The 288,358-nt window shown below is 39.4% G+C and overlaps 7 protein-coding genes and 1 long non-coding RNA gene across 13 annotated transcripts; 4 read left to right on the top strand and 4 right to left on the bottom strand.

The window, feature by feature from the left end:
- The first annotated feature begins 10,806 nt into the window (after positions 1-10,806).
- Positions 10,807-23,312, top strand: LOC134424228 (receptor-interacting serine/threonine-protein kinase 2-like). 2 transcript variants are annotated; one of them, XM_063167826.1, is made up of 12 exons: positions 10,807-11,024; positions 13,233-13,394; positions 14,218-14,371; positions 14,574-14,729; positions 14,867-15,015; positions 16,828-16,877; positions 17,960-18,121; positions 18,459-18,544; positions 20,005-20,073; positions 20,361-20,520; positions 21,391-21,543; positions 22,896-23,312. In XM_063167826.1, the coding sequence occupies exons 2-12, from the start codon at positions 13,243-13,245 to the stop codon at positions 23,198-23,200; spliced, it is 1,596 nt and encodes a 531-aa protein (XP_063023896.1). In that variant the 5' UTR covers positions 10,807-11,024; positions 13,233-13,242; the 3' UTR covers positions 23,201-23,312. The 2 variants fall into 2 exon arrangements, with proteins under 2 accessions (XP_063023896.1, XP_063023895.1); XM_063167825.1 differs by having other exon boundaries at positions 10,808-11,024; positions 13,229-13,394.
- An 8,507-nt stretch (positions 23,313-31,819) lies between these two features.
- Positions 31,820-36,762, bottom strand: LOC134424229 (uncharacterized). The gene is made up of 3 exons (XR_010029378.1): positions 36,490-36,762; positions 34,355-34,403; positions 31,820-32,025 (listed from the first exon to the last, which is right to left on the bottom strand). It is a non-coding gene; the product is annotated as an uncharacterized LOC134424229 (long non-coding RNA).
- Positions 36,763-36,880: 118 nt separating this feature from the next.
- On the top strand, positions 36,881-64,260 carry SLC7A6 (solute carrier family 7 member 6). Of its 3 annotated transcripts, none has more exons than XM_063167823.1 (10): positions 36,881-36,964; positions 42,394-42,957; positions 46,796-46,921; positions 48,687-48,831; positions 51,305-51,428; positions 58,175-58,278; positions 58,935-59,031; positions 59,721-59,870; positions 60,570-60,753; positions 61,920-64,260. In XM_063167823.1, exons 2-10 carry the CDS (start codon positions 42,435-42,437, stop codon positions 62,012-62,014), a joined length of 1,548 nt encoding a protein of 515 aa, XP_063023893.1. In that variant the 5' UTR covers positions 36,881-36,964; positions 42,394-42,434; the 3' UTR covers positions 62,015-64,260. The 3 variants fall into 3 exon arrangements, with proteins under 3 accessions (XP_063023893.1, XP_063023894.1, XP_063023892.1); XM_063167824.1 differs by lacking the exon at positions 36,881-36,964 and adding an exon at positions 37,366-37,643; XM_063167822.1 differs by lacking the exon at positions 36,881-36,964 and adding an exon at positions 38,069-40,561.
- Positions 64,261-65,628: 1,368 nt separating this feature from the next.
- On the bottom strand, positions 65,629-69,868 carry SLC7A6OS (solute carrier family 7 member 6 opposite strand). Of its 2 annotated transcripts, none has more exons than XM_063167819.1 (5): positions 69,552-69,868; positions 68,398-68,775; positions 67,837-68,037; positions 66,837-66,960; positions 65,629-66,361 (listed from the first exon to the last, which is right to left on the bottom strand). In XM_063167819.1, the coding sequence occupies exons 1-5, from the start codon at positions 69,843-69,845 to the stop codon at positions 66,240-66,242; spliced, it is 1,119 nt and encodes a 372-aa protein (XP_063023889.1). In that variant the 5' UTR covers positions 69,846-69,868; the 3' UTR covers positions 65,629-66,239. The 2 variants fall into 2 exon arrangements, with proteins under 2 accessions (XP_063023889.1, XP_063023890.1); XM_063167820.1 differs by having other exon boundaries at positions 67,837-68,034.
- Positions 69,785-83,609, top strand: PRMT7 (protein arginine methyltransferase 7). Of its 2 annotated transcripts, none has more exons than XM_063167818.1 (18): positions 69,785-69,874; positions 70,370-70,545; positions 71,301-71,337; positions 72,610-72,759; positions 73,313-73,421; positions 74,113-74,225; positions 75,437-75,678; positions 75,837-76,014; positions 77,095-77,222; positions 78,018-78,177; positions 78,594-78,677; positions 79,681-79,728; positions 79,948-80,037; positions 80,635-80,796; positions 80,914-80,988; positions 81,397-81,557; positions 82,741-82,837; positions 83,391-83,609. In XM_063167818.1, exons 2-18 carry the CDS (start codon positions 70,451-70,453, stop codon positions 83,544-83,546), a joined length of 2,085 nt encoding a protein of 694 aa, XP_063023888.1. In that variant the 5' UTR covers positions 69,785-69,874; positions 70,370-70,450; the 3' UTR covers positions 83,547-83,609. The 2 variants fall into 2 exon arrangements, with proteins under 2 accessions (XP_063023888.1, XP_063023887.1); XM_063167817.1 differs by lacking the exon at positions 69,785-69,874 and adding an exon at positions 70,008-70,127.
- An 11,343-nt stretch (positions 83,610-94,952) lies between these two features.
- SMPD3 (sphingomyelin phosphodiesterase 3) lies at positions 94,953-199,374 on the bottom strand. The gene is made up of 8 exons (XM_063167815.1): positions 199,224-199,374; positions 129,632-131,255; positions 117,797-117,872; positions 111,393-111,548; positions 106,801-106,890; positions 105,779-105,842; positions 100,315-100,477; positions 94,953-99,502 (listed from the first exon to the last, which is right to left on the bottom strand). The coding sequence occupies exons 2-8, from the start codon at positions 130,961-130,963 to the stop codon at positions 99,401-99,403; spliced, it is 1,983 nt and encodes a 660-aa protein (XP_063023885.1). The 5' UTR covers positions 130,964-131,255; positions 199,224-199,374; the 3' UTR covers positions 94,953-99,400.
- Positions 199,375-246,651: 47,277 nt separating this feature from the next.
- PLA2G15 (phospholipase A2 group XV) lies at positions 246,652-264,980 on the bottom strand. Its single transcript, XM_063167814.1, has 6 exons — positions 264,799-264,980; positions 257,239-257,395; positions 255,728-255,846; positions 254,229-254,327; positions 253,608-253,832; positions 246,652-250,868 (listed from the first exon to the last, which is right to left on the bottom strand). Exons 1-6 carry the CDS (start codon positions 264,932-264,934, stop codon positions 250,357-250,359), a joined length of 1,248 nt encoding a protein of 415 aa, XP_063023884.1. The 5' UTR covers positions 264,935-264,980; the 3' UTR covers positions 246,652-250,356.
- A 14,010-nt stretch (positions 264,981-278,990) lies between these two features.
- On the top strand, positions 278,991-280,647 carry LOC134424051 (leukotriene B4 receptor 1-like). Its single transcript, XM_063167554.1, has one exon. The coding sequence runs from the start codon at positions 279,194-279,196 to the stop codon at positions 280,202-280,204; it is 1,011 nt and encodes a 336-aa protein (XP_063023624.1). The 5' UTR covers positions 278,991-279,193; the 3' UTR covers positions 280,205-280,647.
- The last annotated feature ends 7,711 nt before the right edge of the window (positions 280,648-288,358 follow it).

The following is a 288,358-nucleotide window of genomic DNA, read 5'->3' as shown; positions in this document are numbered from 1 at the left end:
GTGCTGGAGCTGTGTATGGACTTCCACCTTGCTGGTGCTCTCTAGACAAACATCACCACCCTGTTTCTGTCTCCCTTCCCTTCATTTCAGTTTTGGAGATACTGACTTTCAGGATAAGTCTGATTGTCCAGGCAAGCTCACATTTTATTTATTTATATTTGCTACATGATGGAGTAGCTTCAGCCCTACATTTAGGACAAATGCCTTTTGCCAGAATGAGCCCAGCAAACAATCTAGTTCTCTTCTGCATTGCTTTTTAATATTTCACCACTTTTTTTTTTTGTATGAGTCACAAAATTTTATCAGCTTTCACATTCACTCTCAGATTAGAGGACAGGGTTATTGAGTCTTCTACAAACCCCTGTGAAGCCCTGCTAGTGACAAATGCAATCAATGGCAGCTCTCCCCAGCACCTGCTTCCTTAGCTTGTCCTGCAAACTCATCCTCCCCTTCATGCCTGCCTAATGTTTGTAAAGGGCCTCTTTACTTTTATAAAACCTTTTATTGGAAATGTCATGGTATAGTGAAACTTTAATAATGTTTATCTGTGCAGCTACTCTGTGAATTTATATTCTGATTGCTTCTCACTGAATCCTTTACTCACTTCCTTGTGATTTTTTTCAAAACTTACATCAACCAAACTCCTTTGTAGTCACATTTTCCCTTTAATCCTGTCAGTCAGGATTCACCTTTTGTAAATCTTGGCACCAACACTTTTGTGGTTTCACAAAATTCTGGAATTTAATGCTTGCAGCATATTTCATAGTTGAGCCAAATAATAATCTGGATTTATATGTTTAGAATGCTTTGTACTTCTGCCATACTGGCACTGTGTTTGTAGTATTCCTTGGGGCTAAGTGTAAAAATAACTCAGAAATCTGGGTTGAATATATTATTTTAAGAATACCAAGCACATACTCTGTACCAGTAAATATATTCACACAGAATTCCTGAGTGCTGTCCTCTAAATGAGTTCCAAATGTGCCTGCTAAGCTTGCTGGATCCATGGTCTCCTCCATGCCTGGTGCCAGCCTGGTGTTCATAGCAGCAATTGTGATACCATCCCTCTTCCAGGAGTAATAGGTAAAATTGGTGGCTTTTCAGCTTATATCTTTCATCTAGGAACTCAGTAAATAGCTGCTTGACTTTTGAAACAACAAAAAAAATATACTAAATTTTTCTTAGACAACAAATGCATTATCACTATACGCTAAGATTTGGCAAAATGAAGTATCTGGAGATTCAAGATCTCTTCAGCAGCTTTGTTGAGAACTTTTGGTTGCAAATGATTCATAGCCAAATGAAAATTTTACTTACAGCTGACATTGTTTATTAGTCTCTATGGTTACTTCAGGATTAATGTGTTTTTTCATCCTCAGATTATACAGGCAACCAGATTCCTGCTTTTACCATCAATACACAATAATTGATTTGTACATAGATTTCTGAATTGATTTGCTTTAGATTTCTGAATTACAAATAAGTTTACCACCACCACCTAAGAATAAGCCACTGCCATGACTAAAATGAGACAGGCCTGCTCTTTTCCTCCCAATATTTTTTTTCTTTTTTGGTTTTACTCTCTGGCTCACACAAAGCAATGCACCATTTCCACCCTCAGTGCCCATCACAGCCAGGGAGGTTGAACTGCCCACCCCAGCAGTTCCATCCAACCTCCAGCACATGGAGAGGGGTTTAGGCAGCCTGAATTAATCCATCCATCCTTTCAGTTCAAGGCACAGCGCATTGCTCGACACAATCAGCACCTCCTGGGGCACAGGGAGATCATTTCCTTCCTTACCCTGGCAATGTGTGTGCCACAGGCAGAGGCTGTGTCTGACAAGGCTGGGGAGAGCCCTGGGAGCTGTTCTAGCACTCAGACAAGGGAGGGACACGTTCTCTTCAGAGTCCTCCATGCCCACACTGATCCTGCAGTTTGCAGTCCCTTGAGGCTCCTGCTGCTGTGCAGCCCTTTGCCCACACCCAGCACCCTCCCTGATGCCTGCTGGAACCCTCTAACCCTTCTGCCTCCTACATAATTTACAAAAATTATCTCTTCTGACCTCAGAAGTGACGAGTTCTGCTCCCTTCCCTACTGACCAACTCTGCTGTGAGCTCCAAATCCAGTCCACATGTGCCTCCCTGCTTAAATATCTCCTTAGATAATGTTAGAAAATACCATATTCTTGTTTAGCATGTCACCCCCAGTCCCCTACAAACCTCACTGTTGTTACCATTACTGGTAGTGCCTTCCACTGGGTGTATCTCTGTCATGTCGTTTTTAACCTGCTTGTTCAGCACTGCCACAGGGACTCTCTGGTCTCTCTCAGAACCTCCCTGTGCCAAGCACTGAAAATGCAGATCAGCCTTGCTTCAGCTACAATGAGGTAAAAACAGGGAAGAGAAAGCAAATTTGAGGAAAGCAAGAGAAATCAGCAGCTACTCAATACAGCCAGAAAGGGAGACACCATTCTAACATGTGAACTGCTCCAGGGCATAAAACAAACCAACAATTCCCCAACCTGTTTTTTTAGACTGCTGTAGTCCTTGTTTTCCTCCTTACATGGGCAAGACTGCTAAGCATCTTGAGATTCAACTGGTAAGTGGAAGTGGTAAAAAGGAAAAGCAGTTATGTTCCCCTGTGCTGAAAGGGAGAGCTTTCCTCTAAAGAGAAACTGAAATTAGCTCCCACATGCTCACAGTGAAAGGGGATGTTTGCCAGTTAGGCTACAAAAATGCACCCAAAAACCTCACTTATGAAATAGCAGAAAGGAAACACAACCACATTTTTTCCAGTACTCAAAGGATGACAGAGAAGTCGTAGTAATGTGGCAGCTGGACAAAACTAAATTATATCAAGTTGCAAGGTGGTAAAATAAATTTCATTCAACACTTTATACTTGTGGAATACAGCATTGTGAATTCAGTGGCTTGAAAAATAAGCAAAGTTTTTAAATTCTCAAACTGACACATGTGACCTCATGAAACTAAAGCACTGTTGTCTTTGACATCCAGCATGCACACTGATTTTTCAAAGTATTTTCTGGAAGACAAAACAGAGCAGCAAATGGATATAATGTGTTTAAACCTCAATAGAGTATAATCACATGACATGGTTAGTTTATTTTTTAGCATCTTTATTCACCTTTAAGTATTTATTTTTATTTCATTATAATAATACAAAGCCTATTAGAAACTACTTAGAGAAACTTGTTTTCTCTGATACTTTCCTCGTGGTTTCCTACCAGCTGATGAAGTTCCTCTAAATAAATCATAAGTGCTTTCTCTAGAAGGAAATTACAGACACAAAACTTCCAATGCCAGTGAAACACTCCCTGTGCTAAAAGAAACAAAGCTTATTCACTAGTGTGTCAAAATATGCATTTTTAGGCTTATCATCAAAAAGAGAAGGGCGAGGCCAGAGCACTAAAATCAGAGACTTTTTCAGAAGAGATAACAGTATTCAATTCTGTAGCTTTGGCCAACATCTAATGAGAACTGCAAGAGAGCAGCATTATGGCTTACAATGCTATTTAAATTATTCTTTTCAAGATTAGTGTTAGACATTCAGAAACAGATCCTACCAAAGCCTACTAAACAATTACAGATTAAAAATTCATTACAGCCTAGAAAATCCACATTGAACCTTCTAATACAAACACAACACTTTCAAAGAGCCTACCTTTAAGGGAAGATATGCTGTGACTGCTGGGATTTATCTTCTGTCAGGGCCTGAGAGCACCAAGAATCCCCCAGTCCTCATCTGGGCTCTGCCCACTGGCTCAGGAACTCTATTTAAACTCAAACCCTCTGCTGCTTTGTTGGAGAGTCAGAACTTAATATTTCTGTCAATTCTTATTGTCACCACTTCTGATAGATTTATTCCTTTTTATTTCACTGCAGAGAGAATCAGCTGATTCTCTTTGAAAGTGTCAGGGACTGAGTTTTTACAGTTACAGTAGCTCAGCAAAGTCACCAGTTCCATTGCTGAGTAAGACCAGGTATAGCACAAGGAATTTTTGACCCTATTAGAGATATAGGACAGGAAAATTAAGCAATTGTTTTCTACAGGCAAGCAAGAAAAAGTAGTCATGAAAGCCATGAGCCTCTGACCCCAATTTCCTCATAATGTCATGGGGGAAGAAAACATATTATTAAAGCTGTTAGATAAGATTTTTTTGGTTATATGATGGAGCCATATGTAAGAATTCAAGACAAATGGGGTTAACAGGCCCAGTGGAGGTTTTTCCTAATTGTGCAATGCTAAAAACAATGTTGGACATTGCACAACAAAGTCTTTGATGTCACACCCTTTCTTAGAGCAACACTTCACAGTTATTTTGCAGAAATTTGGTTTTAAAAAAAACCGAAGGATTCAATCAATCTGTGCTTACAGGACCATGTCCAGCTGAGTTTTAAACACCTCTAAAGACTTCCACCTCTCTGCACAACCTGTTTAACTGTTCAGTCACCTTTATAGTGTTTTCCTATGTTTAAATAGTTTCCTGTACTTCCAATTTCTTCTGGGTTTTGTGCATTCACTGGGCAACATTGAGTCTTGTTCCATCTTTGCTTCCTCCCATCAGGTGTTTACATACATCAGAAAGATCCCTCTGAGCTTTATCATGAAGCTAAGAAATCTTTATTATTTTGCTTTAAGAGGAAAACATGTCCTGGGGATGTGCAAATTCACTTAATGCCAGCTGTTCCTCACAATCAAGCACCGGAGCCTACATTTGTGTAAGCTGGGAAAACCATGGGCTTTTCCCCAGGCTTGCCAGTGTTCGGGGTTATCAGCTTTTGCACAAATTAAAAATGTTTCCTTTTCAATGCCTGCCACGGAGCTGTCTGTTTTGATACCTGCTTTCCTGTGCCACTGAAACTGAGAGGAAATGGGAGTAAATGTCCCTTGAGGGCACGATAAGCCTCGGGGGTTTTTTGGTCTCTGGCAGTACAATCGGGAAATTTGCAACAGGTCATTTCTCTTTGTTGTCACTTCCTGAAAGAGCACAGCAGAACAAAGTCCTCCCAGTAGAGGCTATTCTGACTCATGCCACAGTGCTATTTTCAGCTTTAAAATGCCAAAGTCAAAAAAAGTACCTCCAGCTACATTATTAGAACTGTTTACTCTTCGGTGAAGTTTGTTTGCCTGTATTAAAATTGATTGATCACTGACAAGTTAAAAGAGTCAAAATATCAATCCCAAAAGATAATGCTGCATTACTGCAACATTTTCTTAAACTATGGGACTATTACTATATTTTGTCTCCAGTGTCTTTGCTACAGATGAAATGCTGAATTCCAAAGAAAGCTGGCACACAGGCAGCACGGGGCACACAGCACTGGGACTCTCTAGCATGTTTGGACACTGCCTCTGTGTCTCTCTTGCTGTGTGTGTCCCTGTTCTCTCATCACTTTCACAGGAGAAGTGATAGTGATCTATGAAAAAGATCACTATGAAAATATTTACTGGAAGTGAGTGCCAAGCAGGAGTCAAAGAACTGCAATGTTCACCCTCCTCTGAGGAGCTTGTTTGCAATGTTACAAACATTCAAAAACTCAGCCATTCAAACTAATATGCAGTTGATGAAACTATGTGTAATAAACAATGTCTTGTGTTCTTCTCATTGTCTTCCAAAGTTTTGGGTCTGTAATCAATAAAGTTTCAGATGGTTTTGATTTGGCAACCTCCAAGTGAAAGCTGAATCTTAGCCCCTCGAGTACTGCAAGATCTGTTAAAACTACTTTGTCAATAATTTTTGAACTGTATTGAAGTTCCATAAACAGAAAGGTTTTTTTGCATAAAAATACCGCCTTTCACTTTTTTAGTTGCTGTCTCTTCACATCACTCATGCTGGATTCTAGCCCAGGTAAAATTTTTAAGGTTGAGAAAGGCACTTCTGGTATGCAAAGGGCCATACAATTGGTGGTGGTAGAACTGTTGGGAAATCAAGGTAAATTTTCCACTTTTTGCATCCTGTTTTAGTTGGCTGCTTTCCACAGAAGAGAAGGAAGTTCTCTTCTCTGGTTGGACTTAATTCCAGTTCAATATGCTAATGATCAAATTCAAAGAATTCATCTCACCATGAGCAGAGTGTTTTCCTAGATGACTGAAAGCCCACTGATGTTTACTGCAGCCATTCAGAAATCTTTCTTCCATGGCACTCCATTTGAGTGGCCTCCAAGCAGGCTTGGTTATACCAACACTTACAGGAAATCAGGAGCAATCTGTATGTTTGAGATGCTTTTAATCTACATGTTGTTGCAACTTTTAAAAAAACCCCAACCAAACAAAAAAATCTCCAAGTGAACCCAAATCAGCCCTACAACTGAAAAACAGCATTTGGTCAAGGTCAGACTTTAAAAAAAAATGTTGTTGACAATTTGTGCCCAGATGTATATTTTCACACTCCAGAATTGCCAGGTGGGGAAAAGGCAACACTCAGAATCAAGCCAGTTAAAATGTTGCCCACTTTCTTCTGAAAAAATCCAGGAGATAAGCATGGCATTGGAAAATATATTCCTGTTTTGCTGTCCTAGAGGAAAGACTTCTGGAGATTGCTGAATATGGCTGCAGTATTCCTCACCCTGGGACAGGTATCCTTAGGGGAGCAAGCCTAAGGGAGTGTTCACCAAGTCCTTGCCTAGAAGAGCTTGGGTTTGCTTGGTGTGTGTGAAGGCTTTGAAAGGTGCTTATTAAAGCCTCACCTCTGCCACACATTCACAGCAAGGTCACACATTGCAGGCCTCTGACATTTCATCATTAGCTTACTAGAACTACTTATCTGCAGATAAGGTGCATAATTGACAGACCTGGAGGTTTAGCATTCCTCCACCCTCTCTTAACACTGTTTAGGACACTGTGTTCCAAAACAGATCCCAACTGCTTGGGATGAGGACCAGGGCACCTGTAACAAGTATGGTCCCTAAGCTCTCTGCAGCCTGGGAGCTCTTCATCTTGTTCCAAATTACATGAATTATTGCATCATACCTGCTTAAGATTTCACTGTATAAATAATTGGGTAATGAATCAATAAATGTCTTTGGTAGAAATTAACTAGCAGAGGTGCTTGGCACTACTCACTTTATGGAATTTGCCTAAGGCCAGAAGCTGTGGTAACTTTTGTTCAGTCATCTCATTAATGGCATAATGAATGTTGTGAATATTTTCCAAAATACCATGGTGTGGGCATTTGAAGAAACAATTTTTTTAACAGAAAAAAAACAAAACAAACAAAATAGAAGAGGAAGGCTCAGTTCAACTGCAAACCCATGAAATGGAAAAGGGACACCATAATTTTTTGTATCTTAAAGTATCCTCTTGCAGTGAGTATTGTGCCTGTTTGAAGTTCTGTCTTCCAGAGCAAGATGATTAAATAATTGGCTGCACTCATGCACAACAGCCCAGCTTTTATAAAACTGAACTATATAGCATTTGAATCCTGCAAATCTAAAACCTACTGCATTTTAAAATTATCTTCTTGTAAGTCCTCGTGAAATAGATAAGATGCCAAAGAAAACAGCATCTTAGAACCTATCTCTTTGCCACAGGTTATCCTGCCCAGATGCTCAGCTGGAATAGCCAGATTGACAAATGGTGCTGGGAACTCTTCTGAAATATCCAAGTGTAGTGTTTACTGAATATGCATCAGAGGCTTTGGTATTTGGGTCATCTCAATGCTTCAGTCTTCTGGTCCTGTGTCATTCTTTCACTGTACACACTCACTCTATTTATGCTTTGTCTTATGCCATGGCCCTTTGATGCTGCTGCTTGTAAAACCCTCATTTTGTTCTAAATTTGATTGTAACTGGGTCCACTCTTTGTGTATTTTATGAGGGGAAGACTTATAAATCACTTGTGTCTTAAACTGTTACTCTTTAGGTATATTATTATTCCTGGTTTCAGGATGCTAAGGTGTTAAGAACACATTTATGTTCCTTATGAACTGTCTTAGCTTATGAGTGAGTCACAAAAAAATGTTTGCATTAAAAAAGCAAAAATTCTAGTTCTTCCTGCATTGTTTTGGTTAGGCTTTAAAAGACCTTATTTGGACACTTTGAAAAGTAAATAAATATGATGTTTTTTAACTGCTCATTCTTTGACAATCTGAGGGTCAGTTTTGTTTTTCTTCTGAACAAAATAAAAACTGGTCTCTTGGTTTTTTTAGATCCATGACTCTGCTGAAATACTTGTGCTGTCATTTAGCAGGAATGTACACGCAAGAAGTAACCTAGAATTCCTCCTGCAGTTAGAGTCAGATGCTCTCTGCCAAGCCCTCTGTGATGGCTGGATTCACTCACCAGAAGGAATCCTGCAGGCACTCACACCATGATCATTTCCAGTGCTTCTCCTCTGGTTACCTTTCTGTTCATGGTTGTTTCCCCTTCCCTATGGCTGGAGGTGCACCCAGTGGCATTTCCAGGGGAACTCAGTGTCCCCCTGTCCCTGGGAGCAGCACACAGCCCTGGGCACCCAGGAGTGTCCCCCCTCCCCAGCCTCTGTGTACTGAGCTGCCTCTATGGCAGTGAATGAGTGCTGGGCATGGGGGATGAGGATGATTCAGTGTCTGTCTTACCCATTATCCTCTGCTGCAAGGTCTTATTCCAAGTATTTTACATTATTGCAAGGAGAACCAAAATCCAAACAAAGGCAACAATTTACAGTCAAACTAAACTTTTGTTTTCTTAACTGTTTGATTTCTACACAAGACATTTCTGCCTTGTGGGAGCCTATAGAGGATTTCCTTGCCTATTGTTTACAAGTGTTCATGTTATGTGAAAAGCTTTAAATTTCTCTGGATAAATTATATTTAGGTAAAATACTGATTTTTTTTTAATTAACATGTTCAGTTAATAATGATGTCTAATTAGCTCAAACCTATACTGTAAACTGGCCTGTAAATTTCTTTTTTCTTCACATATGGATTAAAAGTAAGCTTTCTGGTTTTATACTAAGGTTTTTTTAAGCTGAAAACAATAGTCAAAAGGAGTAAACAAATGTAGGATTGTTCCAGTACTCTGTTTCTCCATCACATGATATTCTAAAAATACAGAAGTACCTAAAACTACTTTAGGTGTCAAAGAATTTCTGTAAAATTAAGTCTTTCAAATTTATCTACAATGCTCCTCTGAAGAACTTTTTTAAATTAGCTGCATGGATTTTGAAGAGTTTGTGATTCTCCTGCAGCACAGTGTGAGCCAGATAGGCCAACACCTTATTAAGAGGAAAAGATTTTTAATGTACTTTCTACAGAAGTATTGAATATGGACAAAAATTAATGTGGTGTTGATAAATCAAAGCCAAGGGGAGGAGGATGTGTGGTGCCAGCAACACACCTTGACATGCTTCCATTCTTCTCTAGGATTGTTACAGGTCACTTTTCTCACCTCTGCTGCTTCTGCCCCCTCATGCTACATTTCCCTTCAGGAGGGTGTGCTGGGCAGAGCAAGCTGGAGCTGGGCAGAGTTTCACTGTCAGCAGAAGGACACTCTGAACTTCCCCCTCTTGGTGTGCTTCCTCTCAGCCACACAGCCCTGGCCACATGATTTTATGCCATTAGGGACTTTCCTGTGATCACAGGAGGATGAGCTAACTGCTCCCTGGGAGAGAGGGGAGGTTGGGATTTGATCCAAAACCAACACAAGTCTGTGGACAAAATCTCATTGACTGACACTGGTTTTAAGTCAGACTCTATAAATAGAGAAATTTGCATGAAATGTGACCAGCTGAAACAATTGCTCTCTCTCCAAGTTTCCACCTTGCATGCAGCAGAACCACCAACCTTCAGTGGGAATGTGTGCTCTAGGGGCCTAGCAGGAACACAGTTAGGCCCTCTAAGGTTTTGACAAAATTAAAAGTGCAGAGAGCTTTTGTCATTTTCTAGCCCAGCCTCCTGCTAAAGGCAGGACTGCTGGCAGGGCTGGCTCACCTCAGCCATGGTTTTGGGTCTTGTTTAGCTAAGCCTACAGGACCTTTAAAGGATGAGGGCTCTGAAACCTGAGTGGCCCATAAAGAACTGCATTACTCACCTGGTGATTTTTTTTTCTAGCATCTGGCTTGAACCTCTGAAGTTAAGACACCTGCCTATGCCACTTGTGGTTATCTGCCACTATGGAGAAGAATTTGTCTCTGTCCTCATAAATAGCTGTCTTTCAAATAGCTGTAGGACTCCAACTGATACCTCCTCAGCAAGGCTCTGAGCCTCCGTGGTGAGGAATGTGCCCCAGGGCCCCATCCTGGTGGCTGTGCATTGTGTCCTCCCCAGTTTGTCAACTTTTTCTTTGAACTGAGGGCCCTAAAGCTGATTCCAGTATTTCAGCAGCAGCCTCACCATTTCTGGGCACTGAGACACCATGACTTACCTCACTTTCCTGACTGTATTTCATGCAGCTCAGCATGCAATTTTCTCCTTTTGCAATAAGAGCACACTCCTGGCTCATGACCAGCTTGACTTTCACCCTAACCCCCTACATCCTCTTTGGGAGGGCTGTTTGTCAGCCCATGGAACCTGGCTTCTGTGTAACACAACATCACCCTGTGCCTGCCACCCTCCTACCAGAAACCCAGCATCTGTTTCCTGTTTTAAGAGCAACTTGGCTTAAAAAGTTTACAGGGTTTTTAACTCATGCTGTCAGCTTGACCCACTGCAGAGATCAGTATCAGCTGCACAGTCTGAGCACAGCTCCACATAATTCTGTACCTGGGCTCTATCCAATATGGTATTATTGTTATACCTTCTATACACTGCTATATACCTTTCCCTCTTGGTATTCCTTGATGTGGAAGAAGCCACTGTCCAACCTCTGTTTCTGTAATCGCTCTTATCTGCAGTCACTAAGGAGTTACAGTTTGTGTATCCGACCAGGAAATATTAAGTGTTTGCAGGCAGCCAATAAAGCAGAGATCAACAGCCCAGCTGACTCACCGGCAGGAAATCCCGAGCTGCTTTTGAATGCCGGCTCACACTTGGTGTCACAGCAGTTTCACTCCATCATTCCGTAGTTTTATGTTGGTATTTCCAGAGGTAAGTTGATTTTTATTTCCAGTTTTTTTCCCTGAGACATCTGTATATTAATGTATTTTCTCCATAGTAAGGACATGTCTTTGCTATAAATTAACTTTTAAAAATTACCTTATAATTAGAAACTTGAAATAAATGGCTTCATAGCAGTCTTTTTCATGCCTCTGCCTGCACAGCTGGGGAAGGATGGCAAAGTTATCTGAGGCTTTCAGTGTCTTACTAAAAAATAATGCAAACTGTTTCCTTGCATAGGTGGCCTCTGGAATATTGATTTTGGGGGTTGATAATGAGATTTTTAATAGATATGGGAGAAAAAGCATTCAAAAGAGCAGAATTATTCAAAGAATGTCTTGGTACCTTGCAGTACAAAGATGTAGAAACTCCGACACAGGGAGAATGGTGCTTAGCGTGTCATGACATGGTTTGTAACAATAAAGATTGAAGTGGTTTCTGTTTTGACTTTAAAAAAATCGCCAGTTTTATTAGATTTTGCAAATCCAGAATAGGAGCTGATGATTAGCTTTAATTTTTGTCTAAGTAGCCAGTTAGCAAGAGTTTAAAAAATGCTTATATTGTTACTTGATTCAATTTTAAATAAAAATAAATACTTTCAGGAATAGTTTAGGTGGTAAAACCGTTATTTGTTCTTCCTTGCACTATGGTTGGAGTTGAGTAAATTTTTTTGGCTATTTAAATTATTATTTATTGCTGTATAAAATAAAAATGAAGCATAATTTTGCTTCTGCCAGCATTTTTATAACCTCCTTTACATTCAGAATTGGTAGATTTGTGTGGTCTGTTTGCAACTTTAAGGAATAAATGCCTCATTTAGAAAATTATCTTCCTTCAGAGGAACCTTTTCAAATTTTATGAAATTGTTAACCTGTCAGTCTTATCTCTTAAGGACACTTCAGAGAAGCACCTAAGGCAGTTATTGCTTTCAAACTACAATAATCTCACAAAAAAGCAAAAAGTTCAACTGTGCTTTCCTACCAGAATCAAATATTGTTAAAGCTCAAGTGGTAAACGAGCTGCTGCTTTTTGCATTTTGATTGTGGTTAGAGGCAAAACTGGGCTTATATTGTGAATGTGCCTGCAGGACAAGACTGAGATAAACCAACAATAAAATGCTCTTGAACTAGAAGCAAGATCACAGGCAAATTTATCTTCATTATTTTGTTTCTATTTTACTTGTGGAGAAAGAGTTATCTGGGTTTGAGCGTTCCGCATCCCAGCAGAAAGGCTTCTTTTGTAGAGCACACCTCAAAGGACACAATTCTCATTCAACAATCCTTCACAGTCAATTCAGTTCCCTCCCTGCTCCCTTTTCTAGCCCTGGTCTACTGGACCCCAAAGGGAATATTCCAGCTTGAGGAGTTCTGACTCACTGACCACTGGTCTGCAGTGATCCTTACCAGTGCCAGCTGGTTTGTGCCATCTGTTATCTCAGATTGCCTGGTTTCCTCCTTTACCCCTCACTTTTTGGCTATCTCCAGTCTAATGGAGCTTCACAGATGTAATTAGAAGTGTTACTCATGCAGGAACACAGTGAGGCTTTGCAGAAGGTGTCTCTAATCCAAGTGTGTTGCCATGCCAAGGATCTGAGAAGTGCAGCTGGCCCTGGAGAGGTCCTGCACAGACACTGCACTGCCCAAATTACTGGCAGCTACAAAGACACAACTCCATTTAGCAGAATTCTGACAGCTCACAACAGCAGGAAATGTTCCTTTTTCTTTGCTTTCACATTTACATATGATGTATTAAAGATGAGATGCAAGAATGATACAGAACATGCTGACATCAGTTATTGAATAATTGCCTTTTTTATGAGAAGTGGAGAAATTATTTGCCTGATATGCAACTGTAAGATGCTAGTTTGTTGTCTACATAATTCAGTATCACATTAAAATCACATTTCATATTATAAGTACTGGTCTACTATTTTGAAGGCATCAGATAGAAATAATGATGAGCAAATAATTAGCACCTTGAAGCTTCAGATGGCAAATTATGGTCCAGACACTCCTTTGCAATTAGTGCATTTTTTCCTCTCTTTGTAGGGAAAGTCTGACACAGAGTGGTGAAAGGAAGGCTGTTGGATTTGTTATTTGGGAAGTAAGGGGTGGTGCAACTTCACTGTGCTTTGGTAATTGTGACAAAAAAATCTCTTAAAACTTTTTTCTTTTCTGACACATTTTTCCCCCAAGCCAGCCATCAAGAAATGGCCAATCCATTACCTGTGGTGGCCCAGGAAGATTTGGAAAGCTTTACCTTGACCAGGACAGGCTCAGGCTTTGCACTAAAAGCCTTTCATATTTCCTGGAACACTCCCATCTCTGTGAAGCTGCTGAGCAGCCAGGACACCACAGACAGGTATGGCTCTTATCTGCCCAAGCCACCAGGCAGGTGGGCAGCACACACCTGCAGGGCTGGCACCACAACACATCCTGGCATATCCAGCATCACCTGATCCCTGAGCACATCCCCATCCCTAGAAATCCTCACCAGCCAAGAGGCAATTTCACTGAGAAACAAGCTCTCTGGTTTTTTACAATTTTTAATGAAGTAGAGCTTAATCCTGAAGTCAGTAATTAATCTACTGGAACAAACCTGGATCAGTAATACTGGTATGATAAGGTGCTATTTTTCTAGAGGTCCCTGAGGAGACCTCAGTTGAATTTAATCTAAACCAGCATGCACAGATGAGAGCAGGGGAAATGGGAGGAGGGAAGGATGGCCAGGGTTACACAGCGGTGAGATGTGCATGGAAACACATCATCTCCTTGCAGAAGGGGATGTCACTAATAGCAAAGGATACAAATTATTTGGAACAGTAAAGGTAAATCTTTGTTTTACTCCTAGCATTTCATATACTCCAGCTTTTTCCTCCTTCACACTTCAATCCTGCTTTAAGCTGGCTCTTATGTTCATATTAAAGCATCCAGAGGTCTTTCATTCTGTATTAGAAAAAACACACTACATTATGACTGCTTCACATTCTTACAATTGTTTGGAAGATTATATGATATTGGGTTTATTGGTAAAAGAATACCAATTAAAAAAAAATTAGAAAAAAATATGTTTGAGCTTGTGCTCAACCATAGGGTTCTCTCTCATTTCCACATCCTACACTCTCATCTCCTGCTGAAGTTCCTTTCAGTCTAACCTGCCTCTGACTTGATTTTTTTTTTTACAGGGAGTGGAAGTTGCTACTTCAGGACATAGCAAGTGTCAGACACTATGAGTCTGAACGTCTCCTGCCTTTCCTTGGGGTTTACCAGTGCCGTGGACTTGTGGGGATGGTGACTGAATGGATGAACAATGGATCCCTCCACTCCCTCATCCATGAGGTAGATAAAAGATGTCATCTTAGAGGTGATAAAATTAATTACAAGATCAAAGAACAATCAGCATGTAAATTATGGACAGTAGTCACAATCTGTTCTTCAGTTTCTGCATTGTGTTTCTGTATGGTGGCTCTGTTTGTTGTCAAAAGAAAACGGGAATAGCAACAACTTCACAGTACCAAACCCTGTATTTTGTGTTACTTAGCCTCAGCTGTACCCAGAGGTTCCCTTTCCCTTACTCATAAGGATCCTGTCAGATGTGGCTGAAGGGCTGCAGCATCTTCACAGCCTGGAACCCACCCTCTGCCACTGCAGCCTGAAACCTTCCAACGTGCTTTTGGATGTGCACTACAGAGCCAAGGTAGGAGTTTTACTTTTAGTCCATTACCATAAAATCCAGTGACTGTCCTATTGTTGCATATTGATGTTAATAGTCAACATTTGATATCAAGACTTGTTTTATTGTTACTAAAATTACTTTTGCTCTCATTTCCGTAGATATCAGATTATGGCCTGAGCAACTGGAGGAGACAGCAGCTGAGGTCAGACCTGCAGAACTGCCAGCAGAGAAACTGCCAGGATTTAGTGTATCTTCCTCCTGAAATACTTGAAGGAGGCCCCCCTTCCCAGGAAGGTGACATTTACAGGTGAATGGAGGCTCTAAGGCCACGTCATACCCAGTCCATGCTGCACTCTACAATGCTGCCAAAACTCTTCTCTTCAAAGACATGACAGTAAAAATGCCAGACATACATAATGCAGTAGGATAGTATGGCATGAGGCCAATTACAGCAGTGAATTAGATTTTAAATTCCCATATTTGGGGAAGCAGATATCAAGGTTAACAACTGTTCCCCAAGTCAGTCATATAAATATTTATATAATGGACTAAATGTTTTAAAAGTGCAAAGCTGCCAAAACTTTCACATATATTTGGAAGCCTCATAGCAGCTTCACACAGTTTATAAGTGTGAACTGTTGCTGGCTTTAGTTTCAGAAAGAATTGTTTATGCCTAGATTAGGCCCAGGTAAAGATAAGACCTTTCCCTCAAAAGTGTCCCATTTAAGATCCTGTGGAATCTGCTGGGATAAGTTACTGAGCCACTGAAGCACCTGTACTTTTTAACAAAGTGATTTTTACCAAGGAGAAAGATTACTCACTGTCACTTTTGGGTATGTTACATCCCTTGTGGCTGCCTCAATAAATGAGAGGACCTCAAGGTGCCACTGGATGGACACGTTCATCATGGCCAGCACACAGAGCTGTGGACTAATGTTTTAAATAACTTCTAAGGACATCACTCTTCTGATTTCTGAGTTTTGTGAAACCTATAAATTTAAACTCCTGCTTTACTGTCATAGAGGCAGGCTCTAAGATGAAGTCAAATAATGTATACACTTGAGGAGTCCTATAAATGGTGTGACTGACCTCATGTTCACAAACCCAAGTTTTGCACAGGAAGAGTGGAGGTTTACTTTAAGGTAGCATAATTAATTTTCCAAAATTGCATTCATATAGATAATTTAATGTATACATGTATTATATAACACATTATATAATAATATGCTGAGATGTGACTCAGATGCATGAGATTTGTGTGCATCTAAACAGTGATGCAACAGAGAAAGCAGAAATCTGTCATACATGAAATACAAAGTACATTTAAGTCACATGTATGTCCACATTACATGAATACTTTCCAGATTTTTATGTGAAAGTAAGGCAAAAGAGGAGGCTCTTTTAACAACTGCAATCACTACAGCAAGATATATGAATAAATAGATATGTTTATCCTGGAACTGCCTCTTCCCCTCTTGATTGCTTTGCTTCTGACTTATTTGTAGACTGTTTTTTCTCATCCAGCAGCCTCGTCTTTTCTGCCTCTGATTTTTGATCTTTTTGCTAAACCACTGTATTTTGTAGCATCTGAGTTGTGGGTTGTATGTATAGATCTATGATCCCACTGCAATTACTCCTAGGATGTTGGAAATGGAAAAAGGTGTTAGGAGCCCCATCAAAATTTGTTGAAGAAAATAGAAACATAGTGCATCAGAACCAAGTTTTTGTACATTAACTGATGTGCTTGTTGGTACCTGCTGAAAAGTCCAGTTGATATTGAAATTACCTGAAAGCAAACCAATCATGATAGAGAAGTGCGAACAGAAGCTTCCAAAATTTACAAGGTCAAATGGAAATAAGGCAGTAACCTGAAATGTAATTCTAATTGAACCTATATTTAAGCAATAAAAATCCCTTAACTTGATGATTTTATAAGACCAACTCAATTGAGAACTGAAAAAAGGTCTCATTGAATTAGAAAAGACTTGGATAGACTTTGTCTTGAAAAACTCCTTTCTCTTAAAGCAATAAACTTGCTTTTGAAACTGAGAATGTAGATATAAATTGCAAACTAATGAATGGTCTTTCACTGTTTTGTTGTTTTTTGGGTTTTTTTCAGTTTTGGAATTCTGTGCTGGGAGAGCCTCAGCAGACAGAAACCCTTTGAAGGTATTTATTTTTCATGTCAGACTTTGTGCTGTCCACAAAGTCCCTTATTGTAGTGAAATTTTGATAAAAACACTATCTTTTCAGATGTCCCTTTGCCTTCTCTTACAGTTACAGCACAAAGCTCCACATTAGAGGATGTAAATTTTACAATTCCTCACTAAATCCTGTATGTTTCCAAAGAAGCTGTTCTCTCTGAAGGGAAAAGGCAGAGCTTCTTCCCCCACTAGTATCATCAATCTATGCTTGCTGAAGCGCTGCCACTGAGTTGGGTTTGCCATGGACCATCAGTGAGAAGGAATATCACTTCATACTTGTCAGCTGGAATTTTAAAATCAGTGACAAGCTGCTAATTGAATGAGCATAATACTCATTTTTACAGTTGCTGTGAGTTTCAAATACAAATCCAGAAACGTCAGTTCATGATGAATTATCTCAAGGAAGCAGAGAATCTTACTTTCTTAGATGAAAGTGTGAGCAGTTTTAGAGAAATTAGTTTGCAAAGCATCATATAATAATTGTCACTGTCTAGGATCAATCCCTGTTTCATGGAAGTGGAGATCAGTAAGGGCTTATTTGCTATAGGCTTCATTCTTCATGGCAAATCTGACTGAAGGGCTCCTGCATTTTACTGAGGACCTTCAAAAAATACTGCATGGAATAACATCTAAATACCCATGCAGCTTATGGCTGCCATCTTGAGGCTGCTCAAAGTAGATTTCTTTTTTTAACAGTTATTTTGTTCTATTCTTGTAATGCAAGTGTAAGGCTTTATATAAAACTGTACTTAAAATAATAGCATGTATTCCTGAGGAATCTGTGCATGTAGTTTACAGTACAAGTTTACATAACCATTTGTGACTCAGTATTGGACAGAGTTCTTCATCCTAAAAGATGAAGTCCTGTTGCAATAAGCAGCTACAGCTAATGTTAAAGGCTAGCATATCTACTTCCAAGAGCATTAATATATTTTTCCTTTTAAAAAAGCAGTGTTTGTTTTAAAATACACAATATGACTTACATTGAATGTCATTTTAAGAGGTCTTTATTATTTTTTGGCAGTGATATTTTCTTTTACATTGCAGGTCAAGGAACCCTGCTTGATGTTTTGAGAGGAATCTGCAGCAGTTTGCGGCCAGGCATATCAGAAAAGTTCATACCAAGCAATTTGCCTGAGAGGAACAGACTGCTGCACCTCATTGCTCTGTGCTGGCATCAAGAACCAGATTATAGACCACACACTGCAGGTAACATTCAGGATTTCCTTCTGTACAAGATCTGTAATGGAGACAGTCTTTACAGGAACATTGCTTTAGCACTCCGAACAACTGAAGTGGAAATGGTCTCTAGATCATCTTTGATGTTTCCTCTAACTGAAGCTTCCTACCAGAAATTTACTTTTTGTCTCCAAAATTTTGTTTACTATAAAGTAAAGTATGAGGTGGAAGTTGTATTAAACTAATATCCTCTATCTCATCCATTTTCTCAATATAATAGTAAAGTTAGTTGCAATATGATGATGCCTAAATGTATACATTCTTTCATACACAATGTGGTATTTAAAATGCTTTATTACCCCTGCAGAATGTGTACACCTTCTAAATGGAGTTTTGACTAGTATAAATAAGGAGGCAATTTCTGCAGCAATCTACAATTTGATGGATGCAAAGGTCAGTGCAGAATTTCTTGTTCTTCTACAACATGATTTGATTCATTCAATTGCAATCTTTCTGACCCAAAACCAGTGAAGGTTTTGTCTTGATTGTTTTACTGGTCATGCCAGAGAGCTGGAGAGTGCCCTTTGGCACTTCAGGTTCATTCAGAAATTGTAGAATATATATTGTGAGGTTCTCTAGAATATTAGTCAATTGCTACCTGCTATTTGAAAAATACAATTCTTTCTAGTCACCACCTGGAGTCGGACTGGCAAACCCATGTGAGTGAGAACAAACATCAGCTCAAGTACTGCAGATTAGGACTAGAACCAAGGACAGTTTTTTTCTATTACTGGTTAGAAAGCATTTAGTTCAAAACCTGAACAGCATTGGTACCTGGAGCAATAGCAGTACCAGCACTGCTCTGCACCCTTCACTGCTTCTAAACTGCCAGGCTTTCAGGCCCTGCTCATCCCAGGGTCTCAGGGCTCTCTAATTCCACAGGAGGGGAAGGGGAACAGCCAAGGACTGAGGGATGGAGGTAACTCCACATCTGTTTACACTGCCATGGGAGCTCTGGCACAAATGGGACAGCCACAAGCAGAGCTGCATCCTAGCTGGGTAACATAGGCTCTGGGGGAAAACACTGACGTGTTTTGGCTCTTGGACAAGGACTCTGACTCTAGGTGGACTTACACAACCCATGCTGTGTTGATGGTTTCATTGCTGTGTGTTGTGTATGTTGATGCATGCAGGACTATTTCTATATATTACAATCACGTTCTGGGCTTATAGAGCAGCCTTGATCAATGTTTTAAAGGTGGCATAGTAAGAGTCAAAGTAATTTTTACTACTGTTCAAGTTTATTTAAGATTGTACCACCAAATACTCCACGATTTAATGCTTCAATCTCCCTTGAGCAAGGTTTTATTTTTGTTAGATTGTGAAGATTTATTTTATTAGTGAGCATCATTTATTGTTCAAACAACTGAACTGATAAGTCCAAAATTACTCTGAAAATGATACTGAAGTTTCTGGGAAATTGATTCACAACTGTTGAAGTATAAAATCTAAAAAAATAGTTTAACAGATCTGCTCTGGATGTACAAATTGGAAAAAAAGTTTCAAGTAATGACACATCCTTACTGCAGACAGTTTGGCACACTGAACACAGGATGGCCATGCTGTTTGGCTACTTAAAGACAAACATGTTCTAGCTAGCCCAGTCTGTCTCAATACAAGCTTATGATTCAACACTGGGTTTTAAATAAATGTGAAACACTGGAAAGAGTAAGAGAGTAGAATTCTGTCAGATTCCATGCCCGTTCACTGTGTGCTGTTCACTGAGTGTACCTAGTAGTACAATACACTTTGCCAGTAGAAGTTATGTTGCTGTGAACTGTTGCTCCTGACAGCTGTGAATAGCACAAACCACATCTACACTCACTGCAGTTACTGTGGCTTCCTTCTTCCAGGAGAGAGCGCTGAACGCATGCAAAGGCTCCGAGACCTTCACCCTGCAGAGAGGCACCTGCAATTCACAGGTGAGTTTGGGGCACAGGAGGCTCCAGAGTATTTCATCAGCTGCTCATTCCTCCTGACAGCCCTGACACTGTGCAATGCAAACACTTGGGCAAAATGTTCCTGGCCAGGGTAACTCCACCCAACAAACCCCAGTGCTTTACCTTGTTCCAGTCAGCTCACTCTGACATTGCTCCTGCAGAAACAACCTCCTCCTCTTAGGGTTTGTTTTGAACCTCTTCTGTTTAGAAAAGGTTTTGGAACAAAAGTTGCCAAGAAGATAACTCTTCTCTATTTTGATATCTTTCAGATCATCTGTCCACAAAAAGGCAACCGCTTAATCAGCAAGAAAATTCCTCTTGCAGTGCCAAGCTTATCAACTGTTCTACCTGATAGCAGTGCAAATACAGCAGGAAGAGATAATATTGAGATTGGTGTGTCAAGTACTACCCCTCAGAATGCAACCAAAGGTCACTGTCTTGAATTATATTCAGCTCCAGCTGTTACAAGAAAAAGACAAATATTACTAGTATATAGAAATGTAATTTTTCATATAAAATTGTCACTTCTTAGAGTAAAGCTGTGCTCTCTACTGGTATCATCTGAAGCATGAGTTCACTGCAGGAAACCAGAGACACCACAAAGCTTTCCACTTAGATGTATAGATTAAAAAAAAAATAATAATTTTTTTTTTTACTACTGAGCTGTAAATGAAGAGCTGCCTTTCTCTCACACATCAAATATTGCCTGTTGCTTTTGAGAGAACAAGTCCTTTCTGGGAATCATGCTGCTTTGTGCCACCAGGAATTACATTTTTGTAATCTGCTAAGAAATGGAGATATCTTTAAAATATTTATCTTATCTGAAGATATTTTTTAAAAGGCAATGTTGCCAGGAACATATGAATAATTCCTGATAACCACTGTTCCAATATGGATAACTTTCTTTACCTTTCCAGTGTGGATTTGTCCTGTTTAAATTTGTGTCAAGAATAGACAGCCTGTATTTCTCATGCCCTCAGATACAAAAACTGAGACATCAGAAGTCAATTCACCAGTAGCAACATCTGCATTTCCAAGCACTTCAGTCCTGATCAATAGCCATCAGACTTATGGACAGAATAAAATGTTCCATATCTTCAATAACAAGTTCCCAGACAGAAAAGCCAGATGTGTGTAGTAATAAATGCCAATTTTTTTTTTTTATAATGATGTATTAACAAGAGCCAAAGTAATCTTGAGTCAATCTTCAGTTCCTGTGTCCTGTAGTGGCTGACATATGCATAATTTCTTGTTGTTCAATTCAAAGGTCTAATCATGCTCATCTTCACCTTTTTCTAGATCACCTAGGCTCTGAGAGAAGAAAACCAAGCTCCTTTTGCACAAATCCTTCATCTACTTCAACTGCAGGCAAAGAGAGCAGTCAGCATAACTCCCCAGCAGTGGCTCTTCAGCACAGACCACAACCAATGCACCTGGGACAAGCAGTGACAGGTAAGGCACCACTGCCACTTTGAGCTGGCAGTACTCACCTTGGCCAGATCTCAGTGATTAAATTGTTTAAAACTCGGAGGAAACATTGGAGAAACATTTAGATATTTCTAAATTTTGTGCACATTTTCAGGTATTAAGGGTAATAACTGATTCTAACTTGATACAAATGTCTCTCTATTTGTGTATAGCTGCTCCTCTGTTCTCAGATGTTCAGGCACTGACCACTGAGAACATTGGCTTGTTTTATTTTAGGACCACAGTGAGGCTGAGAACGGTTCTGAAAAGACCATGATAAAAATACAAAAAACACATTAATATGAAATACATTAGTTATTTAGGTCTGGATTATTCTTTTGCAATCATAAGCTGTGTATTGCCTACCTCTGCAAAAGTAGCTATTGACTACAGAAACAGGTGATAGGGGACCTTTCATCCCCTCACATCATCTCAGGTTTTCCTCCAGAACAGAGGCAGAAAGGGTCAGGTTTTGATTTGTGAAGATTCTTTGCCTGTGGGTGAAGCTTTGTGAGGTTTTTATGCTAACTTTTTGCAAACTGGCCTATAACAATTCTCAACCTAGCTGGCTGTCCTTCTCCATGGCAATTTAGTGATTACATAATTTCTGGATTGTTGTGGTGTGCTGAGCCTTTTTCCAATACTGGATAAATCAACAGACTAGATCATGCAGGAAAAGTTTATCACAGAACTCTCCTGCCAACACTCAGAAATCAGAATGACAGAAGCTTGCTCTCCAAAGCAACACAACTTTTGGTTATTAATTTTCTCTTGGTGTATGCTATTTACTGTACACTAAAAACCCTAATTTCAGCACTAGGTATTCTGATCACCCCATGAAAAGAGGCAGGACCCAAAGCTTTCAACCATTTTATCAAGAGTATTGCTTTTGGTATTAGTTTGGCTTTTACCTAGTTTGGCTTTTTCCTAGTTTCACATTATGTGTTTCAAACTCTCCTGCTACCCTGAAGTACCTGTTACCTGTCCTTCCACTTTTATAGGAGAAAGTTTTCTCATTTGTGTCTAGCCAAGGGGCTTTGCATAAAGTTAAATACAGATGAATAGGGCATGACCAGAAAATCTTCTCCCCTCACACAATCTGAGCACCCAGAGGTTTAGAAACACTTATTTGCTGTAATGTGGTCTTTGTGAGTTTCAAACATGAGATGAAAATACTTTTGGAGTAGTTGCAAACATAGACTGCAAACAAACTAACTCCTCCTCCTTCCTTCCTCGGCTGAGTTTGTATTTCTGGTGTCGATGCTATCACTCGCTAACAATTTCTGCATGAAAAAAACCACTTGGTTTATCTCATTTTGTTTTCCTTTTCACTCAAGGTCCTTGCAGCAAAGGCAGCTGCTGTCAAATCCTTGCCTGCCAGAGGCAGAGCATCCTGAGCTGCATGACAGAAGGGCTGCTGAACCGCGCGCTGGACGCGCTGCGCTCGCAGCAGGCCCTGTCCCGCGTGGACTACGAGAGCATCGCTGCGCGCCCCACGGTGACCGCGCGCGCCCGCGCCCTGCTGGACACCTGCCTCTGCCTCGGCGAGAGGGCAGCGCAGGCTGCACTCTCTGCACTGGCAGTGAACAGATCCAGTCCTCTGGGACGAGTCATTCACGCCCAGGCTGTCCTGCCAAGGTAAACAGGCTGTTGTTGTGACTGGTTTGTTCTTCGTGGTCTGCTGTAGGCATCTGAGCTCTAGGGATTTGTGATGGCAAAGATTCACGTTGGTGTCTCACAACCCATGGACCAAAGGCAATTCTTCCTACAGCTCGTTATTTGAGTACTGTAGAGGAAAAAGCTAACTGGATTAAAAGGTCGAGTCAACTGCTGCCAACAGAAATTGCCAAGAGTGGTACAACAAATGCTGATTTGGACCTCAGAGATGGGAAAAGTGCAATATGTGCCAGAGCAAACAGAGTTCAAGTGAGATGGCACCTTATTTCCTTGATTATTTTCTTTAGAAGGGAGGAAAATGAAACATGACTTTTGGAGGTCACAGTATGGAAGAATGATTATTTATAAATAGTTCCAAATAAAGATAATGAATAACAGAATACTGGATGAGGAGAAAAAAATTGACTGCCTTTCACTGCACTCATATCTGAGCCAGCTGTTACAGTGAAAGCCTTCAGAGAATCAAGAAATATTTCTTCAGTAGAGCCTTAAGACTTGGAAGTTTTATATTATGCATATAAATTACTTAATTTTCCTCACAAATGGTCATATGAAAATGTAGCAGTACTTACATATGTACTTCAGAGATGTGAGACTTGGAGTACTCATTAAATGGAGAAATGTTAACACTTTACATCCCTGTATCTCTCTAATCATGTCTGCAGCACAAATGTAAAATTAAACCAGGCAGAAGAGGTGCCTGGTTTAATCAAAAGCTGATCATTTTCGATGGTGGTTCTGCTGAACTGTTGTCATGGTTGTGCTCTAATGGGGACAGGCTGGGAACACTGGGAAGTTTTGTAGCTCTGGCCTGGACTCCCCCACGGTCACAGATACTTTGGAGCCTCCTGCTGCTGCCTGAACTCATCCTCAGGTCATGGACCCTTAGACTTGAGTTCACATGGAGTTCCAGTCTGTCCAGAAACATTGCTGTTATCAGAATGTTCCCAGGCACAGCAGAGGAAGATGATAAGTGGTACAGCAGGCAGTGAAAACAACAGCCCAGCTACTAACAAGCACCAGACTCATGTACAGAAGGCAAACAAGTCCCATGGCAAGCACAGGAGTCCGTCAACAGATCAACAGCAACAGCAGCTACAAGTGTGATCCAGCACATTCCAGTAAAATCTGTTGCTACCTTGAACCCCTCAAGCTCACATTGGATGCTGAAAAGAACATTTGTCCCAGCAGACAACTATGCTCCACAACAGTAAAACATGTTGGTTGAGAGCCAGACAATTTAACAGGTAAAGCAAAAGCTGCACACAAGCAAAGGAAAATGTGGAATTAATTCACCACTTGCCAAGGGCAGGCAGGTGTCCAGCTGTCTCCAGGAAAGCAGGGCTCCATCCCATGTAATGGTTACTTAAGAAGACAAATGCCATCACTCCAAATGTCCTCCCCATCCTCCTTCCCTAGCTGAGCTTGATGCCACAAGGTCTGGAGCATCCCTTTGGCCAGCTGTGGTCAGTTGTCCCAGCTCATCCTCCCCCAGCCTGGTGGGGTGAGGGGCAGAAAGGCCTTGGCTCTGTGTGAGCTCTGCCCAGCAATAACAAAACATCCCTGAATTGTCAACACTGTTTTCAGTACAAATTCAAAATACAGCCCCATACTAGCTCCTATGGAGAAAATTAACTCCATCCCAGCAAAAACCAGCATTTGAAAGAGAAATAATAAGATTACTTTCTTTATAATGAAAATAATGATATATTTTTAAAGGCCCAGTGAGGTCTCTTCAAGCTTCATGGCACCAGATTAACATGAGAGCTTGTTATACCATCTACAGGTACTTAAAATACAAAACCACGTTATTTGTTTCCCTATGTTGCTTTTGTTCTCTCTGCAGTTTCAAATTTCTCATTGAATTCAGTCATTTGGCTGATTGCAAATGCAGTAATGATGTGTGGTCTGGGCACAGTTAAGAAATAAGAAACGTGTTCCATCAAAGTTTCCAGCTATGATGCTGCTGCAACCATAAACTTTTTATTTTTTTACATAACTTCATTGAACTTTGAGACTGCTTTTAATTGTAACAATATTTTAATTCAAGGCAATGTCTATCAGAATATGTTGACAATAGTTTTGCTTATTAAAGGAGCTAAATATCTTTTTCACAGTTGAATTTTTTTCACTTTAAAATCTACACTTTAAATGGGAAATTTCAACAGTCTGCTAAAAAAGGATGTCTTGCTTGTGAGGAAAGGAACTGCTGTCATGGTGTTTTGCCTCTTTAGAAGGCATAAGATGCTCAGTAAAACAGATAAACATTTACCTGCAGGAAATAGTTACAGACCTTTAAAAGAGAAACTAGCAATACTGTTGAAACTTAATAGCAGCTTTCAAAATCATTCCATTTAGTTGTTCTGCTGGACACTTTACACTCCTATGAAAGATATGCTGGCTGGCAGGCTATGCTGAATTTTTGTCACTGTGGTTTGGACACAGAAACGGTTTTGGCTCTTTTCTAGAAGCAGCTGCCTACTTAAGAATAAAATCTGATGCCAAACCTAAGCCCAGTCTTAACTGTTGATAGAAGAACTGGCATCAAAACAGTGGGAGCACAAGCTGTCTGCTTTTCCAGTGTGTTATTTTTCAAGGGATGGTACACATTTGTTGAAATGAAACTGTTGTTGATACAAAAAGTTTTGCTACCAAACTAAAATGCAGTGACCTGAAACTGGCAGCATTTTTTCTCAAAAAAACACACTCTCATAAGGCCTGTAGTGTGAGCTGTTACAAATGTCTCATGTTGATCACTGGTATGAAATATCAAACTGCTGAAAGCTTGTGGTATTTTGCTCCTGCCCAAGCTTGTTCATTGGCTGAGATTTCTGAGTTTTCTGCAGTTACCTTGATACTACAAAACAACGCAGAATAAATGGCACTGAGCAGGAGTAAAGACAGAAGAATCAAACTGTTCTTTAGTATCTATGGGAAGAAACAAGACTTGAATGTGAAGAACAACTGAAGTTCCAAGAAGGAAATCTGAAACCTGGGGATCTCTAGAAAACAGCAAGGAGAATAATAAAACCAAGTCACTTCAGGACTGGTCATATAAACTGATTAGAAAGATTCTGTTGCAGTTACTCAGAAAAGAATTAATAGTCATTAAAAATGACAAGCTGTACAAATTTTATGAAGCTATTTAAATTTATTAAAGGAATGGTGTGTAGAGTAGGCAGATGTTTATTTTTCTGATATATTGAAATGTAATTTTATTCTTGATTGCAACTGCTTGCAATCTTTTGGTAGCTATCTTTTGCTGATTTGCAAAAAGATGAGTGTCCCTTGCCCTTTGTCCTAACTATACCATACTTTTATCTGAGATGAGATAGTTTCTGCAGTGTAAGAATGTCTGCAGTAGAATTTGTTTGAAGTTGATTTGTGGAAAATTAATCAGAGGTGCTGGAATGAAATGTTTAAGAGATTAGTCCTTCCAGTAGAGAGCAAGGCAAACAAAGCTATAAATACTACTCAAATGTTCTTACCAGTGCCTGTTAAAAACAGTTCCAGAGAACATCAGAGGAAGATAACAAGTGCATATTCATAAAATACTAATCTACAAAATTTTAAAAAATGCATTAATGGACTGCTAACATATACAGAAGAATTTTACACCACATAAGTAGTTAAAATGCACAAAACCTAAAGCACTAATGAAAACATGCTAAAGCTCAAGGGTTCTTATTTTATTGTTTCAAGTCTGAGTCCTACATAACCTTGTAAAATTCTCGTGCTTGCCCAGGCTTAGTCACTTGAGCATCACATATGAAGATTTTTAAGGAAGGTTAAGTGCATAAATAAATACTTGTGGGCCTGGTATGTTAGGGAAGGACCCAAAGATCATCAAGACAGGCACAGAAAATTTAGATTTCTTTATTGCTATTTAGTGATTTCAGAGCTATACAGCTATTAACTATGCTCTCCTCCATAATACATATTGTCTCCAGGATTGCTGGGGTCTTTTATGCCTCAGGAAATCTTGCCTTGGACTGTATTCCCTTTCATTCCTTTCCTGCACACAGCCTTGCCTGACCCTCCCCAGCTTTGCAAAATACTTTCCTGGTGCTCTAAAGGCCCTAGCACAGTTTGATTTTGTTCCTTTCCTAGAGAAGCAATTCCTTCATTGCCTGCTTGGAACTACATTCCCTTAACTGAGCACATGGTTGACCTGACAGATGGCATGTCAGCTGAGTTAAACAAAATTCCTGAATTTTGAAGGTAAATCCACCATAAATTAAACTACCTGACAAGGTCTGAAAAGAACATATTTAATGATTTAATTGGGCAACATTAAATTCAGCACAGCTGCAAGAACATATTAATTGCAAGCATCTTGCTTAACCCCAGCAAAAATAGTAGATCAGAAGCTTAGACAGTATTTCCAGCTCTTGTGCTGATACAATTTGTGATCAGTATTTTATTTCCTGCCTTTATTTCTCTTTGCCAAGAATACATGCCAAGTAATGTTATAGAAATCTGTAGCCTCAAACTCATTTTCCCTGGGCTTTAAGAATGACCTTTCTTCTCTCAGAGAAGACATGCATCAGTTAAAGAACTTCTGGACTCCTTCAACCACGATGAATTAGATGGCAGTAATTTAGAATAAGAACTTAGCCCTTAAAATGTGGTAACATGCCAAAGTATCTCAACACCTATTGTTAGGGACAAGCTGATAAAATTGTGTGTGTTTGATCTAGCAAACAGGAGATGAAGGGCACACAAAAGAGTCTGGAGCAGAGGCACTGAATATGCAGTGAGGAAAACCAGGGAATGGTTTGTTCTTGTGGTTTGTCAATCTGGACTGGGTTTCAAGCAGGGGCTTAAAAAGGATTTAAAGGCCTTCATGAAGACAGGCTCCTTCCCCATACCCAGAGAAATTAGCAATATTCATGGAACTTTCTCTTACCTGATCAAGAGTTCTTTAGTTGACAAAATTCATGCAAACAACAGAGATTTACTAAACCTTTCCCCTCAGTCTGTTCAGTTTATTTATGCAAACTATAAACATTTGAAGTGATTTAAGGGAAAAATTAACTTGTTTTTGCTTGGAGGTAAATAACATGGATATTTTTAACTGCCTGTAACTCAATCACTATTCACTCCACTAACACCCACCTGTGAAGGCATGGGTCTGTTATCAGGTCAGCTGTTGGGACAATGGAATAAAGATAACTTGAATTGAAGAGCCCTGGAGATTATTTCCACCCTTTACAGTGTTGTTATGAATTCTTAAAAGAAAAGAAGGCTCTTCTACATTTTTTGCTTTGCAGTAGATCTTGGTTGGTCATCTTCTCCCAAATAAAATGAAAATGTTTCCATTTTTATTAAAATGCAATCTTTATCCACCAAGATTTCTGTCCAGTCCATTAAATGTTTGCTGAGAGAGCTACTTCACATTCATGTATTTTCTTCCCTCTTTTCACAAGAAACCACAGGAACATTAAAAAAGAACCCCTTATAGAAACATTAAAAAAGAACCCCTTATGACACACAATATCAAAATGCAAACAAAGTAACAGAAAAAAAAATAGAAAATAGGTTGTTACTTGTGCTGAACGGGTATGAGCTCATAGAGAAATTCAGTTGTTTTTCTGATAGACTGCATGTCTTGGACAGGTTTTATTAAACACTGTATGAGACTAAAAGATTTACAGCCAAAGAAATATTTCAGCTCAGGGAGGCTTTTTGCAAAACAAGGCATTGCTCTGCTCTCCTCCCTTCTGCTCTGACTCCTGCAGAGCTGGTTCAAATGCAGTCTGGCAGCTCTGGCCAAAACCTTTTCTCTCCACTGCAATCAATCATGCAATGGTATTCAAACCTGCAGATTTATTTGTTTACAGAAAACTCTCCCTTTCATAGAGAATTCATGACATGAACAAGAGAGGAGAGATTTGGATGCTGGTTTATATTATGTCTTTCAAAACTCAAGTTACATTTAATTTTCTGTAGGATATATAATAGCATTTTAACTCCTCAGCAGTTGCATTTTGATGTGTTTAGTAAGAATTTTTTCCTGTATTCCATTTACTAGCACATCAATATAGCAATTTAATTAATTCTTAAAATCAGAGAAGCATTTAGATTGAAAAGACCTTTAAGATCACTGAGTAACACTGCCAAGTCCACTGCATTCTTAGGTGTTCTGAGACTATTTATTTTGGTTTAAATCTTATGGTAACTGTCAGCTTCTTCACCCAAATTAGACCCCATCAGTGAAAGCTGTCATTTCTTGTTCAGTGTTCTTTATGTCCATCTTCAGTAGCAAGAGAAGGAGGACCCAGCCTGTGGCCTGGCCTCTCCTGCTTGTAACAGTGCCAAGAACTGTCCCAGCCACTGTGTGCAGACACAGCTGCAGAGGGAAAGGTGCACCCAGCATTTGAGACTTCAACATATGCTTGGGCATGTAGACAGGATTATTCTTGTTTGTTTTTGCAGCTGGCTATTTAATCACAGGTGTTTTTCTTGGACAAAGGAAGCCTTTTTAAGGAACAAAATAAAAGGCAATTATCAGGATTTCACAGCTGTAATTTTACTGTATGCTATACATTGGATTTAACTCCAACAGCATGCAATGTAGCTGCCTCCCATTTGTTTCAGTACAACCACCTAATCTGAACCTTTGGGTTTTGTTTTAATGACCCAGCCTCCTGGTTATCTACAATGTATGTCATTCTTGCATAGAATAATACAAAATAACAATTTGCCCAACGATACAACACTTCAGCAATAAAATTTGTCCTTTTTAGTAAGGATAAATACAGAGCTGTTTATGGAGTGTGACACTGAGCACCCTACATGGCCAAGTGAGCAATGTGTGGGGTGAGGACACTTGCAGGGCTCCAGCCATAAGGTTTGTCGCAGGAGATGACACTGATGACACAACAAATAACTTGGCAATCTCCTATAGTTTCCACTTAAGCTGAGGTGTTCCACATTTTCCCATAGTAGTGACACTGAGGTAAAAATAACTCCCTGACCTCCAGAGTGTAATGTGACACACGAGGTTTAGTTTCCTTTATCCTCCTGCCTAAGCTCTAACAGTAAAGCCCAAGTGTTTGCTCTCACTTCTCTTGGTCTTCCAGGCTCATGTAAAAGTAAAGACTAAAATTTCACCAATGTCACCAATAAGTGATCATGTGTCATTAGATCAACGTTACTGGTATTCAGAATGTTTATAGCCTGTGGGATTTCAGCTGAGAAAAAAAAGTACTAAAAAATCTAGCAGTAAACTTTAACAAAAGCCCTTTCTTCTGGAACTAAACTATACCTGTAAGTGTCTGAAGCACAGCTTTCAGTGTTTTCAAAAGTTTGATTTATGGCACTTCACAGTATGTGACTGGGAATCTGAAAAGGCTTTTCATAGTTCTGGGGATCTTGCATAACTTGAGAAACTCTTGGTAGCTCTTAATTAGTCCACTATGATTTGCTCTGTGGGACACTGTACACACCAAGTAATCAAGAGCCAAGTGGGGAACAAAGGAGCAAAGTGCAAAACACTCACAAATAGCCTGCTGAGAAATCATTTCTGAAAAGTTAGCAAAGTCAACCATAATTTTAATTTTAGGGCTGGATGCCTTCTAATAATAGCAAAGAATGGATTTGAAATTGGAAAAACTATGCTGGCAGACAAAAGACTAATAAACCCATTAATAGAGCTATCCTATTTACTGCAAAGGCAAATGGACTGGCAATAAATCCCTACTCTTAAAGGTTCTTTTAGCACTAAGATATTATACCTCTCAGTTCTTAAGGTGTACTTTTAAATAGTGAGACATTCTGAAAATCTTGCTCATGGAACATGGAGTTCTTTGGGCAAGAACTTGGGTGAAAACTTCAAAGGTATTCTGATCTTATTTTGTGAAACAACATGGTCTTTCTTTTACAAAGTTGCTAATTAGAACTTATTTGCCACTCTTAGCACATGTACACACTAGACTGTTCCTCTTAGAGGCAAAATGTATGAGATCAACATGCATTGGCATGTTTGGTTAGCACACACTGTGCAGAAGAGAAAAGTCTTTGAGATTATTTTTTGGAAAATTTTACTTTTGGATCAAATACAACTACAGAATCCCCCAGAAGTCTGAAATTTTAGGGAATAAAGGTTGCCCTTACTTCTGTTCGTCCAACAACTGTTCCTACATGGTAAAGTATTGTGTTATTATAAGGTCTCTAAATAAAATAGCAGAGAACTTTTATTAAAGGTCCAAATTTATTTGTATTGTACAAACGTTTCAGGGTAATTCAGTAATTAAGAGAAAAGTAACAGGAGTGCACTACAAGCAAAGGTGGAAGAGTGGGATCAGCACTGATGGGCTTGTACTGTAATATTCTGCATTCAAAATGGCTCTGCTAAGGAACATCTGGTTGTATTTAAATGGCAAAGTTTGGACTCAGCATGATAATACAAACAAAATGATGACATTGGCTTCAGCCTCTAGTAACCAGCTGCTTGCAAGCAGAGTGTCAATGCAACTACTGCTGAGTAGGATCAGAATCTCAGAATACTCCTGCTTTTAATCACAGAGAGAGACAGGTACCACAAGTATATCAACAAAGGACTGACAATAATGCAGGGGAATCTATAACAGAGAGGAACTTTACTGTTTTGAAGAAAGTCTGAGCAGTTGCATTCGAAGGCCAGAGTTACTTAACCCAACCCAACAGATGTCTTTAAACTGTCTCATCCAGAAGAAATTTATTTAAATGCTGTTGAACTCGGTTACAAACATTATAACTAAGGACTTCATATTCTTCAATCATAGTACCCACATGCTAATTTGGGACCTGAAACAAGAAAAAAATACTTATCCTTAAGATGATATTTTTTACAGCTACAAACCCTCATTAGTTTGTTTTTATACATAATTACTTTTAACAGCCTTCAAATTAGACATGGACAAAGAGCATTATCTTAAAAAATCCCTGCAGTGTTATAAGACTTGTGAAACAATGACTCTGACTACCATGTTGTTTTCCAGGAAAACAAAGACTGTGATTCATTCATTCTCATTAATAAATAGCCAGATGCTCATGAAGTAATTCAACATAGATAAGACAATTTGTATAATCAAAGGGTAGGGTCTCAAAGCTGAATGATTTCATTGTCTAAAACATTAAGCACAAACCATCTGTTTTAAAACAAGTATTATGTACAAGGGACTATTTTTTCCAAATAAACTCCCAAAATTGACTGGGAAAAAATTTATGTACTGCTCATTCCCCTTTTAATAGAGAAGATTAAGAGAAATGTAAAAATTAAAATACAATGTTTGTGGCATTAATCAAAATAGTGATAAAAAACTCCCAGGGACTTTTGAAGTTTACCTGAAGATGGACATATCTATGCTGGTGTTTTTTTGCCCTCCTAACAAAGTTAACATTTGAAAACTTGTCCATGTTTTAGAAGACATCTATTACCACTTCTGCATTGCAGCATGGACAGCACTGAACAAAACCAGCTTGCAATAATGTGCAACAAAGATATGTGTAAGCAAATAATAAACTTTGGTGAGAGTAGATAAGGCAGTGAAAAGAAAAAGGCACCTGAAAGGCAACAGAACCAAATAGGACAAATAAAATTAAAAGATGGGATGTCAAAGCTCATTTTACAATCTGTTTTTAAAAACTTTAGTATATAGAAGCTACGTTTTCCATAAAAGAAGGACTAATGTTGATCTTCAGAGTATTAAATGACTGCAGTTGGAAAAGACAGAGACACCCCACAGTTTCTGTTCCTTAAAGGGATATTTTCTACCAACTCCTCCTCTGCTCCTAGCTTATTCCACGTTTGTATTTCTGTGATTTTGATAGTAAAAAACCAACCTTCATAAAGGTATTGTTTTCTGCCAGCTTAGTGAGCAGAACTGCCTTGCAGAGGGGGCTGGGCAAGTGCCAGCACCAGTCAAATGCTGAAGGCTGGAGTGGGAGGAGACATGGAGCTAGGAGCAGGGGAAGGTAAATATAGAAAGCTAAATTTAGACCTTCTCCTTTAATTGCATAGCACTTTGGTGCTTATAGTCACTCTCATCTGTACTGTGTCACACACTTACCCTGCTTAAACCACTTCCTGCAGAAATTTGTATGATAGAAAGATGAAGGTAAAAACAAAGGGCAAAGGATCAGTGAATTTGTTTTTGTAAACAAAGTCACTCAGCTTTAACCAAAGAAAAGAAACAAGTGCACTTACATTTGCTTTTGAACTGATTCTGTTTCCTGAAATACGTGGTTGATACTGTTTGTTGTTCAAAATTATTAAGGTTGAAAAACTAACAAAAAATAATGTTTGCTTTTAAGTGCTTATAAAAATTGTCATTTGCTGGGATCTGGCTAAACTTCCAGATTTACTGTCCTGAATAATTTCATGACCCCTGTGAATAACTCCTGTGTCAACAGAATGTACATTTCCAAACGAACATCAAAGTGGTCCCAGGACTCACTCTGTGTGGTCGAATTTCTAAAGGAACCAGCATAAGCCATCAAACACATGGCTGGAAGCAATATTTCCATCATAAGCTCCAAGCTGCAATGAGCAGTGCTTACATTTACACAGCACCCCTTCAGTGCTGACCCTTAAGGAGCTCAGTGCATGCTCATTCTTCCATTAATTAAGTGCATGAGCAACACATTCTTGGGGGACTTATGCTGTGAGGATATGCTTAAACTCAGCAGAATGACCGTGTGAACAAGCACAAAGCTGATGTATAAGGTTTCAAATTCACTCAGATTTAATAGCAATTTTTACCTTGGTTTTGTTTCATGTTCTAAACCCATTTAATGAATATTGTGTGGATTTGGTTTCCCGTAATCTGATGCTATTTAAATTTGGTTTGTTCAGGGGCATTTAATCAGTTTATTCTTCAAGCTTTTTGAGTTGAATTACATTTTCTAAGATGTATCTAGTGGCAGTATTAGTCAGACACAAAAAAGGAGATGGGGCAAAACTCACAGACTTAACCAAACTCAGTCTGACTTTGTTCTCATTAGCTGCAGGAGATAAGATCTTAAATTGATTAAATAGTATCAGATAAAACCCTAGTGGAAACAAAATCTTTTTTAGCTGTTTTTTGTCAGCTAGCACTTAGAGAATACACACTCCTGTATAAACACAACTTACCAGTGGCCATTTATGGAGCATCAGGGAAGAGCCACACAATTTATGTAATCTGTAACAAGAGAAGAAATAAAAGAGTCCTGACTTACATTTCGCTTCCATAGTAAAATGGAAAAGGTGATTTATAAAATATGAACCTTACCAAAATGAACAAAAATATCTACCTGCATGATTATTCTGAGGTTTGCTTCTGCTCACATGCAAACATTTCAGAAGCATTGTCTGGCCTTATGATGCTGTCCTAACCTGGATCTCTCATACCAACCTCTACAGTGTTTTAAGTTCTCATAATCGGGGTGGCGAACTTCTATTTTGAAACCCCCAAATGGGCACTTTTTCTAATAAATATTTTTCAAAGTTCTAAGGTAAAATGTCATTCTCTATACTTCCAGCATATGCCTAATAATTAATTTCCCTATGCCTTATCAGTTCTCATATATTCCTTGTTTCTAAAGGCAATTTTATAATTAGCTCACAGTTTATGAGTCCATTTTTTTTGAGGAGTCAATGCTGTCTACAGTAGATTCAATCATGGGAGAGGTTAAAATGCAGCCTACAAACAACTGAAATCAGCTGCATCTTTTACATTCACACTCAATCCACCTTTTGATCAACGTGTGAGACTGTTGCAAACACCCATCTGCCTGAAAATCCTGCACCACAGAACACAGGGCACCAGCACATTTGTAAATCACTTAGCATTATTACCATCTAATGTCTGCTTTCTGGTACGTGTTATCTTTGTAACAACAATCAGTTTCATATTGTAAGGATTTGATTATATTCTGGGGATGTCATCTATGTTTTTATCTTCTATCAGTGCTGTATAAGTGGCTTAAAAACAAAGAAGTCGCCTACCAGGCTGTTAAGCTCCCAGAAGGCAGCAGACTGGTTTTGTTTGTTGCTTTGCAACACTGTCAGTAGCTTCAGCAGGTAATAGATTTAGAATAGTTTGTATTTGACAAAAGCCAAACAAAGAGTTGAGACAAACATAATTAAAGAGCTGAGAAGATCAGGCTCCTGCAAATGAGAGTTTGTTTTGCTATGGTGCTTTATAGTTTAGAAATAAAGTCTAATGGTATTATCTTCTTTGTGTGCAATTAAAAAGCCAACTTTTAACAAAAAAAAAAAAACCCAAACCAAACCAAAACCAACTTTCTTAATTCATTTTTATCCAAACACAGTGTAATGAATATCAGATCTAGATGAGTGCAGCAGTTGCTTGGTAGCCTGATTGTCTCTGTGACAACGAAGGAAAACAACTCCTTGATAAAACACACAAACTTTGAGAGAAGCAGAATGGAAATCAGAAACATAAGCCTTGTGGCAATAAAATTGGACTCCACTATTGCATTTACTAGCACATTTATGGGTATGACAGTGAGTGCATTGTTCGCCTTTCCCTTTTCTTTTACAGCCTTTTAATTTTTATTTGCCCCTAAGATTTTTTACCCCCTTGAAAAACTTCTTGCCTTACTTATCTGTGTCAGATGATAGATAATAATTGTGGACTAGGGAAGGGAGGAGTAATTAAATTATTTAGAGTGAGACTACGCTGACTCCTGAACCCTGTTGTCTTTCTAGGCACTGAACCGTCCCTTTGCCTTGCAGGGAGCAGTAAAAAGGAAATAAAAGAACATTAAGAGGGGGCTGCAGTCTGGGGTTCACTGGCTTAGACAGAGTATAACTATTAATCTGCTAGTGGAAGACAAGAAAGCTTTCATTACACCCCAGATAAATCTGCTGAATAGCCAATTCCTTACTATTATAATCAGGGACCACGGGTCACTTTTAATCACGATTCTGGGAAGTCCATTACTATTTTAATAAAGCCAAATTCTGGGTGTAGCAGCTACGCCCGTCTTGGAGGCTGGAGCACACCAATGCTACCGTTCTATTTTCATTTCCATATCCCCTATGACTGGTGCAGGACCTACGGGTAGAAACCCAAAATATCACCAGATTTTAGGGTTTCCACCCTCTCAGCCCCTCAGTTTCAAGCCTGAGGGTCTTTCAGGAGGTGTGACTCATGTGGGTGTAACTTTGTGCGGCGGCCGCCGGGGCTCCACGAGAGCTCCGTGTCCCCGAGGCCCTCAGGGTGTGAGGGCAGGACCCCGGCCCGGCTGGCAGTGCCGTACCGTCAGCGCTAGGGCTCCTCTCCATCCTGCCCCCGCGGCGAAGGGGGAGCCTGGTCCCCCGCTCCGGCTGCGGCGGGGGTGGCGATCGTGGCTCCCCTCATCCACCGGTAGCGGAGGGGCCGACGCGAACTCCGCGGGGCCGGGGGGAGCTCCGGCCCGGCAAACACTTCCCTGCGCACCAGCGGATGCCGCAGGGTCCCGCGTAACCCCCGCGGAGCCGGTGGGCGACTTGCGGCTTCTCCCTCGGGGGGACCATGCGGGAGGTAGCGGATTTCAGCCGGGGAAGGACGAGGAGGAGGTGGAGGCGGCGGCGGAGGCGGTGACGGAGGCGGCGGGGCCGGACCGCCCGGACGCCGTGGCTCTGATGCGTCCGTGGGGGGGCGGGGTGGAGGAGGGGCCGCCATCGCTCGGGTGGCAACGGGCGGGGAGCATCCCAAGGGAGCCTCGCGGGAGCGTTTCCGGCCGGACGGCCCCGGTGAGGTTTTGGCTTCTTTCCCCTTTCCTTCGCCTCTCTTGACCTTGAGGGGAGGCGAGCAGGGAGCAGCCTCAATGCAGGGGCTGCGGCGGCAGCCCCTGCCATGCGGAGCATCTGGGGCGGCGGCTTTGGCGATCCGGGCTGCCGAAATGTGCGGTGGTAGCCATATGAATGCCGTGTGTGTTTCTGTATTGTCTTTAAAGGGCGCCCCGACTCTGACAGCACCCGCCTGAGGCGGGTGCCTGCAGCTACTTCCTTCCCGGGGCTGTGTGAACCTCGCTTATTTCATGAGGAGAAAGAGGCTCACCACGGCTTGTGGGGAGCGGGGCGGCCTCCGAGAGTGGCGATGACACCTCGGGAAGTGCCAGCCCTGCTGCAGGAGCCCTCGGGGCCGCGGCCACAGCCCAGGCGCCACGCTTATGGCGACTCGAGGGTGGCTTTGTCAAGCCACGTGTTCCCTTAGTGCCTTTGGTGGTGGGTGCAGAGAGCTAGCGCACCTTTTCCTGCTGACGTTTAGTAGTAATTTTGGTTGTTTTGTGTGTTTTTAAACGGACGGTGTTAACTACAATCTGATCAGGTGCCACCTAAAGAGTACACATGGGTGTAGCGTGTGCCTTTTGGCGTTATTTTTCCTCCTCTGAAGAGGTTTCCACTTTTCTGCCCCAGCGTGAAACATAAGGTGAATTACTTTAACAAACTCTATGATTGTTCCTTCTGTCTTTATCTGGGGTTTATTGTATAAACTTCACCAGATGTTCTCTCACTGCAGCAGCCTCGTGCACTCCCAGCCTAAATCAAGACTGATCAAAGTCCCTGTTGTGAGCTTACTTCTGTTTTTTTTTCCTTGGAAATATGAAAATAATTAAAAACACGAAAAATATGAAAATATTACTTAACTACCATACTGATACACTATCAAGTGAAAAGACTGTCATAGTAACTTCTCTTTCATACTTTTTTACATGATAAACATACCTTGTCCTTTTTTTTTTTTTTAAGGATGTTACAACCAGTTCTATTTGATCAAAAGTTTATTGGTATGGTTTCTTCTGTATTGTGCTAAAGATGGTGTGTTTGTGTATGCAAGCACAAAATACTTGGTTGAACAAATCTTTACAGAGGGAATTGTTTTTGTTGCACGGGCTTCCTACCTGTTAAGTGTACATATGGTAGGGCAGTGATTCTTCTCTCAGCAGAAAAAGAAAAACATGTCCCAGACAAACTCTAAGCCTTTCCCATGTAAGTGTTCAGACTGTGAGGTGCCTAAATATATACTGTGCAATGAATAAGCGTTTGCTCTGTTGGAGCTTAACTCCCTGAAGACTTTGATGCTGTTTGCCTGTATAGAGCAATCTTGAATATTGCTCATGGGGCCAGTCATTGTGTTCAGAAATAGTCTTTACATCTGGTTCATGTGAACAGCCAATGTAGAGCTGTGTTACAATGGGAGTTGTTTTATGCAATCAAGAGCTGAGGAAGACAGTAGCAAGAGCACCAGAAATCTTTGCTAATGAGCAGGTATTGTATAAAAGCACAGCAAACACAGTAAGCTTTTAGCAGTTTGGTACTTCACCTTGGTCATGAAATCACTTGCAGGTTCATCCCAGGTCAAACAGTCTGCTCAGTGGGAGAAAGGGGATCTTGGCAGATGGTTCCTCTTTCCCTCCCCTTAAAGGAGGGCCACCCTGTAATGCAGTGTTAGTACATTGCTAATTGCAGGTTAACCTTCATCAGCTCCTGTGGTACCTGGCTGCAATGTGATAGGCCTCACCAGAAGATACATTTTTGGTGAAACAGTGAAGCGATGCTAGTTTCAAGTCACCGTGTCCTGGTTTCATACCATAGCTTTCTATACCAACAGCAGAGTCATTTCCGTTTAAAATAAAAAAAAAAATCTACATGTATCAGCAAAATGTTCCTCACAGCTGCAGTGATCAGCAAAAAAAAAAAAGAGTTGAAGACACTGTGTTGCACAAGGGTGAGGGATGAGGAAATCCGTGTTGGTTAGCTTGTGTGGAGGCAAGCTAAGAGCCCTGCATTAGCCATAGCACTCCTGTGGTCAGGCTTTGGCAGCATTAGAGATTGTTCTGAAAGTATTTTTAGCTGCTGTATATTAGGATTGTTGTATGTTAGAAAATGTATACTATTTGTCTCTGGTTCTCCTCCTCTAAGCCTCTTTTCTGTTTCCACTGAAATAATTATCTTGGGACTGAATAATGGATTTTGATATATGTGTTTTTTCTCTGACATAGCTTCAGTTTTCTCTAGTCTCTGCTTTCTCTCTTTCTTGGTAAGTTTTTTCCAAGTGGTCAAAGTTGCAGATTCTAATTCCACTTAAAATTAAGTGAAGCACTTGAGAGAAAAAAATCTGCCAACAGTTTTGATTTTGGCCGAGGTGGTGGAAAAGCATCACATGAGTCAGGCAAATTAGCAATTCTGCTCTGAAGGCTTTAAAAGGCGCCTAAAACAAACAAGACTAGGGAGGAGAATGAAGTATCAAATCTCCATTGAGCTGTTGTACACACCTTCAGGCAAATCCCAGTTATTAGCAGATTCCCGAAATTGGGAATAACAAAAGAGACAAAACTGGGAGAAAAGAGTCTGGGTTGAGGGGTAGTGTGATTGTTCTTTCCTGGGTGGAGATAGTAGGGCAGGAAACAGTCTAGGTCATGGGTAACAAAACTGTATTGAACTGCAGGCACGTGCTGCTGGTTGAGGTGGATGCATTTGAAGGGTGACTGAGTTTCTACTTGCAGGTAATTAAATGCACCTCTGAACTCCAGACCGTGAGGTAAATCAATCATGGTTACTCTTTGTGCAAAACTGGCTCTGAATTAACACACCAGGTTTGATGGGATTTGAGTTATTCAATTGACTTAAATCATCAAAATGCCTGAGTATTCCAAGTAATGTGTATGCTTCTGATGAATTTGTATTTGGAAGGTGTTTAGGAGGAAATGGAAATGATGGTCAGGATATGAGCAAAAAATGAGCTCAGGATATGAGCAAAAAATCCTAAAGCTGTGTAGTTACCACCAAAATGGTGTTTAACATTCATAATCAGTTCTTAACATATTTATCCTTTGGCTGTAAGGGCTGAAAAGAACATGGCATGTTTTAAATGGCAGCTGGATGTCATAATAATAGCTGTAGTATTCTTGTTTCTTCTGCTGACATTTGTTCAGGGTGAATTGCCTTCTAAAAAACATTTGCAACTAGTATCTTGTCCCGAGTTCTTTTCATGGAAATGAAAGACTCAGTTTGGAGTTGAATGATATTTTTATGGGTCACAAGAGTTTTTTTAAATCCACTTCTTGCAGCCAAATTAGTAATGAAAACATCTGCTTTGATTATTTGTTCTGCTGTTTTGCAGAACTTTCTGACGATTGCACCATATCTATGATTGCTTAATGATTATATGCATTTACAGATAATAGCTTCCTCTTGTAAAGCAAACAAATAATCTTGTGAATTTATGGAGCATATATATTTTTGAAAACTTTGCTCTACTACACCACTAACGCAAAGCCAGGCATGAAGTGGTTGCAGATGAATTTGGCACAAGGTGGATGGAAGAATAAATAACAAGAGAAACAGGTAACAACTGCTGAGATCAATTGACTTTGCTTTTCCTTTGCAGTTTTGCTGACACTCATCTGTAGAAACTGTGGGGAAGCCTCTCTTCTAGTTAATTTTGTTGGAGGTGCCTCATTGTAATACTCAAGCTTTTAAGTTCTGAAATGGTAGTGATTAGTTTCTGGAAGCTTGAAAAATTTTTGTTTGATTATAAGTGTGAAATTTGATGTCTTCTGGTGTATCTGTGACATTTGGTGTTGACTCGTGTAAATGATAAAATGTGTATTCAGTAATTAGGCATCTTTAAAGTGTTTATTTGGAGTATTGAGGGGAAAATAAACCAGAAGGCATCCAACTAAACAGATTGAGGGTCTTACTTTGCATTACTTAAAAGAACACAGTCTCTAAAGATTAATGAGTTGGAGATGAATGAAGTAATACTTTTCAATAAAAAATTTGTACTCCATTTCAGTAGACGTTACTTCTGTAATTGATTGAAAAGAATCTTTGTAATTTTCACATCTTCATTCTAGTTCAGGGATGTCTGGTCAGATTCTCTGTGCTTTAGTATACAGATGTTGGTTTTATGATAGAGGAGGAGTATTCTCTCCAAAAAGGTGTGCCTGCAAGAGCTTGTACATTCATGTGTACTAGATGCACATGTGGTTTGGGTGACTGCATGTTGACCTTTCAAAATTCCCACATTCAGGTTTTTTGTTGTCACAGTTGACAAGTTTATTGTTGCAGATAGAAAACCTTTTGTAAAATTAGTGTTACCCCAAAAAAAGCACAAAATCCACTCCACACTAGATTACCTGCTTTATTCTAATTAACCCAGATTTTCTTTTTATTTTTTCTATTCTATAGTAAATAGCTGAAGTATACACTAAAGCTTTAATCAGGGACAGGACAAACGAATAGTTATGAAAATAATTCTGGTAGATATGTAGGGCCTGTATTTTTATGCAACTAATAAGCTTGTGATCTTGTGTAAAATGGGTCTTATTCAGAATTATCAATGTCTTCTTGAGCTGAGTGATTTTATTAGCAGTAACTTGCTTTTGGAAGGCATGGGAGCATTTTCTGGAGACTTCAGAAGAAGGGGGCTCTTTTCTGGTCAGTCAGTTCTGAAGCAGAGGAAAAAAGCTAACTTCTGTGTCCTTAGGTACTGTTAAAAACAACTGCTAATGGAGGAATTTGGATTGAAACCACTGTGGGTTTTTATGTGCAGTCTGTACTTTTAGATAAGTGAGTGATGAGGCAGTGAGATCTGGATAAAGAGTTCTGGGGAGGGAGGGAAGAGCTTGGTGTCAGTCAGAGCTCAAGGCTTGCATCAAGGGCACAGTGGAGTGATCACCTCTGCCTGTGGCCCTCGGCAATTGATAACGTGCTGCTGGATCACTCACAAATTACCTGTGGAAGCACAGTGCTTGGATTGGTAGTTTTAGTATTGCAGTACATCTGTGTTCATGCTTAGAACTTCCATCTTGGTCTTGTGGTGCTTCCTGATCTATAACAACTCACTGTCCTTCTTTCTGGTCTTTCTTCTGGTCTTCACAAGATAGGAGACCTTTAATTCTGTCCTTCCTACAGTTTTGTTTGTTTTTTTTTCCTGATGGTAGCAGTTCCTCTTTCATTCTAAGTTATATAGGAATTTGTCTCTTGGTTTGTCTGGGTTGGTTCTGCTGTTTAACTGTGCATGAATTTGACTTTGTGTAAAAAGAACCAAACATGAAGCAACAAAAGGAAATATTTTAATTTATATTTGTAAATCATAGGGTAAAAAGATGGAAAGAAGATTTTGCAAGGGATAAAAAAAATTAATTATTTCAGCTGTCTATATTTTGTTTTAGATTGTGGTTCGGAGTCGTGGAGAATTCACAGTCTTTCTACAATGGCAGAAAGGACAGATGATACAAAACCACAAATGTCACTGGCTGAATACAGCCCAGTCAAAAAATCAAAAAGGACAGGTCGCAGTCGAAAACAGGATGGAGACCAAGATACATTGCAACTGAAGAAAGAAATATCTTTAATAAATGGGATAAGCCTCATAGTAGGCAACATGATTGGTTCAGGTATCTTTGTCTCGCCCAAAGGAGTTCTCATCTACAGCAAATCTTATGGATTGTCTTTAATAATTTGGGCAGTTGGAGGGATATTTTCAGTCTTTGGAGCTCTCTGCTATGCTGAACTTGGAACCACTATTACTAAGTCAGGAGCCAGCTATGCATATATCTTGGAGTCTTTTGGGAGTTTCATTGCTTTTATTCGTTTGTGGACGTCACTCCTGATTGTTGAACCAACTAGTCAGGCAATCATTGCCATCACCTTTGCTAACTACATAGTCCAGCCTTTCTTCCCTTCTTGTGACCCTCCATATGTGGCTTGTCGTCTCATAGCAGCTGCTTGTGAATGTAAGTATTTATTGAAATTTACTATGGTAAGTTTTTATCCATGTTTTGTTAAAGATGTTTTAATAAAAACATCTTACCCACGCTCCGAGTTGGTGCATAATGGATCTGCAATGGTTTGAGGTACAGTGGGGAAAAGAACAATTCCAGCCTGAGAAACTTGCAGGTGTTCAGTCAGTGAATGACCATTTTCTCATTTGGAAGCAGAACAAGGTGTTGAACTCTTTCAGGCTTACTTACCTGCCAAAAATTGCCAGGTAAGTAAGGGGGTAAAAATTGCTTTCCCTTGAGAGAGGTATCTTAAATCAGACCTTGGGGTACTCTTGGGGTGGTCTTAAGAGCTATTGTAGAATGGCTTTTATGCCAGAAATTCTGATGTATTTTGGTTTGCAATAAGTTCTCAATGGTTATATGGTTCAGTTACTACTCTGCTTTCAAAAAATCATTCATTCAAGATTATTCTTTTTACTTGGGATTAACTGTAAAATCAGTAGAGCAGTGTGTGTGGTAAAGCTGTTTTGAAAAGTGGAAATTTTGTATGTATATAAAATTGAAATATTTGTATTCATATAGCCAGCTCTGTTAGTCAATATAGAGGAGCAGCTGCCCACAGTGTTCTGCTGTATGAAAATAATGAAACTGTATGTTTGAATTGTGTGTCTTATTTAATTTCAGGTGTTTCCTATTAAAAGTGTTTATATACATATTTTACATTTCCAGTAAACAGTGAAAACTGCATTTCAGCCAGTGTGTAGGACAATGCTTTGTGATGTACTGATCCACAGCTGTGTGCTCTGGAGCCTGTCACCTGTATTGACACGATTTTGTATCAAAAAGCTAACACAGAACTTGGACTCTTACTCCCAACAATATGCTTCAAGGATGTGTGCTGCCTGTTTGAGGCTTCTTTTGGAAGAGTTTTAATGTTTCTTATTGTCTGTAAAGGACAAGGAAAGGGAAATCACATGTACTTTGGGTATTTGGCCTCTGTAATTGGTTATGATGATTGCAGCTTCCCCTTCCATTTTTGTTATTTTTTACTGCTGTGGAAGCATTAATTGAGGAGCAAGTAGGGGGGAAAATAATCACCAACTTTGTCCAGGAAATCTGTCTGTTTAATCAGTTCTGTTGCCTCCTTCTTGCAAATGAGTGAAGGGCCTGTAGTGTCATGTTCACATTCCTTAAACAGGTATTGTCCCAAGGTATCTTGGCACAAATTAAGGAGTGTGGGAGAATCTGCTCTTCCATTTAAGGTATCCCCTCACTCTGAGGGCAGATAGCCCTTATAAAAAGGAGTTGGTTAAAAAGCAATAAATTAAGACAAAGTGATTAAATTAAAATTATTATATAGTAGGTATAGACAAACACTGTGATGTCCTCTACATATGCTGCTAATCAAGAGGATTTAACACTTCTTTTTTTAGTGGAGACACATGACAGCAGGATCACTCTCAGGCAGGTGGAACAATTTACTTTAACAGTCTGTTTTATGGTTTAAATGCTTGTTCTGCCCTGCTCTGAGTGTCAGTGCTAAGACTCAGCCCTGCTCTACAGCTTCATTTAGCTGTTAAAGCTTAGGCTTCTCCCTGGCTTGGCACTGCTGAGCTTGTTTGTCACATCCCTAGCTCTGGATATGATTAATCCCTTTGTAATGAAGCTGCTGGGAGTGGAAGTTAGGTTAGGTACAGATTGTATGTGAGACTGGGTGGGTTTGTTGTGGGGTTTGCTTTTAGTTTTGTTTTTTGGTTTTTTTTTTTTAATTTTAGTAATAGCAATACTAGAGCCAGTGTGAGAACAGTCTTTGTGTTATACAGCTTTACTTTGACAATCATTTTGGCAGTGGGGTGTCATCTGGTGCTACAGAACTAAACTTCACAGTTCTCAGAAACTTTAAGTGACTAAACAATAATTAAATTGAAGAAAACAGTATTTTTAGCAAAAGAGAGGTGTTGCTTATTCAGAATATTGATAACCTTTCTTTTTTTTTTTTTTCCCTTATAAGGTATCAGAGTATCATTTCATCTGAAGTAGAGACCAAGCCCTAACTCAATAATTAATCCCAATGAAAGTTGCTTTAAAAAATATGGCAGAAATAAATCCAGCAAGCAAATACTCCAGTCCCTAATACTGAAGAGCAGAGACTGAGCAGAGTTGGTTTTTTTCCTGAAGGCTGTTTGGGAGCTTGCAGCAGTCCTGACTTTTGAAATTTGATACAACTGGGTTTTTTTTCCCCTCTTCTTGCCACACAGCTGAAGCTCATCCAGCTTGTCCAGACTGTGTAACATAGTACTGCTGTACTTGTCTGATCATTACCTTTCTTTTGTTAGCTTCTAAAAGTTACTGTTTGCAATTTGGTAGCTGTGCTAAGGTCATTTTTATCTCAATGGTATCATGGTATTCTTGGATTATGGGAAAGGAAATAATATATCACATCTTTTAATATAATTTTTATTTACTGCTACCTTACTCCTGAAACAATCAAGTTTAGTTTTTATTTATATGCAAATTTAAAATACACAGTACAAGAAGATTCTATGGAGATAAAAAGTACAGTAGTATATAAACATTTTTTCACTAGCTAGAGAGAAAACTGAGATTTGGAAGAAACACTGTTTCCAATACAGAAGTTTCAATTATGTGGTAGTAATTTAGCTAAGAAAAATATGTGCCAAATTAGGATTTTGTTGAATAAAGAATATTGAAGATACTGAATCCTGTTTAGTAGGAGTTCAGACAAAGGTTGCCTGGCTCTCCACTTCAGAGAAAGGTAATGAATGCATAAGCAGAATGTTGAGAGTCAGGAGAACTGTCTTGGGGAAGTTGATCATGTGAGTAAGTTTAGTCAGCAACTAAAAAAATATTTGTGAGATCTGAAAGTCTCATTTCAAGTTTCATTGCAACCTTGTGACATAGGTCTGACTAATTTATTTTGGGATAGAGGACTAAAGGCATTCAGGATACTCGTTACTTGCTACCAGTTTGTAAAAATCCTGACTCCTGTTGCATTAGCTGTAAGGCACACGCCCTTTAGAGCCACAGGATGCTTTAGGTTGGAGGGGACCTTGAAGATCATCTCGTGCCACCTCCCTGCCATGGGCAGGGGCACCTCCCACTCTCACAGGCTGCTCCAAGCCCCATCTAAGCTGGCCTTGAACACTTCCAGGAATGGGGCACCCCCAACCTCTGGACAGGTGCCTGTGCTTCATGACCCTCCCATGGAAGAATTTCCTGATGACACCTAGTCTAATCCAGCCCAATCCAATCTAATCTACCTTCCTTCTGGTTAAGGCCATTACCCCTTGTCCTCTCAGTACATGCCCTTGTAAAATTGCTGTGTTCTCTCTCCATAATGCAGTGCAGTAGAACTGGAAAGGAGTACTGAAACACCTGGAAGCACACTCAGCACTGCAGCTACTCCATGGATGTTGAACTCATCTTCAGCCTAACAATGAAGCATAAAGAAACCTTCTCACTCTTTTAATATGTTTGCCCAAAGGAATTTCTAGATAATCTTTAATTTATTAGAACAATATTGGTACATTGAAATTAATTATTCCATGTAGCAGTTTCTTTAGTTCCAGGGTAGTTGCAGAGTACAGCTGATGAGAGGTAACATTAGGAATATGGGCAGAGAACAGGAAGGTATTTCCTTCCACTGTTGAAACAGTGTTTAAAACATCTGTTTCCTGCTTTGTTCAAACCAGTGTGTTTTCAGTTTAACTTAAGCAATAGTATAACAAGTCAGTGCATATTTAGATGTCAATTAAAAGCTTTGAAAAGTGAGTTAAACTGAGCATTGCTCAAATAGAATTTTAATTTTTGTGTTTTCTTCCTTCCCTAGGCCTTTTAACATTTATAAATTGTGCCTATGTTAAGTGGGGCACACGTGTGCAGGATATATTTACTTATGCTAAAGTCCTTGCTCTTATCGCCATCATCATCGCTGGAATTGTTCAAATCTGCCAGGGTAAGCTTGTAAAATTGTAGCAAAGGTTTGTGTTTATCAATTAAGCTGAGTGACTGGTGTAAGGACAGTGAACTTCCTCTGTATGTTTTATGGAATGCCTCAGTAAAAAAAGTGTAATACAGCCACCTTGAATATACCCTTAATACCAATGTAAGGTATTGTCATGATACTGTATTATGAGATACCCATCTTATCTCAATTGACTTTGAACTTGGTAAAAGAAGGTAATTGACTGCTCAGCAATGTTGTGTTATTTACAGCCTGCAATACAGAATTAAAAAGGAAGTGAAAACAGCAATTCACAGAGACAGCAAAATACAGTGGCAGTGGTGAAAGTTACGAATTTCTCTAAGGAACATCTCTATTGTGAGATCAATTGAATATTTTTTTTACAAAATGAATCTGTGGCCTGAAAGTGTCTGAACTTAAGGCACAAAGGTGCTGAGAAGATGTAGGTAGACTTGTGAAGCTACAGCTCTGTTTTTGCCCAAAGCCTGAGTTCTGTTATACTGTTGAGAATTAGAAAGTCTGTGTGTTGGGCATTGTGCCTCAAGTTAAGATAAATTCTGAACTTAGTTTTGTTCTTAGCCCTTCCTTTGGGAACAGTTTGTTGGTGTGTTAGCTTAAGAAAATTATCCTGCTTTCAAAGCTGCCATAAAGGGTGTCTTTCCCTGGCAATCTGACAATTTATGTCCTTTGCTCTAACAGGTTATTGTTGAAAGTTCATGATCAAGATAATTACTGTGAACCAATCAAGAATATGCATATGTGAGCACCATAATCCTTAGCACATCTGCCCATCCCTTGTTTTGTAGATACCAAGCTTGTTCCCATCTGATTTCCTTGACATTGTCTCCATTTTCTGTTCCTAACTCAGCAGTTACTCCACCTGTGTCTGTGCTGAGGGAGTAGCAATGTCTGATTGGGATAAAAAGTAGAAAAGAGAAATAAGTAAAGATATTTTGGAGGCTTCAAATATTACAGTTTTAATGGAGTCTAAACACTTGAGGATGCATAGTATAGGGCATGTTTTGGAGTTGCACAATAGCTTGCCTTTCTGTTTTTGGTGGTTTTGTGTATGTTTATATATAGAGAGAGTCTTAATATTAAACTATGATTGATGAACTTGTCTTGACTTGCTTACAGTCAAAAGATGGCACAAGTTTTCACAAATACTGGTCCAAAAACCACCAACATACACTTTAGCTTAGGAAAATTTTATCTTAACAGGAAAGCTTTATTCTCTGTTAATTTTTCTCAGTTTTCTCTTATTAGTAGCAAAACCTTAAACATCCCTGTAGGTGTTTGTGTGAGTTTCTCTTTTCATAGTTATCTAAGTCTCTTGTAATCTTTGTTTTCTGCATAGGCTAAATGTTTGAAAATTTAAAAGGATAAAGAAGAATTGAGTGGGTTATTTTTCTAAATATATATATATTATAAACCCCCACACTTAACCTGAGTACTGTCATTGCCATTTGTTTACAGCTTAGTCTGAACTTAATGTTCCTGAACTTCTTGTGCTACTGTGGACAAACCAGGTGTTTAATTGTAGAACAGTATCATACACACAGAATAACTCATAGTAGTTTAAATGCCATGCCAATTCTCATGGCTAAAACTTGGAGTAGAATTGGAAAAACGTTCTTAATGAGCAGATTTGAAGGAATTAGGGTTTCTGAGGTGTTTTTGTAATTGTGTGGCACATGGAAAAATATTACTTACTGTATTTTATCATCCTATCTTTCATTACATCTTTTCCACACAGGGCACACAGGGCACTTCAAGAACTCTTTTGAGGGATCCTCTATTGATATTGGAGAAATCTCCCTTGCATTATATTCTGCCTTGTTTTCTTACTCTGGCTGGGATACACTCAATTATGTAACAGAAGAAATCAAAAACCCAGAAAGGTAAATGATTTGAGCTTTCTAAATGGGGATGGTCCCAGGTTGGGGTCTTGTGGCTGTTACTAATAAATTCTGAGCTTATACAGAAATGAGTGGAACTGCTCTACTGGTGAGGCTGTGGATGGCCAAGGGCAAAGATTTACTAAACTCCATTAAAAGTGAAAAAGAAATTAAAATGCAAGAACAATTAAGTGTAGATGATTGCAGGATGTTGTATTCAGTGCTAGATAAACTTTCAGTTCAAGATGTTGTTACAATTTATTATAATAGGTGTCATTGTTGCAGTGGTACCTAAGTGTTGTCTGTGTTTACCTGTGCAATCATTCTGATTTCATATTTAAGAATATTCATATTTTCCATGAATTCATACTCTAAAAGTGTAATTGGCCAATCTTGCCCAGTTGTGAGTAAGCAGACACCTTTATGTTAGAATAGATTCCCTTTGATGATTTTTGCATCCAGATTGCTATAGCTGAATGGTAAAGAAGAATGAGATTTTTTTTTTTTAGTTCTCCCAACTCATTTTGACTATTGCAGTTTATTCCCTTCTATGTTGGATGTTGAGTTTTATGCTGGGCATTTATCTAACCAGGAAAGCTATCTATTGAAACAGTGGATAAGTACTTTAAAGAAAACCTAGCTATTTTTGGTTAGATTGAATTCCAGATTTACAGTTCGTTTCCCTAAATCCTCTTGCAAAGATTTGATAGAAATATTCAGAAGACACACATTTTGTATTTTAATCAGTCATTTGGTCCTTCCAATAATGGGCTTTTTTCTGCTGAAAAGCTTCTTTTTTGAGTATTGTTGCAATGCCTTTCCTTTTTAAAGTAAGTATAGTGTTCTCTGTTATCAGTTTGATAGCTCGTCTATTAGATGCATTGTTTCGAAAAACAATTTTTCTCACAGTATATTTATATATATATATTTTATATATATATATATATCTGATGAAAATTTCTTCATAATCATTTGCTCTAGATAGGCATCAGTGCCTAATACAAGCTTTATTCTTGGTAGAATGGTAGCTGGTAAAGTGAAGTTCAAATTTCAGCTTTCTGCATTGACAGTTCTTGGGAATAATGAGGTATTCCGGACTTTTACAAAATTACCATAAGAATTACATATTTTTCATGTTCACTTGATTGGTAGTGCCTTCATGCTTATCCACCCAAAAGTTGCAATCCACAAATTTTTTTGACATCGTCCTTTGGCGTTAATCTTGGATGATGCAAAGGCCTTAAAATGCTATTTCAGATTTTTGTTACATTGTGTAATATTTCTGAACTAAATTCACTGCTTCTTTTTCTTCTCTGTGCTGGGATTCATGGGTCTCTTACTATGAGTGTGCAACCTGAAAGAAGAGTCAGAACTCCCAGTTACTAATTTACTGATTTATATAGAGGATTGCGGGCCCTGTTTGTTTTTCTGCTTCTATGGCAGCAGACAGACGCTGGACTTCTGGGCCTCAGGAATTTTTTGAGGAAACTTGCAAAGTTTCAGACTTGCAAAGTATTCAGACTGATAATTTTTATGTTTTGAGGTTTTGTTTTTTGGAGGTTTTTTATTGTTGTTATTACAAACAATGTTTATGGCAAATACACATCAATGTCACCCTGCTGTATTTGATTTCAAGGTGGGCAAATGCGAGAGTAACACTCTCAATTCTGCTTCCCCTTTTGAAACATTTGAATATTCCTGTGAGGTTTGAGGGAAGAATAAGACTGAGAAAAGCCAAAGCCACACATTAAAAATATGTTTCTGTGGAGCTGCACACTCAGGGCTGTGACTTTATCTCACAGTTAACTCTTACCTGCTCACATCTAAAGGTTAGCAGTTTCCTGTTACTCTTGACTTGGTTTTGTGTAGCTTTCTAGACCTGTGTTTGCTAGTAGGATACACCACATCGCTGTTCAGCAGTTTGAGATCTGCATCTCTGTTGTGCAGCCCAGTTAGGTTGTTCTCTGCAGTGATGAGTGCAGATGAGAACAGGGGTTTGGTTTAATAAAGCTCCCTGCATCAGTTCCACCAGGAGGTGCTGAAAGGACAACCCCATTCCCCAGGGAGGAGGAGGGCAGAACCTCAGAGCTTTGCCTCTGGGTTCTAAATGTGGTAATTAACATGGACATTAGGAAATCATTTAAAGCATGTAAGTTTGAAGGCTGTTACTACAGATGTGGAAACCTTGGAGTGTTTGAAGAGCAGTTGCAGAGAATCCCTTTTTACACATAATTTAGGTGGTAAGTTACTATAAAAATCTGATTTTTTTTCCAGTCTTCTTTATTAGAATTTCTAGTTATAAAAGAAACCAAACTCTGATTCCAGAGATACCTTCTTTGAAATCTTTGTGTTGGTTTCATTAATTTTCTCTGTATTGTAAATGATACAAATAAATAACTTTAATCTGTTACTAGTGTAAGTTTTCTTTTTCTGCCGTTGTGGGTTTTGGAGTTTTGGCATTTTTTCTGTCTTGCAGGAACTTGCCCCTGGCTATTGCAGTGTCTATGCCAATTGTGACTATTATCTATATTATGACCAATATAGCTTACTATACAGTGCTGGATTCTCATGCTGTTCTTGCTAGTGATGCTGTGGCAGTGGTAAGTTGACCAAGTGTTACAAGTGAGTGTTTGAGATGCTTAACAAATCATTGTAAGGATATGAGCAAAAACCAGATTCTCTGGGTGGTGGAAGAGATTCTATCCTGTGGAATCTTTAGGAAGACATAGAACATTGTATTCAGTGGATGAATGAAGAAAGGAGGTGAGAATTAAGCTATTCAAAGAAATCTGATGAAATTGAGGCACTTTGATCTGCTCAGATATTCTACATGTGACACAAGCTACAGATTGCTTGTTGCCCTTTATGTAGTTGGTGCAGGTTGGCGTAGGTTGAAAATTACATTGATGAATTTTTAAAGAAACATGGTGGTAATATTGCTTCATTTTCAAGTCTGGTGTAATCAAGCAGCAGTTACATTTCAGCCTCCTTGTTGCTATTTTGGGAAGAAGTGAAGTGGCTTTCTCCTTTTCAGTGAAGAGGTTTTGAGCTGGAAGGGATGGAGTGGAGCCATTTCTGGTTTCTGAATGGACTGAAAGTTCTGAGTAAAAGAAGTATGAAAGGATCTTTCCAGATCACATTCTGTGCTGTTTTTATTGGTGATGGGGCAAAAAAATCATACCAAGGGGTTATATGGGAAAAGAAATAATAAAATGCCCTCCTTTTACAACACAATTGGCTTCATGTGATATAGCCCCAGTGTTGGGGCTAAGAAATGGATTTTTTGAAGTTTTTTTGTTGAAGAAATTTAAGTGATACAGCAACAGCCAGCTTAAAAGTTTTGCAAATGCTCTTCAGTTGGTTGCTGACTGTGTCAAATCACTCACTTTTTCAGTGATTCCTGTCAGAGTCTCACAGCTGACTTCTGTTTTACCTCCTTATGGAAACCATTACAACCTTTGCTATTAACTTTTATGGAGATGAAAATTACTCTGTAGCACAAACACAAATAAAGAAGAGCAGACATTTTACCTCATCTTTCACTATTACTGAACAACCTTTTTGATGTTTTTTGAGACTACTATTGTGTTTTTGTCTGTGAAAAAGGCAGCTGCTCCACAAGCACTTTCTGGGCTGTTTTGTCTCCTGACTGGAAGCATACTGGCTGCCAATGCACAGTTTGATACCTGTGTTTGGTCATGTTTGTGGGCCTTGATTGAGTTCCTACAATAGGTGGTGTTTGGCAACCTACTTCTTTTAGCTCTTCCTTTGGAAGAGCTAAAAGTGGTTGAAGCAAACAGTTGTCCTGCATAGCCAGCTGTCATCTTTCTTGGAGCTGTACAGCTTTGTCAGCAGACTGGGGATAAAGAGGATGACTTCAGTTGCATCTTTGAATATCATCCTGTGAGTGCAGTGTAAATCCATCAGTTCACCCTGGTGCTCTCATATTCTAGAGCAGGCTTGCTTTGCTTTGCCATGCTCCCTCGATGAACTGAAACGTGGGAGGCTGTGTGTTTCAGCTGTTTTATTCTTCTTTGGTGTATTAAATAATTATTGACTGTTCTCAACTAACCACAAAGATATCAGGACCCTGTACCTGATTTTTGGTGCACGAGCCGGAATAGTGGGTACCGCCCTAAGCCTCCTCATCTGAGCACAACTAGGCCAACATGGAGCTCTTCTTTTTTCTAACTGAATTCAGACAGAAATTTTTAAGTTCTTCTTAGACCTTTTGGGTATTACTTCTCTTCCTTCATTGGCTTCACTGGCTTCTTTTCTGAAAAGGAAAATCCACTCGTCCTTAGCCATCAGTGTCATGTTCCTCTTCTTTGCTTGCACAGGCACTTCCCAGTAAGGTTTCTTTGGATGAAGAGCACAGTCCATACCTTCCAACTGAGGGTAGGCAGTTGCTTTTAGAGGGAGAGTTGTTCAGTAAGTTATTTGCCTTCTTTCTTGGAGCCACCTGTAATTCACTGCCAATGCAACACTCCTGATGGCAGCTGCATGGAAGTTCTCTGGCTTTGGAGTCCAAGCTGAAAAGCTGAACTTGAGAATGATATATTACATTTTCAGTATGAGATAGGTAAGAGACTTGGGAAACACTGAACCCTTGTTCTACAGCTAGCTATGAGAGATGATCTAAGATCCTTAGATCCTCTAAGAAGAGGATAAACACCTGAGAAGGTTCAGATCAAATATCTTCAGCACCTCCATGAAAATATAAATGGAACTGTTTTACTGTTGGAGCTGACACTGGAAATTTTAATGTGGGCTGTACAGAAGAGAGAACTTACAGGCATGCAGGAATGCAGTGTATTAATGCAGCAGAGTAGTGCTGGTTCCCTTGCCATAAGATTATATTCAGTGACCCAAAAATGAAGTGGGAATTTTATGCTGGACTTCTTACTGCACTGGTACCTTTTTCTCCCAGTAAAGGTGTTGCCAATAATATGAGAGAATTATGTCTGTTTGAGTAGAATTGATAAACAGCATGGTAATTGAAAGGAGAATTACAGGAGACACATTTAAATTGTTTTCTTTTGCACCTTTACAATTTTCTGGGTTTGGTTGATGGGCACTCTTCCTTTTAATATATGTGACACTAAATCTGATTTGGTCAGTGGGGAGAGATGTCATACAGTATCCTGACAATGTAATCTATGGCAGTGGGAGAAAACTTCTGCTCAGGTGCTTAGTTTTTTTTTTTTTTTTTTTTTTGCATGTGCAGCTTCCTAATTGCCATTAATCAAGAGTTTGTTTTTGTTAGGCAGTAGCATAGCACCTTAGAGTCCTCAGAAGCTCAAAATTAAGAAAACATACTGTAATTCTGAGTGCCAGATCTTCCTGTAATGTGGGAATGTATTTATACTTCACCTCAAGAAAAGTTTCAAAACAGAATTAATTGTGTTTCCAAAATACCAGTCAGATTGCTCATATATATATACACACACACATATATATCCCCTTACTGCTCTGAATGTTAATGGAACTTGGTCTGGAAAAGCTCCTGGGCAATAGGATCTTGAAATGAGTTAATGTGAAGAGGCTCTGTAAATGCCCTTTAAACTTTCCTAACAGAAACACCTGATAATCCTTGGGTATTTTTGGGTATAAGTTTCCTATTCATGTTAGGCTACATTCTCTTTGCATTTGTCCATTTGTCCCTCCAATCAATACTGTGTGCTGCTTTGCCAGCCTCACATGTGCTTGTGGCTCCTTATGCTCTCAGTGTAGTCTGACATTTCTTGTGTGCCTCTAAGTACACTTCTAATGTGCAGCTAAGTGTGATGAAACAGTTCTCATCTTGAGATTTTTAATATGTATGTGGGCCTTGCTACTCATCTGTGTGCCTGAATTACTGAGTGTGAGGCAATATCCTGTGTATTTTGCTGTGGCAGCTCTTTATGCTGGAATTTCTGCTGCTTTTAGCTCAACCTGTTTGTACAGAACTGTTGTTTGGACCTTTAAAAGGACAAAAAAGTGTTCTTGCAAACCATTCAAAACTTACCAGCTGATGATCATGAGATCAAACTAACCCAAGACAAAAATAAAATGTAGTTTATTCAGTCATTCATGCCTTGAAACAAAGCTGTAATTCAGTTTTTGACCATTCTTCTGGGAGTAATGTAACATTTTAGTTATGATTAAATAAGGGCAGTTCAGCTGAGAAGTGCAAGGCTGGAAAGCCTCTTCTTTCATTATTATTCCCTGATGTTTGAAAAAAAAAAATCAAAACTAAAGGGGACAATTCCAGCTGCATGTCCTACAGTGTGCATGTATCCATGTATACCTTACATATTCAATGGATGGGAGGGCATAAAAGAACTGAATCTCTACTTGCAAGGGTTACATCAGCACTTCTCTGAATTCTGTTTCCAAGCTGTTAGAAGCAGTTATAATTCAAGTCTGGACTACAGGATTTGTCAGACTATAGCAGAGATGACAATTTAATCTCTTAATCCTTCTTGCTCTTTAGACTTTCTCAGAAGAATCCTGAGATGATATCCTCATAGTGGTGGTTTTCTCCTGTTATGGTGGACTAAATGTTTCTGCCTATAGCTACCTCCAGGTAGGTGGCTCTGTCATCCTCCACATGCCTTTGTAAATGTTCTATTCTTTCCTCCATTGCCAGCTCATTTGTTTTTATATATGTACTTCACAACTCCCAGAAGTAGTTGTAGTTAAAGTAGAATTGGTGAGGATCTCCGCTCAAAGCCCAGGTCTGGCTCATTTCTGGAGGATCCATGATTGTACAGTTGTGGTTTTAGCAGAAAACAACCACTAACTCTGCTACTTTTCCCTCCCCCTTTCCCTTCTTGGTTCAGTGCACTCAGTGTGCGTGCTTAATAACTTGATTTTGTGTTGTATTTTCCTCTACCCTGCCTTCTTATGCAAAATAATCCTCTGATATGCATGCAGTGAATGTTTCTGTGGCTGCTTTTACTTAGACTTCAGTATCTCTTTTAGCAAGAAATGCTGTGGAGGTCTTTGGGTTTATCTTTGTTCACAAGAGACTATAGCCGAGCTTGGAAAAAGACATTTCTTGGCATCTGTTAAAGGGAGGGTATTGAAGGACTTTAAATTTGTACTCAAGTGTCTGAGTAGTAGTAATGAACTTGGCTGATTTTTGTTATAAATAAAGGTGAAACCCTGTCAGGAAACACCTGTCTAAAGGCAGGTGGGTCTTTATGTTCATGTAAAGCTGGTTAATATCAACAGATAGATTAGGCAAACTTCAGGGACCTTTCAACTTTGTTGTGCTGAAAGATCATTTTGCAGGCAGGTAAATCTACTTGGCAAACCAAGCTGAACTTTTTTTAGATGATTCTCAATTAAAATATTTTGTATTGCCTCACCTCAAGTTTAGCTCTTGAAGTTTCTCTGCCCTTTGCTCTGTGATGAATCCCAACTACAGCATTAGAAAGTAGATTGGAAATGACAGTGTTTGTTAGGGGTTTTCACCACATTACTCTATTTTTTGAAGAGTCTGACTTGTACAGCTCTAGGGAAATCACTTATTTAGGCTTTGAGCTGGATCAACAGTTGATGTAGCACATAGCCTGCATCCAGAATACATTGAATCTGTAGCATTTTGGTCTGTATATAATTTGTGGGTTTTACTGTTCATTTGAATTAAATGTTGCTTTCCAAGATGTGTGCAACAGTATTAGCATCTCCTAAAACAACTGGATACACATTACAGGATGGAAATAGCCTTTGAGTTAGTCCTGTACTTGTCATTCACATTGGACCATTTCCAGATGTTTCAAAAGGAAATAGAAAAGAACATCATTGCAAAGAACATCTTTGGAGGGAAAAAAATTCTCCAAATGTTATATTAGCTAATTTTTTATCCTTCAGCATAAAATTGCATTAATAGTTTTTTTTCTCTCTCTTCTTTAGCTTCAGCTGTTAATATTACTTATCTAAATGCTTATCCTTTAGGCAGTTTTACTAAACATCTTAATTCTCTAACATCTTGTTCTGTAGCTTAACTTCATATATTAAAAAAAAATCCTCCAGGAGTTTTGTGTCTGGTAATTTCACTTATTGTTTGGCTTCAGAAATCAGCAGTTCAGGTTTAAATATTCCTTTAAAATATTACAACAATTGCTTGCTAGAGTTTTCTTCTTGTCCTCATTCTTGTTCTGGAGGAGTTGTCTTAATTCATTGACTGGATCATAACAAATTGCATTCTGCTTCAGGGGACTGCTGCTTGCTAAGATGTAAAATGTTCAAATCTTTGTTTGAATACTTATACATGAGTATGTACCTTTGTGTTTCCCTAAATAGTGACTTCATGCTGTCTAATTTAATCATGATTCTTTTGCTACTATGACTGTTAGTTTGCTTCTGTAAAAGAAATGATGGAAGTGATTTAGTTATGTGTAGGTAGGCTTGGGATGGGTAGGAAGGCTTCCACCCACATCCTCTGAACACAGCTGAGGGCATTTCTGCCTCACTTCATGCTAGTGTCCAGATATGTGCAATGCTCAGACCAGGATGGGAGATGGAATCCCTGTCAGTCTGCATTAATTAAATTTCTTCATGTTTCAAATGTGTGGTCTGATACTTTAAGTCTCTCTGACTTTTTTCTCCATCCAGGAGGTTGAACAGAATAGACCAGGACAGTATATTGCAAATTATTACCCATTTTTGTTTTAGATCCAAGACTGCTGGCAGTCAGTGGCTCTTACCACTTGCTGTTAAACTTTGATGCTCCTGATTTCCTGGTTCCAGAGCTCTACCATGGACAGTCACCACAGTTTCTTGCAGTATTGTCTAGCAACATCAAGTATTGAGCAATTGATAAGATCAATTGCTCTGTTATTTGCCAAGTTGTGAGAGTAGAGTCCAGAGGCCCTGCCAGTGGAGCTAAAGAAAAAGATGCTGCTTAGGAAACTGAAAAAAAAAGGAATTGAAGTAGATTCCTACAACAGAATCTATGAGCAGCAGCTGTGATGTTGGCAGTGGTTATTCACTGCAATATGATATTTCCCTGTTTGGTTAGGTAATATTTTTAGTAATCCAAAGAATGTTCACTTGTGTTCTGTAGGTCAGTTAGATAATAAAATATATTAGGATTGGGAAGAAAATGCTCAAAACATTTTCTTTTCCCTTGTGAGCAGAAAATATGACTTCAGATGCTTGGCTAAAGAAGTTTGTGTGTATTTAGAATCCATAAATAAATAAGAGAGCTGTGTGATTCCTTGTGCTGCATTATGAACTGTCCTTACTGTGTTACTATTTTTCCATATAAGTGTATTACAAAAGCTCTGATATCATATTTTTACATATTCTTTTTTGCAGATATTTTCATGTTTCCTTTTCTTTTCCCTTTCATCAGACATTTGCTGACAGGGTATTTGGTATATTCAGCTGGACGATTCCCATTGCTGTAGCCTTTTCTTGCTTTGGAGGACTTAATGCTTCAATTCTAGCATCATCAAGGTAGTGCATACCTCTTTCAGCTTGAGAAATGTTCGTAATTCCTTTTACATATTACTGTTATGCTGTTATGAGAGAGGCAGAAAATACTTTTAAAACTCAAACTATAATGAATAGCCACAATAAAACCACAGATCTAAATAAACCTTTGTGTGTGTCTGTACATATACCCTTAACACTGCCTTGTTTCTCCAAAGCATTCCTGAGTGTATGCAGAGCAAAATTATAAGATCCAATTAATTTTGTCTGGTGAAAATGAATCAAATGAATTTTGTGTGGTGAGTCCTCAGGCCTTCTGATTGTTTGCATTACCTTCCATTTTAATTGATAGAATAATTCTAGCAAATTTTTGTTTTCAAATGTATTTATCTAAAACTTACTGACCTTGTAATATCAGTATTTTAAAACTTTGTACTTGGAAAAGCCCTAAAAAACTTGCTACTGCTATGAAGCTGCAATCAGAAAGCTTAGGATACTGTCTAGAACCTTTTCTTTGAGCACTGATTGCGGATGTAACTAGCAAAAGTTTTAAATAGATTTATCCAGCATTTTAATATTCTTTCTATCCATTGAATGAATTTGCAATGTCTCTACTGAGAAGAAATATGATCATCTCTCTTGCCTGTGATCTCAACATGTGTTTTACTTCTTTTTTTCAGGCTGTTTTTTGTAGGATCTCGAGAAGGTCACCTTCCTGATCTGTTGTCTATGATCCACATAAAGAGGTTCACACCTGTGCCAGCTCTGCTCTTCAATGCAAGTTATTGCTTTTCTTTTCAACTAATTAGATGAGACACACAGCACAGCTTCCCTCAAAATGGAGCTTCAACACAGGGCTAGAAAAATGTACACAAATATATATGTATAAAAAATAACATGAGAAAAGTATAAAAAGAACTAGTCCATGTATGTATTCAATTTCATGCTGAAATCAGAATATCAGTTTAGCAGAAGGCCATGCCATAAGAAATGTGTTCTGTTTACAATGGATTGCATTTTCAGTTTCTGCATTTGAAACTGCAACTAATAATTGACATATTGTATATAAAAGATTTCTGCTGCTCAAGACTGAATAATTCCTGAATTATTCTGCTCAAGACTGAATAATTCCTAGAGCCCAGTGCTTCTCTCAGATCCTTACTGCATCTAAATGCAGCTGAGAAACCCAGTCCCCTGAATAAGAATGTAATTTATTGTGATCCAGTCAATTAATTAAGGTAACTTTTTCAGAACAAGAATATGATTATTGAAAGGAAAACTTAAAAAAATTCACAAGAGATAAAATATACTATCATCAAGGTGATTGCTGAGAGAGTAATATTTTGAGGCACAAAATTATGCCAGACACTAAGGAGTATAAGGTGTTACTTTAAGGCAAAAACCAGGATAAACAGTAAGTTTCAAACCTTTGTGTTTAGATCCTTAGTCTTGTTCTTTTCTGACAGTGTTTTATGACCCTTATTTACCTGGCTGTGGAAGATGTCTTCAAGCTGATTAATTACTTCAGCTTCAGTTACTGGTTTTTTGTTGGTCTGTCTATTGCTGGGCAGTTATATCTACGTTGGAAAGAACCAGATCGGCCTAGACCTCTTAAGGTAATACTGATTACACAATTGTTAAAAATCCCTGCCTTCCATATAATATAAAAGTACTGTCTAAAATCTGGACCATACGTGTTAAGTGTAAAGGTTACAGATTGATCAGGACATAAAGTGTGGTTTCCCTTTGATATTGTACCATGAAAGTTAGCCTGTCTGCTAGGTAAGAACAAGAGATTGTTGTGTCAGTATACTCTGATATTACATGCTAGTTCAATAAGTGCCCCTTCTGTCTGCTCACGGGAGAATGTCTCAAGAGCCTAACACAGTAGTTAGCCTTTTATCTAGCAGCAGAAATCTCTGATTGGAATTGCTCAAGTTAAGTAACTCTGTGGATCACCTTTAGCTCCGATGGTATATGATCCTGTAACCTCATACTTTGATACTCTACTCAAAAAAGTCAGTAATTCTTGTTTCCCAAGTTTTACTGGTTTTGTCTGAAAACACTTCATGCCACTATGCACTTTCTTTCAGCACACAGAGTTACCATACTTGATTACTTTTGCAATATTTAGCAACAGTTCTGTTAAGAATAATTCTGCAATTTGCTTATTGTCCTAAATAGCCAGATATATGAGAGGAAGAGCAGAGAATTCTACAGAGGGGGTTTCAGAGAGAAAAGTCTGTATCATAATGTTTGTAACTATAGATAGTGAATATTTCATTAACACTGTGTTCTCTTTTTTCTGTCTATAGCTGAGTCTGGCTTTTCCGATAATATTCTGTATATGCACAATATTTCTGGTGGTAGTGCCACTCTATAGTGACTTTATAAATTCAGTGATTGGAATTGGCATTGCTTTATCTGGAATTCCATTCTTTTTCTTGGGAGTCTATTTACCTGCATCAAGGAGACCTCAATTTATTAACAAGTTTATGGGTAAGTTTCTTTGTTTGCTGGAGATGTTGTTAGGAAAGGGAAAAGTAAGTAGGTGACTCTTGATCTGTTCATGGAAAGGGTTGTGGTGGGCTGACCCAGCTGAGTAGCCAGAGCTAGCTCATCAGCACCCCCAGCAGCACGAGGGACAGAACAGGAAGAAAAAAGGTGGGAAGACTTGCTGGTCAAGTCAAAGAAAATTTAGTGAGTGAAGAGGGGAAAAAGCCCTGCTGCTGCAAGAGCAATCAATCACACACCTCACAGGCAGCCCAGTGTGCAGCCAGTCTCCAAGCAACAGCTGTATGAGGAAACACTCCCACAGGCAAACACTTCTTGCTCAACCCTTTTCTATTGCTGGACATGACACCAGAGAGCATGAAATAGCCCTTTGCATAGTTTGGGTGAGCTGTTCTGGACATCCTCCTGCCAGGCTGCCTGCCCTCTCCCATCCTGCCAACTGCAGGAAGAGCTAAGAGGAAAGAAAAGAAGCCTTGATATTGTTCAGCAATAGCCAAAACATCAGGAAAAAGTCTTTAATTTGAACCAAGATTGATGATTGTAAAAAGTGTGAACATTCTTGGTAGCAGAAGCTGTCCAGCTTTACTGAATTGGTTATTTGAAAATAGATAGATTTTATGTCAGTAAAGAATGGAATTTTGCCTTCTGTTGAATTACAGTTTGCCAGCAGTTAAATTACACAAATTTCAACTTTTCTCTATCGGTGCTCTTTGTTATTGTCACTGTGTGAGACAGCCATGATGAGGGATGTGGTAAGGAAGGTTTATAGCATAACCTGACCCTGAAAGCAGGATGTGGTGCTGCAGTAGTAGAATGTATGTAAATACTCAGTAATCTTGTAGCTTTCCCTCTGTGCTATTAGTTTTACTTTCTTTATTCCACAAATTTTACACTCTTAATTATAGGGAAAAAAGATTTTATTCAGTTACTTGGCAGGGTACCTAAGAAGCAGAACACCCTAGGATATCAACAGAACAGTTTAAGATTTGTTAAAAATGAGTGGGACAAAGTTATTGTATTAGCTTTTATTGTTTGTTTCCCTAAAGAGAGGTGAGACAGCATTCCTGACAGCTTTCATTAGTCAGATGTGTTTTGTAATTAGAGTTGAGATAGGTGGCTGTTGTTCTAATCTGTCTCCAATTTCTCTGCAGGAGCAGTAACACGGAACATACAGCTGCTCTGTTACTGTGTTTTAACAGAGATGGACCCAAATGAAGAAAAGAAACCAGAAATCAAATCCAACTAAAGTTTAAAGCCATTGCAAGAAGCAGGAGGGAGGACAAAGCAATTACACAAAAGAAAGGGAAGAGCTGGAACTGGAAGACACAGAAAAACTGGTTTGGGTGGTCTTTCAGAAATGCTGAAAATATTCTTACTTGCAGATGGATTCCAACATGGGTCATGCCCTTGTGTCATCCTCCTAAACTATGGCATGTTTTCAGGGCAGGTTTTCATTGGATAATGATTGCCTACTCATTACCTACTCACACAAGATGTGTGTCAATACTGTTTCTTTTTCGGAATTGTTACCAAAATGGTAAGAGCTAATGGATCAAATTAGATTTCAGCAGAAACAGGTGGTAAAGTAATGCATTATTACATCAGACTAAAACCCACTTTGACTCCAAAGACTAAGTAATTTCCAGCTTAATTCTGATGGATGCTTGCATGAAATGATTTGCTGTACTGTCTCAGTTATTTTCTCAGAAGAAAACTGGTCACAACAAACTACTTCATTTGTCTTTCTGCCCCTAATGATAAATTAAGTTCTGCTCCATTATTTATAGACTGAACCGTGCTACATGGAAATGTATCCGACTGTGGCAAGGATTTAATCAACTAAATCACCTTGCCACTAAAGATCTGATTAATGGTTGATTTTTTTCTTGTTAACTCTGTGGTACTTTGTGTTGTATTGTGTTCTCATACGTTTTAGTTGCATAAAGTTGTACTTTGGTTTATACTAGTTTCCCCCTGTTATAATGGTTCTGCCCCTGCTGCCTCCTCCCTCCTTTTTATGTCAATCTCCCTACCTGTTCCCCAAAAGTGGCTGAATCCTTCCCTTAACCCCTCCCCAGCATCCTGTCCATCACTCTACGGCCCATCCCCTCCCTCTAGAAACTTCTACAAAGGGCGTTGAGTGATAGGTTCAGGCACCGGGACCCCTCCCTCGGCTGGCCCTTATTGGCTCCCCTACCTGCCTGTTTCCCTGGTCCCCACGCCCTCCTGTATCCCCATTGGCAGGTGGGCAAACCCTCCCTGGTCTGCTCCCCCCCTTTATAACACCCTGCACACTCCAAATTGCCATTTTCAGTTGGCTGCTGCTGCTGGATTTGGGCTCTGCTTTGAGCTCTGCAATAAACCTGGGCTTTGGCCCCGATTGGGGTCCCCTCTCCTCCTTCTCCCTAAGTCATGCTGCTGTCTCATCCCAAAGGTGAAAGGCTCAGCTGCTCTCCCAAGCTCCCGAGGAACAGGGGAGTGTCCCCTGCAGCTCGCTGTGCCAGAGCAAGCCAGGGTGGCTCCGAGCACCCACTCGGAGAGGCACTGCTGCAGCTTTGTAAATCTCTTCCAGGTTTTATGAAACCTCCAAAATCAAAATGTTCAGTTCGAAGTCTGTGAACAGTTGTTTGATTGCTTCAGTGAAGACACAGTAGCTGAGTTACCTCAGCAGAGAGAAAATTCCCTTCATAAATTTAAATGCTGTTGACTAAAAAGTGACCACCTAAAACCTCCTAGGAACCGCTTTCTATAGCAGAATTTCGGTGGCCAATACTAGATCTTGACAGCTAAGTAGCAGGGAGAAAAACTAGAAATAAAAACAGAAGTAAAGGGTACTATTGCAGCATAGACATGCTGATTCATAGTCTATGTATAAATTCCAAAGCTGTAAGCCTAGAATCGGGGCTGTGTTGATACTGAATTCTGGTGCCGTAAAAGGCAACAGGAAGCCTGTTTGTCTGGCAAAGTGAGGTATGTATTTCAAAAACATACCTGAGATTTTTACCTTCGTTCAGAATGCCTGTCTCAGTTGACCTGAGTTTGGCCACATGTATGGTTTTGTGCATTTAAGTTGAACTAAATCTTGAAATTACAAGATTATGGCTGAAGTAATACACACCTCAAAGGGTGCCCCACAGTTGCATCAGTGACCTGAATAATAGTGGGAATAATTTGGATTTTTTCTCTGAAGCAAACAAAAATACCTTGTCTCCACTCCTTTTTGTTATTACTAGTCAAGACTGATTGGCCTCAGTACTGCTGCAGCCTCCAGTTCATGAGTGATATTGACCAGCTAAGAGCTAATCTTATCAGCTGTTTTTGACAGACTCAAGTAGAGTGCTGAAATACTTCATGTGTCCAAACAGATACAATGGAATTGTTTAAAGATCTACAAATGCAAATTAAAATGGTGACCTGGGTTCAGCTCTGCCAACTTCTGTGATTTTTAAATGAGTAAAGAAAACTTGGTAAAAAAATAGTTTACAATTTAAATGCACATTGTTCTACTTCAACTGTTAAACTACTGGGGAGAGTAATGGATAGGTCAAGGCATTTCATATGCTCAAACACTTGTCACTTGTGAAAAAAGTCACTTGACATTTAGGAACCAATGAATTAGAAAGCAGTAGGATAGGGTGCCTTCCAGGACTTCCATTTCCCATCAGGCAGACACATCAATCTGCTTGTGAAACCTGACATATTAGTCATGACCGTAAGGGCTGCTGCCAACAGTACCTCCACATCTGTACATTTGCTACAGGTGCAGACTCTTGGGCATGCAGCTTTGGGAAAACAAAAGTAAAGATCCCTGGTGTCTGTGTATCTCTGGGAGCCTTTCAGGAACCCTCAGCCAGCCCCGACAGATTCAGGCAACAAAAACCCTCAAACTCCTCCCACTGATGATTATGTAGTAGGAGATTGCGGCGCGATTTTGTAGGGTGACTTGCCTTGTTGTTTTGTCATCTGCCAGGAGGTCAGAAAGTGCAGCTGATGTAATATTGGCCTGTTTAGCAACCCAACACTCCAGGTGTGACAATGCACCTCGAGCTTTGGCTGCAGACACCCGTGGCAAAAATACGGTGATTGCAACACCTTTTGGTTCAGACCAATGTACGATTTCAGAATCACTATTTGGGTCCAAATTCCTTAAGTTTCTCTTTTTGTGGGCTGAATTGTGGGCACTGGTTTTGGTTCACCAATCCATGATTTGGGCCTTGTTGGGTGTAAACAGGCTCAGCTTTCCAATGGTGCATGGACCTCTGATCAGACAAGAGGGGATGCCCTGCCCACGCTCTGTCACCACAAATAAGGAAAAACTCTTTAGGGAGGGCATGGGGCTTATTATCAGTGGGGACGACATCTCCACATGGGAAAGGCTGGATGGCAGCTGTTATCCTTGTAAGGCGGAGCTTCAGCATCTGTCTAGGCAGAAATTCAAGCTTCACTTACTGACTGTTGTGTAGCTTCCAAGTGAGGAAGAGTGTAGAAAAGTGTAGAGAAGCGAGTGCCGCGCACAGCCTGTGCCGGGGGTCAGTGCGTGCTGTGGGCCGGAGCTGTGCTGCTGCCGTGCCCGCGGCTGTCCCAGCGCGGGAGGAGCCGCCGTGCCCTCGGTGAGCGGCAGCGGACGGCGCTGCCCGGGCCGGGCTACTGTGCAGGGCAGCACAGCCAGAGCGGAGCCCCGAAAGGCCGCGAGGAGCAGCCAGAGAGAGCCGCTGCTTCGCAAACCGCTCCAGGAGCACCGGCTGTGGTTTTTGAGGACTGTATTTGGTCGCGGAAAATAAAATCTTTTGCGTTTTGATAATTTGGCTTTTCGATTGATCATTTATAACACACCTGTTATGAATATGAACAAGGCCAAACTTTCTCTGGAAAAAGAGGTTCTCATTTATTAAAATAGCTACAAGGAATGGAATACCTAGGATAAACCCAAGCACCCACACAGTGAGCCAAAAACGCTACCCACAAATGCACTGGGTTCTCCCCCAAAAGCAACTTTCCAAAAAGAAGAACCCCAACCCAACTAAACTGCCCCCATTTATAGACCCCTTCGAGTCCAGGATTGCTCCATTACGGATATGCATGGTGATTGGTCAATTTCCAGGCTCCTCATTCATCTTTAACGCCGTTCATTCTGGACCAATCATTTCTGCAGGGCTTTGAATGATTGGTCAGATCTTCCATCCAATCCCTCTTTGACCTTGCCTTGCCCTGCCGGACCTCCGTTCCACCAAATCCTGGACCCTTATAGAACATTCTCATAACCCCCCAAACTCTTAACATAATACAATTAATATAACGTAATATATACAATATAATTTAACTCTACCCTAATTTAACATAACTTATCTTTTACCTATAACACACCCATCTGTTTAATGTCCACCAGCTGAAGCTGGCTGCTCAGATAGTACATTCTCCTACAGCAGCAAATGTTCACCCTCAGTGTGCATTTCATCTCCAAAACTAGGCTGTTAGTCAGAACCCAAATCTTCAATCTGATCGTATCCAAATTCCTTCAAAACCTCCTCTCGATACTTGTCCCATGTTCTTCTTCTGTAACATTGGTCCTCATCACTGAAGCTCTCTTCAGAATCTGCAGAGAAAGCATCAACACTTCTAGATTATCCCTTCTTTTTACTTAAAAAATAAGATTAATCAGACTAGTTTAAGCTTCTTGAGAAACTAACGAAGTCTGATTAACTTCTGTATGAGCAGGGGTTTGAACTGTGCTTGAAGGACTCTGGGGTAGAGACTTCAGAAGGCAGAGGCAGTGTTTCACAAGCATGTGGACCCAAGTCACGGATTCCTTCTGTAAGCAAGCAAACCTTTGCAATTCCAGCAGCCTCAATTTGAGGCTCAAAATTTCTCAATTTTGTCTTTTCACAAGCACTAATTTCTCTTCTAGTTCCAAGAAAGATAATCCTTCTCTACAAGCATTTCACCATTTTAAGAGCAGAATCCTACCCCAGCAGTGCTCAGTTAAGTTGCTTTTTTAGGGATAGCATGTAAAAAAGAGGGGATGTATACATGCACAGCAGGAAAGCAAACAGCATTTATGACAGGTGTACCTTTGTCTCCATCTTCCTCAGGCAAGAATTCATCTTCCTCAGGATAATCATTACGCCAGTTATTTTCATCATTTTCATCATCTTCATCATCATACACTTCCTCTGGACCAGGATCATCATTTACCTGCATGGCAACACAAAACACAATGCTGAGTGTCTGTGCTTATAGTGAATGTTAAGTGAATTTTCATCCAGCTGTGCAATACTGTACAGACCAGAAAGAGCCAGGAAATACTTACTGATGGCCAGCAGAAGTAATTCTGCAGTGACACAGGGCACACTGCAGGAGAATTTGGAGTTGTTACTGCATTCACCAGCACACTTCAAATCTGCTTGAGGTGAAAAATCAGTGAAGTCCCACATGTATGTGTTCCACTCCAGCACTTCAATGCTAATGTCTAGCTTAATCCTACTCACTTCAGCAGTAGTATAATAGATCAGGGAAGACAGAAAATAATTTCAGGCTCCCAATATACAAATCTGTTAATCACAGGAACTATACAACACAAGACTAAACCTTAGATTAAACTTCCTAACTCCACAGTCACTGAAGAAGTATTATGAAAAAATCTCTGATATGAAGATTAAAGTCAAGTCCTCAAAGAGTGTAAAAGTTGTGTGTTTCCCCCTTGCTTTTGTTTTCATTCAGTCCTATTTACAATGCCATTTTAATGGCTGCCTCCTAACTGCAAGCAAGACATAAATGATGCAATTCTCCTGTGCCAAAATGGAATTGTCAGTTTGAAACCAGAGAGATTCTTCTCATGACCTGAGCACCATCCCTTCCATTTTGTCATATGATGTCCTGGGATCAGGAGTAACCTGCAGGAACATGGGACTGGCAGTTACAAAAGGCCTCACACAAGAAGTCACTGAGCATACATGTAGTGTCTGCCTGAAAGGACCTTTCTTAGCATGGCAGCTTCCAAGAGCAGAATTTTAAACATCTCTTATTTGATGTCTTTCTAATTGAGAAAGATTGTTTTTTCCACACTCTTACCCATTCATATTCTTCTCTGTAGGGCTGTACAGAAAGGATATTTTCAATCCAGTCAGGGGCTGATGTTTCCTTATAGTAGATGTCATAAACATACTCATCCTCTTTGTGACCGTGTTGTTCTTTACCATCTTCAGAAATGTTTAAACGCTCACGGATCATCTCTACTGCATTGCAGAGAATTGCATCTGGATTGGTCTTCTCCTGAGAAAAAATGAAAAAACGTTTCCACTAAATTCATGCAAAGTCTCATTTACAGCCAACAGTTTTCAGATGAAAAGAGAACTTATCCATCAGACCAGGGCAAAGGAAAATAGGGTGGAACAAGCCCTTCCTTAAGCAGCAGCTCTGCACACTGTCTGCTTGAACATTAGTGCACTCAGGATCCTCATGAAACATTGCAACTTGCTCCTTTAATAGGAGCTTTAACTAGGTGCACTAGTTAAAGCTCCTATTAAATAGTGGAATACTTAGAGTGCAATAAAACTGCCACAGCAGTCTGCCCACATGTGCCACTCAACAGCCATACCAAAGCACTTCAAGTAGCCCAGGTTCATAGCTGACCTGTGGGTTTGCAGTGGTTACACTGGAATCTCCCACTGTCTCCTCTTCTTGTATAATATCAAACAGCTGGAATTTCCCACAGCAGTCTGAACTTTTATCCACAGTGCCGCTCTCCTCTGGTGAAGCATCCTGCAGTGCTTCAGAGTCCAACCTGTCCCCGTGGGGCACAGCCTGTCCGTCTGCGGCAGGTGCAGCTGTGTGGGCACAGTGGGGCCGGTGGCTGGAAATGACCCGGTACCGCTTCTCCTTCCTTTCCGCCTGCCTGGCACAGCGCAGCTCCTGAAGGATTTGCTGGGTGCTTCCCAAAGGGGGCCGCAGGCTCTGAGCTGCCTTGTCCCGTGTGATGGCATCTTTAACGTATTTCTGAACTGGTTCGTTCTGGAGGAAAGGAACAAAGAGGAGGAGGAATGTAATGAAAACATCAATATAGCAAGTCATATGCCTTCCTGGAAGGGATGAAGAACTGCAATACCAGTAATCCTAACGTTCAAGTAACTTCTACTATGACTTTAAGCAACATAATCATAATATTCTCTTGTTATGAGGGGAGAAAAGCCCAATATCTAGAAGTCCTAAGACTATTTCAATTTGATTTTTAAACAACTTTGTGGTACAAAATAGCTCTCCAAAGAAAAACACATGCCTTTGGAAGACTGCAGCAGACCTAAATTTAGGGCACAATATCCTTTACTTAACTTTATCCTAAGAAGACCATTTCCCTATTCTTACTCAATAGAAAAGGCTGGATGGAGGCTGTTATCCCTGTAGGGCGGAGCTTCAGCATCTCTCTAGGCAGAAATTCAAGCTCTACTTATTGACTGTTGTGTAGCTTCCAAGTGAGGAAGAGTGTAGAAAAGTGCAGAGAAGCGAGTGCTGCGCACAGCCTGTGCCGGGGGTCAGTGCGTGCTGTGGGCCGGAGCTGTGCTCCTGCCGCGCCCGCGGCTGTCCCAGCGCGGGAGGAGCCGCCGTGCCCTCGGTGAGCGGCAGCGGACGGCGCTGCCCGGGCCGGGCTACTGTGCAGGGCAGCACAGCCAGAGCGGAGCCCCGAAAGGCCGCGAGGAGCAGCCAGAGAGAGCCGCTGCTTCGCAAACCGCTCCAGGAGCACCGGCCCAATCCGCCCGGCCCATTCCGCCCGGCCCGGCCCGACCCCGTACCTTGGAGGACACGGTCGCCGCGAGCTTGAAGAGGTTGTTCTCCACGGGCTCGGCCCGGCGCCGCTTGCAGGCCAGGAGCAGCGCCTCGGCCGGCTCGGAGCCGCCGCGCTTCCGCCGCACACGCAGCACGGCCGCGCCCGCCATGGTGACTGCGAGAGAGGGCGGAGCGCCCGCACAGCGCCGGCCCCGCGGCCCGGGCTCAGCGGCGGCGGGGAGTGACGGCGAGTGCGGGACAGGGACACGAGCGGCGCTCGGGGCGGATACACGCGGTGTCCGGGCAGGCACACGCGGCATCCGGGGCGGGCACACCCACGGGGTTCAAGGTGGGCACACGCGGCGTGTGGGAGCTGCCGGCCTGGGGCTCTGAGGAGGGACGAGCCCGCGGCTTCTCGGGCCCGCTGCGCTGGTTCCGGGCTGGGGATGGCGGGGAGCGCTCCGGCCGTGCCCTATCGCAGCTCGTTCCTGAGGCGGGGAAGGGCCGGGCCTGTGCCGGTTCCCCCTTGGGGACTCCGGGAAGAGGGGCCGCCGCCGGCCTGATCACTGAAGGGATGTTCTTCCATGAGGATTTACTGCTGTGTTGGTTTCTTTCCTGCATTGTGTTCTCAGGGGTTACACCTGGATGATCTTCAGGGTCCCCTTCCAGTGCAGGGCTAGGTGATATATTTTAGCTTAAAACGTCCTTAGGAAAAAAGCATGAAGCGGTCACCAGTACTTCTGGCTAAAACAGATGTAGTGGGGGAAATGTACAAGAGCTAAAGCGATACTTGTGTTTACTAAAAGTTTTATGCTTTGTTTGTTTTTGTTTTTTTTTTTCACAGCCAGCATTTGGTGTATTCTGTTGAAGTGAAAGCAAAGCTGCACACAATACATAAATAATACAATACGGCTTGAGATTGATCATGAAGACATTCTGTGGAAGAGCCAATCCAACCACTGGCTCGATGGAGTGGCTGGAAGAGGGTGAGGACTATGACTACCACCAGGAGATTGCAAGGTATGCTTGGAAAAGTGGCTTGTTCTATTAAAGGCCGCTGAAAAATGGGCAAATCCAACATTTTTTTACGGGCAGTTTGGGGGTCTGTCTTTGTAGAAGTTCCAAGGGCATGAGGTGAACAGACTGTAGAATAGTCTAAATGTCAGTAACTGTGCCCAGTGGCATACAGAGGAGAACTGTCAGCGTAAAATGTTGTAAACCATTCTCCAAGTAGTTTCCTTCTAACTTTTCAAATATGTTTTCTGTCCAGCTCATCCTGATACTGACAGTGTCTGAGCTGGGACAAAATGCATTTACCAAATTGCTTTTAAATGGCAGTGCAACATGTAACTGCTGGTTGTCTGTTCTTGTTGTAGCTTTTTAAGAGCTTGGTGTAATAGCCAGCGAAAGTGAGAAGATATATTTTGGGGTATTTTTGAGTAGTGGAACTCATGAAGAAATGGGAACCAAAGAGGTTTAAGTCTCAGTGTCTTTCATTGCTGTGTATGACTCTATGTGTGTCTCAGGTGCTACTTCACAGCTGTTTGTCCCTACATCTGTCTGTCCCTTGGGTCCATTGCTGTGGAGAGGATTTGTGCCAGCGATTCATGAGTTGATTTTTATGCTGATGGCCAGATCACAGAAATTACACTATCCCTTAGATTAGAGAAACACTTTAGGTCTTCACAGAGTGTGTCAGTTTGTACATTTGTGGGGCACAGGGACCAGTTGCTTTGCAGAATGGAGTATTTAAACTGGAATATCTTTTATTGCAGGTCACGCTATGCAGATATGCTTCATGATAAGGACAGAGTAAGTACAGAACCAAAACCCTTTTGAATGGAGAGAAAAGAGCCATTGCATTTCTCTTGAATAGCTGTCACTGAAAAATAAAATGATCACATTTTTGTACTCTCTAAGGTACCAGACCTGCTCTTAAATCAACAAATGCCTTCTTACATCTGACTTTACTGTTCTGTTGTTTACTGCAGAACATTTTTATATTCAGTAGCCAGTTTTGCTCTTCTGTGTTTGACATTTTTGACAGAGCGCTCATTAGATGAAATTTCAAAGGTTGTAAAAGTGGAGCTGGGCTTCTAAGTTTTTATAGGAGTATATGTAAGTTTGTTCTTCTGTGGTATTTCTACCATATGTACAGGCATGATGAAGTCTGGAGTGAATAGTTCAAATGTTCATTTTCCTCTAGCCATTAAGTCAGCCTTCCATCAATAACATTTTGAAAGATTTTTTTGGTGCCTCCACAATGAATATTGATTTCATATTGAATTAAAACTTGTCAGTGGGATAAGGCATTTAATAAACTTTGTAGAGGCAGCAGGTTGTGTGTGAGTGATAAAAACAGCTATTGGAATTATATGTATCAAAGTTGTTGACTAGAATTGTTGAGAAGGGGGTCCAGCAGACCTTCCAAATGTATAATGTTCAAAGGTTGTGTATTCCTTGGAAAGGCTTGATAAATCATTTGGAAAGGAATATCTTACAGTAGGTTGTTATAAAGAAGATATAACCATATAAATCTGTATCTTGTGGCTGACAGCATTTATTTTCTTCCTGTTGTTGATGCTTATAGCTCTGTTTAATGGCCTGTAACTAAAACCCAGGATTTACACAGGTTTAATTCTCATGTGTGAACTTTTTTGAGTAAATGAAGAGAGGAATCTAAACAAGATACTTCAGCTCTTGGATTGCCATAGGGAGAATATGACTATTTGAGTGGTTCTGCAGGGGAAAATTAATCAGAAAACCTGTATTATCTCCCATGGATCTGATTATTATTTACTTGGGAAAATATATGACATTTGGAAATCATATATATGTTATGAATAGCTGATTGACCAATAGTAATATGAACATTGTGATAAATATTAATGTACTTTAAATGGGCTGGTTCTGTCAGTTACACTTGTTACTGCTGAAAATGGCTTTGGTGTGACTGCTTGGCATGAGGAGTGTCTGTAGGACTTTTTCTGATTATAAACTCACAGTCAAAGAGTGCAAGATTTCTGCACAAAAATTAAAAACATAAATGGATAAAAGGTTGCTGATTTTTTTTCTTTTCCACAGAATGTGAAATACTACCAAGGTATTCATGCTGCAGTGAGCAGAGTAAAGGAGAGAGGTGAGAAAGCAATTGTGCTGGACATAGGGACTGGCACAGGACTCCTGTCCATGATGGCAGCTTCAGCTGGGGCAGATTTCTGCTATGCCATTGAGGTGAGTGTTTGTTAGGGGTTGCACATATTCAACATGTTCTTTGGGATGCTCTTATTTTCAGGTTGTGTACTATCTCTGTTATTTTTGCTCTGAATGAAACAGAAGTTCTGTTCACAATTACACTGTTAATACAAGCAGGTTTTTGGCATCCTTCAGTGAGTATTTCAGTGCTGGGTGTTTTGGTTTCATTGACATAGTGGCTTGAGCACATGTAAGTCTTTAGGGGCTTCTGTTGATGCATGTATAGGTATCTTTATTTTTACAAAGAAATGAATTTGTTTAATGTAAATGCTACAGTATTAATGTGTATTCTTGTGTTTCAAAAGTTAAATTGGAGTAGCATTTGGAGGCAGCCAATAACTAACAGTGAAGCTCTGAATTTTTCAAGTGAGGCTCATTGCCTTGTTTCATGGTAATGAACTTCAAACATAGGAAAAGATAAGAATATGTTAATTTTTTCAGAATTAAATATATTGCATTTTGTGTAGATGCCCTTCCATTTTTGAAAGCTGACTTGAAGGGAACCATTTTGTTGCACTCTCGCTGTTCACAGGTGTTCAAGCCCATGGCTAATGCTGCTGTGAAGATAGTGGAGAAAAATGGTTTTTCTGACAAGATCAAAGTAATCAACAAGCATTCCACTGAAGTCACAGTTGGCCCAGGTGAGAAAAGTAGGCTAGGCTTAAAAAAATCGGCAAGTACCTGAAAACCATGAAGGAAAAGTTATTATTACTGTTATTTCTTATACCTTTTTTTGATTAAAACAAGTGTATTGAGTGCACTGAGGGAGCTGGGATGCGTTCAACTTGGAGAAGAGGAGGCTTAGGCAAACCCTCATCTCTACAGCTGAAAGGAGTTATTGGGTGAGAAAGGTGAGGGTTGGCCTCTTCTCCCAGGTGACAGGATGACAGGAAATGGCCTCAAGTGGTGCCAGGGAAGGTTTAGATTGGAGATTAGGAAAATTTCACAGGAGGGGTGTTAAAGCATCAAAAAGACTGCCTAGGGAAAAAGGGTAGAGTCAGCATCCCTGGAAGTGCTCAAAAACATGTGGATATGGCACATGGGGACATGGGTTAGTGGTGGACATGGTGATGGTGCTGGGTTAGTGGTTGGACTTTAGATCTTAAAGGTCTTCTCCAACCTTAAGGGTTCAGTGATACTTTACATTCTAGAAAGTAACACTGGAAATCTACTTTGGAAGAAAGTGTTCTGGTAATATTTCAGTAACCATTTGTATTTCAAATGGAAAATCATTTCCAGTCTTCCGCAGACTCTTTAGCAGGAATAAGCTTTTAATTACTTGTGTATTCAGGTAAAAGATTTAACATTTCAATGTTAATTTGTATCTTTCAGATGGAGATATGCAGTGTCGAGCAAACATCCTTGTAACAGAATTATTTGATACAGAGCTGATTGGAGAAGGAGCTTTACCAACCTATGAGCATGCACACAAATATCTTGTACAGGTAAGAAAATATAGGGAGTGTGTCACATCTATCACTAGAGAAATTTTTCTGCCTTTTTTTGAAGTAGGATAGAGATTATACAGAACTTAGGCTTCTGTATCTCTTGGTAAATACACCATCAGCTCTGCTAGTTTCTTATTCAGTCAATAATTTACTAGATTCATTCCTAGAATAAAGCTATTTGAGTTCATATTGTAAATCACAGGCTCTGAAAGTACACCTAGTTGCTTTGTGTTGAAACCAATAACTTACTGGTTAACAAATGTCTTTCAGAAAGGCATCCAGTTCTGATTTGAAGCTCTCCTTAATAATAACTTTGTCCCAAGATATTTTTAAAAATTACGCTAAATTTGATGAGCCTTACTTCCCAGGCATTGATACATTTTTGGTTGGATATTTTTTCTATTGTGATTTTACTACTCCATGTGCATTTTGCATGTGAAAATATTTTAACAGTGTATTTAAATAACATCCCTTTTTTTGGACTTATAATCTATGGGTATAATTTTGGAGCTTTCTCTTTTACATTTTCTAATATTTTCCCTTCATTAAAATGTGGATGGCAGAACTTTGTTTAGGTTTCCAAGTTTCCATTCATGAGTTTAGAAGACACCATATAAAGACAGTAACACTCCATAACTTTGTACTGCTTTCTATATAGAACTCTTAATTGCAATTAGTCTTTTTTCTGTTAATGCATTGTTTTTGAACTTCATGGTTCGCTCTTAGTGCTTAGTGGGATTTTAGGACAACTTGTATGTTTTCCACTCTTTAAACATGGATAAAAGTTGTCCTTGCATAAATATTTAAACCATTATTTTTCTTATTTTCTCATTACAATCAGTAACTCTCTTTTACTGTTGATAGCTTAGTAATTTTCTGTCCTGAGAAGCTCAAGCTAGATCTCTTATTTCAGAACAATAAAGGAAATGCAATTTTAACTGAGGCTAGTCAACTGATAATATTGCATGATTAATGAAGTAATCTGGCCTTGCTGAAGCACACTGAACAGGACAGATATGTGTATTCTGTTTCACAGAGAGCCAAATTGCTCTAATGTTACAAAAGTCTCTAAAATAACTTGTATTTTAGATTTCAAAGCTCCCAGTCCAACTTTTCTTTAAATGGGATTGAATTTCAGTTGATTTATCTCACTTATGTCAATAAGTGAAACTTGTTGAATGTGTTTACCCTTTGTTTTGAATACTCAGGAAGGATGTGAGGCAGTGCCTCACAGGGCAACAGTCTATGTCCAGTTAGTGGAATCCAGAAGAATGTGGTCCTGGAAGAAACTCTTTCCTGTTCATGTTGAAGCAGAGGATGGTGAAAAAATACTTGTTCCACCTTCAGAAATGGAGAACTGTCCAGGTCTTCCTTCTGTTTGTGATATCCAGCTGAACCAGATGCCTTCAGGTGACTTCAGTACCCTTAGTGATGTGGTGAAAATGTTCAGGTAAGGAAGATATTGTTTTGTTCAAAGCAAAGTTATCCTCTTATGCCTTTCATATAAGCTGTGTACTGAGCTTAAGAAACTGATGAGAATTTCTGAAGAATTCATTTTACAATTTCCTTTCTAATATTTCTTTTTACAATTTTCATGCTTCCCTGCAGTGTGGATTTCAGTAAGCCAGTACAGAGTGCTTCTACCTGCTATAGAGTGCAGCTGGAGGCTGTGAAATCTGGCAAGGCACAAATTGTACTTTCCTGGTGGGATATTGACATGGACCCCTCTGGGATGATAAATTGCTCAATGGCTCCCTACTGGGTAAAACCCACTTCTGCTTTGCAGGTAAAATACTGAGCCTTCAGATACCATTGTCAGATGACTGAGCAATCCTTTGGAGTACTGGGGGATTTAAGCAGCTCTGCCTTAAATTGCTTAGGAACTTTGCTAGTATTTAATGTATTGGAAGATGCTAAATAAGCAAATTGTAGAAATTTTAGCTATGGTATATGCACATTTGAGGTTTTCTTTAATGGTAAACATTAAACAGTGATCTTTTTTGTAAAACTTAAAGACTGAAGCTGTTCTTCCAGATATCGTTAATTCTTTTATGTTCAAGAAATAAAAATGTCCATATCTTTTTCCTTAACTAGTCTCTGTCCCTGGTTAAAATGTTAGTCTGTGCTTTGCTTCCTTGCAGTTCTTCTATTAAATTTCCAAGTAAGTTTTATGTTCATGGTAGTATATTTATACTTTCATTAAAACAAAAGAGGCTGATGTAGGAAAGTGCTGGATTGTTATGGATAATTACAGAAATACTATCACTATTAAGTCAGATTGCTGTGTTTTTTGTGAGTGAATTTACCAGTAGGATGAACTTTGTCAAAAGGAAGTTCAAAGGACAAAATTATTGTCTACACTTAGCATGTTTGAGAATAAAATTTGAAATTATCAATTTGGAGGTGTTCAGCTTAGACTGATTGATCAGCATAGGATATTTGCAGTGCAAAAACCAGCTTTTTGAAACACATAGTAGTTGTGCTGTGATCAGAGTGACACTAAGTGACAATTCTGGGTGCATGAGGCTGTCAGCAGTTCAGGTTTCTAACACAAGTTAACCATGGAGGGTAAACAGCATTAATAAATGCAAAGTAATTTTGGGTTGTTTTTCATTTGGTTGCAGTAGAAGCTTGGCCAGTGAGCAAGCCAATGGTCTTGGATTTATTCTGTTGCAAGAAATCAATATTATTCAATGTGTGATATTGGTCTTTATTCAGCCTTGCTAAATTGAACAAGATTCTTTAAATTAATCATGCATTTTCAAAATTGTACCCATTCTTCCTAATTGATTTCCTGCTATTTGTTTACTTTCCATTTGCTATTTATGAGTGAGTTTCTGAGGTTTTGTGTATCAACCCTTTTCAGTGGAGGGATCACTGGATGCAGTGTGTTTATTTTCTTCCACGTGAGGAGCCAGTTCTGCAGGGTGAGAAGCTGCACCTGACTGCCTGTCGTGATGAGTACTCTGTGTGGTACAACCTGCAGAAAGCCAGGTAACAATCTGGGTGTGGAAAAGACTGCTCTCTTACTCAGGCTGCAGTATTTGCTGCACTTAAGAGCATCTCCTTTTGTAGAAATGCAAGATTAGAACCTAAAGAGTAGAAAAATATTAAAGGCTAATATGGGCAATGCACAGGTGGAAAATACACATTATGCCTAAAAACTCAGTTGGACTGCAAGGTCCTGCCTCGTACCTGGTTCCATTCTTTGAAAAGAAGCATAAAGCAATCATGGTTGGTTCCTGGAAATCGTAAAATACAGCCCAGCTGAAGTGGCATACAGGTAAGGAAGTGAAATAATTGCCATTCCATTTCCATTTTCTATTTTCCTAGTCAACACTGTCTTTTTGAGATTACTGCTTTTTGCTCAGATTAAAAAGAGCTTAATCATGTTGGTTGTCATGGCAATTGCAGCAAACATTTTTAAAACCAGTGCTGGCTTTAAAATGTCTGAATCTGATGTGCCTTTTTTACTTTGGAATCCAAAATCCAAACAAGTAACTGTTTGCTGAAAGGGCAAAGCCTAAAGTACCTAACCATCACAGTTAGTGGTGAAGTGGGGGATGGTTCTTGGTTTTGTCTTTTAAAGAAGGAGAAAATTCTTTTTGACCCCTCTTCATTTGGAAATGCAGAGTTACAGAAATGTCTCTGGAGAGCCAGGAGCTTCAAAAAAGTGACAGCAGAGTTTGTATTCATTACTGTGCATATCAGCCAAAATGCATCAATGTGCTGTTTACAAAAATGTCTTACTGATGCTGTGGTTGATACTACACTGAGTTTTTTTTCCAGAGAAGGGGAGAGCAGAGCAGATGAAGAGGAGCAGAAAGCAGATGTCTGTGTGCAGAGTCCTGTCTGTAGGTGTCGTGCCCATCTGCTGTGGAACAGGCCCCGCTTTGGGGAGCTGAACAATCAGAGCCGGACGCGCCAGTACGTCAAGTCCTTGAGGAAAGTGAGTGCTTGCTGCCTGCAGGTTCTGTTGGCTCCTCTGAGGGATGCACACCCTGGTTTGTTTATGTAATTATTTATGGAATTTGTTTGTCCCCTGCGAAGGACTTTGCTCACAAAGTGTATTTTTCTTCCATCAGCAGATGGAAGTTACAGTTTTGTCTTGAAAACTTTAGTATTAAATTTATAAATGGTAAGCAGCCATTTTTGCATGGGATTTGTAGTAGCTCTGTGTGTTTGTTAGACATAGTATTGGCAGTTGAATAAAAACATCCATTACATTTTTGAGCAAACTTTTTCAGACCTAAGCCAAAGGCATTACATGAGAATTTTTTTACAGTTATTTGGTATGAAAGTGTATAAAGTGTGGAAAGTTTTCCCTCTGCAATAAGAATAACAATGACTATTTGTTTTCTGTAGGTTCTGAAAACAGATAGCATTTGCCTTTGTATCAGTGATGGCAGTCTGCTGCCTGTGCTGGCTCATTATCTTGGAGCAAAGCAGGTACAGTACTTTGTCCTGTTTTTCAGATCTTTGCATTTTAGCTTGGTATTTTTCTCTCATGGAGTTCATTTCCAGCTCATTATTTAACTATTTCCAGTGCCTCTTCAGGGACAAGTGAGGAATAGACTCACATTGTGCTGAAGGGGTAGTTAAATTAATCTCTGGTCAAGCTGAAGTCTAGGAAGATGATAATTACCAGATTTGACATTTCCCAATTTGTAGTTTTGAGGGAAAGTGCTGTTCCTTATTCCCCACCGCTTCCTGTTTGCCATCTTGTTTCTCTGAAGAAACTCTGTGGACCTAAATGTCTGGGAGGGTATTCTTCTTTTATGTTTGCAATTCCATAATTACATTTATTACCTAGTCTGGAGTGGAAGATCTGTAAGAGCCAAGTAGGAAGCAGTAAGAATACTGGGTCTGTGTGTAGCTGAGAGCTGTCTCACACACATAAATGCCCTACTTGATGGGGGGCTCTTTAAACTAAAATCTGTTAGAGCTGAATTGAATGTCTGGGAATGTGTAATGTAATATAATCCTGAGGAATGTAGCATATTTCCTAACAATTCATCAATTTTGGATAAAAACTATTTTTTTTTCTTACTGCAAAAGGCTTCTGAGCACTTTCCAGCTGATACAGTCAGGTTATACTAAGCAGTATTTACAATTTGGCACAGTGGTGATATGCCTTCATTTGTTCATGAATAAATATGTGCTTAGGACAAATGTTTATGATGCTGTGTGGAACTTAAAAATGGAAAATAAGTATTGGCATTCTATTGAGGTTTTTTTTCTTGTATAGCCATGAAAACAGAAGTATTTAACCTGTAGTTTTGGAGGGTGTTTTGTTGTTAAAAAAAGTTCATTATAGTGGGCTCTGGAATAGATGCATGGTTCTTATAAACTGTGCTCACTAGGGCATCAAAATGTTGCTTCATTCTTCAGTTATGTATACTTTTAATTAAAAACCATAAAGCTAGTTTGACTAACTGTGTATTTTCATTAGGTGTTTACCTTAGAAAACTCTGGTGTGTCCTGTTCTGTCATAGAAAAAGTGAGTATTCCATTTTCTGCTAAAGCTGGATCTCTCCTTGCAAGGTGCGTGCAGCCTTCAAGAATAGATTTGTTTCATCCTCATGAGTTATGGCAGGCAGTTTTGTTAAAATTTCTTTTGGCTGCTGGGGTTTTTTTCCTTATTTATTTTCAATGAAATTGTTATTTTGGACTCAACTGTGACTTTTGATAAAGACAGTGTGTTACTTTTTGATTTTAGTTTTTTAAAGCAAATAATCTTGAAGATAAAATTAAAATAATAGAAGTGCGACCTGAGCTGCTGAAGCCTTCTCATTTGGAAGATAAAAAGGTATGTTACAGTTGTCCATTATACTGAATTTTAGGGGTTGGTAGGGAGCAGAAGGTAAAAATGAATTGTAACCATAATGAATTCTGTTATATCCCAATTAATCTAAAATTAAAATGGTTCACACCATGTGCCACTAAAATTAGAGACTAAAGAATGTGGGAGGGTTGTTGCTTTGTTTTTGAAGGGTCTGACTTTCCCTGCTGCATAATTGCCTCAGTAGTTAAGGCAGTTTAACTGGTTCTACAAGGCTGTAACTTTCACAGGCCACTCAAGAAGATTGCAATCTATTTGGAAGTAATAACATACTTCAGAACTTCAGAATTCTGTGACTCATTACAAAGCCTTCCAAACTCAAACTCAGTATTTTCTCACAAACTTTGTTGCAGGAAAATTCAATTTAAAATGTGGTAGCTAAACCCACAGAACAATGTCCAGTGTGCTGAATGTGCAGTGTACAACAATTAAATCCCTATGGAGCAATCTAGATGATTTCACTTAATATATTGCACTGGCAACTATTGGAAGATCTAAACAGCCTGTGTTGTGAGTTGTTGTTCTTTATTATAATGCTTTTTATCTCTTCCCTCCTTTGCCAAGATTTCTGTCCTGGTGGGAGAGCCGTTTTTCACTACAAGTTTGTTGCCATGGCATAACCTGTATTTCTGGTATGCCAGGACAGCTGTGAGCTCTCACCTTGCCAGCAATGTCACTGTCCTGCCTCAGTCTGCTTCTTTGCACATGATGATTGTGGAGTTCCAGGTGAGAGAGATACATAGCATGTGGTTTGCTGTTGAATGTCTAAGCTACAGCTAAAATTATTGCAAGACTTCCCATTTCCTTTGATAAAGCCAAACAAAAGGCTGTTGTTTCTTCCAGGATTTGTGGAGAATCCGGAGTCCCTGTGGCATCTGTGAAGGTTTTGATGTCCGGACAATGGATGATATGATTAAAGTAAGAAAATCAGTTTCACCATAAGTCTTGGCAAAACAAAAAATCAGTTTGGCTTAATCAAGCTTTTAGTGACTGTTGAATAACTTGTGTATTAGGCAGAACACCATTGTTTGAGATGCATTTTTATCAGCTTCTAGAGCTTTGTTCTAGATTAATTTGCAGGAGTATAGGCAGTTGTAGAATGGAGTTCATGGTGAGGAAAAAGAACATTTCAGTGCACTGTGTTTGAAAGTGCCCATTTCTGTTTCAGGGCTGAGGGCCCCAGTCACAGCATTTGGTTTCATGCATGTAGGACATTTTCTCCCTTATGACTAAGTGCAGTCCTGCTCTTTCGCAGCTTTATTGCTTGAATACTCTGGGTGTGCATTTCTCCTGTTTTCAGTTAATTTTATTCCTTCCTTTTTTCAGGATTCTCTGAATTTTAGGGAATCCAAGGAAGCAGAACCTCACCCACTGTGGGAATATCCCTGCAAGTCACTCTCAGAGCCCCAGGAAGTTCTGACATTTGACTTCACAAAGACTGTCCCAGACCACTGTCTCAGCACAGAGGGCTCTGTGAAGCTCTTAAGGTCAGTTTTCTCACTGCAATAAATATTTTTGTCATCATCCATTTCTTTACCTCCCAGTAAAGCTCTTTAGAGGAGTTGAGTTTAGAGATCCTTTAAGTGTATTACACTTAACTGGTGCAAATGTACTTGGCAGTTTTAATAATGTGACCTAAGATTGTGGAAGTTGCCCTGACACAAGCTTCCTGTGGATATTCATACTAGGCTATAACAATAATACAATAATGTTTGATATTATTAGATTAGATAATATACCTCTGTTTAAAAAACCAACATTTTAATAGCTCTCACCATGATTTAAATTTTAAATATATTAATTTATAGTTTAGAGAAAATAAAATATTACCTGGATTTTTTTAGTGTTTCTGTTCAGAAAAAGCTTCTACTTAGCTTGTCAAATTATTGTGTTTAATAATTAAACTTATTATGTTTAATAGTTTTAAAATTATATGCTAGTAGCTTATAATTGTTGTGTATATGTTAATAGCTTTTAATGTATATGTTATTCTTTCTTCTAACTATAATCCTGACAGTTTATATTTTGCCACATCTTCTGAGATACTTTCCACTATAACCGTGGATTGTACTTAATTCTGTTCAAACTTGAAATGCTGTAAAGAATTTAAAAATGATAAAGCTTTATTTTTTTAACTATCTAGATCTTACATAGCTCAAACACTGCTGTGTTTCTCATTCAACAAAATGAGAAAATCAAGCTTTCATAGACTGCAGAGCCATCTGTGGGGTCTCTGTGCCTTTGCAGCAGTTGTGTTTTCAGGCAGCACAGTGGCATGGCCTCTGCTTCTTGTGGAGCAGGCACTTGAAGTGGCACCATGTGTGTGGTAAATATTTCCTCTAAATTCAGAGTCAGTGGAAGCTGGGGTCTCTAAAGGAAGTTCCCAGCTTATGCTGTGTAATTCATGCCATGTTACTCAGTGCTGGTTAAGTGGCTGTGCTGCTGAGCAGATGTAGTTATGACATGTTCTCTTCCTTGCCTTTTTTTGGATTTCATATCTGCAAATACTTTAAAGTTTCTGCCCCCAATTACCAACTCAGTCAGCTGTTCAGCTTTCTTTCAAGGAAGGAAGTTGTTCATGCTTTTGCAGCTCTCAGTTAAGCACTAGTGCAGTGTTTAAGCTGCCAGGATTGTGGAAAGTGACAGTTTCTATCCTGCATCTCTCCCCAGGAAAGGCAAGAGCCATGGAGCAGTTCTGTGGATGGAATATCATCTTACTGCTGATATCTCTGTTAGTACAGGACTGATGAAACTGTCCAATGAAAAGGTATATCTTCATTTTAATTCATTATGTCAAAGTCTGTAGGATTGCAGAGGGTCTCTGCTGGCCGTGCTTGGGTTGTGTAGTACCCCTTCTCACACTGTTTGAACATTGCGTCAGCAGAATTACTAAAATTATCTGTTCATGTTTTTATGGGGAGCAGGGGTGTACCTTAAAATGGGAGAGACTGATTTGCATCCAAATGCTCCCTAGTTTGGAATCAAATTCAGAATTTAAATGGGATGCTAGGTCAAAGCAGAGTTTTTTCATACAAATAACCTCAGTTTAACAAAACCAAAAATTTGGAGAGGAAGGAGTAAGCATTTTTAGTATTCTCTCTCAGTATTCTTTGACCAAATCCATTTTTAGGTCAGTGACTTCAGTGTGTGGTGTAGCAGATGGTTTTTCAAGTTATGGGTTCCAAAGTGGAGTGGATGGCAGTGTAAATGATAACTGTTGATCATTTTGTGTTCAGCTGGGAGCAAGAACTCTGACTGCATTGTTACTGTATAATAATATTGAAGATTTTGACTTCTTTCACTTTAACTCTCTCCTTTAGGGAAACTGTGAATGGAATCCCCACTGCAAGCAAGCTGTTTATTTCTTCAGCTCTGTTATTGAATCAGAAATTCTGTCAGACCCTACTGCTGTCGAATACGCTATGAATTTTGACACGAAGACAGGAGAGATTGCCATGGATTTCAAGCTATTATAAAATTCTTTCCTCCTGCTCATATTCCTAAATTATAATAAACATACAGCGTTTCCTTTTTTTGTACAGCAGAAGTTTTCTTTCGTTGTGTTCAGAGAGCAAACTTTTCTTTAACATGCTTCTAACCTTCTTGGGTTTGTTTTCAAAATACAGTTAGTGAGGTAGAGAGGAGCCATTTCTTAGGGGCAGGAATTCTTGTCAGGAATTATATACATATATACACACATGCTTTTCATCATCTCTTCCAGGGTTTTATATAGTGCTAAGAGGTACAGAACAGTTGATTTGACAATAGCAGCTGGTTATTGCATGGCATATCATTGGATGAGACACCAGGCCTTACACTGACATTAGAGAAAAGTGAGTTAAACACTTCTATTTCTAGGCTGTGCTCTGTCACTGTAAAATGGGAAATAATCTCCAGACTGCACTAACAGAAATCCCAAGTCAAGATACATATGTATATTAGTACATGTAATAGGGAGAAGGAAACAGCTTAGCTGCTCTCAGACTCGTCTAAGTTCTGGCTGGTTCTAAGCTGAAATGGCCAGGGGATTAAACTGTGGTGTACTGATGTTCTGCTGCAGCTGATGATCTGAGATGCTGCATTTCTGAAGAGTCCTGTGCCAAAAAGTGACCAGAATCTGGAAAGCTGTGACTGGAAATTAGAAAATATATATTCAGATTATTGGAAGTGACAAACCGATGGTAGTCTGACTAGAAACTGAAGAAAAAGAGTCATGGGCAAAAAGCAAATCTTTATGAGAGATGTAATATTCAGTAGATGATTAAAAATGACTCATTCCATCAGAGGTGTAAATAAAACCTGCCAGTTTGGCTGAGTTGTGAGGTCTCTGCAGTAGCACATGTCCACTGCTGAGGTTTTCTTAGTTTTCTCCAGATCACATTGGCTGCAGTGGCATTGTGTGAAGTGAGTTCTGCTTTAGATGAAGAATCAATTGATAGCTGTTTTGTATGAGTGACCTATTAAAGTTTTGATAGAAAATCAATGTCCTGCCAGTCCATTATGTCAGCCATCCACAGGGATGACAGTTACTAAAGGTCCTATTTCTCTGAGCAGCAGCTTTAGCAAAGTGAAAGGAATATAAAGAAACCATGAGGCAGCAGGAGCCTCCCCTTCTCTGCTCTCCTGGTCACCATGATACATCATTCTTGTGAGTAAAAATTCTTCCTTTTTTTCCCCTGATGCTGTGATCATATTTATAGACCCACGAGCCATCTGCAATATTCCCAAAGTTTTAGATCCATTTTCCTAATGAAGAGAAACCTTGCAGCTCCTGCTGATGTGTGTGAATTCCACTTTTCAAAACTGCACTTTTAAGATGCCCAGGGGTGGGTGCAGTGAAAGGGAAGGGCAGAGGCTGGATGCAGTAGCAGGCACCTGCAGAGCTGTGTTCCCAGGGCTGAGCTGTGTGCTGTGTGCATATAAGGAAGAACATCTTAAATTTCAGTGCACCTGGAGCAGAAGTTGCTTTGCTGATATAAAAAAAAAAACCCAAAAAACCTGGAAGGATGGAATGCTGAGCATATTTTAGCACCTGTGGGTTCCTAAGAAGAGCAAAATCTGAGGGATATGCTCAAGAAACCTTGTGCATGTTCTAATTCAGTGTGAGTGTTACCAGCATCACTAATGCTTGCTGATTTGGCTTGTGCATTTAGATATGCACTGCAAGCGCTTTAAGGATTTAAAATTAAAATTGTTAAATTGCTGGAGGCTATTGAGACAAGCCCTTACCACAAGTGTGTGTAATTAAGACTATTTATTGTATGTAACAGTCTTTCTTGACTTATGTGAGTTCTTTAGGTTGGGCTTAAAAACCTGATGTGATCTGTCAATTGTGTGGAAAACAGCTGCTTACAGAGGGACACCATTTCTTACTTCTGTATGCAAGAACAAAATAAGAGCCTGTTTCTATCTCTGTCCTGTTCCACAGGGCATTTACTGCAGGCACACACTTGGGGGAGGAAAGGCACTCTATCAAACAAACACATTACCCACAGCAGCAGTCAGCCTCCATTTGTTCCCAGACCTGACAGAAGCATTGCAGTGATGTTCTGAGTTGGAAGAGCTGCTGGCTATGGGCATCCTAATAAACAGAGCAAGAATCCTCTTTTCTCTTGGAAGGAACTTATTTGGTGCTGCCAGCACAGGCAATTTTTTTTCTAAATGACAATAGCTTTGATCCTGACTGAGCCTGCAGGCACAGATGCACGTTCTAATAGAAACAGGATCTTCTGCCAGCCCTGAACTAACAGCATTAGAGATCAGATATTGCAGTAGAGCTAGTGTATAGCTGGGCAGCTTTTTTAATGCAAGACACAGGTTTTAGTCAGGTATTAAAAGTCAATAAACTACCAAGTGTTGCCATTCACATTTAACTTCCCAGTTTTGGCTTTACTGCAGAAGTAACTGTTCTGTGGTTCTGAATTGCAGTGAGATTTTACTAAGGTGTGGTGGTTACCACAGCACAGCTCCACGAGAGGGTGCTGAGAACCCACTTCTGAATTTCTAGCACATTATAAATCAGGAAAATGCAGAGGCTTGCAATGCAGCTGTCTGATGCAAATCACACTTGTGTTATGAGATACACTGTACATACATGCATGGAAGTGGAAAACCAGTGCAAAAAGTGGTAACTGCTTGTAAATCTAACCCAGACCTGCACCTACTGTTAAAGCAGGCAGGCAACAAACTCTTACGCTGACTGCAGGGTGAATAGTGCTCCTTGGACAGTGAGGTTGTCATGGCCCTAATGAAGGACAAGTCTTGCATTTTAAAAGGTGTTTTCTAAACCATGGCAGGTGCAATATTTGCTCCTTTATTTGCAGAACTGTTACCTTTTGTGTGAAAGCTGGGCACTTCAAGGACTGAGATCCTGGAGCTTGCTTTTCTCTTTCATTAGTCCCTTTGAAACTGCTCTGTGTGGGCTTCCTGCATTTAACAAGATAGAGGATGCAGTTCAGGACTAATTCATTTAGTCACTCATCTTTTGTATTCTATTTGTAGTTACAGCTGGTTGTTAGGGGGGGAAGAGACTATTAGAGCTTCCTAGAGTTGGATTTTTCCAGTGATGATTGTGAGCTGAATACAACGGGTTCTTGTGTTGTCATTCTACCTTATTGACTCTGATGGCATTGCAAAATGTTAATTTGGCTTGGTACTTAATCATTTTGATACTTCACATTTCTAAGCATTTAATGCAGATTAGTGATTAAGATGCTTCTCAGAGAGGTATGTGTTGTCATCTCTATTTTTTGAATGAGAAAAAAACCAAGTGTGGTTTGTGTGGGTGTGTGAGTGTTTCATCTGCCCCAGGCTCACTATAAGATTAGAGCCTCAGAGCTAAAAATGACTTGCTCAAGGCCATGCAGAATAGACTAATCCCCTGACTCCCTAGCTCTGCTTTAATAATTTGTTTTCTTAGCACAGTGTGATTTCAGATGCAGCCTTATGAGGTTTGACCGAGATGCAGCAGATAAAGACTCAGAGACAGTAAATCCTTGGATAGCTCAGTAATTAAAGCCACCTGGGTTTTAATGCACAAGTAAAATATATTTATATTATATAGAAGTTACATATTTTATATATATATATATATATATATATATATATATATATATATATATATATATATATATATGTATATTTACAAAGCTACAGAGCATTGGTTTTGCTTTCAAAAGCTGTCATGAAGATGACCCACTTTTTCTTCCCCCCAGCAGGATTCTGTCTGGGATCTGAGAGCCCTGAAGATGCCTCTTTTGTGGACAAGGGCACTAATGAATGAATGAATGAATGAGAGCTGATGATCCTCCTGTGTGCCAGGGGAAGGCTCTGCAGCTGCAGGTCTGGCTGCTCTTCACAGAGGTGTGGGCACAGTCCCAGGGTGTCCTGGCCTTAAGTTACACAAGATTGGCTGTGTACCCTCTGGTTCTTCCTCAGGGTTTTGCTGAAGTGCAGCTGCATGACGAGCTGCAGCAGCCCCTTTGCTGTGGATGTGCCTCCCACTACTGTCTTTTTCCATTTCCTCTGCTCCCTCTTGCCTTGCACAGCACTCCCTTGGGGAAGTGATGTGCTTTGGGAGCAGGAGTGGGTGCTGCAGGTTGCTGAGTGTGCTGCTGCTTCTGCAGGGTGGTGGATCCTGCTGGATCTGTGCTCACTTAAGGTGCCTTCTGGCTTCTTGTCAGGGTATCTAAGAAACCAATTACTCACACTCCTGACAATCAGCAAATAAATCAAGCTGTGGAGATGAATGAGGTAGGAGGGAGAGACAAGCAGCCTTCAGTGCAGCACTCCAAATGCCCTGTCCCTGCTGCTGGGTGTTTCTAGGAATGCTGGAGGGACTGTACATGTCCTGCATGTCTCATCTCGTGCCTGCCTGACACAGTCACTTGTGCCCAGGGGCTGCTGACAGAGGCTGAGGCTCCCTCACAGGGGTGGAGAGGCTGGGAGTGCATCCAAACTGGGAATGAAGTGGCTGCTCTGCAGGAGTGGCACCCGGGGGACACTGGGCCAGGGATGTCCCCAAGCTGCCATTGTGCCCCTTCCTGCTGGGCCCCTGAGGGGCTGAGCTGCAGGAAGGGATGGACACACTCTCCTTACCCCTCCCTGTGCATCCCAGTGCCCCGGGCTGTGTCCTGCCCAAAATAAGATGTGTCAGCTCCTGCTGCCAGCCCACAGGGACAGAGCAGCTGGCCAGGAGGTTTGCTGTGTTCTGTGAGCAGCTGTGGGACTTGAGAAACCAAAGTTAATGTGTTGAGTTTGTGTCTGTGTGACTGCCAGCCTGAGGGAACCAAGAACACACAGGGGTAATGAACTGGGGTGAAGAGAATATTCAGACCATATAATTTTGCTGGCTGTTCTGCCATGTGTGTGTCCTGGCATGCTGGGACAGGGTACTGAGGGCCAAGGCAGTGCCTTTAATATTGGCTGTTCAGGTTCCTGCTGTTTTAAATCAGCTCTGATGTTTGTGTCTCTGACCTCCTGAGTTGATGCTGTTTAAGGGTTTTCCATAGTGCTTCTCATTGCTTGGTTCTATTGAGTAGCAATCATCTTTGGACTCCAGCTCAAGTAGTTTCATTCTGTCAGTGGAGTTGAGGTGATGGGCCCTTAAGTGACCCTGTTGGCATTGCTTCTTCTGGAGCCTTGGCCTTGCTTGAAATCAGTGCCCACCTCCCTTCCTGCAGCTCCTGTGTCCCTGTTGGCCAGGCTGGTCCTGAGAGCAGAGCAGAGCTCAGAGGCCAATGGAGAACATGACAGGAACTCTCCCAGGATGAGGGACTTGAACCTCTCTTGAGCAAAAGCTCTTTCTGCCTAGAAGTACATTTCATCCAAAGTTTATACTTCTGGAAATGATGGAGAAACTCAAAGTTTTATCTGAATGCCCTGAGGAGGCCTTAGCTGTGGGAAGGTGTGATACAGCAGTTCTCTCATGTGTCACTGGATGCACTGAGTGGCCAGGACTGCATGCCACAGGTGGGAGGGTTTGGGTTAATACCTGATGGCCCTGTGCTGAAAACTCTGCTGCTATATTGCATTATCATGGCTTAGTATGTGTTTCTGTTTTGTATGAAACTCTTAGGGAAGCTGCATGTCTTCTCCTTCATGCATCAAATAAATTTCTTTATAGATTTCAGAGGCTTAGATTCCTGCCTTGCCATGGCTCTTCATTTTTTGCTAATACTGACTGGTGCTCAACAAAAACTAGCAGTTCCATCTGTGTTGCACAGCAGAATAAATTAACTATGAAGTCAACTTCTGTGTTAAATGTTAGGTTTTTATCTTTTCTTGCATTATCTTGACACATACCCTGCAATACACATGAAAATAAGTCTTCAAAAATGGAAGAAGGAAGACAAATATCTAGGATGAGCTATGTCTTCATATTTCAATACAAAACAGTCTTCATGTCTGTTGTAGCAGGGTGCTCTGCTCCACAGGTTTAATGGGTCTGTGCTGTCCAAACATTTAATTTTTGTGTTTTCTTTTGTGCTTGTCACAGACACGAGGCACTTCAAGGCCAGTCTCATCCCTGTGCGGTGCTGCCAGGCTGAGGGGTTGTTTCATGCTCACAGCTGACATGAATGTAGCAGCAGGGCAGAGGCATAAGCAGCATTTCCTTCCCAAGAGGGGCACCAGCACCTCAGACCACCTGAGCAGGTTGGTGCCCAGGCTGGGCTCCTGGTGCCCCACTGTGGGTGTGCTCATGCACAGACATGGCTGGCAGTGCGTTCCTTGTTCCAGAGTGGCAGTGGGAGGTTTTGGTGAGGATGTGCTGTTCCCCTTTCAGGTGCTGTTTATCCCACTCTCTTGGAGGGCACCCTCGGTGGCAGATGTGTCCCCATTTAGATTGGTGCCATTTCTGTTGTGTCCCTGTGCCAGCCAGGCAGGCCCTGAATGAATACTGGGATTTTCTCACAGGAGATCATCTGTTCAGATTGATGCAGTGCCTTACATCCAGTGCCAGCTTCCTGCTGCTTTCTTGGATGCTGCTGCCCATATCCTTTTGCTTGCAGGGAGAATATTCCACTTGTGTCCCTGCCTCTGGCTGGGAATGAGATACACTGCTCCATTGTTTACCTCCCTAGAAGCTGAGAGCTGTGGCTCTCTTTATGAGACAGTCTGTATTTGCATTCCCTGGGTTGGCTGGGCAACAGCTAATCAAATAATTACATTTAAAATAAGATTTAACAAAAAAAAAAAGGCATGCCTAAAAATAAAGGCAAGGTGTAGTCATGCTTGTCACCAGCAGAACTAGTCAGCAGTGTGTGTTCTGGGGAATGTTTCCTGAGCAATTAAGGGCCATTTAATCTTCCTTAATGTACTTAATCTTTCTTAATGTACTTAACTTTATTTGTTGCATTTTAAAAATATTTTTAGATGTTCTCCTATCCTTGCAGTATGTCTGCAGATCCAGTATGACCTCCCATTCCTTCTCCTTCCATTCCTTCTGTCCCCTTTGCTTTCAGCCTTCTCACACAGAGCCTTGACAGGCACCTATTCATACTTCAAGAGTTTCTGCTTGTAAGCTCCAGTTCTGTCCACGTTTAAAACATGAGTAAAAATAGCACTGTTGAGGTTTTTTAAATAATAAACTGACAGTCTCAAACAGATAATTTTGCTTCCCTTATAAATAAGCATAACCCAGAAGCAGAAGAAATTCTGTATTTTCCCCCTGTCCTCAAACCAAAGCCAGGACTGAGTGGGGCCTTTGGGTTGTTCTGTATCATCCTTTCCTGCAGCTTGGCTCAAGCACAGACTCTCTGTAAATATACATTCAGCTCTGTTTTAAAAGCATTGGGGTTTCAGAGAGGAATTTTTTTTTTGTTTATTTTGCATTCCATTGTGGTCATTTGGAAGCTAGTTTTGAACTTTCCTGGTCTTGTGGTGAGAAACTTTCTAATTGTCAGCCCAGGCATCCAGGCCTGGACAAGGACCTGTTATACTGGGTGTGGAGCCACTGCCCAGCCCTTGACCAGACCCTGTGTTTCTTTCTGCCAGTGTATAATAAATGCTGCATTTACAGCTTCTAATTTGCTCTGGCTGTGGAACAGAGCTGCAGCATGGTGAGGTTTCTGCAGTGAGGTGAGAGGACACCCAAGGTCAGCTGTGGGCAAAAGGATCTCACCAGGTAAGCACTGTGGGTTCAAAAGTGGCACAGAGTTTCAGGAACACTTGTAATGAAGAGGCTGCAGCATGAAGACCTTCTTATGTGCTTATTGTGGACACGAGACAAGTTTGGTTAAAAGTCTGAGTTTGCTGTGGCTATAAAAAACTTCGTTGGCAAATGTGGAGGAGAGGAATTAAATGTAACCAAGGAAAAACAGAAAATAGAGTTTTAAATACCTGTGTCATAACACTCTGATTTTGGGGCTGAGATAATGGACCAGGTTGCATGCTGAGAATTAGTTTGTCTTGTGTGATACACCTTTCATTAGCAATATATTTAGCATAGTGCTTAGCAACATGCTAGGCCCAGGATTTTTGTTTGGTTGGTGTCCTGCAGACCTTGCAGCTGCCTTTTGTTCCTTGATACCCTGATGTCCTTACTAAGCAATATAAAACATTCTGTGTTGGCTTTGCTGGAGCTGGTGGAATTGTGGCAATTGACCTCAGAAGTGATTTAAATATAAAGATCCAGCTGGATTTTGCTGGGTATTCAAAACTATGGATTGGCATTTAGAAGGTATTTAAGAGCCTGTTACAAAGAAGGTAACAATTATACCTAGGTGGCTCTGAAAAGGTAGTGAGGGCATTACCCAAAGTGTAGCAGGGCTGGGTGTTCAAACTCAGAATCCTCTGCTCAGTTAGGAGTTCACAAACCTCTTTAATGAGAAGAAAGATTCCTAATTACTTTTGATGTGGAAAGATGTCATCTTCCCCTCATCATGCTCATCTCTTTCTGTTCACTGTGGTGGGATCAGATACACTGGGGAATTTCAGGTTCTGAACTCCCACATCACATTACCAAGGTGTTCAGAGGCTTCTGAGCAGACACTGCACCATGTGATGCTGTGGCAGCACTGGAAAATCCTTCAGTTGTTTGAATCCACAGAATCCCAGAAATGGAATTTGGTTGGAATGTGAGAGACCATTAAGTTCCAGCCCCTCTGTCATGGGCAGGCTGTCATTCCCTGGATCAGGATGCTCAGGGTCTCATCCAACATAGCCTGGAACACTTCCAGGGATGGGACATCCCTGAATCCAAAATCTTAAAATTGCAGTGGTATTGTTGTGGAATGAAGCAGTTCCTAGCACAGCTGCATCCTGAGCTCTGTGTGAATCTCCCTGCTCAGCATCTGTGGGTCCCAGGTCACATCTGTGGGTCTGTCCCCCCTGTCCTGCAGCCCCTGTGGTCTGCAGGCAGCTCTGGCTCCCTGGGCTGACACTGCAGTGTCTTGGCCACCCTCCTCTGTTTGGTCTCACTGAGGCAGAAGGATTTATCAGTTGGTAGCTGATAGAGTTCAATGTGTGTGTCTGGGAGGCAAATTCCATTTCAGCTGGGTGGGGAGCAGTCAGGGACATCAATATTCTGTGTCCTAATGGCAGCCCTGTGTTCAGGATCACACTGAGGTCCCTGTTGAGCTCTGCACACTGACACATCTTATTGCTGGGATTTGGAAGGCTGAAATCATTTGCAAATAGGAATGGGACTTCTAAGGCTTTTGGTTGCTTTGGACAGAAACTGCTGTGGCTTGAGGAGCTTCAGCAGAGCCTGGCACAAGCCCTGGTGATCAGCTGTAGTGTAACAGTGAAAGCTGTATGGAGCTCTAGGCTTTTGTTGCAGTGTTTACAGAGGATATTCTGACACACCTGCCTACCAAATACAGGGCACTTGAAGCACTTTGAAGTTATTCTGCTTGGTTTGGCTTCAGAGACATCAAAGGTTTACTTACAAAAGGGGAAAAGAGGGTTTGGCAGTGGTGGGCATTCTGTGGGTTGATGAGATGCTCCTGTGGGAGCAGCAGAAGGTGAAGCATCAGCTTACAGACACTTCCAGAAGGGCAGAGCAAGCAGGTGCTGTTTTCTAGGAATTCCATTTGCAGACAGGGGAGCCAGCTGAAAACTGCTGTGTTAATAGGAGCATGTGGAAAATGCCCCTTTATTTTGTGGTTATATTCAATTATCTCATCCTTTAAAGCCCACAGGAAAGCTGTAGCATTTTTCTGCTATAGTTAAAGTCCTTTTCTGATCAATTGTCTATTCAGATGTGATTCTTGGTACCACAGGGGAGGTACCAGTGGCTGAGCACAACTTCAGGAACTCATGTGATCTGCAATAGTATGAAATGTGTATCAGACTCAGGAAGGAGTTTTGAGGGTGTTTGGGAAGAAGGAATTTGCATCCTGAGTTCAATGTAGATGGAGATTCCATCCTTTTGTGTAACTATGCTCAGAAATTTTTTTTCCTCCCCCCATTTTCTTCTAATCTTTCCTCCAATTAGTGCATATTTCTTCCTGTCCACATTTAATGGTTGTAAGAAGCAGTGGTTAAATCTACCATTGTGTAAAATATGAGAACTGTTGTTCTCCTGCCAGTCTTCCTAGCAGGCCCACACACTGATTTCACAAGGGGCTTCTGGAGGCTTCCCTGAATGTCAGGGAAAGTCTGGAAGAAAATGGACATACAGGTTCAGGAGTGGTAGATGGGAAATCTGGAATAATCTTCTGAAAGGTCACGAAAATGTAGATGAGCCTCTTCAATTTGCTGCAGCAAGGAGAATTGCTACACCAAAGTATTAAATAGTCAAAGAAAAGGGTGACAAGAACGATGATTTTACCAGCATCCTGAGCAGGAATTTCAGTGGGATAGGGAGGTTTGTGTTTCAATAATTGTGCTTGGCCAAGAGAGTCTGTAAAATAGCCAAGGGGGCAGATGGCAATGCTGTTCCAGTGCTGACCCACAGGCAGCTGTTCATCACTGCAGCTCCTGGCACAGGCAGCAGGAAGGAGCTGCAGTTTTCTGTACTTGTTCTTGTAACTGTCTGCAATATGCAAATATCCAAGAAATTACTGTGCTTTTAACTTGCAGTTCCTTAGCACTTCATAGAAGGGAACCCACTCATGAGCTGCTCACATAATAACCAACTGCAGCAATGGGAAAATAGGTCAGGCATTGCAAGAGAGGCAGTCTAGGAATCTACCACTGGAAAATCAAGTCTGTCAAAGTACAATGCAGTGGTAGCATCAGAATGCAGACAAAAATCACCTTGCAGCAATGGAGAAAGCTGCAGAAAACCATCTCCAATGTCCTGTCTGGCAGGATGGGGTGGTGCCTTCCTGAGGCAATGACAAGAGACTTGTGCACTGTCCTTTTTCTTACTCATTTGCATGAAATCCACTGATTTCATCCTTTTTGCCTGTGGAAAAAATAAATTCTTCAATGAGGGCCTCCCTACTGGCTTTTATGGGACCGTTTGGGAAGACTAAACCAGTTTAGTCTGGATTCTTTTCTCTTGACATTGTTCTGTTAAATCAGCAGTAGTACAGGGGGTGTGATGTGTGGTTTTTCTCTTCTGGAGATGAAAAGCTGCTCTCCCTGAGCTCAGGGGCCTGTTATGGTGCCCAGCTGTGCTCCTGCCCCCTGCATGGTCTGCCAGGCTCCAGGGCAGGGCTTGTCCCTAGAGCAGGGACATGGTGTGAGATGCACAGGGAATGCTCTGCAGGAAGGCTGCACCCCTGCAAAACTGCTCAGGGGCTCTTGGGGCAGTGGGGGGAGTTAAAAGGACTCATTTTTTCACCCTGTGTTTTCTGCAAGTTCACCTCCAACAGGTGTGGCACAGTGAGCTGCACTTGACCCACCCACCAGACTGTGATCTGGAGTCAGATCTGTGTTGGTGACATCAGACTCCACATCACAAAACCAGAGAAAGTGACAGCACAGAATCATTTGAGCCTTGAAATTTTATTATCTTGTTTGCATCAACCAGTTTTTCCTTTCAGCACCAATAAAAGACAAAAACCCCTCCATATTGTTTAAAATACCTTGTTTTTATCAGGTCTGTGATTGTGGTTTTCTTGCAGGTAAAGAAACCAATGAAAATATTTAAATTTTTCCTTTTTTTTTAAATACATTTATAACAAAATGTCAGAAGGTGTGTGCTTACCATATAAAAACATTAGGTTCCAGAAGGATACAATACCGAAAAATCATTGAAATAAAAAAAGGTTATTCTTATTACAGGACTTCTAAACCTCAGCAATAATACAAGTCTTTAAAAGCATCAAGATTATATTAAAAAAAAAAATGCCATGGAAAAGTGAGACCTTCAGTAACAATTTGACCCTCATAATGGATAAAATTGGGAGGTTTTCAAAGTGCTTGAATTGTATTTCTGTCCTCATCCTGTAGTGCCAGGAGGAGGCAAAACTGTTTCATTTCTGAGCTGATGATATGTGGTGACACTGCTGTGCTGCCGTGTGAGCCAGGGTAGCTCACACACCAAACTGGGGACAGTCACAATGGCTTCACCTGACCACCAAACAAAGGCCATTAAAAAAAAAATCCTCATTGGAATTGTATGTTCCTTAAATCTTACTGTCTCACCCAACAAGTAGGCCTGAGGGTCTGGCCAGACTAATTGAGGGTGTTTTTGGGATAAAACTGTCATGATACTGGCACAAGGCAGGTGAGCTCCCTCTGCAGCCAGCAGGACACACCTTTGGGGCTCAGGCTTCTCCTGGAGCCAGGCTCTGGTGGTTTCTGTTTGGGGGCTCTAGGCAGCTTCTCCAAGTGTCCATGGGATGGAGTAAAACTGGGCCCGACTGGGATGAGTCAAATGCCTTTCCCCAGCATGAGGCTGGGGGTGCCTCCCTGGGCTCAGTGCCTCCATCTCTAGGGTGCATTTTTGAAGTGATCTGAAGTTGCCAACTTTGTCAGGACCTGACACCTTCAAAACTCCTGGAAATGCTTGGTTTTCTACTGTCCTCCTTGGGCCTTTTGTTCACTTGTTCTAGAAGTGCTGTTGTAAAATGCAAACTGAACATGAGAAACAAAAAATGTTATCTATCTTTTATAAAAAGATTTCATCTGCAGTATCCCTGGTGAGGGGCAGGTATTAACCAAGCATAGTCTTATCAGTCACTTCTTGAAGATGCCTGAAATCCCAGTACAAAGTGGGATAACCACAGTAGAGTAAGCTTAACTTGATTTCTTATAATAGTCTACTTATAAATTGGATCATGCTACCCATAAGCAAAGTAGGATTGACATCTGAAAAAGCTTTCCAGGGTTTGTTCTCCTGGGTGTGGTCTTTTTACCCCCAGCCCTGTCCCCAAAAAATTTTTTAAAATGCAAATATTTTATTCTATAGTGTCTGCCTAAGGCCTGTGATGGTTGCTATTGTGCCAGTACAGGCATTGTCTGGGTGGATTCTCTGTGGGCTGTTGGATGGAGCTGTGGTGGCTGGAGTGGTGTAGGCAAAACTCATTTTTCTCCTGGAGGTCACTGTCGTGGAAGGGGAAGCCTGCTCATTCCAGCTCACTGCTACAGACACTCTCTGACCCCTGCAAGCACTGCCAAGGCAGCAGAAGGCACAGGATCCATGCAAAAACCAAGGAGCATCTGCACAGTGGTGCCACAATGCTGGACCCCCCAGCATCCCTCCCTTGCAAAGCCACATCCCCAAGACAGCAAATCAGAGCTACTCACACTGGTTAAATGTGTGTGTATTGTGTAAGAGAGCATCTTACCAACTAGCCAGTTCTTAAGCACTGAGGAACTAGGAACATCAAAATCTAAAACAGTTTGCTTCAAATTTGAAAAAAACCCCATTTCTCAGCATGTCTCAAAAAGTTGATGAAAGTGGCTGATTTTTAGTCAGCACAAAGCCACAGAACACATTTTAAAGTAATTTAGACCATGATAGTTTTACTGTAAATAATGTAACATTGTTTGGCAGTAGTTTTATGTTTGTATCCCACACAGTGTCAAATTCAGCTCCTGCAACTGATACTTGGTGAAATTGATATCAAATTTTAATTTACATTGTTAGGAAAACTATTAAAAACACTGTACCTTGTAGTTAGTCTTACTACTGAGAAATATCTGCTGGACAGCACACAAATTGCTACTGGTACTGTTTGGGTTTTTTAAAAAAGATTAATAAAATACAAGCAAGGTAGAAAACAGGATTAAAAAGCATTGGTTTGGGTACAAGTTTTTCTGAATTGGCTGGAGCAATAAGAAACCCGAAAAACACATTGCACATATGTGCACCCTCTGTATAAAGACAGACATACAAAGTGGGAAACTGGTGGTGCACTGGGGTAGTACACTAAAGTCTCTGATTCTGTAAACTTGAATTCCTAATTTTATAAAAAGGGGAGCTGAGTCTGGTTCCATTTTTGGGTCCCCATGGGTTACACTTCAGACTACCCCATGGTTTGGCACAGTACACTTTTAAGAGGCAGTCTCTGCTGAAGGAACCCCAGGACTGGAAAACGAGGCATAAAATGAGTCAAGACCGGGTGCAGAGGGAGAGTGTGAGCAGTGGCCTTGCTGCCTCCTTGGAATGAGCCAATACTCTTAGTCCTGTACTCTCACGACTACTACGAGTTTCTCTATTTGCAAAATCAGATCTAAGTACGAGTTCTGTTGGTTACTGTAGCTAACTAAGCAAGTACCAGAAGCTGTGCAGACTGAGATTTCTAATTTAGATCTATTCTGATTTAGCTCAAGCTGATTCACAGCAAGTGTAAACTAAACCAAAACAAGAGCGTCCTCAGGAGTTTGTGGGCAGCATAACTAAAACAGGTTACTTAATGGAGTACATCTAATATCGGGTTAACTCTTCTTAACACAGGGGATTTGTAATGCAAGAGGAAATAAAACTAAACTAGAACAGGAAATAGGCAGAACAAACTAAGTGAGGGTTAAAAGAGAAGGGGTTTCATTGTTCTCCCAACAACACAAACCCTCTGAAATTAAATCCCTAAAAAATGCCAAGTCTCATTATGGACCTGATTCTCAGGTTTTCATTATTTTTAAGGTTGCAGAGGCTGGGTGGTCAGGTCATGGGGACAAGATGGCAGAGGGGAGCCCCACATTTAAAGAGCTTTAATGGAAAGAACTATGATTCAGGTGGCAAGACCCCCATTTAAGTCTGTGGGTACCTAACAAATGGAGAATCGTGTCTCACAGACATCAAAACAGCCTCTGTTCCTGGGAAGCAGTTACCTAAGGCCAAGAGTCACAGTTCTATTCTCTACTCTCCTTCTGGCCACGTTCCACTTCCCCTTTAAGTGTACTGATTCCTTTAGAAAATGGTCAGGTTATTCTGCCTTAACAATCATACACTGTTCTACACCTTTTCTCTCCCCAAATGTCACTTATGTTTATTTTTACTCTATATCTAGCATGCATTTTACAATTCATTTCCCACTTACCCTTTCTAGCTAAGGCAGAATGTTGGCTCTGGTGTTACCAATGGTACTACAGGAATCTATTCACTCTACTGTAACATACATATCCCATACCATAATTCAGAACTGTCCCACACATGGGAAAGAAAGACATTACAGGGAAACTATTTCTTCTTAAGGGAATAGGTTGCATTTAGAAAGCTGAAGGCCTGATTCTGGAGTCATTATTCAGACAAAAGAGTTCATAATTTCAGTGGGAACACAGCTGGAATAAGGGTGGGACTGTGTTCTTGAAGTCTCGATTCCAAATCTTTTAATTATCCTTCAATCAGACAGGGAGACACCGGTCTGCAAATTGAAGAGAGTTGTTTGGTTTAAGGTCTACCTGTACTGACAGAAGGGTTTCCAGTCCCAGGAGGCTCTGGCTGGGCCTGCTTTGTGCCCTCCCTTGCCTGCTGCCAGGTTCCTCTGCCCGGTTCCTCCCGTGCATGCAGTGCGGGCGCATGCGGCTGCTGCGAGCACGAACTACGACTGTCACAGGCTAAAGAAAGAGAAAAAGCTGCAGCTTCGTAGTTAGACAAAGAAATGATGCAAAAAACCATTGAGCAGCACTAACTCACAGACTAAGTACAAACTAAATTGTGCTATATATTAGTATAAAAACATGTTTTAGTAAGAATGGCACTGGTTCAGAAGGAATTAGGACTTCCATCTCGGTTCCGTTCGGTCCACAGTGAAAGCTTTGTAGTACAGGCCTGCCCTGTTGCCTGAGCCACCTGTGACAGTGGCTTTTGGCCACAGCCCCTTCCATTTCTTCCCTTTTTAGATCCACATTGTTGGTACTTTCTGGGAGTTGCCCAGGTCAGGTCTGGTCATCTTTCCTAACGTGGCACCAGAATAGTTCATTCTTATCCTCTGATATTTTTGAAATATCATTCATATTTCCCTCTTTAATCTCTCTGAGCTGGTTGGTTTTAGGGGTCATCCTCTCCTGTAGACACCATGAGACGCATTGCTACTGGAAGGTGGTCAGTCAGGCCTGCCAGCTGGGTGATAAAGCTGAACTCTTCCACTTCCTGCAGAAGGAGAACAAAAGATTAGGAGCTGAAAAATCAGTCTGTCATTCCACACATCAGAGCTCAGCCTCTTTGAACTACCTTGGTGTATTATAGAGGTGTGGGAGCAGCCTGGTTTGGCTGGGTTTGTGGGGAGCTGCCTCTCAGGGCACGGCAGTGCTGCAGAGGGTGAGGGAACCGCTCATGCAGCTGAGCTGCTCTGGATGAAATCTGCTGGGCCTTTTCTTTCCATTTACAGTAACATCTCTGTTGTTCCAGACTTCTCTGCAGTGCTGCCGTAGGATATCCATGTACAGGGTATGGTAAATATAGATGTGCATGAGCCCCTTGTTTTCATCATGGAACTCTGTACAAGGCAAGGCCCCACACTAGGAAGCAGACTGCATCCTGCAAGTTCTCCCTCTGGGTACTCCCTCATGTTAGCTTCTCCCTACATACTGCAGAGTTGTAACTTAGGCAGGTTTACATAGGCATAAAAGAACATCCAAACACTTGAAAACATTAAAAAATGTTCAGATTGCAGGCACAGGAAAAGCATCAGGCATTAGGCAAAAGCTTAAAAGGAGTGGAAATCAAGGTTGGTTGGCTGTTTTAGAAGAGCAGTACATCTACCAGTGCTGCTGCTGGAATCCTCAAACTCAACTTTGTTATAGTAGCTTTACAAAAACGGTACCTACATGCAGAAGTGGAAAATAGCAAAGCAGCAGGTCCTCCCAGGAGTATGGGTGTTAATCCAAGCAGAACAGGCTGCAGTGCCATTCAGAGAAGTGTCTTGTGCAAGTTACAGCCTTTTTGGCAACTCTGAAACTCACCACTTTCCACTCCAGGTAGAGACCTTCCTCTGTGTAGAGCATATAGTCAATCCTCCTCCCATTCCCCTTCAGTGATGCCTTCCTCCCCTTCTGACTGGAACCATGGTTCTTGCTGGTGGGATAGACTAAGTATCCTTTCCTTCCTTCTTCACTTTCCAGCACCCTGTTTCATTAAGAAAACAAACAAAGCAAGTTTTAATGTTTAAATGTTTGCTCATCCTGGCCATTACGCCTTACCCAGGGCTCTCTCCAAATCCCTGGTAAGGATAATCCGAGTCCCAAAGGACTGTTAAAGCTGTAAAGCACATCTTTTTCCAAATATGATTTCCAGTGTGAGGCTGCTCTAACTGCTGACAGTGCTCATGGCAGGCTTGGTATCACTGGTGCTGCCCTAGAGCTCCCTTGAAGCCAGGAGAGCAAACACTGGGAGAGGAGCCTGCTATCAGTGCTATAAAGCTGCTCAGAGCCCCTCTGTTGATTTCCAGTGTTGCTGACACTGCCAGAGGAGGAAGTTGTTTCCTGGATTGTTTTAGTACAAACCTGAGCACTTTGATACGAACCTCTCCATTCTGATCAGACCAACTCCTGAAATTACAGCATCCAGCCTTACAGACAGGGGATGGGTGAGGACTGGTTTGCAGGAACCCCCATCAGGGCACATGGTGGGTGATTTTGAGCAGGTTTCAGCATCAGATTGCAGTGTCTGGAACCCCAAGCCCTTCCTTCACTAGAAATAACAGCCTAATTTGCTTGATTCCTGTCTGTGACACTGCAGACTCCTCCCCATGGAGGAGTTACTCAGCAGGTGTGCTAGCACTGCCCTCCCACCTTGCAAGGAGATTTCCCAGCCCAAGGCCACATACAGAAGCACTCAAAACTGAGAATTGGTTTTCGAGGTACGAGTCTTGTGTTCCAGGAAATAAGATGCTGCTGTCCCATTAAAATACTTATTTTGGGTGTTTAAACATTACCTGTAGGCTTTAAACAGAAGACTATCAAGGCCCTGAGCAACTCAATCTAACTTTGAACTGAGCCCAGCTTCCAACATGACCTTGGACCACGTACCCCAGAAAGGTTCCTGGCACTCTGTTCTTACAGTAATCCTGTGCTGTTCTGGGCTGTTTTGCTGTTGTGTTGGACTTTGAGGGAAACTTGTTTCACCCTCCTGTGTTCTATTTCAGAGCTCTGCCAAAGGAGCACTGAGAGGAACAGCCCCAGCCATGTGAGCCAAGCTGGAATGAGACCCACCAATGCTGGGGATTGTGCCCAGGTGACATCAAGTGTGACATCAAGTCCAGCACAGGTGAGTGCACAGCCCACACAGACAGGGCTGCTCTGGTTTTGCTGTATCTGCCTTAAAACATAAACTTTCAAAAGCACCTCCTCAAAAATCTCCTTCTTTACTCACCTGCCCAGACCTGAGCTCAGAGCTCTGTGCTTTCCCTTGCAAGGGTTGATTTGGCCATTAAACAGCATCATCACCTGCTGCAGGAGAAACACTGAGCCATGAGCTTGGCTCCTTGCAGGCACAAAGCCTCTAATTTCACCTTGGAGAAAAATAAGATCTTTTTGATCACCCAGTTCTTAAGACTTGATTTGGATGTGTTCTGTGGGGCTGCGTTCAGGAATTTTTCTAATGCAGACACATGGGAGTACAGAATGGAGGAAAAACAAGGGACAAGCACTTGTGGTATGTTTTAATGTGTGAGATTCAGATGGTTGGTTTGTCAGATTTTGGGATATTGGAAGGACCTGAATGGCGGCAGAGGGGACCCAGCACTGGCTACAGCTGATCAGGTCTCAGTAGTGTTATAATCTCTAAGTCTGGGTGAATTGGTACATTTAAAGGTGCATTTTTTTGTGCTGCAGCAGATAACAATGACAAAACTGATCATATAGTAATCTGCTCAGAACTTTTCTTAACTCCTCTTTGGACTTAGGGAGGCATTGAAGGTTCTTAGAGCCTACTGTAATCAGTTTATGAAAGTAAACTTTCTTTTGTGTGTTGCTTTGTTTTAATAATAACTCACATTAAATTAGCTTATTGTCTGCACCCCATTTTGATTCTCCAAAGAGCTCTTGCAAATGATTCACTTCCTTAGATTGTTTTTCTAGGTTCAAGGAAGCAAGTTCTTTGATGGTACTGACCTGTTTCAAAAATTGTATTTATATTTGGCAAAGCTAATTAAGTAACAAACTAGAAGAAACTGCTGATTAGCTCTGCAGCACTACTGCAAAAAAAATCTTATTTGCATTAGTTTAAGACATGAATTTGAAAAGTCTCTGAGTGCTGGGTATTCACTTAACTGCACATGTGCTGGTTGAAGGGAAATATTAATTTCAAATACACGAGGGAGGCAAATTGTGACTGTGCATGCATGTGCTGCTGCTGAGAACTTGCTCCTCTCTGTGCACAGGGGTTTGCTGTTTGTCTCTCTAGGACAGCTGGCTCAGCCATGCTGGCACTTAAACCCTGACAATCTGAGGGAACATTTCTAATCATGACTGAGCACACCTAAACCTCAATTTTACCAGAATAACTGTCTTGATTCATAGGATACAAAGCAAGGCAGAATGAAATAATTGTAACTTTGTTTTCCCCTGGCAGGGTTTCAGTCCCAGGTACCCCAGAGCTGGAGAGAGAAAGCCCCATCCCTCTGTTGGTTCCTTGTGTGGTGCTGGTCCAGCTGCAGCCAAGGAGCACCAGGAGCAGCGACTGCAAGGGAGCCACAAAGCAAAACTCCCCATCCCAGACCTCGAGGGACCAGCTCCCATTCTGGCCAGAGGCACCCGAGCTAAGGAAGAATTTTCTCACTGGTATTGAAGCCTTTAGCCCAGAACTGGGAGCCCCTGACCAGCAGAGGAGACTGGGAAAAATTGCATTTAAATTTTTCCTCAGCTGTGCTGGAGTGTGTTCTCTTAGATCTGCCTCTGGTCAGGATTCAGAGATAAAACTGGCTTTATTCCAGGACTTAAAGATGACAATCATCTCTGTGAGATGGGATTATTTGTGTGCATTTCTTGAAGCCTTTCTGAGAAGAAGCTTGTGTGGCATCCAGGACTGTGGCAGGGCCCCGTTATTATTATATCTAACTAATTAATAGTTTGATAATTATAAATTACTTGCTTATTACTTGTACCAAGTCTTTTGTTCTAGTTTGATGTTTTACATACACTGTGCTTAACTCAAAAGACATAGTTAAGAATGAGTTCTGCTGCTTTTATGGCCTATTTATTTTAGTAATGTGAAATAGCTAATTTTATTTATAAACCAGAGAAGAGTGCTGATGAAGAAATAATTCTCTGGGTAGCTGACATTGCCAATTTAAATGTCTGTAAAGCTTTATCAAGGTTTATTAAGGAAAAATTTGAGAATGGATCAATTCTAGGCAGTACCCTGCTTTGCTGTGTATATGAACAATATTTGTTAGCTAGATAGTGCCCCCCAGCCACTGTGCTATTTAACATTTAAATGTCTTTAAAGCCCAGATTCCATTAATTGCTTTACATTTCCTGGAATTTCCTTGCAAATTCCCTGCTTGCCAATCCATTGCAGAGGCAGCAGGACAGGCTCCCTCAGCCTCTCATGGAAACCATGGCTCTGCAGTAGATGAACCCTCCACAGAATGCACCCATGCAGAGCCCTGTGTCCCTGCAGAGCTGCAGAAAGAGCCAGGGGGATTTACAGTCTCACAGAGGTTATTCCATCAGTGCAAGAGAACCATAACACATTGCAGGAAATTGAAAGCCAACTTAGCAGGCAGGAAGCCTTATGTGTATTCTGCTCCCAGCACTCAAGGCTATTTTTCAGTTGTCACAGCCAGAGGTGCTGTGCATGCCCAGAGGCAGCAGAAGTAATATTCTTAATTTGTTATTGGTTATTTGATGGCTCCCTGTTTAATCAGTCATGTATTTGTCAGTGGAACAGAACTGCTGAACACCAGAACTCTTCAGGGAATAAAACATAATAACCCAAAAGGAGTTTTGTGACACATTGTCTGAAAAGGCCACTTTGAAACCCAGGGTTTTTTTGGGCTTTGGTTTGGTTTGGTTTTCTTAGGAGATGAAGTGGGTTAGGTTTTGTTTTGGTGTTTTGGTGTTTTTAAATGCTCCAAACCTGCTCTTGGAGGCATAAGATATAATATTATATCCATATATATTTACATTAGCAAACTTGATTGTAGAGCCAAATTACCTTATTTTTGCTTTCCAGAAATCTCTTTCACATGTACTAAAGTTATGTTTTTAATGTGTGAATAGAAATTTCTGGAAAATTTGTAATGTCTCAAATGTGCAAAGCAGGATTCACTGTACAAAAAATTTATTTTGGATGTAAACTAAAGCCAAACTTGATGCCTAGAATTCAATTTCTTTGTTCAAAACTGAAAGAAAACTTCAGGGTGTGGCCTCACTTAATGCATGCAATGAAGTGTCCATCTATGCCCTGAAGTGTACTGTGCTTGGTGAGTAATTACATCAACCTCCTATAATCTATCTTTTCCATTATATGTGTCAACAGAAACATCTGGACTGACTTATTAATTTAAATAACTTTACCTCTGTAGCATATTTTGGTAATGCATAGTTAGAACATCTTTTATAGTTAGTCGTGATGCTGAGGTATTTATTTAGCACAGTAAATTTGCCTTCATGGTAGAGGTGACAAAAGGATTGCCACATTAATTAAGTGCTGCTCTAAAATGTACAAAGCTTATTAATTTCTCTCCACTGGCATATTATTTAACAAACAAGTATTCAAGATTTTTATTTTAAGACTTCTGTTAATTAATATTTTTTTGTATTTCTCATAACTCCCCAAGCTCAAACTACAGACACCTGTTTCTCAATATCAAACATTCCTTAGAGGTGATGCTGCACTAGGATCACTGGAAGATCCTGAGCCACATTTGTAGCTCTGTCTGCTGTGCAGTTTGATTCCTGTCTGTACTTGTGAGCTGGTGTTTCAGGTGTATTGAACTCTGCAGTGAATGGGAACTCAGTAGTTGTTGAACTGGGGGTGGTGTTTTAAACTTTGTGGGGTTTTTATTTGAGGAAAACCACATTTCCTTTTTGCTGCCCTTTGCAGTGCTGTGACCCCAGAACTGGCTGCCTGCAGATACTTTCAGACAAGCTGTTCATGCTCTCTTTTTGGGAGTGCTTGGAGTTCCTTGTGCCATGGGCCTGCCCAGGTAGGACCAGCTCTGGAGACAGACAGACACTGCCTGCAGCTCTCTCATCTTTCCACCCACTGAAGCCAAGCCCATTTGAGTTAGAGCATCAGCCCCTTTCCCTGCCCCATTTATCCTCTTCCCCAAACACCCCTGGGTAAAAATTGGATTATTTGTTTTGTTTTCAGTCCATAAAATACCTCTCAGTCTGAACATCTGAAATGTTAAACAGCAAGCAATGAACTTGCTTTTTTCAGCACTGTCTAAAACATGTGGAAAGGTTAGGAATTGCATACTTCTGTAGGTTATCTGGGGTGCACACTTCTTCATCATATAATCCTTCAGGATCCAGCAGGGTACCTGTGAACAGAAAGGGATTTGTGAGTGTCCCAGCACAGCTCCTGGATGTGCCTCTTGGGCAGCTTGCAGAGGCACAGGTGTGTGGGACAGAGGGGACTGCTCTGAGAGCAGTGTGTTCACTTCTCCCTCCAGACCTCCCTACTGCCTGACACCTTGATGATGTCTCCACACTTCCACTTTCTCAGCCCCCATGACTCTAATTTGTTTTTCTCCTACCACAGAGTAAAACCCCATTATTAAAAAGTTCTACTTAACTTTAGTACCTTCACAGTTATTAAAGCTCCTCTGGGGAAAGTAATAATTCCTGCTCTAAAACTTCAGTGAGTTCAACTGAGTCTCACCAGGTATTAATATCTCAGAGTTCCAGGAAATCTTTTGTAATGCAAACCTTACAAATTCATGGAGTTGGTTTGCTTTGTTACATCCTCACTATTTATTGAGCACCAAATGGAACACTCTGAGCAGAAGCTGCAGGCTTTCACTGCATGCACAAAGTACAGAAACAATAAATTGGCTACCTTCCCCTCCAAGTAATCTAGAGAATATTTTAAAGGTAGAATATTTGGGGAAGGCATTCAGCTAGCTTGATGCATTCAGTGGCTTGATGCACTTGTAGAATGTGGAATGCAGTTCCAGACCTCTGTTTGGTGCTTAATTATCATTCCACGAGATATTGTTAAAGTCTGTAAAATTTATGGTGTAGAAATACCATAATAAATATAAATATTATAAATAGATATTTTATTATTATATATCTTATGTATTATATTATATTATATTGTATTATATATTATATTGTATATCATATCATATCATATCATATTATATTGTTATAAGTATTTGTCCTCCACCAAACCCTTGCTGCTGGTCAGCTGAAGCAGCAGCAGCTGCTCGGGGCAGGCTGTGGGTGGCAGAAGGGAGGCATTCATTCCCACACTGAGAGCTGGAGAACTCTTACCGATTGCCCAAGGCTTGTCCTCCCCAGGACCAACTCGACACGGGTCTTTGTAGTGTGTAAACAGAGAGTGCTGTTGCTCCAGCTTGTCCTCTGCAGGGAAAGAACAAGCCCAGGAAAAGGCTCATCAGCTCCTGGTTGTGAACCTGTGCACAGCTCTGTGTTCTGACACAAGAGCAGCACCAAGCCCTCGTTTTTCCTCAGTAGGAGAATCCTAAATACAAAGGTTTGATTTGAGTCACTTCAGCCACAGCTTTGCTGCACAGCAGGGTCTTGCCTCTGTCAGAAATTCCAGCAAATGCTTGCCATTAACAGTGCTTTCCTGTGCTTTCTTACAAAGTCTTTTCAGTGGAAGGTATTTTTGGAGTTTTCAGCTCTAAGCTGAAGTGAGAGTTTTTCAGTGATTCTCCCCCCTGTGCCACTGCCATTGTTTGCTTACACAGTACAAAACTCTTGTTGAGATGGAACACCCAGAGGAGAGCTGGGCTGGCTTCCCAATGGCAAAGGAAATGCCTGTTTGGGGGCATATTCACACATCTCAGAACGTTTGAAGATAAAACCTTATTTTTCCTTTGCTCCAGAAGAATTCACTGACTGAATGTTTTCCAAACTGTAGCAGATCAGAGAAAGGACAGGCAATTGATAATTTGCTTGGGATGTTATCTGCAGCATTAAAGCCATTCTAAACATAATCAGCATGACTATCAAACTTTAAATTAAATTCTTCCTAGCTGCAACTGAGCTCCTTTGAAAGCATTGAAAGCACATCAAGCTCCTGGGATCACTTGGTAAGAAATCCCACAAAAAGCATTTCAGAGCCAGAGCAAACCAGCACGTTCCAGTTCTGTGAGTGCTGCTTATCAACACAATCACCACATCTGGGCAAGAAACTGGAACCTGAAAGTGACAATGGCTACAATCCCACTCTTAAATGGCAAAGAAACTGCAACCAGCTCCGGAAAACTTCTCACAGCACTTACAGCTTTTACAAGGCTGAAACATCTTAGCAACACTTGAAGGCTCTCTCTTGGGAGAATATTCACCTGAATTTGGAGCTGCTGCTGCTGCTGTTGTGAAAATGGGAAATAAAGTCCAAAACAAAACTCTGAATGTGAGCTGTGTCTCTTAGACAGAGCCCAGCTAAAACACCAAGGATCACATGAAATCTCCTCGTGTAAAATGGTGCTCTTGCCAAGGAAGGAGCTGCTGATCTCTTGCTGAACAAAAAGCTGGAGTGAAGCAGTGCTGTGCTCACAGCTGTTGGCTCGTTTGCCATTTTGTTATTCAGTCCTTAGTTCAGCTGACTGACAGTTCATCTGGCTCGTTACATCTTCCCAGCCAGCTCTCAGTCTTGACAACACCCTCACAACTGCAAGGAGATGAAAAACTAATTTTTCAGTGAATCCTGGATTTGTAGCAGATGATTGGAAGATTGACCTTCCCTAAGTTCTGCCGCGTGGGCAACACAGAGAATTGTTCTTTCTGTCTGAGCAGCCAATTGGTTTGTTTAATGTTTATGAAAAAGTAGAAGATGAAGCCTTTGCCAATTTTAATTTCTCCAGGTTTTCCTTTGTTGTATCATATGTCTACAGAATCTTCCTCAAAACCAAGATAGATTAGAAAATAATAATTTACAACTGTGGGACTGACCATGGCAAGTCACAGCTGGTGACACAAAACTTTGCCCATCTGATTGGAAGGCTTTTTTTCTTATTCTAAAAGGTTTAAAAACATCATAGACCTTTACACAAGTCAGTTGAAAGCAACTTAAGGAACTTTCTGATAACAGTAAGGAACTTTCTGATAACATTCCCACTAAGTGTGAATTCCCTGTACAAATGTTGCCGTAATGTTCTGTAAAACTGAGTTGCAGAAAATTTGTCATAAGCATAAGGTCACTCATGGACCTAAAGATCTTTGAAAATTGTACTGTCAATATAACTAAGAATAGAAGCTTGGTATTCACTGAAACATTAATTAGCTGTTGTATCAGTCTGTGGATTGGGGAAAGATGCAGAAAATCACAAAGAGAATTACAGGAAGCTAATTATTGCTTTAAAAAAACTTAAGATACTCAATTAGCCTATAATGCTAGCAAATGTCCCTAAAACAATGAGTAATGTAAAAAGGGAGGAGAGGACTTTAAAACATTGCATTAATCTTGCTTAGTACATATGACAAGAAAGCAATCTGAAAATAAAAAAAATGAACAGCCAGCTTAATTCCAGTTTCCAGGCTGGGTGCATTTTAATGGGGAGGGTGATGTAAATCAGCATCAGAGATAGCAAAGATAAAATTAATTTTTATAACCCATTTTTCAATCCTCTGTAGCAGGAGTTGCAATGTTTACAGCTATTATTTGCAAAAGCAAATTGTTATTTTTGCTTTGTCAGTAAAAAGACAGCTCAGAATTGCATTAATTATGCTCTGTGCATCTTGTGAAAGATCTTGGGTAGAGTGCCAACACTTCTCAGGTGGAGAGTCCTGACCATATGTTCTACCTCACAGCTCACTCCAATCTCTCCCTCCTCGTGCTGCAGAGCCCATTCACTCTCCATTTGTGATGGGACTGGGCTGGCTCCCATTTGGTTTGCAGCAGCTTGTTCATTTCCTTGATGGACACCTTTGCCTCCAGGCCACTCCATGCAGACAACAGTGAAAATGAACTGAAATGTTCAGACCACAGCAGATCTGTCTGTCTGTCTGTCTGTCTGTGTCCCAGCCCCTGCCTGCCCTGCCCAGCCCTGCTGCAGCTCCTCAGCCTTGGGCACGTGGAGAGCTGCTATTGACCATTTCCTTCCTGGATTCCCCCAAAACCTCACCACCTCTGCTGCATTGTTCTTCCCCCTACGATGTGTTTGTCTGGCTGCAGCCTTGTGCAGCCACTGCCACCCGCTGCTCCCCTCAGCAGTGACCATTCTGAGTTCACTTTGGAGCCAAAGTTGTGCATTCCCTGTTTGTACATATGTGTAGAAACGAGTGAGAGGAGGTTTGGGCTGGTGGTCTTTTCTACCAAACTTTGCTAAAATCCTCCATTTCACATGTCTGATACAAGTAATGAGATTAGAGACTACACTCTGGGGGTTTTTAGCTCAGACAATGCTTTTTGTTAAAATTGCTTCTGGTATAGGTGTTGCTCTCTATCTCAGTTACATGTTACTTATAAAAACCACAGAATCCACTGGGTGCTGTTGGCCTGTTCATCCTGTTCATCCACAAACCCTGCTCCGAGCTGCTGAATCCCTGTGGGTGCTGCAGTCTGATGTGCCTGGGCAGTGCCCTGTGCTGATCCTGTCCCAGTGCTGATCCTGTCCCAGTGCTGATCCTGTCCCTGTGCTGATCCTGTCCCTTTGCTGATCCTGTCCCTGTGCTGAGCCTGTCCCTGTGCTGAGCCTGTCCCAGTGCTGAGCCTGTCCCTGTGCTGATCCCGTCCCTTTGCTGATCCTGTCCCTGTGCTGAGCCTGTCCCAGTGCTGAGCCTGTCCCTTTGCTGATCCTGTCCCAGTGCTGATCCTGTCCCTGTGCTGAGCCTGTCCCAGTGCTGAGCCTGTCCCAGTGCTGATCCTGTCCCAGTGCTGATCCCGTCCCTGTGCTGATCCTGTCCCAGTGCTGATCCTCTCCCTGTGCTGAGCCTGTCCCTGTGCTGAGCCTGTCCCAGTGCTGATCCTCTCCCTGTGCTGAGCCTGTCCCTGTGCTGATCCCGTCCCTGTGCTGATCCCGTCCCTGTGCTGATCCTGTCCCTGTGCTGAGCCTGTCCCTGTGCTGATCCTGTCCCTGTGCTGAGCCTGTCCCCGTGCTGAGCCTGTCCCTGTGCAGCATTTCAGCCCCAGCCTCTGATCCATGGGCCAGCTCCAGCCCAGCAGGGAGCTCTGCTGGATCCCTGAGCTGGACAGAGCAGGGAGGCACAGAGGATGCAGACCCAACACTCTGCACTCCACATTGGTTACACAGTATAATATTCATGTTTGGAAAAAGCTTCCATCTCTGTGAGCTCACCACCCATTAATTATGGTTTTGTGGATTTCTTTTTCTAGTACCCTCAGTATCCAATTAAAAGAAAAAAATAAATTTCTTAAAAAAAAACCCTCAAAAGTACATAGCATCAGTTAGTTTTTTTCCAAGACATATTCAGCAAAGTTGAATTCTCTCTGCAGCATTAGTCTCCTATGTCTGTATATATGTACTACCAAATTATTTTTAACTGCATGAATTTACTACTTTTTCTCCACAAAAATCCCATACATGTCTCTCCCAGTAACTAAAACTGTTGAACAGTAAATGTCTACCTAATTCAAATAAAGCTAAACCACTGGATCTGTCCTCATTATTGCTACCACAAGTCACAAATTATTGCTTTGTGCCTTAAAACCCATCATGGTTAATAATTCCACAGACCTCATGGCACGAGCTAAGGGAGTAGCTCACACTCAAAGCTCATACCTATTTTAGAAGTGTCTGCAGCAATTAAGTTTCTCCTAGCAAAAGGCAGTCATAATGCAGTATATAGTCATATACTGTGTAACCCACAGGGATCAAGAACATTCCTATTCCTTTTCAGGACTGGCAGACACCAGGAAAAGGCAAACCTTGTCTTACCAGAGGAGCAGTTATCAAAGTTGAGATCTCCACAGAGTACATCAAACGCCACCAGCTCCTCTGGATTGGCTGTACTGGAGGAGGAGGTAGATTTTCTGAATTCAGACAGCCAATCTTGAAGCATATCCAGTTGCTCACATCGAACAGTTGTGTCTCCTGTAGCAAACAAACAACAAATCAAGGAGTAAGACCTCCTGTTAGAATGTTACTCAGCCAGATATGAATTGCTGAGCTGTTGGAGACATCCTGAGATAAAGGCTGCAAGATAAGAAATGGTGTGGCCAGAAGGGCACTCACAGTGCTGAGCCTGTTGGGAGCTCCATCAGGACTCACTTTTTGGTGATTTGAAGTGTCTCCTTCTGGAGGCAGGCACAGCTGAAGAAATGAGAGGATGAGTTCCCTGTGCTGCAGACAACTCCCAAAACAATGATGTTTCTTGTCATAGGAGAATCTGATGCACCATGTTTATAATCAGGAATTCAGAGTTAAAATCCTACTTCAGACAGAACTAGACAGTATGCTCTGGGGCAAATCACTTATCTTGCTTTGCTTTCTAATTTTTAAAAAGGAAAAGTTTAGCTTTCAAGTGTAAATTGTAAATATACATCAGTGGTACATTCAGCTTATACTGTAGTAGTCCATCTGAGGAAGGATTCTCTTTATGGTCAAGAAGAGGATGCCTAAACTGGAAGTGTTTTTTCATATTTTCAAAGGTACATTTTGGAAACAGGTTTAGGTAGGCAGAAATCCAAAAACAGAGAACAGGATTCTTTTTCACCAGTTCTGGGGTGCACACCAGGGTGTGCCCTGCTCTGCATGGAAGGGTTGAGATTGATTGGTTGCCAATGGAACCGTCTGACACACAAACCAGCTCTTTAATTACAGCAACTAACCACACTCAACTTCAAGCACATCAGGTGACATGAAGTCTAACAAAAAATTATTCCTGTCTCTCTCTTACAATGATACAGCAAATCATTTTGATGTGGTCAAAGGAGCAGAAAGATGCATTCTAGAAACAATTATTTACCATATTGTCTTTCCTTTTATTTTGTTCTCAGTCCCCAGAGTTAACAGCTATAATTTTGCTTGTTTCAGACTTTTATAGATATTTGAAGTCAGGACAACATTTCTTTTCTTCAAAATAAAAAATTTGTTTTCAAATGCCAGAATCAGAAGGAAAATCAGCAAGCCCAAAATTATTTAGTCTGAGTAGAATTTTACTTTGACATAATCTACTACTTTGTAAAACCTACTTAGTTATGTATGTCCAGAGCTTCTTTCAGAGGCCACTGTGGAGATGGTGAATGTTTAATTCTGCATCCTTACAGTCTATTAATCACTCATCTCAACTGCAGCTGTCACCAGCACTCTTTAGAGACTCTTAAAAAGTGAGCTCTCCAACATTAGCACTGTCACTGCATTAGCACACACAGGCTCCAGCCACTAGGGCTTCACCCTCCTACCACTGCTGCCCTGTGAGAGGTTGGAATTTCAACATCATCTCGGGGCAGGGGTGAGCAGGAAGGTGTTAAATCAACAGTTAAATACAAACAGAATCAGAAATGTTCAACCAAGGATTATTTGATACGGTGCTAAATAATTAAAAGATATATTGAAAAAACCATGACTAGGGAAAGAGGGTTTAAAGTAGGTTCTGACACTGACTCATCTCTTCAGGCTGGTAATTCCAACAGCAAAAAACCTGATTTTTTCTTCTGCTTGTGTTACTCCTAACAAACCTTTACCAGCTGGGCTGTAATATAAAAGCAGATCTGTTTCCCAGATCTATTCCCTAACCTACAGTTTCTTGTCCCACAGGTTCCCATTGTACCCCGCTCACACAGCTTGGGAAAGCCCCTGTAATGACAGCACAAGGAAGCCCCACAGTGAAGATGGAGCCAAACAAAAGCACAGGAAATAGGTCAGATGGAACAAATGGAGCCTGGAGCAGGTGACACTCACTACAAAAGGTGTGCGTGACTAACAGATCCTTCCTGCTGAGCTAAAGATAGGGCAGAAATCACAGATCCATGGAATGTGTGAGCTGGGAATGTGAAAGGGACCTCTGCAGATCATCCAGCCCAACCCTTCTGCCCAAGCAGGGATCGCCTACGGCAGGTTGGTCAGGGCCATGTCCAGTCAGGTCTTGAAAATCTCTGTAGCTGGAGACTCCATAACCTCTGGGTAGCCTGTTCTGGGACTTTGTCCTCCTTGCAATAAAACCCATTTTCCTGTGTGTAAATGGTGTTTCAGTTTGTGCCCAGTGCCTCTTGTCCCATTACTGGACCCCAGTGAGGAGAGGCTGCCTCCACCTTCCCTGCACCCTCCCATCAGATATTCACACTTGGCCAAGAGCTTTCTCCTCCTGCAGCTGTCTCAGCTTTCTCTTTCCTGGTGAAGCTCATTCAAATTCATGGACTGTCCTCCTTTTGCAGCATCTGAATCTTCCTCTCCTGTCTCCTCTCCTTAGGCTGTACTTTTTCTGACCTGCCATTGTTTCCTCATAAGGAACTTTTAGGCATGGTGCTTGTTGACAAGAAAGCAGTAAAATCTCATTCCCCACAAAGTCCCAATTTCATAAATTGCTTCATTTTCTAAGAAGTGCTTTTCCATTCCTGAATGGCCAAGGATGTTTCACTCATTTTCTGTGAATTATCCATCTGGCATGGCTTCACCAAATGAGAAATAAAATAACAGGCCCATTACCACATGGGCATAAAACTCAGGCAGCAACCTGTCCCACATCAGCACGAAAAATACAGCAGACCCACTTAACTGAAGCACAAAAAGGTAAAATTCTCCAACAGAAAAATCTTGAGAATAACGAGAGACACAGAGGAAAAATGCTGTTGGTCTGATAAGATGCATTGCTGTTACTGGGAAAGCATTAACTGCATTGTGACATCCACCTCTCTCTGAGGATGCTGAGCCTTGGTAACAGCCCTGCACAGCTTTTAACCTCAGGGCTTGACAGGTAAACCTTGGAGCTCTGGGAACACGACTTCCATCTGTCTTTAGCCAATGTGCACTTGTGACAGCCCAGCAGCCCTGGCTGTCCCCACTAGAGGTCACAGCAGTAATTGCTCTTCAGGGCACTGCTGGGAGCAGGGGCACACAGGCAGCTCCATTTCCAGCACACAAGATGGGATCTCTCTAATGAATCCCTCTAATGAATGACTTGAATGTAATTGTTTTCTAAGATTAATATTATCCAGCTCACTGCAGCTCTCAGCAGGTACTGCACATATCCACATACAAGAGTTACAACCCAGACCCCAGTCTCAGCAGCTCCCAGTGATCAATAACTTTGGAGATGAAGATAAGAGAACTCATCAGACACCCAAGTAGAAGTGAGGCCAAAGTTGCATCCAGCCCACTCAGGGAAACAGTTCAGTAAATACTGACAGAAGAGAACTGGGTAGTAACTCCCAGCAAAGGCTCAACTTCTTAAACATTCAGATAGAATCAGTGATCTGACTGCCACCAGGGATTAGCCAAAGAATACAGATTTGTGCTAATTGCTCTGCACTCTTTTCTTCAGTAACCGGCCTGGAAAAATGCACATAATTGTGTCCTGACGGATTCCTGCAGTCAGCATTTCTGAATTCTGTGAAAGTTCCTTTCAGCTTCAAATTCTGTAGAAGGATGAAAGGGTAATATGGGAAACTTCAGCCAGCATAAATAAATACTTCACCTCTGTTCATTGTGGAGTAATCATACTTGCCCTTTCCATTCACTTTGAAAACGCTTGAGTGAAACCCTGGCTTCAGTCAGAACTCAGGCAAGAATTATGCTGGAAGGAGCACTGTGGTTGTAGGACAAAGCACAGACAGGCCTAGTCACAGGAAATTTAAAAATCTACTGGAGGCAGTGCAGTATGGGATGTATTGGCAGGGAACCTGGGGAAGAAGAGCAAAAAAACCTTGCAGAGTGTAGGATGTGAAGCCTAATCACAAGGAAAAATTCCTTCCAAGTCACAAACCAAAGGTTCAGCTGTGAGACAGGCTGCACTTGTAACACTTAATCCAGGGTAGACTGAGGAAATAAAATAAACCAAAGTAAGAACAAACCACCTAAACCCCAAAGGAGCAGAGTCCCCTTTTACTCTGCTGGGCTCCTGCTCAGCTGGGTCAGGTCCCCAGCCAGGTGCAGCACAGCTGGGGTGGCACAGCAGAGAGGAGGGCAAGGACAGACTGCCCTGCTGGACACACAGCTCTGCTCCTTCAGAGCACCTGTGCAATCACTGCTCAGCACTGGAGCTGCTTCTGACTGCACCACCACAGCTTCCAACACTGAGAGAGCTTTCTCAGCTCTGCTCCAGCTCTGTGCAGGCTTGGGAGCTAAAACTGGGGCTGGAGAAGGGTGGGTTCCATCAGCTGGGCTGCCAATGGCTGCATTCACACTAAATGCAGAACAGGGATGTGAGCAGGTGAGGAGAGCATCCAGCAGGCCACATCCCTTCAGCTGGGGCTGCAGTAGCTTGAGGTTAACTCTGGACTGATGCCTTGGAGGGGTGTCTGAGCCGTGACTCAACAGCACTTGGGATGGGGGTGGATTCAAGGCAGCAAAACCTGGCCAGAGCATTAATCACTGACTAATCAACAGACATAAAAGAACTGTGTAAAATTAACAGCCCTGCAAAATAATTACATCAAATCTCATTAAAGGATCCCTTCATTTGTCACTGAAATGCAGCTATTTCCACAATGGAAATAAAGAGCTTCTTCAGAGCAGCAACCAGTACCAGGCAGAGACCTGAGAGGAAAAGCTACATCTAAGTCTAATGTTTCTTGAAAAAGTTGAGGGTCAGGTCTGAACAAATGCTAATTGCTCAGAACATAGCTGAGCCAGCACATACCTTGAGAAAAGGATTAGCAGCTGGTCCCTGATCATGACCAGTTGGATCATTTCACTTTATACTTGTGTAAGTATCAGAATTGTCAAGTGTAAGTTTACATGTCCTAGAAGGGAAACCCAGTTGCACTCAGCCATGTGTGACAAGATGATATAAATGGCTGACCTTTTAAACACTGCTTATTTTTATAGATAAACATCTTTATATCATTAAACTGGGGTTTTGGATAATTTGTTTAATGCATGAATGTTATGAATCAAATGATGCAAATCAGAAAATACAGCTCTGCCGAACTTACGAACTTTAGTTTTCCATTTCATTCCATAAACAAATACATCTAGGGACAGACTCTTAAATCATTGTCTGCTCTAGCTGAATGTAGTTTGAACCAGATAAGTCTAAAAATACAAAGCAGGAAAATAAAAGGTTGTGTTTTACCCTTGAACAAACTTTAGGTTGACTTTGAAAATAGAACATTACTGCCTCTTTCTTCTTCCCTCCCCTCTCTTCCTCTTTAATATCTTAGGAATTTCACAATGTGGTTATTAAGGATTAACTGAGAATACAGGACTAGGTAGTAAAAAGGAACAGGACTGAAAACTAGAAACAAAACCCAAAAAAACTAAACCAAACTGGAACAGCAATAAATCTCAGCAATCTCACAGTACATTACCCTAAGTTAAAAATAGAAAAGCAGAGAAGGATGTTACATTGTTAAAAAGGAGCTGAAAAATTCATTAATCTTTTTTAGAGCCACGCAGTGTCTCTAATGGACTTGAGGGACTGCTGGTTTTGCTGGCAGGTCCGTGTGTGGCTGAGGCAGGAGGGAGCAGCAGAGCAGCCCCAGATGCTCGCATGCGGGTTGGCAGCTCTGGCCCACCCAGGTCCCAGCACATGGGCTGGCAGCAGCCACCCTGCCAGGGCTGTCCTGCTCCCAGCAGCACCAGGTTAATGAGGGAAGGGTGTCCAGCCCTCTGGCTAAACAAAATGCTGATCATACTCCAAGTAAAGATCTGTAGATTTGGTTTTTATAACTACATCTACTCTGAACAGAACTGCTTTAAAACATACGACCGAGAGAATTTTGCAGTGAGTATATTAACTTGCTGGTCATTTATGGATGAAATTTGCATGTCAAAAGCCAGAAAATTGTGGCTTTTCCCACCAGAAATCAGCAGCTATAATTACCCTATATATATATATAATGTCCCAACATGTAACTTCTGATTAACCCCAGTTATGTACAAATAAATTTTTGTTTATATGCTGATTCTCACAGTATGGGTTGTTAAATGCTGTTGAGTAACAGTGATAGTAATGTATTTCTAAAATACCAGTATTTGCTTAAGAGGGAGCAAAGAGAAGTTACTAAGGGATAGTTTTTGTTTTGCCCCATAATAATTACTCTGAGACTGAAGATGTGAAGTGTTAGGGATACCTGTCTACCCTTCTGTCTACCCTTCTTTGCACTATTGCTCTTGTGCACAAAATTACCACCCCAGGCCTGGAATAGTGACAAACAAAGATTTGAATCTTAGGACAGTACCTGCAATAGCTTGCAAGTGAGTGCAGGAAATGTATCCCACAATTCTTTGGTCCTGAGGTGTACTTCCCACTTGCACCTGGAAGGGAAGAAATAAAAAGGTGATTAATGGAAGAGCTCATACAACTCTACCTCCAAGCTCATCTGTGCAGCCTTTTTTACCATTCTTTCCAGTCAACTCCATTTTGAAACCAGAAAAGGCTGCCAGAGACACACACTGAGGCTTCCTGATCTTACTGGGGCTTGTGGCCAGCACATTGACCCTTTGCTCATCACCATGTTCAGGATTTTGATTTTGATCTGCGCACATTAAAAAATGTTCCTTTCTCCTGTTTTTGCAGTCCCACAGGCTCCCTGGCCCTGCTCTCATTCTCATGTACAATTCAGGCCCACCACTCAAGAGCCTCATAAACCATTATTACCAGCATTACCATGGTTCTTGCTGCCTGTGTATGACTAGAATGAAAAAGGAAAAATGCCAGGAAAAAGGATGAAATATTAAATAGATATTGGGTTTGATCATGTTTTCTCTATTCCACAGTAAGTTTTGGATTTTGATGGATTTTTTACATTCTTCTGCAAAGGTGTTGGGGGCCTTGGTGTGCCTCAGCAGTGTTTGCATCCTTCAGCTCACAGCAGCAGCCCCCATGCCTGTCAAGCAGAAAAAAAAACATTTTCTGGAATCCTGTTCTTACACACAGAAGAGGAAGGGCTTCCAAGGAAGCTGGAATGTAATTCCTCATCTATATCTTAAGTTACAATCCTTTAAAAATGTACTTGCAAATAGACACACAAGCAAATTAAAATAAATTTCTGGTTTAGAATAAATTTCTGATTTTTTTTTAAATCAAGTTCTGGTCTAGGTTTTGAGCTCTATTGGTAATTTTGGCAGTTCAGGATTTGGCTGCAATTCAAAATTCCAAATGTAAAATGGATAAGTTTTGTATTGTGGCAAGAAACTAGTTTGAGTCTATGGTTTTCTTGTTGACAGTTTATGTGGCAACGCTGCATGAATTAAAGAAAATGCCCACAGAGGAAAGTTGTACCCAGGGCTCAGAAAACACCAGCACAGATGACTCTACTTCACAAGGCTGGGCTCAAATTTTATCTGACACCTCTAAATAACAAGCCGAGCTCCATTTCATATGGCCACAATTTTGTCAGCTTGGTTGGTTTTCTTGTTTTCCAGCTATTCAAGAACCAGCTGATATATTTTATAACTGAAAAGGCAGCTTTGCAGTAAGTGAATTTAGAAGTCATTTGTACTTAACAATGCCTTGTTAACTTTGAGGGTTTGTGCCAGCCAGGGGAGTAGGTAATAAACAACTGGCATTATTCTGTCCTCAGCCTGTTCAGTCCTTTTCCAGACAGTTTTACAAATGGATATTGATGGTGTTCTGAGTGCTATTCCCTCTCAGCTCACCTGCTCCAGGGAGGCAGAAGGAGCCAAGGCAAGCTCAGGCAATCACTGGAGCTTCCACCCCTAAAGCTGGGGATTCTCCTGAGCTCCCAGGGCTGCAGCAGCCTCAGAGGGTGGAAAATGCTCACACCTCTCCCTCCTGCCTGGACACCTCAGCAGAGGCACTGCTCAACCATTAGGAGCTTCCTCTCCAACTTTTTAATGCAGCATAAGCCATTCCAAAAGTGGAAAACAGTTTATTTCCTCTGCTGTCTAGGACAGGCATGTGAATGAACCATCTCTTCCAAACTTAGCGATTCAAAATCAGGGTTTCTCTTCAATGCTATCAAAAAACCCCCTAAATTATAAACTGCCCTTGTTTGCAAATGTGCTGTGTTTCCTGCAGCAGAGGTGTGGGTGTCACACACCTTCCAATGTCCCCACTCTGGAAGGAGAACACTGCACATAAAGTGTTCTGCCTTAGAGCAGGAATGTGCTCCCTGTAATCCCCTTATTGACCAAAGCAGATGGAATCATCCCAGTGTTTCTATTCAAAAAGCAGAAAAGATTTAATTGTAAAAGCTGAACATCCAGACATAAATTATAGCCCGATTGAGAAAAAGAGTCAGCTCAAACTGGCTTTAGAATTTCCTGTGCAGCCTTAATGGGGTGCCTGACAAGGCCCTGTACTCCTCACCCAGCTTGTGCACAGGATCATTCTGACTTCCATTAATCAGGAATAAATGTGTGTTGTTCAGTGAGCCTGTGTGCTCATCTGTGCTGAGATGGACTCGGGACCTTTTGCTCTCAAAGGATTATAAGAAATAGTCCAGGATGAAGCCTGGCTGTGCTCTGTGGAGGGGCTGAGCACAGCAAATGCCCATGGGGAAGGTGCCCCAGGGCTCTGCTGGAACACACAGTCCCATGGGGAGAGGAGAGGGGCTTTCATAAACACTCTCTGATTAAAAAATAAAGCTCAAAAGCAAGAGCTGAAGACATTAGCATAATTAGAATTTCCTTGGAAAATGCCAGCGTGGAAGTGAATCCAAAGCAGCTTGTCTCCCAGATTTCATATTTCCTCCAGCTTTTTTGACTTTTAGGGGCTTGTAGTTTCTTTTGAGAGGCAGTGCTGATGGCAACCACTAAACTGAGTATATTTGGTGTGTAATCCTAATGGAGGCAAATATTTGTGACAGCTACTAGGAGAGTAAATAAATACCTTTGCATCCTCCTAGTCAGTTCCCAGCTACAGTAGAGGCATTACTGTATTAAATACAATCTGAAGTAAAATAGCAAGAAAACTCTGTTTATTCAGTCTAATTTGGTATTTCACAGATGGACAAGGACTGTGGGTTGTGCAGACAGGAAACCTACTTGACCTCTGAAATACTACAAGCCCTGTAATTCTACATGAAAGCATTCTTTTGTGTGGCCAAGGAGCAATTTCAGATGTTGCATTTTCCAGGCTGTGCTGGATGCTGCTGACGTGGCAGGAGGACCAGGCTGAGGCTCCAACGTGGACCTTGGCAGGAGGTTCTGCTTCCACCACACCAAGTCAGCACTTCACAAATACAATTTTAGCTGCTTAACACAGAAGAAACATCTACAGCCACATTTACAAAGGAAATAGATGTAAACAAATAAGCCAGAGTGGCTCTGTCACCATAAGCCTGACTTAAGCTCACCTCAGCTGCTCTGCATTGGTAGCTGTGTGTCAATAACACATTTACTGAACCATCCTTCTTCAGGCACTGCTTTCTAAAAATCCCCATACAGTCTTGATTGTGCCATGAACCATTCCTCTTTGTGTATGGAAATGTACAGGAAGAAAATATCTCAATATAAGGCCCCAATGTTTTAAAATATTTATTTTTAAATGATCACAGGAGGAAAAAAATATGTGATAACCTGTTAAACTCTAGAGGTAAAATTAAAACTGACTGAACCTATTTGTGGTTTAATAAAGTATCCAGTTATATAATTTTCACATTAAAAATTAGCCTTTTCAACAATTATGCTGAAATATATAAAATTTATTCATTCCAATTCTCACTAGATTTGCAATAATCAAATTAGTCAAACATTGAGAAGCTAAGAGTGGATTCAGATCCCTGTTACACCTCTTACCATTACATTTTGTTTGCTCTTGGGAGGGGGCTATAAAAATCTCATTACTAGTGGGAAAGAGACTTTTTCCCGTAAGGGGGAAATCCTGCTAAGGGTGTGTTTGGATTCCAAAATGCCATTTTCTGCTGCTGCATATTTACATTTGTCTCCTACCTGCAAACAAAATAAGAAAGTGCAAAACTGACCTCTCTGAATTTTTGTTTTCCACGTACTGGCTGTGTCAAGCACACCAAAGTACTTGACATCAAGTAGATTTTATTAAAAGATTTCATCTCAATGCAACAGCACATTAGTTCAATCTGTTGGAGACACCACGCTGGGACTGTGCTGTGCTGTGCAAGGCTGGGAATATTCCTAGAATTGTTTTGCAAAAGCTTGTCCTACATGGCTGAGGAGTGCTCTGTCCTCCACTGAGACTGGGATCAGGTAATAAATGGCTCGTGGAAGAAATCAAGGCAGCAAGGTTATGGCAGAAAGATTCTTGTTCACAGGAATAAAACCTAATGAGTAGCAAGAACTGAAATTTTAGAGCTACAGCAAGGGAAAATAACTTGAAATTTAATCACACTGCTTGCCATCATGGGAATTTCCTAGGCTAACTGGAAAATCTTGCACATCTCGTGTTTTCCATATGCTGGCACAGTAAGTATACAAAGCTGCAAACTTGACAAATACCTTGTCTCTTAAGAGTTTATATTTACACACATCAGTTCCAGCAGTGCAAAACAATTCTATCACATCTGGATGATAGATGTCAAGAAAAGCATCAACAGCCTCTTGAACAAAACCCATGAGAATGCTACTTCAGTACTGGGGCATTTCTCTACCACCTTGGAAAACAGCTTTAGACAGGACATGGCTGTGTCAGCAAATCATCAGGTGCTCTGAAGGAAATGCTCTTTAATGATTAAAAATTTGAACTGTGCATGAGAAATCTCACTTGATTAAAGAACCAATCTAGAGTCCCAAATATTGACCAAGAATATATACAAAACCCAAAACATTTGTTATGAGGAGAACTTAATCTTTAGTGACATTTTCTAGAAGCTTCACATTGCCAGGAGGGAGCCATTCAAAAAATATCCAAAATAAAATAGTTTCTTAAACGTTTACCCTCCAAAACAAAGGAGTTATTAACATAAAAGTCCAAGCAGATGTGATTGCCTCTCCCTTCAGGGGAAGCAAATCCTGGTATGCAAACCAGATGAGAGCTAAAATTTTGGCATACTCATGGCAAAAGTTCTTCACAAAGTCTGTTACCCCAGAATCTCCATGTGGCAAATAAAGCCAGAGCTGGGAAAGGTAAATAACCTGTTTGTAGCACTGAGACTCCTTCAGGTGAATTTGGATCTGCACAGCTCAGCTCCAGCCTCAACCAGTGTAGTTTAATCTCATGTAGGGCTGTAAATGAGCAAAACCTTCCATTTCATCCACTCAGGTGACCATGGAGGTGTCAATTTTGCCAATGAAATAAATGTAACCAGAGTGCTGCTCCCTGCATTGCTCTTCTGAGGAGGATAAGTCACCAAAGCACAGAACTCTCCAGGAAAGGAATTCACAGTCATGGCAGGAGCCACACTAATGATGGTCATGCCATGGAGAAAAACTAACCAGGCTGAAAGAAACTCTGCATGCTCTGGGGAGGGAAAACAAAACCATCTCTCCCTAAAAACAGAAGTATGAACGTGGCATTTGTAAAGAACATCATCTGAACAGGGGTCTTGAGTAACTCTTTGTGTTGGAAATAAAACACCTCAGAGAGAGAGTAAGTGCAGGGCACAGAAACAGAATTTACAGTCGATGTGACAGTGACTGACTCCCACAGAAATATTTATCCTACCATATGTGGCCAATATTGTTTAAGTTCAAGGGAAGCTCCCTTAAAAAGAGGCTGAGATTCAGAGAATTGCTGTGGATAAAGCAGGTGCAGTGCACAAGGAGAGGCATTTCCACACCCACTGGGGGCTGATGCCCTGTGCTCTGTGCCTCCTCTTCCCCTGCACTGGGGATGCCATTATGTAACCCAGTGCAATTATAATGAGTTAGCAGTGGGCAAGGGAAAAGAAAGAAATGGAAAACACAATTTGTTTTCTTTCCAGTACAACATTTCTGTAATCTTCCAAATTGTATCAACCTCTCCTGGACTTTTTTCCCATTTCAGCAGATTTCCAAAACAAGCAGGAGAGGCAGCATTAAGAGCCTAACTGGGACAGCCAAACTGTCCCAGTCCTCATTCCTGTTTCTGTTAAGAGAAGATGCCAAAGAAAACTTGCAGCTACTCCCATTCCCACTTCAAACATTCCTGTCCCACAGAGATGACTTAGATTAGTCATAACTCCCAAGAAAGGTGTATTTTTGGTTAGCTGAGACATGGTGCAAAAACATCTATCTTATTTTCTGTCCTTTAGCAGCTCTGCCTTTTGCCTTCAGAAATATGTAGCAGCTTCTAAAGAAGACACATTAGTTAAATCCCTAATTATTATATTAAACATTTTTAAAGTATATTAAAGAAGTTTAAAATGTTATAGGAGTCAACTCAAAATTGTTTAGTGCTCTGCAATTCTTTCTAGCTACATTTTCACTTGATTATTTCCTATTCTTTCCCACCTGCCATGTGCAACAATTACTGTTCCATGAACTCAGAGAATTTATTTGGCAAAGCTTCATTAAACATATATATGAGGGAAAGTGGCTGTAAATTGGTGCCACTAATGAAGGGCTCGTCCTCTTCTGAAGAGGAGAAAGCCCACGACTCACATTTTCTCAAATCTGTATTTCATTCTGCATAACAGTTTTTATTTATCCCCATTAATGAAGGGGGAAAGGACCATGATTAATAACATTAATTACATCAAAGTGAAGGAACATGGTACAGTGCCATGGTAGAATCTTTTTTTTGTTCTTTTTTTAAGTCTCAGTTTATTGGACTCCATCCAATTCCTGCATTGACATTTTACAGCAGAAACTCAGCATGTGGAAAATGTTTAGGTTACCCTCCTGCCTTAAATGGCACAGCTTTAGAGTCATCTAAACAAATTCATGAGCAGCACTAGACATTTCTTTTATACATCTTGGGATAACTGTAGGTGCTGGCCAACTGATCAAGGACAAGGAAATCTAACAACTGGAAGCTCTGGGGGCAGAAAGGAGCCATTCCCCTTTCCTGGGGAATCCTGAGGTCCAGAATCTTCCCCTCAACCCAATGTGGAACTGCAGCAGCTGCCCCTACACTCCAGGCACAGCTCACATGCAAAGGCAGCTTAAATCACCCAGGTGAAATGCATCTGCATCAGAAATATCAAAAAGGAGAATCACAGAGGTGAATTCAGGGAACCCTCATTTTCTCACACAAATCAGGCTCCTTGAGAGGAGAAAACAGTAAAAATTGTGCTTCAAAACAGTTTTGCAATCAGAGCTGCTGCTCCTTCTACCATCTGTTACCACCATATCAGCTCTTTGGAAAACAAGTTGAGCTTTGCACACAGAGCAAAGGTTGCTAGGTTTCCTTTAAGCAATGAATAATGACACGTTCTCTGCACAATTACCGTACTCCCTGAGAACAGCCTTCATTTTCAGAGAATTTGAAAAGTAAATCTGTTAATAACCTTAGGAATTAATATGAATTAAGCACAACTTCTTCCAGAAATCTAGCAAAATCCACAAGACATTCTTTTTCCTTTTGATTTTGAAGAATACTATTAACTGTTCTAACTTCCCACATCAGAAAGGAGTCTTTACATTATGCTCACATACTCTGTTTTAACTTAGAATTCTTATTTTTGCTAAAATTGACTCTTTTGGCAGATGCCAAACCCCAGAATAGTTTCCTGCTAGGAACAGTAGGAAGCACAGCCTTCTACACACCATCTGTATCCCCCAGTCCCATTGGGAGCAAGAAGGCTCCAAAACCTCTCTCTCAGTCAACAGCCATTTTGAGAATGCTGCCTCTTTCACTGAGGCTGTGCATCTACATCTCTTGGTTAGCTTAGATTTACATTATTGTTACAAATATTACAATTTAAGGATAAGAGAGGTGAAATTTGCCCCCAAAAGTGAGTTTTTATTAGATTGCTACACTGGAAAAATGTGGACAAGCTCACCAGGTCAAGTTAAGGATGCTTTCCAGTTTTGTTGCACTACTGTCCAAAACTCACACAGCATCCCTGGCACAGGGTAACCAAGGCTCCACACTAAATCCTCTGTCTAAAGAGGGATGTTGACATTTTGAAACCATCTAGTAAATTGCAGACAGGTGAGGCGTTACACAATTTCTGCTCAGCACTCATTGACACCTTTTAAACTTGATTTGACGATGCTGATTTGTAAAATCAACATCCAGTTTCTGAAAATTATGTATATTTTATAACTGCCTTTTAAATCCATCAAAACTACAGTGCATTACCATCATGTGTGAGCCAAAGCTGCAGCTGCAGAGGAGCTGAGGCTGCTGAAATGTGCACCATGCTCCAGACAGACCTGTCCAAGCCAGCTTTTCAGTGCCAGCCACCAGCACAGGGGCTGTGCCAGGCCCCCTTCCCACCTCTGTCTGCAGCTGAGCAGCAGCAGAGACAATGGAAGTTATAAAACTACAAAGTGACTGCAGGGCTCTTCTCTTCAGCATTTTAAATGAATGTGAAATGCCAGGCTGGAACAGAGAGTCTCAGCAGAGTCTCCCAAGGGTCCAGGCTGTCAAAGTATGAAAATGGATTGGCTGATTTATGTATTTGCTAACTTCTCCTCTGAGTCTTTATGGCAACTAGGAACAATGGTTTAACACTTCAGACATGAAACTGTCATTTGGCTGTGACATTTCCCCCCTTCATATATGCTATTTTTTTGTGTTTTTCTTACATGCCAATGAGACCCTCAGATTGGAGCACAAAAGCACTGGTAGAGTTTGAAGAGCTCCAAGTGCCAAATGCAAATCAGTCCTCTTTGCAGAAAATGGACTTCACGCAATGGCTCCTCACAACCACATCATCCTCGTGTCTTCATCCTGCCCTGGAAAGCCTCTACAGATGGAAAAACCAGTCTGGTCTCTGTCGGGAAAATGCCAGCAGCAGCACCTTTTGTGGCAGACTCCTTAGGAGGAGAGCAGAGGCAGACTTCCTTCGCACTGGTCTCCAGGCAGCTGTTGGGTAGCATGAAACTGCGCTAAAAGCCTCTGTAATTTACTTCCAACTTGGCTCCTTGGTTGTGCTACCCTGGGTGTTAAGCCACAGTCAAATCACTTTACCTTCCTGTACTTTAGTTTCTCCTTCTGTTAAGCAGATATTGACCTTTCTTCATTGTGCACCCTGAGACATAGGAATGAAAAGCAGTGGGTAAGAGCTGATTGTTATTACAGCTACTAATAATAATCCTTGAGCTCTGTAAGTCTCTCAGGTAAAATAATTTCGTATGACTAAGCAAATCTCTCAAATCCTTCCAAATCTCCACCTGAACTTTACAATCTAGATAGTGAAGACAGGGCAGGAAAGACAAGGGCAATGGAAAATAATTTCTTATTCATGGGAAACAGAACCCATTCTAAAATGAAAAAATGTGCAAAACACTTGAACCAGGGCAGTAGGGATCTGTTTTGTGTCAGAGTCCCTCAAAGCAGTTTTGTCATTTTCAAATTATTTCAACTTTCTTTAAATATTTAGTTCTGAGACCTTTAATTTATCTCTCTAACAGTTCTATTTGTAATAAGGAGACAATCATACTAAAAACCAATCAGATTCTTTCTCTGAACATTCTTCTGAATTAAGATATTGGGTGTTTCTTAAGGTTCCAAAAAATTGGAATGAAGGCTTCATCCTCCCCATGAATGGAAATATTAACTGGTTTTATCCATATTTTCAAACATATGAGCCTTCTCCCTTCAATTGCTTTGCACAACTTTTGGCTTCTGATCAACACAGAGAGCAACTGCTCCCTTACTCAGAGATGGAAGCTGTGCAAGGGGAACAGTCTTCACAAATATCTTTCCAAACAAAACTCAATTGATGCCTTTTCTACATCAGAAATGGGGACACTGCATTCCACAGGAGTCAGGAATTTAAAAAGCAGGGTTTGCGCAGGACAGAGGCTCAGCTCCATGCCCCTGTGGAGGGGGAAGCAGTTGGGACACCCCTGTTCTGCAAGGCTCTCTTTCTTTCTTTAAAACCAGAGAAACTCTGTGTAGGACTGGCTGGTATTATGGACATTCAGAAATCTGTAAGGGCCAGTAAAAGTCCCACCTGTAATCAGGGAGATGAGCTGTCCCTGGGGATGGCAGAGTGCTGGCCACAACAGCGCCTGCACCCAGAGCTCTGGTACCCTCTGCCAGCTTCTACTGCCCAGCAGAACAGCCCCAGGCTTCTGAACTCACTGCCCTGATTCCTGCTGACTTCAAAAACAAACCAGGCTTTCACTTCCTGCATGTAGATTTTGTCTCTGGAGTCTGCACCCACCCAGCTGCTGACTAAGCACCACATCAAGAAAGACAGCCTCTAAACCTACTTTATTTCAAAGACAAAATTAAACAATTATTCCTACTCTATGTCGTTGCTGTCATCAAAGAAATGAAATATGTACAACTGGTCATTTAATGTACAATTAAGAGAGAAAGTAAATTCATGTTAAAATAGACTTAGAATGAAAAATATTTCAGGTATGAAAAAAGTACATCAGAATGACATAGACGGGGGAAAAACAGTCTTATGGCTGGGCAGAACTCTGTTATGTTCAAAAGAATGGAGTCATCTTTGGAACTTTATAATAATTGGCTCTATTCCCTGCTCAACTGTAACATTATTTAACAACTTGGTTCCATAATTAAGTTCATCTTCCCAGTGGAATCTTGAAAAGAGGCTTAATTTTCTGCAAGAGAAATGGAGACATTGCAGCCTGCCTAGCAGGGTGGCAAATCAATGACTCAGCAATGGGCAGTTACAAACAGATTGGTTTTAATCTCTTAATCCCCAATATATGCATATGCTCAAGGGTAGTCTTTGTGACCCCAGAAATATTTATACTGCCCAAGATCCATGTTTATTTTTTTCTTGCAGCAATTTGTGATGAAAAAATAAATTGTTGCTGTTTATAAACACATAAGAGTGCAACATAGAGAGCTTAGACCCAGTTTTTGGAAACCTGTATTCAAATAGGGATTGGCTTTTGTTTGTGTCAATGTACATGAAATACTGAACTATTATCAGAACCAAAATTCTAATATTTGGGGGTTTTCTTACACAAGCCATGGTACCAAAAGTTTTTGATTTGGTTAAAAACCACAAATGGAGTACAAAGCCTCTCACTGATCCTTATTGACAATCCATATTCTTAATGGCTATTAATGTCTTTTGTTGAAGACTTGTGACTAGAAAGTACATATAATTTGAGCATCTGATGTACTTTGTCAATGTTAGAAAAGAAGTTCAGGATTTAGTTGGTGAAACTCATTCCAAACTGTGACTAAATCACAAAATCTGAAATTCAGTATTTTGGACATTTTCAGATCTTTCCAGGTTTGGGTCTACAGACTTGGATCTCTGGCAGAAATTTTTGGTTCTTGATAATTCACAAATTAGAAAATCCCACTTTCCAGTTTAGAAAGAGCACAGCCAGATACTCCCAAGAGTTAAGCATGAACAGCCACTAGGTCTTGGAAAAGCAAATGCAGACTTTCTGCTTTTCATGATTTATAGACATACAACCCCAGGCTTCCTGTTCTCTCTACCATCAGTTAATTTATGTAAACTGTGTTAATAACGCAAAAAAGCTTTGCGCTCCCCAGTGTCCCAGGCATGTTTGTCTTGTTTATTCCTCTTCATATCTCTCCTTACTAATTCTTTTGCAAGCAAGAGAGCAGAGTAGCCATACCTTTCACTGCAATTCTTTCAGTTTTATTATACTGGCATTTAGACATTTGGTTGTCTTTTGATTGCCAGACAAACACACAACGAGCACAAGCTGGTTTCCAACAGTGATGCTCACTGTACTGTACTCCTGTTATGAGGCATAGAATTTATGCAGACATCTTACAGAGATTTCCGTGAAGAAAGAAACTAAAATATCATGAAAATCGCTTCAAATTTTGAGTCTTGAAATTATACTTGAGTTCTACCTCCAAAAGTCCCTCATTGTTTCAGACACATCCATCAATTTAACACAATATTCAGGCTACAAATCCTATAAAGATTACATCTATAGCCCATTAGGTTATATCAGGAAAGCTAAATCTGAATATTGCCTTTGTTGCTGTCTAAAGAAATACTAAAATAATGTAATTTTATAACTTGCCACTTACACAGACTCAATACTTACAACTTCAAAAAGGCTCTTACCTTGAGAAACAAGGCTCCCTTGGAAGCCAAGGAGTCCATTCCTCTTCCATTGGGGTAACAGTGATAGGCAGCATCCATAACAGGATAGCGGCTGGCAAAAAGTAGACCACTGTTCACAAACTTAAAGCTACAGCAGCTGTGGCAGCTGTAGACCCCAACATCATAGACGATGTATTCAAAATAGTGATGGAGCTGCTCTTTCAATTTCTCCGCAGCTCTTTTGTCAAACACTTCCTGCAAGCACAGAAAGTCCAGGTTGGCAGGGAAGAAAGCAGAGATCTCATGATCAAAGGTCTCATCTGTGTGTTTCTTTTTCCGCACTGAAGTCTTCTTCATGATTGAAGCTTTGTAGAGGAGCTTGTTGTTGACAGTGCTTTGGTCCACTGTGCCATCTCCAACACGGACTTTGACTAGGGACTCTCGTGAGGCAGAGCAGCTGTCTAGACTCCCAGAATCTCCTTCCTTCTGTTTGTGGTTTGGTGTTTTTGACACCTCTGCATCACCTTCCAGTGAGGGCTCAGCTGGGCCACTGGCGTGAGCCTGGCCGTTGACGGTGTCTGCTTCTGTGTCTGACATGTGGCCGTTCTCCTCTCCGTTGATACGGACAATGCAAGTGTTTTCTTCTCCCTCGTGTGGCTCTCCGCTCCCACCTTTATCTTCTCTGTTCTCCTCGCCGTTGTTTGAGCCACAGTTGTCTCCTTTGTACTCCATTGATGTTGTCCTTTTGATGCCAGCATTCACAGTGCGGTTATCTCCAGCCTGGGGGGAGACCAGGCTGCTGAAACTCGCTGCACTGATGGATGTGTTGGTAGGAGAATCTATGTATATTTTAATCTGTGGCCTGCTCGCCCCATTTCGGATCCTTCGGCCGATCTCCTTAGCCCTGGCCTGTGTATTGAAAACGTTATTAAATCTTGCCAGAGAATCGGGCAGCAGGCAAACGTTGGCGCTGCCAAAGCAGAAGCTTTTCCCACTCCCTGCTGCCTTCCATTCAGTGAGCAGTGTGGCTCCATTGGCGTGGTTCTTGTCTTTCAGCCTGGAGTAGATGTAGGGCCTTCTGGCTGACTGCAGAGGGGACCAGAGCAAGAAGCCAATCAGAGCAAAAGGAAGAGAGGCCACCAGGAGTGCCAGGTAGATGGGAGTGGTGATAATGATGCAGAGTGCGTGGAAATAGCATGGGTCATCTGCTCTTTGACGTTTTTCATAGGTGGTTGGAACAAAAGAGCCCACGAGCCTGTCTGCTAGCCAGTAACATGGGAAAATCAGGCCCCAGGAAAAAGAATGCAGAACTGACAGAAAGCTGTTGGGAAATGGAGAAGTGTATAAAACCATTGCAACTCAGTTATGACAACACTTCAGGGCCTACTACATGATGTCACTGTGTCAAGCATCCATAAAAACACTGGGAGAGGGATGGGGAAAAAAGGTCTGGTCAGGAGATTGTTGGGTTTCTTTCCAGTGAGAGTCAATAACAAAACTTTAAGAGCACCATTTCACTGTGTTGGGGTAAAAATGAAACAAGGCCACTGTTTTTGTCTGGCTTTTTGGCATCTGTATTTGTCGAAGGATGTCATTGTTCACTGAGGGCTGCCATAATGAAACTCTCCAGAGGCAAAACAGAAACCTGCAGAAACAAAAGACAAAACATATTGGAAGTTTAGGTAACACTTACTAGAAGTTTAAAGCAGATTGAGTTTTTCTCACAACAATTAAAGACTTATTATATTTATTGTATTTAGATGGAAATTGGAAAGGTTGGATCAAGGGAGGATTTGGGAGTTTTTTGTTTTGTTTCAATTATTAGCTCAGCATAACTTCACCAATCTTATGCAACATGTTTGAGTTCAAAGAAATAAGGGACAAGTCAAGTGCCAAATAACAAATGCTTGGCATTTACACAGTGCCAAAGGCATTTTGGGATGTTGATAATAGGGGGCAGCCTGGCAGATTTGTTTTTCTGGATGATTTTTAGGATCCTTGAGTAAAAATTCTCAAAAGCGACTCTGGCATCCACGCATCAGATAGGAAAAAATTAACCTAAAACCTATCCAATTATGTAATTACCGTTAGAAAAGAAAAATCTCTAAAGAAGTTATTCTGTTCTACTGGGTGCTTAAAATGCTTTATAAAAGCCCTATTTACATAATCACTCAGCAGACCAGAAAGATGCCTGTTTACAGCAGTGCCAAGGATAAACAGAACGTTGTGTTTGGGATCTGTGAAGTGAGGACAGACTGCAAGCCCTATATTCCAACTTTCAGGCTGACAGCCTTCCTGGTGAAAGGTGTAGCAGTGCTGCAAATATAGGTCAATTTGACTTTTACTATGTTAAAATAACAGACCAGAAGAAAGTGCAAAAGCTCAACGGATCCATAAAAAGATTGCCTAATTAGGTCTCCAATAGGTGTTTCCTTGAGCATATGATGACAGGATGTTACAACTCCCTGGGGAACATGAAACCAAGGGACAGTTTTGTAGATAGAGCAGTCAATGCCTGCTTGGGGATGTGCTGAAGTGGAAAAAAAAAAAAAAAGAATCAATTCAATACAACTCTTGCCAGTTCTATTACGGACTGCAGTATCGATAATCTACAAGATAAATCTACAAGATAAAGCTGTCCAGCAAACCATGAAACACCCAACTAAACAGCTTTACAAAAGCCATTATCCAGATTGTGGAGACACACTGTGTAAAAGGAATTCATGCTTGCTGCAGAACCAACATACTATTGTGTATTTGTAAAAATGGAAGAAAAATAATTGCAATCACAAATCCTTCCATGGGATAAGATTGCACAGCCCAAGTCATGAAGCAGATTGGTTTGGACTGAGGTTCGTTTTAACAACTTCTAGCAAGAACGTGATTCTCTGTAAACACTAAAGGCTGTATGATGGTTCAAGGCCACATTTATGACTCCTACACTTCCTCTGCCTTAAAAAGGGAGAGTATCTTCCAAAATCAGGAGGGTTTTTGACCAGGTGCCAGCTGCATTTCCCACTAGCAGCGTGCTGAAGTGAGGCAATAGGGGTTTGAGTACACACTTGTATTCCATGCATTTTATTCCATGCATTCTAATAGAATTCCCACAACTCACGACACAGAAGCACAAAAACCCTGGTACCACAGCAAGCTTTAAAATATAATAGCTGGGGAAAAGGGAAGAGGGTATAAAGGATGGAATAGCTGGATGTCCTTTAAATTTTTGCATATTGCAGACAGAAGACATAGACATGTCAAGGTCCTAATTAAAAACCCTCTTCTAGCAAGGAAATTATTATCCTGACTTACTAAACTTCCAGATGAAAGCAATCACAAAACTTGCCAAAGCTCTGTCACAGACTCACTGGCACACACACAAACAGGAACTAAGTTTCCTACTCCTTGCTAGAAAATCCTGTGCGCTCTAGTGCCTCAAAGCCACCCCAAAAAAGAGAATTAAGAGGGTCATGGAAGACAGATTTTATCTCAACAAGATCTTAAGGGGTGAGGGAAGGCACCATGTGAGTCAACAGGAACTTGGGAAACATGACGTCAGTCACATCTCTCCTAATGCAGCGCTTTAGATGGAGCCTAAAGCTAAAGTGCCTAATTCCTTGTGATGAAGGGTATTACTTGGTAATCCAATGCTTTATTCATAGGGGTTTGGGAGATTAAGGGAGAATTTAAGATATTGCAATGAAACAGATATTTTTGTATGCTACAAAGACGTAAACGGCAGCCTTGTTTGGTGGTTTTTATTACTCTGTGAGTGTTTGAAGGCTAAAAATAGACTTTATTTAATTTTTTTTATGGTGGCAGTATGGAACATCTCAACTTTAGTGATAACAAGACATCAGGCAGGAAGGTTTCAAAGATTTTTATGATCATAATTATGCCCAGAAGTATGATGGAGGCATCATAGATCAAAAGAGATGTTTCTAGCTCCAGCATCGCTTGCAAACTAAATAAAGGACAATACAAGTCAACAAGTGATAGGAGAAACAGAAGAAAAACAACAAATCTTACAATAATCATGTTATGAGAACAGTCTAGAAATGGTCAGAAAAGTTTTAACTTCCTTTTGCTTAGAAACTAAAATACACTTTCAAATCCAGACAACTAAACTTTCTTCAAAAGTGATAGTAATATCACCTATATACAGTAAAAATACAGTAAACTGTATTTTTAAAACTATAAGTAAATCACTGGCACAATAGTTATTTATTTAAAAACAGAATAAAACTACTGAAGTGGCTAACTGATTTGGAAAATTACCCTATGGGTAATTTCACATCATAATTTACATATGTTCATTAAAACTAGTGTTTCTTGAATCCTGACAGTTGGTTTCCAGGGAAGATTGTAGCAATATATATCTAAAAATTAATTCTAGAAAAGCAGTTTATTTAGGCTGTGGTTTTACCTTGATTTACTTATTGTCATTGTAATTTCAATCAAAGAAAACAGTTTTACAAAATTGATCCCACTACACCATGTGAAACCACAAAAATTAGTGTTTGTAACTTAGCACAGGTGAAATGAAGATCTGAGGTAACTGAGGGAACTCTCACTCAGGCTCTCACGTCATTCAGGCTTATTAGACAAACCACAACTTAATTTTTGCTTTCCTCATTGTTCTCATCTGGTTTTCCTCCCAGACACAATTCATAAAATCTTCCTTCCTTTATTCAGTGTTGTTCCCCTGATTATTCTTATACATGCTTTTAATTAGAGTCTAGTTCAACAGCTAACTAACCTTCTGGAAAAGAAACCCACTCCAAAAGGCCAAAACCACGTGAACTGCTTTGCATGCTTGATTACGTGGCTGTAATTACAGAGATGCAGCCATCTTGAGGGGTCAGTGGCTCTAATGAAGATGTTTCCTTGTTCCCCTGTGATCACTTCACAGCCTGATGTTCTAACTGAAATCCTTTCATCCTGGCTGGGACTCATTCCATGAAGGAGTTCACCATGCCGGCTAAGGGAATTTAAGTAGAACTTACTGGCTCACCTTAACTTCCACTTAAATCAGTAACAATTTACAGCTTAGGAAAATCTTCGTAAAAACTTAGGGAAAACATGGATCCTCTCTGGTATGAGAAGCTGAATTTGGTGAATCACTGCTACTGATGAATAAAGCAGAACCCATTTAAACTAAGGATTTGGCAGGAGGAGGAGGGAAGGAGGACAATGTTTTTGCATACTTGCCATTGCAACATTCATTTACCAGTTTCTGCCTAAACTCTCTCCCTCCTTTCTAGAAAAGGTCCTCAAACACTGCCAGGCTGCTCTGCTGTCTCTTTTTCCATAGGCAGCCAACAGGCAAGAATCAGCATAAACAAGATGTCTAACTCAATTGAGCTAACCTGTAAAAAATAAAATACTAAGAAGTGTGAATTTACAAGTCTCCCTGAATAGAAAAGATGTCAGCAGTTAAGCACATGTCTAAAAACCCCAAAGCACCCCCATAAATCCAGGGAGCTGCTCAAGCCTCAGGGAGTAGATTTGTGGTGATGCAAGCTGTATTTGAAGCAAGGAGGTGCTAAATTTTCCTAAGGAGTCCTTGGACTCTCAGTGATGCCTCTGAATGTCTCCAAAGCTGTACTCTGAAGGAGATTTGGTGCTGTTATTAACCACAGGTGAAGGGAGCTGGACCAGGGCACTCAGTGCTGGAGCTGGATCAGCAGTGCCCAAGGTACCTGCGGGCACCAGTGTGAGTGGGAGTCATCCCCTTCATCTGACAAAAGATTGGCTGCAGCTGCAGAGAAACGGGGCTGGCCTGGTGCCCTGTGTACCTCCTCACCCCAAATGGGAGCTTTTCCCTCAAAGTGCTGGAAAGTTGTTTGTGATCACACTGTAAAACTTGCTCTGGGCTTTACAGTTACGTGGGCCATGGCAGCAGATTCTCATTTCTGAAAGCAAATCATCTGAGTTTGGTAGTCCCAGATCATATTCCTAGGCCAAAACCCATACCCACACACCTTCTGCTGCCTAAATAAATTGGGTTTAATCTTAATTTAAAAAATATAAATTCAATTATGTTAACGTATGGAAACACAGGTTAAAAAAAGATCTTTACAATTATAACCCATTGAAAAGCATTAAAAAAATGTCAGTTTGGTCCCTTTTTTCTTTCAAAATGGATGAAAAATTGAAGCTGAATGCATTATTGCAGAAAACAATCATCTTTCATATTCCGGCAAGCAACGCTGAGTCTACCCTGACACAAGAGATTATACTTGCTCAAACCCTACATGCAGAGTTATAAATGCAGAAGGGACACATCACATCTCTCAAGCCTAGGACAGGTTTATTCTTTACTCCACACATACAAACTGCACTCCAACAATGAATGCTGTGTTTACACACCAGCTTCACTAATTGCTCCCTGGAGACCTGACCCAAACCCAGAAAACTTCACCAGTGCAGCTCCAAATTCTGAAATACACCTCCAAAGCCTTGTGCACTCTGTGAGTGCACCAGTACCAGCCTGTGAACATCAGATAAATAATCAAATACAAGCCATGTGGGAACTTTTTACAAGGGCATTTAGTTCTACTTCACTGGAGGGCATGAAGACTCATCTGAAAATCTGGACTCTACAAACTTTCTTCAATTATTTTTATTTCAGTGGAAATAGAAGCAGACTGACAGTTTCTGTTGTATTTTAGAGGGGCCAATGCCATGAATGCCTCTAAAAATATCATGGTTATGCAAACTAAGTAACAGCAACCAATGTCAGTTCTGATCTGCAAGGACATTACTTTAAAACACAAATTTGACTGCATTGTTAAAGTAGCTACTTCAGAATTAATACCAAAAAAATCCTAATCAGCAGAACTGTCTCTTCTGGTACAGGGGACAATTACATATTTCCAAATTATCAATTCCTATTTATGGCCTTGGGAACTGGTAAGAAGTAGGATCAATAACAGATTGATAGATGAAAATATCTGCAAATACAGAGAGCTCTGGGTTTTCAGAAAAGCTTTGCTATCAGGCAAGATTTAGACAAAAAAAAGTTAATCTGACCACTTGGTGATCTCACTCAGCACCTGGAAAGCTAAACACTCTCTGTTTTGAGACCTTATTTGGTGAACTTCAGTAGTGAGACAACTGCAGCCCACAAAAGTATGAATCTGTGACACTAAGCTCTGTTTATAAAATAGAAACAGAATGGGCTTTATTTACAAAATCACCTTTTAGTGTGCTTGAGCCTCGTATTTTACAGGAGCTGGAGTAATTCAATAATGGCTAAATAAATCTGATCCTTGTAGATGGTTTGTTTAACAAAACCCAGTGAGATGGAACAATATTGGCTTTAGGTGCACAAGACAGAAGTGGAGATAAAATTTTCCCTACTCATCTTTCACCATCTAAATCCTACAGAGGTCTGACTACAGCCATGCCTTGCCCATAAATTAGCAGGGGCACAGGCTCCCTGTAAAATGAAAAGCTGTTCTTTCTCAAGCAGCACTTTGAGCCTCCAGGCTTCTGGTTACTCCATGACAGCTCAATAGAAGTATAAAGTAATCATTTTTCCCCAGAGTGGATATTTTTATACTGTTGAAATTGTTCTTAAAGGTGCCAAAGAAAAGTTACCTTAACCTACAGTAAATCCAAGACAAATTCCTGCCAATAAATATCTGTTCCTCTATAAAAAAAATGCTTACCTACAATTCTTAAAATACTTTATAAAGGAAATTAAAATACAATGTGACTGAATTAAAACACAGCTACCCTTATAAAGAAAATTAAAGTACATTTATTCATTTTCTACTTATAGAAAATTGGAAAACAGAGCCTTTTTAACTTGGACAAGTTTTCATGCAAACCCCAAAACTAGACTCCTTAACTCCCAGTTTCTAGCTCTGCTGACAAAGGCATATTTCCCCAGGACCCTGAGATCTAATTGTATGGTGGTAATCATAAAAAACCCAGCATTGCTCAAAACTCAACACATAAATACCAAGTCCTTCCCCCAAAACTTGCTTCCATGTCAAGCCACTGTGACAAAAATGCAAGAATTCAAGCTCAAGCTTTTTACAAATTGCTCCAAGATAGGCTGAGTACTTTTGTTGCATATTTTCAAACACCCAAACAGACATCTATTAAAACTCTCATTACAAAAAAAAAAAACCAAAAAAAGACCCACCAGCATAAAAACCAACCCAGAGCACTTGACACTTTCAGCTTTTCAAAAGTTATAGGAAATTCAAGCAAAAATATTACATTTACTTATTTGTAAATTCATGTCACTGCAATACATTGGTAGACTAAAGTGTGCCAATCCTCTCATATTTTCTTCTTACAGAGTAACACATAAAAGAAGACAGAAAACAACATGTGATTTTTTAAGTTATCCCATCCAATCACTTAACACTCTAAAAGAACACTTGTTGCCATCTTCACATAAAGCATAGCTAAATTTAGCTCAGATATTACAAAGCTACTAATCTCTCGAATACTCAAGAATGAATTATTTAAAACCACAAGATCCGTGTGGTGACTTGTCTTAAAACCACCCCTAAGAAAGCAGAGAGAATTTGCTGTGCAGGTTTATTCCAGGGAGCCTCATGGCTTGTTCTTCACTGGCTCCTCCACAGTAACACCCTCATCCTTGCTAGGCTGGGCAGCTCTGGGGAACAGGGATATCTAAAATGACCCATGTAAGGAATCTTGTGGCTCACTTCACACTCTGCTGCTGCACATCTGTACAGACACCCCTGCAGAGGGCTGGGGACAAGGGGCTGAGTGCGGGTCTCAAACACCGACGGCCACGGAGCCAACAAGGATCATTGGCAAGGACATGCTGGGAGAAACAGTGGGATGGGGCTGGAGAAGGGGCCACAGGGAAGCTAGGGCAGGACTTTTCTGGGACAAATGTCCTTGTTCTGGGTCCTGGGAATAAGCACAGCATAACACAGCCATGGGGTTGAGGTCAGGAAGCAGACACGGACCGAAGGCCAGCTCAGCAGGGGGAAAACAAGACCAGCTCTGACCCCCAAAGGGCTCTGACTCTTTCCCAGACATGCCAAGAAGAATGAACTGCACGCTGTAACAGCTTGCACAGAAAGAGAGAAAGTTACCTTGAGAGTAGGGAAAACTCATCCATAAAAACCTACCTCCACAAAGCCCCGGTGTGCACATCCCAGGCTGCTGGATCAGTGCTGGAGCCAGCACTGCTGATCTTTCTGTCTCTCCCTCTCTCTTTCACTCTACCCTTTATTCAAAATCCACCCCTGTGTTTACATGGGAAGATAAGGGACTAACATACCAATTTCCATGCCAAGTGTATAATTTACCAATAAAACTGCCTTTTTAAAAGCCTCTGACATTTGCGGTTCCTTCTCAACCACGGGCACATACAAATCTGGGGTGCTTCCCTTCCCTTCCACAACCCTGCAATGTCTTTTGGAAATATGTTTGCCACCAAAATGGCATTCTTGAAAAAAAATCTTCTTGACTCTCGCAAGAATGCAAAACAGAAGGACTGCAATATGTTTCCCACTTGTCCTAAAACTCCCTTCACTTTTTATTAACCATTGCATTACACAGAAAATGCTGATCCTTCCTCTTCGCCTTCTAAGACATCTGACAAACTGAGAACATGCTCAGTCTGTTCTGGATGCCTCACTGTTACAGCACAGGAAGCAATGTTCAGCCACAAAGCAACCTTTGAAGTCTTGTGACATTGCCTGATAAGAACCAGGTTTCTGGCATTGTACATTAAATTGCCCAAGAGTCTCCCATATTTTCTGCTGGCAGAACAGATCCTGGCTCATGCCTCAACACTTTCAGCATTTCAGGTTCCAGGTTTCAGAGATTGCTACTCCTCAGACATCGCTGCTTTTTTGCATGAGTTGGGAAAGGACTTGGTAGAGAAAAGTGAACACAAAATTTGAGGTGGGATAGGGAGAGGAAGATCCTATTTTTGAGCCAGAAGCTTTTGCATCTCTATGGAAAAACAAGAATAAAGGCTATCCATAACACACCTGAAATATCAAAATTGTACTGCTGTTAATCAAAGCGGTCCATATTTAGAAAAGAAACAGAAGAAGCTATGCTAAATACCCAACATTCTACCACTTCTAAACCAAGAGAATAGCATAACCCAGTAACAGATCTGGCAAAAATCTAAAAGAACAAAAACGAGGAATGAGTGCAAATGAGCAGCTACTTTAGAGGGGTATGCATATATGGATACAAAGTTCACCTCACTATTCTGTGGACTTTTATTTCCTTAAAAATACAGCAAATGTTTGTAGTTTTTTCTGCTATTAAATGCATTTTTGAAGATCATGGCAATATACAGATATTTAATTTTGCACCCCATTTTTTATTTACTCTTGGAACTAGAATGAAATCAGAAAGTTTCCTATATCCAGAACAAGCAAGAGGGACACAGTGTTTGCTTCCATCTAAAAATACCTTCTGCAGTGTTCTTACATGGTCACCAACAAATGAAGTAACTAGAGGCTTCTCTTAGCCATCAGCAGAAAAAAAATTGTTTAAATATTTAATATGCTTTTAAAAATGTCAGTACTGAGTCAAACTATTACTAGTTTTTTATTGTGACCAAAAGTAAAATGTTTAATTGAAGCAGCTGCTCCTTAATAAATAACCAGAAGCTGAGAGCACGAACGTGTGGTATTTGCAGATTAGATTTTCATGCATGGCATTCCAGGCATGATCTTTTCATACACTTGAATATATGACAAGTTAAATAAGATCTCAGTCCAAGTAACAAAACTGTAGAGAATCAAAAGTGATGATTCCAAAATAGATCTGGGCCTACCTCCAGTATAAACAGCTTGATCTCAGTATTAGTTTTAGGATGCAAAGCAAACATCCTGGATCTTACTGCGGCTTTTACTCACTCAGGTAAGCTTTACTGTCACAATTGTTCAGCAAAAATATACTGGGGATATATACAGCTATTCCAGGGGGTAAAAAATGAAGTACATTAAAATTTGGTCCAAATATGGTCAGAAAAAAATTTAAATTGCCTTTTTTTTAAACCATACCTCTGATGCATATTCACAGTACAAAAAATCTATTTTTAAAAGGTTAGTTTTAGTAAACTCTGCACAAGTAATTACAGTGAGTTAAATAGGGATTTGGTTCTACAAGACCTGCATTGATGTATTTGTGAAGTTTGTTTCATTCTTTGGACTTACTGTGCAGTCCATTATTTACAAAGAGCATCCTCAGGCATGTTAAATACCTGTGTAAAGTATTAGGTTCATGCAACTGCTAAACAATACAGCATCCACACAGAACTGTCAATAGCAATGCCTAAACTGTAGAGACTTTTGCTAGATTTTCCAAACCAGCATAGTCTTGTCCTGCTATTAAATAAACTCATTTTGCCCTATGATTCACTTCAGAATTCAATTTTTAAGAGTCATTTTGCAGAGCAGAAATACATTTCTAAAAATTCAATTGTCTTTAATATAAAAGCAGGCTTTCATATATTGAATGCTGTGTTCTTGGAAGTGAAGCTCTTCAGGACTGAAATGAAAATCATATTTCAGTCTAAGTTTGCATTATCTCCTGCATGTCACAGAACAGTTGTCAAAGAAATGCCAAGGAAAAAGGTGCAAATTGTGTAAAGCAACATTTCTGATAGTGGTAATCTCTGTGGCTTTGGGTTAAATGATCCCCACTACTCAGCTGAAGTTGTCACATACCCAGAGCCAAGAGTCCATGTCTTGAATGGTTCTGATAAAAAACAAATGTTTGGGGATTTGGGTTTTTGTAATTATCTTTAATAGCTATAAGTTGCATTTCTATTTCTGCTGGCTGCTCCTCGCCTGTGCTACACTTTTCAGGACATACATTTACTTGAGTATTGCAGAGAGAGATACCCTTTGTTTATTAGCCATGGCTTTTACTCCTATATTGTCTTTAGTAGGACTGCTCCCAGAGATAAATTTGCATTTTTGCAATTTCCAATGAATATTGGGAAAGTTTCAGAGAACTGTTAGACAGAATAATACTATTGGTATAACTCTGATTATTATGCACCCCAAATTTTGTAAGATTTGAAGTGATGTAGAAGGAACATACTGTTAATATCTTACATAATTCATCCTGATCACTTAAATAGATTCTTAAAACAGCATCCCCTGGATGCCAGCTTTTGAAGTGTTTAACAAGGTATACATAAAGAGGGTAATAATTATAATGGGGGTGTAATGAGCTTCACTATCAATGGGAGTCAAAGTACAGTAGATTTTTATCTCAGATAATTATTGTTATGTGCAGTAAATGCACCAGCAAAACTGAAGAAATAAAGCCTTTGGATTACCTCTAGTGAAGAGAATTCACAAAAGAGAACATTGATTTTTATTCTGACTTTGTTCTATGAATCTGACAGGTGTTAAGCTTCTAAATCAGGGGACTTGAGACCTTGTGTAAGTGACATAAAATTATATCGTACAGCAAACACAGCAGAACTTCCAATTCCACTGTGTCTTGGCTACAGGTGACAAGAAATCACTTACGTCCGTGCAATTAAACAGCAAACCTTTCACACCAAAGGACAATAAGCTGCAATGTGATCAGCAGCCAGAAGTGCCTTGGCTGTGAGAAGGGGATTGTGCTGTCCCAGAGACTCCTGGGGAGCAGCACAATCCACCCTGACATGAATCTCCTTCTCCTAGGGAACAAGGGGCTTTCATTTACTAACCACACTCATTCACCCTCGGGCCCTACAGCAAAACCACCACAAAGTCCCTAAATATTGCTGCTGCTTTTGTAGGAAGGGTTATCAGGCTGGTCAGGGCTGAGCTCATTGAGCTGGCACAGAACACTGAGCACAGGTACCACCAGCTGGTTACTCTGCTCACTCTGCTTCAAAGGATTATTGATCTGCTGGGATGGACTGGACTGCTGGCCAAAAGCTGTAAGGCCATTACATGCAAGGTCTAGTGATTTCAGTCTTCCAAAGATAAAAAGCTCTTCTACTAAATTTTAAAAAGTTTGTGTTCCGTTTTCTTTTTTTTCCTATATATGAATAATTTTTCCTTTGTATCTCCAACTCTCTTAAGCATTTACACAAGTAATTTTGTTGCTGAGATCAAAATTGTTCTCTGAATTTATTATCCTTAAACTAATTGAATATTATGGCTGGCTCACTAAGGCAAAGAAGCCCAACTGGTAAGCACAGAAGATGGTAACACTTTGCTGCTCACTCAGCTGATAACAACTTGATTTTCAGCTTTATGAGAGACCGAGCAAACAACTCACATCAGGCAGCTGCAGAGCTCCAGCCTAATCTTGTAAAACAGTGTTGGTAAACCACAAACCTGTCAAGGTGCCTTCATGTGCTGCTTGGCATATTAATTATGCCATTAGCATACCATGTTTTTATGTGCACCACAGGTAGATACATCAATGAAATTATAAGCAACTAACAGAAGAAAGGAAGGCATGAATAGAAATAAATTCAAAACAAATTCAGTTCCAAACCTACTCCTCCAGAATCAGAGGTGTTCTTTGAAGTCAACTGTAACTTAAATGCAGGTTTAAATGATTTTCCATTTTCTACATAAAATAAAATCTTAAATGATTTTCCATTTTCTACAACCCAGTATTTTCCGTGCTGCAGCATTATCTGAAAACAAAGCAGAGCAACAACAAATAAAAGCACTAATTCTATGTTTGTGAATATTTCCTGGAAACCAAATAGCTGCCTTGTTTTATCACATTCATCCCTCTTTTCAATTGCAAGAACTCTGGCAAACAAGTTTTGAGGAACCAACTGCTTTTGTAATTTACACTGCTCTCTCCAGGCAGGCTGGGGGCTGCTGCCTGTCCTGCTCCATTGCAGCTGCTTGCTGTGGTTATGTAACACATATTTATGCATGACTTTTTATGTAAAATACTTCACAGTTCCTAGTGTATTTAAGTTAGGAGCCTATTTTGAAAGTTCTTCACCAAGTCCACCTACAATGGCTCATACCCACAAATCCACACAACAGATTTGCCGCAAGCAATTCAGCCAGGCCTAACCCTTCCTCAGATTGTAGCTGGGGCTTTTCAAGAATGCCAAAATCAGCTACAATCAGTGTCAGTCTTTGAAGAAACACAAACTATCTATTTGTGGCAACAGCCATGTGAAAGAAGTACTTCAAAGGAAAACGTGACTTGGTATAGGAAAAAAGATCAGGAACCTCAAACTCCAAAATACTCCAGGCAGCACAGACAGTGATTATTTTATAGGACAGAGCTCAGCCCAAACCTTTTCTCTACTATGTTGTAATAAGTATAATATTTGAAAAGTTGAAATAACTAAAGGTTTATTGGCATTCTGAGGGGAAGTTTCTAAATGTAATTTTAAGTTTTTCTAAATTTTTTTCTACCCATGCATGGACCTTCTGAGCAACCTCCACACTGGGGCTCAGAGAAATCTTCTTTTGTAACCTTGGGATATGTTTTGAAACATGTTTGAAAAAGCAGATTAACACTCATCAGTAGCAGTGCTGTATTTTAAGATAAATCACAGAGTAAAGGAGTAAAGTAATACTGAATGAGGAACAGTTGAGGATTATTTGATACTGTGCCTTATACAAGGGGGATGGAAGCTGATGAGGGTTAACTTCTGACATTTCAGTTTCATGGTGAGGCTAGGACAGACTTTACACTGTAATTCAATGGGAAAAAAAAATCTTATTTATAAATAGATAATCTAGGAAACTTTCCCATCAAATACCAAAAGTAATCATGACACAAGTTGTGTGGCTCTACTGTTTTGCTTTATGATGCAAACCTATTGGTCCTAGTTTTTAGTGATTTACTAGATATTAAACATATTTGCCCCCATTTTTTTTTTCCCTATGGGCTGTGACCACATCTTTTCTTCATTATAAAAATTCTTTGAATTATTTATATTTCTTCATATCTGGGGAATATAAGTGAATCATTATTATTACTATTACTATAGGGAAATTCCCCCAACAGGAACAGGTTAGGCATAACTACACAAGGAAAAACTAATCACCAACAAATACTTTGCCATTCATGCAGAAGAAAGCCCAAATCTTACAACATGCCTTTCTTTTTAATTCTACCTAACATTTTCTGTTTCATGGTTTTCTTTTAATGGACATAAACGTGAGTACTGCTAATACACCTTGTTTCTACTTATTTGTCTTTATACTGCATATGTCTGCTTTCAACATAGCACTTCTACCTGCTTTTAGGCTTCAAACTACCTTCAAAATATGCTAAATTAAAGAGGAATATTACAGGAAGGAACCAGAGATGTGTCTCATCACTAGCTTTGATCTCTCAGAGACAGTTAATTCCATGATTGCAATTAATTGGACTGCCAGGCCAGAACAAAGGGTGACCTCTCCACAGTAACCACACACTGTAACTTTACATAATTTGTATTATTTTCTTCTATTGTATCAGGAGGATAAACGTCATGACCAGAGTAATGACCAGGTTATGGCAGCCAGCACAGGACAAAGCACTGATTCAGGGACCTTGAGATGTGCTTCACCATTTGTGACATGTGTGGCACCCACGGTCCCAGCTGTGACCCTGCCTTTGCCCCCTTGCCCACTGCACACCACAAGCACACACAGTGATCCAGAAACTTCCCAGCCAGCAGTAGGAGCTGGGGAAAGGCTCAGAGCAGAGGGAATTTCTGCTCCTGCATCTGCCACCTGCCCCTAGAGGAGCTTTGAGCCTCTGTGTGCCCCTGCACGGTCACCGTCCCCTCTGCCAGTCCTGCTGTGGCAGATCTCAGATTCCTCAGGTTTAGGCACACTTTGCTGGGGAGGCACTTCCCTGGTCAGGACCCCTTGAGCTGTGAACCCCAGCTAGTCAGCATATCAGAAGAGAAGCTGTCCTCTGAAAATTGGCAATTTTATTTTCTGAGGCAACAATCAGCTGTGCAGTGCTACTCAAGCCACTCTCCCCACTGAGATCAGTCGGTTTCTTGCCCTGTGTCTCACCCCTTCACTGTAACCTTTGATGAGTGCAGTAACTGTCTATTTTGGTGCCTTTGATGAAAAAATTATTATTCATTGTATAAGATTTCCCATTATATATATAAAATCATATATTTCATACTTATCATAATAAAAATGGATGCATTTTCATCAACATAATTAATGTTTGTTGTATTATCACTAAAATAATTGCATACAGTTGTAGCTGGAGAACACCACAGCTCTGAAATAGCACTCTTCATCTGAAGATCAATGCAAATGCAGCTGGTAATTCAGCTTTTGTGAACAGGTCATCAGCATGACTAGCATATTAACATCTCAGCCAAGGAGCAACACTTAGAGGCATTCTTTTAGAGGTTAATGAAAGGGCTTAATATGTACTTCAGCAGTGATTATTTCCAAGAAATTCGTTAAAGGCAAATGGCTATCACTTGAATTTTAATTCAAATTCTAATTTTAATCTGAGCAGTTATTGTAGGTGTTGCCTGACTGTTAAGAATATATTCCTGCTCCTGATCCCATTGTACCCTGCTGAGATTTGGCCAAATTAATTGTGTATGGTGTTACTGATTAAATTCCCTGGGAAAAAAACACAGTGCTCATATATAATGACTAATTCTCTCAGCTTATTGATCCTAAGTTCAGAATCATTATGTCAGTGCATATGCAGAATGCAGGGAAGACAGATGCTTTGCTTGGATCATAGAGAAGGCTCAGACCAAGAGCAGCAGCTCACAGCAGCCATAACTGTTTCACATTAAAGACATACACTGTTATCTACTTTATTTTGCATTCATTTCAGCTTCCCACTCCCAAGCCCCAAAATAAATTCTGACAAAGCAAATAAATACACATACCCCAAAGAACCACTTGGAAGCGTTCAGCATATTCATATTTTTCACTGCAAAGACCCACACAGGAATCCTCCAGTGAATTGTCATTAGAAACAGATTGAAGAGCTTCACTTGCCATGACCTAAGGGCTGAGGGAAAGAAAGATTCATGCAGCACTACCTGCTGCTGTGTAAGGGCTACAATTATTTCTCATATTCCTTCAGCTAGGCTTTGTCTCTTGTAGGGCAATCTTCACCTTTCTGCCTGAAAATTTTGAGGCCTTCTTAGAAATGCATTCCCAGAAAGATCAGAGCCTTGAGGCAGAACTGCATCATCCCTTGATTGATAATGGCCCTGGAAACTGAAGCCTCATTCACCAGCAAAGGCAGCCAGCTGACAGCTCAGCTACCAAAAGAGCACAGACCATTGTGCAAAAGCAGAGATCCAGAGTGACTCTTCCAAAATTAATTCTATCTAATTGCATGTGGGAATATAGTAAATAGAAGAAGGAATTAAAAGAAATTAATTCTTCCAAATTCTTTCTCTATCTTACTGAGGGAAAACATAAATAAATGTTAGAGTCAACTCATCCCAGCCTTGTTATCTGCTAGGCAGAGGGCTCTGTCTGCTCAAAGGTGCTTCTCAGTCCCTTCTGGGGTTTTCATTTTTAACCAGAGAAGGTTTGTTCAGTCTGAGTGTGCTGAAACTCTTCAGCTCATATTTAGTATCACACCCTGAGACACTGAAGATAAAATTTAAAGCACCATTAGCACTCTACAATCTACTAAATGATGTCAAAGAGATTCTTGAAAGCTGCTCCTTGTCTCCTGCAGACAGAAGAGGGGAACTTAGCAAGAGATAACCCTTTGCATGCAAATAGCAAAGCAACATGAAACAATGATAAACAAGTAAAAAAAAACCCCAAGCAATATTATACTCATACAAATAATGCAAGAAGCTCCCCACAAAGCAGTAATGCTGCTTATTTAACCAGCAGGATATTGCTGCCTTTCACAGGAACAATGCTGTTACAATATCACTCAGAAATTCTGTGTTAAATTCTTTTCAGCATTTTTTAAATGTTCAGTAGTGTGCATTGTTTGTCAGATTTTTTGTTTTATGTGTTTGCACTGGAAATGCTAACGAGAACTTTTTCTCCAACAGGACAGTTTTTAAACCAGATATTGATAGTAACAGGCAAAAACCCCCTACCAGTATTGAAGTTACACAGTGCACGAGAGATGAAACAGAATCTGAATCTATTTCTTCACATGCTTTTAGAAAGAACCTGCTTTGACAGAAACCTTTTGTATTACTAAGAAAAAAATCAGAGCTGCACAAACACTGGAGAAATACACAGGGATTTTTTTTTAAATTTTTTGTTTTGGCATTTTTGTTATTTATTCTGCTTTATTTTTTAATTTCTACCTCTTAGCATTCTGGAATGTATTATTTAGTGTTCTGTACTTCCCATATTGTGCACTTGCTTTATGGAAACATGAAGTAACCCTAATTATTTTAATTAAAATTTCTGTTTCCATCTACAAATTTATTTAATAATTTTCCTTCCTACTGCTCTAATTCCATATTAGTATGTTCAAAAAGGCATTTTTAAGGTCTTTAGGTAATTTGTTAATATTGTACATTGAATAAGTATTGGTACTATATAAATTAAACACGACATATAGAAACAAATCTTTCAATCTCTGCCAGGCAAAATTTCTAATCAAATCAGTAAAGTTTTACCTAAACTAGATCTAAATAAGAGCTAGAGGAGTTGGTCACAGGCAGGAGCTGGGACACCTGTCAAAAACCAATCAGGAACACTGGAAAATTGATCCTCAAGTGGGAAATTACTCTGTACCATGCTGAGCACACTCCTGACTTTACTCACCCAAGACTTCTTCTCTAAGAACTGATGAGCATGTAGGTCTGCAGCAACGCTCCTGGATGTATTTGCATATATTAATATCAATAAGCAGAGCTGTTAAGCTATTTTATAATCACTCCTTTTTAAAGCTGTAGGAAAGAACTGGTGGAATCACTGTGGTATATGTTCAACACTGCCAGTTCATGCTTCTTCACAGTATTAAATTATTGTTATTTTATGGTACAAAACCTTCCTAAAAGCAACAAAAAAAGAATTTAAAGTAATCACAGATAATATGCAAAGCATAAAAAATACTTAATCAATCCTCAGTAGGAATATCTCTCTCTTCTTCGTACAGAGAAGGAGAAAGGGCAAGGGAAGAGGAATTTCCCTTGTGTAATTCTCTTCTGGAGATTAATTCAATATAGTACATGCCCCTGTGGATTAAGAAACTCCAGATACATTAAGTATACATACACCTGTTCACTGTCTCACAGAAATGGAAAAAAGGATATTTCTTCCAAGAGACACTAAGAGAGAAAAAAAAATTGCCCACAAGAGGAACTAAACAACTGCCTGTCCCCCTCACAGCAGGAAAACCTCCTCCTATTAAAATAAATGCTCCTGTAATGGCAGCTGATCTGCATAATGTTATGGTAACATGCAGTTCCTTTCTCTGAACAAAAGATGCTGTTTTTCAAAATTAACTTCAAATCAACCCACTAAAAATTGCTTACAATGAATAGCTGCATTACTAGACTATCTATTCATAATTGTTAGTTTATATTTCTCTCAAAGATAAAGATAATTTATACAATAAAATGAAATGTTCCTTGCATCTCAGACTCATAGTTCTTTGTGCTTTGGACAAACATTCTTCAATAGCTTTGGTGTTCCTTCCAAATTGGTAAGAGGTTTATACACAACCTGTGTGCCAAGCAGGGCTCATTTTTGCTTTTAGAAATGCACTTGGCAACAAGTAAACTGGAAAAATTTGCAACTCTTCTGAATCTTGTTCTCAGTTAATTGTAAGTGCTCTTTCTTTTCTCCCAACCTGTATGCAATTCATTACTCTTCAGCTTTTCTTCTTGGCCTTGATGAAACCTGACACAGTAGTTTTCTTTCTCCTTAATTAAAAATATTTTTTACTTTGTTGTAAGGTTTTGGGGATTACTTTATTGTATTTGGCAAGGGAGGATACTTGAAAGAAAACTACTCTGTGGGCCTTTCTGCACCAGGTCTGTTTCTCTCTGCCTGAAATTGTGAGGCTCTGTATTTGATAACCCAGATGGTCCCTTCTAGTCTTGCATTCCTTAAAAAGGACACTGAGTTCTGTAAACTGATGCCACATGGCACACAAAAATCACAAAATTCTTTAAAATATCATGCAGCTACCAAGCAAGTTTTAGCCCCATTAATGCCATTTCACTAAAGGAAAATTACCATTTTCAAATGCAGTTTGTGTTAACAAGCTCTGAAATCAGAAGATTAAGCTACTTTTACCATTAAACAAAGGTATAAATGCAGCATCTCTCCCCTAGATCTGCAGCAGCAGAAGTATGATTATTGAAAATAAATGAAATACAGAAAAACCTGGCATTTTATTGGACATGATGATCCTAAAAATAGTCACCAAGATGTAATTTTTTGTGGACATAGGTATTTGACAAGAACATGAAGAGCAGTTCCCATCACTGTTGTTATGATCTATGTCTTGTCTTCAAAGGCTTTACAGCTTTTTTTGCAGAAACTCTTTTACTGCCCCACCAGGGTGGCAGCCAGGGACTGGCCTCACAGGGACCCCCTCATGGATCCACAGCTGATTTTGTACTAGGAAACCCAGTTTGTAGCCCAGGAGCAGCATTTGTTCCTGTGCATATTCCATGGAATAACCTTCATGGAAGTTTTGTGGTGATGTGCAACCCAAGACTGACAAGACCTTTCAACCTGACAGACAACTTTGACTACACCAAACCACGCTAAGATGTGATGCCAAGGAAATAAATGACTTCAGCAAGGATCCAAGGCAGCATGGTTTAGAAGCCAGGAATAAGCTTGGAAGGAAACACAAAGGAAAGCACCACCAGCAAATCCAGTTTGGAATAAATACGGAGATGCAGTCTGGAACATTTAATACACATTTGTGTGACAGTCAAGAAGGATCTGAAGCACTGATCTGTGCCAGGCACCTCTTTCAGGGTCCACTGCTCACAACTCATCCTTTTCAGGGATCCACATTAGGTATCCAAACATCCACTATGGCCTTCTCTTTGCTAAAAATGCATTTGAGAAAGCAGGATTGAGTTTGTAAGCAGGTTCCTATTAAGAATTAATTAAGATTGCTTGTTCTGAACTTGTGAAACCAGTATGAGGTGTTATCAAAGGTTTTCCAAATGATAAGCCTTTCTAAATTACCCTTGCTTTCACACAAGGGATTTTTCAAAGGCACAAAGAACAGTTTGGTGCTCAAATGCCTTTAAAAATGTCTTTGATAGAAAGCCACCAGGGAAGTGAGTTAGTGTTACAGCTCTGGCTTTTCCAACACCACAAGTCAGCCCTTTGTTTCTCCTCTACAGAAAGAGCAACAAGTTTCTTGTAATTAAGAATTCCCCCCACACAAAGCATTGAAGGTGGGATTTTCTCATCTTCTTAGAAGTCAGTAGTTTAAATAAATCTCCATCTTTGCTTTGCAGGGTTCACAGTGCTTCCATAATTGTCTTTTCAAACAATCTCTTCTAAGCATCTCTTATTTAAATCCTCTTGTATCAGCCCACAACAGTAATTTATTTAATGATTTGTTTGCTTTCCCTACTTCCCCCACTGATCTATCAACATGGTCTGCTTACTTTTTGTCCTTTAGAGGATCAAGGAAATTTTAACCCAAAAACCTCTCCAGCATACAGGACTGCCCAGAGAATATTAGTCTAAACAATTCCAAAATGCAGCAGAAGACAGTAAAAACACTCAGAGAAATAGGTAAGGAGGAAGCAAAATCCCCCATTTTGGATAGGGGAGTTTCCTAAAACAGTGGCACTGAGAGAGATGGGAGGTCCCTGCTTCCTATCCCCAAAGTATAGAAAACTGAACAAAGGTGGAACAACAGGGTTCTCCAAAATACACGTCACAGCTTTTCTCTAATTTTTTTCTTTGTTCATATCTGGGCTGATTCTTATTTAAGGCTGCTAGCAGGATTTTGCTGTCATTTACCCAACTACTCTTACCCTATTAGGCTGAGATAGGATAAAGATCAGAGAACCAGCAAGCTCACAGTTCTCCTTAAAAGGATTGCAAAGTAATGACTCCAACTGCAGAGGGTCTTTGTTAATGCATTTATAAACTAAATAACACTGGAATTGTCAGGGGGTGTGTTGCTGAAGTCCAGGCTTTGCTCTGTCAGACACACAGATAAGCACCAGCTGCAAGGTTTGGAACTGTCACATTGCAACTCTAGATTTGAACTAGGAACTCACACCATGTACTAATAGCCTTTCACATTTTGGAAATTTCAAAAATTCACTGTCTTTTCCTATCATATTTTCAATATTTTATATTATGGTAATGCTATAAGTAGAATTAGGCACATGGTTATATATGAAAAAATGTGCTATTACAAACGGATTTAAAATACACACTGTTAAAATACAAAGAAATAAACAACCTGTGACTCACATACTACAAGCCTTCTATCCATACAAGTTTAAAAATTGAGTAAGTGCAGGGCATGCAGTACAGGAAGTTCTTCAGAAAGTAAAAAAATATAGTTTTAGTTACTGACTGTGAGGAAAGCTCCCAGTGTCCTATTGAGATCCTTGTATTATTAATCTAATTTTACAAAAAAATACTGCAGAAAGAGGAAATTTCTCTTACATATGTATTCCTGATTCTCTAGTTCAATGAACATCATTAAAAATTTATTGATTCATTCACCTCTACTTACAGACAGAATCAAACTGCTGAAAATTTCACCTGATGATAGCTAAGTATGAAAGACTTTGGGAAAAAGCTCAGCACTTTCCAAGATCAATTGATCAAGTGCTTTTAGAATCCAGCAGCAAAAACCAGAAATCTTGACAAGAGCACTGCAATCAGAGTGCTAATGGAATACAAGCTGCTATCACAGTACAAACAAAAGAGGTCAAATGCTATTATTATTTGTTATTACTGAACCCTGCATGCCTCCTGCCCATCTGTGCCTGCAAACACTTGCACAGCACAAGCTTCAAGGAAAAGAAAACAAGAATATAAGAAAAAAACTGCAACATAAAGGAGAAAAACCCCTCAGCAGAAGCTCTCGTTGGTAGTTCACACCATAACAGACACTGACAAAAACCTTCTGAGAATTTCCAGATTAAATGCTGTTGCTCTTTTTTTTTTTTTTTTTTTTTTTTTGCAAAGGTCACTTCCACTTTCTGTGCATTCATGCCAAAGTGTTTTAGAAAATCCCTAAAAAAAGCAGAGAATGTCTGAAAACACTTATTTGTCATTCTTTTTATGGCAGAGACACTGTATGTGATTGCACTTGAACTGCTCCTCTCCTTACCTTGATCACTTTGTGTTGTGCATCCTCTTAACTAATCAGCTCTCCCATCCAAACATTGCTTTAACATTGCTTTTCCTGTCACTATTTTTCATTATTTATTTTCTTCTCTCTTTCTCCACTTCAATAATTAATATTTAATTTAGCTATCAATGTCTATTTTGATAGGTTGCTATATAAAGCTCCAGTTTAATAAATTTATGTTATAAACAATTTTATCACTATCAAGCACGCTGAAATATTTGTGTGTTGGGAACCAGCCTACTCAGTGTGTCAATGTAAAAGAGAGTCTTTTGAGACTATTGTATATCACTTTTTACAGGATGAGCTGCATTACTATGATTTTAATTTTTTAATGCAGTTGCTACACCCTTCACAGTTAAACACATTCAACAGCATTACAGAGTGACAATTATATAAAATTTCCAAATACTCTGACAACCAACATTAACAAAGTGAAATCTTAAGCACTGGCATTAAGACAATGCTTCTCAAAAGGAAACAATAAATAATTAAAGATTTTGGTGCCTCATTAAGTACAGCTACCTCCTTACCAGTACCAACACCAACATAAGGTATTCAGTTTGGGGATTTTTAATTTTTGTCAAGATCTGCTAGAAGGGATGACCCAAACAGCTTTCCTAAAAGCAAAAGCAAGGAAGGAAGCAGCACTGAGCCCTGGCAGGCAGCATCAGAGCAAAACTCAGAATCACTTTCCCATGATATCAGAATTGCAAGCATATTATAGAGGTCTTAATTAGTATTTTTTCCTCAGCTGTACAGTTCAACTCTAGCTTTTTTTGCTTGGGCAGTAATTAAGCAAGGCCAATTTTATTCTCAGATTTTAGAATTGCATGGGGATAATCAACAGACTTCAATATCATCCTGGGAAGTCCTAATCACACAACTCTGCTGCACTGACTAAATACTCAGAGAGATTCCTGGGAGAGACCCTCGCTGCCAGTGCCATACAACTGGTAATAGTTTTACTATAATCCCTGCTGCCAGCCCTGGATTAGGATCAACTGTGCCCAGCTCCTTTTTAGCCCAATCTTTGACTGTGATTTTCCCTTTCACACTGCAAATCAGGGCTCATTTGGGAATGTACAGGCTCCATTTGAAGTGCACCTTTCAGGACTGAAGCTGCAGATGAAGAGCAGCACAGGAGCACAGCCTCCACCAAGCTGCAAACCCCAGGCTTCTGCTCTTTGTTTGACAAACTAATCCACCACAGGAGAAGTCAAGTGCCAATCTTGTGAAAACGTTCCTGAAAAACAGGGAGTGAATAAGGGGCAACACAAGCTAAAGAGAAGGCATCTGTTTATTAACCAGATGTTGTAATCTGCTCTGTGTTTTCCCAATGCAGTGAGTTAATATTCATGAGGCATACTTTCAGTCAGGTGGGGAACTTCCTCATTCAGACAGGCTGATGGGGTTAATGCAGAGGCATGGCCTCACTTATGCATCAGCAAACCAAACTCATTTCCTGTGCAGTGCAAGGTAGGGAGATGCCATACTTAGAGTCACCACTGAAATCATGCTCCGAGGTGCTATGCCTGACAATGCATGATTAAAGTATCCTCTGTGAGCTGATTTTCTGTGATTTACAATCAAAACCCTTTGCTTTAACCACTAGTTAGGGCTAAAAATTTCAGTTTAATTTCAGGATTCATGTAGCTGCCATGCCTCATTGTTTCCTGGCTCTTCCCATTAGCATAGCTGCAAAAGTGGCATTACTCTCTACAGAAAGTTAATTTATACATATTGTTTTACGAGTGTGTTACATTTGAGGCCTACTTCGTTCATTTGCTAATATGAGCAAGTGAATGTTTTTCTGAAAAAACAGTTTTCCTCCAGCTGGATCACAAATATAACAGAGTTCTTTTTAATATGGTATCAGCAGGCATTCAAGAATAGTGTCAAGTGGTCATTCTGTGTGGCAACAGGAGTCTCACTCCAGTTCCAACTGGAGAATTTGGCATTATGCAATTCAGTTGCTAAAAGACCAACAGAAATCCAAAACTGAGGATGTAAGACTAGAGATAAAGGCTTTTTTGCTTACAAGAAAAATTCTGCTAAGTTGGTACATGATTATAGATATTTTCAAGGGAAAAGTTCATCACTTTTATACATTGATTAATAATCAACCCTTACAGGCTACAACCTGAAAAATACAATCTGTTCAAGAGAATTTTTTAAAAGCATGAAAAAGAGTAAGTTTTAGTAACTTATAATTCCAGACCCTTCTCCTCAGCTTAATTAACTCATAAGGTTTTACAGGAAAGGATTGATGCTATGAAAATCTTTGTTAAGTCAGAATTACAGTTCCCATGGCTTTCACAGTCAGATTTTATAGACAAATAAGGAGCTAGCCTCAACTGCTCAAGGAATTCCTTCTTCATAGTAGCAGGGAAGCAGTTTACTGTGCAAATGAGGCAGTCCAAGACAGACTGTATCAGACATATATCCAAGCCAGGCTATTATGTGCATCACACACAAAATATGCATTTATCATAAAAAACTAGTGCCCCTCATCTGCGTATTTTTCCTGTATCTGTGCTATGTTTTGATGTAACAGCTGTTATGCAGCAGCTCCTAATTACATTTTCTGCTCTCATCCACCTTTCTACACTTTAGCCTCATTAACGTGATGCTTGCAGATGTCAAGAACAGCTTCATTGAGCCTGGTTCAATAGAAAGGTTTCAGTATGTGGTAAATGGCTTTAGCTGCCACCTCAAAAAAACCCTCCCAGAAGAAACCACTGCTTGACAAGATTCAGATGCATTAGTATCTCAGTTACTTTCAAATTTTAATTTCTAAGTCCCCAGTATACATAGCTGCACCCAGAAGATCTAAACCACAAACCACATATTTTGGTTTGCTAAGTTTCTATCCAGTAGCAGACCAGCTTTTAAAATGTCACTGCAACATATATTAATTCCTTTTATACTTCCACATAACTAACAGCAATAGATTTAGTTACCTTTCTGGCTGAGTTCTTGTTTTAGCTGCTTTTTGAATGTTAATTATTAACACTGACAAAGTGCACTTGCAGCTGTGCTGAACATTTCTGGTGTAGCTGTGGCCTGGAATGAAGGAAACCTCATTGGGAAATTATATAAGTGCAGTTACCATGAATATAATTTTGCTGCTTTGTGACCTCAGCAAAAATCAGTATGCAAAAACATTGCAATTTAAATATTTTTAATTAGCTTCTATTGAGTTAAAGACTGTTATCTTTAATATGACCCACAAAAAAATCTAAACAGATTTTAAATTTAGGAGCTGATGAGATTTCTGCTGCTCTCAGTCCCAGTCTTCAAGACTGGCATTTCTAGTGCACAAACTAACCTCTCAGAGACTTGAAAAAGTGTCAGTAAAATATCCCACAGAATTTCTACTTACATAACCAATCCACAGTCTTCAAAAAAAGTTTAAGTAAACCAACCTGGCAAGCTCACCATGTTATAAACAGCTCTGCCTCTGCTTTGCATGTGTTTGTGATTGGAGGATGGAGAAACAAATAAAGCAGCAGGAAAAAAAAGAAAACAAATGGAGGTGTTTAACTCAGAAAGGTTTTGCTTCAGGAAGTAAGTGTGTGAAGATATTTAAAAAGACCTTTTCAAAGCAGTCACTAGATCAAAACATTCAAATGGGACAATATTGTAGAATTGTAACATACAATTCTAATTAAAGTCCTATTGATTTATAACCATCTTAAGTATTGACTAAGAATTATATTCCCTAATCCCTTGTCATTCCATCAACCTACGAAGCACAGAGTGGGAGAGAATATGGAACAGAGCCCTCTTCTTGAGTCTAAGCAAGGAGTACTTATGCAGCGAGGAACAAGCTGTAACTTCCTAGAATCGTGCAGCCTTAAGTAAACACATCAAGTGCATTAAGAAAAAGGAGGTTTGTCTTCGATATTTAACAAATACCTAAAGATCAGCTGTAAGCAAACATGGAAAAATCACATATAAGCAGAGCAATGCAAAGTAAATTTTGTCCCGCAACAGTCTCATGTGTGAGTTTTGTTAGTGGTTCTCTTGTGAAACATTTTACTTATCCCCATATTGCCCCCTCAAACAGACTGTGCACCTGTGAGGTGAGAGTAGAGTAGCACTCCAACTGCTTTACAGAGACAATTAAATCCTAGATAGAATTCAAGCCAGAAGCCATTCTTTCTTCATCAAATCTTACCCATTTTTTATTCATTTTTCATGAAACTTACTATTTACACTGTATGTTTTGAAACACCAAATTCTCTCATTCCACAAAAATAGCAAACTGCAATGTGCACACAGAGAGTGAAGGGAACAACATAAAGACCAGATTAATACATAAAATTAAAAACACAAATGATAAAATAAAATGTACATGCAAGCTCCAAGTACAGCACAGTCACATGCGCAGGTACCTCCTACCTATCACACAGATCCTAATTTCACAGCATCCATCTCTCTGTTGCTGCACCCCAGGGAACAGTGTTGGCATGGTAACTGCAGGCTCTAAGTCTTTCTTTTTTTTCCTATTAGCAGTCATATGAGTTTTTTGTTAGCTTCAGGATCAGGTAAATTTAGACTGATAGCACTAGTGATTTGGGGGAAAAAAAAGAGGAGGGAGTTTGTCTGAAAATACAACCAATCCTACATGGGGAAAGAGCAGAAGCACAACTTAGATTGAAAAAACAAACAAACAACAACAAAACCCAACAAAAACAACGACAGCAAAAACCAAACAAACAAACAAAAAAGAAACCCAAAAGCCTCATAAAGAAAAGTTATACATGTCCATACTCCTCAAAACAGTGTCACGAAAAAATATACATCAACAACTTTTTCAATCGGACTAGAGTCATGTTAAGGACAGAACAGGCTAAATTTAATTTTCACTCTGATATCTTCATTATAATTTCCTGTGGAAAAGCAGAAGAATGGTCAGAACTGGAAAAAGCCTTTAAATAAGTCATCATAATAACAGTAATTATCTTAGTAGAGCCAATTTTATATACAGGAAAAATGGCAGTTTAAATTTTAAAACAAAGAAAAGAGCACCTCATACTTCCATTACTTTTATCTCAGCAGAATAACTTGCAGAGCAACAAAACACTAGATATTAGAAGACTATCAGGAAAAAAGTCAAAATCCCAATGCATGCAGATTAACCTTGTCTCTAAGTGTCCCCAGGATTGCCTCAATGACCAAGTGAATGATATCCTATTAGTGCAGACCTTTTCTATATTCCTTTTCTATATTCCATTGCACAACACAGACTGACATGATCCAGTCAAAGGCACGTGGTAGATAACAAATAAATTATGAATTTATTAGACACTGCTTGTAGTGGACATGCTAAGGGACTGTGATATATCCCATGACAAATCCTGAGTGAATTAATCTAAGGTTAATCTAAAGGTTTATGCAACTTTCTCTTATATATGCAGGAGTTTACTCAGTGCTTAGGAAATGTTTATTTTTGACCAGAACAACACTCCAAGCACTGCAGGCACCTATAGTACACGATGCCTCTCTACACATGTAGGAGTAGTGTGATCTCTTCTTGCAGAAACCAACAGAGAATGTGATTCTGATGTCTTCTGGAAGTTTCTGTGATTGTGAATTAGTTGTGCTGTCACAGTGGCATCTCAGCTATGTTTTGTTCTTTCAAAGTGTATCTCATTTGCCAGACAATGATGTAAGAAATAGAGCAATAACAGATTATCTTTCTTTTTTAAAAGTCAAATCTATTTCAAAAGCACTCCATCCATTTCTTTTAAACTGCAGTCTAGGCAACCATTAATCAAATCTCAGCTTCATTCTTTTCCAGTTCCTTAGAGCTTTTAGAAGAAAAAAAATTAAAAAGCAATATAATTAACAGAAGTGTCTTGGCTGCTTGTTAGATCCCTCCCACGTCTCAGTTCTTCCACTTCACCTCCCCTAACATTAGATCTCTAAAACCACTGCCCTTTCTTGTTTCCCACCAACAAAGCTGACCTTTCACAAAAGCATTCAAAATGCTTTGGCCATCATCAGTGGGACTACAGGATGTGGAATCCTTCTGTGTTCATGTTCACATAACCTAACAATTGCTACCTGACAAAAGGAGCCACAAAGCCCTGTCACTCACAGAGCTGTGCCTGATGCTTGCAGAAATGGCATTTCTAATGGCTGCAGGTGTCAGAAGGGGGGATCTGGGCCTTTCATGTCATGCTGTTACTTTACCATTCCATTTTGTAGAATCCAATGTGCAACCCACTGCAAGTGAATTCTACAGCTGAGCATTACAGATCCTGTCTATTAGAAAGGTAAATATTTACATCAGGCAACTCTTTCTCTTTCAAAGAAAATCCCTTTATTAAAAAAAGCTAGAAGAGAGAGGAATTATGTATGTTCCAAAGAAATGTTTACAAGGTGAAGAACTGATGCAGTTTGGTGCATTTACAATTTCACTATTGGTGGAAAAAATGCAAACCTGGTCTGATTAGTACCCACAATCCCTACTTTTCTGGAGAGTCCAGTTTTCACTAGTAAAGGTTATTGGCAACAAAAAATTTAAGCAGGTATGGCCAAAACCCAATCAGGAATTGAAATAAGTATTTAAGAGCTTTTGCTCTTGATTGAGCATCTCACCTCCACTTGAGCTCAGTTCAGCTCCATAAGCCTCACTCTGCAGGGCTCTGCTGCTTCTTGTAGTGTGAGAATCCAGGCTGGGCAGCATGGGCTAAACAGCATTTCTGGCTGACTGACAAAGTTCTGTACACCAGCTTTGGAATGAACTTGCCATCTAAACATAATATTTCTTATACGGACAGTGAAAATTTAAAAAATTAGAATTTTTTTCCCATAAAGCTTAATTGTTACCACTCATTTCCATATTGTTCCCCTTGGTCAGAAACACCTTTGAATTTTATTTTATTAAATTTTATTTAAAATAAGTTCATAGGAGCACCTCTTTCCTTTTGTAACTCAGCATTTTTAAGGATTCTCACACCCCTCTGTGTGTGAGAGAGAGAAGACACCTTTAGTGCCCAAAATAGAAGTGCAAGATTAGTTTCAAAACACCTAATAGTGAAAGAGCTGCTCATTTGCAACAATAACAACTTTACCCCATTTTTAAGACAAAACAACTATGAACAATTTTAAAACTGAATGCTAAGAGAGCTAATATATAAACAGCACCAAATTACAGAAAACCAGATATATAGATTATACTGAATAGAAGACCCAGTTATGTCTGGAAGTTCTTATCCAAATTACTGTTGGACCAGATTGTCACCCTGAGATGTAACTGCAAATGAGTGCACATAATTATGTAATGCTACAGGCTATTTGTTCTGGGTCTTATATGTAAAGATTTCTTTTCAAATACATTCCAGTCATCGCTGTTCATATTATTATGACCAAAGTCATTCAATAGAACCCTTTACAGCATGTTATTTCATAGCATGGCCTAATCATATGCTATATCAAAATAAGATTTGGTAAAGGCAGTACAGGAAATAAAGGAAATAAGATTACACTAATTCAGACACCAAATAAAGAATGGAATGACTGTCTTAATTCAGGCAATTTGAATTATTAATGAACTGTTTGCATCTGTAAAGATTCTGTAGAGACTTATTCTATTTCCTCAACCATCTGGATCAGGAAATTGGAATCTCAGCTTCTGAAAGGTCAGGTGCAAGATGCTGCAAAGGGCTGCTCTTTTCCAGAATTTACTTCACTGACTGAAATAGAATTCCCAGGAAGTCCATCCCTGAAAATGGACAACAAAGTGCCACAATAAATACAGTGGGATCCTGAGATAGCAAGGTAAACACATGGTTCCAAAATTATTCTCAAACACTTTTCAGAAAGTGTTTCCACCATCGAAATACCACAGCAGGAGAACAACAGGGGCAATGGCAGTTCTGTATCTGAGTTTCTGAGTCTGTCATCATTCATTACTTAATGGTCACAGCAAGAAGAGAAGCCCTATTTTCTCCTGCTCCTGGTGTCTTCCCCTTTCTGCTCCAAGAAGAATATTTGTTGTGAGAGCAGATAGGCCATGCCAGTTTAATCAGCCCCTTAGCCACCTGGAGAACAGAGAGTGATTTTCACTTAGGAACAAGTGCTGACTTTATTTGTTCATTCTTCACACTGGAGAATTCTAACACTTCACAGAACCTTAGATGTGAAATCACTCAGAATATGTATAGTGATTTACATATTAGTAAACCTCTAAGCTTACAGAAATAATCTAATTTTTTCTCTGTACGCAGCAAATTCTGCCTAAAGAACAGCAGCATTAGTCAATGTGTAAAACTGACCAAAACTTCCCATGAGAAATTTGTTATTACTGCCAACATGACTGAAAGAAATCACTAGTCCTTTGCATTAGATATTTTATTGCTTTAATGTTGCTTAATTACATCCTTTATTAAGTCTGTCATTTATTATTTTTGACCTCTCTACATGCCATTCTTTTGGAAATTCAACAGTCTTTTTACAAACAGTTATTTAGACTTGAAAAATTCCCTCCTCCCTTCTATTATTGCCCTTCCCTTTTAGACTGAAACCAATATCCAAACCTTAATATATTTAGGAATTGCAATGAGAGAATTTCCTCCTAGGAAACCAACAAAAATTACATAGGTTAAAGAAAAGAATAAGAGGTGACCTTTTAGGAGTGGCTGATAATATTTGGGCTCCTGAGCAGCAGTATCTTCACAACAGTGTATCAGATGCTATTAGGAAAAATGCAGGTAACTGCCACACACACAATAGAGTGTGCTGTAAATAAGAACAAGCAACAATGTTTGAAAAAATCTTGTACCAAGCCTCAGAATTTTCCATACAAAAGTTAATAAATATCCTCTGCATATATGTCTCACCAGTTGGTCAAACATCAAATGCTTTGTAATTGTACAATCTTCAGAAGGGATGCATATAAACAGAAATTCTGTCATTGATTTAAGCATACCAGTTGGTAAATATATATCAAATGTTCCACAAGATAGTTCTACTACTATCTGCACTAAAAAAATATAATAATCACTTTTTATCATGCTTTACAGTCAGGTGACAAATGGTACATGAATAATTTCCCCACCCATATTGTAAAACACTGTTAGAGCTACAAGATCCTGCACATTGAAGCACAAAAACTGCACAAACAGAAATCTTGCAAACAAGAAAATCAGAAGACAAAGGAGCAGATGGTATTAGCAGCCTAGCATCACTGGGGTTTACAGTAACCACTTCCTTAATGGAGATCCCTCACATCTCATCCAAGCTCACTGCATCTTTTAAGCATCTATTAAATGACAAAGCAATTTTCATTATGCTCTTGGCAAATCTTGCCCAACAAATCAGGTACAGTATTCCCTGTAGTAATCAAAAGTTATGTTTCCAAGCCTGGATTCACCAGCACATTTGTCACACATAATAGACACCTCAGATTTTCCTGAGAAGTGCAAGTCACCAAAGACAAATAAATTGCATTGCATTTGTTTTGTACTTCCAACTGCATCACTCAGCCCTGCCACTAATTTCTGCCACAACTGAGACGTTCCACACTTCAGCATTTTCCAGTTACAATAGACTTAAAACTAGCAGACAAAATAACAAAAATAAAAAATCTCATCCAAAAAATACATTTTTACCACCGGTATGCTTGCCTTGCTATCATTCCCATGAGGCATATTTATTATTCTCTCATAAATTTTAGCAATGCCTGTTGCAGAGAAAACTTCAAAGAATACACGGCAAATTTCTCTTGAAAAAATATTGTGCAACAATGGCATTTTCAGAGTTGTATATATTTACCTCTGCTAAGCAAATCATGAGAAAGGTATGTGCCAAAACATGGCCATTAGAGCTGGTTTTGGTAATCAGGTAATGAAAGGTTTTACTTTATATCAGTGCCTCATTCCTGACATTTTAGCTCTATGGTTTTGTTCTACCATCAGGTTCCACAAAACCCATTTGGAATTACTGAGCAACTCATGCACTGCCTGCAGTAATCAAGGCTTTACAATCAACATTTCTGAAGCAAAACATGCTCCAATCACTTTGGAAATTTCTTGCAAAGTGGCAAAAGCAACATGAAATGCACAACCAAGTTCTGAGTTGAACAGTTACTACAAACACCTGTCAGAAACCCTTTACACAGTTCAGACAATCCTGGAGAGAAGATGGAGAGTCTTATACAGTCACCATTTCAGCTAAGCAAAGGAACATATGGCACAAAAGAGATAAGACAAAACAGTGACTGCTTTTCATTGTGCTTCTGAACTACTTCATTCTGAATCAGCCAGAAAGAAAGACATATTCTCCATATCAGTTTTCAGAGGCATTGACTGATTCAACATTTTGTACAACACAGAGAAAAGTTAATGGCAGGCATGCAGGTGTGTTTTAAATCCACAGGTATCTGAACACATTGACTTTCCAAAGGCTTAAAATCTTTATTTTTTACAATATTTGTATCTCACCAATAAACAAAGGCTATTCAATATGTATATTCCTAAACAATTTTAATGTCAGAACTTTCGGGACTCTTTTTTTTTATATAAAAAACCCCACCCATTTCTCTTTCCCCCATTCAGCAGCCAACTATGGATATTTCCAGCACTGTGCTCAGCACCCTCCTCTCTCAGCAGCAAACTTCAGCACATCCCCTCATCCAGTGACAGATAATTACTGCAGCTTTGCAGAGACCCTGACTGCAGCCCCATCCTGCTGTGCTCATGGAGAGAGCCCCTGTGGCTCCACCAGGGCTGGCCACATCAGAGGACAGCACCTTCCTAGACCTGCAGTCAGGAACACACATTCCTCACCTCCCTGGACTGAAGATCTGGGTCCTACAAAAGTTTGCTCTGTTATTCGGTTAACATCAACAGGAATCATAGAGGTGAATATTCACAGCAGGTCCTAGCACACAGGTTTCTGATTTTAGCACACCAGAGGTGAGAATAGCTCTATACTCAGCTATTAATGGAAGAAAGATTAAATAGAAATTATTATGAACACATAATAGTAATGTGACTATATAAGACTTTAAGGAAGGAAAAGCTTCTGCAATGCTACTAACACACATTTTGTCCTATAAATAACCATCTCTGCTTCCACAAGTCAATTTTTATGCACCAATCTTCCAATCTTTCTAGACTCAAGAGCTATAAACAGCTTTCTTGAAAAGAAAAAACATCCTCCCAGCAAAATACTTCTATCAAGATTACACAGCTACTTGGTGTAAACATTCCAGAATGCATTCCATTACTAAATTCTTGAGAAGATTTGTAAAATAAAACAAAACTAAGTGACTTTCCCACCCCCAACAGTTTAGTGTTTCCTCACAAAACCATGAGTAAGCTAATGGTCCCTGAACATAATTTCTGCCTGAAGACTACTACAGCATGACAAACTAATGCTCCACAAAATATTTTTAATGCAAACCTTTCAAATATTCAACAAGAAGAACTTTGTATAATTTCCCAATAAAAATATTGCTTTCTAATTTTAAAGACCTATTAGGAAATCGTTATGCAGCAACCTTTTCTCCTCAGTGGGATTCAGCAACAGATTAGCAGCAGTTAAAACCTGAGATTTGTACCCTGTGGTTAGGCAAAGGAAAAAACCATGCTGGTTGCTAACATTTTGGTCAAATCTGACTTTAAAGAGAGTAGGAAGCTTGGGACTACCAGCTGTGATTTAAAGACTTTTCTACATGGGACAAGTTCAGCCTTTGCAATAACAGGACCAACTTTTGATGACAGGTTCTAGAACCATTCTAAGACTTTCTGCAGGGGAGCACTTGGACATAGAGGAGTCCTGCTGCTCATCACTGCAGTCAGCTGAGAACTTGGTATATGTGCAAGTGAATTCCATTTCCTGCTGACTTCCCTAGTAATTACATTTGGCTTTATGCAAGCAACACCTGCAAATGCAATTTTAACATTTTACTGTGAGTATGGCTGAGCTGATTACTGATAACCCAGGCCCACAATGTCTGTGAGCTTTTGAGAGATTAAAAGATCCCCTATACACAAACATTATGGTTTCCAAATACTTTAAAATTGGGAGCCTATTGTAAAGAACTTTGGAAAATTTTAACAGCAAAATTATGAGCAAAACAAACAGGAAGAAAACTAATTAGGCCAAAATACAACAACAACAATAACAAAAAACCCAAAACAAACAAGTACTCAATACATAATGAAGAAAGCTGTAGGAGAAATTAAATGCAAAGAAGTGATTAAAAATTTGTAAAAAGACAGCATTTCCCAAAGAAAACAAACACACATATCCTTCCCCCCCAAAAATCCCACCCCACTGTAGATTTCAAAAGATCTCATGATCTCACCTTTGTCATGTCTACACAGTCATCTGAAAATTCTTTTGGGTCTAGGTTTTAAAAGAAGTCCAAAATATGCAAGTGTCTATTCTGTGAGCTCCTGGGAAAATCTCTCTATGGAATTGTTTTCTCAGGACAGCCAAAGGTCTAAAATACTGAAATATTTCCTCAGAAGTAGAAAATTTTCGACTCTGTGTCCCTTCTGTCCTAATTTGATTTCAAAGTCAGTAATTTTGAATAATTGTGTTTTGATTTTAGAACTTTTCTTCAGAAAAGAACTGAAAAAAAGGAATTTTTAATGAAAGCTCTAAATATTTAATTTTGAAAATAAAAAAGTATAATGATTCAATAATTTTGGTTCAAAATTGGTTTTTCTTAAGGCAGGAGATAAACAGAAAAAAATCCTATTCAACAAATTATTTTGCTTTCAGTTAGTCCATATTTTCTACATAACCCATGTAAGTAAAAAATCATGAAGGTCTATTTCCTTTTCTACATCTTCAGCAGGAACTGGACTAGGTGGGAAATGGAAACTGCTGCTTTTCTCAGCTGTGCAGAGGCTGGGAAGATTTGCCTATAAAGCACCTGCTCACCATCAGCTGTGAACAATCAAACACTTGGAACAGTAGACTTTGTTTTAATTTATACTTCCCATGTCCAGTCAGGCACACAATTCCATTCTTCTAGTACATGGAATTAGTGACATTTATACATGTAATCATACAGTTTGTTTTACTGCATATGAGTTCCCTCATATCATCCCTTAAATTTACTAAGCAGTGACAAACTTCTGGTCCCCAACTAGAACACGTGGATAGAACTTGGGTGTTTGCAACTCTTCCTTTAACTATCAGCTAGGGCTGATGTGCTAATCCATTTTTACAGTTTCCTCAGGAAAACATATCCAGTTAACTCAGCCTATTTCTTGGGCCTGGTTCTTCATGCATTGTTACACAAGACCTTGAAAAGGAGTGAAAAAACCCTTGACTAAACAAGATGTAAGGTTGGTGCTGTCTTTCACTTTTCTCTTGTTTCTGCATAAGACTACTGTTTCTTAACCAGAAATTAGATTTATATAAGTCAAAGTTACTGAGGCATGACTCAACATCACTTTGATCAAGTAGAAATTATTACAAGAATTACAACAATCCAGTACTTCCAACATTTTTAGAATAGTCTGTGTGTAAAATATTTAAGTATATAACTTTTTTCTCCCCACAAGCCAAAAGAAATTAGATTTCTTAATATCTCATTTCAGAAGTAAAATTCTGATGTGTAGAGTAACAAATAACAATTATGTTGATAATCAGTAGCACATACAAGATTTTGCTGGTAGAGAAAAAATTCAAAGGCTAAAGTTGCAGCAGAGGCAGAGTGAAGACGTCTTCAAGTTTCTTTCTGCATTTCTAAAGATCAAAATTTAAACAATCCAGAGTGAAAATGAGCAAACTTTTTATTCACATATTCCTGGCTGTTCAAATTTAGTCTCCTATTAAAGCTCTATTAAGGACCTTTCAGAAGCAAACAATGGACTTTTCAAAAATGAGACAGCAAATCTTTAATAAAAAGAACCACCTCTGAGTCAAACAAATGAAGATTATTAAACTTTTTTTTTAATAAATGAAAGCTGGAAAGAAATTTTTTCCCCTTAAAAATGTAAGTATTCACACATAGCTATCAGTCAATAAATATCAACAGATTTAATGAAAAGTACTTATTAGTTTTCTATTTTAAATTGGTTCACATGTGTCTGAAATAATCCAATTGTGTACTTCATAGTTTAAATTAAAAAATGCCTTTGTATATTATTTTTTAAGGTGACTGCCAATTTTGAGAAATGATTACATTTCACATAGATAGAAGACTTATTTTATAAGTTACATAATGAAACAGCTTCTCTATATAGAGAAGGTCCTTCCTGCTGGTATTAAGTCTGAACAAAGCTTCCAGAAAAATAAGAGAATACACCAAGCCTGGGCTCAGAAACTACAGCTAAGGAGCTGCTCCAGTGCAGCTACAACTTCATCCTGCTGGCTGGAAAACTACCAAGCTTCTGAGCTTCCCTGCAGCACTTTAAAGGCAGGGGCAGAAGAGGGAAGAAACAGCAAAGATTTAGAGCATCAGCTGCCTAACAGGGACTTCAATTTTGGATTAATTTTTAGATGAAATATCTCTACACATGCTGTCACTACAGCTCAAAAGTTGTTACCAGAGTGTATCAGTTGATCTGTTTTAGATTGAAGGGAGCAGTGAACACCTTCCAGCAGTGTTGAGGGCCACAAGGACAGCGGCTGCTGCTGCTGCTGTATCTCAGCTCTCAGACTGCTCCTCAGAAGGAACCTTCAGAAGAAAATGATGCAGGTCCTGCTCAGATTTAGTACCACACTGGCTTCTAACCAATTACCAGCCAGACAAACACAAGTTAGATATCTGGGGCCTATGAACAGTTTTCTGTGGTTGTGACCCATTTTCCCCATGTAGCCAGCTGCAGTTTAAGGGAATAGAATGTCACCCATTAAAGGGTCACATAAGTTGATTAAAAAAATCAGCACTTGGTCTGCAACACATTTATAAACATGGGAAAATGATAGGGAGGAATGAAGATGGAACAAATATCCAAGTATTAGTCCTATTTTTTGTAAGGAAAAGCCTTTGTGATTAGATTGCACAACAGCAATACTTTCAATACAGTAACACAACTCACAACTATTTATTTACTTTTCTGTGGCCAATATGATCACTTTATATCAAGAAGGTGGAGATTCTGCAATAAAATATTGTCAGCAAGTATATGGCATACACAGACATGCTATATGATCTTACAAACTAAGCAAGAAACTAAAAAAATTTCAGTCTGAGTAACCAAACTTCTGACACTTCCCAGGTCCCTCAGCAGGATGTGTGCCAGACAATAATATTAAGCTTTGTATATTCTAGGAGAAATTGTTCCACCCCAACAGAGATCTTCAAGTAAAACAGTATATTATACACATGAAGCTAAGTAGTGGAAGATGTGCTATATTTTCCATGAACAAAATCTTAAATATCCTTACTTGCAACTTCAAACGTAGTCTTCTATATGCAATTAATTTAGCTGTAGATATTTTTTCCTACTCATAGAAATATTAATACTAAAATCACTTTCTTTAGCATAGAAAAATGTCCTCAATTCCCCACTCAGTTTCTTTGAATTATAATATATATTTTAAAAAATGAAAAAAAACCCCATGTCTAGAATGCAAATTTTGAAATAAAGTAATTTTGGACAAAACCTGTATTTAACTGTAGTCTCCTAGTTCTAAGTGTATCAGGTGAAATTGGCCTGTAACTAGAAATGGAGAGTGAAAACAGTCTGGAACTGCAGACCCCATCCTCTCCCAGCAGCATTTTCAGGGGCAGCTCACAGAAGGGTTGAGGTCATGTTGCAGGCACAGGGCAGAAGAAGAAGCACAACCTTTGTAATGGAGGCATTCCTGTCCCTGGGGCTCCATTTTGTCACTGTAATTTTGTGGATCCTTTATGAGGCCATGCCCCTCCCACAGTCAGGCAATGGAAGTGTATTAATTGAAGTATCAACTGAATATGCAATTAAAAGTCACAGGAAAATGGCTCCTCTATATCCTCAGGTTAATTCCCTTTAGTTCAGCACCAAGTTCTGCAAAAGCTTGCATATGATTATTATTATTACTTTTTATGTATTAGTACATCAAATCACATATGCACACAACATCCATTGTTCAGACTCCAATTATTCAGACCCTGTACAGAAATCAAGTCTACCACAGGCATTGCTATTGTGCTATGACTAAAAGATTTCAAGTGCTGTAAGTTCATATAAAATGGTCAAAGCCACTCATCCCACAAACAAAAAGAAGCACAGATTTTCTGGAAGGTGGCAGCAATCACACAGAATGTTTGCATTTCACTTTTAGAAATGGGAAGTAAAGAAGGAGCTCTCTCAGGAATCAGCATCACAGATCCTTTGGATGCAATTAGTTGCAGAATTTGCTCCATTCAAAACAAGCTTGTAAAGTCTTAAAAACTAATGCAAAATCTGCTCAAGCCACAAAAAGCCTTTAAAGTTTTAAAACCTAACACAAATTTTTGTATTCTGTATTTTATCCTACTGAAAACGCTACATTAACACAAACTGGGACTGGAGTCTCAATTAAAAGGCACAATAAACATTAAAAGACACCTGCCTCTGCAATAGAAGAGGTATATTTTTGCTAAGTAACTCACTGAACTATAGTAAAATAAAAAGATTTACAGCACTGGGAAGAGGACTTTTGAATTCACAATACACTTTGGAAGAGAAGAGGTTGGTTTCTGCTAAATAGACTATTAATGCTGATGAAAGCCTACAATACAAAACCTTTTCAAGGTCATGCATTTCAAACCCATGAAAACTGGTTAAACTCAAATTATCTGTTTACTACCAGCTTAATTCCAAATAACTCAAATTTTATATCTGAAAGCTCAAACTTAGGCTTCAAAAATATTTAAAGGAAAATAAATGTACCTCCAACTACTAAGTGAACTGCTAATGCTGAGAGTCTGATTTTCTTAAAATCAACTCCAGATTTGATTATCCATACACTAGTAGTTGAACTACAGTAGCAGAAAGAAAAACAGACACTACCAAATCCACAAAAAATGTAGACTAGATTTCAATAAAATCAAAAATACCATAAAATCACACTGAAGGTTCTAGAAATCTCAGGTACCATGGGTCAATAACAGGAGTTAAGTGGTGTTACAGCCTTTTAAACGAGATAGAATACAAAAAGCCTTCTCTGGTTGTCTGCAAGCTTGGTTGTCTGCAAAAAGCACTCAGCATTTCAGCCAAAGAAAATATTCTTGAAAACACAGCCAGTCGTACAACGATAGAAAATCAATGTAAAACAAAGAACTAGGGAGCTACTGTAGTAAAGTACTTTTTTCTTGACACAGACTCATGCTGGAGATCAGAGGGGCTACAGAGGTGAGTGGCTGAGCTGCAGGAGGGCTCCTACACTCATCCAAATTCTTGCATTGCTGTAAAACCTGCAGGGCAGTTCTTGATGTGCTATTCCAGAAGGTTCTTTGTGCAGCACCCTAGTTAACATTGCTCCCTATCAAGTGTCCTCATGGTACCTCAAAGACAAAAAAACCCCAGAAACACTCCGGCCATTGTGAGCAATTGTCTTATTAGCTGACATGGCTCAAACTCCAAAGAGCCTGTAGATAACTTAGAAAAAATTAATTAATGACCTAAAGTCTTTTTAATGGAAAGTACAACCAGGGAGAAAGCATCACCAGGAGCAAAAATACAGGAGATGTCTGCATGTGTCCAGCAGTGCCTGTAAAAAAATATTCTATTAAAGAAAATGTCTTTTCCATTGTGCTGTCTGGCATCTTGCCTAATTACTGTGGTAAAAAAGAAAAATGGATGAAAAATGATCCTGCACAGCTTGGAACTCTCTATAAGCTCTTTCTAACTTGAAAATTTTATTTGCTCTAAACAAATGTTAATTTCACTGCTTAAAAATGTCCGGGATTGCTGAGAGGTTAACAAGATATACTTTAAGCAATATTTTAATATGTTTTATTATAGCAAAACAGTAATTACATTATTAAAAAAACAGTAAATCTAAAGTTTTTATGGACTTATTCCCCTATAGATCCACAGTAATTTTGTAATAATTATCTCAAACTCTTTGCCCAAATAAAATTCCAAGTGTAAATTGCTTCAGATCTCCCACAGTGCTTGATTCTGGTGCCAAAAAAACTGATTTAGAGGTAAGGCACTAACTAATGTGAGCTGATTTAATTTTCCACTCTCCCTATTATGGTTTTTGGGAGGGTTTTTTTTAAATAAAAGACTCTCAAAAGCTTCTAACTCTCTACTGCACTTCTTCCTTCTTGGTCTGAACATGCTGCTATATCATTCAAAACATTATCTGCTGATTTGAGCATCCAGTCAGTTCCAAAATTTAATATTAGATCTATCTAACAGATGGTTCAAACTAGGGTTTTAAATGTTTTAACCATCATAGAGCAAAGCAGCGAGCAGAAGAAAAATGAGGATATAACCCTGCAAGCACCTCCACAGAATTTAACAGCCCTTTAAAGTTCCCAGTTACGTTTAACAGCAGGCAGGCAACCAAGTATGCAAGTCCCTGAGGTGGAACAGGTAATTCTGACATCAATCTAACAACTCTGCCATCAGACTCTTTTTCCTTTCCTTCTCCTTAAAGTGAGAGAAAAGATAACAGAAGCTACATATATTTCCATTAGAACTTCTGATGTAAACTCGAGATGTAATGATGAAATTGACAGCTTTACTTAAAGGAATTCACCTCAAGAGCTCTTGCAGGATATCAAGTTGAACTTGTCTCTTCCATTGCTGGGGAGGAATAATGCATAACAGCAGATCTGAAATTGCACTTGCTCTGTATCCTGTCTGCTTCCATTTTATTAATTCTGTCAATGAGAAACAGATGCTATGTTTGATTTTCTCCTGACAGCAGATCAGTGGGGGAAAGCAACAAGCTTGAAGACAGCTCAAGAATGTTCTACAAAATGGGACACTAAAGGACTCAACATGAGAGCACAGTTGCAGATAAACAAAATATCCATCAATTTCAATAAGTTTGGGGCTGTTCCCTGTATCACATTCCTGTTACACTGCACAGTGACAACAGAGTGACACACAACAGATATGAGAAGCATTACTGCCACTGTGGCCAGCTCCCAGATGTCAGCTGTAAAATCAGCAAGGTACCTGCTGAGTTACCCAGCGACTGTGACGTGCTGGCACTGGCAAGTACCATGCATAGCTGATCAAACTCGAGGTGGATTTCTCCTTGCTCCCAGGTTTCAGGAGCATGCCTTCCCCCCCATTTTTAGTTGCTGTCTATAATGGGTTTATACAGATTAGCTGCATTAGTGTTGTGTCCCTGCTAAGCTGTGATGCTGGCTGGATAATCATCTTCTCTCTCCTTTCCATGACCCTTCTTCACTATGAGTTGTTCCTGGGTTTGTCTGGTTTTTTTACACTGCCCCACTCCCTGACCCTTTACAGGCATATTGATCTCTTCACATTTCAGGAGACAGCTGTAGAATGTGTAGCAGGCTGTTAGTTGTCTTGTTGCATCTTGAGAAATTGATGAGTCTATTACCGACTAAATTGAGGCTAATCAGGTATAAAATTCTCATCTTGTAGCTTTCAGTGACCATTACCAGATTTCAAAGGCTACACAGCAGTAGTTCTGTGTGTCATATCCAGAACTGGTGTTGAATTAGAAGAAAACAACAAAATAGAATGACCCTGGTCACTGTGGGTAGATTTCCTTACCTTGCTCTTTCCCCATATTCAAGTCAAAGCTGGTTTTACGACTCCGTACAAGTCCATTTGAGAGAATGAACAGATGACATCAAAAACTTTCCCAGCATTCATAACTGTAAATTACTAAGGAAAACAGTATTGACTTGTGGAGTAATTACCTTCTATACAAGATCATGCTTGTGAATTTTAGAAAGCCCAACAGCAGGACAGAAAGCAGAATCAAGCAGACATAGTGCTGTTCTTCCTATCTTATCAGTAATTTCTAAGGTGAAGAACACAAAGAACCAACTATTGAAAGGAGCTACCTCACTACTTCAAACCATAGTGAAAGAACCATAGTGTGAACTACAGAGATTTCACTGCAGAGATAAAATTATTCTGTATGGCTGTTGGGAGGGCTCAGTGTCATCTAGGAGATATGAGCACTCTCTGTTCTTGCTGAATATCATTTTGTACAAAATAGCAATGGAAAGGATTTTCCTCAGTAACGAGCCATGATGGGGGGAAGAATGAAACTTAAGCCAGCTAATTTTTCCTGGATCATAATGTTCTTCATTTTTAGGCCATTTGAGTTCCATATTAATTCTAGAAAGATGGAGACTTTGCAATCCCCCTGCTCCCTCTCTCATTACATATGTACTTGTAAAAGCTACCCTGCAGTAATAAAACATTCATCTCTGTACTTCTCATTATGGGATCACATACTCATAGTGATGGATGACCATGTGTCAGAGCCCATTTCCACAGTACAAAATATCACTGAGTCATCATTTGGAATATGAAAGCACAAGTCCAAACCCTTAGCTAGACTACACATTTTTGTTTGTTTTTAACCTACACTGAAGTCGCTTCTGAGCCATATCATTGACAGAAATAGCTGATACTTTGTTTAGGCTTAGTCATACCTAATTGAGTAATTCTGCATAGATACAGCTACTGTCTTCTGAAATGTGCCTTCCTAACAATGCTAAAGGCAAAATTTATTATATCCAGGAACAGTAGTACAAGACATGGGAATAAATACTATGCAGATTTAAACAAAAAAGACTGGAGAGATACTACTTCATTGCAGTTGATATGACAGTATCTGCTTTCTATTGCAGTAATAACAGAAATTAGTAAACTACTCTGAAAATTTTTAAATGCATTTCATTTCAGCTGCAGGCCTGCTGAAAAAAAATTGACACCTATGTTCAGATGGTGTTAAAATACAAATTTCTAATGTGGATTTTTACTTCTTTTTCATGTTTTGTTGCACTGGATAGCACAGTCTACCAACACATCTGGAAGATACATTTACCTATTGACAAGAGCTACTTACAACTGGTTTTAGATTAAAACAGAAAAATTAAAATAAAAACCCAAACAAACAAACAAAAAATCTAAAATCTATGTTATGTACTTAATTACATATGCCCAATCCATCTAACTCTACATAAATCAGTCTTTCACACACACTGTGACAGAATGTGCAAATCTCTCACAACTCTGAAAAGAGAAAACAAATTGTGAAATCACAGCATCTTATTGATTCTTATAAAAAGGAAGGTTTACAAAGGGAAATCCCCAGCTTTACATCAAAATAGTCACATCAACACCACATTAGTATCAATGGGATGGTGCTGCTTTGCCAGTCTATGTAATTAGATTATACCCTAACGAATACCCTTTACAGTTTATTTTCTCTTCATCCTATCCAATGTGAAATGTTGAGTTTCACTTACCCTTCAGTGTGTCTTCCATTATAGAGCAACAGTAATATTAGTTAAATTTTTTTTAAGTATTGGAATGTCTAAGTATGTAACATTTTCAGTGCTTATCCAGACTGGTTATATATGAAGTTGGTTTCCTTTCTCTTGGATTAAGGCTAAAGGAAGACATGGTAAGACATTTACCATAGACTAATGAGCAGGACACAGGAATGGCAAACTAATTATTCCTTACCATAATTCCACAAAAGCTTGGTATTCATAATTCTAATGGTCTTTAAGGATTGAACAAACACTGATTTCTATAATATTTCACACCTTCTATTACAGTTCACCTAAGCAAACAAGGCAGAAGGCAGGAGGAACCTTTTGTAAACTGCAACTTTTATTTTTATCAGACGTGCTCTTAGTTTTTAAGTAACACTACAATGCTCTCTTTCCCTAGATATGTTTCTTCCTATTTTGAGTTGTGATTATTTAAATTAATTGTTGCCTTTAGCACAAGCATCAGAGGTAACAACACATCAACATCCACCTGACATCAAGAAGGAGTAAATGTAGACAGCAAATATAGACTGCTCCACTTTTCAAAAGAAAGTAATATAAATGCATGTGATAAATTCAGCATGTCTTTCTGGTGCCACAAGTCCCTGTGAGGAGCTGGCTGTCATTTAGCTGTGCTGTGAATTAGCAACTGCATCTCTTATAAGCAATTAGGTGTGGACAAAACCTATTCCAAACAAAACTGTTCCACATTTTATCATACTACATTTAAACATTATCTGAAGTGATAAAAGACACAGCCAAAGTGTTGTGCTCTTCTTTGCTTTCAAATATATCCAAGAAATGTTCTGGGCATAGCAGGGCAGACTGCTCTGACCTCCATAAAGCAACTATTTTTACTCATACTTACAAAGTTGAAATGCACTTCTCACAGAAGTGCTCATGTCTTTCCACTGAAAATGGAAAAAAAAAAAAAACCACCCGAAAAGGGCAGAGGATTAGCTGAGATGCTGTGCACACAACACTTATGCTGTAGTTGCACAAAGCTGCTACACAAGCTGATTACTCCTCACAGAAGTGTAACCTCAGTGTTTCCCTTGGCCTTTGAAACTACTTTGAATTATTCTATTTTGAACTTTCTGCCAGAACACCTGTTTCTTCGTCCTTGTTCCCTTGAAGATATCAGCAGAAAAGGTCACTTGCACTGATAAATCCATGCCACCTTAAAAATTCAGCTCTAATTAAACTGTAGAAAAACACAATCAAAAACAAAAAAACACCTGGGTAGCTATCTAAAGAATATGTTTATATTTTCATAAAGTACTGGCAGTTAAGAATATTCAAAGACAACAGTTTTCCTGTAGGGGGACAGCACAAGGCCTCACAGAACTCAAACGCCTAAACCCAAAGCTAAACATTGTGTGCACTGTCTATCATCTATAAATAAGCACATTTTTCAGGCATAATTTGTAAGCATTTCTAAAGGCAGAAGGAAGCAAGATTTCAACTTGACACACAGAGAAAACATGAAGGAACATCAGGGAAAGAAGCCAGATCTCCCAGTCCCTAAATCTTACAATCAGTACATTAAACCACTTCAGGGCTTTTGAAGAACCACAGTTTAACATAAAAGCAGTCTAAATTAAATACATTTCACTCCGGTAAAACTTAATTAAAATCAAATTTCACCATTTTTATAAGAAGGAGTAATAGTATGAATGGAGTTCCCTGCACAAAAAGAAAAATAAATAATAATTTTGCCTTTGTCTAAAAAACAACAGGTTTTTTCAGAAGTCAGATTTACAGCAAAGGAAAATGAAGAATTGTGAAGTGAACAATGGAGCGGAATAATTTCTGAAACCAGCCAAATCTTTTAAACAGGATTTACTAAGGAAAAGAAAGCATGCTACACAGAATGCTATCTCAAATAGGGATTAGAAATAGGAAACTCATGTAAATTCTACTTCTCTGTAGAGATTGAATAGTAACTATAAATCTGTCAGTTCTATGAGATGTCTCTATTAAAGTGAGAAAATGTATAACATGTTAAGGAAAAACGTTTCTCTGGTGATGTGACACATGAAAACCCTTGCATTTCTGCCTCTAAAACAAAACACTGAAGATATTAGAATCAATAAGGACTGTTGTAATGTTGTCTATATTTTTTCAGTGTCCAGCAGTAAAGAATGAAGAATAAATTGGTGACTTTTAATAGGCAAAAATTTAGGAATGTGAAATATTGGTAGATTTTGATACAATTACAAGTGGTTTTCTAATACTCAGGAATAAAAAAATCTCAACTACAAACTGAACATGTCTTATTTTCCCATGTATGCTCTTCCCCCTCTCTAGGGTGTTTGCTGTTCTCTTACAATATTTCTAAAAGAAAAACATAAAATATTTGTCCTACAAAGAGCAGTTCCACAGATATACCAAAGAACACTAAAATCTTTAGAGTCCACATATACAGTCTAGCAACAAACACTTGTGTAAGTATTTGCAACCTTTAACTTTTTGGAAATTCCTTTGGTTCTGAAAGTTGGAGTGCAATACCAGCTTATCCGCAGGTTTTTACTGGCTAACTATTTGACTTCAAAAGCAAAAGGCAGATTTAGGTCAGACATTAATTTATTGTTTCCTTTATTTAAAACTTTTTATTAAAAAATCATCAAAATAGTCTAAGACAGAAAAACCTAGTTAAAAGAAACTATTTTGGAATTCAGATCTGTAATAAACAAGTTGCATAAGGCAAAGCAAATAATGCCTTCACACTCAAGTAGCTCAGAACCAGCTGCTCATGTTATCCACCAGGTGCACTTCCTCCAGTTTCAGACATGCATTAAACCTTGAAATCAGAGTCTTCTTAGTTCTAATCAGTACTATCATCCCAAAGGATTCCAAACTATTTTTGTAGCCAGTAACCAAATACTGTTGACTGCCAAAACAAGCAAAATAAGCACTGATCAGCACAAACCACATCATAATTGGCTCTGTCTTCAGGCAAAAATATTTGCAGTCCCCACTGGAGCCCAGCTATGTCAGGAAAAGAGAATCACTGCATACAAGTCTTAAAAATATGCAGCCATCACTACACTACTTCCTAATGGCAAAGAAAAAATAACACTGCAAGCAATTAGTGCTTATCATTTAAGTTTCAAAGTTGCAAGAAGTTCCAGGGATTCCTGAATGACTTAAATTTACAACTTTATTTCCAGTGAAAAAATGTAACTGGTGAAAATACCTATTATGCCCAATGCAACCAGGTCACAGTTACACCCAAGAAGAAAGGAAACTACTTCTTGTCAATATTTTCCAGAACCACAGAATTAACATTATGTCCGCTTATTAGGACTCAAATCCTCTTTATTTTATCATCACTCACTCAGGCAACACCACTGGCACACAATGACAAGACAATGGGATGAAGTCTTTATTTGCTAAACAGGCTGGATTGCTGCTTCTACCAAAGTCTTAATGGAACATAGATTTTTCCAGTCAGATCATTCTGTAATAGTCATTCCCTGGAGATGTGCTTTGCAAGGAGGAGGAACAACAACAAACAAGAACACCCATGTGCAGCCAACCAGTTATTCCTGCTTTACTAAAAAGAAGTGTTAAGAATAGCATTTTGCAACAGCTGAATTGGGAAAAACTTGTACAAACAGAAAATATTTTCTTGGTCCAAAAAAAATCTATGCAGAATTCAGCTTGTATATGTGCTTGTGAAATTTCCAAGAACTGTCAAAATTTGTTTCAATCACATGTGGCAGTGGAATCTCAGCACAGTTGCATTTTCCTGATGACACATTCTGTGGGCAGAGTTTGGGATGGATGTGGCATGAAGATGGACAATTAAAACAGTGATCAATTTCCCCATGCAATACAGAAAAAAAGTTCTAACATTCTTTTTAATTTAGTGATGATCTAATTTTCTTTTGATTTACAACTCCTAACATAGTTGGAGTTTTTTTTTTTTTCCTTGTAAGGTTCCAGTAAATTACAGGGATCTTAATTCTCTTAAAATAAAATATAGTGAGGGAGTTTACTCCCCATGGCTGAAGAGATGAGCTGGAAAGCTGTGCTGTGTAGGCCCTTAAAAATCACAGATGATACAAAGAGAAAACTAAGAAAAATGTTCAAAATCCAAGTGATTTATTTGGGGCTTTAAAGTATAACTTTTTCTTAAAAAATTCATTAGGTCAACAATGCTGGAGAAATATATTTCCCTACAAATTTTAATCTACTTACCTGTAGTACTCCTGTCTAGGAGATCAGTAGGAATTGCTCTCTGCTAATCACAGTTTATCCAAGTCACCCATTACCAACTTGAGCTTTTGAAGTTATGAATAATATTTTTGTACAATCTCAAAGAGTTAGTAGTAATTTTGGCCAAAGGAGTATTTAATATTTTATAGGGAACATAACACAAAAATAAATAGCACCTTTCATGTCTTGAATTGCTAAAAACTACAAGGATTCACATGGTATTTTTCAAAGTAATAGAGCAAAAGACTGATGTTCATAGCTCCATTAGAAACATTTATATGCAAAACACTGCTTTTTCCCATCATGAATTTCTTTTAAGATTCATTATTGCCCTGTAGCACATTTGTCTGAAAAGAGACTCTAGGGAGGTGACACTTTCTTTGGTTAGCATTGTTGTAGCTGACAGAATGCATAAAAGGCAAAATGCTTTTTCTCCAGCTTTCAGCCTGAGCCCATCAAGTGCAGAAATTCTCAGCCTTTTCTCATCTTGAATTCTGGATTTTGAAGTTTACAGAATAATTGTAGGTTTCCAGCAGAATACTTTTGGCACATAGACCATTCGAGCTCACAGAAATGCTACTGGTGCCTTAAATACCATTGATAAAAAAATCTTGATCTTCATTGTAGATACGTCAGCCTGATTAGAAATCATTGCATATTCTTAGAATTAATGCATATTTCCTTATGAAGGAATGATTCCTGAAGGCACCCCACACTTACCTTCCTATGGAAAAAAATTTATACCTAGAAACATTTTTTTCCTTCTCTCTTGAGGTGGTATTATAGGCCATTGCCTGGATTTCTAGGCCCTGCTGTGTTAAACACTTGTACAAATAGCCAGTCTCTGTTCTGAAGAGCTTACAGAATATTTCATTTTATTTTTAGACAACTGAACAGAGGCACTGGAAAATACAAGTGAACATCACGATAAGCACTGTTTACCCACTGTAAAGTCTTTCCAGGTATCACAGCAAATAAGAGTTTCAAAGGACTTCAAAGGAAGAAAGGTGACCCCAAGAAATATTTAGAAGCAGCTTCTTCTAAACACAAGGAAAGGTCAAACAAAAGAGGCTTGTTAGAAAGCTGGATAAGTAAACCACCAAAACTCTTTGATGACCTGTACTTCAGAATAAAAACTAAAAGCAAGTGACACAATAGATAAGCCAGAGCAGAGCAGAGTTAATCAGCTGGCGAGGTCCCCTCACTCGTGTGCTGGAGAGACAAGCAGGAGAAGCACACAGCGTGGCTGGCTCCAGAGCCAAGCCAGTGAGCTCAGCAGCACAGCTCTGCACTGATGGCAACTGCACAAAATGGGATTCAAGGTTCACAGAGGAGGAGGCTCTTCTCAGAGTGTGGGAGAAGTCTGGAATTTGGAAAGATATTTTGGTGCTACTGTTCTTGGTTTTGCTCCAGTTAAATGCAAGATGATAAGTTTTTTAAGGCAACAGCATTTAACATTACCCAAAAGCTCAATATTTTTAAAAACCCAAGAATTTATTTAATTAACAGAGGCACTTCATGCTACACCTATACTGTCTCTTCACCCCTGGGTCATCAGGTCTTATAAAGGCCCCATAAGTTGTGAAGTCACCTAGAAAATAAAGGTCTATAAAGGTCAGGACAACATAAGTACCAGAAATACACTTCATCTCCTGGGACAGAAACCTGCAGTGTTAACTGGCCCAGAGCTGCAAATGAGATGCACCTGAGCTGGCCTGAATGGAAGCCAGTGCAGCCATGTGGTGTGGCTGTGCTGGTGGGGACACCATGGGGCACAGTGTGACTGCAGCACCAGGGAAAAGCTCCCAGGCCCTGCAGGCTCTCCCACCTTGCTGCCAGTGTGAGTCACCAGCCACAGCCAGCTCAGCAATTCTGCACTGCACTCCCCTGCTCACTTATGCACCAGCAGCCAGCCACACTCACCAGTAACTGCAGCCATCTGCTTCCCTGCTCCAGGCCCCCACTGAAAACATTTCTGACATCAGCACTGTCTCCATAGCACCTAGAAAACTTCAGTGATTTTTTCCAGAAAGCAAACCAGAGCAGAAAGCTGGACAAATTTAAATGCAAGATGACATTTCATAATTTAATAATATTCTAAATGGCAAGAAATAACTAAACTATGTGCAAGACCATTTTTCATATGTTCACAGAACTTTTGACTTGGCCACTGTGAACCTTTACCAGAAAGGATTGGTTTGCACTTTTTTCCTGTCTGCTGTATGTATTTTTATGGTATTTTGTGCACTTGTCACTGGCACCTCATGCAGCCCTGCAGTTAACTAAACCAAGGCATTGATGCAGCTAAAAACTGTGTAGCAGCACTGATTTTCATCATCATGAGCTGGGTCTGCAATCCCAAAGTACTACAGAGCATCACAGCACACCACACTGCAGCTGACTACTTTGGTATCTTTATATGATTACTTGTAGATAAATTGGTAAAAGGGAAAAAAGAGAATCTAAATCACTATTCCTTGCTGCTCTGCCAGTTGACAGCTTTACTATTTATATTTCACTTGATCATTTCCTGTCAGGAGACCTCAACTTTCAGATATATCCTGTGAAAAGAATGCGCAGCTTTTGCCTCTGCTTTTATCAGTTGTCTTAGATTTCACTTTTTGCTGTACTAGAAGCTGTTTCCCTGATGCTCAGGTTTATTCCATTTTCTCTGGCCACAAGTCCTCTGAGGGTCTGTTCTTCCTTGAGAATGAAAATACACAGCCCTGTGAAGCAGCATTAAACCATTCAATACAATGTAACTTACATGGACTCTGCCTGCTATTGACATTCACTATCCTGCTGCTTCCTCTCAAGCCTTCAGTTCACTGCAGCGTATTCAGAGCACTCTCAATAAAGCCATCCTACAGCAGGTGCAGTTTCTCTAAAAATGTATCCTGTAGGATCTCATAACAGTTACTGTCACAAAATTCTACTCACACAAGAGAAAGGACATTTTGGAAAGGCAGACAAAGTTGGTTTTTAATATCTTAAATGACAGAATACAATAAATTGATTAAATTACAATGATACTAAATATCTGTGTTTTCTAGAGTACACTTGACACTAACTATTTTTTTCAAAACTGAAAGAACACTAAGCTCTAAAGCAGAAGTCCATATTGGATTATTTTAAACTGTAGCTTAGACATTGCTCTCACAAGTTAAATAAATATAAATATACCAAACTGCTTGACCTTGTTTCTCTACAAGTAGCAATAACTTTATGCAGCACATAAAACTATAGAAATTGTAGATATCTGCACCCCAGACACATCCCAGCAACAGCACAGCAATGCTCAGCACAAGCCCTTCTTGGGTCTCCTTCAAAGCAGTCACTTATGACAAACAGCCTTTTGGCAGGTATCTGTGTAGCAGATTTTTTTTCCCTTTTGCCTCATGCAAAATTCTCACTACACCATCCTGGGTGTGTACCCTTCATTACTAGGTCACTTCTCACCTTCATGCCTGTAATTGGAGAGTAATGATGCCATAATGGGCTCACAAAGTCAGTGAGGAGCAAGCTGAATCAAATTCAGTGTACTAACCTCCCCAAATGAAATTTTCATTTGCAGAAGATCATTCAAAGGATACAGATGTAAAACAGACCTAAGTTACCCACCCACTCCAAAAAGTGTGACAAAAGGATCCTCAGTCTTATCTAATAGTCTTTGTCCAAAATGAGGCTTGTGACTGTTGTTTGACTTCTTTAGCCTTGAGATTTTTTCAACACAGACTAACCACACTAAATAATTAATGAAAAAAAAATTAAAACATACCCTTTCCCAAGCTGTTTATTTACCACTGTGACATGCCATAAAGGACCAAGAGAAAGCACAGTGACCAAGTTGTGCCTGGGAAAATAGCTTTGGGAACTGCAGAGTAGGACAGGCTCTGCTTTGCCATTTCAGTGTACAAGTTCTACTTCTAAAAAATAAACCAACCACGAGATGAAATATTAGCAACTGCTATGTGGAATTGAAATCAGTAAATATAGAATCTGTATGGCACACTGACTTCAGAGGACCCATTACATGTGTTTATTAGTGTGTACATATGCAACAGTACAAGGACAGCAAAATCCAGAACTTTGTGGCCATGGCTAACAAGGAACACAAGAACACTTCCCAAAGCCAAAAGTCAAAACCTTTAACAAAAAACTTACTTGTAATTGACACCAACAGAGCAGAAAAATGGCACAACAGGACAGTTAAGTAAAAAGTAAAATACAACCTCCATCAACCACCCAGACAAAATGGAAGAAAAATGGGACTGTACCTGGAACTCGCAGAGCAGTGATGTTTATGGGCAGCTCCTTCATGCAAGTTTTTTCCATCTCTATAATCACCATCTTATTTTAATTTATGAATGTTTTTAAAGCCTAGAATTCACTCCAGCTAGCACTGGCAAGCTAGAAATAGCATGATGCCTTAATCTCCAGTTTTACGAAAGGTCTGGAAAGCAGCTATCTCAAGAATAGCTCATCTCTTTTCCCTTATCACCTCTGTGTGAATGAATCTTACTGCTCTAAGAGGTATCAACATAAATGTAGTAATTTCCAATTTATTTTCATTTGTTTATCAGAGGTTCACTCAGCTGTTCTATAAATGCAACCCTAGCATGTAGACATGTATCCCATACTTCCTACATGGAAATTACAGTATTATTGTTTGCTTATCCTGGATTATTGAAGATCCTTATTTCAACCATGCAAGCACAGTAGGAAAGTAGTACAATGTGTGCAAAAATAAAGCTCTGGTTTGGTTTGGTTTGTCTTTCCCCTCAAAAGGCCACAGAAAATTATTGGTTTGTTTCTTCAGCTGCAACAATTAATAATTCATTCTTCAGACAGTGATTAAGAGACAAAAACAAGGCCAAAACATTGTAGAAATGGACACTAAATTAATTTCAAATAAAAGGAATTATTTGAAAACAGAAATAGAAATCTTCTGCAGTAATCTGCAACAGTAAGTGACATAACTATCCAGAAAGACCACATAAATCAATATTATCACCCTGTTACAGCTCTGCCAGTAAAAAAGATGGCCCATGGCTGATTTAATTTTTTTTTCTCCAACACAAAACATTCATTTTGTTCATACTGCTACTATTTTAACATAGGACTCAACACTGCTAAATCAAATTCGGTAGGATTCATACCGTTGATTACAGTAATGGACAACCAAAATATTCATCCCAGGCCCCAGGTCAGAAGGCAGCACAACTCTAGAAGCAGTGCTGTTATCTCAGAACTCACAAAATTATTAACAACAGCTACAGTTCATTTTAATTAAAGCATTTTCCTCTTGTGGCTTCCCAAGCACATTTTTGCCCTCTTATAACCAGCATTTATAGCTTCCTTTCACAGCAGCTTTTACTTTAAATAAACACATCCAGAACAGAAGTAGCAAAACCATACTTGTACACTGTGAAATCCTAGAAAACTGTTTGGCAACACATACCAGCTTACAACCCTGCCTTACTCATACTCTGAGTTCTGGGTGGCAGTTTTGGGGTACTGAACTGAGGGGGGGGTGCTGTACAGCTTTTTTTTTTCTCATTGGAAGTGTTATTACTGCCCTGACAGCACTCTAAGAATGTCACGCTTTGCTACAGAGACCAGATTTTCAACAAATCAGTTCAGTTAGGCACAAAATCAAAATGGACAAATCTTCACAAGAGCTCAGAACAGTCAGTGCTAACCTCTTTAGAAAATCTGCCCCAATTATAGATGCCAAGTACTTGAAAACCTGGCTCCAAGCTCTTAAAAATCAATTTTCATATGTTCCAAACCAACACTGCAGTCACTAAAGGGAGTCCTGACAATGTTTTTCTGTCAGGGGAGGAACAAAGTAAGAGGCAACCTAGGACATACAGAGTAAATCTACTGAATAAGTCTATTTGTAATCACAAAGCTTACTACTACATTTACTGGCACCATCCACTTTTGGGTTTAGCTTTGTTTTTATTTCTATATTAGTCTTTCTGTGCCAGCACTGAGCACATCTTCCTTTTGCCAATTCCTCACTGATATCAGCCTGAGGTGTTGCTACAGAGTAAAAAAGAGCCAGAACAATGAGCTGGCCTGAAGGAAAATATAGCAATCCCCCACACCTTACCTTTCCTGCAACCAAATCAGGTTCAATGTCTGTAAATTATCCCAGTTTACACACCATGGGAAAAAAAAGACAGAACCAGAATATTCATCCAACTGTAAATTTATACAGGTGTGAAGGAGAATGTAACCATTTGCTATTTACGTGGGCTAGAATGGTATCACTTAGCTTTAACACATACCCCAGAATTCACTTCCTAAAGTGTTGTGCAAAATGAGATTGAATTACATATTTTAAAGCTTTCACAGCTTTGAACTTTAATATAAAATGTGAAATACCAAGGCCAAAATTCTGCCTTCAGCACAATGCTTTGTCCCAAAGACACAATAAAAGTTGTTCTGCTACTGGAGTTTATTTGAGGATATCAGAATTTAGCAGTATAGTAGTTGTTTGTGTTTCTGTGTTCAGATTTAAAACTGAAATGACAGTTTTGTCCACTTCATATAGTTGTTTCTCTAGAAAGTCGCTTTCCATTAGTTCTCTGAACTGCCACATAGAAAAAGAACCATCATTTTTCTGCTGTGATCAGAGCTATAAGGAGAAGCCTCCATGCATCTGTTAAGGAACTCTTGCCTTTAAAACATATGCATGAAGTGCTTGCTTTTTACTTCTGCCATCTGCCCTGATAATTTAAACATCTTATTTTCTAACCAAAACTATTTTTACTGTGGTCACAAATACAGACTTCTCAAAGAGGCAATGTTAATTCTAGCTTATCTAAACGTAGATGATTCTTAAGAGAAAACAAAAACATATGGGATTAAATATAAAACCCTTCTAATACCCTGGGGTATAATTACATTATTCATTAGCAAGTAACCTCAGGTGGGCATAATTTAATGCTTCCTTCCTGTCCCTTGAGCAAACACAACACAGAATAGCTAATCAATTTGATCCCAAGATCCTAAAGCCTCAATAAAAGCTGATGGAGGCTTACAGAAGAGCCACCCCAGGCTACCCTCGAGGATTAAGAGTGCTTACCCAATTTACAGGTTCACCCACTTAAGAGGGAGAGGATGGCAGATTCATGTGCTTCCTGTGCCTCCATCATTTCTCAGTAATTACAGAGCCTGCAACACTTATTTATCATTTGGTGCTGGTTTTGGCTAACTCCCCATTTTGAGGGCTGGGCTGGTCCCTCATGAGATGCCCTGAAAATGGGCACATCTGCCCTGAGCCTCACCTCCTTCAAGAGAAACTGCAACCAGGCTTTGATTTCAGCTCGGTACAGCCTGGGGAAGGATCTGCACACTGACAGGAAAAAAATTATCTATTAAAACAATGCTTAATAATCTATTCTATAACAATGCTTCATATCTATTAATAACAAATTACTTACTAAAACATTTAATTACTTAACAAAAGTACTGCCATCAAAACACCTTTTTGCTTCATATTGCCTAGCAGGGTTTATTTCCACAACACTAAGAAGAAAGCCAACCAAGAGCTTTCTCTTTCACTGAAGAAGTGAACCAAGAGCTTTACAAGCAGAAGTCCCACTCCGAGGAGATGACCCCCGACATCTGAACAGGGCAGCCACGCCTCTCGCTAACCAGCCTCTCTCAGCTGCTGCTGTTCCTGCGCTCCTCCAGGCTTTTCCCTCATTCCCCCTCCTTCTGCAAGGCTACTTGACATGCCCGAGCGGAGCAGCGGCCGCCACGGGCTCCTGAGGGGCCTCGCCCACGCTGAGGGAGCCGCCGGCAGCGCACTCGTCCTCCCACCCGCACGTGCTGCCATGCGGATCCCGCTTTCCCGCCGCGTGCGCTCTCATTGGCTGCCCAACAGTGGGGGCGGAGATGAGGGCACTCTGATTGGCTGCTCGCGGCAGGGGTGGGGCCTCATGGTGTGAGGGCGGGGCCTCATGGTGAGGGCGGGGCCACAGTATGAAGGCGGGGGCTGCGGTGTGAGGGCGGGGCCTCACGGTAAGGGTGGGGAGCATGGTGTGAGGGCGGGGCCTCATGGTAAGGGCGGGGAGCATGGTGTGAGGGCGGGGCCTCATGGTAAGGGTGGGGAGCATGGTGTGAGGGCGGGGCCTCACGGTGAGGGTGGGGAGCATGGTGTGAGGGCGGGGCCTCAGGGTGAGGGCGGGATGCAGGATGTGAGGGAGGGGATTCATGGTAAGGGTGGGGCCAGGGCGTGAGGGTGGGGCCTCGCGGTGTGAGGGGGGGGAGCGCATTGTGAGGGTGAGGGACGCGGTGTGAGGGCGGGGGCCATAGTGTGAAGGCGGGGCCTCATGGTGAGGGCACGGGCCACAGTGTGAAGGTGGGGCCTCATGGTGAGGGCACGGGCCACAGTGTGAAGGTGGGGCCTCACACTGAAGGCAGGGGCCATAGTGTGAAGGTGGGGCCTCACACTGAAGGCACAGGCCACAGTGTGAAGGCGGGGCCTCACGGTGAAGGCAGGAGCCACAGTGTGAAGGTGGGGTTGCTCAGGGCCCTGAGGCAGCGGTGGTTCAGGGGGTTTGGTCAGAGATTCTGCTGTTCCCGGGAGCCAGGTGCTCTGGTGAAGGGTGAAATGTGAAATGTTTGCCGGTGTTCTCCTCTAGATGAAGTGGGATCTGTATGGTATTCATCTCAATGTTGTATTTGTTCGAAGATAATGTTGGCCTCAGAATACAGTGTCAGTGCCCTCTTGAGGAATAGCCTCGCTTTGCCTTACCTGTATCTTGCTAATGCTATGCAACAAACTTTCAACAACACCGTTCTTAAACCAGGGAAAGATGCCTTTACTGATAATAATGAATAAGCCCTACTACCTTTATTGATGGCTGACTTGAGTTCTTCATAATTATACTGGCTTTCTGCATTAATGTGTGATCTATAATGTTTTGGAGCCGTCCCATACTGTTTATTTAATTAGTTTGCCTGGCCTCTGTATTAAAATCTTTCTGCATCTTGAAAAGTAATCCAATTTCCCAAATACCAGAAAGATAATCATATTCTGGATGAATTTTGGAATGATTTTTAATATTCTACTTGTCCATGCTATAGTCATTTTTCTACTACACTAATGGTAATAAATTCATCAGTGCTTAAAGAATTTTGGGAGATCTGTCCTCAGCAATGAGCTGTTTTTCTTGAACTGTACAGCTTAAACACTGACTATACAGTGCACAATTAATGAAAACAATGTGTACTTCAGTGCATGTCTGTGTGGTAATGCTAAATACAGAAACACCATCACAGAACTCAAAAGAAGGATGCACTTCTCCTCTTGTTTTCAATGACTGGCAGGAGTAATGGGCAGGAAAAGTAATAAGGAAAAATAATAGGAAAGGGCAACTTGGTAACTGGAAGCTAATGCAGAAACTTTTTAAAATAAGGTGCTCATTTGGGGTCCTATTCTAAACCTCCTTTTTTGTAAGAACTATCTCTCCTCGTGTTGGTATCAAAATTCAAGACCAGTTTTCATGAGATCTCACAACACCTCCTTGTGCATGCAAAGCTGTTCAGTTCTCTGACTTGTTCTTCCTGCAACCCCTAAACCCTGTGCCTCGAATTCACTCAATTTTCAACAATATGTTATGGCCAGATTGTTCAAGGGTTCTTTTGTCAGTGTAAAGAGAAGTGGATTGTACTAAAAAATATTTGAAATTATGTGGAGACCTGACTGCAAATATTTAGTGGGTTTAAAGATGCAGGTGTTGAAGTTGACTGTTATGAATGTCTGGAATGTTACTGATAGTAAATCTGTAGCTGTGAGAAATGCAAGCTTTTTGGAAACTATTTTATTCCTAGTAGACAGATTTAAACTGGGGAGGAAGGGTGAGGTGATGTCATAAACCTTTGCTTCTGACACTGTTTTTCATGTTGAATACAAGAGGTAGTCTTTGCAAATGAATGCTAGGTGATATGCTTATCTTTTAAGTGCTTATGCCTATTGAGCATTTCCTCACTTGTAAAATCTCCTTTAACTCACTTGTGTAGTTTCACATCTCAGCTATTTGCTGCTGGTTTTTCAGGTAATGACCTTTTAATTCTTCCTTTGTCTATTTGCTTCTGTGCTGATGCAGAACTGTCAGCTTGGGGCCCTATCCACTGCCTGCAGTTCAGCACATCATGGACATTTTTATAGAAATTGTGAGATTCTGCTCACTTCACTTACGTGCTTGGCAGCAGTCCCTTCATGGGTAGAGCTGTTGTTTTTCCTCCCTACTGAATGTTCCAGCTCTTGCAATGTCAGTTCCTTCACCAGCCATCTGTCTTGCTGGCTCACTCACTATCTTAACAGCTCTCTTTCTCAGACTAGATGTAAGTCCTAGTGAGTATGCCATCAGCTGTTAATTTTTTATTCAGAAGCTTTTAAAACAATTGTTGCTGCACATGAATATCCTACATTTCAATCCTCTCGTTCCCATCCTTGGCTCTTAATTGTTGCTTTCTTCTGCATCCTCCTTTTTACAGGTTCCTTTGCAAGTTGTTTGTCTATCACTTCACTCTTTTTTCCTGAAAATTTTAGAGTAATTTTGTTCAATTTGACAGCTTGTCCCTGAATTCTGTCTGGGGGATTGCATGTCTGAGTGCAAGGAAGGCCTAATCCAGTTCTGTTTGTTGTGGCACAGTAACTCCACCATCACTGCAAGAAGCATCTAAGCAGTTTCAGATATGAGTCAGGTAACAGCTCTTGAGAAGTGTAAGATTGTTACCTTTTGTCAATAAGTTAGATAATAACTTCTCTGTGCTGGTATCAATGTTACAGATAGGATAGATTGTCTTGTAGCTCAGGGGCTGGTATATTGCTAAACAATCTAGCAATCTTTTTGATGAAAAGTTCTATTTGCTTGTAAGCCAGTCAGGTCTGGATGCAAAATTACTTCATGAAGCCCTGAGAGTACAGTATTCCTTATTATAGTAGCAGTTTGCTTTATTTTTGTACACTGTACTTGCTTTATAATCTTCCAATAGCTAAGATTCAGTTAGATAGTGTTGAGAGCTTTATAAACAACTGCTTGGGTTTAGTGCAATTTTCAGTTGTAGAAATGAACCACACAGATAATAATTTCAATAGAGACACAGCAGCTTTTCTTCGTTTTAATGTATATTGGTAATCCTTTCTCAGACCTTCTGCTCCTTTCCTGGACAAACTCAAATATTGTTTATTGCTAGTGCCAATTAGTCAGCCAAGCATCTGCAGCTGGCAGCTGTCCACAGTGAGGAAGCCCCAGAAGATTAAAACTCCCAGCTGATTTGCATGTTAGATGTCATTGTTTGTAATCTTCTGGAGTTCTTCCACACTTAATGTTTCTTAATGATAAAGAAATCTGAGTGTGCTTACAGTAATAACTAACAATTAGTGAGATGGATTTTATTTCCCCACTGTACTTATGACCTCCAGGATAAATTTAGACCTGTCATTTAATGCCTCTTATGAGGGGCTGTCCATCTGAGAAAGGTTTGCTTCCAAACTAAACATTGCCACTGAAACAGGTCTTCTCATGCTGGTAGAAGTGTGTTCATAACACATTCATCCCTTCTGGGCTAGAAAGTTAAATCTGTATTATTATATTGGTAACAGAATTTATGCCAGTGTAATGAGTAATTCCAGTGGTACAGAAAAGTTTTACTAAGATACACAGTGTTTTTCTGCCATTGCTCAGGCCTTTTTTTCCTTTGTGCACAGAAAGTGAAAACATTCAAGACAGCAGTAGACAACAGTGACAGTAAATTAATTTCTTTTCTGGCATTGTCCCAGGTAAATCAACTCCCTAACTCCAGAGTGTGACTTCCAGAAGGAAGGTGACAGCAGAGATTGTCTCCAAAACTCTATTAAGTGAGGTACTCAGGTGTGATCATGGCAAGTCATATGATTAAATATAATCAGCAGAAGCAAAGAAATTTGCAACTGTCCAGAAATCTTCAACACTGAACTGGTTACTAATATATTTTTCTCTCATTAGGTGAAGCTACAGATGTCTTATGCTAAGAAGAGCAAGCATCCAAACCCAAGGAAGCTGCAGAGGAAACTGGTGAGCTACAACTTATCTTCCCTTCTTGTTAGCAGGATATGCTCTATGGTCTGGGCTCAAGCCCAGCATTACCCCATGAACATTAAGGAATGTCATTGTTGTTAGGTGAACACACTGCCTGTGATAATTTACTCTGCTTGAAATAACTTGTAAACTGGTTTCAGAAGAATAAAACTATTCACCAGAATGTGATTGGAAGGGTATTTTAAGAGCAAACAAAATCTACTTACATGCTAGGCTAGAAGGAGCTAGCTACTACTTAGCATGCTATTAACTAAAAGGAATCTCAATTAATTCCCTCTTAAAAAAAAAAAAAAAAAAAAGTTAGGCCTCACAAGACTTCAGGATTTCATGCTTTAAATAATCTCAGTTACCAAAGAGAATTCCTAACACACCAGCTGGAATTCCCTCCAATATAGTTAAGGAAGTGTGAAGTGAATAAAAACCTCAATTTTTATATTAGACTAATAAAAATCTTTCCATCGTGGCTTTAGTTTCATCATAGTTTTTACATTGTATTATAGTTAAATAGATTTACATTTTATCAAAACTATGTGAGCAAGCCACACCCAGCTGGCCAGAAATGCTCATTGTAACATCCTAAAGTAATAGGAGCATCACTGTGTAGAGTTTACTATTCTTTTTCATACTTTTTAAAACAGGGCATGGCATGCTGTTCCATTCACCTATAATGTGTTCAGTAAGAAGTTAAATTAAGTGACTTTACATATTCTGTAAAAGCAGCTGTGGCACAGATCTGAAGGCTCTAGAGGTAAGTTCTGAATGGAGAAATCTGGAGCTGGGCCTTGCAGTGTTGTCAGAAGCTCTTCAGAGGCAGATTATGAAATTAGAGCTGTAATCTCTGCCTGACATAGAGTTAATATGAAGCCATTCCAGGACTGAAGCTGTTTACTGGTTCTTCCATCTGTCAGGATTTTCCTACCTTCTATGGGAAGGAAATACATTCATGTGGAACTGAGATTGCATGGAGGAAAACTTTCTTTGTGGTGTGTTAGGGAGCCCTTTTGAGGAATTGTAGGGAGCTGCTGGCACACCACCAGGGGAAGGAGTGAATGAGCATAATGGATGTATTTATTTACAGTAACTAAACAAAACACAATTTCCTTTTCCTCCTCTTGGGTGTGACATTTGAAACTTGCTTGTGCAAGAAAAAGCCGTGTGAGAAGTAATAGTCAAAAGCATTAAGTCATGAGGAGAATGAGACACTGACATTGGGGAATTTTTTTGTTTTGTTCTTTCCTTTAGGACTGGGCTTAACTGACTGAAGTTTAATGTGTAAAATCTGCAAGGTTAATGTATAAGCTACACTTGAAGGACCTTGCCATTGGGAAATAATGAAAGCAAGCATTGTATCAGCTGGCTGAGATGAACATCACATATTTGCTGTAAATTACTTGTGAAGGCTGTCTTGGAAAGTCTAAAGAGCCAAATTTAGAAACACTTACTCTGTGCTGACCTAGTGGTCTGGTAGGGTAGGGTTCTGTATCTATGCATTGATTCTTCTGTGTTCCATAGCCTTTTCTTGCAGGACTATTGCAATTAGCTATGTGCAGCAGCAGTGTTTGTGCTATGCATCAGAGAAACTTTCAACAAATGTGTCTATGTTCAATAAAGATTTAGCTGTGCCTGTACTTTTTCACCTTATGTCCACAGGCTACATTATGTTTGGCTTTGGAAGACGTAAAGAAGAGGATATTGGGCTACAGCTGAGGTTCTAAGAAATTATCAGGAAACTGTTTTTTAAAAAGTTGCAAATACCTTCTTCTGTCACTCATGTTATCTGAAAGCTAATAGTTTAATATGAAAGGTGAAATGGCAAATTCACAGTGAATAAAAATCCTTTTATAGCCAAGATATTCCCATTTGTTTACAGCAACATACACTGGAATTAAGTTTGCCAGACTGTGGTAGCCAACTTCCTGTGCTTCATTTCCATTGTACATTGTCCTTTCCAAGGAATGTTTATGATATAGCTGATACCCTGGCAGTAAACAGAGTAATTTACATAATTGCACCTTATCAGGACTAGATTCTTTCAGTAATTTTTCCAGCTCTGCTGAGGGAGTAAGGAAAGTTTCCCCAGGACTAGAATCAATGAAGGGCTGGTTTTCTACTATAGAGTCAATTTTACTTGCTCTGTCTTGCTATGCTTGCAGAGTAACAACAGCTTAAAGGTCTATCATGAAAAAGGGGTGGTATGTGCATCCCCTGGGACTAGCAGGGATCCCCATCTCCAGCCTGTGCCAGCAGTGTCTGTGTCCACCTGCACAGGATTTCATATTGTCAGGGTCTCTTCTTCCCTCTCTTCCTCTCTCAAAGAGGCACTAAGGAATTCCAAGAGGTTTTATCCTTTTCCCTCACTCATGGCAACAAGAGAACACCAACAGCTCTCCATCCTCTGACTAGATCTACTAACACATACTAATTCACAGAGAAATAATAAACTTAACAAGATTCTTAATCTTTCTTCATTTTTCACTGCCAGTTCCTTAGCTTGGATAAGAGACTCCTGTCCATGCAGGGTTTTCTACTCTCCCTGTCTTTTCTTTCTGCAGGTAGGGTCATGCATGGAGTTCAGCTTAGAGCTCAGTGAAGGACTCCTAGAGGAAAAGCTATAAATTTCTGATCTCTCATCTGTATGGCAGTGCTGATTCCACAGAATTAACTGTGATGAAGGAGTCAGGAACTGAGTATTTTTTCTTCTAGTCTGTGATATTTGAAGTGTTTCAGGGCACACTTATAATTCTGATGTATTTTCACTTGTCATTTCTCACTGAGACACAATTTCTCATTGTTTTCAATGACAGGCAGTTCTGCTTAGCCATATGGGAAGGATGGAGTAGCCTGTACAGAAAACTATAGCCCCTCAACAGATAGCTGCTTACATTCCTTAGATATTATCTCCTCTCAGGAAGGGTTAAACTCTACTTTTTCTACAGACAGTAATTTCTTGGTAAAGTAGGAAAACAAAGTTTCACAGCTTGCTGATCATGAATTTTCCTGATAGCCTCTTTGCAATGCAGTTACCCAAAAGAAATCGATGGAATTTTACCCTTTTTTCCAACATGGCTGTATCAATGTTTGGAGTAAGTGAAAGGAATAAAATGACCACTTAACTCTTCTTTTGGCAGAGAAAAGATTGAAGCAAGACATCCTGCTTAAAAGTGAAAAGCTTCCACTGTGCTTGAAGCACAGTATAGGTGGGAAAGAGCTAAAAAAATCACCAAAACCCTGTTCTTAAAGCAAAACTGTTAATCAATGTTAACTCATTTAGAAATAGTCAAGAGGGACAGATGGAATCCAGTTATTATCTCTCTTTTACTTGAGTCAGTTTTAAAATATATTGAAGCTTGTGTACTTTTGAGTGGCAGATATGGCTTGTCACTTTAAAGGGTATTTTTGCTATTGTTAATACTGAAATAGATTGAGGAACAGCAGTTAACAGAAGTCTTAAGTACCTCAGAGAAAATACTTGTCTTGCATTTATTATCTCAGCTTTCAGATTTAAGCAGCTATATGTGGTTAAACTTTGCAATTATGTAACAGTAATAGAATGCTGTTCAAGTTGATGCCTTTTAGAAGACAAGGGAGTGGGGGTGGGGATGTGATTGTACAGTAAACCCACGTTAAACGTTTTTCCCTAACTGTGCTCCTTGAGACAGCAATCAGCTACCCAGAACAGAGCCCAGAACGTGCTCTCTGCAGTTTGCTCTGAACTCAGAGTACATCTTGTGGGTTTTTTCCCCATAAGACAGTGATATATGTCTAAGCATGGATGTAATTCATTTTTTAAATCAGAATTTCTCAGCCTATGTTGTTTAATTGTTACCTGTTCCCTGGTAACATATTTCTAGAGTAAACAGCCTCTTATTATTTGAAGAATATGCATTTTTAATTATCTCAAAACTGAACTGAATTGTTAAATCTTGTTTTTATTCTGTAGTTGAGCTGTGTCATAGGTCACACACAACTTTCCAAAGTGCAAGTTTCAACAGATGCTGTGTGAATCATGTTAACAAAGGGCAGCTTTAAAATTAATTTCCCATACTTTTAGGACACCAGTTTTTCTGCTTTTTGTTAGTGATGCTGAAGTTTTAATGCACTTCCAAAGCAAAAATAGCTAACAATGTCACCAGAGCAACTCTCTACTTCAAATGTAGCAAGAATAATCCTTTTATGCTGGCACAAAGATAAGTGGACAGGCAGAGGTTAAACTTCTTGTGAGTGGAATATTGGTTGTATATAGATTATTCTTTTATAATTTCTGAGACATCTTGGTTCCAAATTTAAAGAAGACTGTATAACCATCTTAAATGGAAACTAATGGAAATTCTGTTTATTTCAGAAATTTTCAATAATTTGGTCCTGTGTGCCTCATGTGGAATACCTCAAATGTCTGTATTTGCAAATTTTGTCAAGTCGTATTTTTGAGAACAAGCAGAAAGAGATCTAAAAAAACCCAAGTGTAATTTTTTGATAGCAGACACAGCCTCAGACACATCTCAAAAAAAAGCAAAACAAGAAATCTGAAAAATAACAGAACAAATTGTTTTGTGCACTTCTTGCAAACAGGTGCTAGTCCAGGCCAATCACCTCTGCTCTGTAAAATAGCAGGTGAGTGAAGAATGCAAACGATCAAGTATTAGGCCAGAGAGAATAATCATCCCTGACAGAGAAGCAGGCATTCTGCCCAGGCACTTACTCCCACTGAGGAGACTGGGGTCAGCTCACACTGAGCTGGTCTTTAAATATGCTTGTTAAACCTCAAACTTGCAGCACAAGATTCAAGACTGAGACATTTCTCAGTCTCCCTCACATTCAGTCACATTTTCTATAATCATGAAATTGCTTGCTCCTGCTTTAACTCAAGAGGGTGTTTGCTGGTCACCTCTTTAAGGTGTGACAGTGTTCTGTCTCCTTTAGAGTAAAAGCTGAGTGCTGACAGCAGAGCCCTCAAAGGGCAGTATGTGCATGACCAAGTCAGGAATCACCAAAATCTGGTGACTTCCCAGTGGATAAGTACAAGTGTATGTGCAGGGCTTGCCCTCTGTCCCATAGTTTTCCTCTTCCTGCCCCCATCCCAAGCACTAAAACCAAAGCTGAGTAGAACTTACAGAAGGAGGAAAATCTTGTATTCACTGTGATCTACATAAATACTGTCTCCAAACTGCCCATTTCTCAGAAACTACTTGTTCAAGACAAAATAAAATGGAAGTGGATATTTCTGCAAATCTTGTCAGCATTATGCTGTCACCTCAAATTATGGATTGTCCCTTTTACAACAATGTCACAATTCAATCATAGTCTAGCATTTTCCCAGATTTTAGAGTGGCTTTGACCTATGAGACATGAAAGTACATGATTATAGCAATATGCCTAGAGTGCAGCTACAATTTTCTTCTGTTAGGGAGTGCTGTGGAGAACTTAAAACAAATGCTTAAACATTGCAGTCAAATACTTAGAAGCTATACCTTCAAAAGTCATTGAAAACATTACTTAATACTTGAAGCAAGTCACTGGGATTGTTCCTTTTTAGTTAGCAGGCCCTTTCCTCTAAAATGAAGCAGTACATTATTGCTTATTGCAGTGTGCATTTAAATGCCTTTTTTAAAGAGTAGACTTGGGAGTATCATATAACAATTTACAGGCATTTATGGGGATAAGTAAAATCTAGTTATGTTTAATGCCAAGAATTGCTAGAATTCAAGTAGAAAATTGGCACTACACAATACATGAAATTATTTTTTCTGTTTTTAGAATTGTAGAAAATACATAAGCCATCTCAGCCATACCTAGGGGACAATATTAAAAAGATGGTTTGGTAATACAGAGTACTTTAATTCCCCATACCATATGAAGGTGTGTGTCCTGTCATTCTTCCTCATACAGACAGCAGTTAAAAAGTCTCTGCTTTTCTAGAGCACATGTTGATTATTAACTATAGCATTTTTGTACAGATTGTCCTTATAAAAATTTTTTAATCCTTAAAAAGCCCCTACCCTTAATGTGTTGCTGTATAGTGTGATCACAACAATGGCTCTGACATTAAAATATATCCAGGTCAGGTTTCTGGGCAAGTCTTTTTGAAAAATAGACTTTTACTGAACTGTAATGGAAACATTTCCATGACTTCAGCAGTCTCCTTTGGAAGTTAAAATAAACATTTCCACAAAGAAATTGCAACTTGAGATTTAATTTACTGTGCTGAAGGCATGATAACTGGACACAGAAAGTTGCAATGAATGCTACATCAGTAAAATATTGATTGTTCATTGCTCAAGCTGACATACAAGTAATTAGCAGAAATATTCTATTTGCAATAGCCTTTAGCATAAACAATGTTGGGAAACACAAGAGTCCTTTTTAATATATTTTGGGAAGCCCAGGTTGTTGGCTCTATTGAAAGCATGCTGCAGTGGCTTCATTAGGACAAAGCAGCTTTGTCTTTGTCCTAACTGACCAGGTAGAAATAAGAATGTGGCAGCAAGCACAGAGTCTGGGTTTATGAATTATGGCATTGTAGGGGTGTGGTCAGAGCATGCTGCTTAGCTTTTCTCATGTTTTAGTAGCTTCTTGAGGGCTCTTGCAGGCAGCAGCAACTGCAAACATAGAGCTGAAACATCTACAACAACCTTCTGTTATAAAGCCTCCTAATCCTACCCAAAAATGAGAACCTATGTTAAGGTTTAACAGTGTCCTTTTAAATGACAAGCAAACTGCTACAGTGAGACATTCAGCCTGGGTTAGGCAGAGTATGCTGTGGTTACCATCACTAAACAGAGCTGGATCTGTTAAGATCAAAATGGTTGACTTGTCACTCCATAGTAATTGTTCCCTGTGGAAAAAATTCAATAGCATCGCTTAAATCACACATAGTGGTCACGTGCTCCGAGGCTTCGATGGTTCTTAGACTGAAAGGCAGAGGTGGGGAGGAGCTGTGTCAGGAAATCTAATTCTGCTGCTGTGAGGGGAAGCTTGCCTTGCACACAGTCATGTGCACAAATTGATTTTTAATTTTACAGTAAAGCGCTATTTTAATTATTAACTCAATTGATCCCTAAAAGGCTACTGTTAAAAGCCAGATGTTATGCCCCTGCATTTCCAAGGTGCATATTGGAAGGAGAGCTTTTGGATGTGAGATGACTGTCAGACTGCATTCAATCTATTCAACTTCTTTTTATTACAGTAAAGAAGAAAATCTGTTAATCTGCAGCTTCTGTAAAACAAACTGAATGCACACTATCTTAAAAATTAATTACATACCTGAACCATAATAATTAGTACAAAAAAAAAAAAAAAAAAAGAAAGAAAGCCAAGCCAAGTCAATGAAAATAATGAAAATGAGAAGGACTATGTTTCTGTCCAGACTGGAGAATCTTTAATATTATAGGAATTTATGTGAGTCTCACGATTTTGCCTTTTAACACTTACCTTTCTGCTGCCTGCAATTTTTTTTCTGGCTCTTTTCTTCTGACAATGATACAGTAACATAGGGAGAGGAGATAATTCACAAAGAAATTCTAGATACAGGGCAGAAGTAAGCTAAGACAAAATGCTAAGAGTATCCCAATTAGATTGCATTTGATTTTCTAAAGGAAGCAATTTTTTAATCTTAGTTTGGTTCTTCAGTGTCTTTTGAAAATCAGCACAGAAACTGTACAAGTTCCTGCTCTGACTCCATGCAGTCTCCTGGGTTAAACTTTTCTCACCATGTACACCTGAGAAAAGTGCTGAGTTTCTGTTTTGCCAGGCTTCCCCTTCCCCTGCCACTCTCAGAAGGGTAAGTTAACCTGTCTTACCCACAACACAAAAAGGGTGCAGCTGCATCCTACTCAATTTAGGGTGAAACAGTCTTTTGATAGCTCAGGAATACTCACTGATCCTGTGACAGAAGGTGCTACACATACAAGCACTGAAGAACACTTGCTGCTTGATTATGCATGGTTAATACGCTTGCTCAATTCCCTATTCATCAGCCAGCACTAAGAGGAAGCCTGAAGCATCAGGCATAACAGCACAATGCTTGGCTCTAAATGACTTCATGTAGGATGCAACTTGCCATTTGGCCTTAAATACAGTGGATTTTTTTCCTCTCTTCTTCTGACACCTTGTCACAGAAACACAGTGGCTGCCACTCTGACCTTCTGCTGCTTGTCCTAGCTCTTCAGTGGGGCTGGTAATCCACACGAAAAGAAGTAAGAAATCATTGCAGTGCAAAATCTATACAAGCATTACAGTTAAGGAGGGTACTCAAGGAAACCATTTTGCAGGCTTGACTATAGCACTATCTTACCTGTATGACAAACACATCTTTTCCCCTGCAGAAGCATGAGAATAGCAATGTGATTCCATGATTCCATTAATATACGTAGGGGTATTTTCCCCCTACATCTAAGTATAGATATTTGCAGTTAACCAGCCATCCCGCTCTTCCTTCCCCACTCCCCGGAAACTAAAATAGCCAAACTACTCAAAAGGCATCTGGACCGCCCCGCTTTGTTCCCCGCGGTCCGCCTCGCGGAGCTCGCTCCCTGCACACAACTCGCGCCTCCGGCAGCCTCCGGCTCTCGGCTCGGCAAGAGCCCCCCGAGCCGGCAGCTCCGAGCGGAGGGCGGGCGGAGATGCAATGCGGATGGGCGGGGAGGGAAATCTTTACCTGCCGCCTTCCCCCGCGGAGCCAGGGGCGCCTGGAGCTGCTGCATCCACGCCGGGGCGCGGCGGGCGGGCGGGCGCTCAGAACGCCTGGCGGAGGCGGCTGAGCGCCGGGGCCATGGCCGCGCTGGGGAGCGGTGAGAAGGGAGCGCCGCCGGAGCCTCCGTAAGCCGCGGGGAGACTCAGCACCTGGGCGCTGAACAGCTCCACGGAGCGCCACGGGCGGGGCCGGCGCCGCGCTCCCGCCCCTGGGCGCGGGGGGGCCGCGCTCCGCCCGCCGCCCGCCGCGCTGCGGCCGCCCCGCCCCGCCCCGCTGCGCTCCGCGGGGCCCCGGCCCGGGCGGCGCCCGAGCGGAACGGGCGGCGGTGACCGCGCTTCCCAGCCGCCCCGCGGAGAGGAGGCGGCTTCGCTCCGGGGACAGCCGGGAGGTGTAGTCCTGGCTTGCGGAGCGCCGAGAGCGCCGGCTCGCTCGGGCGGTGCCGGGGGCCGCAGCGCCGCTGCCCGGGCGGGAGCCCCCCCGGGAGAACGCCTGGGGCCACCGCCCCCCGAGCGGCGAGCTCCGCCCGCCCGGAGCCCGCGACTGCCCCGCGCCGGGGTGTTGGCACTGCGGCGCTGCGCTTTGTATGGAGACTTTCCAAAATGTTTGATTCTGCCCTTTATTGGTGGGGCAGAAAAAACTTCTTTTTAGTACAGGAAAGCACAAAATCTGCTATCTGCAGCCTATATGAGACAAATTGAATGTATGCTATCTTAAAAATAAATTACGTATCTGAACCTGAAGCAGAAGTTAAAAAAAATAATAATAAAAGCCAAGTTGCTGAATATAAGAAGTACAATCTTTCTGTTCGGAGTGGAGAAGCTCTAATAACATCAGAATTGCTGCAAGTCGCATTAACTTGATTTTAAACTTGCTTTACTGCTCCCAGCTATTGCCTTTCTGGCTCCTCTTCTGGTTTAATATGGGGAGCATTTCCATAATGTCCATTTTTGTCCGTTTTTTGGGGGGAGAAAAAGAAGTGATAGTGTAGTTCTTATGGTCTTTGAGAGAGTCCTGAAAGCTGTACTGCCTCCCTTCCTCCCACCAAGATTCAGAAGATAGAAGATACATATTGTGTGTTGTATGATACATGTGTAGCTGTTCAGAGCAGCTAAACAGTGCCTGTGTCATCAAAAGCAAAACACTGCAGAAAATGTAGCAAAAAAGCCTGTAATCCAATTGCAGATTGTTTTTAGAAAGCTATCTCTGATATCTTTGTTTATATAGGGCTTTTCATGTAGTTATGAAGAATTTTCTGAAGCAGGATGTTTTATTAGTTAACTACAAATGAAATGGTACAGTACTTCCAAGCATTTTCTATTTACTTGGACATCAAAAGAAAAATCATTATTTAGTGTAGTTTTTAATTAGAAGTTCATTTATTCCTTTGCTAATGACTACAATAGAAGAATCTTTCAAGTATTATTTTAAAAAATTAGTTAACAAGTAAATTTAGATGTTTGGGCTCCCACCTCACCCTGAATAATGTGGTGCTGAAAGATGCTGAAGGCTTGTGTGGAGGATCCAGTATGTTTGAGCTGCATGAAGGTGCCTGCTTTTGATGCTGTGAAATCCTGTTTTCCAAGCATTGCCCTCATCTAGGAGAAGGTTTTAGCTACTGTACTGCCAACTTGCAAGAAATATGACAGAAATCTGGGGCAGCCAAATAAACTGAGAAATATGTTTTATTTACACTGTGTTAGCAAAACCTCCCTTTGGGTTGTCTTCATTCCTATGTGGTTTTTTTCTAAATCAGTGATGTAGGAGTTCGGTTTACAGCTTCTTTTTATTCAATGGGTAGATATTATAATGATTTCTTGCCCACTTTTGGATGCTTTTTTGGGCAGTTCTTAAATGTAGTAGGTTAGTAGGTTTCCCAGACAGCAACTGGACCACACAGTCACACCCTACTGAGCAAGGTCTCTTGCGCAGCCATCCTGAAAGGGTGAGAAGTTGACACTGATGTTACATTGTGCACAGTGGTTCATGGATTTAAAGTACTGCCAGATTTGTTGTAATGGATGCCTGATATGATACAACATTCTATGCCACCAGCATGCTAACTTGATCACAGCATAAGTCTTTGGAATATATACAGCTGTTTGATAATTATTCTCATCTTTGCTACATGCTGACTGCTAAATTGCTTCCTGAAGTACCTTCCCCAGTGTTTCCACAAGACTCACTCAGCTCAGAATTACATATGCTGTTCCCTACCTTGCTGAACTTTTCAGCATTAGAAAGTGTAGGGGGATAGAATATAAGAAAATAGTGCAGAAAGTAATCTCACCCCTAAGGAGTTACAGCTGGGCCAGCTATCAAAGATTAGGAGCAGGCCTGACTTTAACAGGCCCCAGCTGTATCCAATGAGAAGAAGAGTGCTATAAAAGAGTGGGGTGGCTGGGTGAGAAGGGAACTGGAGTCAGTGGCTGCTTTGTGAAGAGGAAAGAGTCAGTGCTTGGAGGAGGTGCCCACAAGAAATACCAAGAAGGTATGAAACTTTTGTGGTAAGGAGGTAACAGCATGGAACCCCTGCAATAAGATGACAACAAGGAAGTTGCAGCAAGCATGGAACCCCTGCAATAAGATGACAACAAGGAAGTTGCAGCAAAGTATAGTAGATAAGTTTAAAACAGCATTTACTTTATTACAACTTTTGTTTGACTGAAACGCATTTGTAGATGTGGAAAGCACTTATGAAAATATTATGGCAAGTGCTCTTGAGATTATTCAAGATGTGGGTTTGATATAGTAAAGAACAAATTACAGAAAGCAATTTCTTCCATTTGGCATCTCCTTCTCATTTACATAACAATTGAGTATCCTTCCTCCAGGCCAGGCTTTAGTGTGCAATTGGGGCTCCCTTTCCAGAAGGCTGCCTGAGATGGAGGCAGTGGAAACCTGCCCTGCCAAAGAGCTTGGCTGAGGCCAACATGAGGCCTGCAGAAAACCTTCAAGAGTGTAGGCAGCTATAGGGCACTCCCAGTTTACAAGGCCACGAGTAAGCAAACCTTTAGTGTTAATGTGGAGGACAGCTACCACTACTCCTGTTCATTGCTCTTTGTTTTCAAGCCCCATTCATCTTAATGAAGCCAAGTTTGTTCTTGTTCCAAGTTTGTTAGCTGAAAGTGTCCTGCTAAACTGCTAACCATGTTCTGCTTTGGAGAGAAGAAAAATAGAAATATATACACATTAAAAATACTTTTGAAATAGTTGTGAATAATCAAAATATATTAGTTCAAACTGTAACACAGTTCAAATTATTTTTAATTAAAGGATTTAGTGCCTGAAAGAATTTAAAGCAAGTAACTTTAATGCATTGTAACTTAGTTAATCAAAAGCTCACATCAATCCTACTCTCTTCTTTCATACCCCCTGTTCTGAACTGTAACTTTCTGAGCACCAAAATAGAAGAACAAACATTGCTATGCTTCCAAACTCTCATAGAAATTCCTGAGAACCACCTTCAAATCTGGAATTAGGTCTGGCAACTTAAGGTTTTTACAGTTACACTTGATTCCAGATGGAAGTAAAATTGGGATATGTTTATCAAATCAAATATGAAAAGTTCTTTGAGATCTTACACAAGGAGCCATCAGCCATTCAAGTACAGCTGAATCACTGGATTCATGGATTCTGGTTTCTGCTAACAGCAGCTGTAGTGTGCTGTTGTCAGCAGCAACCAATCTGCTTACCCTGGAGACAGTGACTCCCATTTTCCTGCACACATAAGATAGATTCAGGGAAACCCAGATAGAAGATTAAATTTCTTCCCAATTTCAATGAAATCCCTGCATTTATCTCAGTAGGTCATCCATCTTATGAAGGAAAGCAAGAAAAAAATTACTGTTATTTTCAACAGATAGCACAATGTGTTTCTTCTTTTTTGGTTTTGTGCATCCAAATTCTTATTGATGGGCTTAGTAAACATTTAATTAGACATACTGAAGGATCACTGATCATTCTGTCTAAGGACTGCCCAATTATGCTTTCGAAGGTTTGTTCTTATTAAATGAAAGAACAGCAGATGTGATGATTCACCCTCACTACCTCCATTTTCTCATCCTCAGTAAATTATAACCATACAGGGCCAACATTTTCTTTGCCTTGCAGAGAAATAAACTGACAGAATAAAGTAGGAATATTTATCTTAAGTTGTTAACAGAATAGAAAAGCTGAGGTTGTGCCAAATGGTATAGCTAAAATAAATGGCACAGCCATATACAGTTAGAGTCTCATAAAGTTGAAAGGATATATAAAAGAAGAAATTCAAGGTATTTGCTAAAAAATACAACTATTTTTAAAAATTCATAAATACAGCCTTGATCAGGCCTTAAATAGTCACTACCTAAATAGGGCTTTGAAATTATTTTTAGACCTTCCAATTCATGTAGAGAGTACTGGTTTGATGTGTCTGGCATAAGTCTTTCATGATTCTGCCACTGGAGGTTCAATATTTTATCAGTAAGAGATACCAAGGCACAGGATTCTATGTATGGAGTTGTAATGGTTTGTTTATCACTGATTGAGCATAGATGTCAAATGCACAGACAGAATAGACTGAACTGGGAAAACAGTTCATTTTAGAGCATCAGTTAACAAACCAGGAGGGAAAAAAAGTGTGAAATAGTTGGAAATGTGCAAGACTTCAAAATTATGACAGGGAACTGTCAGACAATAATGCTAAAAGGCTTTAATTAGACAGTCCAATCTTTTACTGTAGTTCTCTGAGATTTGGAGAATCCAAGAAGGTGATCAAGTGGGCTTCACAGAAGGTGACAACAGTTGTCATGTTTGCAGAAATGAAATGGAGCACAATGCAGTTTCTCTAATTGAGCTGTGTTGTTGGAAAACAAGTCAGGTAAAGGAATAAAAGTAGAGAATGAAAAAAGCAGAAAAAGCAAGGTATAGTGCACAGTGAGGCATTGGTGTAGGTATTGGAATTGTTGCCAGCAAATTTTGTTCTGTTCTATGAAGAGACATTTTTTAGATTTATGGTTTATATGCATACTTCCATTTATTAGTATTCACAGTGGGAAATTAATTTTTCCAGTCTGATTTTATGCTATGGCTTCTGACACCCTCACTGTGAAGCCTACATGCGCAGAAAGAAACTTGAAGCAGGAATGTTTTTTCTCTGAGGAACAAAATCTATGTCTTGTTCATCGTAAGGCACCTGTGCTTTGTGTAAAGATTTTGTTTTATGTTGACTGTCCTGCTGTCACCAAGGAAGGATAAGGGGTCTCTGAACGGTATCTGAAGGTAGTAAAAGATAAAACTTGATCCAGAGAGTAGAGTTAAGTAGGTTTTTCATTAATGAAAAATATTTTACTGACATCATCCCCCAAAAGCAAGTGTACTTTATCTCTTGCTGCACTTTTAGTTTAACTTCCCTAGAGCAGCATTTCAAGTGCCAGTTTCCAAAAGTCAGGCAGACATTTCATGTCCCTACAACTGAGTTTAGTAAAACAAGTGTGCTAATTAAACACTGAATCCTTAAAAATAAAATTATTTCATTAATCTTCCTAAATACCATGAGAATAATGCCCATAAACCCTGGCTTTCAAAATTACTTGGATTTGCTTGACAAGAGAGTAGCAATTACTTCTAAATTCAGCTTACCATCAAGAGCTGAAGGCCTGCAGTCTATAAAACCACTATTGCAGCCTTACAAAATGTATTTTAAATCACCTGTTGGACCACACAACCAGAAGGCAAGTTACCATAGATTAAGACATGAAGACATCTGGTAGTTGACAGAAAGTATTCTCTTTTGGTATTTATGGTACTATAGCTTGAGGCTGCCTATAATTTATGGATAGAAGTTTTATGTGGATGGGTGAGAATTATCTCCCTCTAACAGGGAAAAAAAATGCAATATGTTTGATCTGAGATAATTTTAAACCATGACAGGTTATTTCTGTGTAGGGGGAGAAAAAAAGCACCACAACCCCTCTCAGTTAGCAGGTACAACCCAGAAAAGCTTTCTTCCACCACCAAAACCTTAATTTTAATCAGTGTTGTGCTCATACCTACACGCTTTTTATTGCAAAGCATTGTGCTGTTGAAATGTTTCATTAATATAAATTGTAGTCAAATCAACTGCATAGAGCAGATTGCATTTAGAAAATGTTGAGAGTTAAAAATAGCATAATTAAAGCAACTTCTTGTACTTTTTTCACTTAATATTTCTTTCAACTCTCAGAGTTTAAGTTCAAGACAGCAGTATTACACTTAGCTTAGTTAGCTATCATCAGATATCTGGTGCCAAAAAAACATACTGAGTTCAAAATTGTAAGAGGTTTTGTTACCTCTTATAAGGTAATGAGAGTGAATTATTTATCCAGTATCTGGATATCTTCAGGGAACAAAATGTTCTGAAGTTTGTAGGAAAATTGTTTTTTACCTCATCAGGATTGGAAAGCAGTCTGAATTTTTTTCTTTTTTTTCTCTCTCTTGACCTGTATTTCTCTTACTTTTACATTAGAAGTCTAAGAAATCTCATCTTAAAGCCCATCTGACAGATATCTTGAGATCTAGAAAGATTCTAGTGGAAGAAAATGTAAAAGTGATTTTAGACAGCCACTCAGAAAAACATGTAGGCTTAAGGTGAAGGCACACAATCCATTCCTATGTTCCTAGGTGGAATGTACAAAAGACAGCAAAGCTGGAGCCAAATATTTATTTCCAGCTTCAGATCTTTCTGTTGCTCAGCAAATTGAATAATTAGGGTTGGATCTGCAATTTAAGCAGTGTAATTACCCAGACTAGTAGAATATGCTTCAGATTTCTGGGAGAATGGGTATCCTTTTTCAAGTCCTACTGGCCAGGATAATTGTAGCTTCCAAGTGAGCAATAGAGGATGATGATTGCTTTTAGTCTTGTCCTAATAACCAGAAACATCAGGGCATCTCAAGCTCTTGTCCTGTGAGCAGTTTTAATGACATGAAATAGCCAGTACAGACCTGGTTTCTCTGGGCAAATAAAAATGTCTCTGTTTTTTGATCATTCTGTTTGGAGCTGTACACTCATCTGTATTCCTTCTTGTTCACTGCCCATCCTTGGGAATGCAGACCCATTCTTCATTACTGGAGTTATATAACATATAAAGGTTCCCCAGTAAAGAGGACCCTTGATTTAAAAAACAGAAGCAAACCAGAATCAGTGCAGTGCACAAAATACTCTACCATCTCAGTTACTACATTTAAGGATTTTTCTGATTAGTCCTTTGTATTTTGAGTGATTACTAGTTTATGTTGATTTTTTTTTTTTAATGCTTGTCCTTTCCTGATTTTTGGGCTTGCCACTTAATCAGAATTGAAAGTAATACTAAGTGGTATGTGCAATCTCCTAACTTGATTTTTGGCAGTTCTCTCCCCTTGCATAGCATTACCAAGTTTTGAGGATTACAGACATTTCAAAATAACAGACTACCTCCTCCCTACAACTCACATTGTATTGATTATTTCCCTTCAGTTCTTGGTGTCTGAATTTCCCTTATGGAGACAAGGGGTTAGCAGAACTTTTGTTCAAAGCTTGAAAAAATAACATTAAAGCAATAATTTTTCAGTGAATCTAAGAATTTGTTCTTACATTTGACTTGAAAGATCTCCAAATCATGCTTAATGCTTATTTTTCTGGATGGCCCAGTGGTGGGAAAACTTAAACGTGCCTACAGATCTATCACTCAACACTTGGGATAAATATTTTAATAACCTAGACCTTTAAATGACTCTAGAGGAAGAGGATAATTCTTTTGAATACTTTGGAATGCTTCATTCCTTAGGAGTGCTTGGTACAGCTATTTAATGGTGGACCATTCTAATCATTCTCTGAAAATGTTATTTTAATGAGTCAGGCTGGATCACTTCTAGAGGCATAACTCTCCAGGCTTGACCTCAAGAACACAAACTGGAAAATACTGCTGGACACTACAGTTAAATTCACAGGTTCAGTTCAGTTGCTTTGCATAACTGGATTTTTTCATGTTGGTCTGAAATGGATTCTCTCCCCCAGTATGCAAGAGGCCAATCCACACAGAGCATTGGGGTATTTGATGTTGTCAGAGAGCAGCATTAGTTAAAATGTGCAACATCTGGTACATTTGAGTCTACTTTGTTCTGCTTCTTGCTGTCCCCAGGAAGAATGTGTGTGCCTTTCTTCAAGATGTGATCCTTTATTGGAATTCCACTCTAATGCAACCAGGTAATTTCTTCCCCCACAAAGTGACTCAGCCTTCTTCAGGGCCCAAGGCATTTTTAATAGCAGTAAAGACTGACCAGCTGAATTTGCCCTCTGTGTTGCAACCAACATTTCACAGAAATCATGAACTACAAAATGTTTTATTGCTTTTTCTCCAAATTCAAGTTGTGTTAATAAGGTCCAGCCAGTCAGACAAAGCTTTGGAAGATTTGAGCATCATCTTTTGCAAAGAAAAGTCAGTAAGCAAAATGAGAAATGCTGGGCAATGTTTGAGTTGCTTTCTCCTTAAAACAACAGCAACAAAACTGAAATGAATTTAATTTCTGGCTGAATACTTTTGGCAATGTCTCCTGTATCTCACACTGAGCTTCTAAGAGGATTATTGATTGTGTATGGTAGCAGCTTCCAGTTTCCACATTAGCCTTAGGAGGAAATTAGATGATCTATAAGTAAATACTGTAAGCGTAAAAACTGTGCTGAAGCCTTTCATTATTCATTTGAATTGGATGTTTTGGTTTTTAGAAGACAACTCCATTGATGTTATGGATGGTTTTACTGTTTTGTTTAATGTTTTATTTATGTTGGAGTAGAAAGCCACTTATTATGGTATTTTTTAGTATAAAAACATTAAAATATCATTATTCATTTTGCAAGCTATTTGTGAATTGAAAAGCAAGTATTTGCCCCTTTCACAATCCTTCAAAAATACTAAGTTTGGGCTAGATTTAATTAGTTAAGCCTTATTAGAGAAAAAAATTGCTTAGCATGTTTGAAAAGCCAGACCATTAATTTAGATTCCTAAGCATAGATCAAGCTGCCTACATTTGGACATCCAAGTTGGGAAATTTCAGAATGCTTTGCAATTCAAGTTAGTTTAATATTGAATAATTGCCATAAACAGTTTGCCTTATTAGGTTCTAGTAAAAAAATTGACTTTGATTCTCAGATTAACATTGAATAACAGATTATTTCAAGAATATTTGATCTGAATATAGATCATTAAGTAGTACAGGGAGGAGGGAAAGAATTAAGCTAATTGAAACAAGATTCATTAAGTATTAGTCCATACTGAAGGCATACATTGCCTATCTGGTGAAAAAATTACTGTAATAAATAGTTAGGAAAAAGTTCCATGGGCATTGTAGAACAAACTCAATGTCTGCTAAAATAGAAATCTCTGAGCAAAAAATATTTGAGAGATGAGACAAAATGAACACATTGTGTAATAAAAACAAATCAAAAAGATCAGACCAAAGTCTGGAATTGAACAGCTTTTCTATTTCTTTCTAATTTTATTGGTGGAAAACAAAATCCAAACAAACAGAAAACCAAACTAAAAAATCCACATGCAAGCATTTGTGGCTACTTGGGTTGATCTTTCTAGTTGGCTTTATTGTGTGATTCTTTCTGGATTTGAAAGATTGATTTTAATGTTTAGAGCTATGTGCTCTACAATTTTTTGATTAAAGATATTCCCACTAGGTAGTCAGTTTTAAAAACTTACTGATTATTTAAATCCTTAATTCCTCTAAGGACTAGGCAACAAGTGAATCAGGAGGGAGGGGGAACCTGAACATGTGAATTTGGTAGAAATCTCAGTGACTTGCTGACTCAGAATTTGTGAGATGTTAACACTTTTTTTCTGATATAGCATAATATTCTCCTCCGGTGAAACATTTTTGGTTTCTACTATCAAAGCAATTTGTTTTTCAACTGATAGACTGCCAAGCTCCTTGCTCTTATCTCCTGCAGGCACTTGAGTGCATTTTTTGAAAGTGTTCACTGTGGTAGGTGCAGAAGTACCTCAAACTGTACAGTAGGTCCAAGATCATCTCACCCTCAGAACACTGCCCAGGTTGGATGCTAACTGAAGGCTTCACACTGGATTTCCATGCTAAATACTTTCCTACTCCAGTGCTAACTAAAAGAATAAGAAAATGACACTTAACACCCTAAATTATTTCTCAGAGTTCTTTTTCTGCAGGGCTTCATCCTTGAATTTCCAGTTTTAGCATTTTAGCAGTTTCACACCCTGTGATATAAAAAATGGATTATGCCAACAAACAATGTAATTGGTTTCTTATGACTTTATGATATTTTCCAAAATATCTTCAGTTAACCAAAAAATAAAATGGATTTAAACAGCAGGCAAATTGTTATTAAAAGGATTATGAACTTTTATTTATGCTGAGCATTTGCCACAAGCCATTTAGATGTGAAATTGAGAATGAACAGAAATGTGATTTTGTTTAAAGCATTTAAATAACTTTGTTTCTTCTTCTCAATGATTTTTCCATTTTAAAAATTGTATCTTCACTGAAATTGGAATCAAGAATTGAATTGAGGGGCTAAGGGGGTTGAGGGGAAAGGGGAATGAGGCACAATTTCCTCCAAGGAAAATTTTGCCCCATTCTTCATTAATGGTTTCCATAAAGGCATGAGCTTTGGAAAAGTAGCAAGTTAACAGTTCAAGGCACATGATGGCAGAAGTTCCAGAAATTTTAAGCTGTTTAATCCCCATTTCTATTGGAATATTTCCTGCTAAAAGTAAGTTTTCCAATAGTCAAGTTGTATACTTAAAATGTAGACATTTTATTATGCAATACTTCAATTTTAGAAAAAGTGTTTGCTCATAGAATAGTTTGGGTTCAAAGGGATATTTAAAGGCCATCTAGTCCAATCCCCTGCCATGGGCAGTGACATCCAAAGTGTTGAATTTCCTCTTGTTGATGAGGTGCTTAGACCCTCTTCTGTTAATTACTGTGTACCATTTGGGGCTGAGCAGTTTTGTCAAAGCAATTTGTCAATTTATTGCAACAGGCCTGGTTAATTTATGTTGTGCATCCCCCTAGATCATTGGTGTCAAAGGTTCTGTCACCTATTTTGGCAGATGAGTGAAATATCTTTCATTTTCAAATGCTTAAGAGTGCCCAAGTAAGCAAGGGAATTCTGCAACTTATGCAGAAATAAATAATATATACCCTTCTGATCATGCTTGTGAATATTTGTTGAATGCAGTATGAAGATAATTTCTCCTGGGAGAGGGAATGAGAACTGAAAAAAGCATTAGCTCATATAACAGGGCTTAAAACTTTTAGTGTAGAGTTTACTTTAAAAGTTTGTTCTTAATAAGAGCAGGCTCAATATTAGCCAAAAGAGGTGGACCGACTGTTGGGATATTCATTGCTTATTCTTGTACATTGTGTCCTGAAGATTTTTGTTAAGATATGTAGGATTTCTTCATTAAGCTTATTTACCACCTGGCAGTTCTGCTTTTGTTAATGCTATGTGCTTTGCATCTTTAAAACCTTATTTGCCACATCTTGCAAGTTCATTCTTTGCAGGTCGCTTCCTCAAGGGCTGAACAAAGCAGAAGTTCAGAGCCAAGACAGGCAGCAGGAAACCTTTCTATTCTACAGGCAGAGCTTTTCACAAAGCCCAGCCACACCCATAGGCTTTGCTCTAGACCAAAACTTCACATTTGTGCTCAGCACTCACTCACCCAGCAGAGCAGTCTGGGCCCTCAAGAGCTCATCTACATGAAAGGTTACACTGGGGTAAAGGCTCCAGCTGGCTTAAGTCATATCAGCTCTTACTGGAACAATTCAGTCTCTTCTACATCCCAGCAAAGCTCAGCAAAGAGAAGACATAACATTATCTTCTGGTTTAGGAGCTCACAAGTGGGTTCTGGAGAAGAAGATTCTCATCTGTTTGCTGTGAAGCTCCTGTGAGCAGGTGCTTTGCAGTGTCATGGCAGAGCAGGGGAAATGCCATTTCTAATTATGAGAATCATAACTTTGAATTATCTGACTCTCGTTTCAAACTTAATATCAATTCTCCTTTCCACATTTATTTCCTCATAAAAAATCCACAAACATTTCTTTGTACTTGATCCTCTCTTCCTTCTGATATGATCTGTGCTCTTCTGAGGTAAGCAACCATCCAAGTAGTGGTGCTTGCAAGTCAAGAACAAGTGGTCCTTGTAAGTCAGCTGAGGCACTGAATACAACCTTAAATGTTTCTCTATTTTCTGAATCTGGTAAAATGGACTTTTAAATTATTTTTTTTTTACTGTTCATTATAATAATCACCATTACCAAAAGCTGTATGCTGTGGCAATGGAACACTATTTGCTTAGTAGGTTAACATTTTTTGGATTTATTTGTGCCAGTGTCACTTGATATGAAAACTTGCCAAGAAATATATTTACTTACAATTTAATCTAATGGTAATATAGAAGAGGTGCTGAACCATCATAGGTCGTAAAATAAGGTAGCTGTTCCTTTTGTTGCTATTAGAACACCAGAATGTTGTCATTAGGCAACATCTGTTAAGACTGATACCAGAGGACAAAGAGAAATTGAATTTTCAGTCAGGAGACTAAAATAAAATGTTGAAATACACTTGGAGTCCTCTGGAAACACTTCTTAGTCGCAGGTAGTGACTAAGCATTAAAGCATTGAAGTTTGGTGGCATTTTTCTTTTTTTCTTTCTCTCTCTTTTAAAATAATTGGGTGTGGAATGTATTTAAGAATGAACTAGCAGCATGAGGATTTGATATTTGGTACATTTTTTCAGACAGAAAATTTTAAAATCATGTGTGTTTTCATATGCTCTCCACATATGTAAATGAGCCCTGCACAGTTGTCAAGTCCTTTTGTTTGTGTTTATTAACAAAGAGAATATGAAGGAGACATATAGCTTGTCCTGCACATTGGAGGACAAATATCTTCCTGCCAAATATCCTTCTTTTCATTCCTTCTTGCTGTGTGAATCTTGACAACAGTGTATTTTCACAGCTTCTGTGTGCAGGAGCTGTGCTGGAACACAACAAATTCTCATTATTTCTTGAAAATTACTACCTGTGAGCCAAAAATTAATAACAGCCATTGTCAACAGCACATTGAGAAATATAATCTCTTTCCTGAACTTGCTGGTTTGCATTTGAGCTCTCATCTCTAAATGGTTTGATTTCAGAGTGCAGTTCTTAGTATTTGTTTCTTTGTTATTCTGTTCAGGTATGAAATCCCATCAACAAGGCAGTGCTGAGGCAAACCTGCTGCATGGAAGGATGGGCAGCAACTTGGATGTTAGCAGCAGGTTTGAATTAACTAAGCAAAGGATTTGGATCTGAATTTAACAGTGAATGCCTGAGACAAGAGTTCCCTCTTATACTTCCATGAACACATATAAAGCCTTGATTTCATTGTGATCTGCAATGGATTTGTTTTTCATGTCAGAGCACTGATGAATAGGAAAAACAATACTGATGAATAGGAAAAACAATACTCTGCCATCTTCACTTTTGATAGTAACTCCTCTTTTTACCCTAATACAGAGTGTTCCTGCTGTCAATAGGTCTTTATGGGATTGGTTTAGAATTATGTATATGCTTTGTTAAATAAGAGTTACTTTGGTATTTGGAGTATGCTGGTTGTCTTGCTCACTTCAGAAATTCTGGCTTGCAGGTTAAACTTCTATTAAAAGGCATAGCATTGAAACTAATCTTCCAGTAAATTAATTATATGGTTTAATGCCATGAGCAGTGCTGAAGTTTTAATCAAATAAAAATGCAATCTCTGTGCAAAATGTTCCCATCTTTCACTGGGACAAGCTATGCCTGGTTTTGTTTACTCTTCTTGTACTGTCATGCATGACCTGCAGCAGGGATCTTACCAGCTGCTACAAGAATTCACAAGAAACACCTAATTTCAAATACATAAGTGGTTATATTATTTGTAGAACCAGAAACCTTCACAAATTATTAAGATGTTCACCTTGATATGTTTTTCTTTACCCTCCCTTTGCTCATATGCACTCTGAATTTACTTGGTATAACAAACTAATACATTTCTCCAGTTCTGGGTCTTCTGTTTTTTATCAAGCTGGAAGACTGAGTTATAGAGCATGGTAAATAGATCCAAATGCAGTTCATACAATGTAATGGGAAATCTAGCCCAGCTCTTACTGTGAGTGAAAGTAGAAAACTGAAATAATTTGAGTTTCTCTGGTGTCTTAAAATGAGGTCTTGGGTTTGGGAAATCCTTATGTAGGAACTGGGAATAATCTACAAGCTTCATAGAAAAAAAGGTCTGAGGTCTAAAGTCTTCACAGAAATTAGCACTTAGAGCAATTCTTTTAAAAAGTTCATTATTGAAGTGTTGCCTTCACCCAGACAATAATGTAGATATCTTTCACACAAGATGGATCTGAGAACTGGGTGCTGTTGAATCACCATGGTTATAGCCTAAGGAGGATCAAAATCATGCCCAGAACCTCAGACTGTGTTTTACATCCTCCCTTTCCAGTTTAGAAAGGACTGTCTTTTCTCTGTACTTCCTATGAACACTTCTCTGACACCTTCCTTGGTTATTTTGCAGCTGTGACCTTTCTGTGTTCATTTAGACTGGATTCTGCAGGGCCTGTTAAACCTGCCATGGAGATTTCTACTGCCACAAATCTAATAGGGCATTTTACCTCCTCCCTTCAGTAGGGTCCTAGGCCATCCTGTGATCTGTAAAATATTGCTCCCAACATCTAGAAGCAGAATTGCTAAATAATTGAGAAATGGACTTTAGAAGTCTCTGGAAGAGAGTGATTTCTAAGCTGACATAGAAAGAGTGGGTTTTAAGTTTTTCTAGTTTAAACTACAGAACAGAATTTTGCCTTCTTGTACACTTTAGTATGATTTTTATTGCATTAATGTTGTAGGGTTTTAAGAATTATTAGAAAGCTTTCACCTCTACAGCAAGTCCAGAGCCTAACAAAATAACTCCCTGGTTTGCCTACAAAGTGGATACCAAATTGTTATACTTTTGCAATCAGTGTCTGATATTGGCCAGCACTGGAGACAAGACTGAGCTAATCATAGGCATAATCAAGCTAATATAACAATTTGTGTAGTTCCAGCTTCTTGCTCAGTAGAGTAAAAATATCATCAGAAAGCACTAATTTTGAAGTCTTTGCTCAAGTAGATAACTTAATCCTCTGTGTATAAAATATCAGTTAAACAGTATTTAAGTACTAAAAAATGTAAAATAGGTGTCTGCAACATCAGACACCCTCCATAGATAAAGCTAACATAAGGAAAGAGAAAAGTCCAGTAGAAAGCCATTAAGCATCATCTCATTTCTTTTTTCAGTTCTGAACTCTGTAAATAAATGTATTAGACATGATTGGAATGATTTGGATGAGATTAAAATCACTTTATTTAAATCGTTTGGACTAATTCTTATCTCTGCTATTATATTATAGGAATTAGAAAAAAATACAGAAGATAAAAATAATATTTTAATTTCATTTGTTTTACCAATTATAACTCACAACCTTCCACATGTGAGAATGAAAAACCATTGCAATTTTTTAGTTTGATTAATTTATAGGTGGAAGACATATGTGTATTCCATATAGTATCTGACATGAGGATTACATATGGTAGCAAAGGAGGAAATCTTCCTTGACAAACAGATGAAAGATTTGTTTAACAAGAGGCTGAAAATAAGGCATAAATAAAATTCTTGCTTTCATCATTCACATGAAATGTTTTAATCTTGATGTGCTGCCTCTTTCTGAGAGGACACTAAACAATACAGAATTGAGTTTTGGCTTTTGTTTGACTTTGTCAGTCAGAGTAATTTCCAGAAGTTTTGTAATGGCTCAGTAGTAAGTGATTTCTTGGCATGTAAGTATGTGTAGACAAGAACCTGTGCTAGCAAGAATTCTGATTAAATGAACTGCAGTAACAGTTTTCTTGAGGCTGATGGTAAAGGATTTCTGTAGGCTGTTCCAAAGTATTCAGTAGCCAAAGAAAGCTCAGTTATATTTCATAGTAGCACTTTGCCTAATCTGTCCACTTAGGAAATCTGTAGCATGTAATTTCAAATGTAGTAAACATGACCTTTTAAAAGATTTCTCTTTATTCCCCTCTGGCAGGATCACTGATCTCCTACTAGAGAATCTCTGGAATACACTAATACATTTTAAAACCATGGAGAGCATTACATAGAAATGGGTTTTAGTTTTACTGACGTACAAGTGGACTATAAAATACACAAACCAGTAAGAACTTAGGCTATAGTTCCTAGGAGACTGAAGCCAAGCCCAGCCATCTGTGATCAGAAATTTGCAACCTGCTGCTGGTCTGACACTGGTGCATATGTGGTGCTGTGATTGTGCTTTTCAGAAAATCAGTCTTTGGTGAAAATGTAGTTTTCCACTCCCAGATCTGTTGACTGTAAATGTCTGTGCTGGTGAAAGGGAAGGGGGCTGAATATAAATAAATATCCCTTACAAAAGTGAGAGAGCAAGAGTACAGCAGTCCATGGGTAAGTCACTTTGAGGATGCATTTCCATGTCAGTTCAGTGATTGTGTATTTGTGTTCTGTTCAACTTGACATGAAAAGGGGCTTTCCTTGGGTCCTGGTGGTAGCTCTGCTTGACTGGCTGGATACTGACAGCTGTTGAGATGCATTACCATGGAATTCTCCTTCAGAATCCCTAAAACATTTCTAGCTTGAAATAACTGGGATAGATGAGATGTTCTAGGATTATACTGCTTTGGTTTATGCAGATATAATTTAAATCCTAGGGGATGTCGGAAATCAATCAAGTGTCATGGATAACCTTGCTAGGGAGACACTTCCTTGATGAGCTGATCTGTTCAGATGGAATAGATTTTTATATATATTTTTGATAATGCCAAGTATTTCAGCAAGAAGTTTATGTTCTTGTCTGCTGTGGCAGCGTCACAGGGCTGGCTGCTACAGTTTGCCAACCTTGCTCATTCCAGGATTTTTCTTGTTCTCATAGCACCTGTGATACACCAACATCTTTCTTCTTGTGATATGTGGTCCATTATTGATTAAAGTACAAGGGCCAAAGTTCTGCTTTGGTTATGACATTGAATAATTCCTGCTTGTAAAATCACTTTAACAATGATGTTGGATAGAGTTTGAGCAGCAATTGCAGTGGCTGAGTTGCACCTAAATTTTGGCTTGAAACAAACTGAGCTGTGGCTAACTAGTGCTGAGGAAGACATTTCTACATTAGAATTTTATTGCAGTATGCAAAAGTAGCTTTACTGCCTTACTTTTCCTATTCTTATGATAATTTTTGTCATCTTTGCAGTTATGTTGAGTTTTGTCATGAAAAAACAAGTATAAAAGTTTTCCCAAACCATGGAAATGGAAGTCTAAGGACCATAAAGTGGGCAGCCACTAGTTTAAGCCAGTTGGGGTTTTTTGTTTGTGGTGTTTGTGCAGCCAGCAGCTACCTAGACGGTGTTTTAAATCTTTCATTTCTTGCTGTTGCTTAAGATTTATTTTTCTATTTCTAAATGTACTGCCTGTCTGTATACTAATAATTAGATCTTCTCATAGTAAAACACTAGTTCCCCTGTGATTTTTTTAAAGCAAAAATGCTTACTTTTGCTTTAACAAATTGCAGGAGTAATTTCAGAGATGAATGTGGTCCAAATCATCTTTACTAACCACTGTATTTTGATCTTCTAAAATAAGGAATAAAGAGTGGAACTGAGACCACAGACGAGTCTACCATTAGTTGAAGGGGAAGCAAGCCTTGCAATTCAAGCCTTCTGCTATGGATAGACCCATCATTCAGATCAATTATGAGATCTTTAATTTGGACTCTGTAGTGACTTTTACATAATAATGTTGTCTTCGAGCTGCATTGATGTGGGTCACTAGCAGGCATTAAAACAAAACTGAAATCTGAGATGCTGTAGTCAGAAAGCAAATGCTGAGAGCTGTGGTCATGACAGTGTAATTTCTGTCTCTTGATCTCCTGGGATATCATAACAAATGAACAGAGAGCTTTCAGCTTCTCAAGCAAGGGAAAAGAGGAGTCATCCTTCAGAGAGTGGTGAGATATAAGGCAACTACACTTGGTTTTGCAACATTAAACTCTCAGTTGATACTTGGTCAACTTGTAAGTTTATGTGGTTTAGAAACACTTGCAGCAGGACTTTCAATAGTGAGACAAGCAGAGGAAAGGCTACATTTATGACTCTTGTTACAATGATGCAAAACCATCATATTTAGGTTTATGTGCCCTGTGTTCTGGCTTTCCAGCAGTATTCATTTATTGACGAGCTTCCAATTGGTTTATTTCTTAGAAGCCTCAAGAAGATGCTTATTTATTGACAGTCATTCCAGTTATCTTTCCAGAAAACAAAACAGGTTAATGTACTGTTAATTCTCAGATCTGTTTCTTTTATGTGATAATTTTAGATTTGGTCCTAGGTTATTATTATTTCAGTTTTATTTGTTTGTTTGTTTATTTCCCTTTTAGTTGAAGGTGTTAGAAAGTCTTGTGAAGACACTGTTTTGTTGTAGGTCCTGTGGTTTGCCTTTGTAATAACCAGAAGAGATGTTATCAAAGCTCAGGTCTCCCTCTGCAGAGGCTGCTGCACTTGTAGAAAATAATGAAGGTGGTGTTAGCAGAAGAGTTGCAAGTGTGCAACTCTTTATTTACTTAAGATACTTCTAGAACATCAAAATGTCTGCCTTCTGTCTCTCTTCCAGAGGCACTACAGAGAGCTTGGCTGGAGTGTGATATGTAACATTCCCTGGAAGGGCACCTTTAGTTTTCTGTGATCAGTGTCTGTGTTTGTGTCAGTAACTGGAAGTTTGGGAAGCAGTCCTAGAAGTTTCTTTTTCTTACATTGAAGGATATATCTCATCTAGTATTGAGTATTTGCATGTTTTGTCTGTCTGGATGATACACAGTTAAGTGTCCTATGGTTTTTCTTGTCTCTGTGGCACACCTTGGCCATCAGCAGGGCATGTTCTTTGTGCAGGTACAGAAAAAGGAGCAAATTAAGGAGTTCAGTAATTTGCTGACATACAGTCTAAAATATCTTTTAGCATTTAAACAATCTCTAACTGAGAAAATATCTGAGAGCAAAAGATTGTGCATGTTTTCTTCTTAGAGTAAACAATAGAAGAAATATAGATAATTTTCCCACTGCCACAAGTTAACAAAATTCACTCAGTGCAGAAAAGACTGGAGTAAAGGCTGCCAATTCTACAGCACCGCACACAGTTTTACAAAGGTCTTTGTTTTACTGCTGTAAAGCAAATGAGGATTAGTCCAGTAATTTGGTAATTGGTGAGGAGATAAACTGTTTGAGATGCAGCAATTACTATGCAGTGAGAAGTGCCTTAATTGATCAGAATGTTAGGTTCTAGGGATTACACAGGTTACAGTTTAAATTAGTGATGGGTTTCTTGGTAAAAAAATAATTCCTTTTTTCCTCCTCAGAAAAGTTTCTCAGAATTCCAGGTGTTAAATTGCTAAAACTTTTTGAGGGATGTTAAAGGTTTAGACATTTGCCTTGAAACACAGGAGATTAATGGAGACATTTTCTAGCTAATTCCAGTCACAATAAAGATATTTTTTCCACAGAGATTTTGTCCTTTATCAGCTCTCTAATTGGTCTAGAATTTCTGCTCTTTTTTAAAATGGCTTTTAAATTTCACTGGGCTCTGGAAGACTGGTCAAGTACCCAAAGGAATGGAATGAGTAACATATGTTATATTCATGGGCTTAAGGACACTTTTTCTTTGAGACAGATGTGTGCAGTAATGGAACAAAATTACAAAAATATGTTTTCAGGCACTTCAGAGACTTAAATTGAAGCAAGTTGTAAATTCTGATTAGCTAAGGTAGAATGATCTTAGAGCTACATTTGGCTCACCCATAACAGCCCAATTGTAACCCAGGATGTCATTTTTGCATCTTCCTCTTACATTCTCTTTATGTGGTTCTCATTTTCTGTGACTGGGTACTTGAACCTGTACAAGATACCATTGTGGGTACAATTTTTGCTGGCTCCTTCCCTGTCACCTCAAGGTGGTGCAGGCCCCAAGTTTTATGGTATATCTTAAACAGCCCTTTAGCTACTTTCTTTTCATTATAATTTTTTTTAAGTTGTTGAGATGATAAATTCAGTCTGAGAAGCATAGTTAATGTGGACTCATCTTTAAAATTCATTGTTGAGTGCTTTATGAACTTTGTGCAAAGATTTCACATGATGTAATACAACAGAGGACTGGGGGGCAGGGTGATATGATGGATTTGCTAACATTTCTCCAGTAGTAAATCATATTTAGTTAGAATTCTGAGGCATGCACGTCAATGTGCCTTCCAGTGTATCCATCACTTGGATTTGGAACATTGAGAACATAAGGTTATTAAAATTTTCTACATCAGTAACTGATTTCTATTGTACAATAATGGATCTCCTGTGTAGGAAAAAAATCATTTAGTGCCTTAATTTTATTTTATTTTTTAATCTTTCTGCATCCTACCAAAAAGAGTACGCTGTGAAGAGCTGTGAATTTAGTTTCAGTACTTAACTGATTGATTCTGGCTGAAAAGTGAGCTGGATGCTCAGAATTAATTTATGCTGGAATCTCACTTCTTCCCAAGTACAATTATTCAGAAGTGGAGATTTCATTACTTTGCTGTTTTCTTCACAGACTGCTGCTGATTAACCAGAACATTAAGATTTTCTTTCAGTGTCTGATGAAGCTATTTTTGCTTCTTCAAAGTAAAACCTGCTGAGATGAAGTGGCAAAGGCATTGATGATATAAATGGCACACTGTGTCAACTCTTACCTCAATCAGCTTTAAATAAACATTTGTTTCAAACGGTGAAACAATTAGTGTAAACACAAAGTACCAAATTCAGCTCTGGAATGAGCCAGTGCCCATCTAGTGACTCCTGCAGGTTTGCACCAGTGTCCAATCTGAGCACAATGTCTCTCATAACTGGTGAGGCTTTCAAATGACCCTCCCTTCAGATTGGTAGAAGATAATCTTCCAATAGGAGGAGAAATAAAACAACAGAAGTTGGAAAATTGATCATTAGATTAGAACTGGGCAGGGACTATTGGAAACAGAAGTAATTTTAGTGTGCTGACACCTGATTTTAGAAAGAGGAGAATTCTGTGAGCAGGCTGCTTTAGCTAATATGAAGTCTTCTATGAGGACATTTTGAGAGAGGAATTTTGCAAAGGCAGCTCAATATCAGAGGTGAAGGATTATGCTCTCAATTCTATGTACGGCAATGTATTGAAATTTCCACAAGTTTAAAGGTTTTTTAAAAATAGAATGTATAACACTTGATGAAATATAGGCTAGTCTGACCCTCTGCAATCAAACAGGCTACTGTGCTCTTCTTGACTCCTTAGACCTTCAAAATTTGGTTATCTTTCATCTGCAGAGACAATTATTTAAAGGCTGCCTTCAGTTTCCTTTTTGAGCTGTGAACAATTTCAAAATTTCAAAGAGGGACAAAGAAGTATCCAGAAATAGAACTATGAGTTCAAAATGTTTAAACACTGTGCAATAATAGATGCTTCAGTGTAATTTAATGATTCTTGCTTCACAAAAATTAACATTACATTTTAATATGGAGTTTCAACCCAAAGAATCCTTTTTCATTAGGAGAAAGATGTTGAACTCCAATGTTTTTTCCTTCTATGCAATAGGTAAAACTGGAGTTCTGCATTATTTTTGGAGCAGAGCCCTTAAACTCAGTCTCTGCTAAGTGGCAGTGTTTATTCTGTGAAAAGTCTAGCCAGAGCTGTGTCCACTAAGAACTTTTCCAGTCTCTCAGTTGATTAGTGTTTCAGATGTCTGCCATGCCATTTTGGGAAAAGAAAATCTCTGGGAAAAAGAAAATACCCACCAAACAAGAAAAAAACAAACCAGACCAAATCACACACAAAATTATACTATTTTGGGGGGGAAAAAATAAAATAATTTTTTTTAAATGCAGGACTTTTGCCCCCTCACTGGCTGTCTAGTTAGGTACCCTGATATTCCTCCTGTGTTCAAAGTGAAGGTGTTAGTCCCTTTTTCCTGTTATAAATGACTGATTTATGTAACTAGGGTAGAAAAATGTGCACAAAGGATACGGACTTGATTGTTTTTCTTTTTCTTTGCCCTTGGGTTTTAATATATGTCATTAAGATGTACCAAAAAGGGATTTAAGTTGATAAATGAAAGGAAGCTTCCAGATGAACTCAGTAAATTTGGATTCTGGAATAGTCAAAGAAGCATTTTCACAGGAAAGCCTTGCTACTTCCATTGAAGGTAACATAAATGTTATGAGCCTCTCTTTGGAACACCTTCATTTTCCCCAGTCCATCCTATATGCACTCCACTCCAGAAAGAAAAAATGTCTATATGAATCTTGCAATGAATTGGATAAATTTGGGGTAATATTTTAAAACATGGTATTTAATGTCTTTTCTCTCTGTCTACTGCTTAACTTTCAGTGGGTAGCCAAACAATTTCCACAATTTCCAGTAGTCCTTCCCAGCAGCCATTTCACTGCTCACTGCAGCTGTAAAATTTATTTCACTTAACTCTTGGCATTTGGGTGGGCAACTGCACAGAGAGGATTGACTGGTTTGCCTGATTTGTACTTCTGTATTAAAGGCAGATGTATTTTTAGAAAATATAAATGTTATCCTTAACAAAAGAAGATATCCTGAAACCTCAGTGGAAATCCAACCTATTTATAATTTTAACAGGAAAACTCCAACTTGTTGACAGTACCAGTTCAGTGAAACTCTAGTTGAAAGATCAGCTTGTCATACTATTTATAATACTAAGTTGTATTTGGAATCCTTCATCACAATGGGACTGTTTTGCTTTGCAAGACTAGCCAAAGGAGCTGAAGTTTTGTGCATTAAGTACAAATATCACTGAGCTTTAGAATTTTTTAAATGGAAAATAGCTATATTTTCTCTATGTCCTAAGACATGACTATGTAAATGGATGTTGCAGGGCTTGAATCTCATTTTGTATAGAGAATATTTTAAAATAAGACCCTTTAAATTCAAGAATGGTTCAGTCATGGAATTGGAGTAAGAATATATTTATAAATTATTAATATTATAGACATCAGAAATACTATCTTCATTGTTCTGCCTCAAATGATGAACATATACATTAACTTTTTCTATACTGTATTATCTACAGTACATCATATACCTTCATTGCCACACTTCTTTTTTATTCAGTGACAATTTTCCTATTTTCATTCCATTTTATCTCTAGGCATAAAAAGTAATCTATATTTAATATGGCTGTATCTAGCCAGGGGATTAAAAATCTAAAAATATTTTTACTCCAGCATGTGCCTACAGGCTTTTATTTCATGGCATTATGTGTCAGAACAGAGAAGGATGTGGTCAGGAGGAAATTGGTTACTCTTCTGATCAGGAAGAATATTACCTGAATCATTTTAAGAGCTGATGGGGAAAGGTTTCTTTCCAGACCAAATTTGCTTTGCTGAACAGGGCAGTCTACATTAAAATGTTGTTAATAAGTAATTTCCTGTCTCAATCCCCTCTCTAATAGCTGTAAAGGAGTGTGGCCTGGAAGTATTCCATACTAGTGTCTGAAAAGTTCTATTAAGTGAACTGTGAGCTCTAGATTTTGGTACATGTGAGGATGGTTCTGTTTGTTGTGGTGTTGCCCACCATGCCAAGTATAAGGAAATGCAATGAAAGCACAAAAGCTATCAAGAACATTAACAGCTGCATACAAAAGACACCTGTAAGAAAACAGATTTTATTCTGTGTGCAAAATCTGTCAGGATTTCAAAGACCTGGATCACAGACACAGATTCCCTCCCCAGCTTTCCCTGAAGAAGAGATGCAATCTCATCGAAGTAGCTCACAAATGAGCTGTAGATGTATTTTGCAGTGAACTTTTTCCAGCTGTTTTGTCTTTGAGTTCATTCAGCCTTGTATGACTGCGTTGTTCATCATAAAAGATGCTGCACTTGCATAGGAGATTTGTCTTGAAATGTGGCAGGTTTTTACATGCTTCAGTTTTACTTACAAGGTACTGATCTCATTACCTGATACTTGGAATAGGAAAAGAATGCCTCTTTTACTGCACTACTGCTCTCCAAATTTTAATTATACTGCTGCTCTTCATACCACATTATGTAATTTGTTCTTAGTTAATTTTCATTGTTCTTTTTGCCACACAGTGCATTCTGGCTCAGTTCAGGTTAGAAAACAGTATATTGTGATACACTGCAGTATCATTAATGAAGGTCAAGTATGTAATATTGTCTGTATTAAAGTATTATGGGAGTCAAGTTGGCTACTGAAATATGCCTAATTACCCTCTTCCTATTATGAGCTATTATAGTATGAGCTATACTTGCTCAAAGCAAATACTTGTTTAAAAAAAAGTCAACACGACTTCACTGGTCACACTTTGTTTCTGTTCCAAGTCCCAGCTCTGTGCCTGTCCTGAGCAAATGAGCCAGGCTGTGGGCAAATGTGCCAAGGCCTGAAGGGCAGGAATCATGGTCACAGCCGTTTCCAGCTTTCTGCAGCAACCCACATTAGCAGAGAGCACTGTTGGTTTTCTTTCCTCTGGGCTCTTGTCAAAGGGGGGAGAATTAGAACCTTGTTTCTTCTCTCACATAGTTTTATATATGCTTGCTAGGAAGTGAGATATTACCAAATATGGATTATAGGGCTCCAGCAGAATCTTTTCAGCCTGGCTGTCTGCCAAAAAAGTAAAATCTTCAGAAAACACAAGGCTATCATATTTGCCTGACATTTGTGGGAAAACTGTATGTGTATGTGCACTATGGAGCACTCATGCAGTACCCCTGCTGTTTCTCCAAAAGGCTGAGTTTGCTGTGTAACCAATATATTGCCAAATTTCTAATTGTGGTTAACATTTTTCTGAACCAGTGTATATGCTCACTGTAGTAAATTGATATGCTCATGTAGTAAACGGAATGTATTTCAGAATGCACATACATAACAAATATATGTGGAATTTTTGGACATATGGTGACCTGTTTGGTGCTGCTGTGTGAGCATAGCTGATGTGACCTAAATACAAAATAAGTAGGGTATGTATGTACATATGTATGAATAACAGAGAGATGATTCCCAGGGGAACTGGGGAAAACCTCAGGGGTCAGAGACATGCAGGGATACACTGCATAAAATCTCATGAGTAAGAATCTGTATGTTACAGTTCTTAGGATCTGAGGAGAAATTATTCATAAAAAATCCTTACAGAAGTTGTATGCCTTGGTGGTTTCATGTGTCCAGCAACAGCTAATGTCATTATAGGTATTCACAAATTATACCACCATCCACATTTTGTCTGTTTTAATTTTCTGTGTTCACAGGTGGGACCTCTAAACAGACATTTCCAAGTATAATTCCAGTTATAATTCAGTTTTCGTAGTACTTTCCATAAATGTCTATTTTTGATTATACACTGCTCTAATTCATTACAGCATTTTTGTCAGTTTTAGACTGGGAAAATTGACAAGAAAAGCCAATTGCTTTTCACATAGTATTGGTTTCTGAAAGAGTTTCAGAACCAAATTGCACAGACATGTGTCAGAGGGAAATACGATCCTGTGCACAATTTGTGTATTTGACGGTGTTGAGTGAGGAAGGCTAAGTGCAGAAAACAGTGTTTTATAGGTAACCTATAACCCGATTGATTTGAAGCATGTCAATTTTATGTAAAGCCTCCATATGCTTGACTAATCTATATTAATACTTAATAATAATCTATATTAAGTATTGCAGTTATCCTTATAAGAATAAGCTCATTAATATTTAAACTACACATTAGCTGCATCTCCTATAAGGAGATAATTCCCCACAACTTCCATTAATTATCACCAAATTAACATGAACTGAGAATAATTGATTGGGAGTAAATCTTTCATGTTTTAAGCCAAACCTGAGCAAAAGTGATAACAATAGTTTTAGTAACCCATTATCTGCTCATTTTAGAGTCCATCTGTTTTAAAACTGATACAACTGAGTTCTGGATTGAAACTGGGCAATGCTGGAATTTGGACAGTTGTTCTCTTATCCCATATTGCTCTCACTTTGCCTTACTTTTCACTTGTGTGTTCTAAATGAGCCTAAATTTGAGCACCTGTGGAATAGCTGTGAACTCCCAGAACTGCAGTATTTACATTTATTTAGTACCCACTGATCTGTTTATAATCTCTAGGTGAAAACACGCAGTTGCACGGAGATGTGTGTTGTAAGCTTGTGGTATCTGGCTGTACCAGTGAAAGCTTGCTGTATAGATAGGATGTAAATGGAACCTTTTCTCAATGCAATGCAAATTTTATAAGCTCAGAAAACAGTTTTTGTGCAATGACGTGAGAGGACAATCTGAAGAAGCACTCTGTGCTGTGTCATATTTATTTGGTTTTCATTTGAGAACATAATTCCTGCAGGGAATTCTGTTTCAGCCACAGACAGAGGCCTGTGAACAGCTCTTCATTCTGCCTGAATGTTCCCCTATGAATTGCTGATGGTTAGGAAAGCTCACAGTGACAGAACAGGAGACAGCAGCTTTGTGCTTAGATGACAATAGTCTGTGTCTGTGCTAACAGCAACTGGCACCATTAACTACCTATCCATAGACTGAAAGCAGAACAATTATCACTGCATGCATTAGAATGACGAAATCCACTCTGTTTCTATAGTAACAGGAGTGACAATTTATATTATGACCTTAAGAAAGTACAATGTGACCATTTCTTTTTTCTATATTTTTGCAGTTTTATGAGGAGCAGCAATTCTCAGAGAAAATGTTTAAGATCATGCACATAATTGGCAAAGATAAAGGTAAGATGTACTTTTCCAGTAACAAAGAGGTGCACAACATACATTCAAGCTGGAGTGTTGATTTTGACTTTTGTTATGTAGAGATATACTCAATTTAGTGCTGTTTGAAGGGGATTCTTCTGTTTATTACAAATAATTTTAAGTGGAAGCTTTAGAAAAAATAAAGAGTGAGAGAAAATACAATGAGGATCTTAGCAAGTTGAAATTTTGCAATTGGCCACATGGTCTGACATAAAGTACCATATGAAAACCAGATGTATATTCTGAGCTTTCTTCCTCAGAAGCACATCAAAGCATCAACACTCTAAGTGATTAGTTCATGGATATGTTTATTGTACTGCAGCATTTTTAAGCCTATCCAAGCTAGCATTTATTTAATTAGCTTGTTTGTTAGTAGCAGAATGCTGTGGCTAAATGTCTCACTAGGTTTTGAAAAAGCTATCTTTATAGATATTTTATGAATATTATGATATAAACCTGTCAAAAGAGAACAGTTCTTGAGTTCTTTAAACTGATTTCAGCATTCTGTTTAGTATTGCTTTGTTTCATAATCACCTCCCTTTGCAAGTGATATAGCACGTGTAACTGTGCAGTCATTTAGGAACAGCCGTAATTCTTGAAACATTTAATAATTTACAACCTTCCCTCTCCCTACACACTTGTCTTGCCCAAAGCCTCTCTCCTCATTATGTGCTAAAGTTATAGATGTTCCTATGAGCCCCTCTGGGGCTCTGCTAGGAGTGAAGGATTATGGAATATCTGTTACCTACAGCTTCAGGAGTGTGACACTAATCCCTGCCTGGTGGTATTTCCTTGGGTGTTACAGAGACAACCAGATAAAAAAAGGAGAACTTAATTGTAACTCTGTGCTAAAACATCCTGTTCAGTCACTTGGTGCTCTTTCTTTCCATGGAGTAATTAATTGCAATATTGAATTTATAAGATTTGTTTAAACTAAGATAAATTACTAGCCTTTATCATAATTCCAGGAGTGTCTATGGCCATGTGTTTTAGAAAAGTTTTTAACCTTCAGCACATTTATAAATTTCATTTCTCTGTAGTAGAGCATAAAATACAGCATATTGTATCCTAATGCCCATTTCTAAGCCCTGTCATAGATTGCTGATTTAAACTGCATTTTTGTAATGCATATGGATGTTTTAAGTTCTTTTATTGTGCATCCCAGTGTTAGAAACAGGTTCTCTATACATGGGCAATTATAGTGATAAACACTGATGTTTTTCTTTAAAAATACAAATAATTTAATTTTAGATGATAGGCAAGCATTCTGTTCAAAGTCTGAAATATTCAACTATTATTCAAATATTATCTCCATTTCTAAGTGGATTCAACTGAGCAAATAAGAAAAGTTAAGTAAGAGTTAAGATGCTGAATATTTCTAGTCTAGATTTGCACATTATACATGTCATCAGTTATATGAAAATAAATCTTGCTACTCATTAGGCAGATTTTACATCATGTGTGAATTAGCAGATTATGTGACTGTCATCTGAGCAGGCAAGGAAACTACTTAAATAGAGCAGGAAGAATGAAGAGGATTGCTTTTGTTCATGTGAAAAAAGCAATACTCAAATCCACCACACACAGTTCCTCTTCTGGAGCACAAATGGAATAAAAAACTCTGTTTAGGCACAAAATGACACTTTATTTTCTGACTTCATGGGATCAAGTGTGGTCTCAAAAACAGAGAAGTCTGGTTACTCACTCTGGCTGTTCCTTCTTCATTTTGATTTTGATGATTCTTCTATATGTATGTATGAATGTTCTCTATTCCTCTGACAGTTCATCTCTGGGTGGAAGGAAGATTATTAAGAGAATTTGTGTGGAATGGAGAAAAAAGGAATGTAGGTTACTTATGCTGTTCTTAGAATTCCAGTAGTAGGATTATTTTTTCATAGTTACACAGTTATTTCACTTTTCTTAGCTTGCTTGTTCATAGAAAATATGTAGAACTGTTCATTTGTACTTCCTTGGGCTCTTTTATAGTTACAAAAGCTACTCAAACCATGTAGAATTCCCCGATTATTTTTATGTTAAACATCTGAGATGACCACCTTAAAAAAGCCATGTGGCAACAAAAGGAGAATTTTGTCAATGAAGAGTTAATGCTACAATTGATGTGCAAGTACTATATAAATCTTTTAAATTTCAATTCAATTTAGAGTTAACAAATCAAACTCCAGCTAATAGTAAGATCCTCAGAAGAATTAAGGAGATTAAATAGTTAGGCTGCAAACACTTGTGACTACACATTCCTTGTTAAGCCATAAAAAGCTGAAGAATCATAGCAATGGTTAACAGTAAATTCTGCTCCACACACAGACATGCATCAATAAAATATTACTGTAATAATGCTAATATTACATTAACAAACAGTGCTTTGTAATTGGAAGCAAACTGAAAAAGCGCTGTGACAAGGATAGATAATCACTGTGTTTTATAAGGCAAAATTAACAGCCAAATATGTCTGATTTTAGTTAGCATGTACCAGATTGACTTTATATTTTAATGACAATTTTCTACTTGCTGAGCTTCTGTTTGTTCATGCAGTTTTTAGACTATAAAATCACTATTTCCTAATCCCTACATCAGCATAGCTACATTGTCATTAAGAAATATTCCAGTTTTTCCCCCCACATTGATATATGTGCAAATATATGTTGTTTTTCACTCACTGATCCTTCAAAACTGAACACAAGTGAAAAAATTGAACTACACTTCTCTTCATGAAAACACATCAAGCAACATTTCTAGTTTTGACAAATCATAGAGAAGATCAGGGAACAGGATTCTTTTCCAACTAGCTGCTCATTTGGAAATGAAAATGAAAAAAAAAAAATAAGTGGATGAATGACAGCTCATTTTATTCTGCTGCAAAAGTTCATCTAGGACTAATGTACACAGTTTTTGCAGCTTGTTCTTGTTTGCCTTCTTGTTTGCTTAAAGAATTCTGCTCAAGATCCTGAATGTTAATACATGCCTTGAATTCCTATTAGTATCCCTATTTTACCTCTGCTGCTACAAAGGTTCATAAATAGTTCTGCTTTTTGGCCTGGAACTCGGCAGAGAGTCTGTAATGACAGACTTCAGGGATGACCAAGTACAGAGAAAGTTCAGTAAATAAAGAGCAAGGCTGTGGTTCAGTTTCCAAAAGGGAAAGGCTATATGCAGAACATGGCTTTCAACATAACTGGAAGTTTCCATTCTGTGGTTTTAAACATATGAATTTCAAATTAAGCCTAGGGTGGCTTTGATCGGGTAAGATTTTATTAAATGGAATCTATTTCTAATTTTCCTTTATATCTTGGCTTCTATTCTTTAAAGAATTACTCTTAAATTTTACAGACCAATATGAAAGTATTTTTAACGTTAAATAATGAGAATTCCAAAGGCTAATCTCCCTATATAATCTGATTTTTACCTTTGTTCCACCATTCCTGTAATATCCTTTAAAATATTAATTTGATAGAGAAGCAAAATGTCACATAATTTGTATATGGATATGAGTGTAAGTCATGTCTCCATGGCATATGGTATTCAGCTAAGCCTGGTACAGTTGACATATGTTTAAGTACAGTCTCTTTCTGATATTAGGTATTTCAATTTCTTCCTTTGCATTTGCTGTAGATAAGATGACACAGGGCATTTATAACAGTCATAGATATATCATTTTTCTTGAACAAATTGTTCCTGTTTACTTAAACCTTTCCAGAGAGTTACTGGAAAAAATTGCTATGCAGAGTGAAAACACCAGATCTCTACTGCTGGTAATAAATTCAATTTTCAATAAACTGCAGTCCAACCTGACTTACTCTGTTGTCCATAAATTTGTGACATCTCAAGGACTGGAAGACTTTACTCTTCTGCTGTCATTGCTTGCTGTCCTACACTGGGGGAATTTACTGACTTTTATGGATAAAGTATTGGTAGTCTGGTCCTTGTGGTCTTTACCTTTGATTTCCAGGTTTTTGCTAGGCCACTGTTAAATCTGTGGCCAGCTGCAGTGTCCAGCAGAGGGTCCTGCTTAGTTCTTTTAATCATCATGTGGTAAGAAACACTGGATCCCAGAGGGGAACCACTGGCTTGTCATACTGCAAGAAATCTGGATAGAAAATCTTTCCAAAAATTGGATTCACTCCTCTTACGTTGCCATAGCAATATCAACTGCATTTTCTGAAGTGAAAGTTTTTAATTTAATGTGAATAGCTGAATTAGGGAAGGAGCACTTAAAAGCTTTAGATATGTTCTACTTTCCTAGACATGCATAATAATAATGTACCTTAACTTGAATTTATTTTAGGAAAAGGAATGAGAACAAAGAATTCTTTAGTGGCAGAGTATGATGTCTTTTAATTATGTAGTTTACAATGAGTGCAAAAATGGAGGACACCATTTGTAAAGTTAAATTGAAATACTAAAAGAAAGTACTCAGTAATTTTGTAGCTTCATGAGCTATACCTCATGAACTACTATCCTGAGTGATAGTAGTCTTCTGCTCTTAGATTTATTTCTTATAAGTTCAGATACAGTGGAGGAGATGTGTACAAATTATCTACCACTGCAAACATTCCTGATCCAAGCATGTACACTGTCTTCTTTTATTTCCTCCTTAATCAGCTTTGTACTGTGATCAACTTTCCAATTTTTACTTTCTGCTGATATATGGACTTGTAATGTTAAAAAATTATATACCCTTTACAAAGAAATAAAGAAATCAGAAATGTCAGGATAAATTTACCAGATATTTAACTACCTAGTGTTTATTAAGGATGCAGATCTAAGGAGTGCACCCAGCTGGGATGCCACAAAACTCTGCTTTTATGATGGCAGATCTGTAGGGCTTTAGTTGCTGCAAATAAGGTGGTGCTGCAGTACAGTCTGAAACACTGTGGCTGCACTAAGAGACTGGATTACAATTTGGTTGGGGTGGTTCTGGTTTTGAAAACTATGTTTTAAAGGAAAATGTTTTTGAAATACCTCTTCTCCACACTGCATCAAAGATCCAGTTTAACAAGACTCGATTGATATTTAGACCTCAATATTCAATAGTGACAAGTTAAAAATACATGAACTGATGGGAACTTGCTGGTTGATCAGGAGTTTAGGAGACTTAGTTCTTTCATTTCTATCCTAAATGGAAACTGCTGACTTTTTAAAAGAATCTCTCACTTTAATTGTAGACTTTGATTGCTAACACCAGGCTACAAGTCTGGGCTTGAAATGGTAAAGTACAAAGCACAGAGTTCCAGTGATTTTTGAAAGAGTAGCCTTTTAATCTGGTTATTTGGTTTCATGTTCTTTGCTATTTAAAGTTTGTACATATGGTTGTGCTCCAGCATGATCCTACAGTGGCTTAAGAACTGGTAGTGGTTGTAGTCCTTGAAGCCTGAACTTCTCTCCTTAGAGTACAGTAGCATGGCATTAGTTCAGGGCTGTGTTATTATCTCAAAATCTTTCTGCGTCCTTGGATTTTTAGCTTCTAATTATAACACTATCACTAACTAAAATAGCACAAATAAAATGAAGTCTTCCCAAACCCACTGATAATTGTCAGTTTATGCAGCCCTATGTGCCTGGATGCTGGCTGAGATTAGATACAGATCTTCCCAATGTTTGTTCATATTTAATTTGTGCATCCTAGGATGGAATGGTACATAATGCTTCAATTAAAACATGATTTCTATATAAAATATGTTAAAAGCACCCTCACTCTGTAATGACATAACTGCAAACAGAATTCTTTCATTAATACTTTGTTAGCATTGGTTGCTCATGAAGAAGCAGACCAGTGTTTCAGCTTCCATATTACCCCTTAAGGTACAGGGGAAAACATGGCATACTCCAAAGTGTCTGAATTAGAGTGTCATTCTGTTGGAAACAGAGCCTCATTGATGGGTAGTACAAGCCAGGATCTTCAAAAATAATGGAATTCAAGGGATTATGGTTTAGCCACAGCATTATGACAGGAGAGAGCTTGTCTTTGGATTACATTTTCCCAGCTACTATTTTGTTATTTCAAAGTCCAAACTCATTTTATTAAAGGATTGCTTTATTTTGAAGACAGAGGAAACTTCCTTCTACCCAATGGACAGCATGTGGGTATTGGGAAGGGGGAAAAAAAAACCTGTATTTTTGGTTTGCCACAAAGTTGTTTGCAATGGAAAACTGCCTGTAATTTCAACATACAAATACAAGCCTGATTACTGCATTTGAGGGAAAGCTATTTTTGACAATTTAACCTCTTTGAGTGATGCAGTTGTGACCACATTATCATAGTGGAACCCACTTTGTAAGGTGCTGCTGCTACCAAAATAGCTGTGGTTGCTGTGCTGGTTGCCTGGCTGTACTTAGAGCACCATGGGCTCTTTTTCCCTATGCAAGTGAAGCAAATCCTGTTATACAGCTAGAGAATCTTATTCTAGGCTGGGTATCTAAGCAGAGACAAGAAAAATCATGCTGAGAAAGGAAAAAAAGCTGTAACTATTTATCTATTTATCTTTACATACCAGAGGAGCTAGATATTGAAGTATCCTTTTCCAGTCTTGTTTCTAACATGTAAAATGTTGAACTGAAAGGTTGGACTGGGACATACTATCCCAAAGCTGTCTGGCCTTACCAGTTAAAGATACAAGCTGTGGCATAGACTTCTTAAGAAAAATGGCTGATGTGCAGTAAAATACAGAAATTCAGAGTTAGTTCAGAGTTAGGATTAAAAATAAAGACAGGAAAGCATATCAAGGCATTTGGAGGCAACCATGGCAACCATTTAATTTCTTTTTCTTTCAATTACATTGTCATTTAAAACATTCTAGGCTTTTGACTCAGTTTATATGAAGTAGAGTTCTAAAAATTACTTTTCTTTTCCAGAAAAATTACATTTTGTTCTATGTTCTCACTTCCTTGCCTTCATATGAAGGCAAATATAAGCACTGTTTTCCACTGACTGAATTATTTCCCTATGAGATCTTCCTTTATTTCTATCTTGAAAAGAGAAGCTCTCTTTTTTTTGTTCATGGAGCTTAAAAGAAATGCATGCCAATTCGTACTCAGAGATTATTTTGCATTTTGTTCCAGGATTCATGCATCAAACATCAGTGCAGCTTAAGAATACTCTGACTGCTAGATTCCTGCTTAAATGTTTCCAAGCTGTTACAAGGCATGTGAAATACAGATCTAATTTAAAGGGTTTTGTGCAACCATGCATCACAAATATAATACCTAGGTGAATCATAGATATTTATTTACAGGCCTAAAAAGGCACTTTAGTTTATTCATAAGGCAAAAATATAGTGGTTGCCTGGAAAGCTCCAGACCTTGAGCTGTACAGCTTTGACCTTACGATCCATTCTGATTTGTGATACAACCTCACTTTATGAAAGAATGAGGTTTGGAGGACTAGAGATAAACTTTATAGTCTTAGTAATTTCTAATATGCAAAAAATCTCTGAGTTCTGAGAACTGCTATCAGTTCTGAATTTCAGGTTTGGCAGTTCCACTCAAAGCTATGTGAGTTAAAATCATGGTTTGGACATAACACAGTAATGCACCACAAATTAAACTAAACCATGCTGGTATTATTTTGCAAATAGTTTTAAAAGAAAAGGATAACTTAATACCTATGATTCTCATGTGGATATTAAATTGTATTTTAGCATCAGCCTCTTAAGATCAATTTAGTAGTGAATTAAATATCTACCTATGAATTCTGTATGACATTTATTCTTCAAGGACTTTTTTCAGAAGCAGACCTCGAGTCTGATAGAGAAGTGTTACTGTATTGATTTAAGGAGCTTTTTAAATGAGTAATGTGCTCTAATGCCAGCAGCATTTCTTACACCTCATTACACATTTCATGGTGTGATGTGCCATCTAGTGTCACACTCCCCAAAAGGAGGAAAACACTGCAAAATCCTTCAACAGTACCCTTGGAGAGTTAGGGAATTCTCTGAAATGTTGGGTGTTCAGGAATGAACTGAGCATAAACAGTAAAGAACTAATGTTTACATCTGTTTTTTCTGACTATTTAATATTTGCCATGTAGTGCTCTGTCAATAACCCCTGTTGTCTGTGGATAAAAATCTATTTAAAAACTCTTTTCCCAGCTACAGCCATGCATTTTAGTGTTTATGCCTAAGGAAATGTTGATACCTGTAGCATCCTGTATGAGAGTGCTCACTTCATGCTATACTTACAAAGAATTTAAATTATAAAGAGAAAAAAATTTCTAAGGACTTCTAAATGCATATAAATGGGCAGGGAAAGTTGTCAATATCCCCAGAGAGTTTGTAAGGATTACTCACACTATATGTTTTGTAATGCAATTAATAAGCTTAATTGGTCAATATTGACTTACTCTGCTTCCATCCTACAAACAGATGGAATTTCATGCAGTCAGTAGTTACATTATGTATGCCTAAAGACCTTTTACAAAGCTATTATTACCTGGGGTTTTTTTCCCACCTCACACAATAACTCACATAATGATATGTCATTCTTTTTCATCTAAACAAGAGGGAGAAATGGAGAAACTCACCATATTCAAACTCTTTGTGTTTCTGATATTTATTTCCTGCATTGTGTTGGTTTTCTAAATTAGCCTCATTTTTAACAGTTTCAGGCACAGCAGTGTAGCAGCAGCTTGTTTTGTGGTCTGGTAGCCATCTCATCTGAAATAGGAGCTATTTAAAGTACTTGCCAGACAAATACAACTTTATCTGCATTGTAGTTAAAGAAGGGCTTAAAGTGACTAATTTTACTATGGTGGTGAACTTCAGAATCACTGAATTTCTGAGTTAGCAGATGAAGTAGTAGACTACAAATGGAAAAGATTAAATGGTGCATCTTAAAAAATGCAACATACTTTTATTTGAAAATTAATGCTAGTTAAAATACAGTAGAAAACTGCAGATCTTGGTGGTTATAATGAATTTAATACATAAAGTGTAAAGAGGGTAACTGTGAAATCTCTTCTGGTTTTGTATGTATAAACTAATTATATCACTACTCTTGTTGCATGTTAAGTTTTGTAAAAGCTTATGTTGAGTCTTCTGTTTCTGTAAAAGAAAGAAGAAAAACAAAAGTGATTCATGCAATTCCCACAGTTCACTATCACTCAAGGAAATTGGTGCTATACATCTTTCAGTGCATGTTCATATAGACATGCCACTCATACTCACAACAGATTTTAAAACTTTATTAAGTATGCACATGAATTTAGGGTTATGTGACTAACATTTTGATTGACTGGGATATAAAAATGTTACCTCATAAAATTAGCTTTTATGGGAATCATAATTAGAATCATAGTAAGAGTGCGAAAGAGCAAATTGTTCTGTTCATTAGAAAGTCTGCCTGCAGAATTCTAATTTCACAATATTTATTGGCAGTGGTGGTGTAAGTATTGTGTGTAGCAGAAGGAGCTCAGCTTGACTGTTCAAATCCCAGATGGAACTTGGGCTGCTGGTGGTTGAAAAATTCTATATTTGAATTACAAATTCCTGTAAATGTTGATGCAGAAGAATAATCATGGAACAGGAAGAAATCAGAAAGCTGAAAAAGTAGAACTGATCTGAATATATTACCTTCCACTTGGGATGACGTTTTCCTGACACTGCTGGTGTCTGACTAACAGCTCAAAATGTCACATGAAGCACAATATGTCTCCTATACCCCAGGACAGGATGCTTGTCAGGCAAGTTATTGGTCTGGAGTGTTCTTCGATGCATATTAAGCCAAATTAAGACATGAAATACTATTTTTTTATGTCAAGACCTACAAAAATCTTTAATAACATTTTCATGAGCATTTAAAAAGAAGGAATTGATGCAACAGATTTCTGGAATACTGCTACACTTGCATGGGTTTTAGCTGTTCTTCAGCTGGCTGCCTGTGTTACCTTTCATTTTTAAAGCTTTGGGGATGTAAGCTTTTGAAAGTCTCTACTAGGATGTAAAGGTTATATCATCAGTTTACAGAAAACATCATACCTGCTACTCTGCACAGTAGGAAATAAACTCTGAAAAATGGATTTATTGAGAGAGTTTGAAATAACAAATTCAAGTTTGTAATTTTGCCATAGTTCTTTTAATGCATAAAACAAAAAGCAGAACTGACTCTTCCTCTTATCTTTTGAGGAGGTGGAAGAAAGGAACACATATTTCCATTTTGACTAATGAAAAAATGCCTCTAAGTATTGTTACAGTGGCTCTGGGTGGCTGCTGCCCTTTGTGTCAGAGCAAGTGCTGAATGTTTTGTCTGGTGTTAACACTGTGAGTTAAGGGAGAAGGGAGACTGCAAAATACACAAAAAAGGGTTCAAAATCCTGAGAAAAATGTACACAGAGAGAAAGAGTGAGAAAAGAAAGAAAGAGGTATATAATGGGCAGGAAAAATTAATAACTGAGCATTATGAATATAATTAGGGAAAAACAAAATAAAAGGGGAGGACCTGATAGGAAGGTAAAAAATTACAAATTAAAGTATATAAAGATGAGGGAAAAGAATTCCTATGCACCTGGAAACAAGTAATGCTTTGTGGAATCTTTAAAAAAAATATAATGCAAAATGATCAATGGAATCTCATTGTAGATCAGGGCATATAAGACTTCAAGTTAGCCTTTACTTTGATATGCTTGCTATCCACCCTGCCATAATACATACAAAAAACATCCCAAAATGTGTTGCCTGTCATGTGTGATCTGCTTTTTTGAAAACCTGTTCCCATAGCAACATTGCTATTGCATGGTAGCCTGGGTAAGTATAGCAAATCAAACTCAAAATTTTATGGGTACACATGGTTTTTCCTGCCTGAATGAATGCACACACACATTGTGGGGGTACTCAGAGGGCACACTGCATGTTTGGGAGCCCAGGACACTTGGTTGGGATCTTTTGTCACCCAGATACAAATGTATAGTAGAACTTAATGATTTCAATTATTCCTCAGACCCTGAGGTTAGAAAACCTGAAACTATAGATGAAGTTCATAGTTATCTCTATATTTTTAAAGGCCTCAAAACATATTTTTGAAAAGAATAAATATTCTATGGAAGTAGATTATTAACTGCAAACCTGAATGTCTGTCTATTCAAAAGATTAACATTTAAATTGTGTATTTATGTTATGTTTTGAATTAGGAATGTTATTATAACCCACTTGGAGCTTGATTGATTAAAAATGTACCAAGGCTCTAAACCACAGCATACTGGAGTGAAAACCAGGCCTAGAAATCTGTGTGGTGAATTCCCAGAGCCAGATGAAATGTGCAATTTTGGCTGAGAAATTTTATTATTGCTTTTTTTCTTAGAATCAGGCAATGTTGAAAATATAAATGGTAGCATAGGTAATAATGATAAATGCAGTAACAACTCATCCAGAGCTGCAAAACAGTGTTTCCCATGCCAGCTTTATATGTGAACTTGCACAAATCAGTTTTCTCTGCACCCCTACCTTGCTTAATCCTGCTGTGCATGATGACAATGGCACTTGAGTATCTTATGACTGACTGTAGGGAAAAAATGAACAAACATTTTTCTACAAGGAATAAAAGGGGAAGGACTCTGCTGACTCCAAAGGGAAAAGGATGATATCCGGTTTGTGCACTATTATTTAAATGTTAAATAGAGGGAAAGCTTAATGAGGAGCAGTTGAGGGCACTTGGCTTGTTCCGCCTGGAGAAGAGACTGAGGGCAGAGCTCACGGTGGGCTGCAGCTTCCTCTGGAGGGACAGTGCAGGGGCAGCACCGATCTCTTCTTGCTGTGACAGAGCCCGAGGGAACGGCTGCAGTTGTGCCCCGGGGGAATTAGGTTGGATATTAGGAAAAGGTTCTTCACCCAGAGCGTGCTTGAGCTCTCGAACAGGTTCCCCAGGGCAGTGATCACAGCTCCAAACCTGGCAGAACTCGAGGAGCATCTGGATGATGCTCTCAGGCACAGGGTGGGATTTTTGGGGTGTCCTGTGCAGGGCCAGGAGTTGAACTCAATGATCCTTGTGGGTCCCTTCCAACTCAGCATAATGTATTTTCATTTGCAATTTCCTGCATGAAAACCTGCCATCTGAATAATCTACTTCTGTTTCTTGCTGTTTTAAGCCTTTCAAAACTCTGGTTTATTAGAAAGCAAGTCACACAGATCAGAGGGGTTGAGATGTTTATCTTGTATTGTATAACAATGTTACATTTCTAAAAGTAAAAAGGAATCCTAGTGAATTCCAGAGTTGCACATCTAAGGGTTAGCAGATTTCTGCACAGAGGCTCCTGCATCAATTCAGCCCTGATCTGACAAGCATGTGTTGCTATGGCAATGGAGATTATTGAGTGTGAACATGCTGCTGCAGCTGGGTGACAAAGATGAAGCCTAATTTTTAAATTAATTTTTATTTTAAAATTAAGGGGGAAATTTTATCAGTCAGTCTTAGGAACCCTGTGTAAAATTCTAGAGTAAATTAGAGTAGTACTAACAACTTTCTAACTTTGCTTTCTGTTCTGCAGCTGATGTGCTTGAAGAGCATGTTCATTCCAACAGAGAAAATGGAACACACAGCTTTCCTGGTTTAGTTTCCTGCTGCAGAAGACAAAAGTAGCAGTTAAGTATAGAAAATAATTTTTAAAGCAAGCATCAGTTTGTGTAAATATATTATTGCCTGCATATTCTAGCCATCTTCATCAATGCATTAGCTCTGCCAGATCATCCTCTGGCAGTTATGTAAGGAAAATTAATCAGTTTGAAAAGGAATACCTTAGTTTCCATGGAGCTCCTCCAGTTTTCATGGATATGTTTGTAGGTTAGAACTTTACTGTGGGTAGAAAAAGCACTGAAATAAATGGAGCACAGAAAGACAATGTAAAAAGATATTGAAGAAGAAAGAAATTACAAAGTAAAGAATAATTAATATTAAGCACTACATAGGTAAGTACTTCTACAACATATCAGATCACCCTGATAGGAACATAAATACTTTTCTCTTCTTAAAGAGTCAAAGACATTGCTTGTTATTAGCAACATAGAAATTAAACACTGGGAATTGCTGTAATGTCTGGTTTGCAGATTTGTGGTTAGTTGGTGCTGTGCCCCATTATTTCTGGGCTGGCTGTCAGGTGTAAGTTAAGAAAGTTTCCATAAGATCCTGGACTTGTACATCTTGTTCTAACAATTCTGACTTAAGGGAGTAAATAAAATTAATCTTAAAATCTGATTTAAACCTACTCTCTTTCAGTCAGAAACCATTTCACCTTGTCCTTGGGCTAAGGATCTCAGTGAATGAGACAGCACTTTCCCCCTGCCCCCACCAAACCCCAAATATCCACAAATACTGAGAGCTCAGGACCACAACTGAGAGTCAGCTTGATCAAAAAAAAAAAAAAAAAAAAAAAAGGTAAAAAATCTTTCCTCTAGCAGAGAATCACCATTTTTATAGTGGAATATGCAAAGCAGCAGTATTTTCATTAGCTTTGCAGATTGCAAGGTCCCAGTGCTCAGTGCTCTTTGTCAAAAGGCAATTGTGTCTGACTGGACTTTGCAGTGGATTGACTGTCTCAGCCAGCATCATGCACCCAGCTGTGTTTGAGCTGATTGAGTGTCCTCTGTAAATCTAATTATAAATATAAACAATATCTTCAAGGGCTCATTAGGAGGGTAATTACTAGTTTTGGAAACATCTCTAATGAAACCCTGCCAGTCTAGAACTGGATTTAAAAGTCACAAGCTGATTTTAAAGCATGATATAATAAGTCTCTGGACTAAATGTAGTTTTTTCAGGCAGAAGCTTTGCAAATTACCAGAAATAGAGAATTCAGTCACAAATTAGAAGATGTGCTTTCTTCCACAGTTGACTTTCCAGTGCAAATCTAACTTAGAGATCAATGGTAAAGCTGAGGAGAATTTTAAATGCAATAAACACAGGTTTGAATTCTCTGTGAATAGAGAAATTAATAAACACGCAAATTTAGAATCAGTTGTGACCATTTAAAACTGCAGTCTTTGATCAAAGGTATAACTATTGTCTGTCCAAGCAGCTGGCCCTGATGATTTTGCTGCTCTAGAATCATGCAGACACCCACCTATTGTCCCTTTTCTGGCCATGCAGTGTTAGAATTCAAACACTGCTATTTTACTAGGAGAGCTTCTTAATCAATGAACATTCTGTTTGCCAGTTCTGGGACAGTTCTAACACCTGGATGAACCAAAAAGAAAAGTTGCATTTCTTGATGCATCCAATGAAATTTTGTATTACAATATGTGCCATGTATCTCTCCTGTTTTATGTAAACAGTAACACAGTTACTACAAAACTGTAAAACAGTAACAGGACTTGTTTGTCTGTTACTGTTTTACAAAATATAAATGTCTTTAAATTCAAGTGTAGCAGAATCATGGTAACATCTTTGGGAGTCCTGGATAATAACTGACAACTGCAAGCTAGGTTTGGAACTTGCACTGGGAGTTGGTTTATCATGTTTCAGTAAAATTTTGCATCTCAAATTTAAAGAGAAGAGGAAGTGGGAGTAAAGACAGGTTTGCATCAAGAATGTAGCGCTTCTATTCAGCCTTGAAATAACCATGTAAAATAAGAGTGCTTAGGAGGTAAAAACCGGGACGAGTAATTGAATACATAAATAAAGAGTAAGGAGAAATTTTCAAGTGACACTACCTTCTTCTGTTCTGAAGTTTGCCCACCCACTCCTACATGCCACCTCCTGTGGTGCAGGACGTTTTACTGTAATGTGGGAGTTTAGCATACAAATTCCTACTGACTGCATTTGTGCATAGCTTCCCACACACCTTTTGAAATAGGCTGCCTTATTTAGAAAAGTAAATGAGTCTTATAGCTATGTCCCAAACTACTAGTGCAGTGGGTTGAAAATTACCCATTACATCCATTTTGAATTAATAGGCATTTCATAATTTTTTACTTTGCTGCTGAGACAAGTCAGTGCCCCAGCTCTGGGCAGTTGGTAATGCAGATAACAGTGGTCCTGCGCTGAGGACTGGAAAGCTGCAGATGCAGCACCTTGAAACAAGGACCTTACAAAGGGTTAAACCACAAAACCACAGAAATCAAATTTGCTCTGATGTTGACTCACTGCTTGCCTTGATGACACACACACAGAGCTTGGGAGAAAATTAGTTCTTTCCCTGCAACCAATTCATAACTGAATTGTAGTAAGGACGACATGACAACAGGAAAGAAATAATTAACAGCTTATCAGTGAAAGTTTGTGACAAGTCTCAGGAGCCTTCAAGACGTGCTCTGGGCTGCTTCAGTCAGTTTTGTGTCTCATAGAAAGCACCAGAACCTGCTCCTATATGCTGAAGACAGACAGAGATTCCCAGTCTGTTTTAGTGTTGGTTGCAGCTGGAACTCAGAGCTGTTGCGGTAAAACAGATGGAATGTAAGGTCAGCTCTAAACCCTACTGCTCCTATTATTTATCACAACTTGATTCATTTCAGCAGAGAAAAATAAGGCATTTCCTGTTTTCAACATGCCTCTTTATAAATGAAAGCATTTTTATGGATAATGTGTTTGTACATTTCTGAAAACTCAGTCTGAACCTGACCTTTCTATTTGCTTTCTATTCATTAGTGAAACCAGACAAATCAGTTTAATTTCTCAATTCACTAATTGGAGTACAGGAACAAACAACAAACAATAACAAATTAAATTGTTTACTCCATTGACCTGAAACATTCAGGAAAAAACACTGACTGAGCATACACTTAGCATTTACAAAAGTCTTTCTGAAAGGAGTAAATGCACAGTATCTTACTCTATTCCATTAATATGTATTACTTCTTAAGAGCTTGATGCTAAATATTTATTCCCAAAAACAGCCTTACATTAAGTATAAGATGACTCTTTCATGTAAATTTGATCCCAAATCCTGGCTGCTTTGTTGTACAGAAATAGGTGATGTTCAGCCTTTAGTATTACAGAAAATGTATTCAGCTGAAAAACTAAATAAAACTTTGAAAATGTAAATATTTAACAGAGGCTACAAGCAGAGAATCATAGCAGCAGTATTTCTTCTTCTTCTTGCACCTCACTGTTTAATGCTTCTGAAAAAACCATTTGCTAGTAGTTGGTCACACTTGGGCATACATCCAACAGGTCATTATTACATTAACAAAATGGATTTAATTTATGGATTAACAAAATCTGGCAATTTTTAAAAATAAATTTGGTAAAGCTCTCTCTAACTTTTGCTATGGACCAAACTAATTCCTTACCTAAATCCTATGAGATATTATCATCACAAAAGGTATAAATTTTACTTTACAAATGGAACCCTTCTAGACTGATCATAAACAAATGAATTAGGTAATAAAACTTGTCTTGTTCTACTGTTAAGCTCCAACAGAAACAGATTCTTGTGTAAATTAGGTGATACTCCTGTTTTAGAGATGTATAGTACTGTCTTGTGTGTTTATGTCCTTGTCTCAGTGGTAGTAAATAAGTGATCCTCCTCAGAAAGTTAATAACAAAAACAGCTGGAAAAGCAATAACATGATGACCTTGAATTTATAGCACAGGCTGGTCTGAACAGGGAGATTAAGTAAACTATGGTCTGTATTCTTAAAATGGAAGACATGGAAAATGGCAAAATACAGTGAAACTTGTGGGCCTTAGGTGAGTCTCAACTCCTTAGCTGGGAACTGAGACATCTTCAGATGAAGCCTAGAGACCAGAGCTGGGCACCTCACTCCCCATGAATAGCAGAGGTCTCTGAGACCTGCAGTGCTGACTGAGTTCTAGCTAAGTGGAGTTAGAGAAAAGGAGACAAAGTTTTCTATCTTCATGTAAATCCAGATCCTTTGCTGCTTCTCACAGGAAGCATTCTCCTAAGACAAATGATCTATACATACATAGGTCCCGTGCAAATATTTGATAACTTCAGGATTCCCACAGCTGCAGTCTGTAGCAAACCAACATCACCCTCTTCTGGCCAGGGAGCCTCAAGTTAGCTCTTGGTAAGTAGACTTTGATGGAGGATGCCAGTAACTGCAGACCTGCTAGCTCCATGTTTTTTCCTTCTCTCTCATGGAGTCAGAATTTTCCTTTTGCTTTGAAGAAGTAGATTTTAAAAACAAACACAAATACATCATAGCCCCACAGACACCATTCTACCAGCCCAGCCTCTCACTTGTTCATGCTGCCGGACATTTCAGTTCTCTTTTCTGATTTCCTGACACCCTTAAGCTCTGAGCTAAATGCTATCTTTGTATAGGCATGCCTGCTAAGAAAACTGGGGTTTCTTTAATTTGCCATTATTGAAGCATTTGGTCTCTCTCCAAAAAGAGACTCTACATAAGACTTGATTGTCAACAATTTACTTCTGTCTGTGTGGAAGATTTTCATGCTGTGTTTGGCTTTGGAAGGTTTATTTTTGCATGAGGTGCTGAGATTTAAGCATCATTTAAACAAGGAAAAAACCTTGGGCTTAATGACAAAAGCCTGGTTGGAAAGGTTTGAATTGAAAGCAAGGAGGAAAGGGCTTATGTCACTGGATTAGGAGCCAAAACTAGACTGAGGAACTTTTAAATTGAATATTTGGTAGATTTTTTTTAATCTTTCATGTTCATAGAAGGGTTTGGGTTCAAAGGAGTCTTAAAGATCATGGGCAAAGTCTCCTACAATGAGCAGAGACTTTACACTAAACCAGGCTGCTCAAAGCCCCATCCTACCTGGTCTTGAACTCCTCCAGGGATGGGGTATCCACAGCTTCCCTGGAAACCTGGGCCAGTGCCTCACCACTCTCTCAGGAAAGAATTTCTTCCTAATATTCAACATAAACCTACTGCCACTTTGAAGGCATTCCCCCCTTTCATGTCCTATTTTAGCTCTGTTTTTCTTCATCACATCATGGCCTGGCATAAAAGTACTAATGGACATAATAGAAACATGGAAAGTGTGAAGCAACATACACTCACCAGCAGTTGAAAAAAAAAGGATGCACCTTCCTAGGGGATAAATGGCTTTGGAACCCTGAGTTAGTTCAGCAAGATGAAATTACTAACAAGGAATGTGTATACAGACAATGCATTTATTCACTCATTACATTTTCCTCAAGTATTCTTTCCTCCATCCAAGAGGGGTATGGCTGCTTTGCCCTTTCTCACTTGCAAATGATCTGCAGACTGAAGATGGTTTAATGACAAGAGAACTTTGGAGTTTAGGGTACATTATTAGATTCCACCTAAAAGAATTCAAACAAGTTACCTATGTCTGAGTCAAACAGGGACAATAGCACTTCCTGCATCTAGAAAAACCACAAGAGCTCAAGGCTGAAGCAGTTACAAGCAGAGTGAGGATTTCACACATATCAGAGATTATACCATTCTTTGCTGTATGATTTTTCTCCTACTGAAACCTCTTTAAGAATTCACTACACAATTTCTCCTTCCAAAGTCCTTCCAGACCTGAGCTGTGTCCCTTGCAAGTGTTGTCTCCCAGATTTCTTTATGGATCCCACTGTCATCTTTCATCTGCACTGGTCACAAGGGCGTTTAGTGAGATTTCCTATTGTAATCTTGCCTTTTGTTTTCAATACAGGTACAAAGGCTCTGCTAGCACAGCTATGATAACAGCAGTGGTCCTGGCTATTCTTAACCTTGCTTAGACCTGGACTAGAATCCTTCTTTGACTACCTCAGACATAACATAATCTCAAAAATACTAATAGTGATGAAAACACTTGATCTGTAGGCACAGTATTTTCATGCAGTCAAATTTACCATCTGTCTTGATGATTTTACTCACATAAGGTGACATTTTTAGTTATACATGGAATTGTAGCTTGGTCAATAAATCTGCCTTCCCAAAAAGGTTACTAGGTGTGAGTCAGTGGTTACAAGCAAAGTGAAAACTTTGAGGTACAAGATTTATCCATTATTCAGCAGCGCAATAAGAAAACAGAGCTGACAGCATTTGCAGCACTTTTTTAAAAATACATGATTTCTTTTGTACATCATAGTACTATACACCAATCCACTGCATGTAGTTGTAGTGTCCAATTTGTGCTTTAATCTGAGCATGAAAATAGGGACAAATATCTAATTTACACTTAGATAATTCTATTAGACTTTGAATCAAGCTGAAGTTTCTTGCTGTTTACATCAGATAGGAAAAAGGTTCCTGCATATGTACAATTGGTTCAGGGCAGGAAACATTTTGTGGATATCAAACTTAGGTCTTCATTTCCCTGCAATGCTGTATCTCTCAGGTGAAATTAACACAAATGCCATTCAACATTACCTAAAAACCCTCTGTAACCTATATACTGCTGCCCTCTACTGCACATATGTATATATACAAACCATTGAAACAAACTTAACATCACTATTTTTAGTAAAATGTTGCATATGAATTTCTTGCATTTCCTGGGCTCATACTACTTTCTGTTTTTGCCTAAAGGATGCTGATTTGAAGCTAAATATTTCACTTACCTTATCTGTGGATCTGAATGAGCACAAAGGACATCAGTCTTAAACCAAAACAAACTATTAACTTAGACCTTTAGAGGAAAGCCACAACTCAAGCAAGAGAAAGTCAAAATCATTTCTCAGAGCTGCAATCCTATAATTAATGAAATCATTTAAGCCGGCACAGCAAAATAGCGTCAGACAATCTGCAGCTGTAACTTTGTTATTTGGAGGTTGCACAAGCCCTGCTAACTCCAGTGTTACATCTTTAATCCAGCATTAGATCCTACACATCTCTCGTGGCTTTGCATCACTCTACCAGGCCTGTTATCACCCTGTCTCCTCCTCTTCCTCCCCAGCTTCTTGCAAGAGCTGGCACATGGCTTCAGTGCAGGACCCTCCCCATATTAACAGGGAGCTGGAAGAAGGCCACATTCCTCTTTTTCCTACAATCATATGGGGTCAAACCTTGAGGCAGGCATCAATGAGATCTGTTCTGGGACAAGATGTCCCAATAGTGCCTCTAGGGCGCAGAGAGGAGAAGCAGTCACTAAAACTCTACTGGTGTTACAGTCATTATCACCTTAGAAAAACCCCAGATGCTCACAGAACCACTGCCTAGCATTACAGTTTCTTAAGAGCCACAATGCACTATTTCTAATTGGAAAAAGATTGTTTCATACAACTATAAAACTGTATGGTCATCATCCATGGGTTTGTGGTCAGTTTGGAAACCAACACCATAAAGGAGCTGCAGACATTTAAAACACTTCATGACTGAGGAACTAATCTCAAAATAATTACCTGAGCAGAGCTAAGGCAACCTGAGAACGTTTTTTTAACACAAGACAAGCAAGATGCAAGCAAAAAGAAATTGAGTAGACTCAATCCCACACCTCCATAAATTCAAGAACAATTAACAGTGAACTCCAAATGTACCACAGGACAGTAGGTGCATTTGGGAGATTAAGAAAGAATTACTGTGAGAGCCACCAATCATCTCTAGAGAAGAAAAACAGCACCAAGTTTTCATTTCCTCTGAGAACTGAGACAGCACATTATTCACAACAGGAGACAATCAGTATTAGATCAACTTTATTATATTATCAAATTTGACAATAAAATATTCAAAATCTATTGAACACATTCATACACAAGAACATATAAAATGCCAGGCCTCAGAATATGTTCTGTACAAAATACTGGTTAGTGTAGAGCAGCAAAGTCACTGCCAAACATTCCCTGAATTTAAGAGGGCCTTGAACACACTGTGCTCCAAGAATTACCTTAATACCAAACATTCCTTCCTTTGGTCTGCAAGTCCTTTGCAATTATTGCTAGTTAGCGAAGCTTTCTGCTTTTGTACAAATCACATAGTGACTCTGAACCTTTTCAGAAGTACTACAATGACAGCTGAAAGCTTCTTCAGCATTGTCTATACAAGTTGCCAAAAATAAGAAACACATTTGGTCCTCAAGACTAGTTTTGGTTTCTGAAAATATCCTGGAAGAATAAAACTAAGTAAAAATTATGGAAAGAGACACATAATTAATGCTTTAGGTATAACAAAGGTACATTAGTGAATTCAGACACTTCAGCTGTGCAGTGTGGCAAAGCACCTGAGTTAATCCTCTTATCAAAGTGCCACATTCTCACAAAATATATTTTTCAGACCTCCCTCCCCACAGGAATGGAGACAGCTCAGAGCCCGTGGCTGCAGCAGGTCTGACAGCAGTGCTCAGTGCTGCCCCTGCAGAGGATCTGCTCAGAGAGCAGCCACTCCTCACACAGTGCAGGGCTTCCACTTCAGCAACTGGAATAATGCATTCACTTCTCAGTGAGAACTGCATCCTAACATACAAGAAACTGCAAATGAAAGGGCTGATGATCATTTGGAAGGGGGAAAAACGACCCCACACTTTCTGGACATAAAACTCCATCCTGCAGATGCACCACAAGCAATCAAAGAACACCAGAGGTGCTGTGCTTGCTCTTACACAGTACTTAGGATTCAGGTACACACATTTCTTTACAACAGTACAACAAGGCTTTATAGTGACAAACAGCAGAACAAACAAATAAAAGCCTCGAAAAACCTTCAGCTTCATTTTACCACATTAACTACCACAAGGCTTTTCTAGTAACAGAAAACTGGTATAGAAATCTTCAGTTTAAAAGATACAGCCAACTAATCTCAGAAACTGTACTAGGTTGCCAAAATTAGAAAATAATAAAAAAGTTGTGCTTTTTTCTTCTTTTGGGTCACAAAAAGTGTATTTTAAAAGTACTAAAGAAAAGAGCCCAAGCATTTTTTGAATAATGTATTTTGGAACTTCAAATCACAAAAAACCCTGCAGCTAAATTCTTGCTAGGAGACTGAAAATGCTATTGATTAATGGGTAAGGATCCAAATGAATCTTACAAACATTCTCCAGATCAGGTTAAGAATTGTTTACCTACATTGTTTTCTCATTTTTCAGCCCTTGATGTCTATGTTGGTATCCTGCAATAGAGCCTCCAGCTCCACTCAATCCAGTGCTTATTAACAGGCATTCTCCTTCAGCAAGAAACACAGATTGTGATTATATGTTTTCTGTAATTTATTCAGATAGCCATTTATTCAAAAATTGAGTCAGACCAAGGAAGAGCTTTATCATCTTCGAGCAGTCTTGGAACATAAGCCTGAAGCTTATCCAGCTGACAAGCCCTGCATAAAATAGATCACTTGGCTAAAGGGCAATTTCTGTGGGGATTTTTTGAAGGAGGGGTCGAGTTGGCTTTTTTCTCCCTCCTTGCTGTTGTAGGACTTCTTCTTTTGTGGGGATTGATTGTTTAAGTTGACTGGTTGTGGGGTTTTTTGTTGGGTTTTTTTTTTCCAATCGCAGCAGTTACACATTGCAAAGGCTGTGGACAAGTCAGTACTTACTCTGGAAAAGTCTAGGCAATATTGCTGCTGGACTATAGGGTCCTGGACAAGTGAGGACAAGATTGATGATCTATTTTAAAAATCAGGAAAACGTCTACACTCCCTCAACATAAGCACTAGGAAAAAATGCAGAGGGGGAAACAAAGCTACATAAGGAAGTTAAAACCTAGTAAGATAATCAGCTTGGTGATGACTCTAGTTCTAATTTTTTTGAATAAACAAAAGATTTCTGAATTAAAACTAAAGTCTTAAAACTACCTCCTGATTCCATTCTACAATAGCAGGAGTTCAAGCTCGTCAGTTCAACAGATCTTATTGATATGTCCAGTGGCAGAAAACATTTTAGGCATGCTACCAAAAGAGTTAAAACTTTAGCCTTTAGACAAATTCAGTTTCTTAAGTAACAAATCCTTAATAGTTTGATGAGTTTCTGCAACTCTTAAAATATTTTTCTTGGAGAACCTAGCATTTTGAAAGCATTCCAAGCTGTGTTTTTAGAAAACTAAGTGCGGTCTAACTGGGTGATTTGTTTTAAAGCAAGCAAGAGAAAATTTTTGAGTATAACTATTTCTCCAACAGGACATCTGTAATCAGGGTGGTAGATATGATGGCCTTTAGACCTGAACTTCTGTGGAGTTCAGAGTTGAAATAACTATTTTAACATTGAGTAGAACAACACTGTAGGAAATTACAGAACTGCGTGTTCAGCAGTTTATAGAAACACTTAAGGAACCACATGTCCCAGCTTCTTCAAACAGCAAAAATGAAACTTGTAATCTATGGGAAATTACTTTTAGTCCTAAAGCAAAAAATTTCTTTTCAGTGGAATGCAATGTTGATCCAGTCACTGCTTAGTCAGATAACTGGATCAGAGCCAGAGTATTTGACTGAGAACAAGGTTTATATTCTATACTGGTTTTCATTCCCCACTCTATTTCAGAAGTTCACTTTTCTTTAAATACTGCCTACCATCCATTATCATTTCCACCACAGGAGGTTGTTTTCCACCCAGAAATGCAATTCTATACCTTAGAGATTGCCAGTATTCAATTAGCTTTGATTGGTGTGCTACTCCACACTGCTCCAAGTTATTACAAGCACCAACCACAGTTTAGCTTCATTCCCTCACTGAGAAATAAAGCACAGGCTAAGAACTCCTCAGACTCCAGACTGTATGTGATCAGGGATTCTAGAAGTTGATGAGCAAACCATTTCCTCTTTCTAAAATAACCCAGTAGGGCACCTAATAAAGAAGCTTCAAGTAATTCACACATCTGTCTTTCCCCCCCACAGGCTGTAATAAATAAAAGTCTGGATTACAATGGTAGCACAGTTCCAGGCAGACCTCTTCCCTATTTTCCCTAGTAGATATGCACATTTACAAACTAATCCACTGGGAACTGTGGATCAGAATATGCAAGACCTTTTAAAATGCTTACTGTGTTTGCCAAATTGTTAATATCATTCCCTTGGGCATCCAAAATTGCCATCCTTCCTAGCCTTCCACTCCAAAACTGCAAAGACCACACAAAGGAACTCTGGGATCTATAACTCCATGTGGCACGTGCAAGGGGCTGCACAGTCTCCAAATGAAAGTCTGTATGACCATTGGACACAACACCAGAGGCACCAAAATGCATATTTGACAAAATTTTCAGAATGTGAAAATATTATGAAACATCATGAACACAAATCAGAGACAAACAATCATTTAGAATACCAAGCAAATTGAAAACAACCTTTTAAAAAAGCAAAATAAATAATTCAAATATCTAAGTATCAAGGGATTAAAAGGCATTTCCCCATATTTAAGGGAAGGCATCACAGGTGAGGAAAATAACTATCAACACAAGGTTATCACAACTCAAAGAGCAGCTTTTTCACATAGGAGATCGTGGTTTCATTGGACAGCATTTGAATGTGCTCATTTCCTGCAAGCTCAAGCATCACCACTTCCTGTTCTTGCCTGTGCACCCACTTTCTACACTGCAAGGCACTCTGTAAGTTCACTGTACCATCCCCATCGCTGTAGAAGATCTTGGGCTCCCTGTCAGGGAAGCTCTCGTAGTGGAAGGAGTCGGGGGTTTCCACGCCCGTGCCGTAGAGGCAGTGGATGCGCACGCCGGGCGGGGTCATGGCGTACACCAGGGGCTCCGTGTCCTGCCTCATCAGCCAGCCATCCTCGAAGTTAATGTCCCTGTAGAACTTCCAGTAATCCCTCAGTGTGTAGTTGGCTGTGGGGGTGCTCACAAACACCTTGTCTGGAGGCCACGTGTAGTTGTAGGGCAGCATCCAACTCGTGGAAACTGCTGATCTCTGCTGGTCTCTGATCTTGAGGGAACTGATAACAGGGATTCTGTTGTTGTCACCTTAGGGAAAAAAAGCAGAATTTCATTATCCAGAAAGCAAGACATCAATCTTAATCAGTAACAATTACTAGCACTCATGGTGATAACATGAACAAGTTTGTTCCCCTGGCTTACAGTGACAATTTGAAAAGTTTTTCCTCATTTATGATTGTCCCGTAAATTAACTTCTGCAAACTGACTTTTAATAACTTCTAAGATTTAAATATGAGTTGATGAATGACTGAAACAAATGGCTTAAACTAACACATTATTAAAGGATAATTTATATGCACCTTTCTGCATATTTTAACAATTGTTCTTCCATCTTCACAAAATCAAAAGCTGCTTACTAATTACAGTGATTACTTAAAAAAAAAAAAACTGAGACAAACACAAATTTATATTCCTTTTTTTTTTCATTATCACAGTGGCTGTCACATCTCAATTCTTTTGTCAGCTGAACTTTGAATTTTATTTTCCATTATTAGATCCAGGTGGTTACAGCATGTAGTGGTCCAGGTCAACCATGCCATAAAAATTGGAATGCTGCAACTGAAACCACTCTTCAAAGAAAAATATACTTGGGTGGTATTTCAATTCCATGGGGTGGCACTATTGCTTCAGCAAGGAGAAACAAAGCACAGTAATGCCATCTTTAGGAGGACTATATGGAGACATAGCTAGTCTGAAAGAGATAAAGGAAATTCAAATGCACAGCAAGAATCACAAAGGTCCTGAAAAATGGGTCTCATGATACTGTGTGGTGTAACAACTTCACTGTGCACTCTCACTGCTAAGTTACTGAACACTGCTTGGCAGCTTTCAGCAAAGAAAGCCCAAGTTCTGAACTGAACAATGAAAAGAATGTGTACAAGATTTATTTCCAGCAGAATAATCAAACACAGAACCTGACTATCCCAGCCTTCTCTTACAGAACTCTCACAAAGTGCTTCTCAAATCCTTTACTTTTCTCGTAAGTGAAGAAGTACACGATGGCCAACATCACATTTAAGTCAGCAGACACATCAAAACCTTAGATGTAAGGAAGACACTGCTAATATTTCAACTTTTCAACACATTAAAAATAGAAACAAACCACTGTGAGCTTTGTGTCTTTGCCCACTATAGTGGGATACAGCAAAGCTCATGTACAAGTAGCTGAAAGTATCACAGAAATTTCCAGAAAACAATTCCACCTGTGTACTGTTTACCACTTTGATAACACAGCTGGATTTGACATGAAGTTCCTGGCATCACATATTATAAACAGGAATGGGAGCAGAAAGAATGCATTCATAGAGTGCCTTGTCTTTCCTGCTGAAATGCAGTATTTTCCTTTAAAGCTACAATTCTTCAGCATACTAACCCTAATAATTTTAGAAACTCTTAAATGGACTAATGCAGTCCAAGGGCTGATGGTGGTGCTTTACTACAGATATTTGAGACAGAAACAGCTTAACCTGTACATTCTGATATTATGTTTGCCCATGTAATTTTCCCACATGGTTCTCAAATTTCTGCTCCAAAACATAGAAGTTTAGTACAACAGATACACAGATTAAAAGATGACTGACTATATTTTAGTATAAATTCAGTTATTCATTATGCATTAGTAGAATTAGCCACTTTGCTTGAGATGCATTATAAAGTGTAGACAAGGTATGAAGCAGAAAAGTTTAATCCAACAGAGATAAGGGACTATGAAATATAATAGTGTAATTTTATGAGGGTGATAACATTCTTCACTTCTTGCCATTTCTGTATCAAGCATGTCAGACAAAGTCTGTGGGAAAAGGGAATTAAATTTTTACAGTGACATTTCAACAGCTTTAACAATGTGTAAATTGGATGTTTGTATTGAGTCAAGTTTTCTAATTAGTAATGGAGTAGTGCACTACTGTTCAGAATCAAATGCCTTTGCTAAGCAAAGTATTCTTTGCTCTGTCCATGCATGGCTGACTCTTGCTGTGTGTTTTGCATTTTGATGAAGTCCAATTTTTGATGTCAGCTTTGATTAGGAAGAAGACAGTGGATATCCAAAGCTAACAAGTCAGAAACAAGCTACAAAACCAAGCCAGAAACATTGAGAACTAAATATCAAAGCACATGATGCAATTATGGTATCACATGATGGGTAAGTGAACATTTTCCATCAGTCATTTTCAGTTACTTAGTGAAATACATTATGCTGCTTTTTTCAATTTTTTTGGTTTTAGTCTCTGGCATATCCAGTGTGGTAAACCCAAGACCTCAAAGATTCACTTTCCTAATCTGCAGAGTTACAATTTTCACCTGACATTAACACTGAACACAAGTTCCCCACCATCTCTACAAATTTCCTTTAACATTAACCTCAAGCAGCTGCGTGATCTTTAATCAAAGGAAACTGCTGAATGTTCTGAAGTCCTTGGTAGCTTTGCAGTACTGAACAGAGATCAATCTGGCTGGTGGCAGAAGAGACAGAAAGGGAAGGCATCGGGCCAAACAGCAGACAACACAACAATCTGCTGAAAAAGGTCAGGAGAGGTCAAGAAGGGAGAAAGCTCCTGGTTACAGGATGTGGGAAATCTCAGTCCACCCCCACAAGCATGAAAGATAACAGTTGGGTTGCAGGGCTTGAAACACCTAGTTGTTATTGCTTACAAAAAAGTATTTTTCCCTTCATGGTACCTTAAACTCTTATCCTGCAGTCCCACAGTCCACAGCCTCGTTAGCACTGTGCACTACACACAGCACAGGGCAAAGCCTCAAATTACCCACCTGAGGCCAGCACACGCAGAGTTTTGGCCACTCCCCCCCACGGAGCACCTAATGACACATAATCCTTGATGTACTTGTCCTTCCAATCCTGGGGCTGGCGGTTCAGGAAGTAGAGGGTGTACATGTTCCCCATGCTGTGGGCAATCAGCACAACAGGGCTCCCATACTGCTCGTACAGCAACTCGATCATCTTGCGAAGCGCCACAAAATAGTCTTCATTCTCATCTAAAATACACACATTACACAGTGAGAGTTCTTAATTGGGAATGCTGAGCTTTAAAAACAAGCTTTTAAATAATGGTGTTGAACTGTCTGCAGAATTAATAATGCAGACTTAGAAATTTCAATATTGAATGGGAGGGTTGGGGGTTTTTCATACTTTGCTGAAATGGGTTTTTTCTGTTGTTTTTTTCTGGTTTTAAGCAAATTTTAAGTAGCAAGTTGTTTAAAGAAAAAAAAAAACGAAACCACAACACTGAGCTTGAATTTGTATCCAGGAGTACCCTGGTCCTGAGAACTAAACAAAACTAAGTTTTTAGATTGTGAAGGATGAGAGAAGTGATTCAATTTTTGCTGGCTAGGAGAGTCAACATTTCATTAAAGTAACAGTATATTATTTACTTGGTGCCTTTCTCCAGTCATAAGGTGCTCCTCTTACGTCTTCATCACGTTTGTAGCCCCAATCTACTAAACTCTGCACCAACATATAAAAGTAACTTCCTGTAAATATCAGATAAGAGAAACAGAAGAGTAACAAGGTTAGTGTGAGAAGCAGCTGTCAGCCACTACTGCAAAACATGTTCCAGAGGCAGTATCTGTGACACCATATGTACACACTAAATCTGCAGTTTGCCTTTAACAATCTAGAAAGCTGCATACATATTAAACAAAATGAGTTATGCTCACTATCCCCCAAAATCGAGAGAATATCACCACTAAACCTTACTAGATGGCTGACCTCTCAAACCTTTTGGCAGCCAAATGTAGCATACACAAAGTGGATAAATTTTACTCAGCAGAGGAAAGTTTACCCTTGAACTGCAAGATAATAATTTCTGAGGGGTTTTCAGAGTCATAGCTTTTGTTGATTACAAATTGACAACAGGTAGGGAGTAACAGTTGGCCTGGACTTCAACATTTATTCTTGGAAACAAATGCTTATTATATACCCTAGGGCAGAACTCCAGAAACTACCCCAAAACTTTTTTTATCTCTGGGGTAGTGGACTAAGACTTAAGTAATTGAAGATAAAGCTGTAATAGCAGAAAGGGAAATAGCTGCAGACTGAATATTGAAAGATGTTACTTAATACAAGGTTTGACATGTGGGATTTAAGTATTACCACGACTAAACGCATCAGAACAGTCTACTGAACATGAGAGCCATGTTTAAATTTTGAGCAGAACCTCATTTGTTAGTCTTGAATGTTTATCATACTGTCCCCTCAAGTGGAGAATTGAATCATGGTGTAAGAGTGACCTAGTGCAGATCATTAAGCACATCACTGCCCTCAAAGAACAGATCCATGCAATGCAGCTGGTGAAGCTCAGTCCATTACTGACTATTCAACTCCTCCAGTCTTCAGCCACAGTGAACAATTCACAGAAGCTTATCAAACTCAGAGTTTTCTGAAACATGACTTCTACAAAAGCATCAAACAAAAAACCTGCCAACACATGAATGCAGAAATCTTTTGCAGCACAAATGCAATTATACAATTATTCTGACACCAGCAAAATACAAGGAGCTACACATTGTGGTACCATATCTCCCAAACCAATTAACCCAAAGAACAGCTTACTCAGAACTCATGCTTTTATTTCAGTTTTGCTTGTCAAGCTTCTGTCACAGAATTTTCTACTCAACCCATCTCATTTTCAGAAAGCATCTGTCCTCAATATGCCTACTCAGATTTCATCCACCAAACTTAGATTTGACTAAATACCATGGAATCTTCTTGTCTCAATCTGTCAGGCCACGCAACAAATGAAACAATACAATGCAATGAAAACTCTTAAAAGCCAAGTGATTTGAAATCACATTTCAGGAGCTTGTTGCATAAAGACAAACGAGAAAAACCCTGCAAGTGACAAAGCACGCCAGACACAGCTTGTACATACCAACACTCCTTTTACTTGGGTCAAGAAATTCCAAGGAAAACGTCTGCCCAAAGCCTGGCACTCTGATATCCACCCCATCTGGTGGTTTTGTGATCTTACTTGTTCGATTATACACCAGCCTGGGGAGGAGGGGAAGGAAAACAATGAAAAAAGCCATGAACCATGTTTTATTGCCACATGACAACCCTCAATTACACTGGGTCTTACATTCTGAGTGCAGTACAAGAACTTTAAGTGCTGTTACTCAGAAGGAGGAAAAAACCCAACCCAAGCAGACATGATCAGAGTACTCTCATGGCTAAGAGATCATACAGTGCAAACAATTACTTTAATTACTTCAATGCTTCATGGTGCAGAACCTAAAACTTTTTGTCTCTGTAAAACTGAGCATATGAAAGTGCAACTGAACTTCATCTTTAAAATATCAGCTTCTTTATATAGTTCTACACCATTTGACTTTGCATTGAGCCACAAAATGGAAAAACTTATGAAGAGCATAGGAATGTGGCACTAGGACAGAAAATACCTATTAAATCAGACATCAAAAATATTAACCTACCTAAAAATAATGAATTTCTATTTAACTAGAAACACCCATACCAGCATAAGGGAATACTTTATTTCCTGACTAATGACAACTAGCACCTCAGTAAACACATTGAGGTATTGAATGTTGTGTAAATACTTTTCAAATCAACTTAGGATGTGAGGAATCTGGAGCATTGAGTCAGGAGTTTGTTTCTTTAATCATCCCTGTTATTACAGTTGGGGGTTGGTTTGTTTTTAGTACCATATCAATACAATTGCCATTTCTGAATGCAAGTTCTTGCTCCTAGATGGAGTCTAAGAATCTAAACTGATGCACAAATCTCTTAACAAAAATCTCTAATCCATAAGGCACAGGACAAGACAAAGCAGATTACTTGGCAACAGCTCAGTACATTCATAAAAGAGCAAAATGCCAACACAATAGTTTTTAATTGCACCAGCTAATTATATCTTGTTTTCATACATATATTTATATTAATTTACAGGAACACTAATAAAAACAGATTGGAAATAACATGAAAGCTTTAAATTAGGCAATTCTTAAAACCAAAATATTTCAGCTGGAACTTCCTGTGCATCAGTTTCTGCCCATTTCCTCTTGTCCTATTGCTTGGCAAAAAAAAAAAAAAAAAAAAAAAAAAAAAAAAAAAAAAAAGAGAAGAAAACCACCTCCTTGAGATAAGGGCCATAGAGGAGTCTAACAAGTGCTCAAACCTACACTGAGTCACTGGTAGAAGAGAAAGGGGAAGAAATTAAGAGAGCCTCTGCTCCTCATCAGCAATTACAGCCACTTGAGATGAAACAGAGCTGCATCCTCAGACCCATCCTGTTAGCTTACCCAGCAGAACTCCAAGTCATTCCTTTCACTGCTCTTGAATCAGAAAAGTAATTTAAAGGCAGCCATTCTGCATGTCAACCTATGGAAAGGATGGAACTGCAAAGAGCAACATTTCTGCTCTTACCTGATATTATCAATCCAGCAGTCAATGATGACAGGCAGAAGCAATTCCAGATTCAGCCAGAGTGTAAAATAACTGTCTGTCTTCTTAGAGCAGAGATAGTGCACCACTGATGGCTTATCTAACTTTGCTTCCAACTGATTACCTAAGTCCCCTGGAACTGAAAAATATAAAGAGAGAGAGATGTAAAAAGGAGACAGTTAATTAAAGCATATAACATTTTCTATTGCAGTATACACAGCTAAATACTGTAGCCCTTATGTGCATCATCACTGCACCCAGAGACACCATCAGGTTTTGTAATTGGAGAACAAATACTACATAAGAAGGTACTACATATACATTTTCCACTGAAAATATTTATATACTTTCAAAGCTCATTACCTGAGAAACCAACATGTAGAATGATTCTGGATGAACAGCTCCTAACTTCAAAGAGCAGACTATAAAGGAGCATGTAAGGCCATAGGCATGAAAAAAAAAAGATTGTGTAGGACATCATCAAACTGATCTGGGTTTCCAAGTACAGACTGAATCTTTCTGCAAGAACTTTTTTTCCAGAGCACCACAACTACACCATTTTCTTCTCTTTAAATGGCTGCCTGCAAACTATCAATTTGACATTAGAAATGTAAAAAGTAAAAGATTGATTTATATTACTTATCTTCCCTTCTTCACATAAGACCAGACTTTTACAACACAAGACATGGTTGGCTAACAATGTAAAAATGCAGTTTTATCTCTTTTACATTCAGGTTTTGGCAACAACAGTTACCTTTTTTCCTTTGGATACCTTACCTGAGTAAGACTTGGTGGAAAGGGTCTTGGCTATTTGCACCTTCTTAAGGCATATACTAAATGTCAGTATTCCTTTGACTAAGGTTTATTCTTCATTATTTTTTAAACCCTAGATGGAAACATGAACGCTTTCCCAAATTAGAATTAGTCTTAACCAAACATTAACAATTTTCAGCACAAAGTTTTCAGAGAAACTTCTTAAATTGTTATGCTTAGCATTTTTTCCTCAAGAACCAGAAAGAGAAAAGCATTTCAGTAACTGAAAAGTTTCTCTGTAATAGAAAAAATTAGAAGTTAGGCACTTCTTAAAGGTTCCCTCCACTCCTTTCAGGTCCACAAAGCCCCCTTTTTAGGGTGTGCATATCAATGTTTAGTTTTGAAGTTTTTAATGCAGGTCTACCCACACATTTGTTCCCCCTATCCTCCAGTAAACTGTGCAATCAAATCAGTTTGAGTTCTATAATACACTGGTACTTAGCAATGGTTTAAGGAAAGAGAGAATACCATTTAGCAGAATGCCTAATTTAACCAGAAAACCAGATGTGCTTTTAGAAAAAAAGTTATTGCAGAACTGAAAAAGGCCAAAACTTCAGATAACCACATTCTTACAACCTCCAACCACAGCAGGTTTTGCTCCACCATGAGATGTACCTCAGGATTTCTTTATTAACTACCTCTACTTTCTCATTAGGTTTTTAGGAGCTTTATTTTTGTCACCTTAAGTGAAACGTTAAAAGGCCCAGTAGCTGACCACAGTTTATTTTAGGTCATATTTCAAGGACTCTGATATACTGGAAAGCATAGTAAGGGAGATTTCAGCATTGCATCACACCTTAGAAAGAGTTTACTGAAGTTCAGTCTTGTAACCTCACAGAATCCTACTGAGGAATTGCTTAGAAAACTACTGCAACAACTTGTTCCAGTCTCGTGCCTCTGCCCTGTCAGTGCTTTTAATTGGAAAGGGACCAGAATGTAATTCTATTTATATCAATCTGTCATGACTGGCCAGTTTCTGCAGCAGACCTGCCAAGGACAGAACAGGTTGATTTTGTCTTCAGTTTCAACGCGAAACAAAGAAGGGTGACATTTTGTTCTAGCCTAAAATCTCACTTCCTTGGGTAAAAATAAAGTTCTTCCAGCAAAGACACCCTTCAAAGACTTAGACAAACACCTGGGGTATTAGAGTTTGAAGAACTTGCTGAGGTTTCCAAACTGCACTCAATCAATCACAAGCACTCCTGCTCAGAGCAGGGAAAACTCACAGCTGAAGAAGTTTCAGATTATAATCAAGATACATCTATCAACAAAGCACTGAAAGCAGGAAACTGTACAAAATCTCACTCGGACTTAATGGAATGATCTCAGATTAACTGCAACTTTCATTTAGTTAAGAAATTTTATCTTCAAGCTTCTGGATGATAGAGGCTCTGCTCCTGTGTCCAATTCAGGACACAAGATGAAAAACATGACATACTGATGTTACTCAAGGGATGATAAGAAACAAGATGAAAAACGGCAATTTTTTCAATTCTAAACAGAAGATAAAGGACAAGTTCTACCTGTGCAAAGACAAATACTGTAGCTAAAAATAAATTCTGATGTACAGGTATGATGCCTGTTTGTTTGTAAAGCAGGGACTAACAAAAATGTTTTTGTCATGTTTACATTTCCATATTAACAGTGAAGTTACTAATCACTATCACTCACACCTTAGGGCTCTTTTATTTTCTAAAGTCTACTTTGCAAACTGAAGATGCTTTGTGATGAACCTATAGGAAACAATACAAAATTTTGATTTTGAGATTATGGAAAAAAACATGCAAGCTCTTCAGCCTTCAACCCAACCAGTTTAACAGTGTTAATGATTTACGTTTTGGCTGGAGAACTACTTAGTGGTTTTTTATAAGTAACAGGTTAAAAAATATCACACTGAAGATTAATTCTGTAGGTTAAGGACATAGCTTTCTAAATTTTCTATGGTGGAATTTGAAAGCAGTAGAAAAACATGTTTCCTTTCCTTTCAGGCCATACAGAGGATGGACCTGCAGGCAGAGTAATCTGTATGCAATTTTTCTACTCCTCTCATCTACCAATATCTGCAGTTCCTAAACCTTTTTGCTGGAAATATTAAAGAGAGTTCTTTAAAGTTCTAAAAGTTCTTTTTAAAGTCTGCAAACTGATCCCAAAATAACTTGTTTGTGAAGTTCTGCAAAACACATCAGCACTAGTTAAAACCGGATGTCCAAGACAAGATCTTCAGCAGTGCCTTGCTTCCCTAATTTGCAGCTGTGTAATTCCTCCGTTGATTTCAGAACTGCAACATTTGGAAAAATTAGATTTCTTATTCAGCAGAAAAATGTGTTTCCATAAGATTTTGAGTTTTATCAGTTCTAGAACATCCTCCTTTTTCAAAAACATGCTAATCCCAACAAAACTCACTCTAATCATCAGTAAGCCAAATTTACTTCCAATATTCATAGTATCCTTGGCTAATTTTTTGGTCTCATATGGCCTGACAAAACCAGTAGATCTCCCTCTGGGATGTGCTTTTATATGATTAAACTGTAAAGAAAAGCACATTTAGAAATATCATTAGAGTTTAAGAGAGGTAATAGACTGTGAATTGCAGTAATTAGCTTTAGGACACATTCCTATCACTATCCTTAAGTCTTAATGACAGATTCACAGTTCCCACCAAGAGACAAGAAGCAAATTGCACCCTAAAAGTGACTTGCCTTAAGACTGCTCAGATAACAAAGAAAAAAGATCATCCAACAAATGTCCAAATATGAGGATCCTTAGGAAAAAAAAAAAAAAGGCATCTATTTAATAACAGGGTGGGGAGCCAGGATATTTTTTCATGCAGGGGAAAAAGAAAAAAAGAGGGCCAGCAGTTGGTACTTTTTTATTGCTTTTATCTGAAATGCAAATGCCTTTGGGTATTTATCAACTATTGTAACTTTTTAACCAGTATTATTTCCTCAAATAACTGTTGCCTCTTTGGTTCTATAAATTAGTCTTCCTGCAAAATGAAGCAACTTCCCAGGAAAATTAATTTTAAACTCTGACTACAGGTCTCTGAGAATGTCTTGAAGCAGCTCTAGACTCCATAGACTGCCACAGAAAAGGCCTTGTTTAAAATTAGGAACAAGAAAGCAAACAACGTCTCACATGATACTTCCAGATACCTTGGATCACATGAGGCATAAACATTTAAATCACTCCTGACATCTAGCCAGCTGACCATACAAACATACACAGCTCAATTAGCAGTCAGCAGGAATTCACAGGCACGGCTCCTTTGCATGTAAATCAATTATTAACAAACTTCATTTAGGTGTCTTTCTAGAAAACTTTAGCCAAGTACCTAACAAATTGTTTGCAGAAGGTATCAGAACATTGATATAGTTATAGTGTTGAGTCAGCTGTAAAAGGTAAAGAGTTCAGTGCATCTGACACTGATCTTATAAGGATGGGTTACCAGCTCCAAAAATGTCCAAGACACGAGATAGTATGCAGTGATTATTGATGGACTGTATCAGAGAATGAAGAACAGCCACAAAAACTGCTTGAAACTAGCATTAAAGACAAGCCTGTTGAACATCACCAAACTGATAAGAGAAGGGTAAAAAATTACAGTTCATCTAAATAAAAGCAGATATGCAGAAGTGATTGCACAGAATATATGTAATATACATTTTTAGTAGAACAGAAGCATTCAGTGAGTTATTTTGGTTCTTAAAGAAGATTTTTCTGTATGATTACATCATTCTGGCTAAATAGAAAACACTTTAAAAAAGGCATAAAAGCATGTCAGTACCATAATTAGTCCCCTTTTCCCCAAAAACACTTGGGAAAGGAATCTGAGACAATCACCTTAGGTTTTAATGAGAACTGGGCCTTATATATCAGGTCTTCAAGCAGGCTCTGTAATAAGGTTTTGACTTTCACCTACTTCTTCTTCTCTAATGTCACTATTGTGTAAATATACTTCAATACTTTTTTATTTACCTCTCAGAGAAAACCAAGCAATTGCATTGCAGTATTTTGCTGTCAGTTACTACCTGTGGCACTTGGTCCCTGGTGTTGCTCCTTTGGTATGAATGAACACCAGCTCCAGGCAGAGCAGCTCCTGCTCCTAAGGAACCTCGACTATGCACAGACCAGCTTAAAAGCAACCTAACCCAAGCCATGTGGTGCCACTCTCCACATTCCTTGTGCCAGCTCCTCCATTAAAGTAATTCAACTACAAAATTAATCACTTCTTCCTCATCAGGTTATTTCCTCATGCTTTAGCAAGACAAAGGACTGCACAAAGTGGCCAGCAAACAGGTACAAGGAAAGCTGGGTGAGCACTAATGAGCTGTTAGACTGGCACAGCTGTTCCACAGAGCCACCTTGCACCTGAGCCAGCGGGGGCTCCCCAAATCTGAGCTGCTGCCATCACAGCTGTGGCCAAGAGTTACAAGGCTGTCTTCGTGCAGCTCAGCTGTTTTCAGGTGTGAGACTCCTCAAAGCAGCAGTTTGTCAGTACCTGGGCAGCAGAACAGAAGTTACCCACACATGAGCAACACTCCATATTTTGCAAGATTTTGCTCTAGTTCCCCTCTGTTACTTGGGTAAGAGTAGATTGCAACTGCAAAGTGGGGTCATTACACAAAAGGTTTGAGAGCAAGCTACACTGTGTCTTGTGACCACCTCGGTCCAAAACATTTCTGAAGTGATCACTATGTTGACAATATTCCTTTTAACAGCATTTCTTCTCTCTTTATTCCTTAAGATCAGGTGGCCAACTTGTCACATACAGAGTGTGACCAAACTTAATTCCCCTTTCTACTGAGGCATGTTAACCTCCAAACAGATCAAGAGGGAGTGCTTTGATCATGAGAACTGATCAAAGTTAGATAAAAATTTATTTTAAAAATGAACTTACATGAGAAGTTAGGAGTCCGGATGCCAGTCTGATAAATCAGGAGGATCAACTCTGGATTCCTACCTCGTATGGGCTCCATATTCATCTCCTATACAAGCTTGTATAGGCTTCTATAATGCAGACTTATAGCTCTATATCTTTTTCATTTGTATATCCAGGTGATGTGGGTTTTTCTCCCTTCCCCCAAACACCTGTGTTAAGCCAGCACTTCGAATGCTTCCCTAAATGATTCTCATAAGCCCTTCCATCATCCTCATCAAAGCAATTCCTAAAAAGCTTATTTTAACATGCCACAAGTGCAAGAAGGAGGAGAACTGGGCAACAAAAAAATCCAGGGAATTTTAAAATGCAGAGACTGACTAGAAAAGAGAGATACAAGTTCTGCAGCATTTGATGAAAATTCACTGTAACAGCAAGAGAGTCTGTTGTAAAGCACTGCGGATGAACATGTGCTCAGCCACACAGTGTTTACCAGAATGTCTTTTCAGGAAATGTAGGTCAGCCACAGTTCTTAAAACCATCCTGAGGGAACATATATACTTACAGAAGATCCATCAGTAGTAAATCCACACTTCTACAGTCGGTAACCCTTTCTGCCAGTTGCTTTTAAATCTTTGATTCCTTTCCAGATAAAGTTCAATAAAATCAGCAACTAAAACATCTCTGTCATCAGGAAGCTTGCACTGGAGCAAGTGCCAAGGCCTATTGCTACATCCAGCACCACAGAGTGGAAAGATGGCATAAAAGATTGTTTCTAGCCTCCTCAGACAGAATTCAAAGAATTCTTGCTGCTTCAACTCCTGCCTCTTAGGACGCCCTTCTGTAGTTTCTACTTCCAAACCACAGCCTGTCAGGCAGTACAGAGACCTTCTAAGAACTGTGGATTTGTACACACTGTGCCCTGAGATAACAAGAACATTTTTTAATATGCTCTGGTAGAGTTTGCCCTTATAAGTCAGAAGTTTGTAACAGTAGTAACAAAGTCACCATCAGAGCCTAAATAACTATCAAGAAATGGAAACTGAACAACATGCCACTTTTCCCATCTTCTTAGTTTTTCTTCCCCTGTGACCATCAAGATAAGAACATGCAACATGCTGAATATATTCACAGGACTGGCTACTGACATTACTGTCACTAAATGCACTTGCTTCTTGGAATGCTTAAGAACTACAGTTTCAGTAGACAAGTTATCGAAACATTTAAAATTTATTTACATCTTATTACCAATGGATACAAAAAGAAACTAACAAGTATTACTTATTAACTTGCATACGAATATTATCTGCATATTCACTACAAATTATTTTGTGTTATCAGGTGAAACGACAGGCCAGTAACAAATACTCGTTTTTCATGTCATATGATGAAACGCCTATTTTTTTTTTTTTTTATTTTGTAATTCAACTGCTGAAACACCCAATCACTCCTCCATCCACATTCTTCGCGAAAGGTTCCTAGAGAGGAAAGACTTAAGCAGGGATGCTCTGGTGTTACTTAATGATCTCGATGCGTGTTAAAATGAGCCTTGTCTGTCCCCCTCCGGCTGCCAGGCCAAGGCAGCCCCAGCCCGGAGCTCCGTCCGCCTGGCCGGGCCGGGCCGAGCTGCCAGCGCCGGAGCAGCGTCGGAGCCGCCGCTCGGTGCGGGCTCTGCACCCGCGGCGCCCACGGAGCCGGGGCAGTGCCAGCGGCGGGCGGGGCGCGCTCCCCGCAGCCGTGCCGAGCCCGCAGCGCCCCGGGCCCCCCCGCCGGGGGTGGGTAACGGGGCCGGCGGGCTCAGCTCAGCTCAGCCCGGCCCCGCAGTGCCCGCCCCGCCGCCCCCCGGCTCTTACCCAGCACCACGGGCGGCCCCGCGGGCCGGCGGCGCGGCGCGCTCCCGCCACCGGGACACAGCAGCAGCAGCAGGAAGAGGCTGAGGAAGGAGCTCCGTCCGGAGCGCGGGAGCCTGGCGCCAGCCGGCAGGAACATCGCCCCTGCGCATAACCCCGGGGCCGGGAGCCGCCACCGCTGCGCCGGGGCTGCTGCGGCCCGGCCGGAGTGCGGCCCCGCCGCCCGGCACGGCCAGAAAAGGGCCCGCCCGCCCCGCCGGGCCCGCCCCCGCTCGCGTCCGCCCCCGCTCGCGTCACCGCCGAGCGCGGAGGGCCCGGGCGGCCGCCGCTCGGCCCCGGCTGTGGGAGCTCGGTCCTCCTGCGGAAAGCCCTGTCAGTGTGGCGGCCCGGCTGTAGGAGCTCGTTCCCTGCCAGAGTGGTGGCCCCGGCTGTGGGAGCTCCATCCCCCCGGGAAAGCCCTGTCAGTGAGGCGGCCCCCGCTGTGGGAGCTCCATTCCCCCTCAGAAAGCCCTGTCAGTGAGGCGGCCCCCGCTGTGGGAGCTCCATTCCCCCTCAGAAAGCCGTGTCAGTGTGGCGGCCCGGGCTGTGGCAGTTCGTTCCCTGTCAGTGTGGCGGCCCCGGCTGTGGGAGCTCCATTCCCTCTCAGAAAGCCGTGTCAGTGTGGCGGCCCCGGCCGCAGGCACAGACTGCTGCTCCGGACAGGTAGGGACAGCTGCCCCCCGTTCTGTTGGGGCCGGCAGAACACTCTAAGGAGGGAGATGTGCTAAGGGAGCAGAGATGTCTCTCATTATTACATCTACAGTTCTTTGGTCGTGAAAATCTAACAGCTAAGTTAATGGGCGTTTGCTGCAAAACATGTCTAAAAATAAGTAGCGCAAAAGGGGCGTGGTCAGAATGGTTGAAAGCCGAAGTGCTTGGAAGAGCTGGGAATTAGTGTCACACGGTCAAAGGACTGGGCATCTGATAGAGGAGCTCACGGGCATGTCTGCACTTCAGGCAACACCCAACTCACCCGGGAGCTAATTGGTACAGAGGATCCCTGGGATCAGGCGTTTGGCAATACTGAGAGGAAAAAAAATCATTAGACCTTTATACATGTAACAAGAACAGGCTGTCCTGTAATTACAGTAATTTGGAACCAGAAGTGTTATAAGCCTTAGTGCTTCAGCAATACCAGTTAGTAGGGGCTACGTGCTCTGTTTGGTGTGCAGGTCGTTTGATGGGTGTCTGCCTGTGGAGAGGAACAAGGAAGGGTATCCATAGAAGCAGAAATTAAATAGAGAAAAAAATGGAACCAGTGCAATCACAGCTCATGGTCAGTAATGATTGTGCTGATGGGCTGGACAAGATTTTCTTGATTCAGTCATATATCTGCTCCTGCTGTGGAAATACACTTTCTAAGCCAGATGTTAGCAATTCATGCTCAGGATAAAGCTATTTCTGACAAGCAATTCATGCTCAGGATAGAGCTATTTCTGACAAGGTTATTTTGCAACAGGAGCACTGCACTGTCTACTTCACAGCTTCCTACATCCGCCAGTGGGTCTAATACTTTTCAGAAATATTCCTACCTTGAATGATTAATACATGAGCATGAACAATATCACAAGTGAAGGTGTAAGGGAAAGACAAGTAGAAGTAGAATTTCTGGCCTCACTAAATTCAGTATTCAGCAACTTCTGTAATTCCTGGAGAGAGACATGTCAGATATTTGTATGTGAAGGCAGAATCTGGTAAATCAGATACACAGCCTACTGAGAGGAGTTTTAAAACACTGCATTGTCTTGGCATTAACATGGAAGCAGAAGGATACATCTTCCTCCTTAAATAAGAAAATTAAAAAACAAATATTCAAGGAAGGTAAGGCTAAATATAAATCTAGACTTGCCTTTTTCTAGGCAGGAGCCACACCTTGTGTGTTTACATCCAACAAACCCAAAGACAGGTGCTTAGTCACCATGCAAGGGTTGACATGAAATTACCTCCTACTGAGGCAAACTGCAGGGTGTGCAAGTGTGACTGACTAAAAGTGATTGCAACAGGGAACCTCGTGTACGAATTAAAAGTTACAAAATACGGCAAAACACCTTATGGGAGGCTAAAACACTATTTAAAAGAATGACTGTGTCTGAATTCAGTTTTCTCTCATACTCAAAAGGCCCAAAAGGCACATGTCCCAATAGCCTGGCTGGGATCACTTGTGTTATGACACAAGGTTCAAGGAATGGCACCTGTCAAGCCCTCCACATCTTGTGGGTTCCCTTGGGTGGCCTCAGAGCATCATCTTGGGGCAGATTTTCTGTGCCTGGCTGTGGGCCTCTAAGGGCACAGACCTTTTGGGCTCCAGGTACATTTTGCATTTGTCAGCATTTACAAGTGCTCCTAGTGATTATCACATATGTATCACTTCTCTAACCATTTCTTCATTGATTCTACTCAGGATGTCTTCAAACTAGTCTTAATATTTCCTTTACAAATCCCTGTGCTCTTTTGACAGCTGGGAACCTCCTCACATTTCACTGAAATACTCTCCATCTAATTCTATCCCAGGAAAAGGCTTCTAAAACCATAGTAACTATTCCTGCAAGCCCAGGCTCTTTAAATAGCAGTCTTTCAGCTGATAAATCAAGTAGCATTTGTTAGTTATTTCTTTTATTGTCTCCTTTTGTGAGATCAGAGCATTTGCATTTAAACACAAAGTGCATTAAGCTCTTTGCTTTTGTAAGGTTTAAATATGCACAGCAAATTTCTGTTTTCACACTGAGTGCCTGGTCCTATTGTCACTCACACCAACAAACCCAGGAACCTGGACACACAGCATTGCTTTCCAGCTGATGATACCCTGCTATTAATTGAGTCAGTGTAACTATTTCCAAGGGCTGCTTTGTTAGAAGAGCAATCCAGCTCTTTCTCCACAGAGAATGACTTAGCAACAGGGATTTGTAGATTAACAGCAGTTTGGGAACATGAGCGTGTGTAGCCACACAGAAATCTACCAGTCATCATCCAAGGCAGATTCAAAAAATAACAGAACCAACTCTACATCTGAACTGCCAGTAAAATGCCAGCCAACTCATTATTTTATAAAATACATTTTATATACTGCTTCCTTCACATGTTTGATATCCAAAGTTGGCTAGAAATGGAAAATGAAATTGTTACAGTTAAACTACTGATAAAAGGAGGACTACATCCTTTTCATTTATGTATGAAGTGAAAAAAATCATTATTCATACTTCAGAAGCCAGTTTGCTATCACTGTAGAATTTTTTTCATGTGCATAATCCATCTTCTAAGAAAATATTCTTTACTTCTTCCAAAAAACCCACATCATAGAAATAAACCATATTAAATGCCAGAAACTACAGTGTCAGTAGCATTATCTTTGTTTAAGACATTTTGAGGGCTTGCACTCTTGACAGAGACCATGAATTGAATTTGAGTTTGCACACTGGTTGTTTAAGAGAAACAATCCTTTTCAGAAATCTACTGTTTGCTTAAATGTCTTTTATTTGATTGAACAGAATTCTCTGTTTGCCTGTGATCCTTGCCATTGAAGTGGTGTTTGCATTGGCTCAAATACCCTCAAACACAATTGTGCTGACTTACACACACAAGTAGAAGACAGCTACTTTCAAAGAGAGATGTGAAGACAACCAAAAGTGTTGTGACAAATTTCCTCTGTCCTTGCAGCCCAGTGCAGTAGCACAGTCCCAGGACACAACTTGACTTGCATTTGAACCAGGGCTGCAAAGACAATTCTTCCTTTCACTTCTCCTCAGTGCTTCACATCCACTTCCATATTGTTCCCCATGCTGCTGCTCAGTAGCATTAGGACAGTAAACAAAACCTGTGTTCCTCATTGTCTTTCAGGCTAAATTTGGTCACAGTGTCAAACAGAGACTGGAAAAAAAGGGAAGAGAGCACTTGAATAGTGGGAGTACTGAAAATGCAGGCTTACATAACCATCAACCCACAAACTCAGAGCCAACGTGGGGTAACCACAATTAACAGAGTAACAGTCACTGTCATATCTCCTATCTTCAAACCTTTAATCCATACAATAGAGATCATGTTACTCCTTTGGCTCATGTTTAGCTAAAGCAAATCAATTTGTCCTTGTAAACCATTGATGTAATAAAGCTTCATAGTAAATCGTGAGGATTTAATTACTAATACTTGGAATTTCAGAATTCCTGCTCAGAGAGAATTTTGTTAGAATCTGGGAGTGAGAAATTTTGAGCAAGAATGCTCAAACTTAACTAGTGGGACTTTTACTCAAGATTTACTCAGAGATGGGTTCTGGGTTGGACCACTGAAGAATTTTGAAACTGGAGTTAAGCAATATATGGAAGTGAAAAAATAATTTAAAAATAAGAGGCGGCATGGGAAGATGAAATGGGGAGATACAATTTTGTGTAGGATGAATATATGGGGAAAAGTGTTGAAAATATAATTCATGTTGTGATGAAAACTGAATAGGTTGAACCCTCAGGCACAGTTTGTGTCTTGCACAAGTTCCCACAAAGTACAACAACTTCCCAGCACATTGCGGGAGTGGTAGAACCTGACACCTTTTGCTCTGCAGAGAAACTTGGGCCCTCTGAGATAGAAAGCTGACAAAGTGGTTTAATCTGCAGACAAGGTACTTTTTTCTGTGAAGAAGAAATTTGGAAGAAAAGCAGAATTTGGTGTGCTGTTACTGGAAGGCTTAACAAGTCTTTCAAGACTGAGTGTGGTTAGAGAGGGCACAGTGACACAAGTCAAGCGGCAGCATTTCAGGATTCTAGTCCACATGTACTGAAAAGGCAAGAGGCCACTGCTTAATAAGCATTTCAGTGTTTCATCCAGTGTCACACCTGTTTGGTATCCCAAACAGCTGGACACAGTGTCAGGGGAGTCACAGGGAAATGCAGGCCTGAGGAAATCTGCTAGCTCAGAGTACTTCTGAAGAGACACAACACTCCTGCTACTGAATCCAACAGATTAGTGACAAAAGTGAATCCATCTCTGGAAACACAAGTGTGTCCAGAAGAACTGAAACTGCTGTCAGTAATTTAGTGTTGTATCAAAGGGGATGTTGGTCTTTGTCTAGTCTTCACAAGGTTTCACTCACTCATTTTCAGGGCTGAATTTTCCCAACACTGAGGGATGGAAAACCATCTGACCCTGATCACATATGTTGAGAGACTTCCCTTCAGCCTGTAAGAAACAAATCTGAGAGTTCCTCTTTCACTGGTGCATTAAAAATGAGAGTTCACCTGAGTTTAAAGGATATGTAAAGATTTTTTCTTCAGTTATGTCTCTGGCTCTGAAATGCTTATACAATCTCACTAACTGATGCATCTGTGAAGCAAATGTCATCTTAGATATGAAGATGTAATGTCTCTGTAGACAAAATGTTTATTTTCTATCCTTTAAATCCAGAGTACCCCATTAAAAACTAGATATGAACAGGAAAACTGACTACACTTAACTGAATAGGACAGACCCACATTTTACCAAAGTTTCTTGATTAACATTTAAAACAAACAAAATTAACAAAACTAGTTGTTGAGATCTGAGTTTTAACTGCCACTGACTGCAAAAAGAAATGCCTGATCTGCTGTTTGGCTGGTACCATGTTCTAAAGTAAGGCATAGATAGGCTACGAATGCACAGGCACTTTCTGTCCCATCCTTTGGACAGATTAAGCTGAAAAGTGTTGCTTGATGATTCCTGTAAGGACAGAGTTCCCTTCTGGACTGAGGGACACAGGCAGCTGGGAACAGTTAATCATGGGGAAATGCCTGAATCAGCAGCATCATGAGAAGCATCGTGTGAGGCTCTGTCAAACATGTCAGTGCAACAATACAGTTACAGGGAAATTAAGGTTGGAAGGGACTAGTGAAGGTCATTATTTTAATCCTCATGTTCAAATCATATCTATGATCAAATTTGGATCAGGACAATTATTTTGATCATTCTGTTGGGCAGATAAGTGAATATAAAGTGAAAATTCTAATAAAATTCCACAATTTCCTTTAACATATTCCTGGTAACAGCACTGAATAAAGTACATTTTAAACAGGTAGCAGTGAACTGACCTGTCATGTTTTAACCTGCATAATGACAATTTAGAGACACTTGTGGACATATTAGAAAGAGGAAGCTTGCCAAAGGCTATCTGGATCTGGGCATTGTAGTTTGAGAAGATGGATTTATTGGAAAATTATTTTTTTTTAATTAGTATGCTAAAGACAGCTTGAGATGTTGTAAATATTGTTGCCATGCTACACTGACAATAGACTAACACTCATAAAAGTTTCTTCATGGTATGGTGAAATTAATTTGGCTATCAGTGCTTGGCAGCTGGATGTGAAGCTGCTCAGATTACAAGCCAAAGAAGCAGTAAAAAATGAGTACTGCTATCATGTGACATGAAAACAAATTTTCTGCTGAAACAAGAAATACATGAGTGTTCCTGTAAAATGTTATACCATTATGAGGCAATTTCAGCTCTTCTACTTGGACCTCATTCTGACATGTGAAAACAGTTCTGCTGTGTTTGTGTGCTGCAAAGATGCATTGATTAGCTGCAGAGAGCAGTTCTCTCACAGCTGCTCTCTTACTCTGTTTTATTGGATATTTCCTCATTTTGGGAATCTGCTAGACAGTACTGATGTTTTTCTCTAGTGTTTACACAAGATGCTTGTTCTCAGATAACACAGAAAGACTAATAATGTTTAAAATATGAGTTCTTTATAAATGTGTGGGTAACATCTGCTTTTATATCCATTACAGTTGTCTTCTTGATATCTGTATAAACTTCTATAGAAGTTAGTATTACATGATGACAACAACCTAGCAAATCTCTTATAAAATAAGAGATGTATAATCTATAAATTGTAATTGGAACCTGACAGTGTTCAAAACCTCAATCAGAGGACTAGAACATGGATAAAGTTCGTGACTGGGTCTGTGTTTTCATCAGCAGTGTCTACCAAGAGCCTTAGCCATATTTTCTGTATTATGTTGTCTGTTTTTCACTCACTAACAGATCCCAGTCACAAACTCAAAAGACAGGAAAACCACAATCATGAGAGAAAGAGAAGTCACACTTTTGCTGTGTCAGAAAAGAGGAGGTGTTAAAGAGATACCATTCAATATCACAGAGGATTAAATGCTTCCCACACAGCCAGACATAACAAGACACAAAGCTACCTAGGAAAAGGTAACAGGTGCAATTAAAGCTGCCTTTCATACAGCACCAAATAATGGCAATTTTAGATTATACTTGACTTCTAGTGGTTTAAACACAGAATAGGACACACAGCAGAGCTACAAAACTCTACCAGTCAGGGGATAACCTGTGGTTTAAGGATTACAAGGTCATTGTATCACATGAGGATTTCTATGATTGTGAAGCATCTGGAGTAAATGAAGGAAGAATGACACAGTGACCTTTGGAACAAAGTCTTCTAAATCTTAGAGCACAGACTGGCATTGAGAAAGACAAAAGCTAATTATTATTTTTATGCTTTGAATGTAAACTAAACTAATCCCCAATTAGACAAAAAAAAAAAAAAAAAAAAGGACATGTTTGGGTGCAGTATGGCCAGCCCTGTTACACTGCAGCAGGGTGAGACAAACAGACTGGAGATGAGGGAACTTTGACCTCTGAATGTCTTGATTTCTTTCATTTTCCCTCATCAGCACACTGTGGTTTAATTGAACTATTGAATTTCAGAGCTAGTCTGTTCCTCTGTCTGAACAAAACATAAAAGACCTGAATGAAGAGACAGTGAGAAGAATGAAGAGATGATAAAAAGCATGGGAGAAATTCTTTACTGGGTATAAGAAGGTCTGTAGGTATATTCATGTATGTAAGAATTCTTCAGTCTGCAGCCAAGCACTGACTGACAGATGCAGGCTTGAATCAAGGCAGGACTGTGGAAAGCATGAACACAGGTGTGCTGTTCACTGCTTTTCCAACAGATGAACTGTGGGGAGCCAGCTGGAGCCAACAGAAGAGCAGCAAAGAAACAAAAGGAGATGGCTCTTCACACAGCATGGATCAAAGCTGCAGTGCTACAAGTTCACTGGAGTTCAAGGATAGGAAGCCTACAGAATAAATGTCCACAAAGCTTTATTAAACACACAGAAATCATCTCTGATCCAAGAAACTCCTCAGCTGTGGTTGATTGAATGCCAGAGGATGTGTAGGACAAGTACAGACACACATGGCTTGTTCTTACATTCTTCTCTAAACACCTGCTTGTGGCTGCTACCAGAGACAAGATACCAGGCTAAAAGTACTTTTTGATCTGACTCAACACAGGAACAGAGAAAATAAGTCTGCCTAAAACCAGGTCATATTATTAGGCTCGAGAGTCAAATATAGGAAAAGTAAGACATCAGATTATTTTAGAGGCTATTAGCTGTACATTCTATTACATTTCATAAATAGATATACGTTTTAACTAAGAAAATGGTGCTGCCACTTTCTGCCAGTGAAAACACTTCATTTATTGGAGAAGTTATCATTACTCACAGTCATTTCTAATATTGTAGAGAAATTCTACAGAAACAACAGCTCAGAATGATAAAACATTATCTGTGCCTGAAGCTTGCATATCTTGCACTTTTTCCATACAGTATATTATGTGTGTGTTTACTAAATAGTTGTTAGTGTGGCTCTGTGTAGCATCTCAGAATGAATCCTGACTACTTTTTGTTTCAGATCAAGAATGCTTGGACAAGACCATTTTGAAGCGCAGCTTGGCACAGGGTGCTGGTTTCTCTGCTATGCAGAACAGAATGTCAGGTATGCTAATTACTGAGTGACTGAGCACACAGGCATTCCTTACACACACGTGGTGGCTGCTACAGAGCAGAAGAAAAAGCTTTGTATTCCCCATAAAATCAGTGCAGTCTGCTAATTGCAACACAATTAACCAGCCTCCTGACACAAGGCCACAAAATCAAAACTTCATGTCACACTGGGAGCAAGATTAAGTCATGTGTAATAAAGGAATTAAATAAGTCTTTAAAGGTGCTCAAATCTGCTGGACAGGGTTGTTTCACAACCCAAGAGATGACAATTTGACTTGCTTTTCAAAGAGAACACACAAATGGAAGCTACACTGAAGGAGCAAATGTTAATATAATTACCAAACTTTCCAAACTTTGTTCCTTCAGAGACATAGAAAATAAAATTTATTTATTAAAATAATGTTTTTTCTTGTCGCAAAGGGAGTTGTCCTTACTAGATCAGTTAAAACAGAAATGGACATGTATCAAAACAGAACTGAGAGAGCTAGAAAGATGAATATTTAGAAAATAATGTGATGTACAAGACAAAAAAAAGACAATGTGATGTTCCCCCGTGAGTTTATTGACGTTTTAGTTACAAAAGAATCAGTGTGGTGGAGAGCCGTGGCCTTGAACGCCGAGCACGCAGTGCAGAGAGAGGCAGCACCTGCGGGCCTGCAGGCCCGGCCAAACACCGAGGGACGGCTCCCCAGTGCCGCCCTGTGTTGCAAAGGCAGAAGTGCACGGACAGCCCGTGCGTGCGGGCAGAACGGCCGGTGCTGCTGCTCAGGCACTGCAGGGTTTATAATCACAGGTCCTTCACTAACACATGCTCTGCTGAATACTTTCTTTTATCACTGCTGAATAACAAAAAGAGACATCGATCATATAGCAAAATAATATTTACATGCAATCCCAGTAAACAAGTCGGAAATGCCAATAGGTTTGGCTAAACAATTAAAAAAAAATTCAAATCCTGTTTGGCAGCAAATCATCCAAGCAGTATTTGCCATCTGTAAGTTATTTCTCAAAAGGAAGAGCATATAAACTGCATTTGATTTTCTCAGTAGCAACCACGGTGCCAGATATGCTTATACCCCTAAGGATTTTGGATAGCAACAGTTTGTGTACAAGTAGCTACTTAGTAGTAGCTGATTCAGAATGGGCCAGCCTTGCCTTTAATTGTAACAAATTTATACATTTACTGTTCAAAAGCTTGTACTGTAAGAGGGCACTAAAACTGTATACATTCATAATGTCAAGAAAAGGTGTCTATAAGTTTTTCCATAATCTCTGCTTAATTGTTATTCATATTCCTGCCTGTAGTCAGAAGTATGAATACAGTTCTCCACTATCTTAATTAACACCTCTAATCTAATGCACCTGGTATGTCTGTACAAGGAAAATATTTCTCTGTGGTTTTCACCATGGAAACATGTTCTGATTGTCAGTGATCAGTCTGTTAGGGCAAGAGAGGTGCCAATATGTAAGCATGTCTGGTGCACACACAACAGGTGCCTTGGAAGCTCTTCCCTGTCACAAATCCTAAAGCAGTTTTCCGTGAACATAACAAGCAGGAAATCTTTTCTCTAGCCAGCCATATCTCTAGCCAGCCAAAAAACTGAACAGAACAAACAGGAAACCTTTTCTCATACAAATTTTTAATAATGTTAGGATACTGATTAACAACAATACACACAGCACAGAATATTTCAAACTTTATAGGGCAAAGTACACACCTTTTATTACATTCTGGAACGGATCCCAAGTTCTTCCTTAAGTTATTTACTCTCTGATGAAGCAGCCCTGGGAGTGTTCTTATTTGTACTTGCTGCCCCATGGGCTGCTGCCACAAACACTGCAAGACCATAGAAATATCTGCTTTTTATCTTTTCCTACACTGCACTTCCCTTTGCAGTAATTGCAGAGCAGAGCACATTCCCCTGAAATCCCTCTTACATAGGAGCCCCTCCTGTAATCAAGAAAACAATAATTAGATCAGCTGTGAAGTAGCCCATAGTTCTCTGATCAAGGTGGCACTTTCACACTGCCCTCAGTAGCACATGGACTTGAGTTTGTTACAAAACATTTGTACAAATCCTGCAAATACCTTGATGCAGTGGCTGAAGAACTGAGAGGTTCAGGCTAATTACTTCTTTTTCACATTAAAAATAAATGAGGTTATAACATCAATTTGCAGCATCTCAGTAGATCCATGATACTTGAAAATCATTATTCTGCAATCACTTACTAGACAAACATCCAGGGGATCCTTCTGATTTTCAAAATCTTCTTGGTAGAGTTCTGAATACAAGTTCCACATTGTGGATTTGCTATTTGCCATGTATTGGCTACTCTGTAAGTCCTTACAGGGGAGTCTCTTACGGCATGGAAGGATGATGCTCATGCTTTGAGCAGAGACTTTTAGCCCAAAGTCTCTCAGCATTTTGAAGAGAAACTCTGTTTCTCAGAATAAATTTGCAAGAGGCAGAAATATCAATTACAATTTACATGCAGGGATGCAAACATGGCTGTTTGAAAATGCTCAGTGGTAGTGTAAATTACAGAACATCCACCAGAGGGAAGCTCATGCATTCATTCAGAGTGAAATAAATAATTTGAAGGATGAGAGAAACACACACCTGATATTTAAGGCAAAGCAAATTCTATTTTAATTGTTTCATAGCAGTAGCATGGACTTTTTGAGCTTGGAAAGGTTTCAGAAGTTATTTGCCCATCTACAGAGAGTTTCCTGGATTGATGACTGACTTATTGCACTACTTATAATATGCATGTACACAAAAAACTTAAACTGTGTTTTTTAAACATACAGATGCAGCTTAATTTCACTGCTGTGATGAAGTGGACCAGAGCTTCTGTGATTCGAAGTCCAAATGCATTCATACTTTAAAGCCCACCCACATGTGGCCAATAGGGTGAGTAAGATATTGAATTGTTTAGCCACTGTTGTTTTTAGCAGTTATTGACTGTGCTATTGTCATCTGTAAGTTATTACTCTTCCCCATATTTGTTAATGAAAATATTTGCTAAATTGCCTATAAAGTTTGTGTTCTACTAATTTAAATTTGATAAATAATGGACACTCTTAGAGAATATTAAAGACAGTTTACAGTGTGAAGTTTTCTTAGTGATCCAGGAGTCACATAGAGCTGTTCAGGAGGAGTCACATAGAGCTGTTCAGGAACATGCTCCTGAGCTAATGTTAACTCTAATGTCTGAGATATTTAGTCTAACAGCCTAGCTTCAGAGTCTTACTCAAGGAAATCTTAGCAGTCCAAAACTTCTCTGGGATTTTTCTGAAACAGAAATTCCAGACTGTGGCTGCAATTGAGAGACTCATTTGTTTTCTAGCTTAAATGAAAGACACAGCCAGAGGCTGAGGCCATTTAGCAAGCAAACTTCACCTCAAGTGGAGAAAGGTGTTTCTGGAAAATGTAAGGCCAGGTGCTTCAGAAGTTCAACCACATCCATACACTACTGGATTAGAACTATACTTATACCAGTGGTTGTTCAGACAACTGCTCTTTTCCACCAAAAATAAAGTTATACAAAAAATCCTACAGACTGTCACACAATGGTACAGAACATACAAGTCCTTTTAGGGATCCTTGGTAGATTGAGGGCTGGCCACAAGATTGTAGCTACACTTAGAGCACTTATTATGACATAAAAATTTACTTAAGAGCATACCTTATTGTTATCTACAATTTCTAGCAGTTTGTGTATCTTACTGCTACACAGGAATTTTAGCAATTATCCCACCTTTCAGTTAAGCAGTTTCTAGTGATCAGTGTAGCTTTCTTTATTATCTAAAGTCTTTGGTTATGTAGGCTTTTAGTCACCTGAGCCCTCTGCAATTCAGGTCAAAGTCTTGATAATCAGTGTATGACACAACAATCATAATCTAGATTGACTTTACTTAAAGAACCTGCCAGTCCCTGAAGCACTGGGTGACAAGAGGTACTGGACATCTCTGCTTGATAGTCTTTTTCCAATAAAAATCTGCAACTTAATTCAATCTAGATATGCCACTGGCAATAAACTAAAACAGTCTATGAAGATATTTCTGGGAAAAAAAAATGTGTGTAAAGGTGATTTCATTGGAAGAAGAGATCCTGCCCAGCACTTCCTCCCATTAGTTAGTTTTCAGATGTGGTTTTCAGAAATTCCCTTCAATACAAACAGCTTCCTTCTTTTTTCCTCTACCTGATATTCATTAAATGTGGTTAAAAATGAAAGGAACTGGAATCATGTATCAGATTAAATCCCAATTAAAATCTGTATTACACAAATAGTATTTTGAAGATATAATACTTGACTTCAGTGGGGTTATTCTGGATTTGCTTTTGATCTCATTATACTCTTACAAGAGCAAAACCAGCTAAGCTGCTTTGGGGGTGCTGATGTTACAATCCTTTTTCCATGGTGAAAAATACTTTTAAACTTAATACTGTGCACTACATTTGCCAGGTTTGTAAAATTAGGGAAATAATCTGCATCACATTCTTAAATTTAAGAAATTTATAAATAACTCCTTTGTTTCAGTGAACTTTTTTTAGTGGTAAATACCCATCCAGTTCCACTTCTTGAATATTTCTGTTGGCTCTGCTGTTCTAGTTCCTCCTTTAACATTTTAGAAATTAACTTCAGAAAATGTTTTGAAATCAGGATAACAAAATAGTTTCATACTCTTTGGCCAGGCTCTGAAGAACTTATGATTCATTTAGGATTTGAGTACTACATTGACTACCAAGTTTCCTAGGAAAAATCATAAACGTCATAGCCCATTGCTGGCACAGCAGGACAATAATGTAGTCATATCTTTTCTCTCTGGCATGGAGCACTTCCTCCTATAAGTCTACATCCAGACAGAATACTCTGAGGGTTATTGTTTGGTAAAGAACTGCAATTTCCCAGAGAATTAGAAATACAACTCCTACCCACTTTGTTGTACCAGTACAGTACAAACAGTTGATTTCCTTTATGCCAGGGTATTTATAAATATGATTGACTGTTTTCTGCTGAATTAAAAAAGATGACATGAAGGTAGTAAGCACAATTTTTATGCTTTAAAATTCTTGCCAAACATATAATGCCCATTTGTAGTTGACCTGCCACTCCTCTGGTTTTTGTTTTTATAAAATAAAGTGCCAAGTTGTTCATAGGAGCAAGAATAGAATAGCATAAAAAGGGTTTCTTTCTCCTCACAGCTGTTGATTAGATCAGTAACATCAAAACAGTAGCACATTTCTTTAAATAGGGACACTTTAGAAAGACCACCAACATGCTGTAAAATTTGCTGAAGCACAATGGATGTATAACTAACAGCAAAGTCAGGTCCTGCATTGTATTTTTGCTTTTGCTTTGTATGCAAAAATACCCATCCTCCTAAACAACAGGAACTGCCATATGTGGCCATCTGCCATATGTGGTCAGATGTCAGTAAGAGTAAACATGAGGATGTGAGCTCATAGTCTGCATTAGCCTTCAGAACATCAGTTGGAGGAGAACTTTCAACTAGTTCACCAACACCTACAGAATAAAAGCAGAGCACAGAGCAACCAAGAACAGAAGAATTTCCAGAATGAGTCAAGCTGAGGAAAGCAGTGGGAACTCAGCATGGAATATTGTGAGGTCAGTAGTCTGCATAATACTGGCCTTGTCATTTATAATTGGCACTCCTGGGAACTGCATTGTCATCTGGACTGTTTGTACAAAAATTAAGAAAATATCTCTTTCAGTCCTGCTGATCTTGAACCTGGCCATTGCTGATGTCCTTGTACTGATCACTTTACCAATCTGGATTTACTCTTTTGTTGACTCATGGGTTTTTGGAATCATCTTCTGCAAAGTGCTGGTTTTCATTATTTACTGCAGCATGTATGCTAGTATATTTATGATTACAGCACTCAGCTTGGAGCGGCTACTGGCTGTGTTTTACCCTTTCACAATTCAAACCTACAGAAGAAAAGAAAAAATTTCTTTAATTGTGTTCCTCATTTGGTTCCTGTCTGTTGCCTTTGGCATTTCTGTCATTCCATTTCAAGAGACAGAAGAAATGGACGGTCGGCTTCTGTGCACGTGTCGCAACTACTCTTCTAATAGACAGAAAGTGTCCTATCTTCTTCTGGAGACCCTTGCAGGTTTTGTAATCCCTTTCTTAATTATTTGCACTTGTTATGTGTGTGTTGCAAGAAGAATAAGCAGAATGACTTACCAATCCAAGCAGCGATCGGAACGTCTCATTGCCAGCGTCGTGGTGGCTTTCATTCTGTGCTGGTTCCCTCACCACATCTTTAACATCCTGGATGTCATTTCTGTTGAAATAGAGCTCTCAAATGAGGAGATGTCTTTGGCACTGGAAGAAATTGTAGACAAAGGAGCATACATCTCTGGAGCACTTGTATTCATCAGTAGCTGTATTAACCCTCTGCTTTATGCTTTTGCTGCACGAAGGTTTCAGAACCACCTGAGGTTTGCCAAGATGTCAAAGCTGTTTGAACAGATCAGTCAGACTGTAACAGAGGAAGACAAGAAAAGAAATCTGGTTGTAGCCAAACATGAAGATACTTTGGTAGGCACAGAAAATCTCTAACAAGGAACTCAGTGAATAATCTCTGTCATTTCTTCAGCAGTCCTTTCTCCTCATTCTCTCAGTTTCATTTACTGAGCAGTCCAGGGAAAGCTGTAAAGAAAGAAAAGCCTTTTGGGTTTTTTTCTTGTGTGTTTTATAAGAATTGGCATGAACAACATTGTTCAGTTCATAAATTATTATTCACATCATGAAATGGGCACTATTTCACTGTTGCTGAGAACATCAACAAGGTGGCTAAAAGCTAAAATTGTGAGGAATACAGCATTGTTTCTTTCCATTAAAATTATTTCTGATTTCTAGAAAGTCTGTGTGCAGAAAACAGAAAAGAACTGCATGTGAAAAAGAGAGACTTTGAAAGCTTGAAACTAATGAAACTAAGGTTTTTCTGCAGAAAAAAATTTTTACATGTTCAAAAATCCTTATACAATCTAAAGTTTTAAGAAGTTAAATTCTTTATGTGGCTCATAATGGTTTTAAATTATTGTACTAATGACACAAAAGTCTTCTGGGTTGATGGAAAATTCAAAGCTGTTTTTTATTCATTACTATATTTAGGTTTGAAAGTAATAAGCGTTGTTTATACAGTCAAGATCATTTACTGCATTATCTTGGGGTAATGGGTTTGAACAAGTCAAAAATGGAGTATGAGAACTGTGTTGTATGGCAAACACCACTGCAGACTGCATGCTGGATCTGATGGCAAACACATTGCATACTTCAGTGGCAATTTGATGTATTAAACATATATACTTTGAGCATCCTCAAAAATTTTGATTCAAAGAAGTTAAGCTTCCAAGAGGTCTATTAAATTGTGGAAGAATTGGATCAGGCTCAGGTGAGGAGGAAGGAGACATCCTTCCTATTAATCTTATGTGTAAGAAAATTATGGTAGTAGTACAAAATGTCTCATATCAGAAAAACTTCACCTTGCAAATAAAATAGTTATATTTTTCTATTCTTATAGAATAGTGGACCTTGCCATAGGAAACCAATAAAATTAGTATTTGCAAGGGCTTTAGTTTTGTGAATGTGTGTAAACTCACTGTGAAAAATTACATGGCATCAAGTGTTTGCTTTTGAAGTTTTATTTATTTCAATTGTGCTTAACATTTTTTACACTTGCTTTGTAAATTTTTAAGTCAAACATTTGTAATAAGATCAAGATAACTACTGATTACGAAGCATGTTGTGATTTCATTTTCCTTGTTCTGGACAGTTGCTAAATAGCTATATTACTCATCTTTAAAAAGAAATTACAAATACTAACCAGCCATTAATTTTTGAAATTTTGAATAATTTTTAATTTTGAAGTGCAGGATATTTGAGTTGTATTGATTTAGCTTGTAAACTGAAATAAACACAGGGAGGTTAAATCCTTAGCTCCTAATGGAAGAATATTTCTCTAAACTTTGCATATGTATTTGTTATTCCTGCTTCTTATCAAAAAGTACTTTTTCTCCTGAATAGAAGTCCACAGCACAGAGGGTTTTCCTTCAACAGGACTCCTTCACTGGAATTAAAGAAAACTTTAGCAAGATCTTGTTTGCAACAAAAAGTAAGCAACAGATGAAATACTTTAGACTTGACCCCAGCCTTTACCTACCACTATTTTTCACCCCTCTAATAGCTTTTAATTGCTATAGGGCATTCAATATAGCAATGTGACATTATCTCACAAAAAAGCAGCAGTTTCAGTTATCTACTCATAAAAAAGTGAAGCTGTATTTCCCAATATGTTCTTGAGATAGGAATCACTCACTATTCAACAACACAGAGCACACCAGGAGATTTGCTATCTGATAAGCACATGAGCACTGCAACTGAACTTCTAGGCCACAAAGAGTCAAGTATTTCCCAACTCAGCGTGTGAGAAAACACGCAGGGAAACTTTAGTACAAGCTGCCTGACCAATATTTTCTTTTCTATCAGTCCATGCCTGAATTTTCTGCCTCAATATTATTTTTTCACATTTTCTCCATTGCTTTTTACTCACAGTACTGAAGTCCCTGTCCATCAGGAGGTCCATCAAGGAGCTAGAACTGTCCCTCTTAATTTCTCATTAATGACCTTGGTTCTATGTCCAGTAGATAGTCAGACAGTCATCTCTAAGAACTGTGTTTCTTTTGAAGGCTGTTTGAGAAGTACTAGAACATACTAAACCAGCAACATTAACTAATTTCATTTTTATGTAGAGTAAATAGAGTTAATTCTTGCAGTTGGTATGCACAGTTAAAATCCTCACTGATTTAATATTTTTGTCAGCACAGCAGTCATGTAACTGGGACAATAAGAGTCCACCTAAAAGTACAAGCAGATGACTTGGTTGTCTGCTGCTTCCTTGAGCAGGTACACATCAGGCCTAGGAATGCAGATTTTGCACTTCATCAGGGCTAACATGCTCTCACCTCTATCTGTTGCTCAAGCTAGATCAAAATAGTGACCTCCTATTAACTTGAGACACACTCAGATTCTCCCAGGAAAATAGAGGCTTCATGTCATTTGAGTTCTTATTTTTTTTTCTTTTTTCTTTCTTCCTAACCCTTCTACCCTTGTTTATGAGGTCTGCTGTGTGTTTTCAGTGTCCAGTTATTTCTCATGACACAGCAAGGCAGAAGGCTGAGCCAAGAGAGAGCCACTTCAGTCACCTGAGTGAAATCACCTCAGACTACACTGAAGTGCAGGGAACATCATGTGGAGTCAGTGCAACTCTGCTTAGAACACTGAGTACTAGGTGATCAGATACTTTGAATTTCTCACATTTGTAAAAATTAATCATCTTCTAACAATTATCTCTTAACATTTCAATATTTCCCAGCCTGAAACTTGCTGTCAACATTCCAAGGGTTTACATCAGGATTTTTTCACATTTACTATAGTAGGATTATGCTGCCTAAAGTGAATTCATGTAATATTAAATGGATTGAAGGAAAGCCTGAGAAATTTTTAGCTCGTGCAGCCAATATACAAGAAGGATAGAAAAGGACATAAAGCATCAGCCTCACACTATTTGTTGCCTGTTGACATCAAAAACATCAAGGCAAAAGAGTTATACCTGGATTAAAACAATGAAGCTTTGTGAATATTTACAGGCAACTCACAATTTAAGGAGTAGCACGAGGGAAATCAGAGATCCTTATTTACAAGAAGAAACAGGGCAACTGCATTATGTTAGGAAAAAAAATGTTTAAACCTCCAGAACGTTTTCTAGGTAGAAGTAGAGCAAAAGACACATTTTAAAGACAGTTAAGGCTGCAGTTATGGAACTTTTAGGGTTACAATTAGCAGGACTAAATGAAAGATTTGCCTGCAGTGCCTGGGTGAAAGGAATAAAAGAAGCTAACAGATGACACAGAAACAACATAGGAATTCAATTTCTTCACATTCAAGCAAGAGTCTGATAAAGAATAAATATTTCAGAAGATGCGGAAGTAGCAAATATTAACAGTGATGAAGGTTTTCTCTACAGGTTAGTGTACAGCTCTTGTATTATTCTCTTTTCTGCATATATTGGGAAAAGGGAAGGCAAAGGAAAAGCTATTGCTTTTTTGAGTAGAAAAGCATGAGAAATAAGTTAGTCAAGATTATTAAGAATTATATAGACTTAAACTGGAATTGAGAAGTTCAGCCATGAGAACTGAGTATAGAAAGAGAGCAGACAGGGAAGTGAAAACTATTCAGTTGCAAGACATTTTCAAATTTTTGTGAATGCTTTCTTGTCAGAGCAGTTAATCACTGAAACAGTTCCTTATTAGAAGACTTCTCAGTGTGATCCACACTGGTGCTCAGTAGATTTAAGAAAAAAATTCAATAAACCAGAGTTTAGAGAGACATAAGCCTGTCCTCTGAGAGGGTGAGTAGCCTATGCTGCTCCTGTTAGCATTAAGAGCTGGCTGTGACCAGGGCTATGATGAGGGACACCAGGATTTCAGAAACGTTACAACACTGTTTACAGTCCTCAGAAAGTTCGTGCTCTGAGGACTGTAAAAGTTCGTGCTCTTATCTCCATAAGAGATAAGAGAGTTGTGTACTATTGAATTTCTTTGTGTCTTCTTTCCCGTTAAATCAAATATGCTAAAAATGACGTGGATGGTTCTTAGAAAGATTCAACATTTTAAAATAGATTGAAGTTGAAGAAATATTCAGATTAGAAGAAAATTATTTTATGGAATGTGTCAAGTCAGTGATTTAAATGATGGCATTATTGAAAAAGATGCCATGAAGTCTTCAAATACAGGTTAAAGAGTCACAGCTCTTGAATTAGGAATCAATTATACATCTGCTAAACAGCAAAATCCACTTATTATTTATCTACTAGAAGTCAGCTATCAGAACTAAATCTTGATTGCAAAATTAATGGTCAGTCTTCAGTTTTGGCTGCACCTGTATAGGTACCAATAGTGTGTGCAGGTAAGTGCATCACTATTTCCATGGGCTATTAACTAGGAAACAGTGTGAACTGCACTGAGACACCTACAAACAATGTATTGTGATTAAAGTGAAGGGTATGTTCAGATGGTTGTAAATTGGAGGATTAGAAGTTTAGCCTGCTCTTACTGGATCTTAAACTGAAAAATCAGATTTCTCATTTTTGCACAGCAGACCTGTTCGTGGTATAGCACATTACACAAAAAATTAATGGCTAAATATTTCATTTTCATAGAATTGTGAATTTGAAGCAGTGTTTATGACCTGTCATTGGTGTCACCATAAGAGCCACAATAGGAAGATAGCTGTGTGAAGATCACTTCTAGTCGTTGCATCTCTGATGCTGTGGGAATGTATTACAGTGTAAACAATCTGAAAACAAGTTGCAGATTCAATACCTTAACTCTACTACATAATTTCACAAGTCACTATAATATTAATATTTACTGGTGAACTTGGTGATTAGTATCAGAAACTTAGAAGTCATGGACACTTTTTAAACACTGCAACTATGAGGGCCTGTTAGATTTAAAAATACAGCCACAGAGCTTCAGCTGTGCTGTAGAAGGGAACATTAGGTAGTTAAATCTGAGGGAAGCATTTAGCATCACAGGTTTTTACATGCCTTGTTCTCTCCTGCCACCATGTGACTTTTCCATTTTAAAAAGTTAAGCTTAAGTTTAATACTCTGAAAGTCACTGAAACAAGCAGTGAAATACTTTGTTCATTGTTTCAGTTGTGAACCTATTTAAGGTTCAAGTCATTGAGACAGAAATGTTCACAAAAATCCACAATAATATATTAAGCATTCATTTCAGAGTGATCTAGTTCATCTCTTTTTTGCTCTTCAGGAGCCTAAGCCCACATTGTTTCAAATATTGCACAAATTAGGCAATCTGAGAATGCCTGACAGAGTGCCTAACAGTTGCCTCATGCCAGTCTGTGAAAAGTCTGTGCTGGAAACAACTTCTCCCTGCCAAGCCATCAATAGGCATGTAGAGCTGGACCTTGACTTGAATTTGAGTAGCTCCTGTCTCCTGCCAGGTGATATTGTTGATTTCTATGATTTTGGTAGTTTTGAGATGCTCTCAAAAAGTTTCAGAAAGACTTGACTTCCTTATGGCTAAATTAGAAATGGTTCTTGAAGATGATAAATATCTTGAAGATATCCATTATAAGAATGTTGCAAAAGCTTTGCCTGTAAGAAAATAAGAGAAGTGTTGAGGGTAAAGCAGAAAACAGAATCAATAGATTTGGTTTCAAATACCTTTTTTCTCTATTGCTATGTTCAGCTTCTGTATGTAGTGGTTTTGGTGTCTTTCAACAAGGTTTAGCTTAATCCTCTTACATTTGTAATGTTGAATAGCATTACACTAATTGATTAATCCTACTTTTAAAATTATCAGAAGAAACTTATTTTGCTGAAGAACTTCTCCTAGCACTTCTAGGAAGAAGACATCCTGAATGAAACATTTCTACCCAATAACCATTTCCCTAAATATCCATTCTACCCCAAGATTTGCATTGTATGCTACATTATAACCCAACTATTTTACATTACACACCTTATTTTGTTCTTTGACAGCTAAAGTAAAATGAAAATCAGAACCAGCCAGTGATGAGCAAGCAGGAGCACAGTGGTCAGTAAGGGTCATGTCAGGAAGTCAGACCATAGGTCAGGACCTGTATCAATAAGGTACATGGCCAAGCACAGGCATGGCCAGGGCAGAACTCAAACAGGCACTCCAGCAAGGCAGGTCAAGTAGGGGTGAAGTTCCAGGCCTGAATTTATATGGATTTCCAGGCCTAGAGGCAGGGTCTGTGGAGTGGAGGGTCATTAAGAGTAATTAGTGCACCCAGGGACCTGATACATTTCCAGCAGCAATGGAAACACAAAGAACAAGAACAGGAAAATGCAAATTATTCAAGGAATAATGGCCATAAGCCACAATTGCCGTTTTATGTAATGGCTTAAGTTAGGCAACTTTGTAAAAAATAGGGAAGCTTCCTAAAAAAAAAGATGTTGTTTTTACACTTTAACATTTCAAGGTTGCTATTTTTTCACTTATACTCACATTCCTTTCATATTACAAATGAAGAATTATAATATAAAAACTTCAGAATATTTTTCCTACATCTCACCCTTTTTCTTCCTTTGATTCTTCAATTCTCATCACAGTTTTTCTATGTTTGATACACAGAAAGGTACTTTGCTCTCTCCAAGATACAGAAAATTACATCTTTTAACCACTGGAAATACACAGAAATTCTCTGAGCACAAGAGCAAGGAAAACATACGCTGTTCTGATCACAAAGATGTTATCACACTCTGCACTGAGAATTTCACCTGCTGTGGGTCACTGAACTTTGGCTGGAGTTAACCAGACAATTAAATAGCCCAGTGTAACTGTTGGGTTGGCCATGTGATAGGATCTTTCATTTCATTTCATAATACCATTGGTTGAATAAAGTTAAATATTTAGCATCCTGAGCACAAGAGCACGAAAAAAAATTCTTGGCTTGTGTTTGAAAACATAGCTGTGCATTTCCCAAGCACCAAATTCATTTTGCATTGGTTATAGAACACTTGTTTCCTTGTTGCTCTATAATTTACCTCTAGTAAATAGTTTTGGGCACACTGATAATTTCACAGAGAGGTAGTGGTGTAATTTAATCTTTTAAATTTAATCTTTTAAATTAGTGGTGTTTATCCACAAGTGCTAAAGAGTACCAAAAGCAATGAAGCTGTTTAAGAACCCAGGGAAAATTTTGCTGTGTTTTTTCCCTGTGGGTGAGGGAGCTGTGGGAGGTGAGCAGGTCTCTGCTCTAGGCTGACCTATGGCAGTGTGGTCTGTCCTACACTTTCCTCACACTCACATTCCTCCTTACAGCAGGGGACATAACACCCCTTTTTGTGCTTCAGCTGCTCCTAGAGTTGCTGGGTTCCCCAATGCATGTGGCAGCCTGGAACCACCATTTCTGAAGGAGCTGGGGCCCTGCTTTAGGAGCTGCTGGCCCTGGTGGCTGCAGCCAGGCCAGCCCGGGGCAGTCCCTTGGCAGGGCAGCTCACTGAGCTCTCCTCAGCTGCCAGGGTAGCACAGGGAGTGAACAGAGACCCCTCCAAATCCCACCTTGCCACAGCTGTCTGCGTGCCAGGGAAATCCCTTCTCATTTCTCACATGTATAGGCAAAAATAAACACACAGTGTGGCATTGCTAAGCCTGGGAAGTGAAGTTTCCTGGTCTCAGGGTAAGTGAAGTTTCCTGCTCTCAGGGTAAGTGAAAACATACATTTCACCTTGGCTGCTTGAGGCAAAACCACTTCCTTTTCTTTCTGCTGGTTCCCCTTTCCACAAAAAGTAGCTCACCACCATTCCTGTTTAAGGAGAAGGATGATGTATGTCTGATCACTGATAAAGGCTGGAACTGTGATGTAGAAATGTGCCTTAGATCAGTACTTTGCTGTAAAGTGAACAGACAAGCAAAAAAGAACCACAGGAAATCTCATTTCATTTCTCTGATCAGAAGATAAAGATAAGGCTCTTGAGCTAGCAACTTCCTATATTTTGTTCAGTATTATAGTGCATTCAATTCTTCAAAGAGCAATATTAAATAAACAGTAATAACTAAAGTATCCAATTCCAAAAAAAAAAAAAAAAAAAGGATTTTTCTCCTTTTCTATAACATCCTGAACTAATTTGAAACAGTTAATTATCTTTGAAATCTGTTG

This window comes from Melospiza melodia, chromosome 13 (genome assembly GCF_035770615.1).
Source record: "Melospiza melodia melodia isolate bMelMel2 chromosome 13, bMelMel2.pri, whole genome shotgun sequence".
Classification (NCBI taxonomy): domain Eukaryota; kingdom Metazoa; phylum Chordata; class Aves; order Passeriformes; family Passerellidae; genus Melospiza; species Melospiza melodia.
Note: the sequence above shows the minus strand (reverse complement) of the source record. Positions and strands in the feature narration are given on the sequence as shown.

Bases quoted from the DNA above. Each gene is read 5' to 3' on its own strand.
- SLC7A6OS (XM_063167819.1), bottom strand. From the start codon at position 69,845: ATGCCGCGTGTGCCTGCCCGGACACCGCGTGTATCCGCCCCGAGCGCC. The intron at 68,038-68,397 runs GTCAGCTATGAA...ATTTTTTCTCAG, and splicing joins TAACCACTGCAAACCCACAG to GAGAAGACCAATCCAGATGC. The intron at 66,961-67,836 runs GTAAGAGTGTGG...GTTGCCATGCAG, and splicing joins ACAGAGAAGAATATGAATGG to GTAAATGATGATCCTGGTCC.
- LOC134424051 (XM_063167554.1), top strand. From the start codon at position 279,194: ATGAGTCAAGCTGAGGAAAGCAGTGGGAACTCAGCATGGAATATTGTG.
- SMPD3 (XM_063167815.1), bottom strand. From the start codon at position 130,963: ATGGTTTTATACACTTCTCCATTTCCCAACAGCTTTCTGTCAGTTCTG. The intron at 111,549-117,796 runs GTACTGTCCTAA...TGTTTGCTACAG, and splicing joins TCACTTGCAAGCTATTGCAG to GAGACACAACTGTTCGATGT. The intron at 106,891-111,392 runs GTAAGACAAGGT...CTTTCCCTGCAG, and splicing joins CTTTGATAACTGCTCCTCTG to AGGACAAGCTGGAGCAACAG.
- LOC134424228 (XM_063167826.1), top strand. From the start codon at position 13,243: ATGGCCAATCCATTACCTGTGGTGGCCCAGGAAGATTTGGAAAGCTTT. The intron at 13,395-14,217 runs GTATGGCTCTTA...TTTTTTTTACAG, and splicing joins AGCCAGGACACCACAGACAG to GGAGTGGAAGTTGCTACTTC. The intron at 18,545-20,004 runs GTCAGTGCAGAA...TCCTTCTTCCAG, and splicing joins ACAATTTGATGGATGCAAAG to GAGAGAGCGCTGAACGCATG.
- PRMT7 (XM_063167818.1), top strand. From the start codon at position 70,451: ATGAAGACATTCTGTGGAAGAGCCAATCCAACCACTGGCTCGATGGAG. The intron at 77,223-78,017 runs GTAACAATCTGG...TTTTTTTTCCAG, and splicing joins TACAACCTGCAGAAAGCCAG to AGAAGGGGAGAGCAGAGCAG. The intron at 79,729-79,947 runs GTGAGTATTCCA...TTTTGATTTTAG, and splicing joins CCTGTTCTGTCATAGAAAAA to TTTTTTAAAGCAAATAATCT.
- PLA2G15 (XM_063167814.1), bottom strand. From the start codon at position 264,934: ATGTTCCTGCCGGCTGGCGCCAGGCTCCCGCGCTCCGGACGGAGCTCC. The intron at 254,328-255,727 runs GTATGTACAAGC...TGATATTTACAG, and splicing joins CCCAAGTAAAAGGAGTGTTG to GAAGTTACTTTTATATGTTG. The intron at 250,869-253,607 runs GTGGGTAATTTG...TTTTTCCCTAAG, and splicing joins TCTGCGTGTGCTGGCCTCAG to GTGACAACAACAGAATCCCT.
- SLC7A6 (XM_063167823.1), top strand. From the start codon at position 42,435: ATGGCAGAAAGGACAGATGATACAAAACCACAAATGTCACTGGCTGAA. The intron at 46,922-48,686 runs GTAAGCTTGTAA...TTTTCCACACAG, and splicing joins AATTGTTCAAATCTGCCAGG to GGCACACAGGGCACTTCAAG. The intron at 60,754-61,919 runs GTAAGTTTCTTT...ATTTCTCTGCAG, and splicing joins ATTTATTAACAAGTTTATGG to GAGCAGTAACACGGAACATA.